Here is a 223,322-nt window from a genome sequence, read left to right on the forward strand (position 1 = left end):
GTGAGCAGGAGAGGGAGAAGCAAGCTTCCCGCTGAGCAGGGAGACTGATGCGGGGCTAGATCCCAGGACCCTGGGATCATGACCCGAGCAGAAGGCAGACAACTGACTGAGCCACTCAAGCACCCCTACTGAGGACTATTTGCTGCATAACAAACTATTCCAAAACTTAGTAGTTTAACAACAATAATTTATTTCTTTTAATTTTTTTAAAGATTTTATGTATTTATTTGAGAGAGAGAGAGTGCACAAAAGCAGGGGGAGGGGCAGAGGCAGAAGGAGAAGCAGACTCCCCGCTGAGCAGGGAGCCCAATGAGGGGCTCGATCCCAGGACCCTGGGATCATGAGGACCCTGGGATCATGACCCGAGCCGAAGTCAGATGCTTAACCAACTGAGCCACCCAGGTGCCCCAACAATTATTTATTTCTCATAATTCTGTAGGTTAGCCAGTCAGTTCTGATCTCACTTGGTACACTCATGTGGCCACATTCATAGGGTGGGCTCAGGTGGGACACTGGCTCCCTGGTGCCTCTTTCTCCATGTGGTCTCTTACCATACAAGAGTTTAGGCTGGGCTTCCTTACCTAGTGGCACAAATGATCCAAGAGAGTAAGACAGGCCTCTTAAGACTTGGCTTAGAACTAGCCAATAACACACCCGCCATATTCCCCTGGTCAAAGCAAGTCATAAGCTCAGCCCAGATTCTAGGGGAAGGGAAATAGATTCCACCTCTTGTTGAGAGGAGTAGTAGGACTTACAATTATGAAAATTGTTGGCAATCGTCTTTGTAGGCAAGCTCTCTTATTTGCCACATGCCAGAAACTGTGTATTATCTCAATGAATCTTCAGAGAAACTTATGAAATATTCTCCTTTATGTTCCTATTTTACAAGTAAGGAAAATTGGTTCCTGAAAAGTTAAATACCCTCCTGCAAGTAGGTGACAATCTGGGACCAGATCTAAACCACCTTCAGAGTTCTAATTCACAACCATCCCTCAATATAACATTCAGTAGAGTTAGAGGAGTTAAACCCCTTGTTCCCTCTCCCTGAGGGAAGCAGGAAATCATTGTAGTTAAGAGCTCAGATTCTGGGGTCAAACTGCTTTGGTTCAAATCTTGGTTCTAAGTCTCATTAGTTCTGTGACTTTGGGCTAGTGACTTAGCCTCAAGTTCATCATCTGTAGAACAGGGCTGATAAAAATATCTACCCCCCCAGGACTATTATGAAATAGCGTTCATTACTTTTGTTGTTCCCTAAGTAGTTTACTCTAAATCAGGCCGTACTGCAGTCTCAAGACCACAGTCTTCAGAGCTGTTGCTGATCAGTGATCCTGAGTCTATGTGACTTGATCGTCTTTATCCCTGCTTGTCTGGCTTCTGATTCTGCTTTGCCTCTGGACCCGTGCTGCTGCAGCAGTGACCAGTACGAGGGGGCCTGCCCCACGGTGGTCCCTCTCTGTTCATTTGTTGTAACTCCTGCTTCCTTTTGGAGCTGCCATTTCAGGCTAGAGATCTGGTGGCTGTCCATGTTGACCTACAACCGTTTGCCTTTGTCAGTGCCCCGTTAATATTTCTGATGACACAAAAGGAGCAGCCCCTCACAGGCTAACCCCATTAATACCTTGTTTTGCCTCTCTGACCATTTGCAAAATGTTCACCAACACCTTTCTCCAACAAGGGAGGAGGAAATGCAAGTTTCTCTGGTTCAGGATGTTCGCTGGGTGTCTCCTGTACTTAGTTTCCTTTTCTGTTGTCTGTGCTTTTAAAGAACTGCAGTGTTTCAGAATGAGTAACCACTAGGTGGCAGCAGTGTTTTGCTTCCCAGCTCATTACCATCTCTCTTCCCCCCCCAACCCTTATAATCTCAATTACAGCCAAGACACAGTTCCTTTCAAAATGAATAACTTGCTCTTAGATCAATCAACTTACTTATCCATATGAAGTTCAAGATGAACAATAAATTTCATGTACATTTTCTTGAAAATTCACTGTGATGTCACTAATTCCATCCGAGAGTTCTCACAGGAGTTATATTACTAAAGCAGTTTTATAACCTTTGGTTTGAAAGGGCATGGGAAAAGTAAATAAACCTCAGCTTATTTAGGGAACGGCCAAAGCTGATTGTTTTCCCCTCTGGTTGTTAACACCCAACAGGCCAAAGGTCTGTTGGGTTAAGAGTTCATGGACTCCCAGGCTATCATTCTCTTAACAAGATTGTAGTCATTTCCCAGTGAGGTCCCAAAAGGTTTTCTTGGGGAAGATGGAATTTCAGTAGTTTATTGAGTGAGAAGCAGGTGTAGGGACCTGCCTTCTTTCCATTACATCTCCACGGGAATCCAACCTGCCAAATGGAATTCTCTTTTAACAAATTAGATTGGGAAGCGCAAAGACAGAAGAACAGGTAGAGAAAAGGCCAGGAGTGCTGACAAAACCGACATCTTACAGTATGGGGGATCAAGAGACACTGTCTATAATTGATAAAACAAAAAGATGTTTAATATATTACTTAAATTTACCTGGTAAATTTAACATAGAGGGACAAACTGTATCAGGTTGTAACTTTACATTTATTTATTTATTTAAAGTAATCTCTACACCCAATGTGGGGCTTGAACTCACAACCCCAAGATCAAACGCTCTTCTGACTGAGCCAGCCAGGCACCCGACATACTGGGTTGTAACTTTAATGAGAAGAGAAGGGAAGGGAAGTAGGATGGTGGGGATATTAATAGGCTAAGCCTCAAGTACCCTAACAGAGTCTGTAGATAATGACCAAAATTGAAAATGCAAGAAACAGCACTACAAGCAGGTTATTTAGAGACATGGAGGAAGTCACCATGTGAACTAAGGGAAGTAGTAGTTAATAATTCTTGTTTCTGTAAAAGAGCAAAGGAAGGGGCTAAGCTGGGGAGTGGCTGTACTATTTGAATGTCTAATCATGACTTTGTTTTAGCCTTAAAAATAGGCAAGAATAGACAGCTGTTAGAGTAAAATAGATATCTGGGTTCAGGGGAACAACTAACACTGAATTCCTAATTTGTGTCACTATATCTGATGGAAATTATCAAATTTAATCATTTGCTTATTTTCACAGAGGTCACTTTAGTTTAATATAACACTACTGGCAGAAAGAAATTAGAAGCTTCTATTTCCACATGTATATGTCACTTATCCAAAACTGGCATCTTGGAACAAGGATCCACATTAGTCAATATTTTTACAGCAGATACCAGGGTTTTTCTGACATAAGCCAAAATACATTACTCTTTGCAATAAACCAGAACCAGAACTTTAAAGAGTGAATGTATCCATTTTTACTTTCTTCATAGCATTTTAGTGGAAGTTCTTCAGCATACATCCCCCAAACTCCTGTTCTTTACTTTCCTTTCAAAACCACATCCAATTCATCAGCAATGACAAGTCATCATTCAAAATACACCAGAATCTGACAAGTCTCACCACACATATCCCTAATAGCCTAGTTTGAGCTGTCAGTGTTTCTCATTCAGACCACTGAAATAGACTGGTAACTGCTTCCATCCTTGACCATTCAGCAGCCAGAGTGATCCTTTCTGAATGTATGATAATTTGTAAAATATTGGCCTATATGATGTACCCACCCCATCTAATCCTCTCTCTCCCCCTCACTCACTCCTCCCCAGCCACAGTGGCCTCCTGGATCTTCCCAGACCCTTTGGAACATATTCCTGTCCTCTGCCTGGAATGCCCTTCTCCCAGATATCCAAATGTCTTGCTCTCTCATTTCCTTCAGGCTCTGCTTTGTCACCTTATCAAAGAGGCCTTTCCTAACCAACTGATATAAAATAAGCATTCCCCTCCTTCTCTCCAGTCATCCCCCCAGCTTGCTTAGTTTTTCTCCATTATACTTATCATCTCAGGAATGTTACATGTTCCCTGTATTGTCTCTATTTTCCATTAGAATGTAAGTTTTAGAATAATTTTTCACTGCTGTATCCCTAGTGCCTATAAGAATGCCTGACATATAATAGATGCTCAATAAATTCTGTCACTTTAATAACACCTACCATGATACCACAGGCAGATAATGTCTTAGAGCAATGTTCCCCCAAGTGTGAGATCTGTTTATGAGAAATGATTTTATTTTATTTTTTAAGACTTACTTGTTTTTTAAAGAGAGGGAAAGCAGGAGGAGGAGCAGAGGGAGGAGAGGGAGAGAGAGAATCCCAAGCAGACTCCCCACTAAGTGAGGAGCCCACCACGGGGTTTGATCTCAAGATCCTGTGATCATGACCTGAGCTGAAATCAAGAGTCAGATGCTTTTTTTTTAAAGATTTTATTTATTCATGAGAGACAGAGAGAGAGAGAGAGAGAGAGGCAGAGGGAGAAGCAGGCTCCCAAGGAGCAGGGAGCCTGATGCGGGACTCGGATCATAACCTGAGCCAAAGGCAGACGCTCAACCATCTGAGCCACCCAGGCGCTCAAGAGCCAGACGCTTAACCAACTGAGCCACCCAGGTGCCCCAGAAATGATTTTAGATAGTATAAAGGCATGCATTAAATAACACTGAATCAGGTGGAGAGAATCTTTTCGATGTTTTAATCCCTCTCATTAGGTCAAGAAAGCCTCATATAGTGCTAGTTTGTCTCTAATATTTGATAATTTATCCTTTTAAAGAATAGAGAACGGGCCTTACATTCAAAGCCTAGTAAGAGCCTTTTGTAGGGAACAGTATCTGGCCAGGATTTTAATAACCTTGTTTTGTTTTCACGGTATTAATCTTAGGGGCATTGTCTACTTCAATTATGAGACTGGTAGCATGTTAATCTCATTTAAATCTTGCAACATCAAGAACTAATGATGTAATTGTATGGTGATTAACATAACAATAAAAAAATTAAAAAAATAAATCTTGCAACAACTCTTATGAGTATCATTTTGCATTAGATGAAACTGCAGATGAGTTTCCCATGAGACCAAAGTTTCCTTTGAGATAAAATTCACCGTTTTAAATATTTTAAACTGTACAATTCAGTTTCTTTTTTTTTTTAGAGTGAGTCTTTTTTTTTTAAGATTTTTTATTTATTTATTTGACAGAGAGAGAGATAGTGAGAGAAGGAACACAAGCAGGGGGAGTGAGAGAGGGAGAAGCAGGCTTCCTGCCAAACAGGGAGCTTGATGCGGGACTCAATCCCAGGACCCTGGGATCATGACCTGAGCCGAAGGCAGACGCTTAACAACTGAGCCACCCAGGCACCCTACGATTCAGTTTCTTAGTATATTCACAATGTTGTACAACCATCATTACTATATAATTCCAGAACATTCTCATTCCCCCCCCCAAAAAAACCCCATACCCTTTGGCTATTACCCCCAATGTCCTCTTTCTAGCCCTACACAACCACTAATCTTTCTGTCTCTTTATATTTGCTTCTGCTGGAATTTCATACTAAAGGAATCATATATGTGGTCTTTTGGCACTGTTTTTTTCACACTTAGCATAATATTTTCAAGGTTTATCCATTTTGGAAGGCAGCTATACTCACTACTATACCACCAATGCAGATAAGGTTTATCCACCTTGTACCATGAACCAGGACAGTACTTCATTCCTTTTTGTGACCGAATTAACATTCCGCTATATGGATATATAAATCACCTTTTTTAATCTGTTTGTCAGCTGATGAATATTTGAGTTGTTTCCACTTTGGGGCTATTACAAATAATGCTTTAGGCACATTATGTCCAAGTTTTTGTTTGAACATCTGTTTTTCAGTTCTCTTGGGTATATACCTAGGAGTAGAATTGCTGGGTCACGTGGTAATTCTGTTTAACTTTTTGAGGAAAAGCCAAACTGTTTTCCAAAGTGGCTGTATCATTTTGCCTTCCCACCAGCAACATATAAGTGTTCCATTTCTCTATATACCTTGTGGAACTTGTAACTATCCATTTAAAAAAAAATTTAACCACCAAACTAGGTATTTCATTTTGGTTTTATTTTTTTTTAAGATTTTATTTATTTATTTGTTTGTTTTTAATATTTTATTTATTTATTTGAGAGAGCGAGAATGAGAGAGAGAGAGAGCACATGAGAGGGTGGAGGGTCAGAAGGAGAAGCAGACTCCCCGCTGAGCAGGGAGCCCGATGCGGGACTCGATCCCAGGACTCCAGGATCATGACCTGAGCCGAAGGCAGTCGCCCAACCAACTGAGCCACCCAGGCGCCCTTTATTTATTTATTTGAGAGAGAGCAAGAGAGAGCACAAGTGGGAGGAGCAGGTTCCCTGCTGAGCAGGGAGCCCACCCTGGGACATTTTGGTTTTAATTTGCATTTTCCTAATGATCAGTTGAGCATCTTTTCATGTGACTATTGGCCATAAGTGTATTTTATTTGGAGAAATAGTCAAACCATAGCCCATTTTAAAATTGGGTTATTTTTGTTGTTAAGTTGCACAAGTTTCCTTCTAAAATAAGTTAAAAACATATTTAGGGACACCTGGGTGGCTCAGTGCTTAAGCAGCACTCTTGATTTTGGCTCACGTCATGATCTCAGGGTGTGAGATCCAGCCCCTCCAAAGACAGAGGGTGCAGTCAGCTTGAGATTCTCTCTCCCTCTGCGTCTGCCCCTCCCCCATCTCTAATAAATAAATATTTTAAAATATATATATATTTAATGAAAAAATAGTAATCAAGAGTGCAATTGGACAAGAGTAGTGAAGGCAATATATAACTCAGGGACTAGTTTCAACAACACTGGGTCAGACGTGATGAGGAAGCATTCAGGAGTCACACCATCCAGATTCAAAACCCAGTTCTGCTTCAAAAATGCTGCGCCTGACATTTTGAGCAAGATATGTAACCTCTTTGAGACTCACTTTTTCCGACTTTAAAACTGGGATAGTCCGTGTCACTTCAAAGAGCTGTTGGAACAAATGAAATGACGCGTGTGAAGCGCTTACTCAGTGCTTGGCATGGCGAAGCACGCTATAAAAGTTAGCTACTATGACAGGCCACAAGCTCCGTGGCTCTCCAGATTCAGCCTGTAGAGGATCCTGGCCCCAACTGCAACAGCGGCGCCACCGCGCACAGAGCTTTATGCGCATGCTCCTCTCTCCACGACCTTTCGTGGGCGCCCTTCCGCAGTTCTGCGCATCTGGGATTGCGCAGCCTGACTTCCGCTTCCGGTGGAGTCGAGGCGGCTTCCGGCGGCGTGACCTGAGTGCGTTGGTCTGGCGGGGTGCCGGAGCAAGAAGGGTCTGCGCTGGCGGCCGGTAACCGGGCGGTGGGTGGGAGTGGCTGGGTGTGGCGCGTCTGACCCTCGGGAGGGAGGGACGACCTTTGTTTTGCGACCCGAGCCATCACCGAACTGGACTTCAGCCCGATCCTGTTGCGGGGCGTTTTTTGTTGCTTCTTCTAGGCCTTCACCTGCACCCCGGGATTCCTGTCACTGGGGCCCTGCGGGTGTGAGTCGGGGGACGTGGGTTTCATTCTAGCCTGCGCCACTGATCGGCTGTCTCTCACCCTGGGCGGGATATGTCCTTTCTTGGGCTTCAGCTGCTTTATTTAGAAGATGGAAGTCGTATTCACAGGGATTATGAGCTCCTTTGGGGCTGGAACTGACTTTTTAGTGTTATACACTGTCGCCTGCCCGGGCATAGAGCAAGAACAGGTACTCTTGTAGGTACTCTGTGCCTACTTGTGTTGTTTTGGGTCACAAAACCTTTGGGAAATCTAGTGAGCGCTATTGATCCCCACTACCCACCTCTCTAAATCCCGCCCCGTCCCTCCGCTTACAGACAGGACGTTTCACAGATAACGTTGCCAGTCCATGGATCCCAGACCCTGGCCTGTAGTAGACGTTCACACATTGGCAGTCATTATATCGTAGATGTTCAGTTAATCTTTTTTAAACGCACGAGTCACTGTCCACGTCACAGGAAGAAGATAGATATCCTCTTAGAAGGTTTTAATCGTGGGCCTGGCAGTATGTTCTTCTCACTTAAGTCTCCCAACAACTCAAGAAGAGAGGTATTAATTAATCCCCGTTTTTGCAGATGAGGAAATTTAGGAATAGGAGAATAAACTTGTTTTAGGCCATTCACCCTGTGAATGGTGAGGGCAAGAATTCAGATCCATGTCTGCAATTCCAAATTCGAATTCTTAACTACTGGCTGAAAAAGGACTAGATGTAGAAATGTATTTGAATGTGTTCTAGCAGCCTCTGTTGGGGAATTGTTAACAGTACGAGGTGGCTATTATCAACACAAATGGTCCCAAACCAAACATTTCATGCTGTGGAAATACTATTTCTCTGTCTACTTTTCTTCCTTAGCATCTATATTGTTTTTTAAATAATAGCACAGTTTACATCCTGTTCTCTGTGCCATGTTCTTCAATCCTTTTATCTTTGGTGAATATTGATTCAGGTGTGTTGACTTCATGTGGCGGTATCAGTTGTGTTGCCTTGTTCCACTAGCTTTCCAAAGCAGGTGTTTTTAATTATAGTTGAAATATGAGGTGATATGTTTAGGCATTATCTTTTTCTTTTTTGTACTGCTTTTAAAGGGACTGTGTTAGGAATCTTGGAAGCACTGCCAACATGTCTGATGTTCAAGAAGCCACTAACCAACTCTTGGATGTGAACCTTCATGAGAACTGGAGGTCTATACAAGTGACAGAAAGTGATCCCAGAAGTGAGTCTGAGCACCTCCAAGTCACTGTTGGAGCCACTGTACCTACTGGTTTTGAGCAAACAGCTGCAGATGAAGTGAGAGAGAAATTGGGGTCATCATGCAAAATCAGCAAAGACCGGGGCAAGATATATTTTGACATTTCAGTGGAAAGCCTGGCTCAGGTTTGAATGAAACAATATTTAAAATAGTTTTCTAAAAAGGTCATTTTATGATTATTTTCTGGCTTACAGACCCCTCTTGAATCCTTTTTGCTTTTCTTTGCTCTGCCCCATGTCTGGTGATTTTAAAGTATTACTCATTTTCCATTCGGTACTGATTTGGTTTGTCTAGTAGGTTTCCTATATTTTTAGAAGTGATCCTAATATGTTTCACTAGAAAGAATCCTGTGTGACTTTTGAAGAAATTCTGAATATCTGCCAAATGTCTTTGAATTTCTTTACTTCAACATCTAGCTGAAGTTTAGACTTTGGTGGTGAAGTAAATATTAGGAGAGATTTTTCTTTTAATCTGTGTCAAAGAAATTCTTGCTCGAAAGTAATTAGGAATCACTGAAAGGGAGAAGTGGTCAGCAAACTGCCATCCCACTTGAATAAAAGCTAACCAATATTCATTACCATATAAGCATTGTGAGAGCAGGAATTGTCTGGGGTTTTTTGTGTTCTTAGTGTCTGGCATATAGTAGACACCCAATAAATATTTGGGGGATGAATTGGCAAGCAAATGTTTTCCACCCAGTATCTTAGTTAATAACCTCAGCAGCTTTGTGAAGATAGGTGCTTTTATTATCCTCATTAATCATTAAGTTTAGGAATAAGTAATTTCTGCAGAGTTGCTCAGCTAGTAATAACAGCTGGACCTCAAACCCTGTGCTCTTAACCACTGCACTCTACAGTGTATCCTAGGGAGCCAAGAGGGAAATATGATAAGCCCCACTTGACTTTCTTTATCTTCCTTTCTCCCCTAAACCTGTGTTTCCTCGGTAGCACTTCAAGCTATCCTTCCATCTTCCTTCTTACATTTTTGTAGGGAAATAGAAGCTAATGGGTAACCAAAAACATGGGAGACTGGGGATATGGGGAAAATTTAAAGTACAAATTACAGGTATTAGCTTCTTTAAAATGTTTATACCTAATTTTTATATTTAAATGTTGATAGTTCAGGGGCGCCTGGGTGGCTCAGATGGTTAAGCGTCTACCTTCGGCTCAGGTCATGATCCTGGGGTCCTGGGATCCAGCCCTGCATCAGGTTCCCTGCTCGGCGGGAAGCCTGCTTCTCCCTCTCCCTCTCCCACTCTCCCTGCTTGTGTTCCCTCTCTTGCTGTGTCTCTGTCAAATAAATTTAAAAAATCTTTAAAAAAAAAAAAATAAATGTTGATAGTTCGTGTGATTCAAAAGCTTTCTTAGAACTTTGTTTCTAACATTTTTTTCCCTTCTCCAGGTTCATTGTCTGAGATCAGTTGATAACTTATTTGTGGTTGTTAAGCAGTTTAAAGATTACCAGTTCAAAGAAACAAAGGTAAGTTTTCCCAAACATGGTAGCTGACTTACAGCCATCTTCCCCAAAGAGATTATTCCCACATTTTGCATTCTATCGTTTAGCATTACTGCTCCTTTTGTAATATAGAATACTGGGAGGCTTTTACAATAAAAATCAGAAATTTGTTGACAGCCCATTCCAGAAGTTGTTTTTATTTATTTATTTATTTATTTTTAAAGATTTATTTATTTGAGAGGAGAGAGACTGTGTGGGGGAGTAGGGGCAAAGGGAGAGGGAGAATCTCAAGCCAACTCCCCACTGAGCACGGAGCCCAGTGGGGGGCCTGATCCCACAATCCTGAGATCATGACCTGAGCTGAAATCAAGAGTTGGACATTTAACTGACTGAGCCACCCAGGCACCCCAGCCGAGAGTTGTTTTTAAAAAAATGAATTTTGTGGGTCGTGGGCAAAACAGGTGGGAGAGGGTCAACAGGTACAAACTTAAAATTATAAAATAAATCCTGGGGATGTAATTTATAGCATGATGACTATAATGACTGATACTGTACTGCATATTTGCAAGTTGCTAATAGAGTATATCTTAAAAGTTTTCATCACACAAAAAACTTTTAGAACTATGTAGGGTGACATGTTAACTAGACATAGTGATCATTTCACAATATATACAAATATTGAATCATGTTGTGCAATGAAACTAAAATAATGTATGTCAGTTACATCTCTTGTAAAAGATGAAAAAATAACAAAAAAATAAGTTAAAAGTCAATAAATATAGAAAAATCTTGAAGTGTATAAGAAACAAAATAAATTGACTTTCTTACAAAAAAGTATATATTTTTTAATTTATTTTTATTTTTTTAGATTTTATTTATTTATTGGACAGAGACAGTGAGAGAAGGAACACAAGCAGGGGGAGTGGGAGAGGGAGAAGCAGGCTTCCCGCTGAGCAGGGAGCCTGATGCGGGGCTCGATCCCAGGACTCTGGGATCGTGACCTGAACCGAAGGCAGACACTTAACGACTGAGCCACCCAGGCGCCCCAAAAAAGTATATACTTTAGATTAGCTTTGCTTATATATAGAATTGCTTCCAGACTGTGAATCAAAGTGACTGAATCATCTACAAATAACACTTTCTCTCACATTTCTCCTTTTGCCCTTTCTTCTCTAACTTCATTTTTTGAAATAAAACCAAAATAATATCTAAATAACTCCTTCATTTGTTAAGACAACAGCTTTATTTCTAATTTGTACTTAGCATCTGATTCCTAAATATTGATATGCTGCCTAAGTTGAAGTTTGAAAAATGGATTGCAGTAAGGCCTTAGTATTTTTCCACATTGTTTTTTGGTCAGGTTTGCAGAGTCAGATGCTTGAAAACTTTTTTCTGTCAGTTGTATTGCCTGTATTAGAAACAGTGCGTCTTTAAAGTCTGTGCTATACTGCCTAATTCTCTAGTTTTTATTTATTGGCAACAGGTTGATTTCCAAAGCATTATTCAGAAACTGATCAAAGTGATATGAACCCATAATCTAGAGAAAATAAAACCAGACCTAAAAGAATTCAGGCTGAAAATAGATTAAAATTTTATTAACTAAAAATGTAACTTTCAGCACTAGTATTATAACCCTGCAGACTTCTGATAATTATTGTCAACTGAATCGTATCAATAAAACTAGAACATAACAGGCAGGCTACTGAAAATTTTTGCTGCTTAGTATTTGGAAATTTTGACAGCCAGTTCTGTACATGAGTAAATGCTAACAGGCATTTTTAAAAACTATAAAAAAATAAATTTAAAAAACCCTGTAAAATTCCATCTTAAATTCTGGCCTTTATTAATATTTTCTTAAATTCCTATGTTTTTGGCATCTTAGGAGTTTGAATTATTTTGGATGGTTTTGAACTCTACTTGGAGGTGAATTTGATACTATATAGTGGTTCTCCATGAGCCAGCTTTTCAGAATTGCTTTGTAAGTAACTGCAAAAGAGTTTGCTGGTGAAAGTCCCAAAAGAAGAGCAGCAAGTATTAAGGTAGATTTTCAGATCTGTGCAAGGACGTGTATGTGACCATGAAAATTTGTTAAGCCTTTCCCTTTATGGACTTAAATTGCAACATAGCCCCATACCCTCATTCTTAAATATTTGCTTCTTGCTTTCTGTTAACCATCAGTTTCATTGTTTGTGGCATTATACCTTCCCATTTCTTATAAAAAGCATATTAATTAGTATTCTAATAAGTCCTTTTAAAGTATTCAGATATCATGAATTGATTAACCTGTTTAAAAAAAAGGGATATTATTTGTGCTTTACATGGTTTTTATTTTTTTAAACTAGGTAATACATGTACTTAGGGGCGCCTGGGTAGCTCAGTCGTTAAGCGTCTGCCTTCGGCTCAGGTCATGATCTCAGGGTCCTGGGATTGAGCCCCGCATCGGGCTCCTTGCTCTGCAGGGAAGCCTGCTTCTCCCTCTCCCACTCCCCCTGCTTGTGTTCCCTCTCTCACTCTGTCTCTCTCTGTTAAATAAATAAATAATAATAAAAAAATTTAAAAAAAAATACATGTGTACTTAGAACAAAATTGTAAAGACCCAAAGGATATGCAGTGAAAAGTGTTTGTTCCTCCATCTCCAAACCATGCAGTTCCCTCCCTTGAGGCAGCAGCTTTACCAGTTTTAGAGATATTTTATAAATATTTGCATTTTATGTACTTATACAAATGAAAGCATGCCACACATACTGTTCTGTGCTGTGCCTTTTCTCCTATATCTTGAAGATCATGCCAATATCATGTTGGATTTCACTATATCATAATTCAGTCGTTCCCATTTAGGACATTAGGGTTTTCATACTCTTGTTACTACAGTGGTTTAGCAAATATCCTGTATATATCCATCTACATATTCAATCTGTGGGTCATTTTTCTGTTTAATAAAATAGTTTATCTTTTTTTTTTTTAAGATTTTATATTTGTCAGAGAGAGAGGCAGAGCACAAGCAGGACAGTGGCAGGCAGAGGGAGAAGCAGGCTCTCCGCTGAGCAGGAAGCCTGATGTGGGACTCGATCCCAGGACACTGGGATCGTGACCTGAGCCGAAGGCAGCCGCTTAACCGACTGAGCCACCCAGGCATCCCTAAAATAGTTTATCTTACCAGTACTTATTGCTAGGTCAGAAATGTTTGGTCTTGGTTCTGTCACATTTATGTTACACACATTCAGCTTTTTCTCATTTAAAGTTTCTTTATGTGTTTTCTTTGCATTTTTCCACATTGTTTTATACTAGTTTGGAAAGTTTTGTTTTTGTTTTGTGTTGTTTTGTTTGGTGCTGAAACCCCAGCTGTAAGGTTTCTTCTAGCTGTTATTATAACTACAACTTTTAAACTACTATTTTATGTAGTATTTTTTGAATCCCTGCTAAGAGCAGTGATGAAGTTAGCATATTTTCCATGTCTCCCCTCCTTTTTCACCCTCCAGTTTTACTGTTTTCTTAGTGTTGACCCCCGTGCTTTTATTTATTTATTATTATTTTTTTTAAGTAGGCTCCACACCCAACATGGAGCCCAACGTGGGGCTTGAACTCATGACCCTGAGATCAAGACCTGAGCTGAGATCAAGAGTTGGAAGCTTAACCGAATGAGCCACTGAGGCACCCCAACCCCAGCTTTTAAATACATTTACTTAACCAGCTTTAACGTCTGTCCTTTTATCTCTTCACAGAGGAAGATGTCAGCATCTCTTTCCTTCCTCCTCTAACTACATTCCAATTTGTGATATTTACAAATGACAGATTCTGCTTGTAGTCATAATCCCTGTTTTCTTTTTATCTCTTGAATGGCGTGAGTTCAGTAATGATTGTTTTTCACCTTTACGTTTGATGAAGAGTTTAAGTATAAAATTTGGAGTCACGCTTTTCTTCCTGAAAAATATTGTAGGCAGTATTCTTTTTCTTCTAGCATTAAATGTTGCCATGGAAAATTCTGAAGCCATCTTGTTTCTGTCTCCTTTATTTGTTGCTTTCTTGGTATTTTTGCTTTATGCCCAGATTTTATTTTTAATCTCTGAAGTCTTACAAGTTCACCAGGATGTGTCTTATTGTCAGTAATTCCTTGTCAAGACATGTCAGTCTGTAGAGAAGTTCACATCCACATACATTTCTTGAAATTTTTCTTTAATTATTATTATTTTTTTTATTAAGTAAACTTTACACCCAGTGTGGGGCTCAAACTCACAACCTTGAGATGAAGAGTCACATGCTCTACCAACTAAGCCAGGTTCCCCTAAATTTTTTCTTTCATTATCTCAAATCCTTTCTTCACACATAAACCAGTTATGCATATGTAGGATCTCTTGACTTTCTTTCATGTTTTAAGATTTTCTTTAATCTTGTTTTTACTTTTGCCCACTTGCGTTGTATTTGCTTTACCTTTCTCCACATCCCTTACTGTGTTTTCAGCAGTGTCTTTTGTATGTGGTGCTTTCAATATGGTCTTCATTTTGCAATGGTTTTATTTTTTCATTCCACTTGGTTCTTTGAACTCTACAAGCTCCTGTTTCATCTTTTTATGGTGGCTCACCTCATCTTTCTGCTTTTATATCTCTGCTTGGAGCTCTTATTTAACCAAGGTATTTCCTCATTCCATTTTTTTTCTATCATGTCAATATGCTTGATCACAGTTTTCACTACGGCACTGTCTTTCTGGTCACTGTTTTCTGTCTGCTCTTTGTTTTTCTGTTCCTTTCCTCCTTTGTTCTTTTCTTATGTTCATATAAATCTCGTGCTGATAACTTTTGATGATTGCTCATCTGTGAATGAGGAAGTTCCTCCTGGACCTGCTCCTGATAGGAGGCTCCTGTGGGAGGAACCAGGAACTGTTCCAGGCCATCACGAAATTCCCCTGCTTGCTGTTAAGTTCCTTCTGACAAAGGGTTGTAGGTGAATGAGGTCTCTGTTCCTTCTTTTTTTTTTTTTAACAGCTTTATTGAGGTATAATTTCCATACTATTGCATAAGTTCTTTTAACCATTACTCCTCTCTAACCTGAAGAGATCAGCAGCTTCAGGGTTATTTACACTGTAAAACAACTCTTCCCAAGCTCTACCTTATGAACATAGCAATAGAGCATGTCTCTAAGATTCCTTGTTTAGCCTCCATTTCTCTCCCTTGCTTGTTCTTGGTATAAATGACGTCCAGGGAAGCTCCTTCTGTCAGTATATATACTTCTCTGCTATTCCAAAGAACAGTTTATTTGCTACAGCTTTGCAGACTGCTCTAACCTTTGTCTGAATCTGTAGGCATTCTTCCTGTGGTGTGTTCCTGCACCTCTGTTTGACCTTCACTACACTTGGGAACTCTTATGTTAGAATTGTTATGTTATGGTTCAAGGTTACAGGTATCGTAGATTCTATTAAGATAAAGTTGTTATTTCCATTGGTGGTGGTGTTTAGAATGGTGTCTGGAGAAAGAAAGGGGCTGTGCCAGTGTTCTCCATCACATTAAACCTCCAAGTCCTGTAGATGCCCTTTATAAAAGGGAAATAATTTGTAAATAGAATTGAATTTGCCGAACCTGAAATTTACCATTATTCATCAGGTTTCAATTAATATCAAAACCCTCCGTCCTCCCCATTTCAAGTCTCAGTGCCATCAGTGAACACTGATCTCTTTCGAATTTGATCGTCAGTAGCATATACTGTCTATACCAGCACTCTGCAATGGAACCTTCTCACTGGAATGTTTTGGGTCTACACTGTCCAACACAGTAACCACTAGCCATTAGCGTGTGAAATGTGGCTCATGTGATTGAGAAACTGAGGCTTGTTGTGCTGTTTATATCTATCTATCTATATATATATATATATATATATATATTTAAATAAGCTCTGTGCTCTGTGCAGCCTGAACTTATGACCCTGAGATCAAGAGTCACATGTCCTACCAACTGAACCAGCCAGGTGCTCCTGAGCTTTTCATTTTAAATCATTTTACTTTCTTTCTTGTATTATTTTATTTTTAAAGATTTATTTATTCGAAAGAGAGAGGGTGAGAGAGAGTACACAAACAGGGGAGGGACAGAGGGAGAAGCAGGCTTCCCGCTGAGCTGGGAACCCCACGCAGGGCTGAAACCCAGGCCCCCAGGATCACAACCTGGGCTGAAGGTGGACTGCTTAACAACTGAGCCACCCAGGTGCCCCTCATTTTACTTTCCCTCTAGCTACCTGTGGCTAATGGCTGCTGAATTGGACAGCACAGCCCTGCACCACCCATTTTAACATTAATCACATTATCCAGTAGCTGTTTATTGAGTGCTATTTGTATGCCATGCACTGTTCTAGACATGTGGCTTACAGCAGTGGTCAAGACAGGTAAGGTCCTTTCCACCCTACTTCTGGGAGAAGCCTTCATGGTGAACAAAACATAAACCTAGTAACTTCAGATAATGCTGAGCTCTATAAAATAAAATGGGAAGAGAATGACTTGAAAGGACTGCTTTATGAAGAGCAGGTCTCTCAGAGGATATGCCTTTTAAATTACTATTAATAATGAGAAGGGAGCCAGCAGTGCAGAGACCACATGAAGCAAGTATCTTCGAAGTAGAGGTGAAAAGGGAGCGGGGGAGAGAACAGTCCTGAAGTGATGTAAGAGAAATAGGCAGAGGTCAGATTATGTTGGGCTCTTCGAGGAATTTAAATATTATATGTGCAGTGGGAAGCTACTGAGGGGCTTTAAGCAAGGGAGGGGCATGATCAGATTTACTTTTTTTTTTTTAAGATTTTATTTATTTGAGAGAGAGAGCATGAGAGGAGGGTGGGTCAGAGGGAGAAGCAGACTCCTGGCTGAGCAGGGAGCCTGCTGCGGGACTTGACCCTGGGACTCTGGGATCATGACCTTCGCTGAAGGCAGGCGCTCAACTGACTGAGTCATCCAGGTACCCAATCAGATTTACTTTTTTTTTTTTTTATTATACGGCCATTTAAAATCTTTAATCAAATTTCATCAATTACCAGCCATATTACATGCCATGATTTAGCTTTCTATAAACAGCTTTGCTTTCTGTGTACAAATCAGTGTCAATGAAATAAAAAATAAAACCGTATCCTAGGCAAAGAACTTTATTAACCTTGTTTCAAACTTTATTCCCAGGCTTCTTCGGCTTAATTAGCTTCAAAGAGTGGATTGTGTATAAGCAAAAACTGCACAGAGCTGCAGTGTCCAAGGGGCTTGGGCTTAAAAATATTAGAGATCTAGATTTTATTGGATCCATGAACAAAATTTTAAAAAGCAGTCGTAATATAAAATAGCCGCTCCCAGTAACTTCTTCAAATTTTATCTTCTTCAGAAGTTGACTCAATTCAGTTTGCTTCATTCTTGGAAGCTTCATTTTAAAAAGATTCTGGGTGCTATTTAGAAACTGGAGAGAGACATTTTTCACCGCTTCTGGTTTCCTTTTCCTTTTAAAAAATAGTAATTTTTAAGGGCACCTGGCTGGCTCAGTCAGTGGAGTGTGCAACTCTTGATCTTGGGGTCGTGAGTTTGAACCCCACGTTGGATATAGAGATTACTTAAAAAATAAATAAATAATACTTTTTTAAAAATTACTTTTAAAAGTAGTATATATACATAGCACAAAATTCAGAAGGAAGTCAGTCAGTGAGAGGTAAATTGCCCTCTCTCCCGTTTTTCATCCACCCACTTCCCCTCCCTAGAGGCAACCATTTTTAATAGTTTCTGATTGCTTACATTTTAATCTTAAACCCAACTTCTGGTCTACTGGTCTAGTAGTATTTTTAAGTTGCTTAATTTGTATTTATCTTAATTTTCAGTGAAACTTTAATTTCTTTAATCATAGACATTATCTTATTTCCTCTTCTGTTCTGCACTCCTACCTCCCCCAGTGTAATGATTAATGTAGTCTATAGGCAAAGTGTAGGGATTTGTTCAACGAAAGTGGTGAGAGATGCATGGATTTCATTCTCTGTCCTTTACAGGAAGAAGTTCTAAAGGATTTTGAAGAACTGGCTGGGAAGCTTCCATGGTCAGACCCTTTAAAAGTATGGAAAATTAACACCAGTTTCAAGAAAAAAAAAACAAAGCGCAAAAAGATGAATCAGAGTTCAGGTAAAGAGAAGATTGATAATGGACAAGGAGACAAGACAGATGAGAAAGATGATAAAAAAGGATTCACTAACAATACCTTGGATTGCCATATCTTAGACTATTATGAAAATCCAGCCATCAAAGAAGAGATATCAACATTAGTAGGTGATGATTTGGCATCTTGCAAAGACGAGAAGGATGAAAGTTTAAAAGAAGAAACTCATCCTAAAGTGCTAAAGTTTAGAGTCACATGCAACCGGGCAGGAGAGAAACATTGCTTTTCCTCAAATGAGGCTGCAAGAGATTTTGGGGGTGCTGTTCAAGATTACTTTAAGTGGAAGGCTGACATGACCAACTTTGATGTGGAGGTACGTATAGGCTCTGATTATGATGATTCAAGAAGGCTGTCACAGATAGGTAGCATTTTTAGACTAACCAATTTTATGGTGGCTATATTGCGGCTACAGAGCTAATAGGGTGTGGTTAACAGGAGCATGCGCTACAAGACAAATCTAGATTCAGATTTTGACTCTACAACTGCATAACTTTGGACAAGATACTGTCTCTGAGCCTCTGTTTTCAAGTGGAGCCAGCGGTAGCATATACTTTTAAGTGTGTCCTGAAAGTTAAATGAGATAATACATTTTGGTATTTGGTTTGATACCTGCTGTATACTGAGTGCTCAGTAGATGGGAGCTATTAAGACTTGAGTTTTTTGGGGTGGCTCAGTCAGTTAAGTGGCTGCCTTCGGCTCAGGTCATGATCCCAGGGTCTTGGGATTGAGCCCCACAGCGGGCTCCCTGCTCAGCGGGGAGTCTACTGCTCCCTCTCCCTCTGCCTGCCACTCCCTCTGCTTATTATGCTCTCTCTCTGGCAAATAAAATCTTAAAAAAAAAAAAAAAAAACTTTGAGTTTTTTAATCTAGTACTTTTTACATTATGTGGACTTTCAGATTATAAAATTCAACCAGAATTAAAGCAGTTATTTTGGTTTTTTTGTGTCTTGGTTGTAGAGTTTTACTACTTAAAAAAAGTGGAGTACGTATTTAAAATAAACCCCAGCCTCCTGGGGCACCTGGGTGGCTCAGTTGGTTAAGCGACTGCCTTCAGCCCAGGTCATGATCCTGGAGTCCAGGGCTGGAATCCTGTATCAGGCTTCCTGCTGGGGCGGGGGGTTCGGTCTGCTTTGTCCTCTGCCCCTCCCCCCTCTCGTGCTCGCTCTCTCTCCCTCATTCTCTCAAATTTCTCAAAAAGTTAAAATTTTTAAAAATGTGTATAACCCATAAACCTACAAAATATCTTGATACTGTAAAAATTCAGGGGATATCTGTTTATAGTAACTTACAGTGAATGAAAAGAGTAAAACAGGTTTTAAAATTTAAGAGTACATACTAGATGATTTCATTTATATGAAGTTCAAAAAAAGGAAACTAATTTGTGGTGGTGGTAGTCAGATTAATGATTACTTTCGGTGGGTACCGACTGTCAGAGGACAAGGGGAGCCTTCTGGCATGTGCTAGAAATACCGTATATCTTTATCTTGGTAACAGTTACACAGTGTATATAGGTAAAAATTCCCTGCGCTGTATATTTGGGATTTGTCGACTTTATGCAAAGTATAGCTCAATAATAAAGTAAAAAAATTTAATTAATAAAAAATTTTAGTGCAATGTGAGCAATCCTAAAGCTTTTATTTATTTATTTATTTTTAAGATTTTCTTTTTAAGCAATCTCTACACTCAATGTGGGGCTTAAACTCACAACCCTGAGATTGAGAGTCGCATGCTTTAGTGACTGAGACAGCCAAGTGCCCCTATTTTATTCTCTTTTGTTTTTCCTTTATAGGTTCTTTTGAACATCCATGATAATGAAATTGTTGTGGGCATTGCATTGACAGAAGAGAGTCTCCACCGAAGAAATATCACACATTTTGGACCTACAACACTTAGATCTACTCTTGCCTATGGGATGCTTAGGTAAGAGAATGGGTTTACTATCCAGATTAAAGTGACACCTTGGGGGGTGTCTGGGTGGCTCAGTTGGTTAAGTGTCTGACTCTTGATTCAGCTCAGGTCATGATCTCAGGGTCCTGGAATCAAGCCGCTCCCCCCGCCATGTTGAGCTTTGTGCTCAGCGGAAAATCTGCTTGAGGATTCTCTCTCTCCCTCCTTCCCTCCCCCCCCCCCCCCGCGTTCTTTTTCTCTCTGCCCCTCCTGCTCTCTCTCTTTTTGTTCTCTAAAATAAATAAATCATGGGGCACCTGGGTGGCTCAGTTGGTTAAGTGTCTGACTTCAGCTCAGGTCATGATCTCAGGTTAGGGGATCAAGCCCTTCGTCAGGCTCCCCACTCAGTAGGGAGTCTGCTTCTCCCTCTCCCCGTCCCCCTGCTTGTTCTCTCTTTCCCTCTCTCTCTGTCTCTCAAATATATAAAATCTTTTAAAAAAATCTTTTTTTTAAAAAGTGACACCTTGATTTGAGTTTTCCCTTTAAAACACCTGAATATTGTATGAAGTACTGTGTTGGAATTTAGTGGCTAAACAACAGGATAAAAAGCAAATGATCTGTTTCTTTCTCTTGTATCCAGTGTTGATTCCTTGTAATCCTGAAAATATCACTTAACTACCATCTCCATTTTCTTGATTTTAAAATGAGAACAGTAGTTTTCATCTGCCTCTGAACATTTCTGTTTACAAAGGATATACTGTATGTTGGGAAATACAGCAAATTTTGCTGTGTTTAATTTCTGTGCCCTGAAGCAGATGAAAGCAGAGATTTTTATATTTTTATTTATTTATTTTAAGTAATCTCTAAGCCCATTGTGGGGCTCAAACTCACAACCTGGAAATCAAGAGTCACATGCTATACCGGCTGAGCCAGCCAGGCGCCCTGAAAGCAGAGATTTTTTTAAATGTGTATGATATGGGGTGTGGGGTGGGGTCAAAAAAAGTGTATAATGTGTAAATGAACGCAGGGAGCTTTTACTAATATTTTTAAAATTTATACTCACAGCATCTCAGGAATCATCCAGGATTTTCCACTTTTTCAAGTGCAAGACCTAGCTTGCTTTCTCGTTTGTCCTTTGCCCTTTTATTGGGTGCTTCTTTCCACCTCTAGGACAGGTTGTCTTCTTGAGGTTTCTGTTCTCCAGACTGCAAAATGGGTTTGATGTGAGACTTAAAGGATTGTTAGTGAGGAGTAGATGTAGAAATATATGCTTAATACCTGTTACATAGTGTCTGGTATATCCTGGCACTGACTAATTGTTAATTATTATATTTCCTTCTCTTCCAGTCTTTGTTTCCTCTTTCACTCTGCTCATCCATGGAGTCACAGTTCAGCACAGTTGGAAACTATCAGTATAATGACAGTAATAGAATACTGGGCCCATTTGATAAAGGAACAGTTCCCAGTCTTTCTTCCTTCATTTAACAAACATTTATAATGTATTGCCAGGCATTATGGTAGGATCCAGGAACATGGAGACTTCTTTTGGGTGCAACTATTAGAAACCTAAGTAAGCTAGTTCAAGATAAAAAAAAAACGATGATTGCATAGGAAGGGGTATTTATAGGAAAGATACTGAGAAATCTTGGGGAATCCACAGAAAAACTGAAGGGTTGTTAAAAAGATTAAATGAGATAATGCAAAGAGCTTAAATCCATGGCTTGGTAAATATGGAGTGCTCAAAGTAAAGCAGTTATTTCTGGCAAGGTTCTTACCTTTAAAATTAAATTCATAAGGAAAGGAATACTAAATGTCTAATTGCCAATAAACTTATCATCGATACTTATCAATACATGTTTTACTTGAAACACAGTTGAGATTTTTTTTTCTTATGGAACAATACAGGTTTATATACAAAATAAAACTGTGTGTTTTCTAAAGACATGGTTGGATAGATAGATACACACGTATATATTAAAAGATCTGGAAGCTCTCGGGTTTCAGCCCCCCCCCCAAAAAATAAAAGATCTGGAAGCTAAATTCCATCTGTCAGTGAAATGTGATTTTGGATGAGTCAGAGGGTACTTTAGCTATACGTAATTTTTTTTAAAGCTCTAGGATATAGAGTCAATCTCTTAATTACAAATTGATTTTTAAAATGAAAATTAATTGGTGTTCCTTTATGCTAGCATAATAGGTCCTTGATCTTACGGCTTCAGGAATAGTCAATGTGAAAGCCCCAGCTATTGATTGAAGTCTTTTTGATATAGGCTGTTTTCTTTTCTATAGGCTCTGTGCTCCTCAACCTACTGATATAATAGTTGATCCGATGTGTGGAACAGGAGCAATACCAATAGAGGTAATGACGTTTCTTTATCTTTTGGATAAGCAAGTGATACATCTAGAATATTCTAGACCTAAAGGGCAAATTACACATAATGAAATCATCGGGGTTGGGTGAGTGGACCCCCAAGAGTTTTAAAAGAATTGCACTAGTTTAAAAAAAAAAATTAAAAAAATTGCACTAGTAAAGCAGGGATTTTTGTGTGAAGGATATAACCACTTACTACAACTAGCTAAGGACTGGTAGCTTATAAGTGATGGTTACTCAGTGGATTACAGAGGAGGCTGAGAGTTACAAACTGGTGAGTCCCTTTTTTATAAAAGACAATTGGTAGACTCGAAGGCATAAGCATACACTGGAGGAGGGTGTTCCATCTCTATAAAGTGAGATTATGCTTCTTAATCCACTTAGGCTCTTGGAGGGAGTAAATATAGTTGTAAAATGGAGAAACCTATGATAATGTTATTTAGATTTTTCAGGAAGTCTAATATGGTTACACACAAACACTCTTAAATAGTTTTCAAAATTACTGTGATACTAAGAGGACTCAAAAACTACTTAAAGCAAAACAGGAAATGGAAAGGCATTTTCTAAGTGGAGAACATTTAACAGTAGAGTCTCCTTGAATCAGTATTATCTAAACTTTTACAAATAATTTGGAAGAGGGTGCTCCTCTTTAAAATTGCTTAAATTTATTTTAAAAAATTGCTTAAATTTATGAGACATAGTAATTTCTTACATAGAGTATCTAAAGCCAGTGGGAATAAACTGCAAGGAGATACACAGATTCTATGAGTGGGCAGAAACTGGACAGGTGAACAAGTCCAAAGCAACCCACAAAGGGAAAAATAATATTCAAATTGCAATTAGAAAATGGCATGTGTCATTTGGGAGCTAAAATCCCAGAAGGAAATCTTGGTAGTCTAGATGACTACTGTTTTCTGGTAGTGTGAGCTAGAGAAATTTACTATGATTAAAGAGCTGCCCACAGAGAAAACTCAGTTGTTGTCAAGAATTCCAGGAACAAAGCAGAGTCTTCCTCTCTAGCATTAAACCTTGATGTACCTATGTCTGAAATAGGGAAAGTCACTTTGTATCAAGAAATGTACAACAGAGCTACAGAGTCCAGAAGAGCCCACCCTCCAAAAAGATACAGAAAAAGGTTGAAGCATTTCCATGTAAGTGTAGACATGAGAATGTTAATACAGAAAAATCTATACTGATACATGATCAGAATGAACGAAGTTATGAAATGATTGACAGTATGTATATAGAATTCTTAACCCAAGTATAAAATAGTGATCTAGAGTTCTCCTTTTAAAATTTGGAAGTACTACAAAATCCATCTTTTTCAGAGGCCAAAAGTCTAAACAGATTGAGACAAAAAATGAGTGTTGGGGAATCAGAATCACTTGAGAGGCTTTCATCCAATTCTGTAGGTCTCTTCTACATCACCCTCAAGTGTGTAGGAAAAAGAAAAGGCGATGAAGCCTTGTGTTCATGGATATGGGTTATATTACTGTTTACAAAGGAAGAAGAGGTATTTGTTCCTCATCCCTATACAGAGGGCAGAACTTCCTCTGCTTTCATATCAGAAACCTGTGAATCTACATGGAACATTGTTCAGCCTAGGGTAGGGTGTCACCTCCATTCCACAAATGATATGTAACATTGGTATTTATGTTCTGTTGACATGTTTCTGACTTAACACTACAGAATCTTTTCAGGGATGTGGTGGTATCATTCAAAGGCCTATGCAGTGGGTATTATATTTTATTTGAAATTTTCAAATACCCCAATATATCAGATTATATAAAATCCTGTAATCACAAAAGGGTATAGGTTGGTCACTTCACTTTGGTTAAGTTTTTCAAACCATGGTTTTATTTCAGGTCTGTAATGCTTACTGTGTGCCACACACTGCTGCCTGAGGGATTGCATAGAATATGAGACTTGTCCTTAGGGAGATTTCTTGAAAGGTAGACAGGTATAGAAATAACTAGAAACAAGTGCAGTGACAGAGTATGTAACAAAGTGCTTTGGGTTAGGGAGGCAAATGAGAGACAGCTAAGAGAGTTGGGTTAATGTGAGAGAGTGTGACATTTGAGCTAGGTCTTGAAAGATGCATAGGAGTTCAGCAAGTGAGAAAGAACAGGAGGGCTTTTCAAGCAAGGGGGATGGCAAAGTTCACGACATGCAGTGTTCTACCACTTTAGAAAACCATTGGATTATTGGATTGGATTGTCTAGTTTATTGACAGTCAATTGAAATGATTTTCCCTTTAATCATTTCTGGGTTTTGGGGAGTTTTTTGTTTTTGTTTTTTTGCAGTTTGATACTTTGGTTTTAATATATACTATTGTCTTTTAGGGGGCTACTGAATGGTCTAACTGTTATCATATTGCTGGTGATAATAATCCGTTGGCTGTGAATAGAGCAGCAAATAACATCTCATCTTTATTGACCAAGAGCCAAATTAAAGAAGGGTAAAAATTTGAAAGATTTTGTAGCATTTCTTACACTTAGATAATCACTTTTCATATTGACTTTATGAATTAATACCCCCAGTGCATGGTGACATCATTGTAACTAAAATGAACATACTGTGAGACGCCATTAAATTTTAAAACCGTTTATTGAAAATAACTTACAAAAATATTTTACTGTAATTTCCCCACCCAGTGCAACTGTTTATTTCTGTATTCCTTTTAGTGGAAAAATAATGTGATTCATTTTAATTTTACAAATTTTCAAACACTTTCAATATTTTTATATAGTCTTTTTTAAATGACTGCATATTTGTGTAGAAATTCTACAGTTTATTTAGCCTTTCCTCTATTATTTGGCACTTTAAAGCAGTGTCAGAGTTGGAAGAAAGCTGAAAGCCATTTTCACATTACCTATAGGAGATCCTGACCAGTGGCCTTCGTCTGTCACCATCTGTAATGACTTTGTCTCTGAAGGCTGTCAGTTCCGTCTTTGCACAGCTTGGAGTTCTAGTCATGTCTTTTAGTGTACTGAATTCCTCTCTGTACCTTCTATGTATTTGTTTTAGACTCACTGGATCCATAAAGAAAAATCTTAGCTCTGTGTCACATGATGCTTAACATCAGACATTTGAAGAGCTGCCCAGAGTCCCCCTCCTCCTATCCCATTCCTCCAAAATCCTCTCTCCTGCAAGCAAAATATTCTAAGGTCCTTCAGCTGTATCCTATCTTTGCACTGGAAGTCCACTGGTGTCTGGGAAATTTTGTGTTTTTTTATCTATCTGTTGTTACAATATCTTAAGCCCTGGCCCACTACTCCAGGTTACACTCCGTGATGCCCCTTGTGCCAGCCTTTCACCGTTCTTTCCGTTTGTCTTTGGAAGAATTGGTTGAAATGTCACTTGGTCTTCCATTTCTCACCAGAAGCCTCATAAAATTGTTTCTGTGTTCTCCTCTGCTGATGCCCTTTATTTTCTCAAAGTGGCAGGAGTAGGTAGTGGTCAGCATATTTGTTGAAGTACAGATGCTCCATATCCTGAATACATAGCCCAGGGAAGTGGTTCTATCCCATAATTGGCCTTACGAAACCTAGAGACAGCTGCCTCCATAACCCTTAATGTGAGGTTTGTTTTTGTAAATAGAAATCAATGGTTTTAAAAAAATACTTATCTATTTGATGCAGATATTCCTATTTGTTAGTTATACATGGAATGCCTCATACTGTTTTAGGTCTGTATGTTGGTTATTCTCTTCTTTGCTTATTTTTTTGCCCTTTATTGATGAGAATCACCAGTGCTTTGTTTAGTTCATACACTGTTTGTTCTGTGTTTTTATGCTCATTGCTTGTTTCTTTATTCCTATTTCCTGTTGAGGTTTTTTAAATTTATTATTTAAACTTTAAGTTACAATCTTTTTTTTTTTAAATGATAAATTTTCTGTATTTTGGTTTCTTTTTAAATCGTTGGTTGTGTACTTGTCTCACTGATGTAGTTGTTTAGGGCAGTGCTTCTCAAAATTTAATGTGCATGAGTCACCTGGGGATCCTGTTAACTAGATTCAGTAGGTTTCAGATGGGACCTAGGAGTTTTGTGTTTCCTAGCAAGTTTATGGGTCACACTAATGGTGCTGGGGCTGTGGCCCAACTTTGAATAGCAAGGGTTTAGATCATTTTTTGTACCTAAGTAGTTGAAAGGTTTTAACTTATTTTATTGATGATGAATTTTTATGGTACGTTTTGTTGCGTATTTATTGAAATTTTCTCGGGGCTTAGTACATCACCAGTTTTTTTGAAACCTGATAAAACATTTTCAAACAAATTATTTCTATTTTCTATATATTTTATCTTGCTTTTCAGACACTCTCTACCTTTTTTGTCTATTCTACCTGTACTATTTCTATCCATCCATCTTGATTTTACTATTTTTTGTTCACTTCTTGTTTTGTTGCAGTTATTGGTACCTGTGATTGTGATTAATATGGCTACTTTTGATAATCTATGCTTTTTTCCCGTTATGGAGTGACTGCCTTTATTGCACATTTTCTCTTAAATTCTTCATTAACTGTCAATAGAATAACCATTCATTTCTGCTCACAATCTTTGATTTGCCTTTCTTAGCCTGTGCCTTATTGCCTGTTGTATTTTGTTATATCAGCAGCTTTGCCTTAATGAGGATTTGCATCATTTATATTCTTTTGTTAATCTGTTTTTTCAACCTTCTTTTCCTGTCTTATTTTTTCATTGTGTGATACATGCTTAATTTTAAAACAAGTATCTGTTTTACTAATTTTACGTATCTGTTTCTTTAGGTTTCCTGTTATTGAAAGATCTACCAAACTTTAGATGTGTCACCTCATAATCTTTGTTTCCTGTGTTCATTGATGTTTTACATTCTCAGTTATATAATTTACTGTTTCATTACTGTTGTCAGTCATCTTTTGTAGTTCTTTGTGTTGCAATCTTGTTTACCCGTTAATCAATTTTCTTAAATTGTAGATGAAACCAGACATCTTTTGAAACCAACCTTAACCATTTTTTAAATTGTCATTTACAGATTTTGTCATTAGAAAAGTTTTATCATGTTAACTTCGGATTTCTTCTACATTTTGGTTTAAAATTTTGCTTATTGTTAATGTCAATGATACTGTTATTTTAGTAGCATTTTGTATTTTATAGCAGTCTCTTCAGAAATGTTTTTAGATTTCATACTTCAGAATAAGCACATTTCCTTTGTCCCCATAGCAAAGTGTCCTGGGGCTTGCCCATAGATGCTGTTCAGTGGGATATCTGCAATCTGCCATTGAGAACTGGCTCTGTGGACATTATTGTAACAGACATGCCATTTGGAAAAAGGTGGGACTTGGCTTTTAAAAAATGAGTTTTACCTTCACTTGTTAAACTTACCTTCTGAGAGCTCATTCTATCAGAAATCTTCAATTCCTTTTAGTAGACTTAGAGCACTTTTTCACTTAAGAATTGTATGATGGATTCACCCATTTTGTTTCTTCTGAGAACTCATTTATTAACTGCATTTTGGTCCTGGCCATCACAGGTTAATCCATTTCTGGGCCCATTGCTGAATTACAGGGTACTTCACAAAGGCTGAGGAAAACTTGGTTCTAATTCTCAGAATAAATGTTTTCTCATCATTGGTTTGGTTTATGTAATCTGTTTATTACAGTCATTAAGAGGACAACTTATATAACTATTATAGTTGTCAGGAAACTGTTCTGTAGCCAGTTCATCTGTTTCATATTTCTAAGCCATTTACTAATAAGTCAGATTACTCATTTTATTGGCATATAATGGCAAAGCCCTGGCTTCTAAAGGGCAACTATTTTTTTAGGTTTTAACATTTTCTTATTGTAATGAGTTTTTAATTTCTCATTTCATATAGTTCTAGGTGTTTATCTACTAAGTGTTTGATTCACTGAACCTTCTTTTATAGGATGGGCTCCAAAAAGAGAAACTGGAACCTTTATCCAGCTTGCCTACGGGAGATGAGCCGTGTCTGTAGACCAGGGACAGGCCGAGCTGCACTACTTACTCAGGACAAGAAATGCTTTACCAAGGTGCTGTAAATTAGCCCAAAAATTCACCCTGTGGCAACGTTAGGATCTTCTATTTAAACTTAGGAATATTAGTTTGAGTAGGATTTGTTTTCTCTTCCCCCATGGTTTCTTACTACCAACTACACTGCTGGTTGGTCTACGGATTTTCTGCTAATTACTTCTGTCCTTTTTGTGTATACACAGGCATTATCTGGAATGGGACATGTGTGGCGGAAGGTACATACTGTCTGGGTGAACATAGGGGGCCTTCATGCAGCAGTTTATCTTCTGAAACGTACACCTCAAGCTTTTGTTGATCCTTCAGAACAAGATAGGGAAAGAACTCCTTGGTGATGCCAAGAATGAAGATGGTTAATGGTATTTGTGCCTCCCAACACTGGGAATGTCAGCATGAAGAACTTGGTTTGAGAGAAAAATAGTGTTAATAAAATTGCAGTTTGCAGTTTAAACTGGTCTAAAGCTCTTCACCTTTGTTAGCAAAAGGTGTGAGTGGAATTAAAAGTTCTTAAGCATAGCTTTGGAGCTCTTTTTGAAGAGCTGGGCAATTACTACTTAAAATGCTTTCAAGATCCTAAGCCTACTAAAATGCTCTGGGATTTGGTTTTGAGTATCTATTTTCAGGCTTCATAGCAGTTCCTGTTTTCCATTGTAGCAGGTAGAAAGCTACCCTGGCCTAATGGAAAGGAAGAAAACATAAAACATTTTGGGCCATACTACATTGCCTGTGCAGCTTTGCTCTTTATAGTTTCTCAAGTTAGCTTTACCTCACAGTTCATAAAATGAAGCATTCCATTTTGTGAATAGTGTTTGCCCCCTGACAAGAAATCTCACCAGACCAACTGGAAAGTTTACCATCTGCCTTAAAAATTAAAATATGCATGTTATTAAAATATATAAAACTAAAACAGAGGATTAGGATTGATGAAAGGAATTGCAGATTCTCTCAAAGTCTTTAAGGAAAAAAAAAAAACTTCACAAGCATTCTGTTTTCTCTTGGATCTGTATTCATACTTAGCTGTTTTTCCAGTTGTATAAAGTCCTTTCTGACTGTAGAAAATGAAATGAAGTCCTTGTAAAAATGGTGCCTGCCTGGGACAATACTAGTTGAGGTACATGTGGAATTCTTTACAATATTCAGAGTTTATCTGGGAGTTTCGGGCTCTATTCAGCTTCGATTTTCAGTGTCCTCATACCTTAATTGTAGATATCTTACATTTAGAATAAAAGGACATAATCCTTTTGAGACTTCACATTAGCAGCATAGCCAACAGCCCTAGTCTGGTTTCTGATCTACTACTACCCCACACTTCAGCATGAATTAGAAGCAAGATACTTATAAGGGTTTTATTTTTTTTTTTTTATTTTTTACTTTAAAGATTTTGACAGACACAACTAGAGAGGGAACACAAGCAGGGGGAGTGGGAGAGGGAGAAGCAGGCTTATCCCTGAGCAGGGAGCCTGATGCAGGGCTCCCCTGAGCTGAAGGCAGATGCTTATTAACAAATGAGCCACCCAGGCGCCCCTTAAAAGGGTTGTATATCCTAGACTGGAGTTTTTACCATCAGAAAGCACACCCAAAAGAACTATTTTGGGTTCACCATAAAACCATCTTTCACTTTTTTTTTTTTAAGATTTTTGAGAGAGCGAGCGAGCATGGCAAAAGAGGAGGCAAAGCAGGGAGCCTGACATGGGTCTCAATCCCAAAACTCCCAGGGATCACGGCCTGAGCCGAAGGCAAATAGATGCTTAACTAAGCCACCTGGGCGCCCCGGGGCTTTCACCTCTTAATAAACCATTTAAACCTTTCATTATTGGGCCCGTAATTGGCAGAAGTGGAAAGTAAAAGGACCATGTCTGTTTCTACCACTGTTTACCAAGTGCCTGGCAGAGTACTTGCCAAAGTGGGCATTTAATATTTGCTAAACAAATAGTATTTTGCGTGTTGGCTTAGTTTTTAAGTATACCAAATTTGTACTTGACCCATCATATATGGGTCAATATATGTTCATGTTTGAGGTGAGACATACAAGGGTAACTACTGGGCAGTTGGAAATTAAATGTTAGTGAGCTAGCCATAGAAAAAGACACCCTTATTCTCTGCCTAGCCTTTCCCAACAAGTTTAGGTGAGACGTTATGTGGGAATCTCAGGGGGATACGGTGAAGGTTTGAAAATTCTATGAGAAAAATCAAATTATTGTACCTTGGTACTTTATCATTGTTTATAAGAGGCCTACCACTGTCACCCTTATACTTTTGTCTCAAGGCTAACAAGTCTGCTAATCAGTTGTGAAGCTAGTAGCTATTCAGTGATACTTTCTTTGATAAAAGCATTTTCTCTAGAAAAGAGAATGGTTATTTTAGTTTTTCTCAAACCCAAATTCTTAATTTCCACATTAGAAATTAAAACTGAGAAAAAATTTAAAACAATAATAAATGCATCATGTTAACATTTTCATGGAAGTGACTTTAACAGAGTAATATTTTTTCTGCAATTCATTTCTCTTAAATGTCTGCCTCAGTAGAAGGCAGCTGGATTTTTGTTTCTCTTCTATATTGGCTGAGATATTACTTATTTGCAATTTTTGTCATTTCATGTATTTGGTCATTTGGAAAATACTGGTTCACCAAGTTATATAAATTTCCCAAATGTTGGCCCAGTTCATTATTTGTCCTGCATCAGCTAGTCAAAGCTTAATAAGCTTAATATCACCACCTAGCTCATTAAAAAAGGTGGGGGGAAGCACTGGGGTGGCTCAGTCAAGGTTAAGTGTCTGCCCTCAGCTCAGGTCATGATCCCAGGCCACTGGGATCGAGTCCCACATGGGCTCCCTGCTCAGTGGGGAGTCTGCTTCTCCCTGGGCCCATTCCTCCCACCCCTGCTTGTGTGCACATGTGCTCGCTTGCAAAAGTAAACAAAATCTTTAAAAAAAAGTCCTTTTAAGTATTAGGAAGATGTGAAGCTCCTGAGAGTGGATACAACTTTTCCCAAAATTCTAATTTTCACTTGAGTTTAAGTTTTGTCATTAACTGCTATCAACGGTTTTCCTTGAAAGGTACACTTTCTTTATATTTGCAAAAATGTCTGCCAGATAGCCAAGTTTGACAGTCATTTAGGTAAAAATGCTGTGAAAAGAAAATAGCTAACTCAGCCTGCAGCTCAATCGCCTGAGTGTTTTTTCTTGAAACAACCACTGTACTTTAAACATGTAGCTGAAGTACTACATGCAAACTTTCTATTTCATCACTCATACTAAAGTTACATACTAAAGGTCTGGATTTCATAAAATGATTTTAATGTTTTTACAAGGGAGAGAATCTCCAGCAGACTTAGTGCTGAGCATGGAGCCGACGCAGGGCTCGAACCCACAACTGCAAGCCGAAACCAAGAGTCGGATGCTTAACCGACTGAGCCACCCATGTGTCCCTCACAAGGACATTCTTAAATGGAACTGCCACCGCCCCTTCCCTTACCCTGCAAATGCATGGCAGTAAACAATGACTACACTTCGGTACCACTGCCTTGATTAATGCCAAGATGTCAGCAGTTTTACCAACTTTTGCTTTCTCACCATTAGGGAAAATATCAGTATAAAACGGGGGATTTTAAAAAGTTACTCAAAGGGTGCCTGGCTGGCTCAGTTGGTAGAGCATGTGACTCTTGATCTCAGGTTTGTGAGTCTGAGCCCCACAGTGGGTATAGAGATTACTTTTTTAAAATAACAAAAAAATAGTAAAAAACTACTCAACACTTTTAACTGTTTCAGGGCATGTGTTTGCCAAGCTTTGACAGAAGTCTCTTTGACTAGCTGATGCAGGACAAATACATGGAAAATAAGCCCAGCCATTTTTGTAGGTTCATCCACTTGTAAGGTTTAAATATACTTCTACAGACTAGATACTAATGCAGACTTTATGTCTGTACCTAAATGTTTAATATGACAATGTATTGTTAAAAAAATGACACTGCCATTTTTACTTTTCATCCGGCAGACAATCAGCAATGTCCACTGTGTAATACAGCTTTTTGTAAAATTGCTCAGTTACTGTGTAATTTTTTTTAAAGACGTTTATTTGAGAGAAAGAGCGAGCATAAGTGGGGAGGGGCAGAGGTAGAGAGACAAGGAGAGAGAATCTCAAGCAGACTCCCCATTGAGCAGGGAGCCTGACGCAGGGCTCGATCTCAGGACCCTGAGATCATGATGAGCCAAAATCAAGAGTCAGACGCTCAACTGACTGAGCAACCCCAGACGCCCCAACTGTGTTTTGTTTCTCCAGCAATGTCATACAATAACTTACCCTTTAAGATACTACTGTAGCTTTTTCTTATAGTTTCTTTGGAGTTGATTCTCCCTATGAGAGAAGTCTGCTGTATATTGGTTTAACCTTTTTAGCATTATTTATATTTATTTATTTATTTTTAGCATTTTTAGACATAGATGGTGGCTGTAGGTTGAACAAGTAGTCATAATTTTTTTTAAGCCAATGATCCATTCTTTTATTTTTAAATCTCTTTCATTTTGAAGTTATCTCTACACCCACCATGGGGCTCAAACTTAACAACCCTGACATCAAGAGTCGCATGTTCTACCGACTGAGCCAGCCAGGTGCCCCACCAATGATCCACTCTATAGGAAAATATAAATTGGTTTATTTTAGAATAAAGTTATTAAATTCTAAAAAAAAAAGTTGTATTTAAGAATTTTTTTCATATTTTAAGGAAATACTTAAAACACTGCAACAAGACAACAGAATATACTTATATTTATGTTTTAGGCATAAAGAGAGCTACAGGATTTCAAAGTCACAATTGCACAATATTGGGGGTTGCTAGGTTTACAGAAGATATAACCTAAACACTAAGTTAATTTCTAAAAACATATTCATATCCTAAATGTACCACTGAAGGAAATTCTAGATAATTCAAGAATATACTGCACCATTTGATTAATATCAGTGATGTCATCACACATCGTGTAGCCCCTGCACACTTACGAGAATAAGATGAAAAGGTAAATAACGTAAATAACATCATCCTAGTATTACTAAGTTTTATCCCTGAAGACCTCCCTATGCTTAGGCAACAGAGACACAGCCATAAATAAGCACTGTCCTGTCCTCAAGAAGCAACCTGAAAAAGTAGGGAAAATCTCCAATTACACAATTACTAATTTAATTATGATTGTCAGAAGTACCAGGACAACATTCAAGCGAGGGATCCAATGTAGTGGAGCTAAGGGCATCAAGAAAGGTTTCCTTGAGAAGTTTGTGCTGAGACAGTTCTTCTCAGTGAATGACAGTCAGTTACTGAGTCCTTTAACTTCCTTTCCATTATGAGTGCCATCACTCTATACCAAACCACATTACCTCATGTCTGGACTACTGTAAAAGAACCTTCAAATTTCTCCATCCCTGCAACCCATCCGGCATCCTGCAGTTAAGATTAATTTCCTGAAAGACCATTTCCATTAAAAAAAAAAAAAGTTTCCATTAGAGAAAGGCAGTACCATATGCTGGTAAGGAATACTGACTAATAAGTCTGACTAATAAGCAAGTCTGACCTGAGTTTAAATCCCTGGTCCTTAATTTGTTGGTCTATCTACAGAAACGTTCAACTTTTTTAGTTTCCTATTCTGAAAGATGGGGTTTTATGTATTAGGACCACACTTAATACACTGGCAATGAGTTCGGCACACTATGGCATACACAACTGGCACTCAATGATTATTATTAGTTCATTTCTTCTAACCCAACTGTTTCCATTAGCCTTTGCCTATAGTACATAATAGATTTATGTTGTCATTATTATAAAAAAAAAGTTTGGGAAGAGATTTTTAATCAAAGATCGGTAAAAAGAGGAAAGGTTGTGAAGTACTGACTGAGTTGATCAGAGTCCATACACTAGTGGGGCTGGTTAGTTGGTAAAATAGCCAGATCTGAAAATGTGTTACTGCTATCAGCAGGAAGATCCAATCTTCAACATGCTAAAGAACAAAAACAAAACTCTAAACCTAAAAAACAGGGTGACTAAATACCAGGACAAACTGGTAAAAATGAACTATCTTTTACTATCTGTGTGCACTGACAGTTTTAAGATTCCTATCCTAAGGGTCTCAAATTCTGATGACTATGAACTCCAGGCATAAAGCTGGAAAACAGGATTATTGAATGTGACCATGACTGAGACACAATCAGGCAGAAACTCTTTTTTTTTTTTTTTTTTTTTTAAGATTTTATGTATTTGACAGACAGCGAGAGAGGGAACACAAGCAGGGGGAGTGGGAGAGGGAGAAGCAGGCTTCCCGCAGAGCAGGGAGCCTGACACAGGGCTCAATCCCAGGACCCTGGGATCATGACCTGAGCTGAAGGCAGACACTTAACGACTGAGCCACCCAGGCGCCCCAGAAATAGTATCTCTTAATCACCATGAAGGTATATACCATTATACCAGGAGTAATCCATCAGGTTCAACCCTGACCTGGATAAAATAAACGTTTAATTCCATGCTACTAACAGTTCTCTAATAACCCAGTTTCTTACCCACTCCATCAAGAATGGGGAGTCATGAATAAGAAAAAAAGTCTTCTGGAGAAGTAAGTTCTCCATTATAAAGTAGTATGCCACTAGATAGACACAAAATCAAGAATTCTCAACCTTCTTGGGCACCTGGGTGGCTCAGTCGTTAAGCATCTGCCTTCGGCTCAGGTCATGGTCCCAGGGTCCTGGGATGGAGTCACACATCAGGCTCCCTGCTCAGCGGGAGGCCTGCTTCTCCCTCCCCCACTCCCCCTGCTTGTGTTCTCTCTCTCGCTGTGTCTGTCAAATAAATGAATAAAATCTTTAAAAAAGAAAAAAGAATTCTCAACCTTCTAAGTTACTAGATTCCTAGACATATGACCTAACAAAGTGCTCTAGAATTTTAACATTGGCCTAAAATAGTCAAAGTAGTCTTACCGTTGTGATGCTGACCCCATCATATTCTGGACTAACAGCTGCAAAGCATTATATACCAAACCTCCTCTCTGCATAAAAAATAAATGGCAGAGGGATGCCTGGGTGGCTTAGTCTGTTGAACGCCCAACTTTTGGTTTCAGCTCAGGTCATGATCTCAGGGTCCTGAGATGAAGCCCCATGTCAGGCTCTGCGCTTAGCGGGGAGTCTGCTCAAGATTCTCTTTCCCCCTCTCCCTTTTGGCCCCCACTCCTCGAGTGCGTACACTCTAAAAATAAATCTTAAAATATATATACATATATATGTATATATCATATGTATATATGGCAAACAGTATGTGTTCCAAATCTAAAAAAATTTAAAAGCCTTTACAAAACCTTCAACTTTTATCCTAGAAGTATAAGAAACAATATGGCTCTACTTCAAAAAGAGATAAGTAGTTGGTTTATGAAAAAAATAAATAAAAAATAAAGCCCAAGGGAAGTGAAGCACAGGAAGAGGAATGGGTCATACAGGAAACCCAAGGAAGAGGTCAACAGTAGACAGATGCATTTAGAGACCGCGATGCATCAGTCTCCTTTATAAATAGAATGAGGAGATTTGGGTTAAGTATGACCCTAAAATTTCTCCATAAAAGGATCCTGTCTTTTTTTACTTTGCTATTATTTCAAACCAATTTCATGTATAAATTAGTAAAACCAACATTTATTGAGTATCCAGCTCTTTGTACAGGCACTGGAGAATCAAAAATAAGTCCCTGATGAATGCATTTAAGTGGGAAGACAAAAAAGGCAATACTGTTGTTCAAAAAATGTATTTGGAGTATTTTAACATCCCTTTTACAAGAAAAACAATCTAACCTGCACGTTTCCAAAACTATTACTATTACCACTCTTCACCTTTCAACTTTTCCAGTTTTTTGAAAGGAACAATTACAAAGTAGAGTACACAGAGTATTAGAGAGGTTTCTCTTAAGTTTTTGTCATTTTTTGTCAGATAAATAGGTGTACTATAGCGCCGAGGCTGTATTTGCAGTGTGGTTCCTGGGCCCCCAAACATCAGAAGCAAATAAGGAACATGATACAGAATTCCAGTGCCTCCCACCCCTCTGTCTTAAGTGGATTCAGAATCTCTGGCTGTGGAACTGGAAATCTGCATTAAATAGCAAGCCAACTATCTGTGTGCACTGACAGTTTTAAGATTCCTATCCTAAGAGTCTCATATTCTGAGAAATCCTAAGTAAAATAAAAAAAAAATTGTCTTTTAAAAATATAACTGAAATTTACAACATGCTGTATTAGCAAATAAATCAAAATATTTTGGTTAGGATATATCCGTTAATTTATACTTTATCAGGATTCAACTTACTTTGTGATGGTTTCCTAACGATATGATACTAAGGCCTGGCTCCTCTGATCAAGTTTCTCCAAAAAATAAAAACTGTAGAAATTTAGGGCTGGTTTCATTAGTATCAGATATAGTCCTATTCCTAACTAAACCTCTGTCACCATTATGGTTTAATGAAATCCCGCTTTCCTAAAATTCATTATACATTCTTTTTTGAAACCCAAACTAGTCAACACTTGCTTTTTTTAAACACACTGTTGTCAAGTCAAGGTTAGCTTTAGTAATGCCCTGTTCAGTTTAGCTTTCAGCTATGTACAGCTGTAGTATAGGTAATAGGTTAAACAAGCAGGGAAAAAATTAAACTAAATGGGCCAAGTTTTGTTTCCTTACTGCTCAGTACGAAGAGAAAATTATCAGTGCATATTAAGTATTCAGCAACCCACAACACAAGTTTGTGGCTACAGCTACAATGTCCACAGTGGCAATTTAAATTACATCAAGTTGAAAATTCAGTTCTTTAGTTACAGTAAACACATCTCCAGTGCTCAACAGTAATATATGGTTAGTGGCTACCATACTGGTTGGCAAAAATGCAGAACATTTCCATCACCGCCGAACATCCTATTGGACAGTGCTAACCTAAAGCACTAGGAAGCATACATACAAAACTCTGAGACCAATAACCTATCAAACTTTATAAAGACATCCACATGTCACTCATTCCATTTTACTTAGGATTGGCTATCAGGGAATACACTCGGAGCTTAGTGATCCAAGACTTAACAAGAACCTGTGACCTCAAGAAGCTCAGAATAGTGAAGAGAATTTAAACAAGCAATGACAATAACCAAGAAATGCTGATTCAACCTATCAGATCAGGAGAAAGCACTGGTAACCTTTCTTTAGGGGTGTCTGGCTTATAGGAAGATTAGATCACAGAAGGCAAGATCATAGAGGAGATGGTATTTGAGTCTTAACAGTCTTGAAGAGTAAGGAACACCAGAGTAAGGGTGCCAGTCCAGAAGAAACCAGCCTACAAAGAGGACAATGACGCTATGATTTGGGTAAACAATTCAGTATGACTGGAGAGGTAATGTTTGAAGTGTATGTAAAAAATTGTAGCAAATGAAAAAGCTGTTAAGGGGTAACTGGGTGGCTCAGTTGTTAAGCGTCTCCCTTTGGCTCAGGTCATGATCCCAGGGTGCTGGGATCCAGCCCCACATTGGGCTCCCTGCTCCGCGGGAAGCCGCCTTCTCCCTCTCCCGCTCCTCCTGCTTGTGTTCCCTCTCTCGGTGTGTCAAGTAAATAAACAAAATCTTAAAAAAAAAAAAAAAAAGCTGTTAAGAAAAGAGGTTAGCCCATTGAGGGGCCTTGTATATCACCTTCACGTTGATGAAATTCATCCTGTAAGTAGGTAGGAGCTAGTAAAGGAGTTGCATCAGTCATTTTCAGCTCTATGTGTATGTTGGGACAATTGTCTCAGCAACATTTTAGATGGATCAGAAGATGATACCAGAGGCAGAGACACCCGTTTGGAGGCTATCAACATTATGGCAATCGAGCCCAGTTACTAACTGATGAGAACAGAAATAGAAAGATGGATTCAGAGGTATTCAAAGGAGGTAAAATGCAGATGTTGCTGAACCTCATATCCAATTTTCAGTAAGGCAGTAATCAAGGTCACCTGGACTTTGAAGAGATCAAGAGGTAGAATCCTAGCTGAGGAAAAGAAGTGTAAAACACGGTAAACATTCAAGGAGGAATAAATGCATCACTGGGTAAGAGTGAGGCCTCACCTCAAACTAGGTAGCCTTAATTGGCAGTAGAACCGATCTGTCTGGTTTCATGACTCACCGGGCTGCCAAAAACAGGAGAGGAGAAAGCCACTGCTATGTCTGGGGATTGAAAGAGCAATTAGAACAAATGCAAAATGGGCTCAAAGTAGGCGTGCGAGTTGCTAAGATCCCTAACCCTAGGGATGCAAGGAAAGGGCCTAAAATTTTGAGATTAATACTTAATTTGAAACGCTATACTTTGGTGGTGTTAGCAAGGTTCTCAAATGGAGTGAGTAAAAAACTCAGATGACCATGCCTTTAATTTCCCCTTTATCTACAGGAAAAATACTACAAAAAGGATCTTTACTAATAACACGAAGTCTTGCTGCTTAAAATCAGCCCGAGGTGAATGCTTGGACTCCCATTTCCCTCCTCCACCCCTATTATAATTACTTTGTGACACAAACTCAAGTCTGTGGGAAGAGAGAAATCTTAACACCTGCTCAATTCCCTGCAGGACAACGCCCAGACACCAGGTTAAGCCTGGGCAAAAGAGTCCCGCCCACAATCGAGAAGGAGCGACTCGACATGGAGGCGATGACGAGATCGCGGGGGAGGGAGGGATTCTTCTAGGCCCAGGGCGGTCCTTAGGAGACAGGAGGCAGCAGAGAACTCCCATAAAGGTATTGCGGCACTCCCCTCCCCCTACCGAGAAGGGTGCGGCCTTCTCTCCGCCTCCTCCACTGCAGATCCCTCAGGATTGCAGCTCGCGCCGATTTTTGGAGAACATGCACCTCCCTCCCACAAACCAGCAAGACCGACCCCCGCTCTTTTCCCCACCCCCGCGAGTCCGAGAGCAGATCCGGCTTGTCTCGTCCTTCAGGCGGCGGACGCCCGGGGCGGAGCCGCGGTCGCCGCCACCCAGAAGCCTCGGCCCAGCAGCCTGCCTCCGCCTCCAGCGCGCGCTTCCTGCCACGTTGCGCAGGGGCGCGGGGCCAGACACTGCGGCGCTGGGCCTCGGGAAGGACCGTACCAACGACCGCCTCCCCGCCACCCCCACTGACCCGCTCAGTGGTTTCGCTCATTTGGGACCCGAGCCAATGGCATGGGGCCGTTCCCCGGGCTTCAGCAACCAATCAGATGCCGAAGCCGAGCAGGCGGCGGGTAAACCGACTCCCTCCAAGGAAGGGGCGGGTGGCAGGACGCCCGTTCAGGAGGCACTTTCACTGACCCTCCACCCCCTGCGGGAGGTCGACCGCGCCCGCTCCTCCAGCTCTCTCCCCACCCCATCTACCTACCCATCCCACCCAGGGAGCAATGCGAGAGTCCCCAGGCGGCTGCGTACTCTCGAGGCTGTAACTGACAGCCGCTTTACTCCAACCAAAACACGCCATTTGTGTTTTCACACACGGCGGGAGGAGAAGCGGCCAATCAGTGACAAGAGGTGAGCCGGAAGCGCTCCTCCCTCTGCAGGAGCAATGGCTCCGTCCGGATTCGAGCCTTTTCCGCTCTTCTCCCTCCCCCTCCGGTTGCCGCAGGGCGGGCCACACTCTTGCCTGCTTCTGACCACCTCTTTCCCTTCCATCTTAACAAACGTTATACTCCCGACTTCCCGCGGGGGAAGGCGACCCCCATCTATCAGCCAGACCGTTTCAGCCACCCATCTCCCTCCAGTCCACCGGCCCCCCCCTCCCACCAGAGTCCCGCTCCCCTACCTAGCCGAGGCTCTCTGAGGAGCCGGAGCCCCAGAGCACAGCCTCTTCTCTAGGCGGCCCCGGCGGCTTCCGCTGATTGGCGGCGAACTGGCCAATGGATGCGGGGTGGTGGGCGGAGAAGCCAATGGCGCGGCGGGAGGGGGCGTGTCCCGGGTGCCCCTGGCGCCGGCGCTGGGAATCCCCGTGCGGTCAGTGGCGTTTCCGCTCGGGCAGCGGGCTGAGTGAGCTGCCGCCGCCGCCGCCGCCGCCGCCGGGGGAGGGGCGGCCGCCGCCCGCCTGCGCTGAGAGACTCACGCAGCCCCAGTCCCGCCAGTCCGCCAACACTGTAGTGCCGGCCCCCCCTCCTTCCCTGGCCCTTCCCCCTCCCCGCCTTTGGCTCGCTCCGCCTTTCTGCCCCCCACCCCCACTTCACGGGCACGGGCCATTCCCGGCCAGGAAACGCCGTGGCGCCGCGTTGGGCCTAACTCGAGTCCTGCTGCCTCCCGGGAGTGCTGTGCGCCGCAGCCCGGGCCCAGGCCCCGGCAGCGCCTGGGACAAGGTAAGGGTCCGACAGAAAAGAGAGACCTCACGACCGGGCCCTGGGGGAGGGAAGGGTCACCTCCTCCGTCTCCCCGCGCTCGCTCTGGGACGTGGGCCTGGCCCTCCCCAGGCTTTTCACAGGAGGATGCTGTCCCTTCTCATCCCCCTCGCTGCCCCCCACACACCATTGCGCCCCTCTTTCCCAGGGAGAGAGGCCCCCTTCGTAATCTAGTCGACCCCACTACCCTTTTCATGCCTTTCCTGGGTCAGGACGCTTCCCCTCCCCCACGCCTCTTCACCCCTTTTCCTGGGAACTGCCTACTCCACGTTTACCTTTTACTTGAGGATAGGCCTCTCCCTGCCCTCCTGTAAAAATGCACAGGCATACTTTTTTCCCTCTCCCCTAACCCCCACCCCCCCCCCCTTTGGCGCGGCCTTGTGACAACTCTGATCTCTGGCGGGGGGGGGGGGGGCCTCGATCCCCCCCCTCCATAATGTTCCTGGACGCCTTCAGTCTCGTTCTTGGGTTCCCATCTCAGATGATTGCTTCTTTTCCCACACTAAAGACGTTACCTTCGCCACCCCCACTTCACGTTCTTGGGCTCTCAGTGGCGTATGCCCCAGTATCTGAGATAGCCTCATTGAATTTGTAGGGTTCGAGCTTGGAGTTGAGCCAGATTGTGTCGTTTTTCCTGCCTTGGGCGTGGAGAGCGATCATTTGAGAACGTCTTTAAAAGCAGAAAAATTTGCCCTTTATGAATTCCCTATACCTCTGCGTGGAAGCCAGGGATGTGAGGTGAATGGTGGTAAGATAAAGCCCTGGTTTTTTAAGTAGGTGAATCGCGTGAGAGGGAAAGTTGAACTGTTGGGAAAGCCCCTTCTATGCTAATTTATTCTATAGAGCGCCTTTGCTGGTCTCACTTCGTAGGAATAACTGGTCTTTCTCTTGGATACTGATGCTGCAGCCAGCTCTGCTGGTCTGGGTCAGGGGTGCGTGGATGACCTGCATTTTCTGCTTTCTCATGTTACTTGTGCAATGTGTTCACCAGTAACTCATTTCTTACCCAGAGCTCAGGGTTCCATTGGGCTTTGTCTGCACTTTAGTTCATTTCTCCAGTTTTCTCCCTGGTCATAGTACTGAAAGAGTCCCCAGGTTCTCTGCTAATTTCCTTTATAACTTGACTAAACAAGTTGCTTTTAAATGACATATTTGTGATCAAGGTCATATTTACATTTTTTGTTGTTGTTGGGCAGATGTTGCATAGCTATACTTTTGATTGGGGAGGATCCAGCTGAGTTGAGTGTTTAGAGATTTTCAGGAGAATGTTGGTGTATCTTATTTGGGAAAATTTCTTGATGGTTAATTTCATGTCATTAATGTTTTTAGGTCATTTTAAGAGAAAAGTTGTAAGTGGTAATTTTAGATGTGTGGAATGTGGATGTGAGCCTAGGACTAAAGCAAGAATATTCACTTAATCAGAGGTTTCTGGGCCTCTTGGAGGACACAGGAAATTTTTTTTATTGGATTTCTTCCAGTTTTCTCAGGAGGGTCATTAGTTTTCTTCTATAGCCCCAAATTCTGGCCCGTTATGGGATTAGAGTCTTCAAGGGTTACTCACACTGTCATTATGTATAGAAAAATGAATTATGTCCTTTGATAAGACACAAGGCTCTGTCTCTAGCTGCAAATTTAAATTTGACTATAAAGAGAGTGTTTTGAAAATTGGCCTTTTAAAGATGAAAACTTAATCTTCGCTCCTAAATTGCTGGCTTAATTTAAAAATAGATATTTGGAATTTATTTGGTGAATTTTGATTTTTTTAGTAAAAGGTCTTAGTTTAAAACTAAAAGGGTGACCTTAGGATTGTTTATTTCTAAAAGCATAATTCCAGCCCTTCTGGCATGGAGCACTGGTCCAAAAAAAAAGAAAAAAGAGTGTGTAAGGAGTGGGGGTGGGGTAAAGAGAAGGTTGTTCCTTTGGGTTGGATCACAGGGGTGAGTATACAAGGCAGCAGCAGCTGCTGGCTTTGGAGCTCTGGTTGCTACGTGAGAAGCTTGAGTAGTGCTGGCTGCTGTCTCCAGGGAAGGACAGCAGTGCAGCGTCCATTAATGCTGTTGGCTGCAGGGAGCTGCACTTAGGCGATGGCTGCTTCAGGACTAAGAAGAAACCTTGCTTTCCTGGGAATTTTGACTGCTGAGCTGGTTTGCATTTTATTGGTGGGGAGATGAGAGTTAGCAATTCATAACCTTCTACCCATTTATGGATATCAGCATCTGCAAAATGGATCACAGTTAAAGACTCTTCTTGTTTGGCTTTGGTTTTTGTTTTTGGGGGGCAGATTTTCGGTTTTTAGCTGAGGATTTGTGCTTAGATAGGTCTGAAAGTTCTGTTAGAGTTTTAATGTTTCAATCCATTTAAAACCAAAGTAATAAGAATTTAAGGATCTTCCAGAGAACCAGAATGGGAAAAATCAGTTCTTTTTTCTGCAACTGACATGTTTCCTCCATCCCTTTAATTATTGAATTAATTTTGATATTTTGTTGTTTGTGTGCCTCCTTCCTTCCCTCGAGTTTTTAGGCCACATTTACCTTATTGAATAGATGTTTTGCTAAACATATTACTACATTTGGAATTGTAAACTCTAAAAAAACTCTTTTTGGAATGATTTCTAAATATAAATCTCAGAAGTATTTTCTTTATTTCTGTATTAGTATAGATTTTTCTTGATTAGATTATTTCTTTGACGTTTGACCTATAAAATTGATTCATTATATATATGTTGGATGTAGTCTTGTAAGATCACAAGGATGTATGTTTGGCCATGATCCATTTGAAATAAAGGATGGACCAGAAGGAATATTCAGAAATCGAATAAGTCTAGAGTACAGGATACTTGAAAAGATAGCCTCTGAGCCCCTTATGTGGTCTCCCCTTCCCCCACAGCTCTTGCACATTAGGCAGACCTTTGATTAGGCAGAACAGTTTGTTGAATATGGAAGTACTTGAAGGAAAACCACCACCCAAATATACCACAACTTACATAGTATCTAACAGATGTCAGTGTGTTTTCTTCCCCCTACCCCTCCAAGACTCTTGCATCCTATTTTTTTCCCCCAGAATTTTGATATTTTCAGTTTCATGTAAATGTACTTAAATCCCACAATCATCTATAATGTGTAATCTGACTCTGGCATTTGTGGCAGGGAACCAAAAAGAATGGAAATGAGTTTTGTCATTCACAAATGTGGGTTGCATTGTCTCTTAGTGATACAAACAGATAAATGAAATAGAACCTTTAACGAATAATATTTTAGGTGGTTCTGTTCTTATTAGTATTATATATAAAAGGTGCTATATCAAATAAAGATGGTTTCACTCATACTCGCTGTTTAACATAGCTTAGATATAAATGTAAATGTCTTCTAGTTTTAAGTTATTACATAACATGAAAGTTACCTTATAAAAGAATTGCTTTTTCACTTGTATTTTCTATTGTTTGGAACCCTTTGATCTTGATGTAATCATTTTCTGAAAGATCATAGAGGCCCTTTTCATAGGATTTATTTAACCAGTATGCTTGAAAATTTTTGTATCTTATCCTGTTTCGTGTCTAGGAAGTTAAATACTTTCTGAACTTATTCTGGCCTTTCTAGTGGAGGGTTGACATCTCATTTTTTGCTTTTGGACAGGAAAATAATATAGTGCAAAATGGAGATGTGCAGACAACCGCTCTTGCCTTATCCTCTTCGTGTTGAAATAACTTAATGAAACATGAGGCCATAGTTAACAATCATCGGATACATCTTATTGAAAATTGGATTATGATCTAGAATAAAATTTTCTTCTAATTTCTGGTTCTGCTTTGGTGATTTGTCAGCTCAGTCTGAAACTAAAAGGCTTAGCAGTGAATTTTACTTATTAAAAAACTTCCAGGTATTGAAAACTAAAACTTACTGATAGGGATATTTTTTTTAAGATAAAACTTACTTTGAACTCTGTAAAATGTGTAAGATAATGTATATTTAGTAATACAACTAGTGGTTATTTATAATTTGATTAAAAACATTCTCTCAGGAGTGCTTGGGTAGCTCAGTCGCTTAAGCTTCCTATTTGATTGATATCAGCTCAGGTCTGGATCTCAGGGTCATGAGTTCAAGCACCATGTTCGCGTTGGGCTCCATGCTGGGTGTGGAATCTACTTGGGAAAAAACCCTTTCAGACGCAGTCCTTAGAAAATAAGTGTAACGCATCTGTGATAGACAAGAATTGGTACCTTTCCTTACTGCCCAAAATTCCAAAATATGTGATGAAATGGCACTCTTAACCTTCCACTTGCTGTAGCAATCTCTCTTGTGGTAAAGATTCAGAGAAATTCATGAAAGATAGAATACCATTTCTTTATCAATATATATTTTATTAAATCATTTAGAATCTTATGAAAAGTGTCCTATTGTATATTCAGTTCTAAATTGATACCCAGTAATGGTGGTGGGGCCTGCTGTTAGAAAGCATCACTTTAGAAAAAGCTCTTAACACTTTATGAAGGAAACCATGAGAGATGATAAAGAAACAACGACGCTAAATCTCAGCCTACTTTATAGGAGCCTTCACTGAACAAGGAATATGTAATCCCATCCTGTCTCACTCAGTTTTTCCATCATACTGATTTTGTTTGCTGAATACCTCAGGGAGAGATGTAAGGGTCACATTAAGTATCTTTGATAGAAACACAAGGAAAAGGAATTTTTTGCTTATTAGAGTAGTATCTTCGTATTGTTAAAACACTAAGATTATTAGCGAGTTTTGCTTTATGTATACGAGTGTTGGTTTGGTCTGACCTCTTTTTCTTCTGTGCTTTTCTGTCTTCCTTGTAGTCAGAATTTTCGGAGTTTAGATGGCAAATTGAAGTAGTAAGAATCATTTCCTTAGCTATGTTGGTTATGTGTATACACCCAGAGCTGGGGATACTCTTTGGCCTATGTTATGAATCATAAAATAAGCAGTGGATATAGGAATTTGTAAGAATTTGTTTCTGTCTGGGGATTCAAGTTTTTGATGTGCTACCTAATCAAGGGAAAATGACGAATTCCTTGCTGCTGTATTTGAAAAATAGATGGAAGCATGGGAGGAGCCTGAGACTTTTGCAGCAGGATTTGGTCTGAGTAGAAAAGGAAGATTTTTGTTTCAAATTGCCAGCTGCTTATGTCAGACTGACTCCCTTATTATGCTTTTAGTTGGCCTGTCAATATGGCCAAACAGCTAGATAAGTGCGGGGCAGGACAAAGGGCTCTTTACACAGCGGGGAGGCAGTGTTGGTGGGGGAGGGGCAAGAGGTAGGAAAGGCAGGAGGAGGAGGTTCTTTTCCCTGGGAGATTATTCAGTTTGGCATACAATTAAAGAAATCATTTACAGTTCCCACTCGAGCATTGAATTTGTGCCAACTATATACTCTTAATCCCAAATTTAGTATATCCCTGAATATGTGGTAAGGACCCATTGCCTCCTCCAAAGAAAAATAAAAAACTAAAGCTTTGTATAGGTTAAAAGAAAACAAATCCTATGCCCTCCACCCTCCTATATACAAGTCACCTCCTGAGGAAACCAGTTCTAGAGCATCTGACAGCTGAATTCTCATTAAGAAATGGAAAAGAATATTTTATCTGCATAAAACTTTTATGTTTCAATATATATATTATTTAGATTGGGATTAGGCCAGAATAGGTAGAATAATTTGTTTAGCTTTGTGAAAGAGTTGCATATTGTTAGCTCCAATTTTATTTTGTTTTATTTTTTAAGATTTTATTTGTTTATTTTAAGTAATCTCTACACCCAGTGTGGGGCTTGAACTCACAACCCCGAGATCAAGAGTCACATGCTCTACCTACAAGCCAGCCAGGTGCCCCTGTTAGCTCCAGTTTTAGACCAGTAATATGGAGAACACCCTACAGGATATATGTGCTGGATTGCCATCATATAAAATGCCAACTGTCTGATCTCTACTTCCTGGAGAACCTGATATTCCCTGGAAATCCCAAGGTGCCCTCCCCCCTTTTTAGGTTAGGCACAACCTAGTTTGATACATTTGTACTCAGCTCCCAGCAGAAAGTGGGGTGGTTGCATCTAGCTTATTAGAATAATATGAATCATGGAGTTGGAAGAGATTTGTCAGTTACCTGGCCCTTTAGGCAAAATCACAATGAAATATTTCAAAGTTTGGCCCCTTTTTGAAGTTTTCGTTAAAATGTTAAACCAGTCAGTGTCCTAAATAGTATTTTTGGTTAGTTTTATTTATTTTTTTTAAGATTTTATTTTTAAGTAATCTCTGCACCCATGGTGGGGCTGGAACCCACAACCCTGAGATCAAGAGTACATGCTCAGTCGTTAGGTGTCTGCCTTCGGCTCAGGTCATGATCCCAGGGACCTGGGATCGAGCCCCGTGTCGGGCTCCCTGCTCAGTGGGAAGCCTCTTTCTCCCTCTCTCACTCCCCCTCCTTGTGTTCCCTCTCTCGCTGTCTCTCTCTCTCTCTGTCAAATAAATAAATAAAATCTTTAAAATAAATGTCAAACAGTACGTGTATGCCAGTTCCTTTAAAAATATGTGTATAAAAGAATTTGCATTCACATTACAAATTAAATAGCAGTTATTTGGATTAAAAAAGATTCTTTTATAAAGAAGTATATGCTAAGGTTCTTTTAAATGCTTAATATATTTTAAGAGAATTTCATTTTTGGAGATAATTGGTTTGAACTCAGTTTTCCAAGAGTATATCTGTTAACTTGCTTTGAGGTACCACCTGTATTGCAATGTTATTAAACTAGCCTTAAAGCTTTACCTTCTATCCAAACTGTGCAGGAGATGGTAAAGGGAACTGGAACGCTAACTTTTGCTCATGGTTTTGGACCTTGTGACTCTTAGCAAAGAAGAGATATTTTAACTTAATAGATAACTAGAAAAAATGGTCTTTAAGGCACATTCTAATATTAAGCAAACCTGATCAAGTTTTGTGTCATTTCCCTCTGTAAAAGAAAGATACATGTATTACCCACTTATCATTATATTGTTATGTGTAATGGTTTTTGCAGTAATGATACAAAGTTTTGACCTGAAAAGGGAAATTTGAGAGACCAATTATTATTGCCATTAGTTAGGTTTTTTTATTAGTGAAATAGCAACAACGTGAACATGAAGTTCAGTGAGCTATATTTTATATTACCATAAAAATTTAGGGTAGTCATTTCTTCTCTTTATAATTTGCTCACGTGGATTATTTCCATAGATTTGTGGCACTAAAATAGAAGCCATCTAGTTTAAAACCTGGCCTCCATTCCACATTGTTTTCTCTACATGCACAACAATGCTAGCATAGAGTAAACATCCTTTCACACACATGTGCATGTACACACACACGCCTCTTCCCAAATAACTAGAAATCTCTTCATTTTGGGTTCTTCTGCTACTTAATAGTAGCAGAATCTTGCCAGAGGCCCTAAAAGGTTTGGGATGGGGGGAGGGGCAAATTTTGATCCCAGAGGTTATGATAACTGCTTTGGTTCCCAAAACAGCTAATCTGAGTTCCAGTGAGACCTCACCAGCAGTAGACGAGAATGGAGGTGAAACAGCACTGTACTTCATCTTGCCTGTGCAGCTGCTCCACCTTATTTCCTGCCATTATTGTCCCACAACGGCTCTCCCCAGCAAAAAAGAAACTAGGACAAAGAGGGAAAATTGGATGGGCTCATAGGATTTTTTATTATGGTTAGGTTGTGGCTTTGTTTATAAGTATTTTAAGTACAAAGTTAATTTGTCTTGGGGCGCCTAGGTGGCTCAGTCGGTTAAGCGTCTGCCTTCGGCTCAGGTCATGGTCCCAGGGTCCTGGGATCGAGCCCCACATCGGGCTCAGGAAGCCTGCTTCTTCTCCCACTCCCCCTGCTTGTGTTCCCTCTCTCGCTGTCTCTCTCTGTCATAAATAAATAAAATCTTTTTTTAAAAAAGTTAATTTGTCTTTAAAAGTCAGTAGTCAAAAAGATTTTATAACTTCAGTATCTTCCACTTTGTTTCTTAATAAACCATTTCAGATTCTTAGCCTTACAGGGAAAAAAAAAAGTTTTTAAGCATACTTAATTTTCATTGGCTGTTCACTCAATCATTATTACCACCAGATGCCACCTCGAGTATTAACTTGAAGAAAGGGAGAAATCTCTTCTGTGGATAACGTTTGCAATTTTATTGGGAATTACTTATTTGCGTTAACATAGACCTATGACTAAAATAAGGTTAAAGAGTTAAACGTTTACATAATGTTTGTCCCTTTACCTTAGTGGAGGTGAAATTGTTTGCATACAAATTTTTCATCCTTCAGGTTCATTCTTCAAGCTGCATAATTTATTTTCTTCAAGCCTTCTCTTTCCCATATCACCACCCCAAACAAATTTTATTTTTATCATTTATATTGTCTTCTGATGCTATTTTCTTCTCCCCACTCCTGAAATACGAAGAGTCAAATAAAACCCAGTAATCTAATAAGTTGTGTGTACTGCTGAGTATAGTAACGGATTATTTCATAACTCTTAGAAATTATGATCTGGTTAGGATGTTCTAGTATCATGTTAGCATATTTTGTAATGTTAACATGTTAATTTTAACATATGTCCATATGGATCTCATTGTTTGATATTTGCACCCATTGTTTGTCATTTTGTAGGAGGTTGTTGTGGTCGTGTTCCCCCTACCCCCTCTGGTCTCCATGGTTTTTTATTCCTGCGCTCTTACGATCTTTGGCCTATGTTGGAAAATTCTGTTTCTTTCTGCCAACCTCAGTGCATGCCACAACACATACAATTTGTACTCTCACATCTTTGTGAAGGAGGATGATTTCTAGTTAATAAGCAACTGTTAGGGCATTCCCAGTATCCAAGGAAGGTTTTAAGTGGAAGGACCTGTTGGCAATTAGACTGCCTCTGCATTTATGTTACATTTTCCCTTATTAATATAGGCTGTTGAGAGTTGGCTTGTTTGTATGAGAAACCAGACAGAAAGGGAAGAGGTTACTTAAAAAATAAAAGTTTATTATGATAAAGTTTGGGCTAGAATCTGAAGGGCACTTTTTAAAACTTTAGTTCTAAAGACAAAAGAGTTTAATCTAAAATAGAACAAAGAAAAAAGGGCTTTCAGGGCAGTATGATTGATTGCATGCCGAATGTAGCATTAGATTGTATGAATGCATACATTTTTATTTTCTCAATTTCTATGGTGCAAATTACTGTGGCCATACAAATTTAATGTCTTTATGCCCACAGCCTGAAAACTATTAAGTGAAATGACAAATAAATAACAGGAAAGTCTGAGGAATATGTAGAAGCAAGTCCAGATTTTTAAAGTCTCTTTTTAATTATTTTTGTTCTTGCTGGACATATTTAGTTTTATTTATGGCAATTAGAACTTTAATGTCATAGCCTAGTAATAGAACAAAATAAGGGTAGGTTGACATGGTGTCAGTGCATATTTTAGAATGAGACTAAAATTGTTTCATATTGTTACATATTTTCATATTTAGGCTACTTTTATTGAAAAAGTTTACCCAATATTTGAAAACCTATGAAGTGGCATAAAATACAGGTTGAATGGGTAGTCATATTATTGGTGGCTCGTTATATAAGCAATAGTAAAACCAGATATTTACTAAAAATCCCCAAAAGAAAATTAGGCTAGCATCACTTATGGAGCTTTGAATTTACTGTAGCCAAACAACTTAGAACAAAACAAGTAGGTAATAATGCCAACCCCAAGGCTCTTACTTTGGAGCCTCAGCTGGTTGACCTGACCCAGATGTTTTTACCTCTTCCTAACTTAACTCCTAGGTCACTAAGATTTGAAGTGTTACTGGGAATAAGGTATCTGTTCATCAACTGAGTAGGAGTCTTAGCTGGCCATGTGGAGGCCCATGAGAAGACCTGTATTTTAAGAGAAGCAAAGCTCTTGAGTAAGTGTAACTTTTCCCTCCATAGTTTGTCATGAATAGTTGGTATGAAAAGGAATGGCTTGAAGCTTGTAGAATAAACTGAGCAACAAGAAGAGACACAGACATCCCACTTTATGAAGTAACTATGTGCCAGTTAAGAAAGGGGGGAAAAATTTTATAGAATACTTTAGTTTTTCTGAACTTCATAATATTAGGAATGTGTTTCTTTGGAAAATCATTACTCAGAGGACGGAGCTGAATATCTTTTGTGAAAACAGTAAAAAAATAAATTTAAACTTTTATAGATTGAGTGTATGTCTCGATTTCCCTGGGACAGTCCTGGTTTATGCCTACCACATAATTAGTAATAGCCCCCCTTTCACTCTCAAAAATGTCCCAGTTTGGACCATAAATTATACGCTCGCCCTAATTATAGAGGATCGTGGAACTTTTCTTGACTACATAGCAACCAAATTTTCTTTTATATAGCTCTTTGATTCTCCTCTCTGCTAGGATTTATCTGTTGGCCTGTCTGAATCCCTGTTTCCATCTGAGCAGTTCTTGGAACATCTTTCTTTTACTTGTTGGTGAGAGAGGGGATATATACAGATTTGATAATTACAAATACAACAAAATAGAGGGAAAAAAATGAATTCCTTTTGGCTTTTATTTAAACCATTCCATTTGGGGGTGCCTGGGTAGCTCAGTCAGTTAAGCATCTGCCTTCGGCTCAGGTCGTGATCTCAGGGTCCTGGGATCAAGCCCCACGTTGGGCTCCCTGCTCAGTGGGGAGTCTGCTCTCCCTCTGCTCCTCCCCCCCCCCCCAGCTTGTAGGCTCTCGCACTCGCTCTCTCCCCCCTCTCAAATGAATAAATAAATCTTTTAAAAAATATTTTTAAATTTTTATTTATTTGACAGAGAAACAGCAAAAGAGGGAACACAAGAAGGGGGAGAGGGAGAAGCAGGCTTCTCTCGGAGCGGGGATCCTGATGCGGGACTCGATTCCAGGACCCTGGGATCATGACCTGAGCCAAAGGCAGACGCTTAACTACTGAGCCATGCAGACGCTTAACTACTGAGCCATCCAGGCGCCCCTCAATGAATAAATAAATCTTTTAAAAAAATAAACCAGGGGCGCCTGGGTGGCTCAGTTGGTTAAGTGGCTGCCTTTGGCTCAGGTCATGATCCCAGGGTCCTGGGATCGAGCCCCATGTCCGGCTCCCTGCTCAGCAGGGAGCCTGCTTCTCCCTCTCCCTCTGCCTGCCACTCTGCCTACTTGTGCTCTCTATCTCTCTGTCAAATAAATGAATAAAATCTTTAAATAAATAAATAAATAAATAAACCATTCCATTGGGATAAGGTCTGTACGTTGCATTAGTTTGATAAATTTGAGTCTTTCTAGTTCATAGATTCTCTTTCTCTTTTATATGTAATATACTTGTTAAATTTACCATTGTGTAAAGAGTTCGTACTCCCTGGATGTTGGAGGTTTTATCTCCATGGTGTCATTTAACATGTTCTGTTAGATGACCACCCCGTCCATGTTTCATGTAAATTAGTTATTAGATGGATTGTAAGTATACTTTATAATAGTACTGTGTACTTCCATTAAGAGTTACATAACATAGGGATACCTGGGTGGCTCAGTTAAGTGTCACCTCTTGATTTGGGCTCAGGTGTCCTGGGATTGAGCCGGGTGCATTGGGCTCTGAGCTCAGCAAGGAGTCAGCTCGAGGATTCTCTCTTCTCTCTTCCTGCTCAAGTGCGCTCACTCTCAGATTCTCCCTCTGGCTGTCTCTTTGCTCTTTCTCTCTCAAATAAATCTTTTTAAAAAAAAGCGCCTGGGGGGCTCAGTTGGTTAAGCGACTGCCTTTGGCTCGGGTCATGATCCTGGAGTCCCGGGATCAGTCCCACATCGGGCTCCCTGCTCAGCGGGGAGTCTGCTTCTCCCTCTGACCCTCTTCCCTCTCATGCTCTCTCTCATTCTCTCTCTCAAATAAATAAATAAAATCTTTTTTAAAAAAAGTTACATAATATCTACCTATGTGATGTTATGCTGCTGTTGGTATTCATCACGTGGATCAGCCATTCCTAAACTTTATGCTCCTAAATATTGAAAGTCCCAAAGAGATTCAAGGATTATATCGAGATTTACCAGATTAGAAATTGAAACAAAAATTTTTAATTATCAACTAATTTTAAAATAATGGTAACAAATCCTGCTAAAATAAATGACATTACTTTTATGAGAAAACAAAAAAAGAATAACTGTATTTCCAAATTTTTTTAAAAGTGGCATTGTTTTACATCTTTGCAAATCTCTTCAGTGTCTGACTTAACAGAAGACAGCTGCTTTCTCACAGCTGCTTCTCCATTTAATTTGTTGTGATAAGTTGTATTGGTTGAAGACTGAAGAAAAGCTGGCCTCACGTTGATAAGTAATTGAAAAGACAAAGACTGCACATACCCCTGAAGAATCTTGGGAACTTCAGCAGTTCTCAAACCACAAGTTGAGAACAATGGGCCTAGATCCATTATTGCCTTTATGGTTGCAAAGTGGTGGTATTTTATCACTACCTCATTTATTTTCTGTAGTACTCCCTCTTCTGTATTTGGTTATCCTACGGTACATTTTGAATGCAAAAGGCAAGATCAGTGTTTTTTTTTTCCCCCTTAACAGTTTTCAAAATAATGGGTTGGTAACCTAGCAGCCTCCATAGGTGATCAGTGAAGTGTTATTATTGTGTACTTATGGTCTGAAATATGTTTGATATGTTTCAGTCTCTTGCAGTTATTATTTTTGACATTCAAATTGTCCCACATTTGGCTGTTGTCTTTTAAGCACTTTTTACTCATTCTCTGTTGTTTCCTGGCTTATTTTTTTTATTGGTTCCCTTCTAGTATGACAGGATGTTCCAGGATCATTTTGTACATTTCCTGGCCAAACCTGGAATTACTCATTTCTGCAACACACTGGTTTCTTTCGGGGGGAATGGTACCTAGAGACCACAGTGTGGGTGCTAGGAGTGTTCATTGCTCTTGGGTTGGTCCTTGTTTCTAGATCTTTTCAATGAACAGAACCGGTTGTTGGTATTTGGTAACTTTTATTTGGAATTCAATACTACATAATTTTTTATATAAGTCTAACTTCTTTTCCCCATTCCCCAAACCCCAGTTTCCACTAACACCAGTGCCATTACTCTTTGTTTTGTCCCACATTGCACACACAACAGTTTTACAACACTCAAACAATATGATCACTGGAAAGTGAGTTTGTTTATATATACCCCCCCTTTTTTTTAGGATATATCCCTCTAAGGATATACCATCAAATGTTTTAAAGTCACTTGGAATAATTTTTTTCTATGTGGCTATGCCACCAACTTGATATACAATGAGGTTAGTTTGTTTCAACTAAATCTCAGATTTTTCAGGGATTGCTTTTGTTTTATTATTACATAAAATAGCATTACTAAGTGAAGTGTACAAATCTGCCTGTAGTCAGGGAAATCTGGCTTACAGTCTTTTCCACCCTGTTCTCTTCCTGTCCCTATATGTAAGACTTGACAGATTCATCATGAATAGTTAAAGTGATTTTGTCATAGTATTTCTATTATAACACAAAAATCATTTAAGTTAATTTACTAAAACTGTATGCTTCTAGATTTTTCAGTAACAATTATTTTTAGCCCATATAAGAGGATCATGGACTTTTCTGTTCTTCTAGGAACCAGAATTTCTTGCCTTAATATATATAATTCAAGATAAGAAACTTCCTTTCTCTAGTAAAAATGATCTCTCTTGAAATGCTAGATCATTTTCCATTTGTCTCTGATGATTTCCAGTACTTAAACCTGGCTACCACTTGGCACACTGGTGCTCCTTGTAGTAGAAAGCTGATCAGTTAACATTCCTTGAATGGTTCCCTCTTAGACCTGAAAATATATAGTATCTTAGAAAGGATGTCATCTACTCTCTAACATTGTCATTTAAAATTCAAATTATTTGATTTTATAAGTCTTAAATATTAAATCTTTTAAAATCATAAACCTGTTGAATGTGAAATCTGTTTTATCCTTTTGAACTATAATACCTGAAAGAAGTAACATTATCATATTATATCATATGGTTTCCTTTTCTGTGCAGAAGGTTTTGGTTTGATGTAATCCTACTTGTTTATTTTTTATTTTGTTGCCCTTGTTTTCAGTGTCAAATCCAAAGCCATTGACGAGATCAATGACAAGAATCCTGCGCTCTGTTTTCTTCTAGGAGTTATACAGTTTTAGATCTTAGATTCAAGTTTAATCCATTTTGAGTTGATTTCTGTGTATGGTGTAGGATAGGGGTCTAGTTTCATTCTTTTGCATATGGATTTTCAGTTTTCCCAGTGCCACTTACTGAAGAAACTGTCCTTTCCCCATTGTATATTCTTGGTGCCTTTGTTGAAAATTAGTTGCCTATGTATATATATATATATATATATATATATATATATATATATATATAGACTTATTTCTGCACTCTCTGTTCCATTGGTGTATGTGTCTGCTCTTATGCAAATACCATACTTTTTGACAACTACAGCTTTGTCGTATAGTTTCAAGTCCAGAATTCTGCCTCCAGCTTTGTTGTTCTTTTTCAAGACTGTTTTGGCTATTCAGAGTCATTTGTGGTTCCATAGAAGAAATTTCAGGATTTCTTTTTCTATTACTGTGAAAAATGCTATTGGAATTTTGAAAGGTATTGCATTGAATCTGTAGGTCACTTTGGGTAGTATGGACATTTTAAAAGTATTGATTCTTCCAATCTATGAGCATGGACTGTCTTTCCATTCATTTATGTCTTCAGTTTATTTCATCAGTGTTTTGTAGTTTTCATTATATAGATCTTTTACTTCGGTGGTTAAATTTATTGCTAAATAAATTAATTTGATGCTATTGCAATTGGATTGTTTTCTTAGTTTCTCTTTCCTGTAGTTTGTTGTTAGTGTATAGAACAACTGATTTTTTACTGATTTTGTATCCAGCAGCTTGTTTATTGTTTATACGTTTACAGCTGTTATTTATTAACAGCTTTTTGGTGGAATCTTAAGGGTTTTCTAGATAAGATACCATGTCATTTGCAAACAGACAATTTTACTTCTTTTTTTATTTGGATGCCTTTTATTTCTTTTTCTTGTCTAATTACTCTGGTTAGGACTTGCCAGTGCTATTTTGAATAAAAGTGACAAGAGTGGGCATCTTTGTCTTGTTCCTGATCTTAAAGGAAAAGCTTTCAGTTTTTCACCGTTGACTATGATGTTAGCTGCAGGCTTGTCCTGTATGGCCTTCATTATGTTGAGGTACCTTTCGTCTGTACCTCATTTGTTGAGAGTTCTTTTTATCATGAAAGGATACTAAATTTTGTCAAATGCATCTATAGAAATGATATTATTTTTATTCTTCACTTTGTTGATGTGTATCACGTTTATTGATGTGGATAGTTGAACCATCCTTGTATCCCAGAAATAAATCTTAATCGTGGTGTATAATCCTTTAATGTACTAGTGAATTCAGTTTGTGAATATGCTGTTGAGGATTTTTTCATCTGTGTTCATCAGGGATATTGGCTTGTGGTGTTCTTGCTTTGGTATCGGGGTAATGCTAGCCTCACAAAATGAGTTTGAAAGTGTTCCTTTCTCTTCAATTTTTTGAAAAAAGTTTTTTAAATATTTCAGGATTAGAATGATTGAGGAGTGCCAAAATGAATTCAGATTGGCTGACAATATTTTAAGATAGAGGAATGGGAGTTCTAGGAAAGGACAAAATGATGGGCTAAAGTTATTTTCTTCCTTCCCCCCAAAAACAAAACAGGAACTAAAATGCACACGTTTTCTTTTTTAAAAGAATCTACCTTTCAGAGATACATGCTGAAATATAGATCAAATGATACATTGCTGGTGTTTGCTTTAGAATGGAGGAGAGGTAATAGATGAAACAAGATTAAGAGTTGGTAATTACTGAAACAGTGATGAATAAAGGATGTTATTTATAAAACTTTACTTTTATACTTGTTTGAAATTTTTCACAATAAAATCTTTTAAAGTTTAAAATAAAAGTATCTGTAGACTTGGTGGTTGTGGGTCTTGGTAAAGCTGACTTAGTAAACACACTCAGATGTTTCATCTCTCCCCAGGAGTATTACTAGCCCTCTGAGCCCCATTCCTCTTGTGACTGTCACATGATATTTCCAGTCAACAGAAGAATAGAATAGTTACATAGACTTATAATGAGTTTGTACTAAAAGGATATAATAATGTTTTAAAGAAGTCTACAGATTCTAGAAATCATTCCCAACAGGAAGATTGAGGGAACAATTGGGTAAATTAACAGTATATTCAGTATACAATAGATTTCATTTTATGAGATGGTTGAATTTCTGAAAAGATACCTTGTGTATATTGGGTTAATGTCAAAGAGTCAAGATTTCTCTGGGTGCTTGGGTGGCTCAGTTGGTTAAGCGTCCGACTCTTAGCTTAGGTCTCAATCTCAGGGTCGTGAGTTCACGCCTCTTGTTGGTCTCCACACTGGGCATGGAGCCTACTTTAAAAAAAAAAAAAAAGTCACGCTTTCTCTAAGAAAACTGATGGGATATTTTGACCAAGGGTGCAGTGTACTCAGTGACTATTAGCAAATCTCACTGTTAGTGGACTTGGCAAGTTACTAATAAGACTCAAACTGTGGCTTCCTCTCTATCATTTTATACTCTTGTGGCCTTGGAAGCCGCAAAATGGCTCCTGTTTACTTCTTTAATAGTGTAACCCCGCATATCAAAAGTGGGTACCTACAGTGTGCCAGGTATCTTGCTAGGTTCTCTAATGAATGACATCTCACTTAATTCTCAAAATAGTGCAATGGAGTCGTTTACAATGAACGAATTGATTCAGAGTGATCACACAGCTAGTAACAGGATGAGTCAAGTCCTCATGATTCCAAGTTCTTTTTGTTATACTATATTACCTATTTTACTTAAGGAGCCTTTTGTCTCCACTAGTATAATCTGCCCTTTCCTTTCCTCTGAACATTGGGTATTGCTACTTTTCTGTAGTTTTGACCTTTTTTTCTTTAGGATCCTCTGCCAGAATTGGATGGGGCTCCTGGATCTGGATAGAGAAAGGAAATGGATGGGTTTTAATTGGGGACTATCCTTACGACAGTGATTATAAGGTCTGGCTTCCTTGATATTAAAAAAAAAGTTAATAGGCCTCTTTCAGTCACCCATAGCTTGCCATTCAGTCAGTTATAGGCTTTCTTTATTAAAGTGGCTGCAGTTCAGGAAGTATATAGAGCCAGAGGCCTATGAATCCCTAGAATTTTGACCTCAGGTTTTGTTTTTCTAAGGAAAAGGTTCATAGTCTTAATCAGATTTTCACAAAATCGGTGATCTGTCTTCCAAAGAAAAGATTAAGAACTACAGATACCCTAGCATTTGGTTCCTAAGAGAGAAAGATAGGAGACTTATTTTGTTCTTCTTCAGCCTGAAAAGGTTGCCCCCCCCCTTTGATCTACTGGCCCAAACAGCAGACCACCACAAAGCCCACCTGTGAATGTGCTGGTTTTCTTATAAAGAAATAATCTATCAGGGGCGCCTGGGTGGCTCAGTCGTTAAGCGTCTGCCTTCGGCTCGGGTCATGATCTCAGGGTCCTGGGATCGAGTCCCGCATTGGGCCCCCTGCTTGGCGGGAAGCCTGCTTCTCCCTCTCCCACTCCCCCTGCTTTTGTTCCCTCTCTCGCTATGTCTCTGTCAAATAAATAAATCTTAAAAAAAAAAAAAAGAAATAATTATGAATTGATAATTTTGCTACTAGAGATTAAAACCTAGTTTTACTTGTATCAGCTTGGCATAGATGCACATTCAGTTGTGCTTGTTAAACTCAGTTTTTTCCAAAAGAAAAGAATTTTTTTTCTTTAAAGATTTTATTTATTCATTTGCCAGAGAGAGAGAGAGTGCGGATAAACAAGGGGAGCTGCAGGGACGGGGAGAAGCAGGCTCCCTGCTGAGCCGGGACCTCAGGATCATGACCCCAGCTGAAGGCAGACACTCAACCGACTGAGCCACCCAGGAGCCCCAAAAAAAACTTTTTAAAAAGGAAATCAATGGAAGGCATTAGTAACAGGTCTAGAAGTCACAAGACTTCTAAAGGAATTTGTATTTCAGTAGAATAAGGAATGGTGGCAAGCAGCACCCAAATGTGTTTTTAAAACTTTTTTGCCTTGTAAATTAGTGGTCTTGTATTAAAATAAGCTGATAGCCAAATAAACATTCATTATAGGTCCCCTGAAAGAAGAAATTAGGCAGATATTGTCTCCTTTGAACAGTTCACTACAGCAGGATTGGTAGGAATTCATGTTTGCTCAAATAATAGCTAAGAAGTATTAAGTTTGAAATCAGCCAGAAAGACAATAACAAGCTAGGTTATACCAGGGATCTTTTTTTTTTTTTTTTTTTGGAGAGAGGGAGATCTGAGAGAATCCCAAGCTCGGAGCCTCACGTGGGGCTGGATCTCACAACCCTGAGATCATGACCTGAGCCACAATCAACTGCAGATGCTCATCCGGCAGAGCCTCCCAGGCGGCCCCCCCTCCCCCAGGGATCAATTTTTGAATATTGGTACTGGACCCAAGTGGGTTTCCTTCCTGCTTTTATATACAGAAAGGTAAAGAGTTAAAACATTCTTGAATCTTAGTGGATTCTTAAGTCCTAAATTAGTTGAAGAGCCACGATTTGTTGTTGTTTTGTTTTTTGTTTGGTTGGTTAGTTGGTGTTTTGTTCGGTTTTGTTTTAGACTTTAGAGATGTGCCTGGGTGGCTCAGTGGTTAAGCATCTGCCTTCGGCTCGGCTCATGATCTCAGGTCTTGAGATTGAGCCCCGCATCGGGCTCCCTGCTCAGTGGGGAGCCTGCTTCTCCCTCTCACTCCCCCTGCTTGTGTTCCCTCTCTCGCTGTGTCTCTCTCTGTCAAATAAAATCTTTAAAAAAAAAAAATTTAGAAATGAGTGTGAAGGCATCATTGGGTAAAGCGGTGGGGGGAGTTCATGATGGTTTGGCCCAATTGGGCAAAGTGGGGCACCTTCTTAGGCAAAGATCCTTATTTTCCTTTTTTGGCCACCCTTAGTAAGGAACATCTGATACATTTACCAGGGTATTTGTTTAGTTCTGTCATAGCAAAATAGACAGTGGTCTTTAAGGACATAAAACGAAAGAGTATTGTGCAGAAGTATTGTCAGTTCTCTGTAATTATTGTTATTGACATTGGTACTTTGTGGGGTGAGAGCCCCAATTACAAAGGATCTAATGCATTACCAAATTCATACCTTTTTTTTTTCTGTATTTTCCTAATCCACAGATAAAAATTTCTGCGCTAGAAGTCCAAGATAAGCTGTTGGGCAGCATTGGTTTCTCCTGAGCTCTCTCTCCATAGCTTGCAGGTGGCTACCCTTCTACTACTGCTTTCCACAGGGTCGTCCCTCTATGCACACACCTCCCTGCTGACTCTTTGTGTGTCCAAATTTCTTCTTTCAAGCTTCAGTCATATTGGATTAGGGCCCACTCTAATGGCCTCATATAAAAAACAATTTTTTTAATTGAGATATATTTGACATATGACATTGTATTAGTTTCAGGTATACATCATAATGATTTGATATTTGCATACATTGGAAAATGACCACGACAGTAAGTCTAGTCAACATCTGTCACTTTACATAGTTACCAAAAAAATATTTCCTCGTGCTGAGAACTTTTAAGATCTAGTCTCCTAGCAATTTTCAAATATACAACATGTTAACTGTAGTCAACCATGCTGTACATTACACCCCTGTAACCTACTTACTTTATAACTGGAAATTTCTAACTCCTGACCCCCTTCACCTGTTTCTCCCATCATCCCCCCAAATCTTTACACTTTTGAAAAACTATCCTTTTTTCCAAAAAGATTGGAGAACCACTAAAGTTACCAGTGGTGGTCTACAAGAGATTTGTCAAAATCTGGGGATTAGGATTTTTTTAAAAAGTCTTAGTTTTTATATTGGTTACCAGGTACTGGAAAAGGAAATAACAGTATTCAAAAACAGTAATGTTCAGCATTTAGAAATATTTCACTTGGGAAAAAAATAAGTTTATAAAATAAATTAACAAAAAGGGAAAATAGCATGTGATCCTAAGATATTTTGTGTTTTACTCTACTTATTCAGTGCGGGTCGAACTATGATATGACAGGAAAAGCAACAGAGGTGATTAAAGGAGACAATAAAATGACTGGTAAAACTTAGCATGGTATATGGTGATTATATTTTGCCTAAGAATTTGAAGCTGCTTACTGTGCCAGTTGTATTCATTAACTAAAAAGTACTATTTTTTCAGTGTCCTGGGGCTAATTTATTATAAGATTTAATTAACAAATGAGAATTTTGGCCTAAATACAGCTGAAATGTTTACTGAAATTGGATCAAAGATGAGCATCTGTGTCAAGGTTTTAAAATCACTTTTCATATTAAGATCTCTAGAGAAAATGTTTACGATCCAGAAGTTCAATATTTTTGTTTTGCATTATGGGAACTTTTTTTTTTTGCATGATGGGAACTTTAAGTTCCTGTGTTGCAACAAACCACTGGCTGTTTGGTTCAGAGATGTTCATTCTCTTGGGCTTCTAGGGAAATAATGTACTCATCATTTCAGAGATTTCAGTTTACACAGTAACCTACTGTATGAGTAAATGCAGGCTTATTTTTTGCTTAGGCAAAGCAGTGTATATCAGTGTTTCTTTGAGTTAATCTTCATCTTCCATCACTATCACTTTTTAAATTACAAATTATTTTAAGTTTAATTTTATTGCCATTGTTACAGCTTATGGTGAGTAGGTTGAGAATAGAATGTGTAGTGGTATATATTTGCATTGACAGATTAGGGCTTATTTTCCGCTAACTGGACCTTTAGATTTGCTTTGTGGTTCAAATAGGAATCATCCATATGCATCCCAGATTCTTTTGTTCTGTGACACCATTACTACAGAATTTTTTTTTGACAGGAAAGTGCTCCTCAGGTGAGTACCCTGAGTATCATCACTAAGCCTCTCCTAGTACTCTTTTTTTTTTTAAGATTTTATTTGTTTATTTGACAGAAAGATAGCGAGAGCAGGAACACAAGCAGGGGGAGAGGGAGAGGGGAGAAGCAGGCTTCCCGCCAAGAGCAGGGAGCCCAATGCGGGACTCGATCCCAGGACACTGGGACCAGAACCTGAGCCAAAGACAGACGCTTAATGACTGAGTCACCCAGGCGCCCCAGCCTCTCCTAGTACTCTTAAGAAACTGCTTGCTTGGGGCGCCTGTGGGGCTCAGTCGTTAGCGTCTGCCTTCGGCTCAGGTCCTGGTCCCAGGGTCCTGGGATCAAGTTCCGCATCGAGCTCCCTGATCAGCGGGGAGCCTGCTTCTCTCTCTCCCTCTCCCTCTCCCGCTGCTTGTGTTCCCTCTCTCCCTATTGTCTCTCTTGCTCAAAGAAATAAATAAAATCTTAAAAAAAAAAAAAGAAAAACTGCTTGCTAAAAATAAGAACAGCTGGTCACTATCTCAGATATGAGCCATTGCTGGTGTGGTGTAATCAGTCCTTATCTTCAATACACAGGTGTAATCAGTCCTTATCTTCAAACATCACACTTTACCTGTTTTGGGGGTGTTACTTCTATGTTTTATTCATTTTTGTTTATTGGCTTGTAGAAGAATATATAGAAATGCTGTGTTACAGCTGTGGGTCATGTATATACTTGCATTTAGCTTTGCTATACAGAGAAATTTGCATTCCCAAGAATACAAGAAATTTTATCAACAAATTCATTAAAAAATAATAATTGCTGGATGCCTGGGTGCCTCAGTCGGTTAAGCAACTGCCTTCGGATCGAGTCCCACATTGGGCTCCCTGATCAGTGGGGAGCCTGCTTCTCCCTCTCCCTCTACCCCTCCTCCCTGCTCATGGTCTCTCTCTCTCTCTCAAATAAATAAATAAAATTTAAAATAATAATAATTGCTCACAGTGTTTTTTTCTTTAGAAAAAATTTAAGACATTTTTAATAGCCATAAGTGTATAATTGTAAAACCTAAACGTTACTCAGAAAATCTATCAATCGATGAATTATATTAAGCTCTTTAGCCATCTTTTGCCAAAAAAAAAAAGCTGTCTTTATCACAACCACATACCATTATAGGCAGACCGCTTGCACCCATTTTTATGGTAAACGAGGGTAAACTCCACTCAGCTGATATTTCTGGGATTTGCTGTAAAATAATTCTGTAGAAGATGAGAGGTTACAGATCAGGTAAGGTTAGCCATCAGTTTGATTGTTTAAAGCTGGGTAAGGTTTATAAGTGCATTATGGGGTTTTCCTTGCTTTTGTATTTGTTTGAAATTTTTTTAGAGTAAAGGTTTTTTTTTAAGGATACAAAAAATAACATCAGGATAAGTAGTCTGAACATTTTGAGGGAGAAGAAATAGATTAACAGGTAATTAACAAAGAAGGTCTTAATTCCATTCAGGCAAAGGAGTTTGAACTAACCCATTGGGTATTAGGGAGCCATTGTAGATTTCTAATTATGGAATGATAATGATTAAAGTTATGCTCTAAAAGGGTTAAAGTCATGAAAGAATGAAGAGTAAATTGGAGAGTTGAGAGCTCAGAGGTAGTGAGATCAGTTCATTGCTATAATGCAACCTTGAAATCATAAGGAGGTGAGTAATGTTGGTGAATGAATGGATAAAAGACAGTCTATAAAACATTTCAGAGGAAAAAGAATAGCTCTGCATCCAGGCTCTCAGTCAGGTGCTAGAGCAAGCACAGTAAAAAGGAGAGGGGTTGCTTGTTTGTTTGCCTCGTTTGTGTAGGGCTTAGATTTGGACCATATGGGTGTCTTGAATTTGTAGGCACTGTAAAAATTTAGTGTTTTGGCTTTATCTTTTCGTAAATCAGTATCGACAAACCTCTTAACAGTTTTAAAGTTTTTTCTCCTTCCAAGTGTCATTAAAAATGAAGGGCATCCTATTTTATACTTTGAGGCAGAACTGCTAGGAAGAGTTTTTTGGTTTTGTTTTTAAGTTTATTTATTTAGGTAATCTACACCCAGTGTGGGGTTTGAACTCACAACCCTGAGATCAAGAGTCACATGCTCCTCTGACTGACCCAGCCAGGCACCCCTAGAACAGAGTTTTTGATAACTTCTTTGAAACCAAAGAACCCAAATCTTCTAGATTACTTGAATTTTGTCCCATCAGAACCCTACAAATGCTAGCTAGGTTATAGGTCGTTAGCATAGTTTAGGTTTTCATTACTGGAAGAAGAAATTTAGATCTTGGTGCATTCTGTTAAAAAAGTTAAAAATTATCTCATGGGACAACCATAAAATACTTTGGTTCTGAAATAGTGCTTTATGTATGTTTTATTTTGAAGATCCCAGCCCAAATTTAGTGAAAAAGCAAATGAGATCTCTTAGTATGTAAGAATTTCACAGAACAATAGCACATCCAATCAGTAGTCGTAAAAGTATCAGAATTGTTGAGAATTTGCAGTTGACTTTCATTTTAGGGTTTTCTTTTAGAATGTAGTCTTCTAAATAGAAGACTGTATGAGCAGAGTTAGAATTGAAATTATTTTAAACCTTATGAGAAAATATAGCCAGCCTTCACACACTATGTGGGACTGTGTAAAATGATTTTAACTTTGTGGAGGGTGGTTTGACATCTCTGATACATGCTCATGACATTTCAGTAGTTCCACATCTAGGAATGTATCCTAAGAAAACATTTGTATATGTTAAAGGCATATGTACATGACTGTTGAGTTATATATGTTATGGAAAATTAGCAACAATCTAAACATCCACCTGTACAGGATTGACTTAAATTACAGAAGAGCCATAGGATAGATACTGTGCCATCATTTAAGAGGAAGAAAATTTATACATATGCATATAGAAAATGTCCAAAACCTGCTAAATGAACAATGCAGATAAAAGAACTGTAGAGTTATCACTTTTATTTTTGGGTATGTTTGGGAAGTGGAATTACGTGAAAATTTCACTTCTACTTTTTATGCTTTCGTAAAGTTTGCCTATTTTTACAAGCATTTATTATTTCTAATATGTTAAGAATACAGATACAGCTATCGGTTGGGAGGGGAACTCTATTGTGTGTATCAGAAATGTTAAGCTTTAAATTCCTTTACTGTTATATACGTAGCTACCTGGTCTGCCTACTAATCCTGACACATGTATGGTCAGGTTCTATTTGTCTGTTTTGAGGGTTCTTGCTGCCTATTTTCCTTCATTCTTCATAGAATTTTCCATAAGACCAGTCAGTGATAAGTCTTGTCTAAACAATTCAAGAGATTTCTTCCTTTAAGAGACTCTCCTCTGTGTCACTGTTAAACTATGGAGTGGTCTGGGGTTTTGTTTTGTTTTTTTTTTAAGAGGAGGGTGTTGTTTTCTCTTCAGAATGACTCAATTATAGAGGCACACTTTAGGTAGGATTTTTTTTCCCTTCATGGTTGTGAAAATGCAATACTTGGCACATAGGCAAGCCTAAAGAGTTTGCAAATTGCCTACCCTCTCCTGCTTTGGATAAGAGAAACATCTTAAAATAGTACTTAACATAGTTTTTATATATAGTAGTTACTCACTTCATGTTTGTTGAAGGAAGGGAAGGGAAGGGAGGGAGGGAGGGAGGAAGGAAGGGAGGAAGGAAGGAAGGAAGGAAGGAAGGGGAGGAAGGAAGGAAGGAAGAAAGAAAAAACTGGCAAACCTAGATAATATAAATCCCAAGAGAGCCAGGAATTTTAGTCTGGACTTGTGTTTCTAGCATAGCACCAATAATAATTGATGCTTAAGTTTTAAAAATTTGTTTTAATTAAGACATTGCTATCCAAAGTAAATAGTAATTTAATAAATAGAAGCTATACATTAAAATCTTAATATTCTTTCTTTTGAAGGCACCACTTTGTATGTGACTTCTTACAAGTTAATATTTTTGTAGCAGTGTTTTTTCATCTGTAAAATAATAGACTGTAAACTTTAAATTCCTAAATTTTTTATGAACTGGAGAAATTTTCCCAAACTACTGAAAGTATAACAGATATTAATGCCTCATAAATGTGCACAACCCACTTCATCTGGAGTAAGGAAGTGTGGTTCCTATTTCAGGGTTTGAAAATGATAAGAGTCTGGACAGAGAAGGCAAACATAAAGGGGTAAGATGTTCTTTTCCTTTTTAGTGTGGTGTATGGCTCTAAAGCATACTCTGAGGCTCCTAACACAGTAGGACAGAACCTTCAGAAAGTCTTTAGAATATCTCTTTACAGAGCCCTTGGAAGTTCTTTTGAGGGTGTCATCTTTATTTAATACTTAGAAGCCTAAAATTTTCCTGATTCTTAAGGATAGAAAGAGTCTGTGCATCTTTGGTTAGTTTAGCAGTAAATACCTGTTTATCACTGTTAAATCAGTTGTACATAAAATATTTTTTGTGTGTCAACCTAAAATAATATAAAATCATAGTATCTAGTTTCATTATTTATGATGTGTACTCTTATCCTAACTTTTCCTCCCCTCCAAGAACAACTAAGTATATCTTGGCATCTGTAATACTGCCATTAATGAAATTTTTCATGGGGAAAGAAATTCTTCCTGCAGACTAAAATAGGATTTTTAAAAACCGGGTTTTAATTACCTCCTATTCTAGTAAACTTGGAGCTTTTATAGACATCTGTTTATTGTGCCAAGCCCAATAGCCCCTAAAGGGAGTATAAATTTAGGCAGAGGAGCCAAGGGATAAACAAGTGTTGAAGAAGAGGTGAGAGAACAAGAAAACTTTATCTTGACTCTAAATTACCTTAGTCTGAATTTCTTTAGTGTCCATTGTTTACTTCCAGTTTTTCTCTTTTCTTCATCTTCGGCCCTGAACTACTTCTAGATTCTTTGCCTACATTAACTTGCTTCAGATTATAAGCCTAACTTAGAGTTTATACCATCTAATTACACGAACTTTTCACCAGATCTCTGAACACTTAACTCTTAGAGTTCATTTCCTATTTTCCAGTAATTCTTCAAATGCTTATCACTTACCTCTGCTACACTGTTTTTTCATGTTTCCCGGCATATCCTCTTCTCACCTTAGTTACAGTAGCAAAATTGAAATACACACTGTTGGAGAATAGTAAAAATAACTTGGCCACATTCATGTTATTAGGTAGCAGCTCCTCTTCACATATATTTAAAGGTTGCAGAGAATCATTTAAACTCTATTTGCTACAAACACTAGTTCACATGCACCTGTGAGTGAGCAGAACAGGTATTATTCTTTCTGTTGTACAGATAAGAAAACTGACTTTGAGACATTGCATGAATTGCCTAAACCAATGCCAGGATTCATAGATATCTGGAACAGAATGAAGGCCATTGAGATTTTACTTTGAGGAATTAAAGATTGTATATAAAAAGATCACCAGATATTTAAGTTGTAGGCTAGAACTCAGATTTCCTACCTCTTAATATAGTACTTTTTCCTAACATACTTTTTCTTTTCTCAAGGCCAAAAGTGATATGTTACAGTGCAGTGGCACTGTTTTTCCTCGATACTTCCGTTTGGGTTGAAGATGAAAGATAAGCATATAAATGGCAGCTGCCACATTAGTTCTTAGACAAGTTGGTCTTGTAGATAAAACGCATTCATTTATTTATTGCATTTTGAACTGCTCTGTGATTTAAAAATTGAGGGTAATATGTTAAAAAAAACTTTCTAATACTCTTTCCCTATCTCTCCTTTTTACTCATTTGTAAAGTTGTTCAAAAGAAATTGAAGTATAAAAGTATATTAAGATTTTATTTATTTATTTGACAGAGACACAGCGAGAGAGGAACACAAGCAGGGGGAGTGGGAGAGGGAGAAGCAGGCTTCCCACAGAGCAGGGAGCCCCATGCAGGGCTTGATCCCAGGACCCTGAGATTATGACCTGAGCCACCCAGGCGCCCCAGTATAGAGGTATTTAAGAATAGCAGCGCCTGGGTGGCTCAGTCGTTTAGCGTCTGCCTTCGGCTCAGGTCATGGTCTCAGGGTCCTGGGATCGAGTCCCACATCGGGCTCCCTGCTCCGTGGGAGGCCTGCTTCTCCCTCTCCCACTCCCCCTGCTTGTGTTCCTGCTCTCGCTGTCTCTGTCAAATAAATAAATAAAATCTTTAAAAAAAAAAAAAATAAGAATAGCGGCGCCTGGGTGGCTCATTCACTTGAGCGTCTCTTGGTTTTGGCTCAGGTCATGATCTCAAGGGTTGTGAAATCAAGCCCCAAGTTGGCTTTGTGTTCATCGGGGAGTCTGCCTGAAATTCCCTCTCCCCCTCTCCCTGTTCTATCCCCACTGCTCCCATGAGTGCGTGCATTCTTTCTCAAATAAATAAATCTTTTTTTAAAAAAAATATTTAAGAATAAACTCAACTTACATGTGTAACAAAATTTTGAATGATCAGTAGATTCAGAAATTTAATCTTAATGGCTATTTTATCTTAACCCTTTTTGAAAACTTTTCTAAAATTCTTTTCCTCCTCTTAACTGACTTAAATTTATTCACTTACAAGCCTACTGTAGATCTTTTATTACTTTAGAGTTATTCTGTCCATCTGTTCATTTTCATTATTTAATAGTTTAAAAATAGGGATAGTAGATTGGGCTGAATATATTGATTTCAGGAGACATCTTAGATGCTTGTGTTTTTAGTGAATCACAGTTTCAGAGTTACTGCTTTTGAAAGGAAGAAATTTGGTTGATTATAGCTTATGGCTAGTTGGAATTTAGAAAACTAAGAGTTGTTGTATGCAGGGTCTTTTATTTAGTATATGAGGAGGTAAATCCTAATAATTTTATAGCAGTACTGTATATACAATTTAATACTAAAACCAGACCCAGGAGATGAGGAATCTAGGGAGGATTTTTAAATTGAGGATATTTTTAATTTAGATTCCAAAAACAGTAAGTTGTTGCTAGTAGGATGAAAATAATCATTAACCCTCTTAAAAGATCTGAAGTAATATTGTTGCTCTTGAGAAAATTAAGTATTGCAAACTGTTACATTATTCAGCCTACTGTTTATGTCCACCTAAACAACAAGAGATTTTTTCTCTTTCTCTAATAACTTGCCTATCTTTAACATATTGAGTCACATAACTTCAAAAATAACTATAAAATATACTTTCCTGGCCCTGAACTAGTGAATGTGCATGTTTGTCCTTACTTTGAAATCTCATAATTGGGTCCTAGATTCCAGAGTGATTTTCATACATAGGGAAGCCACTACTACTTTTCAAAATGTTTTCTAATGAGAGTGAGGAAAATAAGTGTAAAATTTCAACCTTGTTGTTAATACCTTGCTTTTAATACCTTGTTGTTAATATGCTTGGAGGACTGTATTCATAAAAGTAGAAATGTTCTCAATGTTTTATTTCAAATTTAGTTATGGGTGATTGATATTGAAAAACCAAACAAAAGGGACATTTTGGGAAGATGGCTTGTTCATATATATTTAAATGTGTATTCACTTACATGTTTTGTCAGAAGCCAAAATTGAGGAAGAGATTTGGCTTTTTGGGGGGTTGTGAAGAGAGTTGATCAGAGATTGCTCCTTGGCTGAGTTGCTGTCTGCATAGGCTGTTAACAATTGTTTCTCTGGCAGCAGATCTTGTTCATCAGGATTGCATCATTTCTGGGAGAATGGCCAAGGTCCACAGCCTCAGTACAAAGACTGTCTGAAGCATATGAGGCCTGTTCTCTTCTTTCTAAAGCGGCACTCCTCTTCCTGTCAGTCCTCTTCACAGGATTACTGAAGCCGACTTGTTCTGAATTTCTTTCATTGGATTGGCTGTTTATTGGACTCTTGTCTCCCAGCTGCTTCCGGCTCACCTGGCTGATGCAATTTCTTTTTCTGAAATCTGTGTTGGAATTGTTCTTAAAACACTTTTTGTCTGTCTGCTCTGAGAGTGACCAAATAGGTCACACGGGTCTTGTGCTTTCAGCAAGTCATATAGAGAAGAGACTGTCAGAATGACACATACAGAAACTATTGACCATTTCTGAACCCAATTAAAAAGATGGGTAATTATAGAACATTTTTGTCATGTTCTGTTTAACAGCCTTTTCTCCAGAAACTGTGTGTGCATGTAAATGGTGACTTCTCAAAAGAGTACTCAGTACTGGGAGACTACTGGCTGGTTCTGCTTCTGAATCCCAAGAACTTACTAGTGTTCTGTGGATTCTGATGAATAGTTCTGGAAAAACAAATTGATATGAATTTGAATTGATATTAAATTGAAATTCTGATGTATTCATTGCCCCTACTGAACATTCATATATTTAATTCTCTTCTTCCTCCTGTCATTTCTTACCTTCTTTCTTACTTGTTGTTGCTAAGGGAGTCTGCTTCTTCAAAACTTGTTTTTTTTCTTCCTTTTATTGTTACCTTCATACCTTCTATTTTTATAATAATTCTGTATGCTCTTTCAAAATTGTTTCTAAAGAATAGTTTAGGGGTGCTTGGGTGGCTCAGTCGGTTAAGTGTCTGAGTTCGGCTCAGGTTAGATCTCAGGGTCCTGGGATTAAGCCCCACATCGGACTCCATGCTCAGTGGGTTGTCTGCTTCTCCCTCTCTCCCTCTGCCCCTCCATCCGCTTGTGCTCTTGCTCTCTCTCTCAAATAAATCTTTTTAAAAAATAGTTTATTTTCCAATTTTTTATAAATTTAGAAATCCACAAAATATTGACAGAAAAGTACATTTCCTCTCTTTTGCTTGGTAAATAGAATCCCAAAAACAGCTCTTTTCACATATATGATATATTAACATTTAGTTATTAATTCCCTCTTCTGGCTAATGTTAAATTTGACTTTTCCCCCACAAAATCACCTATTTTTGTATGCTATTTGGAGGGTAGATAGTTTATTAAGGCTCTGTTTTTCCACATGTTCCATCATGGAGTTGACCACAAGTAGAATTGACTCCCATTTGTCAGTCTTTTTTTTTTAAGTAGAACAAGAGGATAAGTGGGATGAATGTGGGGGGGAGGGGAGAAGTAATATGATTTGATACTTTAATAGGTGATGGTAGGTCTTTGACTGGAAAGTAAACTTGATATTTGGTTAAAAGAAAAGCCTCTGCATTTGGGAGTGGGTCAGTGGAGAAGCACCTCCTAGGAGAGATAAGAAGTCCCTTGGGAAATGGGAGAGAATGCTCATTTGAAGAAAAGAATATTACCCAGTGACATAATATTTTCCACTTCTTAAGTCTAATAATAATTTCCTTTTCCATTCTTTATTTAGGTTCTGGCTTTATAGGAAAATAGGGTATCATGGTTAAAGGACAGAAATAAAGTACTAAATGAAACATAGGATGGTTAACAAGGCAGTGTGTAGAAATGAAATAAATTACTCTGTAAAAAATTCTGTATAATTCAGGGTGCCTGGGTGGCATTAAACATTCATCTCTTGATTTTGATTCAGGTCATGATCTCAGGGTCATAAGATTGAACCCCACATCGCATTGGGCTCCATGTTGAGCATGGAGCCTTTTTAAGATTGTCTCTCTCCCTCTGCCCCACCCCCGCCCCTTCTACCCCCACTCATGCACACGCATGTTTGCTCACTCTTCCTCTGTCTTTCCCCTAAAAAAGAAAATATTCTGTATAATTCTGTTCTTCGCGTCCATCGTTGTTATTTCTTTCTGTACTAATCTGTGTCTCAACTTTTTCTAGGTCTTCAGAGCTACTGGCAGATAATTTTGGGGGACTTCATATTTGGAGGTCTATAAAAAGGTGATGAGTCTAGTAAATCCTTTACATTTGTTTTAATTTTTATATTGTAATGAATGCTAAAATCATATGTTGAGATAATGGTGATCATAATACATTCAGCAAACATTCTTAAACACTTTCTGTGTGCCAGACACCATTCTGAACATTGGAACTACAAAAACACAAAAATCGTGTCCTCACAGAGTTTATATTACGGTAGAAAGAGACAGAAAATTGAATAAGTAAAAGATATCTTGAAATTGTTCTACCTAGAGACAGAGTTAACTTCTCACTCTAGGACACCTCTCCAAACTATGAGATAAGTTAATAAATTCTGTACTACTAAGCTTGGTAAACTACTAAGAGTCTGTTGTCTTGGCTTATAAGACTAGAATAATTGTAATAAAATATTGCATATAGATGATTAAGTCTTCAGTTAATATTTTAATAGCTACATTTTGCAGAGTTTTATTTAGGGAAGGAACGATTCTCAGGGTTATATGAGAAATTTGATTTTGTTAACAGTTTTTAGTTTTAAGAAGCCTAATAATTTGAAAGCTTTATTTATGTATTTATTTATTTTCAAGATTTTATTTAAATTCTAGTTCACAGATAGTGTAGTATTAGTTTCAGAGGTAGAATTTAGTGATTTTTCAGTTGCATGTAACACCCAGTGCTCATTACATCAAGTGCCCTTCTTAATGCCCATCACTTAATGTAAAAGCATTATTTAGAAGATGGCCATGCTAATCTATAATGATTGTCTTCATCAGAAGAGAGGAAGAGTCTTGTAAAACTAGACAAAAGGAAGATGGAGGAATTCATGAAAGAGAAATTCATAGCTAAGTAGTTAATGTTTCTTGTATTTATCAAGTCTCCAAATTAGCTAGGTTGAGATTTCAGTAAGGAATGTGTTAATCATTTATTCACTCATTAAGGAAATATTATCTAATAATTTTCCCATTTTTTTCCTTTTAGTATATCTTTTAAAAATTACTCTCAGAAAAATAACTATATCAGCTTAAGTTTATAAGTTGTCTTTCTTCTAGAGGTCTTTTTTTTTATGGGCATAGAATAGTAATGGCTATGACAGAAGCTTTTTAATGGAGTTGAATAACTTTTTTTATCCTTTAGTGAAAATATAACACGTGATTGAGATTCCTGTATTGGTTAAGGGGAGGTATGATCATTATCAGACTCTGTTCTGATTATCAAGCCAGGCAACTTCTGGGATTTTTGGTTTTCATTTTTTCTTTTTAGTTCAAGTTATAGAGTGATAATAAAATTAGAGGAGTAGTTGTAACCAACAACCCCCAATATTTAACTATTTTTTGAGCTTATTTGATAAGTATTCTCTCCTATTATTTGTAGATTTTATTTCAATTTCTCAGAGGCTTGGAGGATGTACTGCCTAAATCTGTTTAGATATATTGTTAGGGAAAGGAAATGTTTTATGTGTCAGGTGGGCCCAAAGAGTTATATTAGTCACTTCTCTTTTGTAAGCTGTGAAGAAACAATAGGAAAATTTGCTTTTTTTATTTCAGTCCCAAGTCTAGCAATATGTCGCCTCCAGTTGTAGGAACCAGTGTCTTGCTTCACCCAGGTTTGGAGAGTCCTAGATCTTGATGAGATCCAGCTCTAGAGTGTAGGTGCCAGAGAGGACTGCTTAGTTTATAGCTGTTTCTAGTATTCTAAAATAACACAAAAGAGTAATATTATCTTTATGTGTTCTTAAAAATCTTGGCCTGATGCACTGTTCACAGTTGGTTTTTTTATCCACATTAATTTGCTTTATGTATCAAATTATGATTTAGGCATCTTATATGGTCATTTAAAATTTGCACTAATTCTCTGGATTGACTTTGTATCACATACTTTTCATTTCATTAAATTTCTCTAAGTAACTGATTTTTCTTTTGTCTTATTTATCTTAAGATGATTCAGCAAATCAATCATGACTCTTTTTGTAGTCTTTTTGCAAAATTCTTTATTAATCTGGGTCTTTAACATTCACACTGACTTTCTTCCCTCCCACATAAAATGCTTCTGGTTTCATTCTTTCAATAGTTTAATACAAAACCACTAATATAAAATTGTACAGAGTTTACTTTTTTCCCCTCTGCACCATACCCTCAAATCTCTTAATATACTTTTTTTTTTCTTTTTTCAGAGAGAGAGAGAGAGAGAGAGAGAGAGAAGGGGGTGGCTGGAGGAGAGGGAGAGAGAGAATCTTAAGCAGCCTCCACGCTGAGCGTGGAGCCCAACGCAGGGCTCAATTTCACAACCTGAGATCATGACCTGAGCCGAAATCAAAAGTCAGATGTTTAACCGACTGAGCTCCCAGGCACCCCTCAAAGATTTTTTATTTTTTTAAGATTTTATTTATTTGTCAGAGAGAGAGAGAAAGCACAAGTAGGCAGAGTGGCAGGGAGAGGGAGAAGCAGACTCCCTGATGCGGGACTTGATCCCAGGACCCTGGGATCATGACCTGAGCCGAAAGCAGATGCTTAGCAACTGAGCCACCCAGGTGTCCCTCAAAGATTTTATTTCTAAGTAATCTCTGTACTCAAGTTGGGACTTGACCTTACAGCCCCGAGATCAAGAGTCACATGCTTTAATGAGTGAGCCAGGCACCCCACTCTCTTAATGTACTTTTGGTTTTTTACACGTTAGTAGTTTGTGAGTCTTTTTGTTCCCAAATTCCACTGGTTGTGGTCAGCAACTCAAGGTATCCTCTCTGGTTTTCCATAGAAAATTTTCTAACCTTTATTATGAAACTACTCTTTATAGTTTGTTTTTATTTATACCTATCAGTGGATGTTACCTCACAAATATAGTTAAGACAATTGCATCTTCTCCCAAAATTACAGTTAAAATAAAAATGGTTTCAAAGAGGGAAAAGAGTTTTATCACGAACAGCTATGTCCAGTGAAATATAAACACATCTCTTTTATCATCATATTTAATCTGGAAGAAATAACATTGTTGTTTGCTGGTAAAACTGCATTTATTTGTGGCCAAGGGGAAAAAAAGTTTAAATGAAGATCTTTTTTTTTTAAGAGAGTAGCATGCTCCACCAACTGAGCCAGCCAGGAGCCTCTAAATGAAGATCTTTAATTATTAAAGAATTTAGTTAAACTTTGATATTTCTATTTGCCATCCTATACATTAAAGCTTACTATGTGAGTTCTGGGCTGCTAGAAATTTTGTTTGACGAGCAGTTTGTAGAATGGTAGAAATGTACTTGCTAGCGAGCTAGGCAGACTATACTTCCCCCGTTAGCTAAAAAGAAAAAAACAAATAGAAATGAAAAGTAAGCATAACTTTTGCTGCCTCACTTTGTAGAACATTAATGCAGTACACAATAAAATAGGACACTGTGTAGATCCTTTCCTATACTTGTTTTATATTTATCCCTTAAAAGACTTACTTTAAAAATGGAAAAATAGGGGGGCGCCTAGGTGGCTCAGTCGTTAAGCGTCTGGGATCGAGCCCCGCATCGGGCTCCCTGCTCCACGGGAAGCCTGCTTCTCCCTCTCCCCCTCCCCCTGTTTGTGTTCCCTCTCTCGCTGTGTCTCTCTCTGTCAAATAAATAAAATCTTTAAAAAAAAAAAAATGGAAAAATAGGGGCGCCTGGGTGGCTCACTTGATGGAGCATCTGACTCTTGGTTTTGGCTCAGGTTGTGATCTCAGGGTCGTAAGATCAAGCCCCATGTTGGGCTCCGTGCTCAGCAGGGAGTCTGCTTAGGATTCTCACCCTCACCCTCTGCCCCTTCCCCGTTCATGCTCATGTGCTTTCTCACTCTAATATATAAATCTTCTTTTTACAAATAAATAAAAATGGGAAAATATTCAGTAGCATTTAGGGTAAATGTAAAGAACTATCTGGTTATTAGTTATTTTCCTTTTGTGTGGCAGGATTCCTCATGTCCATAACATGTTGGTTAAGGCTGTGCAGCTCACCCCCACTCTCAGAGTGGCCAGTCTCCATTAATTGGACCCCGTGATTTCCACTCTGTGCTGTATTGGACGTCATGAGCATTGCAATCCCTCTGGGAGTCACCACACCAGATACATCCTACTCAGATATGGCTGCTGGATCAGAGTAAGTGCTACTTTCTGGGTAGTAGGTGCGTTACCAGTTTGTGTGGAAATAACTTCTTATGGGCATCTAATAATAAGTATGCAGTATTTTCTAAATCCAAGCCTAGCCCACTGTAAATGACATTAGACCTTTCCCTTTTTGCCCATAGAAGCTGGAGGAAAAAAAGAGTTAGAAAGGGAAGGAAAAGAATTGGTGGTGGTGGGGGGGGTTCTTAATAAATAATGTAATTGAATTGAATTTGCACAGTAGTGATTACATTTTCATTTGTTTTGATGGGTGGGAAAGATTGAAATAAAGTAGGTGTCACTACGTGCTTCTCTAGAGTTAATGATTATTCTGAGGATGGAGATAAGGAGGAGTTCTCTCCAACTGATTTTCCTTGAAGGCCTCTTCCTATGTACTTCTCACTGTTCTAGAGTAAAGGGGCTAAAACTTGATTTGGGCAGGTTACTTAGAACTTCTTATATTTGGGGTAGAAAACATTGAAAGCAGTGTCATCTGTTTTTATAAAATATTCATTGCCTAGAAAGAGGACCTTCAAAATCAGTGGTACCAAACTTTTTTTTCAGCTAAGAGCAGCTTTAGGAATTCAGAGTTTGTCGAAAAGCCCAATCCCTAAAATAGACTCAATTCTTGAAGAATTTAAATACCAAATGGCAATGAAGGTAGGCCTTCAGTATAAAACTTTATATATTATTCACAGTTTAAAAAATTTTAGCCTTTTGTATCCCTTCTCTTTTAAGTTGTCCAAGATCCCCCTGCTCACAGATTCCCCCTCTTGTCCTTTTACCTCCCTTGTACCCAATCTTCCTTGCTTACAGAAAGGAAGTGGAAGCCCCCTACCTTTCAAGACGAAGTGGCACTACACCAGGATGTGAAAGTCCAGCGAAAGAGACCCAAGGGGCCTAGGGGGCAGCACACCCCCAGAAGCCAAGTCTATTCCAGGCAGTACCAGGGATTAGGGTCTGGGCTGGAAAAATCCTGGTGTTTTGAATATGTTCAGGTCCAGTTCAGACTCTTGATCCCACAGCCACTTCTTGAGTGAGGTGGGTGTTGCTCTAATTCCCCTGTTTCTCTTGCCATTTTCATAGTCCCTGGGGATTCTTCCCCCTTCAGCAAAGCAAAGCAACTGTACCAGAGCTCTGGGTTCAACTGCATCCCTGATTAATAGTGGTTTTCTTCCTTAAAACTGAGAATGTAGTAAAGAGCATGTATGTTTTCTTCACAAAGCCACCTAGGATTACTTAACTATCTGTTGTCTTCCTTAGAGAGGAAGACTTAAAATGAAGCTACCCCAAGAAGCAGTATACTATATTCTGGGGTAGTTAAGAACTGAAAGTTTTTGGCCGTATTCCCATATAAAAAGGAAGATGGAGGGTGGGGGATGGGAAGGGTGGAATTGTGTTCCTTCCAGGGCTTTTTTTCCTGTTTTGTTTTATTTTTATTTATTCTTTTTTGCATGCCTGAGAGATTCAGTTATGCCAGTAGCTGAGACTTCCAAGTTTCTAACTATTTCCCAAGTACTTAAAAAATCTTCCTGCATTAGGAACTATAATTGTATAGTGTTAACAAAATTTTATAAAGTCAACCACTACCTCTTACATGGATTGACTAACAAACTACACAGGTAGAGAGCATTAACATTTGTGAGAAATTTCAACAGAGAGATTAAATCAATGACTTTGGGACTAGTAGAGAAAAAAACCTAAAGCAATTATTCTTAAAACTGGTGTTTTTCCCAGAGTGCAGAGATCACCACCCATAAATGCTGCTAGGGAGTCCAGAAGTATTTGCAGACTTTTGGCCTAAAAATTTGACTATGATGTTTCTATTTCCTGAAACATTCCATCTGTAATTTCTTGACAGATTTCTGATACTGTTATATAGTTATTCGTTTAGTATTTCTACAAAGCAAGAGAATGTCGGCAATTAGCTTATGTACCATTCTGTTACATTTTAGATGATATTTGTTGTTTCACCATGCATATTTCACTGTCATGCATATTCTGTTCTGGGCACTCTAAAATTAAACTTGGTATGAAGAGCAACATACTCAACTTGAGTAAAAGACCTAGACCTTATCTCATGGGATTTTAAATCTGATAACAACAGTAGGCATTATGCATTTTTTATGTATTTGTAGGAGAACCTCTAGATAAAACAGTAAAAACAAGGATTTTTCTGAATTTACAGTTCTGCTGTAAATGAATTTCATTTTCCAAGAGGTTAGCATTATAGCAGCAGGTTACATGTTGTATTTAGAACACAATTGATGCAATATCTGTTGTAAGCATGGCTTCTGTGTATGTGCCCAACTGTCATAGTAGTTCAAACATAGGCTATAATTACATTTGCATAAAATGGTTGGCTAATAAGGAAGTGCAATCCTAACACTTCAGATTTTTAATCCATATTTTGAAATATAGATAAGAGCTGATATATATGTCAAGAAATAACCTAGGAAATTGTATAGTTATCTGTCAACATGTAACTATTTAATTAATAGCCAGCATGGAAATTGCAGTTTCCTCATCAAAAGATATGAGCTTAAATTTTAATATTTGGCACGCATAGCAATATATTAAATGCTGTGCTTTACTAGAAAGTATTGTCCAGTGGGATGGCCTTTTAACCTCCACAAAATACATTTTATTTTTATTCCCTAGACTTGCACATGAAGTGCATATGTTCATATTTACCCAGTTGGAGATGGGTAAGATACAACCAACATAGCTCCATCTCCATGGCCATCTTTTATTTCATGCCACTTTCCTTTTTCCCGTCCAGAAAAATTCCATTTCTAATAAACAGCTGCCATGTTTCACCCCATGTGTTCAGTGGTACAAAATCTCTTATATAAAATACGTACAGCTTTTTTGGAATACTTGTTTATCTAGTGAATTAACGATGTTGAAAGTTACTACTTTCTCTTAACTGTCCATCATAGAAACTAAAGTCTGCCTTCATTTTATTAATGCTTGTTTGCCTTCAGTTTCATTTAGGAAACCCCACCTGTTTCCTAATACTCAGAGCTGATTGCCTCTCAGTGAGCCATGTCAGATCATCTTTTCTCAAGAATACTGACCTGCATTCTTGATGTACCCCCACCCCAGATCCCATCTTGCAGACACTCTTAAAGAATAAAATGCATGCACTTCACTAACAGAATACTTTCCTATGTCTAAAGTTCTTCTTCACCTAGAAATTACCTTTGCTGTTATTAATAAGATCCCTTCTCAGTTTTGGAGCATATAACTGGGTGAGTTGGATATATCTCAGAATTTTCTTTATCCCTCACTTCTCAGCTGACATTGCACCACATTGAACTACACACTTTATTCCTGCCAAGTACTGTGTATTGTATACTTGCAAGCAGGAAAAACGTATGTTCATTAAAACAAACTGTGCATTATTTGATTCCCTAAAAGACCCTTTGATCTCCAAGGCTGAGTTATATGTGTCCTTGGAGTTTCCAATTTGTGAATCTCTGTTCTAGTTAATTTAAATGACAAATAATCCATTATTGAGTTCAGCAAAGTCATACGATTGCATTCCTTAATTATCTTTCAAAATTCCCTAAAACTTAACCAGGTAACAATCAGAGTTAAAAGTTCTTTTTTCCCCAAAACTTATAGTTTGTCCTTTGTTACCTATGCCTTTTTATTATCAAGTAAAGGCTTAAAATTAAATTTCTAAATTTGAACACATTTATAATGTTTTTATATTAACAAATTATACTTGAACAGTTTGCTTTCCACTCAGTGAGGGTATGAAAAGATATTAAACTAGGCTTCTCAATAAGCCTGGTTACTTAAATTTTCATATCATTTTCTTTAAAGATAGAATGTTATCCTGGTTTTCCAAACCAGCTAGGCACAGTGGAAAGACCACAGGATTTGGAGTTAGACATTGTTTCAAATTCTGGCTCTGTCAGCATGTGACCTTGGTGACGTCACGTAATCTCACCACCACAACTTCTGTAAAAATGGGGTGCTATTTACCATGTTTACTAGTTGCAGAGTAAATGAATTAATGTATATAAAAGCACCTCGAAAATAATGGGCGTTTCAGAATGGTAGCCACAACTCCTTATTATTTGTCAGTAAACAATAACCTCTGAGTACAGTTTTGATTATTTTGAAGTTCTGTGGTATTACCATGCAGCTGTTAAGTAATTGTGTCCTTGATATGCTTGCATGTCATTGGTGGATGAGAAATTATTACTCTAATATTTGAAAGGTGTTTGGGGGTTCATCAAGATGAGAGGTATGATAAATATAAGATGCCGTTGTTTTTACCTGTACTTTCTTCAGGGTATCCTGTCTTGGTAGTGAATGGAAGAGGGCCTGGTCCCTGGGGCAGTGCAGAAGGCACTTTCATCATCTCACTCACTGCAAATGTCATGTGAGGTTTCATGGAAGTATTAAGAGATCCAATTAAGAAGAATAGTTCTGAGTCTAAACCAGCCCAGAGTGGCTTCTCTAGGGGAAACTCCCTGCTCAGCTGGTACGTTTGTGTTTGTCATTAGGGACACCTTGTATTCCAGGTGCCTGCCTTGAGACATCTGCCTGTACTGGCTTCATGTTACACACAAGTCCACATTTAATAACACTCCTGTTATTTATAGGCTTAGTTATGTTAATCAGATTGTTTCACTGAGTTCCTTCTCTTATTCTAGTGGCTGGTGGTTGTGGAAAAGAGGAGGGGTTAGCATGGGAAGTTAAAGTCTTAGTTTAAGGGAGGATTAGGTGTTATGCTATCATGCGTTGCTTTTCGCCTTTGTGCAGCCCTGAATCTGTGGAGGCTAGTCCAGCAGTTAATGAGAAGAGCGTGTATTCCACTCATAATTATGGGACCACTCAGAGACATGGGTGTCGAGGACTGCCTTATGCTGTGAGTATGCATTTGTTTCTCTCCAGAGCAGTGATCTTCCTGGAGTGTAATCCATTCTTATACATTGTGACTTTCTTGAAATGTTTATATGCAGCATGACGAAGTTGCCCCTTTTGCACTTCCCTGCCTCCAGCGGACGTCTAGCCCTGCATCATTGTTCTTGTTTTTATGTCCCAGTTGACCTTGGCATTTTGTTTTATCACTTTCCTGGTTGAAGCCAAAAAACAAAGGGTACTACTTTCTTCTTTCTTTCCATATGTACCATACTTTAGGGGAGAGAGGGGCCAGTGTTTGGACACTGTTGATTTAAAAAATCTTATTTTCAGGATCATAATTACGGAGCCCCTCCTCCTCCGACACCTCCTGCTTCTCCCCCTGTCCAGACGATCATCCCTCGTTCTGACCTGAATGGCCTGCCGTCGCCCGTAGAGGAACGCTGTGGAGACAGCCCGAACTCTGAAGGAGAGACTGTTCCTACCTGGTGTCCTTGTGGTCTTTCTCAGGATGGCTTCCTTCTCAACTGTGACAAGTGCAGGTAAGATCATGCTCCATCTCAGTTCAAGCCTGGGTTGCTGGGATTAGGGTTTCTTATTAGTAGGGAAAAGCTCAAAGTATTCTTTCTTGTGTTTGTTAATGTAGATGATTCCTTAGTGCTCCTTGGCTCGAATTCTCTGCACTAGGTGAGAATTGCTGACAACAAGGAATGAGAGATTGATGTTAAAGCTATTGAATTTGATATGAAATTTAATGTCCTGGAAACATTTGGTAGGTGGGAGGAAGGGGGTAGTATATGCAGAGACACTTCTCCCATGTGTGCGAAGATGTGCTGCATGCTGTTGGAAGGACTACTTTAAGTTTATTTTCCCTCTTTAGGGGAATGAGCAGGGGGAAGGTTATTAGACTTCATCGGCGGAAGCAGGACAACATATCAGGTGAGCCAAAAATGGGTTGGGCCCATGTTTTGACAGATAAATATTTTGTGATTTAAATAATCATCTCAAGAACTCCTGTAAGTCCCCATGGTCCCTAGCTTTTCATGGAAAGAGAAAGCAGTTCTCTCACAACCACTGTGTAATTCTCTTGTTCTGAATTAATGTCTCCAGAAACAACATTTTAGCCCCAGAGCAATCAAAATATTCCTTATGAGCACACATACCAAATAACACAGATCCATTTTCTCTGTTAACACATTGAGGTGATGGAGCTTGGGGACTCAGTACAAGGGGAAAATATATACGATGTAGTTTCTATGCCTGATGCCAGTGATAGAGAAAGAACCTTGTTTTCATAAGAAAGGTGGGTATTTATGTTCTACAGATGACAGAGTTAATGGAAGTTATGGCTTCCCGAATATGGAAAAGGAATAAAGATATATAAGCTGCTTTTAATGAACTTTTGACACTGTCTGTACAACGTGTGAACTATGAAATAACTTTTTTTCAGGTGGGGATAGCAGTGCAACAGAAAGCTGGGATGAGGAGCTTTCTCCTTCCACTGTGTTGTACACAGCAACACAGCACACACCTACAAGCATCACCCTAACTGTTAGAAGAACCAAACCCAAGAAGCGGAAGAAGAGTCCAGAAAAGGGTCGTGCAGCAGCAAAGACGAAGAAAATCAAGGTATGGAGGGTAAAAGTATCTTAAATAGAAATATGTCTGAAATAGCCCAAATTTTGGAACAAGAAGGCACCAAAATTCTTTTAAGAAGTTTGATCCAGATGTTTGAAGGGCCACTTTTGCTCTGCTTGCAAAAATCGGCTAATCTGTGTTGTGAACATGTAGACCAACCTCTCTTCTGCCACTCCATACCATCACAACTGGCACAAAGTTTCTTCTACTCCAAACCCCATCCCAGGTATGAAATCCCAGCCCCACCTGACCAAGCCCGTATGTGCTGCAGCCTCCAGTCTAGGCTTCCACTGTCCTTCATTAATTCCCCACCTCCTCAGTCCCAAGGCATAGTCTGAAATTCTTGTCCTGGTACATGCCCACCTCATGTCATTGGGTTGATTGTTTTTCCTTGTTTCAAAAAAGTTAGGAAACATCTCTTGAATGATCTAGGCTTCCTCAGTATTGTGGTCACTTTCCTGTATTCTCAACTAAAAAGTCTCCAGGAGAAACCTCTTCTGTTTTGTGTTCTTTCTTCCCCATCATGGCAACTTTGTTGCTCCTAGGTGACTTGTCTACCCCTTGTTAAGGGGATTGGTCTTTGTTTTCTTCTTAATTTCAAAACTGGTAAATCTGCAACCTTATGAAATGTTTTTATTTACTTTTTCTTCTAGTGTCAGGGGTGCATATAGGATTTAAGTGATGCATGCTCTTCCCTGTTAATTACCTAGATTCACCATGGAAAGTTAGCATTAGTCTCAAAGTTCACTGGCCTTGAGCTACCCCTATTCTTGGATAATAGCGTGGGGGATTCCATTGTATTTGTTACCTAGGGAAAAGGGGACAGACTAAAACACTAGTTCTTGCCTTAGTTTTAGTCTCAGATAGGTATAACTGTCATTCTTGGTACCAAGTTTTGTTTTGTTCTACTTGTTTTCCTCTTTGGGATAGGCATTTCGAGAGGGATCCCGGAAGTCCTTGCGGATGAAGGTAAGGGGTATTCTTCCCTGATGCTGTGTTTTACTTCACTGTGATCTTGCATTTTGGTCAGCTTCTTTCCTGACATTGATGGTCTGGGAATCTTGGACTCTGCTTTTTGTTAGTTTGTAATTGTTGCCATTCAGTTTTCATAGAGCCTTTCTCCAAAGTAGGTTTTCTTGGCCATTTTCTGAAATATTTTCCCTTTCTGTAATCAGCCTTCATTTACTGGTTTTTCATTAGCTGCTTTTCTGGGGGGCGGGGGGAATGAAGGGGGGTAAGTGACATTTACCAAACAAAATGAGGCTGATGTGTTCTGTCCTTCTAATTGGCCTCAACCTCAGGACTGAGGTTTTTCTAGTGATACAGGATCTCTTGTGCACCCACCCTAGCACCATGTGGGCTTTAATCACCAGTTGGAAGGATAAATTTCATCAGTTAGGAAACTAGTATTATCGATAGGAATTACTCTTACTGGAATTACTTAGTTTTGAATTGTTTTTTTCCTGGAATATCTGTTTGGTATAGAAAATTCAAATGATGCTAGTGTTTTTCTTTTCTTCAGTTATCACAAGATAAGAGCTTATAAGGTGATACTGGATAGTGGTTGGAGAATTGAGAAATTACGTGCAATGGTTTAAAAGGACTTTTAGGTACTGGGTGATAAAGAACAGTTTGCCCAAAGGAGATTTGATTATACTGTCTGATATCTTCCTTTACCTTTGTATATGTAGGAGGACAGCATAGCTCCCAATTCATTACTTACGGCTTCAAAACATTTACTTAGAATTAAGGTCTAATTTAATTCTGTAAGAATTCCTATCCCTAAATGTGTAAATGATAAGAAGCAGGATCTTTGCTGTTGACAGATGGCATAAACATTAAAATCTTTTAGTAAGGAAACGCTTTATTAAGGTTAATATACATGAGTATATATGGAACACCAATATAACTGATGTTACCAAAGATCATAGGTGACACTTCATCTAAAATTTGAAGGTCTTACCTAGCGTATACCTATAAACAGGCTTGTACATACCTGTAAAAGCGATGGGAGAGGACTCAGAGCCCAAGAGCATCAGAGTCCTGGGATGTCTTGGAACACAGCCTAATTATTTTTTTGCTAAATCTCTCTCCTGTAAGAGGTTACATTTGCCTTAACTGCCCCCTCTATTTTTGTCTCATTTGCTTAGAGGGGACCTTAAATAGACTTATGGGGCAGACATAGCCCCGATCCCAGCTATTAAGCCTTTTTCTCTTTTATCAGCTAACTGTTGTAACTTGCCTCCAAATGTTCGAAACCTTTTGAAAGCTGTTGACTGGCTGCCCCTGAAAACTACTTACAAACCTCTCTACATGTAAATATTGCTTGCATTTTCAAGATGTTAACAGTTCCATAAGCATCCTAAAATTTAAATAATAAAAAAATACTGTCGGTTTATTTTGATTCTTATATCAGAATCTAAGTTGGGTTACAAATTTTTACTCAGAATTATTAGTAAGAGCATCACCAAAGATGTGGTTGAGAGCCATAACAATGGGAAGTATTTATCATTTAGATTTCTAATCCCAAAGTCAAAAGCTTGCCTACTGGAAACTACTCTTAGCCACTAGATGCCAATAACACATAACACCCAGGTGTGGTAATCAAATGTTATTTTGTTACCAGATATTACCAAATGTCTCCTGGGGACAAAAATCGCCTCTGCTTGAGAACCATGCTCTAAAATGCACTGAGTTGGGGTCTCAAGTACCCAGAAGAATGGAATAGCAGAGTAGTTAGTCAGAGTTGTATTAGTGAACAACAGCTAGTAATGTGACAGTGGCTTCCAGTATACATTAAGTGTAGTAAGTCATTGGTTTAGTGATCACTACTGAATGCTTAAACCTGGGAATACTGTTCGGGCACCCCTAATCCCCAGTCTGATAAGCACCCCTACAATCTCAGGTTTTGAACTTCTCTTTTGCTTAGCTGCTCCTGATAACCTCAAGCAGGTGATACTGTGTTCTCAGTGTGTTGGCCCCAGATGTTTCTTAGATCCTTTTGTTTATTGTTCATTCTTTTGGACTCCGGTGAGAAGGGCAGAAAACAAAGGCATTAATTTTTTCCTTTTATTTCCCTGTTCCTTGGGGAAAGGATGGTAGACAACAGTCAATCACAAACAGTGACACAAAAGTGAAAGAAAGCAGTTGTTAAAATAGACATAAATGTTTTCTGTGTCATTCATGGAAAGTATATTTAATTTTCTTATGCCTGTATTTGCAACTTGAGTATGGACGTGGATTTGCAAGTAGCTTTGGTACTATGGTATCTTTTCCTTCTAGTCATCACTGGTATAACATCATCACTGTCGGTGTTGGTTTTATTTTCTGATGACACTTTAAGTCTTTGAGACCATGGAGGAGAACATGTGTCAGACTTAAACTGTGTCTCTGTATCTCAAACATAAAAACTGTCTGTTTAGGATAACATTTTTGAGATATAATAATCTTTTCTCAATATTGTCACCATACAGGGCGGTGGTTTTCCTAAAGAAGTATAGCAAAGTACCTCCCAGCATTTCCTACACTCTGTCTATGCACTCCCCTGCCCCCACCTCACCTCTTCAGAGTGTAGCTGTTTAAACTGTCAGAAATAGAGTGCTAGAAAGATACACTCCAAAATGATGACTTTGTCTCTGGGAAACGAGATTACAGGTTATTTATTTAGGTCGCATGTATTTTTAGAATGAACATGTATTAATTGTATAATGAAAATAACAAGTCACACAAAAAAATTCTCCTGGAGAGTATTGAAATAATATCAACTTAGGCTGGTGCACAGATACTCAATAAGTATTGAAATTTAAACTGTAATCTTTTGAGGTATCTCTCTTGTTTGTTTTTATCAAGATTTTCTTATTGAACTTGATGTCATTTTTCTGATAAGAACAAAATTTATTTCTGTGATTTAAAAATGGTCATAAAATCACAGTGATGGGATAGGACTATGATCCAGATTAATTTCTCACTTTATTAATGAGGAAACTAAGCTTGTCTAAGAAGTTGTTCAAGGCCTCACATCTCATTGGTAATGAAACCATGATTAGAAGTCAGATCCCCTGACTCCCAGGCCATTACTCTTTTATGCCACACCAGCTGCCAAGTGAAAATAAATTTTCTCTGGAAATTCAGCCTGTTCTCCCTCCCATTTTTATGCATGGATTCTCCTAACCTACCTGACCTTTGTTCTCTACAGAATTCTCCTTCTGAAGCACAGAATTTAGATGAGAATACAACTGAGGGATGGGAAAATCGGATAAGACTATGGACTGATCAGTATGAAGAAGCTTTCACTAATCAGTACAGTGCAGATGTACAGAACGCCCTTGAACAACATCTACATTCTAGCAAGGAATTTGTGGGCAAACCTGCTATTTTAGACACTATTAATAAGACTGAATTGGCCTGTAATAATACAGTTATTGGTTCCCAAATGCAGGTAAGGATCAAAGGGTAAAAGACTCCCTATAAGTAGTTGAGACTTGTCTGAACCCAGGAAGAGGGCATATAATGGGATTATCATTTCTTTCAAATGTATGAGCTCCTTAGAATAACAAATTAGCCAGCTGTTGAGCATCTTTAACCAAAAGCAAGTTGTGACTGGAAACTGTCTGGATACGTATTTTTAAAGTATTAATTAAAAGTAAATAAATTAGGATAGGAAATTTTATACAGCCTGAGTAGGAATTTTCAAGATTAATAGAAAGCTAAGCTTGTTCTTTATCATTCTTGCATTAGACATAGAGCCACTAAAATCTTTTTTTTTTTGAGCCATTAAAATCTTAATCATATCTTTTTCTATGATATTTTCTTATCTTTTGTGAGGGACCAGGTGACCGGTTCATTAAGTGGAGCTTGTCTCCTAGAAGCTCTGATCATTCAAAAATTTCTGATTATTGAAAAAAAAAAATTCTGGTTTTTGAGCTAAATAACATACAAATAAAACCTAAAAATATTGGTGCCTTTTCATCAATTAGGAAATACTTTAAGTGTCTACTGTGCTGCTGTGGCTGTTGTCTAATGTTAATCCTCTGTTTTTATGCAGCTACAGTTGGGAAGAGTCACTCGTGTTCAAAAGCACCGGAAGATCCTGAGGGCTGCAAGAGACTTGGCTCTGGACACTCTTATAATAGAGTATCGAGGGAAAGTCATGTTACGACAGCAATTTGAGGTCAATGGGCATTTCTTCAAAAAGTAAGAACATCATTCACTGAGCAGTGAGGGCTTAAGTGGGCCTGGCAGAGCGGTATGGCTGTATTAAAAACATCCTGGTTGATAGGATGTTCTTGGGGAACAGATTAGAGCTCAGATAAGCTCACACCTGTCTGCTGTTTGTAGAAAAGTGCAAATAAATCTGCAGATTGTTTAATGTATAAAGTGGTAATGACTCCTTTCCAAGCCAGGCATTCCTTGCTTTGTGCTTGTTCTTTAATCAAAAGCAGACAAGCATGTGATGTTTTTCAAGTTTAAGCATTGCAGAGGACTGCTGCTGCTTCTGTCAGCATATGCTTCATATTTGTGGTGAAGTCATGGGGTGGCCCTTTTATTTGTGTTGAAAATTACAGGAATTTCAATTATATCCCTTAGACCATACCCCTTTGTGCTCTTCTACTCAAAATTCAATGGTGTAGAGATGTGTGTGGATGCACGTACTTTCGGTAATGATGCTCGGTTCATCAGAAGATCATGTACACCAAATGCAGAGGTAAGATTTCTGTAGCAACTTCTGTTTGAATGGAACCACCAAAGGACAGATCTACTGAAGAGGCAGTCTGAAAACTTCACCCAGATTAATTTAAGGTCTGTAGATAATAATTACGATCTTTTATCATAAGAGACCAAAAAAAAAAAACATAGTGATGCTTTTATTCTGACTGGATGGGGACAAGGAATGAGTTTCCTTAGAGAAGGAAGAAATGGGAAAAAGCAAATTAAGCATCTGCTAAAGAGAAAGAGCTAGACTGGATAAGAAGTCATTGAGGTCATATTAAAGAAATTACCATATGCTAGAACATGTCATTAAGCCCAAACTAAGCTGTGTGATTGCACTTTTTTAGGTTTTAGGTAATAGTATTGTAAGATTCTAGACATTTCTAGAATTCATTACTCAGTGCATAATCAGTGCAGCTACATCACATACAGCAAGAAAATCCACAGAGCTTCTCTTGACAGGCTAAGGAATTTTAATTCTCTGATGCAACTGAAAACAGCTTTAAGATGTGGAGCAGAGATCTTACCCTAATTTCTAACATCTCAAGGTTTCTCCATTTATTTCAAGAAGTATCATAAATTTTCAGACAGTTACTGTGTAACAGTTTCTTGTGAAATGATGGAGTTACGTAAAAGACTACCATAACTTAAGTGGAGAGAAATGATTTTGGCAAAAGGTTTTTTCTATCTTATGGAGAGTTCCTGGGTCTTTATGGTATATCATCAACCATAAGCCATGTTCACACAGGTGCGACACATGATTGCAGATGGGATGATTCACCTGTGTATCTATGCGGTATCTGCCATCACCAAAGATGCTGAGGTCACCATAGCATTTGACTATGAGTACAGTAACTGGTAAGACCTACAAAACCTTTCCTACATGAATGGCCTTGTCTTACATATTAAGCTCTTCTATTGGTCTGCTTTTGTTCCTTGTCATTTCCTTTTTTTTTTTAACCTAATCTTTCCTTAAGTAATGCATTTTTGTCTAGAAATTGTGTAGGGAAAGACAGACTTAGAGCAGTTTTTTCCTAGAGATACAGATACATAGTATGTCACATCTCACCAGTCTCCTAACTAAAGGTGTTTTGTCTTTATATCTCTATATAGCAAGAACAGTAAAAAGGGTAGGTATGAGACACTCCTAGAAATTGCATCTGTTGTTATACACACAGCACTTGTTCCAGGGACCATACAGAATGAAAATTTTAAAATCCACCCCATCCATTCAAACCATGTAATCTATCTGAGTGTGAGAAGGCAGACAAAACAGAGCTGACAAGTCATAGATAAATATGTGATGGGTTTTGTAAAATGATCCTTTTTCTCCCTTGGTCCTTTTAAGCCAAAAAGGTTATTTGGTAAATTGATGTTCAGCACAGGTAGGAGACGAATAGGTATTAGGAATAAGTAGGGAATCAGTAGTTCAAAAGTGAGGACGTGGTAAGGGTAGATGCAAGGGAAGTATCACCTTTTCAGCCCCTATTACTGATCCACTGCCCACTAAATAGCATAAAGACATTAAGGGAGAACTGAACTTAGTGAAGGTTTCCTTTTTTCCACTGACCATATGTAGGGGAAGAGTTAGGGTTATATAGGAAAACACTGAATATTCAAAAGTATTCACAGGACTCTAATGTGTCTGTTTAACTTATTCAAAGAAATACTAGAGCAAATTACTATACTGTTACTCCAAGAGAATGAATGAACAGTATGACTGATTTTGCAAGGTTACTGAGACAGGCACTTTCGGTTGTTTCTTTGGAGCAGTAATTATAAAGTGGACTGTGCGTGTCACAAGGGGAACCGGAATTGCCCTATACAGAAAAGGAATCCCAATGCTGCAGAACCACCACTCCCACCTCCTCCAAGCTTACCCACCATCGGAGCGGAGACAAGACGTAGAAAAGCACGACGGAAAGAGCTAGAGATGGAGCAGCAGAATGAGGCTCCAGAAGAGGATAACAATCAGCAACCAGAACAAGTTCCTGAGAAAGCAGCTGTGTCCAGTGATCATGAGGTAATCTTCCCCTGGTCAGAGAATGTTGCTATGGTATTGATTCTCTGCAAATAAAGAGGATCCGTTGTTGCCACATGTTGTTATATGTAGGGAGTCTATAATAACTTTTAATGCCCTTCATGTCAAGGTGGGCGTGACATTATTCATTGCCTTTCTCTTTTTTAATAATGTCAAGAACATCCTTTCAGCTGCTTTCCATGTTTCAGTTCGGAGAATGGTGCTTATCATCTGCATCTACTCACATGAATAACACTATAAAGCATTAGAAGTTGTTTCTAGAGAGTTTTAGCTACCAGAAAAAAACAGACCGCTTTTTCTTAGAGCCTAAGAGTACAGCTGAATATCGCCTCTGTTTTAAAGGAAATAGACAATCCAGAAGAAAAAGCAGAAGAAGAGAAAGAAGAAGTTACAGATGACCAGGAGAACCCAGCTTATAGCAGAAGGGTGGGTACCTTCTAACATCCTTTGGTTCCTGCTACCTCTGGCTTGTGAACCCCTTCTCTTCTTTTTTTTTTTTTTTTTTTAATCTTTTGTTTTTAAAGATTTTATTTATTTATTCATGAGAGACAGAGGGAGAGAGAGAGAGAAGCAGAGGGAGAAGCAGGCTCCCAAGGAGCAGGGAGCCCGATGCGGGACTCAATCCCAGGACCCTGGGATCATGACCTGAGCCGAAGGCTGACGCTTAACCATCTGAGCCACCCAGGCACCCTGAACCCCTCCTCTTCTGAGTTTCTATCATCTCATTCTTTAACAAGATACTAAACCATCACCTGCAGGTGACAGTTGGGGCTTTTTTTAGTAAAGGAGATTTCATTATGATTTATTTTTATCACACACACACACCACACACACACACACACACACACACACACACACACACACACACGTTATCTAGTGACTATTATCTAATGATGGTCTTAAGAGGTTTCTAACAATCTAATTTCCAAAGAACTGCCTTGTTGGAACAAGATACATGTGTTGGGGCTCCTTTTTCTGGAATTGTGTGAGTTTTGACATAAAAATAAAACTTTTGGTCACATGGATTCAGAAATGCTACTCTCTTGTTGAAGCCAGCCATGTTTAGTTCTGGTCCTAAAAAGTGAAAGAAGATCTGCTTTGTTACTTTTGAATTCTGAAAATCAAGAGAAAAGTTGGTTTTGATTGCTGTTTTTCTTTTATATTAGAAAGTTTCAAAGTAATTGACTATTTTGAAAAGTTTAGATTTGACCTTGCCTTTTTCTACAATTCTTTCCAACATTTAAAAAATGTTTTGGGGGCACCTGAATAGCTCAGTCGGTTAAGCTTCTGACTCTTGGTTTCACTTAGGTCATGGCTCAGGGTCAAGAAATAGAGCCCCTCATTGGGCTCTGTGCTCAGTGGGAAGTCTGCTTGGGATTTTCTCTCTCTCCTGGCCCTACCCCACTTTGAGCATGTGCTCTCTCTCTCGCTCACTCTCTAAAATAAATAAATCTTTTTTTAAAAAAGAAATGTTTTATTTTTAGTTTTTACTTCTGTTCTCTAAGATACATACGTGTCATTTTACTGGCAAATGTCTTTAAATGTCTATGAATTTCCATTAATAACATTTCTGAAAAAATATCCCCACCTCCTGTTGAAGTTTCCTTCTATGCTAATGCTATTTTTTTCTAGACCCGGGAAGATAGGAAGGTCGAAGCCATCATGCATGCTTTTGAAAACTTAGAGAAAAGAAAGAAGCGGCGGGATCATCAGCCCTTGGAACAAAACAGCTCTGACATAGAGATTACTACCACCACTTCAGAGGCCGCCGTGGGAGAAGAGGCAAAAACTGAAGCCCCTGAACCCGAAGTTAGCAACCCTGCTTCAAACATGGCCATCCCAAGCACCGCACAGAGTGTTGGAGTGAACACCCGGAGGTCTTCCCAAGCAGGGGTAAGAGATGGAAATACTCCAGGCCTTAGACATCCTTGCTTTTGCTAATGTCATTTATCTATGTTGTGGAATAGTGAAAATCACCATTTTCAGCTTCACCTCATATTGCAGTAAATAAGACCATTTTCATCAGTTGATTTGTGGGATTCAGGGAGACAGAATTTTTTTTTTTTAATTTTTTTTTTATAGATTTTATTTATTTATTTGAGAGAGAGAGAATGAGAGAGAGAAAGCACATGGTGGGGGGAGGGTCAGAGGGAGAAGCAGACTCTCTGCTGAGCAGGGAGCCCGATGCGGGACTCGATCCCGGGACCCCAGGATCATGACCTGAGCCAAAGGCAGTCGCTTAACCAACTGAGCCACCCAGGCGCCCCAGGGAGACAGAATTTGAATGACGAGACACTTGTAGTCTAGAATGTTAACTTCATACTGTTTCTGCCAGATAATACTGTTTGTGGTGGGTTCATAAAAATCATTTCATATCTCTTGGCTCTTCTATATAGCACAATTAGGCACCTGACCTTTCATAGGATTCTCAGAATAAATCCATTTTTTCTTTCCCTACCCTGACCATGAATTCTAAGCCTTAAGCAAAACCTCAGTACCTGGGAAAGAAACAAAGGACGGAATTACCTCCCCTGCTAAGAACCCTAAAATTAGGTAGCTATTTTCAGCTGACTTTTGACCTATTTTATAAATACTTATTAGTAAAGAAATAGGCATCTACCTACAGGCTCTTTGGCTGATTGTGTAAGTTTTTTAAGGATTACATTTGAGATTAGTGTTTCTAAATACTGAATATTCAGAATGCATAAAGTGAATAGAAGACCAGATAGAATGTTTGCTGATAAGAAATTTCTGGTAAGGCCGTCCATTTCTGTATCAGTTAGGGAGGACGTTAGGTTTGAGGTTGGTGTTGAGGAGAATAACTACCATGACTTCCAGTGCTTTGACGAAACCTCAGATGCGAGGCCTTCTGGCCAAGCGTCTGCGATTTCATATTGTTGGAGCGTTCGCTGTATCCCTGGGGGTTGCAGCTTTCTATAAGTTTGCTGTGGCTGAACCAAGAAAGAAGGCATATGCAGATTTCTACAGAAATTATGATTCCATGAAAGATTTTGAGGAGATGAAGAAGGCTGGTATCTTTCAGAGTGCAAAGTGATTTGGGAATGTAAAGAATTTCTTTGGGTTGAGTTCCATTGAAGTCTGTCACTGACCTGTGTTCTGAACTATGAAACACGAATACTGGCTTATGGAATAGTTTGTCTTGATAAATAAACAACTAACAAATAAAGAAAAAAAAGAAATTTCTGGTAAGCATTTCACTCTGCTATTACAGGATGTTGCTGCAGAAAAACCAATCCCCAAGCCACCTCCAGCAAAGCCTTCTAGGCCCCGACCGAAGAGTCGAATTTCTCGGTACCGGACCAGTTCAGCCCAAAGACTAAAGCGTCAGAAGCAGGCCATTGCACAACAGGCGGAGTTGTCACAAGCTGCCTTGGAAGAGGGAGGAAATAACAGCTCTGTAACTCCTACTGAAGCTGGAAATACAGACAGTTCAGGAGAAAACAGGCTATTAATGGGGTCTGACCCAACTGTAGTATCAGTTACTGGATCCCATGTCAACCGTGCTGCACCTAAATACCCCAAAACCAAAAAGGTAAGTCACAAATACATCTTCATAAGTCTAGTCTGGCAAGGGCTATGTCTTAGTATGGTGAGAGGGCCTGTAATCCCCAGGAAAAAAAAAAATCACCTAAGTATTATTAGATTAAAAAGTTGTAGATAAAGAGCTTTGAGGCAGCAAGCTAAAACCATCCTACTACCTTTCTTTTGTTCCCTTAACTTTTAGGCAGAACTTAAATTGCTGATAACTGGAATTATTCCTCCCTTAATGATCATGGAGAGGGTGAAGGAAGATATCCTTGCATTCTGAATGCCCAGTTCATACTCTCTGCAGCTGCTATATCTACCTCTGTCCTAGTTTCTAGCTGAGGTTTGTCTTTGTGAGCTACGCTGCTGCCTCTGGCTTTTACATCTGCAGCACCAACTAATGATCTCTTTTCTACCTTAGTATCTAGTTACAGAATGGTTGAATGACAAAGCAGAGAAGCAAGAATGCCCTGTTGAGTGCCCTTTACGTATCACCACGGATCCAACTGTACTGGCAACAACCCTGAACATGTTACCCGGTCTTATCCATTCCCCATTAATTTGCACCACCCCCAAACACTACATTCGCTTTGGCTCACCCTTTATCCCTGAGAGACGTCGAAGGCCCCTTCTGCCTGATGGCACCTTCAGCTCCTGTAAAAAGGTATGTCTGTGTTTATGTGGGGTTTTTTTTTTTAACCTAGGATGCCTATAATTGTGACATATCTAACATATTTTCTAGACAGCCACTCTTTGTCCATGTGAGTTTATAATGAGTTAGTTCTTCAGCCATGAATAGTGATACATCAAGAGTCAGTAGGACTGAAGTGGGATATACACTGCATTTTTGGTACTCAGTTTGTGAGGATTCACTGTTGTCTTTTCCGAGAGCCCTTGAAGTACTGAGTTGAGAGCACACAGCAGTTGATGACTGGGTAGGGAGGGATGTTTTGTGTGTGCTCTTGTGGTATTGGTTAATATGTCCATTTGTGACTACTGTGTGAGATTGGGCCCCAGGTACTCTAGAGCAATATTGCATAAGTAAAAAATGATTGAATTGTGATTTGAATTAATTTAATTACATTATCATTTGAGTGAGAGTAGAGGAAAGGTCCTCTTATAATTGGCATTTTCTGTTCCTTGATCAAATAACAAGTTGGACTGTTTATTCCCTAGTAAATATGGAACCTACTGTAAAATTCTCTCTCTCTCTCTCTCTCTTTTTTTTCTCTCTCTGTCCCCCTCTCCCCACTGTCTCTCTAGTTATATATTGTTTTTGGATCTAGTGGCAGTAGTGTTTGATGGTTGTTTTTGGAATTCTCTTTCTGAATTCCCAGAAGCCCTGCATATTTTCCGAAGGTGTCTCTTGGGAATAGATCACTTCCCTCAGACCTATAATGTCATTTGTGTGTTGCTAGAAGTTTAGGACACCCTTTCATTTGGTCTTCCTTTGAGGTAGAGTCTGTTCCCTGGAACACCCTTTTCTCTTATCCTCAGATCTGGATTCAGGCTGCCTTCCTCAGTGTCTGCCATTGCCCTCCTCCACTGGCATCACGTACATGAGGATGCTGCATGTAGATTATTTGATGTGATGAAGTCTCCAACTCCAGGCAGGTCTTCCCTGACTCCTCCAAACTTAAAGCTTTTCTCTTTCCCCAAAGAGCAGAAATTATTTCTTGGGGGTGGGGGGTATGAAAGATGAGATAAAGTGGTGTGGGATATGGAGGGGAGGAGGGCAACAGGGTTCTGTGCACAAAGGAAGGGCACTACCACTGAATGGGTAGCATACATTGAAGAAAGTCTTCCTAATTGCACATCTTACCTAAGTATTTGAGTCATTTAATGGTTTATTTGGGGGAAATTCCCAAGTAGAATAACCCGTAAGGAGAAATTTGACCATGAGATCTTTGCCAAAAGAGAGGCTTTGTAGATAACACAATCACATGAATAACTTCCAGGTGTCAAGAATAAAAACAGTGAGATCTTTCTTAAGAAAAAAATAAGATAGAGATTTGCCTAAGTGATAAAAGAGGGTTGGGTCTCTGGGGATAAATTTTTACACCAAGTCACTTACTTTGGATCTCAGAGATCATCTGAGAAGGAAAAAAATTGTTTGCATTTGATGAGCATTATGATTAACCTTATTCTGTAACAGTTGGAGAGTTGTGTTAACTCTGGTATGGCATGCAAAACTAATCTTCCTATTACATTTAGCTCAGTCCCTCATGAAGAATAACAGCTCAAAATCTTAACTACATTTTTTGAGTGCTATTGAACAATTAGAGAAGGTGCAGATAATGGTCTTTAGTTTGGAGGAGCAAGTCAGGTGATGACTTAATATATATATGAGAGAGGTTTTTCCTTTTGTTCTGTCTTTGGCTGGACATAATACTAGACTTCTAAGGATGTTAACTGTTGAAGCATCTTACCAAGCCAGACTGTAGGATCTCCTGTTTTGGTCCTTTGAGAAGGGTAGACAGTTACTTAGTACAGATTAATAATGAAGTCTGGATTGTAAGCATTATGGACTAGCCTTTTGAAATGCCACCTTAATCATTCTGATGCCGGGTTATAATCTTTCTATTCCTGTCTTGATTTTCCAACTAGCAGAGTCCTGTAAAAACCAAAAACAAGTAGGAATTTGATTTCAAATCTGAGAGAAAATCCATTTCTTAGAACTTTTTATTTCATATGTTTTAGGACTTGTATCTATAGCTCATATTTGTATCTCCACAGGCAACAGATAAAAATCCCATTTAACTCATATCCATGTTTTAGTCTCCAAATGTGTCTGACCATCCTTAGTCTTGTTTTCTGCAGGCTGTGCTCAGGCACTTTTATCTCTATATGTCATATTAGTCTTCGGGAAGAGTTCAGGATATGTATGCTGAGTTATCTAGCAGAATCATCTTACTTAAATTGGGTCTTTTAAAATTAAGTTTAAGATCTGAATTAGGTTAAGTCACAGCTTTAATCTTTGCTGTTATATGTATGTATATGCATATAACAGCAAATATGTAATATCCAGATTATATTACAAAATAAAAATTTCACTTGTTATAGCACAGAATTAATGGAATTGTGGGTCTTTTATCTAGAAATTGAACTCTGTTTTATTCTAGGTAGGGATGGAAAAGTTATTTCTAGATTGGTTAGAAAGGACACTTAGGTCCTAGTGTAGGACCTAAGAAGATCTGCATTATTCAACAAAATTGTAATAATTTTCTAAAAATTTCTCAGAGAAGAATATGTTAGATGAGAAAAACCACCCTCCATGGGATTAGTTAGAACAGTGTTTATTGCTGATAGGCATACTGTTTCTTAACTGATTAAAGGATGTAAAAGCCTCACAAATTAAAAACCATGTAAAGTTGCGTGTTGTATATTTGCATCCAGATTCTTAAGAGTGTTTGACAGAACATTTTTGATGTCCCTGGAGTTTCTAAATTATACTGAATCATAGTTCTTAAAAAGCACATTATTATTGGTATATCTTGTATTGGGTCTTCACTTATTTTAGAATGGAAACATTGATTTTATGAGTAGCCAGTAAGCCTTTCAGTAGTGTCCTTCCTTGTTCTCTCTAAATCCTCTCTAAACTTTTACTTTGTAGGTATAATAACGTGTTGGGCGGGGGGGGGGGCGGAGTTTGGTCTTCCAAATTTCTTAGAAAACCATCCTAACTGAAAATGAAACATTTTGCTTTGCCTTGGTATTTTATTGTGTATACAGAAGGGGGTTATATAATCTGTGTATCTCCATACTCAGTTTGAACAGGTCCTCACTGAGTATGTGCGCCTAGTGATAAGCTACACGCTTCCTTCATATGCATTCTCACTTAGCCTTCATGACAACCCTATGAAGTTGGGTTATTGGCCTTGATTTATAGATTCAGAAACTTTGGCTCAGATGGATTGCCCAGAGTTAGGCAGCTAGTGAGAGGCACAGCCAAGTTTCAGTCCAGATCTTTGGACTCCAAAACTCAAATTACTTCCTTGTTTCTTTCCCATAGTAATGAGACTCATCAAAACATTTCTCTCACCTATCTCTGAGCTTCTAAAAAACTCTTACACAGAGTTTTGGAGAAGGAGGAAGTATCCTTTTGATCTAATAACTATAGCCAGACCTGAGGTGCTGAAGGTATCTAAAGTTGTTATTTGGAACTTGTTAGTTAACAAACAAATGTTCAAGTTTTTTTTTTATCGGCTGTAAAAGATTACATAGACATACAAAAGGGCCAGGAGGAATGGGTTTGATCATATTTGCTGTGTTTGACCTTATAGCTAACCATAGCAGCATCTTATTCCTTAGAATGCCCCTGTCCTGGTTTTATTTTCCCTTTTTGTAGTCATCAGATCCAGAATGTCAATTCTTTTATGGGTGCATCTACTTGACACTGGAAATTTAAGAAATTATCTTCTCTTGGAGGAAAGCACAGTGACCCCAAGTGAGTCCTGTCATCTGCTCTGAAAAGAAAAGCTTGTATTAAAGGTATCTGTAACAAAGGATTTTTCACTCATTTTGTCCTCTTGGGCCTAATTTTCCCCATCTGTGCAGGGAGTGCTTTGGACAAGGTGACTACCAAGGTCTCTTCTAAGTTGTAAGGTGCTATGGTCCTGACAGCTCATCTTGACGTCAGTATTCTGTGTATAAGCGAGTTCGTTCTTGGTCTTGTTTTGGCATTTCACAGACCTTGTCATATCATAAAGTGTTGATATGATTCAACTGATTGTTGATATCTCTTTTTTATATGCTTATTCACTCTTACTGCCTCGTGTTTACGGTTTTATTTTTGCTTTCATTTGGTAGACCACAAAGCCATTTATTTACGTGATCTAAAATTTTTCTTGGTGAAATTTTCCTCACATTATTTCCTAAGAAATGATTATTTCCTAAGTTTCTAAGAGCGTAAATCTATTTGCTCTCTTTGATGAAGAGAATATTTACTTACCTGTAATACTTGTTCTCTAAAGGTATAAAATTATAATCACCATTTGCTCTTCCTATTTGGGGGAGGGTCTGATTCAGAAATTGATGTTTATCAAAATTCGATCTGTCTTATGTCAGGGCAGGAGAGCCACAGAGTGGTGAGCAACCTACAACTGTGTATCTTAAGAGAACACAATTACAGGTAAGAAATTTTCTCTCTTCCCCAGGATGAATAATCTTAATATCCTAATCTTTGCAGGGTCACTTTCTGACCTAAATTTATATTTCATCATTTTAGATTCTAGTATTCATTACAAAAAAATGTGACTGATTAGAGAGCTCTTTTGTACTTTTTCCCCTTTTTGATTTCTGCAGAAGTTCATTTGTTCTGGTGATTTGCATTATTCTTGCCTAATACAACCAAAGTACTTAGTAGGGAGAAAAAACTCACAGGTTATTCCATCTGAGAGTAGACCTTTTGGAAGTATTTTGTACCTGTACTGAAGAGCTAGCTGTTTATTCTCATCCAAAGTCTTCCTGTGAATCTTTTCTATTATCTCTTCAGATGTCCCCAGCACAAGGCAGACAACTCTTAAGAGATCTTTTATCTTCCTTTTAGGCATTTATTTTATGTACTAGTTTTATCCTGTATGATCAAAGTCTCTCTATCAAATGAAAGCTAAGATTTCTTAATCTCTTCCCATTTGCCCCATTCTGAGCAATATGAAAAGTTGAATAGTAATCATTTTTTACTGGTTTTGGTTTTTTGATGGGATCTCATTATTGTATAATGCAGATTTTCTCAGTTTTGCCCCATAGAAAGAATTGATGGGGCAATATTCTCATATGCTGAAACACAAGGCAAAAAATACTTGACTGTGGAACTCAGTGAGTGTGTTGGAGTGCATCTCTCACCAGTTGATATGTAATGATCTGGTTAATGTATTTAAAATAGTTTTACTAATTAGTTTTAAATGATTATTGATAATTCCCTGGTTCTTTTCCCATTGTAGCGCTGGATAAAGCAAGCCTTGGAAGAAGGGATGACTCAAACATCATCTGTACCCCAAGAGACTAGAACTCAGCACCTATACCAAAGTAATGAGAATAGTAACTCTTCTAGTATCTGCAAAGACAATGCAGGTATGTATCTCAAACCTTCCTGAATACATAAGCAATGATTATTTCAGGTCCACATAAAAAAATTCAATGTTTGAGTATTTGAACAGTCTGATAGAAAAAAAAAAAAGAACATTTTTATCTAAATAGTTACTTTACATCTGTCTTTACAGAGGAAGAGAGAGCTCAAGTCAGGGAACAGTTTTCCCACGCCGACAAAGAAGGAACTAGACAGTGTACAGATAACAGCAGAAATGGTTATAAAAAGGTTAGATACGTTTAAAGTAGTAAGTTTAGGAAATCTATATCCATGTTTATAAGAGGAGAAATAAGCAAGAAAGATTTGGGTCATTGTTGAGGAAACAATAAAGATTACACATGTTTGAGCTGGGTGGGGCTTGGTTGAAGGGCAGGGGGTGAATGAAGTAAATGAGAAATCTTTAAGATGTTATTGTTTTCAAAAAGGGCTTGCACAATTAGTGTAAAATATTTTAGGAGACATGGCTTTGAGTTCAGTATAAAGTTCTTGTGAGTTTTTAAATTAGAAGGTCCTAAAAAATCATTTGGTCCATTGGTTTTCACAGTAATTCTTACAGGGTAATTTTAATTGAATTGCAGTTGAGAGCACTGGTGCATGAACTTGTGATGCTAACTTAGTGGGCACCAGTCTTTTTACCAAAGTTTCTCCTGCCAGTTTCAGCTTAATTGAAAAGTTCTCTGTGACTTCCATAAGTTTATCTCTAAATCAATTCTGTGAATATTATGTAACCAAAAAAATAAATTAGATGCTAAAGGTCATGTAAGATTATAGCTAATATGATGTAATATATGTGGAAAAAAGTAAGCTACTAGGGGCGCCTGAGTGGCTCAGTCAGTTAAGCATCTGCCTTCAGCTCAGGTCATGATCTCAGGGTCCTGATATCGAGCCCCACATCTGACTCTCTGCTCAGCAGGAAGTCTGCTTCTCCCTCTCCCTCCGTCTGCCGCTCTGCCTACTTGTGCTCTCTCTCTCTCTCTGTCAAATAAATAAATAAAATCTTAAAAAAAAGTAAGCTACTAAAAATATTTTTTTTTCAAATTTAGTTAATTCTTCTATCTCTAATTTGGAAGATACCTTATAAATTTTCACATGTGTAACCCCAGGATAATAAAATCCCAGTGTAGAACATCTGGAAGATAAATGATACTATTTATCTTTTCTTTACCTTTATTCTTAAAGTATTTTATTCTTCTTCTACATCAAAGATTAGGAAGATTTACTCAAACTAGATAAATATAAAGAAATGCTGATACCAGAATTCCATCAATATTATCAGTTTATTGGAAGCTTTTACAGTATGGTGAGAGTATAACTTAAATGAAATCTTCTGTCTAGTATATGTACATATACACGTTTGCATTTGTGTTTCTGTATTTGAGGTTGGGAAATGGAGGTTGTATAGCAGTTCATGTCCGGACCAGCAGAGACTCATAGGCAAAGTGTCTTTGTTACTACATGCCCCGGTTGGAATGGAATTAGGACCATTAGTCACCAACTATTGAATTTTTGCTCTCATCTCTAACAGTGAGAAACATTCAAAGGATACACCTTGCCCTTAAGGATCAACATAACCAGAAGGAAAATATTTAACTAAACCAAGCAGTAGTCAAATGAATGACTTGGTATATAGTTGCAAGTTAGTGTAAATCCTGAGGGATTATTTTTATTTGCTAGTTAAGTTTTTTCAAAAAGACCAAGGAGATGTTAATCAAGAAAGGGAAGTGGGGGTGCCTAGGTGGTTCAGTTGGTTAAGCACTCGACTCTTGATTTTGGCTCAGGTCATTATCTCAGGGTTGTGGGACCAAGCCCCACGTCAGGCTCTGTGCTGGACGTGGAGCCTGTTTTAAGATTCTCTTCTCTCCCCCTCCCTCCTTCCCCCTGCTCCTCCCCTGCACCCGTGTGCCCACCCCCCCGGGGTTGGGGGAAGAAAGTGTATTGGTATAGTAGAAAGAATCCAGTGGACCTGAATTTGAAGACCAGCTCTACCCTTTACTAAGTACATGATGTTGGGCAAGTTACTAAGCATCTGTGAGCCTCCTCTGTAAAATGGGAATAGTGATAGCTGCTTTATAGAGCTTGTATGAGATTAAGTTAAATAATGTGTGTCAAGTGCTTAGTATGGTATCGAATCCATAAAAGGAATTATTACTAACATTATTCCACACAAAATACTCTTTATTGTCGAGCATTTATGAAATGTTTACAGAACTTAGATCAGATACTAGGGTACATTAAAGATTCTAAGTTCCTAAAATCTGAAGTTGTATAGAAATAAAAATTAAATTGCTCTTCAGGAAGGGGAGGGCATAACGTTCATTGTAAATGGTGTGGCTATGTACCTAGGAAACTTTAATCAGCTGAAAAACTCAGATTTAATGAGTTCAGTAAAACCACTGGATAGAAGGTACATAGGCAAAAATTGATAGCATTTTAGGGGTGCCTGGGTGGCTCAGTCATTAAGCGTCTGCCTTTGGCTCAGGTCATGGTCCCAGGGTCCTGGGGTCGAGCCCCACATCAGGCTCCCTGCTCAGTGGGAAGCTGCTTCTCCCTCTCCCCCTGCTTGTGTTCCCTCTCTCGCTGTGTCTCTCTCTGTCAAATAAATAAATAAAATCAGTTAAAAAAAATAGCATTTATGTACTAAGAAAATGAAGAAAATTTTTTCGTTCCCAAACTTACCAAAACTAAGAAACTGCCTAGGAATAACCATAGTGGAACATGTGGAGTAAACCATGGCTGAGAAATATGTTTAAAGCCTTGAGAAAATGAAGATAAAGTCTATATTCCTTAATGGAAATTATAACTGTAATATCTCCCCCACTGCCACCCCCAGCTTCATATAGTTCCCATCAAACTAGTTCATTTTGGAATTTGATTAAATGAAGTTTATCTAAAATAAACATGAAAATAAGAAAAAAGAAGAAAATAAAAAGAGAAAGTAGTGCCTTCCCTAGGGGTACAAAACTAGTTTCTAGGGGCACCTGGGTGGCTCATTTGGTTAAGCACCCGTCTCTTCATTTCAGCTCAGGTCATGGTCTCAGGGTAGTGAAATCAAGCCCCACCTAGGGCTCTGTGCTGGGCTTGGAGCCTGCTTAAGATTCCTGCTCGCTCACTTTCTCTCTCTCAAACCCAAAACTTGTTTCTAATATGAAGCTGGAAGCTAGTAATTAAATTAGGACAGTACTGGTGCCTGAGCGTATGTGTATGTATGGGATAGAATAGCCAGAAACAGGTCTTAATTAAATGAAATATTTGCTAAATTATTCTGGAATTTTTACTTACTTGGGGGATTGAAAAGAACTAGATCTTTGCCAAAGCAAGTTCTAGATACATTCAAAAAAAATTTTTTTAAGTCAAACTTGAATAAAGTTTCTGTGTCTGTATTGTCTCTGAGTTAATAGAGAAGTCTGTTGAGAGAAAGGATTTGCAATAAAAATGACAGAGTAATATCCCTACTACTAGTAATTTGGTAAGATTTAACATAACGCATTAAAAAGGCTAATACTCTGGGTTGCTTGGCTGCCTCAGTCAGTAGAGCATGTGACTCTCGATCTCAGAGTCATGGGTTCCAGCCCCCGCTTTGGGGTTAGAGATGACTTAAATAAATAAACTTAAAAAAAATACTACTTAACCTAGTAGTTGTTCTACAGAAATAAATGTAGACTAAAAAGTTTTGTACAAAGTATAAGTTAAAGAATTATTAATAATTGCAAAAATACAGAGAATAAAAAGGATTTCAAGCAGTAAAGGAGTGGTAAAATTTATTTGCTATGTGCACATATTTTTGGGTGCACATAGCATACTATATGCATATATATTCATATAGTATATGCACATAGCATATACTACACAGTATTATTAAATTTTTCACCCTTTATTCATTTTATCAAACTAACCCCCTCAAAACACAGCATCTTACTACTTTTGAATTAGATTTCAGTGATCTGAATCTTGAGTCTGTAAGAATATCAAAAGAAAAGTATATTATGAGCAAATGAAATTTCTACTACAAATATAAGGATGGTTTAGTATTTCAAAAATATTCATGTAATTTATTAGCAGACCAAATGTAAGAGGGGGAGTAATAGTACAGTAAATATGAATTTAATGATAAATCTAGTAAAATAAGGGCGCCTGGGTGGCTCAGTCGGTTAAGTGTCTGCCTTCAGCTCAGGTCATGATCCCGGGGTCCTGGGATCGGGCTCCCTGCTAGTGGGGAGTCTGCTTCTCCCTCTGCCTCTGCCTCTCTCTCTCTGTCTCTCATGAATAAATGAATAAAATCTTCAAAAAAAAATCTAGTAAAATAAAATACCTATGACTTTTTTTTTAAGATTTTATTTAGAGAGAGAGCGAGCAGGAGGAAGAGCAGAGGGAGAGGGAGAGAGGGAGAGAGAGAACCTCAAGCTGACTGTGTGCTGAGTGTGGAGCCCTGTGCAGGGCTCAATCTGATGACGTGAGCAGAGACCAAAAGTTGGACACTTAACTGACTGAGCCTCCCAGGCACCCCACCTATGATTTTTTTTTTTTACATCTTTCTGCAAAATAATTGCCAATTATGCTTAATGGTGAAAACTATTTACATTAAACCTTAAAATGCATTATCAAGTACACCAAAATTAATACTGTATACTAAATTAGAGTTCAATAAAAAATAATAAATTTTTTAAATGGGTTAGCAGATTATCCCACTCTTACATTATTTAATAGTGTCTAGGATTATTTTCTTACATGTTAAAAAATAATATGTAGAGGGGCACCTGGATAGCTCAGTTGGTTAAGCAGCCCCCTCTTGATTTCAGCTCAGGTCATGATCTCAGGGTCCTGGAATCAAGCCCTCAGTTGGGATCAAGCCCTCAGTTGGGCTCTGCACTCAGTGGGGAGTCTGCTTGAGGATTCTCTCTCTCTCAAATAAGTAAATCTTAAAAAACAAACATGCAGATAATAACACAGAGGGAGGAGAAATACGTGTAATACACAGTGGTAACAAAAACTAGAGAACACGGGGGAGTACCCCTGATTAGAAATGTGATGAATCAGGGTGCCTGAGTTGGCTTAGTTGGTTAAGCATCTGACTTTGGCACGGGACGTGATCTCAGGGTCTTGGGATGGAGCCCCAGGTCTGGCTCCCTGCTCAGCAGGGAGTCTGCTTGTCCCTCTGCCCCTCCCCTGCTCTTGCTCACTCATTCTCTCACTCTCTCGTAAATAAATGAAAGAGAGAGAGAGAAAGAAAAAAGAAAAGAAAGAGGGCGCCTGGGTGGCTCAGTCGGTTAGGCGTCTGCCTTCAACTCAGGTCATCATCCCACAGTCCTGGGATCGAGTTCCATGTCGGGCTCCCTACTCAGTGGGGAGTCTCCTTCTTCCTCTCCCACTCCCCCTGCTTGTGCTCTCTCTCTATCAAATAAATAAAATCTTTAAAAAAAAAACGAAAGAAAGAAATGTGACAGATCTATATGAAGAGGGATAAATGAAGGCTTGAGTAGCTGAAAGATTGTGCCATGGTGCTGAGTGGGAATTCTTCCTCAGTTACTCATGAATTTAATACGATACCAATCAAAATTCTGACTTTGTTTGGTGGGGGAGAGTACTGTCAGCATGGTGAATGATTTCAACAGTTCACTGACAGGAACAACAAGTATGCTAGAATAGCCAAAATATTTTGGACAGCTAGAGTAGAACAAGTGCAATTACCCAAAAGTTTTAGTAAAAAGGATGTCAATATTAATGCCATTTAGACAGCAGATATACAAAACTAAACCCAGTTTGTGTAAGACTAATAGCATAAATGTCATATTTCAGATCAGTGGAGAAATTATAATTCTATAATTATAAAAGATTTTGGAAGAATGTACTGTTTGACATGGGAAAAGGTAGATAATTACTACCTTCTACTGAAGTATGTTTTGAGTTAAATATGGAGATAAAGGGAAAATAGGCCAGTATATTTTTTTTTAAGATTTTTATTTGTCAGAGAGAGAGAGAGCACAAGCAGTGGGACCTGCAAGCAGAGGGAGAAGCAAGCTCCCCGCTGAGCAAGGAGCCCGATGCGGGACTCGATCACAGGACCCTGGCATCAGGACCTGAGCAGACACCCAACCAACTGAGCTACCCAGGCGCCCCTTGATGGGTCTTGCTTTCTTATCCAATCTGACATATTTTAACATAATGATTGAGAATTTAAATGAGGGGCGCCTGGGTGGCTCAGTCAGTTAAGCGTCTGCCTTCCACTCAGGTCATGATTCTGGGGTCCTGGGATCCAGGGCCGAGTTGGGCTCCCTGCTCAGCTGGGAGCCTGCTTCTCCCTCTCCTCCCTACTTGTGCTCTCTGTCACTGTCTCTATCACTGTCTTTGTCTCTCTCTCTCAAATAAATAAAATCTTAAAAAAAAATAGAATGTAAGTGAAACTAAATTACCTAGTCTTTATCTCTGTGCATCAAATTCCTCATCTTTAAAATGGATTTATAGAGTTCATATTAAATCTCATAAGTCACAAAAAGCACATAGTAGAATAGTGCCTGGTATATAATAAGCACTTAAAAGCATAATTACTTTTTTTAAGATTTTATTTTTAAGTAATCTGTACAGCCAGTGTGGGGCTCGAACTCAGGACTCTGAGATTAAGAGTTGCAAAGCATAATTATTGTTTACGAACAAACACATAGCAGTATTACCACCTCTGTTGAGGTTCTTAAACTTATACTAAACATGTTTTACATATGTTTTCTCATCCTCACAAATTTGTAAATCCCCTTAAATAGAATACATGGTGACCTTCTCCCCTTACATACCTAATTCAATGGTTTCCATATAGTAGGTATTAAGTAAATAAATCTCTTTTAACTGTAAATGAAAAAAGTAGATTTTTCCTCTGAGAAAGTGAGATAGGTGCTTTGACCCGAGTGGTCATTAAAATATATAGGATAGTAATTTCCTTTATAAGTGGACCCAAGAAGTATAAGAAGTGTAGGATATTCCAATCAGAAAAAGAGTACCAACCTCATTTTTGAAAATGGGAGAAATTTTTGTAAAAATCATTTCCTACTTTGAAGCACTCTAAAACTAGGGGCCAGATACATAGGTCAGGTAATCATGTGTAACTCTTTCCTACTAAAGCAGAACATTATAGAAAGAGCTGCCACAAAATGGTAGAAATATATAAAAGGAGTGCGGAGTTAACATTCTAGAAACTTGAGCTGCTGATATGGAAATTAAGCAGAGGGTGATTTTAACAAAGTGACACAGAACTGAGATTTTTAGAAATTCAATGTGAAAAATAAAGGAAGTTTATATTTTCCCCTGGAAGAGATTAAATTTGTTCCAGAGATCAGTCATGAGCAGTGTCAGATACATCTGTTGATTCTCTGGGCAATAGAGAATTTTGAGAATTACTTAAGTGCGACAAAGAATTCTTTGGCCTTTTGGTTTGATTGCGGGAGATAACAATGGGATGAGGCAGAAGAGGAATTAAGAGCCATTGTGGGCTAGAGATTAATGGCTTTACTACAGAGCCTCCCTTTTAAACTGTGATTTCAATCTCTCATCCAAGCTTTGTATTTCACAGACTTGTTGAGCCCATTAAAGAAATGGAAGTCTCGCTATCTGATGGAACAGAATGTTACCAAGTTACTGCGGCCTCTTTCTCCAGTCACACCACCCCCTCCCAATCCAGGCTCAAAGAGCCCCTCGTTGACCACACCTGGCCCATCTCACCCAGAAGAGGAGTGTCGAAATGGATACAGCCTCATGTTCTCACCAATCACGTCTCTTACTACTGCTAGTCGCTGCAATACTCCTCTGCAGTTTGAGGTGATTTGGGCTTCCTTGTTGGGAGTGCTGAATATGAAAATTATCATTTGCCCCTCCTCATTTCGTATAATATCATTCCAAATATTTCTTGACCATGTTCCTGCCAGTCTCAGCAAGAGAACGGGAAACCTCAGCATCGGTGTGACCGGTTACCTGGTAGCCTCTCATCTTCCCCAAAAGTCCCCATACTTCCCCAAAAAGGAATAGTTCTACCATGGATGACATTCATCTGTTTTTGCATGTAATACATCAGTCTCCATAACTGTAGAAAGCATGCTACATCTCCATCTTTGTCTTTACTGCATACCTTGGTTAAAATAGGTCTCTAGCTGCCTAGTAACCACTAATGATACCAGCCTGAGAGCTCAGATTATACTGATTGATTTTCTTTCTAGGCCTTTAAATGAGTGAGTTATCTTTCTCTGTTGTTTTGTATTCTTGTGGCCTCAGTGAACAGAGATTTAGAAAGCTTTGGGGTATGGTTTGTGGCAAATGGGTTTTTTTCCTACTCCAGGTTACTCTCCCTTCTTGTTAAAATGTGTCAGGAATGAAATGTTAGAAAGAGGCTAACAACATGTATTTGTAAGAGACATATTTATTACATTCACTCTCTGGATTAAGTTAGAAATGTATATTATCTTAGCTGTTAGAACAGTTAATTCTGAATCACATTCTCGTGTTCACATGTGGATAATAGGTTTACTGAATAGAATCCTTGTGTATAAAAAAAATCTATTGCATGTTGCTTTGATTTGCAATTCATTAAACAGTCTCTTCCTTCTTCTTAAAAGAAACTTATTCTGATCACTAAACACTTAGCTCTGCCCCTATCTTGTAACTTCTCCAGATGTGTTGTTTGATAAAGGTAAATGCTTTAACCAATGCCTTCCTACCTATTCAGCCCTTATGAAATCATAGGGATTAAAAATACCTGAACTTTTGAGTGGCTAACTCAGAAGGAGGTAGCTACAACCTTGAACGCAGGAAACAGCTATGATCTATACCTGAACAGACTGTACTGATTACTTTGGGAGCAAACCTCTTTGGCAAGGGGATGGTGGGGAAGCAGAGGGAACCTTCCTGGTTACATGTGATTTATAGAGAAGTTACCAAATTCACTTTGGCATTTCTTGTCAGCCATACAGTAAAGCAGCTGATTCAGGCCTTACTAACTTTACTTGGTCTAATTGCCTTGATTTTTCAGTTAGCGAGTAGAGTTCAATAGTAAAATTTCATAGGAGAATATTCACCCTGGAGGGCAGCAAATTGTAGGCATAGGATTTCATACTTTATCATTGCAGGTTTTATTATAATTAAAAAGGTGAAATTACAGAAATTAGAAGGTACATCACCTTCCAGGACAGTTAAATTGAGCATTCAGTGCATTTCCTAATCCCAGGTAGTATTTTGGATAACTGAAACATTTGGCAAGGGTAAGGTATTTTATTTATTTTACAAATCAGAGATAAGTTTAATGATGCACATAGTCTAAGCATAATGTTAGAATACTGGGAATAAAAGAAAATATTAAATAGCTCATCCCTTCAAAAAGTCTAATGCCTCTATTTTCACTGTTCCAGTCTCGTGATTTAACTAAGGAAATTTAACCTTTCTTGTCAATAAAACAAACTTCACCATCCTGACCATCTTTATCACCATTTTAACTGCCATGCTCTTTCCTATATTCTAGTATAGGAAGCCTTATTTCCATCCAAGACTATGACACAGAGAAATACCAAAAAGGTGTCACAGGTAAAGATCAGTTTGGTTGGGGAAGAATCTTTTTTAAAGGAAAAATGAAAATCATCCCAGTGAAAAATGTCTCCAGGGCTAAGGGAAGGAGTTGAGGAGACATGACAAGATCATGAGGTGGGGGGAAGCATCAAGGAAAAGGAGTAAAAAGCAACTTTGGGAGGGCAAGCTTAATTAACCCCTCCTTTACACCAGAATAACCCTTCCCTTCTCTTCCTGACCCAGTGTCTACACACTACCCAGCCCACCAAATAAAGTTAGCCTCATTTCACAGTTGTCCAGAGTCTCCAACATTAGGAACCCTTTCCTTCCCTTACCCCTAGTACTCTGAATCCTTGTCACAACTACCACCATCTTTCTATCCACTTTTTACCATTCAGATCTTCCATCAGAGTTCATGGTCCAGATCATGTTTGAGTGCTATGGGAGTGCTGCCTCAGGTGAAAGCTCTAAGGGGAAGCCTGTTTAAGATGCAGGGACTTGAAATGTTCCCCTCTGCGCCCCCCCCCGCCCCGTTCCCAAAAGTACAAGGGATTTTAATTTGAGAGAACATTGGTAGGTAAGGGTGTTCAGATCCAGTTAGATTATTGCCGTAAACCATCTAGCCTATAAGCTAGATTTCATTCTGTCTCCTGTAACTGTTATTCAGGAGGAGCTGGCCATCTCCCTAGCCCCATCATCACCAGCATGCTCAGCACTTTGCCTGGACAGTGGTGGCAAGCCTGAACACTCAGGAGAATGGAGAAATAGGACTTTCAGAAGGAAGTGTGGGACAAAAGAAAAAGATTCCCCTGTGGAGGAGTAAGTGGTAGGGTGCCCATCAGTAATAAATACTATAGGCTGTTCAACTGTTTTCAGATGTAGAACAGAATTTCAAATGAAATTACAGTGTACAATTTCACCAATCTAAATTTTTTCTGTTATCTGCTTAAGATGTTTACTTACAGCATGAAACATTATAAACAGTTTATCCCTAAATGCTTTCAAGGACACCAGGAAGCATTTTTAACCAGTCGTTCTGTCCATTGAGATGAATTCTGCAGTTAAACATTTTCCCTGTGCATTCTTTTCCCTCCCCCTGCCCCCACCACAAAAAGTTGTGGCTAACCATCTATGCTTGCTTTTATTTTATTTTTTTGTTTGTTTTGTTTTGCTTCTTGACTTCGGATAGATGAATAACAAGATGCTTTTCCCTCCTCTAGAACATATCCTCCCCTGAGAGTTCCCCTGCGAATAGGCCCGAGTCCCTGTCACCCGAGGTAGTTATCACACCATCTCAATCACACTTGGAGGCTGAGAGTGAGTGTGCATGAGTGTGTGGGAGGGCTGGGGGGTCCAAATGAATGGGCAGTAGGCTGAAGAGCAACCAGTCAGTTGCTGTAAGTTGAATGAATCTTCCCATGTGTGACTGGATCACTCAGAACTTTCAATGTAGATGGAGGAAAATGAAGGGGTGTGTGTGTGTGTGTGTGTGTGTGTGTGTGTGTGTGTGTGTGTGTGTGTGTGTGTGTGTGTATGTGGTGGGGTTTGTTGTTTGGGGGAGGGGGGCTGAAGAGTTCTTTTAAAGAATAGAATCTGGAAGTCAAGTTTAAAGCAAGCTGAAGATGTGGGAGCCTTGGTAAAGTAACAACTAAGGTGTGTTTGTTAAATAAGGAAAACTGAAATCAAAAGTTGGTAGGAGCTATCTTTTGATATTTATTATCTTGGGCTGAGAAAGGATCAGTTTATACTGGAAAAGTTAGGCAGTGATTTAGGTCTTGTTTCAGGGTTAATCTGACAGCTCTGTTTTAACTGGATGTTTGGGGCTTTGGTTGATAGATTGAACAGCTCGTTTAGAAGAGGGAGAGTCCTGCCTCTCTGCTTTCTCCGTTTTCTTTGTAGCTCCTTACTGGGTATACAAGGAAACTAAGTCAGCCCATGGCTTCTAAGACACAGGCCTGCCTTCTGTAGTAGTGGAGATGTGGTGGCATACAAGTGGTATCTCTTAGGATGTCCAATTGAGTGTTTTTCTCAGGCACCCTACTACTGTGGAGATGTTAAATTCAGATTTTAGTGCTAGAGTTTCTTAACTGTTAAAAAATTTGGACAAATGTAGTAATGATTAACTCTGTGAATCCACATGGAGACTTTTTCCTCTTGAAGAGAAAGGTGTAGTCTCTCATAACCTTTCAGAAATTAAATGAACTGTTAACTGTACCCCTTTCCAGTTAAAAAATTAGTGCTAAATTTAGTGATAGTTGATAAAACTCTGAATCAGTATTTTATAGATCAAGGTGAAACGAAAAAGGTTGTATTCTAGTGTACTAGAGGTTTACTGGGTGTTTTTTTACTCTTGTAAGGAAATCATGGTGTGACATCTGGAATTTTGGTACCATTCTTTCTAGAGAGTCAGTAATAGTTGACCTAGTGGTGGAAAATCTTGGTGTTGGGAGGTAATAATAACCAAAGAGTAGATATGGTTTATTTTTGATACAATTCAGCATTTCGAAAGCAGTGATGGGCATTAGTGGTCTTGAGGTATGTGGACATACATCAGAGGATAAAGAATTGAGTGGCCAGAAAGTTTTATGAGAAGCACATATACTTAATAGTGAAAGTGAGTAAAGAACTGGTTGGTTGATGTCTTTAACTAATACCATTCTCCTTTACTAAACCAGTAACTTAAATACTTGACTTTCTACTTACTACTTTCTTTCCCTTTTTCCCTCCTCCCACCTTCCATCAGTATTAAATACAAATGAATAACACCAGAAGCCAGTTATCTTAAGACACCAGTCTCACCTCTGTAGCATACATGGGGCTCAGGTAAATCCCTGATTATACTTCCAGTCCCTTAATGTCATACAAGGTGACTCAGCAAACCTGATGAAAGGCTAAGCAGGCAAAATAGTCACATTTGGCCAATTGCTTAATTCTGATTTTCCCAGGCTTCTCATCCAGAAAACTTTAAAGCAGTTTGTGAAAGGCCAGCATTCTGTAGCAGTCTGGCCTGTATATACTGTTGCTCCATGGGACTTTTACCGATGTTAATGGCTTTCTTTCTGGTATTTCCATCCTTCTTACCCCATCCCTCTTACCTCTCACCTGTGCCCCTCTCATTTCCCTTCCTTTCTGCCCTTTGACTTTTTCCTTCCCCCACCTCCTTCTCCATGTCTCTGTTGATTTTTATTCTTTCAGCTTTGTCACCGGAAAGACCTGGACTTGACAAAAGTAGGCTACCTTGACTCCAACACTAACAGCTGTGCTGACAGACCTTCCCTGATCAACTCAGGTCCTTCTGACCTGGCTCCTCATCCCTCTGTCGGGCCCCCCTCTGAGACTGGCTTTCCAAGCAGGAGTGGAGATGGACATCAGACCCTTGCAAGGAACTCGGACCAGGCATTTCGGACAGAGTTTAACTTAATGTACGCCTACTCCCCATTGAACGCTATGCCTCGAGCAGATGGATTATATCGAGGGTCTCCCCTAGTAGGGGATAGGAAGCCTTTACATTTGGACGGGGGATATTGTTCCCCTGCAGAAGGGTTTCCCAGCAGATATGAACATGGTTTTATGAAAGACCTCTCTCGTGGATCCATGTCACCTGGTGGTGAAAGGGCTTGTGAAGGAGTCCCATCTGCCCCCCAGAACCCACCGCAGAGGAAAAAGGTAAGTGTTCTACCTTATATAGGCCCTTCTGAAGAATAATAATATTTGAAGCAAGTCAGTAGATATTTGAGCTAACCACCATGTGTCCAGCACCATTTTCTGTGTGAGGAAAACAGACATAAGACGTGATCTCTGCCATGTCCTGTGAAAGCCAAGACTGTTTTGTTTTAAAGATTTTATTTATTTGAGAGACGGGGTTGGGGGGAGGGCATGAGCAAGGGGAGGGACAGAGGGAGAGGGAGAAGCAGACTCCCAACTGAGGAGGGAGCCAGACGCAGGGCTCAATCCTAGGACTCTGGGATCATGACCTGAGCCAAAGGCAGACACTTAACCAACTGAGCCACCCAGGTGCCGCTGTTTTGTTTTGTTTTGTTTTGTTTTGTTTTGTTTTTTTAGACAAGACTGTTTTAATACAATTTAAATGTTACAAATATTCAGCAAATTTAAATGCCTGCCATGTATGTGCTGTACACATGCTATGCAATCAAAGGATAGAACATTGAAAAAGAATAATGCTAATTACTTGTATTATTTAGCACTTCCCATGTGTTAAGCATTTTCTTAGCATTATATCCTCACAGTGATCCTGTAAGATGGGTAATTTCCCATTTTGCAGGTGAAGAAATTAAGTCAAGTTGAGTGACTTGCCATGGTCACATAGCTAGTAAATGGAAGAGCCAGGAAAGTGCCCAGGTCTGTCTGATTCCAGATTTCATGCTCTTACTGCCACTGTGCTATATATTGCTTCCTAAGTTCTGCCCTAATGGAGCTTAAAGCAAGTGAGACTGAGGTAAGCAGATAATTGTATTAATAAGCAATTAATTACAGTGGCAGTGGATGCTCCAGAGGAGTTCTTCAGATATAGTAAGAACACCTTAGCCACAACCTGGCCTAGTCATATATGTGGAGGGTACATTGAGAACAAACAAGAGACTCCTAGCTAGTTTGAGAGATGGTGGAGTGAGAGATGACAGGTCACTCACTGATTTAGCTGATCTCATATGGTAAGTAGGAAGCAGTCTGCCAACAAACAAGGGTAAGGATGTTATGGAAGAGAGAGTGGAACTCTTAGCTGTGTGACACTCCATTGAGTGGGCAGCAGGGATACACTGTGGTTGCAAACAGTTGAATGGCGCTGTAGTATCTGGTGAAAGGTGGGGAGAATCAGGAGGGGAGAGTATGGAAAGAGATGGTTGGAACAGGGCCAGGCCATAGATTGCTGGGCACAGGTTGGGACTTAACTTGTAAGTAATGCCTGTTCAAGAAATTACAAAGCCCAAAATGTGCTTTTTATGTCAGTGGGTTTCAACTAGGGGCATTTGAAAATGCATGGGAGTATTTTGGGTTGCCACGGCAACTTCCATTTACTGTGCAGGGCTAGAGATGTTAAATGTTTGTGTGTGACAGTCTCACACAATTGCAGGATATCTGTAGTAGTCTCGTTGAAATGTAGCCTAGTGACTTTTGATATTTGCATTTCAATGAAATACATTACCAGAATTTATTATTATGAATTCTCTTCCAAGATTGCCTATGGAAAATGCTTACATAAGATGGTACTACTTTACATTTTGGTTATATTTTACATTTGAACAGAAAAATGAGAGCCCTGAGGGAATAGAAGGCAGAAACACTGGCAGATAATTTGGAATAAGATAGCAGTGGGTTTAGAAGACTGTTGTATGAACAGCATTGACCATCAGGAGCAAAAATTAAAATGTCTTTGGATTTCTCGTTTCATTTATTATGTACAACAGTGATTGAAATCATGATTTGTTATTTGAGAATTGTTGAGCACCTGCTGTCGGTCAGGTTCTGTGCTGGATTTTAAAGATGAAAAGCCAGAAAAATTTGGTCTTTGCCCTGGTAGAACATACAGTTTAGTGGAGGAAAAATCAAGACATTGTAACAGGTTGACAGCCAGTGTAGGCAGTGTGCTGTACCAGCAAAGAGGAGGTACACTGGGCAGGCCAGGGAGGAGGGCTCTGTTTAGGCAATCAAGAGAGAATGAGGCAGAGTTGGGGAAAAATTTCCAAGTGTACATTTCCTAGACTAGCTTGCTGCAATATAAACTGCAAATCATTCTTTTCTCTTTTTACACTAGTTTCCCTGTCTGTAAGACAGAAGCAGTAATAAATCCCTGAATGTATCTTGAAAAATTGAACGCATCTAAGAGCCCTGAAGCATTGGCTTTTTCTTTTGTTTTTTTCTTGCCTGTCTCCCTCTCTCTCTTTTTTTTTTTTTTTAAACAACTGACTCAGGGGATTCTTAGGGATTGGGAAAGAGCTGTTAGATCACCTGGAAGGCCTTTTCAAACTACACAGCTCCCAACTCCCCTTTCCCTTTTCTAGGTGTTACCACTGTAGCAGACTGCTGGTAGCACGCTTCTGTTACTTGGTCACTGTGATGTCAGTTTTCTGAAGGTAGAAAAAAGATTGAGGTCTGCTGGTGAACACTGTTCTTCAACGATGTCATCTCCTAGCATATTTTCTTCTCCATACCAATTTCTGACTGATTTAAGTATGTAGCTGAGCTCAGATCTCTCACATCTCAAGGAAGGGTTGCTAGTGTTGGTGCCTGCTTTGTTTGCATGGCAGGCTAGCAGTTTATGAGGGTTCCGTCTTCTTTCCCATTGCTAGTGATCCACTGATGATGTCTAGCGAGAGTTCTGCTTCTTGTTTCCCTCCCAGGTATCCCTGCTGGAGTACCGAAAACGGAAACAAGAAGCCAAGGAGAATTCTGCTGGTGGGGGAGGTGACTCTGCACAAAGCAAAAGCAAGTCTGCAGGAGCTGGGCAAGGCAGCAGCAACTCACTTTCTGACACTGGTGCCCATGGTGTACAGGGATCCTCAACCCGAACTCCATCTTCCCCTCACAAAAAATTCTCCCCATCTCATTCCTCTATGTCCCATATGGAGGCGGTAAGCCCATCAGATTCCAGAGGCACTTCATCTCACTGCAGACCTCAAGAGAATATCAGCAGTAGGTGGTAAGTTTATGTTTGATGCTGAAATAATTAAATTCAAGAGGGAAGTATACATCTAGAATCATTCCCAGTTTTACCTAAAATGTATGGGAACACTTAGAAAGGCAGCCAACAGTGCCATCCATGCTGTGCAGCTGATTTAATAGTATCAGCCATGACCCCTCCCCCAGCCCCCTCAGCTTTACAGAAGCAAAGAATTGCCACCGAACCTGCAGAACAGCCCTTTGGACGCCATATAGTTGTGGACACAGATGAGCTATTTTATTTGCTGGGCACTAACACTGCCTCTTCTTTTTTTCATTTCGTATGAAAGGTAAGTCAGGCGTTGAGATCAGTTCCACTTAAATTACAACAGAAGTCTCAGTTGCACGCAGCTAGCATATACGAAAGATAAGACATATTCTGAAAGGACTTGTCTGGTTTAGGGGAGACCACCAGTAGATAAGTAACACTATAAGTAAATAAATAATAAATTGTAGCAAGTATTGAGCATCAAATGAGAGATCTTGAACTAAAGCAATGAAGTCTGGGAAAGAAGAGACCTGATTCAAATGAGTGATGTTTATTAATCTATAGAGCATTTATTAAGTTACTACTATGTGCCAGGCACCTGACTTGACAGAAGAGAAAAATATAGCATTTCACAATAGGGGTTAAATGCAGACATCCTTAAATTCCTCTTTTCTATAGTTTAAGGCAAGAGAAAATACCTTGTTTAAAATTGGTCCTGAAGAAAATAATGTCTAAGAGGATGTTGTAAGAGAATGCATTGTACAGCCTTTGTCAGAGCTTTGTTTGTTCCAGACTCTTGACTCTGAAGTCTTGTGGCATAAACTTGCACCCTGTTCCTTTTACAGGATGGTTCCCACGTCAGTGGAACGACTCCGAGAAGGAGGGAGCATCCCCAAGGTCCTCCGAAGCAGTGTGAGGGTGGCCCAAAAAGGGGAGCCTTCTCCCACGTGGGAGAGTAACATCACAGAAAAAGACTCAGGTGAGCCCATGGCCTTCTGCTGCCAGCCAGGTTTAGGGACACACGAGCCAGGCTCTATACTAAGTGCTCACCAAATGCTGGACTGAGGTAAGTCAGTTTCTTACGTAGTTAGGCTCCACTGGAGGGAAGGTTCCAGGTCAGTCTTGCTTCCACTCTTCTGGGCTACAGCATTCTTAAGATCTTGCATCCATTAAGTGTTCTCTTTCTTTCTCTCTCTGTCTCTCTCCCTTTCTCTCTCTCCACCTCTCTGTCCCCCTCTCCCTCTCTCTCCATTTTTCCCAAGAGATACCTTCTGTAACTCTTCTCTGCAAAGGCCTGGAAATCCATTTTGATGAAGGATGAAGAGAATGAGACAGGAATCAGACAGGCATTTAAAACATCGCCCATAATTAACCACTCCATTTGCCCCCTCTGGCATGCTGCACTCACCTGATTTGCCAGAAAGAAAGCAGTGTGGGTTGGTGATAGCATTGGTGATTTGAATGAACAATGGCTATTTCTCACTTATTCTAGGAAGCCAAGTTGATTTTGTATTATTTTCAGACCCTGCAGATGGAGAAGGCCCAGAGACACTGAGCTCAGCACTCTCTAAAGGAGCAGCCGTTTACAGCCCTTCCAGATACAGCTACCAGGTGAGACGAGAAATTGCTCATCTCTGGGCATAGGAGTATATTCTGGGTTCCAAATATTTTGTGATCCTGGCCATCCTTTGCAGTTGAGATGCCGCCTTTGCATATAGTTTCAGCAGCCTTGGAAATAAGTCATCATCTGCTCACCTTCAGGTAATAAATCATGCCAGAAAAATAAATAAAGTGATCAGAGACAGCCATTTTACTGTCTTTGGTATCCTAAAAAGAACAAATGGTTAAGAAGATGAAGAAGATGAAGAAGGAGGAGAAGAAGAAGAAGAAGAAGAAAAAGTAGGGTATTTTAAATATTCACAAGCCTAAATGGCTTAAATAGGGACTTTTTCACCTCCTTATGCTTTTCCTCCCGACTCTTTCTAGCTCCTGCAGTGTGATAGTCCACGGACAGAATCACAAAGCCTCCTTCAGCAGAGTTCCTCCCCCTTTAGAGGACATCCCACCCAATCTCCAGGATACAGTTATCGAACTACTGCACTGAGACCTGGAAATCCCCCCTCTCACGGTTCTTCAGAATCTTCCCTCTCTTCTACGTCCTATTCCAGCCCCGCCCACCCTGTATCCACAGACTCGTTGGCCCCATTTACGGGGACACCAGGGTATTATAGCAGCCAGCCACATTCTGGAAACAGCACTGGCAGCAATCTTCCAAGGAGGAGCTGCCCTTCTAGTGCTGCTAGCCCTACCCCACAGGGCCCCTCAGACTCGCCAACCTCAGACTCGGTCTCCCAGTCCAGCACAGGAACTCTGAGTTCCACCTCCTTCCCTCAGAACTCTAGGTCGTCATTGCCATCAGACTTACGGACTATCAGTCTGCCCAGTGCTGGGCAGTCTGCTGCCTACCAGGCCTCCAGGGTATCTGCGGTTTCCAATTCACAGCACTACCCACACCGTGGGAGTGGGGGTGTACACCAGTACCGACTCCAGCCGCTGCAAGGGTCAGGAGTCAAGACTCAGACAGGACTTTCCTAGGGCTTCTGGATTTGGGCAAACAGAACTGAATGAGCCCATAGCTGCTTCCTTCCAGCTGCCTCTGGAACCTAGGCCGAGCATATTGCTGGGGAAGAGGGTACAAGGTGCCAGAGGACTGGGTCTGGTCGACAAGAAACAAGACTTGTGGTCGCGACTGGCTCTGGCCTTGGAGAAAGATGTAAATCTTGTCTGAAGCAGAGACTATAAAGAAGTTTCTCCCTGCTGTTAAGGGTACATTGTTGACAAGCAAATGGTGTTCCGGTTAGTAACGGTTCTAAGTGCAATGAGTCGTGTTGAAGCCTCTGTCTCCTGTCCTTGCCTGTAGCCTGTAGTCACTTGTGCAGTGGGGACATCTTTTTACACACACACACACACACACACACACCCTCCCCCCCCAAAAAAGAAGTTTTCTTTTCAGAGGAAAAAAAGTCAGAAGAGCCAATCTCAGAGCCCCAAGCCATCAGAGTAGTATTAGGGTTTTTATGCACTTAAGAAAGGTAGGTATGGAAATGTTTGCCCTGTGACAACTATTCCCAAAGCAGGTACCTGGCCGAGATGTGTCCACCAAGAATACTCCCTACCTTTGTCTTAAAATCACTGAGAAATAGGCAGGGATGGCAAAACTTGGAATGTGCTCTGACTGAGGGGTGCCTGGCTCTCTGAAGAAGAGCTCCTGGTCAACTCTTGGGATTCAGGAGCAGATGATCATAGTAGATTGTCTGAGCCCCCAGCTGTTCCCACCCTCCTCCCCTCCCCAAGCTGTCTCACAGCTCAGTAACCCAGAAAGGAAGTAGGCAAAGAAAAGAGAAATAAGTGAGATGGGCCAATTGCATTGCTACTTATCAGCTGTTGGCAATAAATTTGATTAGCAAGGATCCCAAGTGTTTTGGGAATTCTTTGAATTTTATTTTTTCTACTCCCAGTTAATCAGGAGTTGATGATCCCGTGAATAGGACCACCTCCATGATTAGGGAGCACGCACTTGTGACTGCAGGGTAAGAGTGGAAAGATACATTTGTGGAGTGGCACCGACAGGACTGTGATTGTGTGTGGGCATGTCCCACATTTCTTTGGGGGATGCTTATTTGAGAGTGGCCCAGGTGAGAGAGTTAAAAAGCCACCCACACACCGAACACTGTTCTGGATGAGAGACTCGAGCAGACTGGCTTCTCCCCATCAGTGCATTGTGCCTGTTGTACACCCCTGGAGGAGCCCTGGAGCCTGCCCAGGTGGGGTACACAATCTTTTTAAATTCCATACGGTTGCCAGCTTATTTCTTTCACTTGTTTACTGTAATATCTGGCGTGTTTTTATTTATCTAATTTTGTATTCAGTTATAACCATGGTAGGGGTAGCAAATATATGACAGGTGTAATCCCTGGTGCTGCAGTGGACCTTACTTCTTTTCTTTTGGACAAGATAATACTGTGAGTCTCCCTCCTTCCTTCCAATTTGTTTTCTTCTTTTTTCCCCCAGCCTCTTGCATCCCCTTATTTTCTACCCTCTCCTACAACTATCATATGCACAGTCTTCTCTCTTTGTGTGTGACTGTTACAAAATTTCACTTTTTCAAAATTGAAATCAGGTGTTTGCTCAAATGAGGGGAGATTTTTTTTGTTTTGTTTTGTTTTAATGCTGAAACCTCAGCACAATACTTTTCTTTTTGTTGTTTCCCCCACAAACCCATCAGTCTGGGAGAGCGTTGGGAGTGGAAATCATGTTGCCTGGGATGCTGGTTTCTTTGTATATTATATAAAACGTATGTAAATGTCTCTCCATTTGGGCTGGGGTTTGCATTCTCCCCTTGGCTTTAGCCAGGGGGAGAGGCCAGCGGGCAGGCGGCCCTCACCCTGCCTGGCACGTGCAGAGACCCCAGCCACTCTGTGTGGGCAGGGTGCTGTCAAGACCAGACCTCTGGGGGGGGGGGGGGGGGGGGGGGGGGGGAACTCTTGGAAGGGAAGAAGTATCACTTCTTTCTCAAGTGGAGTGTTTACACCTTGCTGTAACATTTGAACTTTCACAAGAGATGTAATAATTTTGATAATAAAATTCTTAACCATAATAATCATAAAGTTGAGAACTTCTTTGTCCAATTCTCTGACGTTGCCTTGCCTGGTTTTCCTACTGCTACCCTTACCTGAAGAGGCATATGCTCTTGGTGGGGTTGTTTTGCGCATAATGGACCAGGAATATGGATTGATCGTCCTTTAGCCTTTTATGATTCAAGTCAGGTCAGTATCAAGGCCATTCAGCAACAGTGAAACTAAACGTTACATACTGATTTGAACAGGACTGGAGTTCCTGACCTTGGCCTCATTCATTCAGCAGCTATTTATTGGCCCTCTTCTTTCCCACTCAAAAACTACCAGGCATTTGTTTTTGGTGGTGGGTTTATGCTGATTAAAATTTGAAGATGGAGATGGGCAAATAAGGTTTCATGGAGCTTATGTTCTAGAGTGGGGTGAGAACTAAACCAGTCAGTGATTTCAAATTGTCATTACCATGTTACTGTTTCATAGTAGAGACGTAACTAAGGAGGTTGAAGGGACACTTTAGATTGGTTGATCAGGACAGCTCTCTGAGGAGTTGACATTTAAGCAGAGACCTCAAATAAAGATAATTGCAGGGAATTAGAAGAGCAGGTGCAGGAATAGACTTGATATAGTGAATGACCAGGACAGAGATAGGGGGTAGCCAATACCCAGGAAGGTAGGGCGTCAGATCATGTAGAGCAGGGGTCAACAAAAGTGTTTTCTGTAAAGGGCCAAATAGTATTTAGGCTTCACAAGCCATATGGTCTCTGTCACAACTGCTCAGCTCTGTCTTATGATACAGAAACAGCCACAGGCCCTACTTGCCTGTGCTCCAATTAAATTATATTCACAAAAACATGTGGCAAGTCAGATACGGCCTGCAGGCTGTAGTTTGCTATTCCTGATACAGAGCCTTTTGGGTTTAGTTTAAAGAATGTGGATTCTAAATACAGTGGGAGGGGAGCCTGGGTGGCTCAGTCAGTTAAACATCTGCCTTCGGCTCAAGTCATGATCCCAGAGTCCTGGGATCGAGCCCCAGCCCCTCATCGTAGGCCAACTCCCTGCTCGGTAGGGAGTCTGCCTCTCTCTTTGTCCCTCCCCCTGCTGGTGCTCCCTCTCAAATAAATATTTACAAAAATATACAGTGGGAAAGTCACTGCAGGATTTTAGGCACAGAAGTGACATGGTCTAGTTTATCGTTGTTGGTCGGTTAGTGTTTAAAAATTACTGTTTTTCTCCTGGGAGAGATGAATAGAAGCCAGGAAACCAGTTGGGAACCTATAGCAGTTACTCAGGTAGGGGGCAATACAATGGCGGCTTCTGCTAAGATGGTAACAAAACAGGGATAAGGTGAAATAGTTTGAATCAGGATACATTTTGCAAGTAAACAGCAGTGCTTGCTGATGGATTGGTATGGCAGTATTTTGCGCTAACATTTGTTTGACAAATACTGAGGGCTATGATAGATTGCGTTTTGCTAATAAGCACATGAGGGATTCAAAGATGGAGAAGATGCTGTCCATTTCTTTAAGGAGCTTAGAAAGTTACTAGTTGATGACATAATAAAAGTTGTTTTTTCTGGGGCGCCTGGGTGGCTCAGTTGGTTAAGCGTCTGCCTTCAGCTCAGGTCCTGATCCCAGGGTCCTGGGATTGAGCCCCGCCCGCATCAGGCTCCCTGCTTGGTGGATAGCCTGTTTCTCCCTCTCCCTCTGTCTTTCCTCCTTGCTCATGCTCTCTCTCTCGCTCGTGCTCTCTCTCTCTCAAAATCTTTAAGAAAATCTTTCCTTAAAATTTTTTTTTCTTACAAGATCCTTTTCTAAACTGGAATACCTAGATAACCTTCCACCAGCCACAGCTGAATTCTGCCTGAAGTCAGTAGGTGCCTGGTCCTTGTTAGAAAGCATTTTCATAAACAGTGCCTTATTTGGTCTCATAATTCTGTGATAAAAGCAAGTCAGATGCTTTTTAAAGATACATGTAAAGATGAGCAATTGAGGCCTATTTCAGTGTTTCAGCTGTACTGAAGAGCTTCTGATAATGAATAAGCCCGTCTGATTTTTGCCAGAATTGAAGGTTCTGTTCTTTAATTGCTTACTGAATACCTACTATGTGTCAGGCTACATGTAAGGTACAAGGAATATGAAGGTGAGTAAGACAGCCAACTACCTATGTTATCAGGTACTTTATATTGTTAGGTGCCACACTTTTTATATGGTATAAATAGAGGAAGGCAAACAGGACTAAAGTATGCTACTGCACCTTCTATCTTTGACTTTACAGTTTACCAGGCTCTTCTATTCATGTCATTCTATCTCATTCATGCTTAATGTGTAAGGTAGGTGTCACTCCCATTTTACAGGGGTTTTTTAATGAATTTCAGAAGATACAGCTTGTCCCAAGATTTCTCTCTTCTGAATGGCAGACTGGACAGCCTTGGAAATTTTACAGTTTTTCCAGGAAACAAATATAGACAACTAGAGATTCTGTGAAACTGACCACAACTAACCACTTAACTAGCTGAAGAAGTATATCATACCCCTTCCCGTCTTAAAAACAGCAGTCTGACCTTTTGGCATCAGTTTGATGGTGCAGGTTTCTGTCTAATTAAACAGAGATCACCCTGAAGTAAATAAAATGCACAATTGTCCAAAAAGAGTAGGCCCTTTGCTTTGAAACTACCCTGATTATCAATTCATCAATCAGAGCTGGGGCAGCCTCCATGATCTGCTATGAGGCACAGAGAGAGAAAAAGAGTTTGCCAAAGTTCTTAATATACTGTGTGCTAAAGATTGATAAAGAGAACAACTTGGTGAAAAGCAGTTACTGGAAGAGATGGTGCCCCCTATAACTTTTACCTGCTCTTACATTCAAAACTTAACCTGGCAGAGACTCTGAAATAATACTAATGAATATTTCTCATATTCCCATAAAAACACACAGAGCAGTCATGATAACAAAACCTTGGGCAACTCAAAAACAAAAACGGCGCCTGGCTGCCTCAGTCAGTGGAGCATGTGACTCTTGATCTTGGGGCCATGAGGTCAAGCCCCACATTGAGCAGAGAGCTTACTTTAGAAAACAAAAACAAAAAAACCTTGGGCAACTTTACCAAAAAATTAGGTATCCCTGTGAGCCCTGAAAAAAACGTGGGTAGAAACAAACTGCCAATAGCCCCAGTACCTGCATGGTATCCCCTTCTGTTTCAGAGGAAGTCATGGAGCATCTGATCGCTCTCAGAACTCTAAAACAAGTACTCACTTGGAAATTGAGTGTACCAGTTTGAGAACAACAGCCAGAACTGTTGTACAGAGGATGCCTGCTTGGGTCTGAAGGGACCAGAGCAGTTGGTTCAAGAAAATTCTTAACCAGCAGAGTACCCAGGACAAAGGTGCACGCTGAAAAGGAATTCTATACAATCCCAATTGAGTGGGACAATCAAAATACAAATTTTGGGTGGGGAGTGCCACATTAAATGAAGTGTTTGGAATAAGAGTGAAACTAGTCCCATTTAAGTCCAGGATGTATTTCTTTTCCTTTTAGGAACAATATAATGGTTATTAAATAACTTCCTTTGTAACTCCTGAAAGAAACAATTGGTCATGAAGTTCTAAGCATATTTGGTGCTAAGTTTATTTTTTTTATTTATTTTTTTTAAGATTTTATTTATTTGACAGAGACATAGCGAGAGAGGGAACACAAGCAGGTGCCGCCTTCCCGCTGAGCAGGGAGCCCGATGCGGGGCTCGATCCCAGGACCCTGGGATCATGACCTGAGCCGAAGGCAGACGCTTAATGACTGAGCCACCCAGGCACCCCTGGTGCTAAATTTAAACAGCCTTTGGGGGGCACCTTGGTGGCTCAGTCGTTAAGCGTCTGCCTTCGGCTCAGGTCATGATCCTGGGGTCCTGGGATCAAGCCCCGCATCCCTCTCCCACTCCCCCTGCTTGTGTTCCCTCTCGCTGGGTCTCTCTCTGTCAAATAAATAAAATCTTTAATAAAAATAATAATAAACAGCTCTTGGGACGCCTGGGTGGCTCAGTCGGTTAAGCATCTGCCTTCAGCTCAGGTCATGATCCCAGGTTCTTGGGATTGAGTCCCCCACCAGGCTCCCTGCTCAGTGGGGAATCTGCTTCTCCCTCTGCCTTCCACTCCCCATGATCGTGCTCCCTTGCTCGCTCACTTGATCTCTCTCTGATAAATAAAATTTTAAAAATAACCTTAGAAAAATAAACAGCTCTTGTTTGCACAGTCCATATTTTAACAGTTACTCACTAAAAAAAAATAGTACTGTAGAGCCTTCAAACTAGAAAGACTCAAATCATGCCTCCCCTCTAAAAGTACAGAAAAACCAAGTCAATATAAGTATGAGTAACAAAAAGGATCAAAGTCAAATCCCAGTTAAAAGAAAGGAGCAAAATAATATTCTCACCCACAATAAAAGCACGCTAAAGACTTGTACATAAACATTCTAAGTGAGAAATAACTCCAAAAACCAGAAATAGAAGGGAACTTCTGCTTGGTAAAGAAACTAAAAGAATCCTAAACATACCTAGTGGTGAGAAACTAGGAGCTTTCCCATTAAAATTCAGAAGTTGGGGGGGACGATTTTTAGAAATCAGGAATAAGGGAAGGAAAGGAGGATGTCCACTCTTGTAGAACATTGTACTGGAAGTCCTAGGTAATGCAATAGGTCAAGAAATGGAAATAAAAAGTACACAGATTGGGAAGGAAGAAGTAAAATTGTCTTTGTTCACAGATGACATAATTGTAGGAAATCTGAAAGAATTGACACAAAAGGGGCGCCTGAGTGGCTCAGTCATTAAGAGTCTGCCTTCGGCTCAGGTCATGAGCCCAGAGTCCTGGGATCGAGCCCCACATTGGGCTCCCTGCTCAGCGGAAAGCCTGCTTCTCCCTCTCATACTGCCCCTGCTTGTGTTCCCTCTCTCACTGTCTCTCTCTCTGTGTCAAATAAATTAAAAAAAAAATTGACAAAAAACTCGGACTAGTAAGCATTTATAGCAAGGTTGCAGAATACAAGATTAATATACTAATATCAGTTGCTTTACCACTAACAATTACAATTAAAATTAAGTTAAAATACAACAACATTTACATTAGCACCAATAAAAATGAAATAGGTATAAATCTTAACAAAATATATGCAAGACTTCTATAGGGAGAGCTACAAAACTGATGAAAGTGATCAAAGGAAAACTAAATAGAGATATCCCATGGTCCTGGATAGAATGTTTGTTCTTAACTGATCTATAGATTCAGAATACCAATCAGAATCCCAACAAGTTAATTTGTGAATATCAACAAATCTCAGCCAAAAGATCCAGAACAGCCAACACAATATTGAAGAGAAGAATAAAGTCAGAGGAATAGCACTACCTGACTTCAAGTCTTAATAAAGCTACAGTAATTAAGACTGTGGTATTGGAATAAGAATAGGCAAATAGATTGATGGAACAGACTGGAGTGCCCAGTAGACCTACACTAATATAGTCAGCTGATATTTGAGAAATGAGCAAAGGCAATACAGTGAAGAAAAAGATAGTCTTTTCAACAAATGGTATTGGAACAACTGGACATCCACATGCAAAGTAGCCTAGACATAATCCTTATACCCTTCACAAGAACTAACTCAAAATGGATCACAACCTAAATGTAAAATGAGAACCACTAAACAACTAGGAGAAAATCTGGAAAACTTAGGGTTTGGCAATGGCTTTTTAGATAAAACCCCAAAGCCTCCATCCATGAAAGAAATAGTTGGTAACCTGGACTTGATTAAAATTAACTTTTGCTCTGCAAAAGGCATTGTCAAGAGAATAGGAAGAGAAACCAGCCTGGAAGAAAATACTTGTAAAAGACACATCTGATACAGGACTGTTACTCAAAACATACAAAGAACTCTTAATAACAACCTAAAGCAATCTGCAAATTCAGTGTTATCTTTATCAAAATTCCAATGGCATTTTTCACAGAAATGAATAATCCTAAAATTGGAGCCACAAAGAGCCTGAATAGCCAAAGCAATCTTGAGAAAGAACCAAGCTGACACCATAATGCTTTCTGATTTCAAACTATACTACAAAGCTGTAGTAAAATAGTTTGGCATAAAATAAAAAACAGTCGCACAGATCAGTAGAGCAGAATAGAGAGCCCAGAAATAAATCCACACATATATGGTCAGTTAATTTACAACAGAGGAGCCAAAAATATACAATGGGGCAAAGACGGTCTCTTCAATAAATGCTGTTGGGAAAACTGGACAGCCACATGCAAAAGAATAAAATTACCACTATCTTATGCCATACACAAAAATTAACTCAAAATGGGTTAAAGACTTGAATGTAAGACCTGAAACCATAAAACTCGAAGAAAACATAGGCAGTGAGCTCCTTGACATAGGTCTTGGCAACAATTTTTTTGGATTTGACACCAAAGGAAACAAAAGCAAAAGTAAACAAGTGAGACTACATCAAACTAAAAAATTTATGCATAGCAAGGGAAACTATCAACAAAAGAAAAGGTAACCTACAGAATGGGAGGAGATGTATTTTGCAAATCATATATCTGATAAGGGGTTAATATCCAAAAATATAAAGAACTCATACAACTTACTAACTCAATCCAGTTTAAAAATGGGCAGAGGATCTGAATAGACATTTTCCCAAAGAGAGACATGTGGCCAACCGGTATGTGAAAAGCTGCTCAACATCACTAATCATTGGATAAGTGCAAATCAAAACCACAATGAGATATCATCTCACACCTATTAGAATGGCTATTTAAAAGACAAGAAATTGGGGCGCTTGGGTGGCTCAGTTGTTAAGCATCTGCCTTTGGCTCAGGTCATGATCCCAGGGTCCTGGGATCGAGCCCCACATCGGGCTCTCTGCTCGGCAGGAAGCCTGCTTCTCCCTCTCCCACTCCCCCTGCTTGTGTTCCCACTCTCGCTGTCTCTCTGTCAAATAAATAAATAAAATCTTAAAAAAAATAAAAGACAAGAAATTACCAGTGTTGGTGAGGATATGGAGAAAAAGGAACCTTTATACGCTGTTGGTGGAAATGTAAATTGATGCAGCCACTGTGGGAAACAATAGGGAGATTCCTCAAAAAATTAAAAATGGAACTATATGATCCACCATTCCATTTCTGGTTATTTATCTAAAGGAAACAAAAACATTAACTTAAAGAGATGTGTGCACCAGGTATTCATAGCATTATTTGCAGTAGCCAAGATGTGGAAGCAACCTAAGTCTCCATTCATGGATGGATGGATGGATAAAGAAAGTGTGTGTGTGTGTGTGTGTGTGTGTGTGTGTGTGCGCGCGCACTGGAATATTATTCAGCCATAAAGAATGAAACGTTGCTATTTGTGACAATATGGATGGACCTTGAGGGCATTACGCTACATCAAATCAGAGAGGGCACCTGGGTGGCTCAGTCGTTAAGCGTCTGCCTTCGGCTCAGGTCATGACCCCAGGGTCCTGGGATTGAGCCCCGTATCGGGCTCCCTGCTCCGCGGGAAGCCTGCTTCCCCCTCTCCCACTCCCCCTGCTTGTGTTCCCTCTCTCGCTGTGTCTCTCTCTGTCAAATAAATAAAATATTAAAAAAAATAAATCGGAGAAAGACAAATACCATATAATCTCACATGTGAAATCTTTAAAAAAAAAATGAAGTCATGGATATAGAGAACAGATTGGTGGTTGCAAGGGATGAGGGAGAGGTAAAATGGGTGAAAGTGATCAAAAGGTCACATTTGCAGTTAGAAAAAAATGTCCTGGGGTGTAATGTACAGTATTGTGACTAGAGTTAATATTGTAGTGTATATTCACAGGTTGCTGAAGGAGTAGATCTTAAATGTCCTCATCACACACACAAAAAAATTGTAACTGGTGATGGAAGTTAATTAGACAACTGTGATAATTTTACAATGTAGTTGACAGTTGAACAACATGAGTTTGAGCTTTTCAAGTCCACTTCTACATGGATTTTTTCTTTTTTAAAATATTATTTATTTATTTGTCAGCAAGAGTACAAGCAGGGGAGAGCGGCAGGCAGATGGAGAAGCATGCTCCCTGCTGAGCAAGGACCCCCAACATGGGACTCAATTGTAGGACCCCGGGATCATGACCTGAGCCAAAGGCAGATGCTTAACCATCTGAGCCACCCAGGTGTCCCTACATGGATTTTTTTCAACAAACATTGGAAAAAAATTTGGAGATTTTGAATTTAAAAATTTGCAGACAAACCACATAGGTAGAAATAAGAAAAGAAAGATATTATTATAAGAATACAGTATATAATACATATAAAGTATGCGTTCATTGACTGTTCATGTCAATAAGGCTTATGGCTAACAGTAGGCTATTAGTAGTTAAGTTTTGGGGGAGTCAAAATTATACATGGATTTCAAGCTCCACAAGGGTCAGTATGCTTAACCCATGTGTTTTTCAAGGGTTAACTATATATACACAAGTTTAATCGTTATGTGGTACACCTGTAACTAATAAGTGTTGTGTGTTGGTTATATCTCAGTTTTTAAAATAAGACTTAAGGGGAAGAGTGTAACAGCTGGTATACACGGCCTTCATGTTTTAGGTCCAGCCAACACTTTTAGCCTTATTTCCTCTATTTATTTTTTTTTAAGATTTTATTTATTTGACAGGGAGAGACAGCGAGAGAGGGCACACAAGCAGGGGGAGTGGGAGAGGGAGAAGCAGACTCCCCACTGAGCAGAGAGCCCGATGCGGGGCTCGATCCCAGGACCCTGGGATCATGACCTGAGCCGAAGGCAGACACTTAACCAACTGTGCCACCCAGGCTCCCCTTATTTCCTCTATTTAAGCCTTTTTTTTTTTTTAAGATGTATTTATTTGAGAGACAGAGGGAGAGTGCATGTGTGAGAGTGGCAGTTGTGTGGGGCGGGGGGGGGGCGGGCAGAGGGAAAAGGAGCAAGAATCCCAAGCAGAATCCACGTGGAGCTGGACATGGGGCTCAATCCCATGACCTGAGATCATGGCCTGAGCCAAAACCAAAAGTCAGACGCTTAACTGACTGCACGATCCAGGTTCCCCTCTACTTACACCTTTTATGTCCACCAATATAATTATAATTTCCTTAAGATCAGGATCTTATTATGTTTATTCTCCACAAAGCTAGCATGCAGGATGTTTCTTTGAGAAACTGATAGAAGGGACATGAGAGGAAAAGGAGAGATAAAAACCTTTTGGAAAAATTAATGGATTTTCCTAATTTCCCAGAAGATCCAACAAAGTTGCAGATTTTAATAAGGGGTCAATATCCAAAATATATAAAAGAGCTCATACGACTCAAGAGCCAGCAAACAAACTATAACATATAAGTGAGATCATATGATATTTGTCTTTCTCTGTCTTATTTCACTTAGCACAATACCCTCAAGTTTATCTATGTTGTATATGGCAATAATTCATTTTTTTAAAGTAGAAGGAAAATTTCTACCTAAAGAAACTTACAAAACAGAAGTGGTAGTGAGGAGAAGAAGTAGTGTTTAATTTACTAATAAAAGATGTAACAAATTCATCAGGCACATTGGTTTTTAAAGGCTCTGTTTCAGGTATGCATACATTTTAAAGTCCATTGGTATTGATACCAGTCGGTATAAAGCCTTCTAGAGCTCTTGAAATGAAGTTTTATTTGTGGTTATCTGCAGAGTGTTTCCCTATCATATCCTTAGCAAAGAAAAAAAAATACCTGCTTAAAAAATAGGCCAAAGGGGGCACCCAGGTGGCTCAGTCAGTTAAGCATACGACTCTTTTTTTTTTTTTAAGATTTTATTTATTTGAGAGAGAGAAAATGAGAGACAGAGAGCATGAGAGGGAGGAGGGTCAGAGGGAGAAGCAGACTCCCCGCTGAGCAGGGAGCCCGACGTGGGACTGGATCCCGGGACTCCAGGATCATGACCTGAGCCGAAGGCAGTCACTTAACCAACTGAGCCACCCAGGCGCCCCTAAGCATGGGCGACTCTTGATCTCAGCTCAGGTCTTGATCTCAGGGTCGTGAGTTCAAGCCCCACTTTGGGCTCCACACCCAACATGGAGCCTACTAAAAAAAAAAAAAAAAAAAAAAAGGCCAAAGATCTGAATAGACATTTTAAATACAATGGCAAATAAGTATGTGAAAAGATGCTCAACAACATATATATCATTAGGGAATTGCAAGTTAAAACAATGAGATGTCACTATGAGAATGACCAAAATCCAAAACAGTGACACATCAAATGCTGATGAGGATGCAAAGCAGCAGGAACCCTCATTCATTGCTGATGGGAATGCAAAATGATACAACCACTTTTGGAAGATTGTTTGGCAGTTTCTTACAAAACTAAACATACTCTTAACCATGGGATCAAGCAGTTACACTCCTTGGTATTTACCCAAAGGAATTGAAAACTTAGGTCCACACAAAAGCCTGCACATGGATGTTTACCACATCTTTATTGATAATTGCCAAAATTTGGAAGCAATCAAGATGTCCTTCAGTAGATGAATGGATAAATGAAACTGATTTACCTAGAAAATTGATTATTATTCAGCATTAATGACATGAGCTATTAAAGCCATGAAAAAACGTGGAGGAACCTTTAATGTATATTACTAGTGGTGAAGGAAGCTAGTCTGAATAGGCTGTATAGTGTCTGATTCCAGTTATCTGACATCCTAGAAAATGTAGAACTATGGAGACAGTAAAAAGATTAGGGGTTGTGGGGAGGGAGGAATGAGTTGGTGGAACACAGGGTTTTTAGGGTGGTGAAACTATTTTGTATGATACTACAGTTGTAGATACCTGTCATTATACATTTATCCAAACCCACAAAATGTATAACACTAAGAATGACCCCTAATGTAAACACTTTGGGTGATAATGATGGGTCATTATAGATCCATCAATTGTAACAAATGTACCATTTGTTTGATAGTGGATATTGATAACGTGGGGGGTATGCTTGTGTAGGGGCAGGGAGAATATGGAAATCGCTATACCTTCTCAATTTTGCTGTGAACCTAGAACTACTCTTTAAAAAGTGACAATTAAAAAAGGCAAAAAAAAAAAAAGACAACATGTGTGTAATAGGAGTTCCCAAAGACAGATAAGGGAACAGAACAAATACCAAAAGGTATAGTTTAGTAAACTTCCCTGAAATATTTTAAGCTACAAATTGAAAGGGCATATTGTATACCTGGAACCCAGAATGACCAAAATCAAGACATTCTAGTAAAATTGTTAGAGAAAAGGAAAAAACCTTGGCTCCCCAGATAGTTACTTAAATAGAAAGAAAATGTAGCTATATCATTATTTTAGGTTTTTTGACAGCAACGGACTGTTTATGACAGTTTATGACAAAAGAAAATGAAATATTTAAAATACTCATACTGTGGGGGCGCCTGGGTGGCTCAGTCGTTGGGTGTCTGCCTTCGGCTCAGGTCATGGTCCCAGCATCCTGGGATCAAGTCCCACATCGGGCTCCCTGCTCAGCGGGAAGCCTGCTTCTCCCTCTCCCACTCCCCCTGCCTGTGTTCCTTCTCTCACTGTGTCTCTCTCTGTCAAATAAATAAATAAAGTCTTTTAAAAAATAAAATACTCAGATTGTGAGCCAAGAGTTTCATACCAACTGAACTGACTTTCAAGTATATGATAGTAACAAACCGTCATCAGTGTGCAAGAACTTGGGCAGTTTTATTTTTGTTAGCTCTTAGGTATCTATTAGAAACTGAGCTTCAGACAACCAAACTGTCTTGAGAAACATCAACAGAAAGTCTGGTAGTGAGTTAATTATATACAGTTAGCAATATGTAGAACTAAGAGTAAATGAGGGATATAAAAAGAGTGTAATATAAAATGATCTATGTGGGGCGCCTGGCTGGCTCAGTCAGTGGAGCATGTGACTCTTGATCTCAGGGCTGTGAGTTCAAGCCCCACATTAGGTATAGAGAGTACTTAAAAATAAAATCTTTAAAAAATAATAAAATGATTTATGTGACCTAGGCAAGACAGATATAGTACAACTGAGAAAGACAAGTTTAAAAGAATACATTTTTTGTGATCATTTTGGTGACAGTGTATCTGAGGACTTTAATGTGGAACAAAGCAAATTATGTCTTTGACAGGATTCTTAGTATGGGAAAGGGGTTATAGATGTTAAGCCAAAGCCTTTCATGCATCAGTATCAACTCCTGAGGTATTTTATCATGGATTGATGGATGGACGGACGACACAGACAAGTAGACCCAATAGATAGATCATAGATACATGTAAGTTTCATGTGTCCCTGTCTTAGCTCTGTCAACAGGAAAAGCTTGAAGATAGGGCTTCTTAGAGAAATGGCTGATTTTGGTCTGAGGAAGGAAATGTACAGGATCAACCTAGAACATCCTGTCATACCAGACAGCAGGGACACCATCAAAGATAACTAGGGCTAGGTTTAAAAGATTCACACCAACTTAAAGAGGCTTCTGCTGACCAGCAATGGGACACTTTAACCATTAATTAGGACAATAAATGTAACAGAACAAAATACATAAAATATGTTTAAATCCATGAATTCATAATAAGTAACAAAACATAATTGTTCATCTCTGGAAGCTGTTAGGGAACAAATTCTATTTTTGAAAACTGTTAAATAAAGGGGAAAACCATCATTTTTCTTGCCTTTCCTATACAAGTCTTACGACTGGCTAACTAGACTGTAAATGTGGGTGTTTCTAGAAGTGTTCCCACAAAAACTGAAGACAGAATGATAGAACTGGAACATCACTGTTTTGCAACTCCTAATGACAAAAACAGGTATCATGTATCTCATGATGAAAAAAACAAAAACTGTGAAGCATTCATTAAAATGTGCAACACAGGGCGCCCGGGTGGCTCAGTTGGTTCAGCGACTGCCTTCGGCTCAGGTCATGATCCTGGAGTCCCGGCATCGAGTCCTGCATCGGGCTCCCTGCTCAGCAGGGAGTCTGCTTCTCCCTCTGACCCTCCCCCCTCTCATGCTCTCGCTCTCTCTCATTCTCTCTCTCAAATAAATAAATAAATAAATAAAATCTATAAAAAAAAAAAGAAACCATATAAAAAAAATGCAACACACACACCTGAAGCTGAATAAGCATCTAGATCCAAATACCTATTTGCTGGAAATACAGAGAACAGAGAAATGTGTTCAACTACACCACAGCATGAAGCCAGCAAAATTCTGGCTGTGGAACACTATATAACAAATGGTCCAGTTTCTTCAACAAATTACAAGAAGGGATAAAAAGAATGAAGTGGAAAAAGACACATCAAAAAAAAAAAGTCAAAGCTAAACTATTTTGTTTAAAGATGTTCACTTAGGGGCGCCTGGGTGGCTCAGTTGGCTGGGCATCTGCCTTCTGCTTGGGTCATGATCCTGGGGTCCTGGGATCGAGTCCCACATCAGGCTCCCTGCTCAGTGGAGAGTGTGCTTCTCCCTCTCTCTCTGCCCCTCCCCCTGCTTGTGCTCTCTCTCGCTCTCGCTCTCTCTGTCAAATAAAATCTTTAAAAAAAAAAGATCACTTAGACAAAAGTATATAAATAAAAGTTGGGAACTGATTACCATAAAAGTCAAGGTAGTGGTTACTTTTAGGAGAGAAGGAAGGGATAGTGTTTCTAAGTGAAAGGCTTCTGGGGTGACTGGCAGGAGTCTGTCCCTACGGTAATGGCTAGTAGGGTATTTTATAATATTTCACCTACCTGTACATTTGCTTTATGCTGCAACATGTTTAACAAAACAAAACCCAGAATCTTACCTAACCACTCTAAACAAAAGGCAAACAACCCTGCCGCTAACTAGCCTGTGATCATTTGAGCCCGGGGCCTATGTCTGATTTATTTCTGTATTTCTAGAACCTAGCAGTACCAGACCAGAACAGGCATTCAATAAAATGTTTTGTTGAATGAGCAAATGACTTTGAAGAAGCCTCCAGCCCACTCAGGTTGGATTCCTGAACCTGCTTTGGCACCTAAATGAGCCTTCCAGGACCTCCAGATCTGTTCCGGTGCTGGTATCACTCGTCCTTTTGCTGTGCCTAAGTGAACTTGAAAGGGATTTCAACTAGAACTCCATTTGAAGCTTTGAGTCATGAATTCTACCAATTTCATGCTCTTGTTACCCTTAGTCATTTCCCCAAATGAGAGTTCTCTGTGTCATCTGGCTCTTGGTGCTCTTAACCCTTACCTCTCTGCTGTGCCCTCTGGACACCTCTTTGCTTTGATAGACAAGCCCTTACTGAAATATGGAAGTATGGTTCTCTCCTTAGGACACCACCTCCTTTGCAGCCCTTTTAAGTGGAGACTACTCTTTCTCACATCCTTTTGTCTAAAGGTTCTCCCCTTAATGCTCCCAGACAAGTACATCTTGCCCCTCAGATAAAAATTCCTGCTCCAGTGATGCACACAACATCTGGTTATTGTGTTTGTAGCTTCTTCCCACCACTCTCTTTGGTTCTTGGACAACTCTGGCTCATCTACACCCCAATTTGTGCCATTATTCTCACCATTTGGGTAGACATCCTACTCAATGCCTCATATCTCAAAGCCATCTTTAAGAATGAGTCAGAATATTCAGGTCAAACACCCAGCTTCCCGACCACAACCTCCTCTCCTTCCAGCTCTTTCCCATAAACTTTAGTCCTTCATGTTCTCTGTCCCATTGCAGGCTGTCTTTCTGTAAGCAACCTGCATGTCATGGCAGGAGTGAAACACTCTTGCAGGACACTCTGCTTACCTGGCTCCTACCTTTCAATCCACAGTCTGCCTTCTCTGGGCCTTCCCTCCTGTCTATTGGTGCCTCCACAAATTCATGGTCATGCATCAGTCTTTTGATCCTTTGATAGCTCCTGTAGCAACTGTTCTAAACTTTTGCCACTTATCTCTCTCTCTCTCTTTTTTAAGATTTTATGTATTTTTTTTTTGAGAGAGAGCACAAGTGGGGTGAGGGGCAGAGGCAGAAGCAGACTCCCCACTGAGCAGGGAGCCCAACACAGGGCTTGACCCCAGGACTCCAGGATCATGACCTGAGCTGAAGGCAAACGCCCAAGTGACTGAGCCACCCAGGCGCTCCTTTTGCTACTTCTCAACCCCCCTGCTCATTCCCTCCTCTCAATCTTGCCCTCTTGCTTCACTCTGAAAATGGATACCATCAGGCAAGAGCTCCCTAAACCTTGCACCTTCCCTCTACCCCAAAAAGGCCTTCTCATCTCTTCTTAGTAATTCTCTTTACCTTTATTTCTATTTTTTTAAAGATTTTATTTATTTATTTTAGAGAGAGTGGGAGGGGAGAGAGGGAGGAGCAGAGGGAGAGGGAGAATCGCAAGCCAACCTCACACCGGGCACAGAGCACAAAGTGGGGCTTGATCCCACAACCCCGAGATCATGACCTGAGCCAAAATAAGAGTTGGATACCTAACTTATTGAGCCACCAAGCAGCACCATTCTCTCTCTTTACCTTTAAACTCTTACCAGCCATGATCTATGAACATTCAGAACTCTTACATATAAAGAGATTCCACATCTTCAAATTCAACAATGGCCCCCTTCTTCCAAATCCAGTGGGCACATTTTTCAGTCCCTAATTCTGAACTAATTTCCTCCAGCTGACCTTTCCCTTGAACTCTAGATCCTTGGTTTCTCTAACACATTTTCATGGTTTTTCTCACAGCTCTGACTCTTCCATTGTCCTCTCCTTTTGGACATCTGTTCCTCTGACCTTTATATGTTGGTGTTTTCCAGCATTTACTCCATAGCTCTGTGTTCTTCACACAATACAGTCACCCTGAGCAAACTCCTCTGTGCTTCACATTTCGACCATTACTTGTATCCTCATGTTTCTGGCCCAGATCTTTCTCTTGAGCTCCCAAATCCATCTAAATCAACTGACTACTGGACAACTTCACCATGATGTCCCACATGCTTTTTTTTCTTTTTCTATTTATTTTTTTAAGTAATCTCTACTAGACCCAACATGGGGCTCGAACTCACAACTCCAAGATCAAAAGTCCCATGCTCAACCAACAGCCAGTCAGGCGCCCCCCACATGCTTCTTAAACTTAAGCAAGTCTCCAACTGAACTGATTATCTTGTTGCCCTGCTATCCTGACAAATCTTTTTTGTCCCCCAAGCAAAAACTGTATCCATTCTCCTTGGTGCCACTCTTACCCCACAGCCAATCAGCTACCAAGTGTGTTCTACTGCCTAAATAGTGAATTTCTCACCTCTCTCAGACCCACTGCCACCACCTTGTTTCAGGCCAGACTAACGATTGATTTCTCTTTCATTAAAATCATCTTCCTCTAACTCAGCTCCCTAACAGGGCAACCAGAGTGACTGTCCTGAAATGCAAATCTAATCATGCTGCTTTCCTGCTAAAATCACCCCACGGTTCCCCATTGCTCTGAACATCCAAATTCCTGTTCACGGCCCCTGAACCCTTTCATCCTTTGGCTTTGCCTGTCTCCAGACGAATCTCTGACCCTCCCTGCCTCACACCTTACAGTTCAGCATTGCTAAACAGCTTTTAGTTCTCTGCACTCACCGTTGTTTCTTCCCTGCTCTTTCCTCAAGATACCCTCTCAACATGAATGGCTTTCCTGACCCTTGCCTGCCTAACTCTTACTCACCCTACAGTAAAACAGTCTCCTGCTCTACTCAACCCCACTAAAACCATGTAAGGTGTCCCTACCCAGGGCACCCACAATACCCTGCACCTGGCACATTTTACATTATTTTTACATGTTCATCTCCCCAGCCAAATTGACCCTTACTTAACGCAGGGTCTCTGTTTTTGTTCTCTAACTGCTTAGCCTATACCAAGTGCTCAAAATGTATTGAATGAAGACTCAATTTCCAAGTGCAGACATTATAATCAATCTGTCATATGGGACATGTTACAATGTGCCAGATGCTGTCAAGCAAGCCACCTTCCCTCCTTTGTTTCTTAATTCCGAGATCACTATCGTCAATTCCATTTACTTAATGGGGATTTAGAGAGAGGTGAAGGCACTTGTCCAAGCCACACAGGCAGAAAAGGGTGGAGCCTTGTTTGTTCTAGTCAGAGTCCTAAGTCCAAAGTCAAGCCTGTCAATCAGCAGTGTGTAGATTGCTAGTGCCTGCTCCCATCTGTTCTCTCCCTTCCCCTTGGTAATAGAACCACAATTTTTTCTGGGGTGACAGTGTGCCCCATTAAAAGATTACAGTTTAGCTAGATGTGCAATGTGACTCAGTCCTATAGGATTTCCAGAGGTCTCCGTCAAATGAAATGTGGGCCAAGTGACTAGAGTCACTTGTTGGGCCATGCGGTGTCCTTGAGACTGGAAGCCAGGATTGAAAATGGCAGCGCAGGAAGATAGGAGCCTGGGTTCCTGATAACACTGTGGACCCTATCAGTCATGGTCTGGCCACCTCCAGACTTAATATGAAAGGAAAATAAACTCTTGTTAAGCCACAGTGGTAGCTCTGTTACTATGCAGCCAAACCTGGTACGAATCTCAACCCTCTCCATCCCCAGGGGGCCAACTCAGAGAAGCAGCAGCCAGCATGGGTGATATAAAGTGTTTCTTTATTTGAACGTCATTCCACCTGCACTGAAGCTCAAATCCAGCAGCAGCAGAAGGGGTCAGGACCAAAATAAATGTTACCAAACTGGACGATGAACAGCGAGGACACATTCAGACAGAACTTACTAATGGGGTGTAGACAACACCAAGCTATCCTAATGACACACAGCACAGGCCCCTGAGGTCTGCTGGTCAGAGCTCTGGGAAGGATTGTCCCCCTCGTTCCCTTCTCGGGCAACTCCAGGCCCACCCAAAGGCTAGCCCTGAGCCAGGCAGGGACCTGCCTAAGTTTCTTGTGCTGGGAAGGTCCCAGCTTCTCCAAAGAGAGGGTTCCCCTGTCTCAATTACACTGGAAGTTAGAGAAGGCTGATTCCCCTGTGCCCCAGCAGGAATCTCAAGGAGGCCAAGGAATTTCCCTACAGCCTCATCTAAAAGCTCTCAGCTTAGCTAGTCCAGGCCTGGAAAGGACGAATCCTACCCACGGTCCTCAACCCCTCAGAAAAACAATGTTTTCCTTAATGGGTATTGGTTCCCAAACAGGAAAGTTTTCACATCTTAGAGACCCAGAAGGACTTGACCAACCAGCGCTCTCAACCACCTCTACGTTGTAGCTGCTTCGGCCTCTCCTGCAAGTCCCCAGACCAGAGCAGAAACAACCTGTTAGTGCCAGACCCCTCTGATCCAGTCACCACTCGGGGAGGAGCGCCTCCGTGGGGCACTCAAAGATCAGCTTCTTTCAAGAACCAAGAGTCCCAGAGGCCATGCTGAGGTGGTGACAGGTGACCACTGCATCCGTCTCCTCCCAAGGGCAAACGCCAAATTGCCTGCTTTGGCTAGGGCAAACCGCAAACCTGCCCTTGTCCACGATGGCTTCCTTGCCCCCAGAAAGCCATCCGAGCCACAGGGTGGTGGCTCTCCAGCCTCATGTGGGGCCCCTACCTGAACTGACGCATTGGTTTCTCGCTCTGCTCCTGCCTCTGCCGAAGCCTTGGGGACAAGGCTCTGGTTTGGTGCCCCCTCTTTTCCTTCCCTGTTGCCCTGGCACTCCTGCAGCCCACCCAACCCTGCTTTTCCAGCCCCACGCTCCTGCGTGCTTCTCTGGGCTGCCCCTTCCTTGGCAAAGGCACCAACTGTCTGGCTGCCTGGGGACGGGGAGGCACTCAGGACCCCCTCAAGGGGATTAACCTCTCTCTCCCCTCCCACTAACCCCCACTCCAGTGGCGCCGCGGCCGCAGAGGGGTGCGCAGCACCCTGGGCATCTGAGGGGAGGTTCCCACCTCCCCCCCAGCACAGGGATCTGGCACACACCCCCTCCCCCCTGCAGCAGGGCACACACAGCAGCCGCTCCAGTCCCTCAGCGTCCTGCCTCCTTTATCCTCCTCTGCCCCAAGCTGTGCCCCTGCACCCCAGTCTTCCGTCCACCGCTCACCGCTCACCGCTCCATTTGCCTCCTTCCCTGTCCCTATTCCTTCTTCGTCTTCCCAGCCACCTTCCCCCCTCCACCCCAGGCTCTCTGCACCAGGGTCCCCTTTTCCACTACTCTCTGCCTCTCTCCACGCCTTCCCTCCCCTCTCTCATTCTCACTTTCTCCTACCTCGGTCTTCTCCCCCTTCCCAACCACTGGCTCCCTCTCCCCCCCCCCCCCCCCCCCCCCCCCCCCCACTGGGCTTTGGTTTGGATCTTTGAGGAACTCACTTCCGCCCCCCCCCTCCCGCCGCCTCCCATGAGGCTCCCCTGACCCTCCCCTTCAGCATGGGCCCCTGGCGTACAGCCCCTTCCTGCAGGTAGAACCCTGGGGGAGGAGAGAGGGGCACTGGGCGGGGGCCAGAGCACCAGGGGAAAGGTGTTTGCTCAAGACGAGGGGGTCAAGAGGGTGGAGGGTCAGGGCTTGGTGAGGTCCGGGTTTCAGGAATCCTACCAGGACCCAGCATCTGATTCCAGTTAGGGTCCAGATGGGAGTCTCGTGCAGAGGATTTCTAGGGTCTGTCTTGGAAACCCTCTCAGGTCCAAGTCCTATGGAAATGAACACAAGACTGGCAAATACACGGCACTCGCTGCTTTTCTCCCCTCCTTTGGCTGAGGCCCACATAGGAAATGATCACAAGCTTCCCCAGTGAACCCACAGAGGCCTCCCGCTCTGGCTACACGGTGGACCAGTACTCCCCCACCCAGTACTCGAGGACAGAAGTAGGCACACTAGAGGAAGCCAACCTGCTGCCTGTACTGGGGGCTGAAAGGGGCTCTCCATGCCCCAGGCCACACGGCTCGGCCGCCAGGTCCACCGGGCAATGAGGGGAGTTTGGAAACACCTGGAGTCTCCCTCATTTGCCCCCGGACAAGGGGGAAGGAGATGCCCCCACAGTGGGAGGGGAGGGAGAGAGAAGACTCCTCTTCTGCTCCCCACCCCCCCCACACACACATACACGCTCACGCGCACGTGCGCACACACACACATACACACACACACACACACACACACACTCATGCCTCAGCTCCAAGCACTGCCCATTGGGCTGCAAACCCTGGGCATATCGCAAGGCGAGAGGTGGGCAAGGAGAAGGAAGTGGAGGTGAGGATAGGGTTACAAGGCGGGGATGGGGACAGGGGGTACCCTGTTTAGAGGTGACCTGCAAGTTCAAGTTATGCAGAAAAAGTATCAAAGAGGCAAGACAGTCTCTGCCCTTGGCAGATGCCCGGGTTGGGGGCATGAGAAGGGGCAGAGGGGGGATGCATCCCCTAATTCCCCACTCTTGGGCCCCCCTCCCGAACCTCCAGCCCTGACAACAGGGCCAAGAAGTCTGTACTGTACAAAACAGGCCAGGGTCAAGGGTCCAGTCACTGGTGAGACATCCCAGCAGGGAGAAGGCCAGGCAAGCTCCAGGTTGAGCCTCTTCCAGCCCCAGCTGCCATGGTCAGACGCCACCAAGACAGGAGTCAGAGCACCTCCTCCTACTGCCTCCTGAGCCCGTCTGTCCTCAGGCTCTGGGCTGCCCAGGGCCTCTGTCAGTGGCTGACAGGGAGGCCCTGTGCTTTCTCCCTCGGTGCAGCTCAGACTCCTTTGGGAGAGGTGAAAACAGGCTGGCGCGGGCGGCAGAGAGGCCCCAAGGAGGCTGGTGGCGCCTGGAGCTCTGTGATGATGCGATGGAACCATCATCAGAGGGGGGGAAACAGGAAAGAGTCCGGTCCACCCTGGGCCAGTGTCTTGAATAAGTTTCTGCAGGAGGCAGGGAAGAGAGGAGGCAAGGATGCAGCCAGGCAGGAGCCCTCCAGACTGACGGGGCCTGGGGAACCGGAGCCGCAGCGCCTCTTCCCCTGGAGACTCAGCCGGGGCCCCGGGCCAGGCTGGAGAGGGAGGGAGAAGCCCAAGGGCCCCGCGCTCCCGCTCCCGCTCCCTCAGGTCAGTTGAGGGACGAGCAGAATCAGGCCCTCCCCCACGCTGCATCCCAGCCCCAACCTCTTCAAAGCCGGGAGCTACAGGCAGGTAGCAGGTGAGAAGTCAGTCCTGGATGGGGTCTTCCCTCGGAGCTTGAATGAAGGGATGAGAGGGCAGGCAACGGGACAAGCTGAGGACAGGTCAATTCCTGGGCTGTGATCCTGGCCTTCAGGGTCCCTGTGAGTGAGCGACGGGACAGGGGAGGACTCCCCATCCGGAGACATCACCCCCTGGCCGCAACACGGAGCTTACCGTAGAGCCCACAAAATCTATGAGAGAGAGAGAGAATTGGAGAAAGTCAGAGACTACCAGAGCACTGGGGCTCCCACCCCCCCTCCGCCACCACTCCTCAGGGCAGAGCTGGGCGGGGGAGTGAGCTTCAGAGAGTCTGAAATCCAGCCAGGCCTCTGGTTAACTGGATGGTCCTGAGTCGGCCAATTCAACCCTTCTGAGCCTCAATTTCCTCATCTGTACAACGGGCATAAGAGCCTACTTCATAGGGTGATTCCAAGGAGTGAAAAAAACATAAATAATCCCAGCTAAGGACTTTTCACAATGTCTAGTGCATAGTAAATTCTGGAAATGATAGCAATTTATTTTTGTTTTTATTTTTGTCCTGGAGGTCTGGCTCAGAACTGAACTGTGAAGCTCACTCATCTTGAGCTCCCAATGAGGGGTGGAGCACCACCCCCCTCTCCCCCCTCCCGCCTGACGCTGTGGAAAGAAAAACTTGGGCTCCTTCACATCACTTTAAACACCGAGCTTAGGCACTTTGGGGAGGAAGGAGAGGACGCTGGGTGGGCCCACCTCACAAGAGTCACATCCCCAAACCCCTTCTTCAGAAAGGCCACATGGTTCTTAGTCATGCACTTCTAGAAGCTGCCACCAGAGGGCAAGCCCTGACCTCACACCAAGACCACAGAAACCACCAGATGTCAGGGTTTCCAGGGACAGGAGCTTCAGAGAAAGACAGGTTGGCAGCCCAACAGCCTAGGAGGGCCCTGAGAAAGGAAGCAGGCAGCAGGGAAGAGCTTAGCCTTTCAACTTGGACTGGGGTTCAAATCCTGGCTGCACCGCTTCAGTGACCTTGGGCAAGTTACTGGACCTCCGCAGACTTCACCTTTCTCATTTGTAAAATGGTGGTGGTGATGCCTGCCTGGTGGGGAGTCTTGAGGAGTGACAGCTTCTAGTGAGTATTCACCAAGTGCCCCTTAATAGACATAATCTTTCTTCCTCATCCAACAGCCCAGTGAGCTGGTACTATTTCCACCACCCTCATTTGAGGAAGTACAGGAAACTAAGGCTCAAGGAGGTGCGGTCCCCAGTCTGCTTCCGACACAGTCAGCCTCCAGTCCAAGGGTTCCACCACAAGACTAAACCACCTCCTGCCAGATAATAACCCTCACTGCCATTATCCCCATTTTACAGATGAGACTCAAGAGAGGAATATAATTAATGGAAAGTGCTAAATATAGACCCAGCAACATGCTAATATCTCAAGGCAGGGTGTGACTAGGAAAACCACTACTCCTATTTCTCATGGCAGGGAACGCACACCCAGACAGACAGCTGCCTGTCCACTGCTGCCATGCCGTGCCTCCCAGTGCTCCGGGGATAGGGTGGGCCCCTGGCTCAGAAGACCAAGCCTCCTTTGGAGAGCGATCTGGCACTATCATTACAATTTGAAGTGTGCAATTCCATTTCTGGAAAAACACCAAGAAAACACTGTGTATAAGGAGGCACAGACAAAGATGTCCAGCATAGCATTGTCAGTGATAGTAAAATCCTGGACACCTCCCTTACAGTCCCTAAAAGGAAAATAGTTAAATAGTTACAGTTCCTCCATCTGACATAATGCTAGGCACTGCATAAAAAGGGTTCTCCATAAAAGGATAAAGAAAGATTTTTAAGACACGCTCTAGGGTTGGGGACAAAAAGCGATCTTACAACAGATGTGTTTAGGACGACACCTATCCTGTGTTATATGAGCATATAACACTACTGTATATTTTTTAAAAGGTCATGTATTGTATGTAGATGCATAGATAAACATCTGATAACTGGTTAGCCTGGAGTCTCTGGCCTCGTGTGTAAATTTTTCTTCAATAGATTTCAACTTTACTTGATATATACAAAAGGTGATATGTAATATACTAGGTATAAAGCATACTGTAACAAACATCTGTGTGGGCTCACCACGCAAGAACACCACCAATATTTTGTACATGCTTACACATCCCCCATCTCAAGCTCTTGGCCTTCCCTCTTCTATCCCAACCACAGATAAGCATCATCCTATCTTCTGTATTTATTGTTTCTTTACTTTAAAAAAAATGCAGTTCCACCATAAATATATTTATGATTAAACCATACACTAGTTAGTGTCTCTTGGTTTTTGGTTGAGCTCCATAAAAATATCACTGTTAAAATCTGGAACTTGATTCCCCCCCCCCCCCGTCTCAATATTATGTTTCTAGGATGTACCCGTTCTGTTACTTGCAACTGCAGTGCATGCATTTTCAGTTATGCACTAGTCCATGATGTGAATGTATCACCACTTATTTACCCATCCTCCTGTCAATGGCCATTTAGGTTGTTTTTAGTGGTTTGCTATTTGGAAACTACTGCCACATTTCTCATGGGTTTCTACTCAGAGTTGGGTTTGCTGGGGCCCAGGCATGCTTGCAACCGTTTGGATTTGAGGAATAACGTCAAATTGCTTTCAAGGTGGTGGGACTGTCTGCACCTTTTCCAGTTTTTGCTTCATCTCTAGGACTTGGTGACACCTGGAGGCCCCGCCCCCGCCCCACCCGCGGCGGGCCGCCCGGAAGCCCACTCGCCTTTGTTCTCCTGCTTGAGTTCCTCCTGCAGCAGGTCTGTTTGCCGGTTGCCCAGCACGAAGGCGAGGAAGGAGAGGATGAGGGCGTTGAGGATGCCGATGATGGCCAGGATGTACGCCCAGCGCACCGAACAGTCCCCCAGGGAGTACTTCCCGGTCTTGGCCCCGCACATGTCCCGGATCGTCTCGGCGTCCCAGCCGTCGGGAAAGATCATGCAGCCCAGCACGAGGCACAGAGCTGAGGGGGCGCGAGGCCGGGCGCACCGCCATGGTCAGGGAGGAAGAGAGAAGGGGTTGAGTACTCCCCAGAGCCCAGAGGACCACCGCAGCCCCCCTCGGCTGGGCCCCCGAGGGCCGCACCCTCCCGTTCGGCCAAGAGCCTGTTAACCACTTCCGTGGGTTCCAGAAACTCTAGGGTCTGGGACGGCCTCCTGCCTCGGGGAGCAGAACCTTTCCAGGTCCCTATAATACCCCCATCAAATCAACTCCTCCAGGAGGGCTTCCTGGAAATACAAGGAAATAGCAACCCACGGGCACCTCCCTCGGCTCCCGTTAGCATCCTGACCATGCTTACTCCCTCCCATCCTCATGATTCTTCATTTCTTTTTGTCCTCCATTCAACAAATATTTATTCAGCGCCATTTCCTTTTCTCCAAGACGCGGGGCATACGTTCTCGTTCACGCAGTCGAGCACTGTGCTCAAAGGACAGACTGGGAAAGTTCTTTCCCTTACTAAGTGTACGACCTTGGGGATGCCCCTTTTTATGTTGGAAATCACAGTGCTACCTCACGGGGTGGTGGTGAGGATTGAGGGAAGTAATGCGTGTAAACAGCCCAGTGCCTGGCATCTCCTCACCGAAGGCCCCTTGGGTGCCAGGCACTAGACTAGGCAGGAGGCGGGCGCATTACTTGGACTTCAGCCTCACAGAGCTTGTAGTTAGTGGGGGAAAGGTCATTAGAGCAAAGAGGCTCAAATCCTGACCTGGCTTTTTCCTACATTAGGACCTCAAGCCAGTTCTTTCCCCATTGAGCCTCAGTTTTCTCATCTGTAAAAGGGGAATAATGATGGTATTCAAGTGTAAAGATTACAGGAGGCAGCAAATGTAAATGCTTGACTTTGTAAATCCCAGGTAAATGTTAAATGTTATTATCAAAACTAGTCACAATGATACCAATAATAGTCACACAACTAAGGAAATAATTGGGGGGGGGAGCTTCGTTTAAGATGGTGGGGAGGGGAGAAAGGGCGAGGCCAAGAATTCTATTGAAATAGGCCCCTGCTGGTTCCTTCCTAGGTATTCACTCCCTCTGTTTAGTGACCCACCTCTGCCAATCCCGACCCAGACCCACGTGGTATGGGTAGGCTCTTCCCAATGCCCAGCCTCGTAGGTGGGACCGAAGTCTGAGCCAATCAGCACATGCCCCACACAGCCAATCAGAGCCGACTGAGTTTAGTAAGCGACAAGGACAGTGACCTTCCACTTCTGCCTTGCGGTGAGCAGCCAGCCCCGTGACTTGCGAGTTGCCCTTGATGTTTTCCTCTTAGTGCCTGACAGTCCCACCAGCAATGAGGTCACTGTGTCTGAGACCCGAAGGTTCCACACCAGGGCCGTGGGGTGCTTAACCTGGGTTTCAGATGACAGTGATGACAAAGGGGGTGGTGGCCGGTTCTGCCCACTGTCCATGAGGCCCATCTAGTTCCCAGGGTGGGGAGGATGCCCTCGGCTTTGTCAGGTCTCTCCCTCACCTACCGTTCAAAGTGCTCCCTAGTCCCCAGACTCCCATCTGCCAGTGCACGGGGCCCCTCGCTCTAAGGTTTGGCCTCCTGTGGCCTCCCCTGCCCTCCTGTGACACGACAGTGTCCCCACACCCCTAGGTTGTGCTCCTCAAACTGACGCAGGGCTCCCCCACAGCTCTGTGCTCTCTCTCGCTCTCTCTCTCTCTCTCTCTCTCTCTCTCTCTCACACACACACACACACACACACACACACACACACACACGGCTTCCTCTCTTCCCCAGTGCTTGCCTCCTCCAAGATGATGCCCAGCTAGAGCACAGCGAGTCGCTTATGGGCTGGGAAAAGAGTTCCTTGCCTGGCAAAGGCGCGGGCAAATTCAGGAAGCCCTGGGGTGAGAATGATCTTGAGGAGCTCAAGAATCCGACAAGTTTGAAGATGCCCTTTAGACACCAAAATGGAGAGGGAAGGTCAGGGGGAAATCAGTGCTGGAGATGTAAATTTGAGAGCTGTGGGCAGTAACTCCCTGGGGCTGGAGTTAGGGAAACCGAAAGAAACAGGACTGAGCCCTGCGGCGCTCCGTAGGAGGAGCCTCGGGAGAAGGTCGACCCGTCCATCTCCCCATAGATCCCTGACATTTTGCAATGCCCTCCAGGCCCCAGAGACGGGAGGAGGGTCAAACGCCCCGAAAGGGGGAAGAGGAGAGAAGGAGCGCCCTGGGTGTCCGAGGGCTCTGTTCCAGGTGGCGCGCTCCCGCCTTCCCAGCGAGAGGCTGGGGGAAGGAAAAGAGCCTGAGAAAGGGCCAAAGCCAGCCAGCCTCCCCGCCTCCCCGCCTCCCCTCCCCGCGTGCCGCGTTTCCTCTCGCTCGCGGAGCATCCCCGTTTCCATGGAGACTGCGCCCGCATCCCGAGCTCCCAGCAGCGCGGCCAGGCTCGGGAGGGCGGGCCTCTCCGCTCCGCAGCCCCCGCTCAGCCTTCACGGAGTTTCCTTCCCGTGGCCCTGCGCCCGCGCGTTCTCGCTCTCACCGCTCACGTGCCTCTCCCCAGTCGCGTGCCTCCCCATTCCTTCCTCCGGTCTTTTTATCTTTCATGTTCTTCATCTTTATCTTCACAGCCCTACTTCTCTCTCGGGCTTGTCTCAATCGCGCTCAGGGGTCGGCCTCGACCCTCCTCCCCTTGTCTAGTTAGATCTCTCCGCATTTAACACTCGTTCAACATCCCTCCTCTTCTCTCTTCCTTTTCTCGCTTCTCGTCCTTCTCTGGATCTAGCCCCCCGCCCTTTCCTCTCCCCGGCTCTCCCTTCCTACATTGTACATGTAAATCCTGAATGCCAGTTATGTGCGGGGCACTGTGCAGGGTGCTGGGGACACTGGAGGCGTGGTCCCCAGGAGAAAAGGCGTGTGGGAGGAATAAAATCAAGTCAGCACACAAACAGAATCGTTATGCATGTCAAGGAGCGCTTGCAAGGAAGCGGACTAGGGGTTGAGACCCAGAAGAGCCGGGTGTTGGGAGAGGGTGGGGTGGGGCCTTTCCCTCCTCTGCTCTGCAGCCATGTAGCTGTTGGCAACGGGGCCCCAGAGGCTGCTCGGCAAATGGGAAACACCCAGAAGTCAAGCAAATGGGGGGAAAAAAGCCTATCAGATGGTTTCCCTGGACCTGGGGGAAGATAGGAAAAGATCACTAATAGAGACAGCCTAGGACAAGGAAGTGACCAAGAGGTTCAACCATCAGGAGATGGAATGACTGCCGGCAAGGCAGCTTTCAGCATCCCCATGTCCTGGATGAGGAAACTGAGGCTGAGGTCTTTGGAGTCTGAGTTCAGGTCTCTCTTGGAAGACACAGACACAGGTGCAGGGTGCCATGTGGAGTAGGGCTTCTCAAGGGAAGCATTTTTGACATTTGGCCTTAGAATTCTTTATGATGGGGGGCTGTCCTGTGCCCTTGTGGGAGGTTGATTATCATCCCTCACCTCTACCTGCCAGATGCCAGTGGCACCACCACCTCCAGTCATTAATAAAGAACATCTCCAGGGCGCCTGGGTGGCTCAGTTGGTTAAGCGACTGCCTTCGGCTCAGGTCATGATCCTGGAGTCCCGGGATCGAGTCCCACATCGGGCTCCCTGCTCAGCGGGGAGTCTGCTTCTCCCTCTGACCCTCTTCCCTCTCGTGCTCTCTATCTCTCATTCTCTCTCTCAAATAAATAAATAAAATCTTAAAAAAAAAAAAAAAGAACATCTCCAAACACTGCCCAATGTCCTCTGGGAGGGTAAATTTTCCCTGGTTGAGAACTGGTCTAGGCGAAGGGGCCCTTGGGTGGGACATCTCTATCCATCACCCTACAGTCCACTGACTGAAAGGGTTGTGACAAAATTAATAATATGAATATTCATAATGTGATAATAATGTTCACAAACAGTATTATGTGCTTAACTACACGCCAGGGTGCAGAGCTCCTGACATCATGATCTTGTTTAATGCTGTAATGCATCTATACATTGGGAGAAGACATCAACCTCATTTTATAGATGAGTAAACAGGCTCAGAGGAACCAAGTATCATATCCCATGTCACAGAGCTAGTCAGTGGTGGGATCTGTATTTAAACGCAGACAGGTCTTTACTTAACATTTTTCTTTTAATAGACTCACTTTTTAACTTAGAGGCATTTACTTAAAAAGTAAGCTTTATATCACTATCATAGAAAAGGAAACCAGGATCATTTGCCACAAATAGAAGGAAACTATAAATATAATGAAACCAAAACAATGTTCTTAGATTCTAGCTGGATACTTTTGCCTGCCAAATGCTCTGAGCTCTCTCTCTCTCTGTTTAAGAGACTTAATAGTGTGAGAGGAGTTAAAGATGTACTAGCCCCAAAATGAAACTTTCTCCCTGGAGCCATGAGACACTGGCCACTGTGCACGGCCTCAACAGGAAGCAGAACTCCCATTCTTCACTGGGCAGCTTTAGGCAAAGTCAGTTTACCTCTCTGGGCCTCGGTTTCTTCATCTGTAAAATGGGGGTCATGGGACGCCTGGGTGGCTCAGTCGGTTGGGCGTCTGCCTTCAGCTCAGGTCACGATCCCAGTGCCCTGGGATCGAGTCCCACATTGGACTCCTTGCTCAGCAGGGAGCCTGCTTCTCCCTCTGCCTGCAGCTCCCCCTGCTTGTGCCCTTGCTCACTCTCTCTCGCTCACTCTCTCTTGCCCACACTCACTCTAACAAATAAATAAATAAAATCTTAATAAAATAAAATAAAATAAAATGGGGGTCATGACATCCTACTCATTTCATAATGCTTTTGTGAGAATCAATTGGTGAGAAGAGGTACACAAATTATCACTGGTGAAGCGGGGACGGGTCATGGCAACTCTTGGCAAAGTGGAAAAAAAATCTTGGACAAAAGAAATAAGCCTTTTCCCAGATAGTCAAGAACGGTTAACAGCAACTGCCTGGAGAAGGCGATAAGCTTAATTTTTACACATAATCATGATGGAGACCAGTAGTTTGCTACTATATGTTCATCCCTCTTTCTTACTATTAGAAGTGCCAGTTTTTAGCTGAGAACTTGACCAACTGAAAATAAAGACTGCATTTTCCAGCTTCCTTTGCAGCTATATGACTAGGCCACATGAGTAGGTAAAAATACACGCAGATGTGTTATGTGTCTTCAAGGAAAATAACTTTACATAAACAGATTTATGAGGATGCTAGAATGTGATCTCTGCCCCTTTTTCTTTATCCATTCCTCCGTCCCACAGCCTGGAATGCAGAGGTGATGGCTAAGGCTCTAGCATTCATCTTCAACAATGAGAACAAGGGCTTTACTTGAGAGTGGTGAAGCAGAGCTCTAGAAGGAGCTTGTGGGGCGCGTGCGTGGCTCAGTCGGTTAAGCCTACGATTCTTGGTTTTGGCTCAGGTCAAGATCTCAGGGTTGTGGGATAGAGCCCCACATTGGGCTCCATGCTCAAGGTGGAGTCTGCTTAAGATTCTCTCTCTCTCTCTCTCTCTCTCTCTCTCTGTCCCCCCCCACCATGTGCTCTCCCTCTCAAAAAAAAGTGGGGGGCGCATGGGTGGCTGAGTCAGTTAAGCATTCGACTCTTAATTTTTTTTTTAAAGATTTTATTTATTTATTTGACAGAGACAGTGAGAGCAGGAACACAAGCAGGGGGAGTGGGAGAGGGAGAAGCAGGCTTCCCGCGGAGCAGGGAGCCCGATGTGGGACTCGATCCCAGGACCCTGGGATCATGACCTGAGCCGAAGGCAGACGCCCAACGACTGAGCCACCCAGGCACCCCTCGACTCTTAATTTTAGCTCAGGTCATGATCTCAGGATCATGAGATCAAACCCCACATAAGGCTCCGTGCTCAGGGGAGAGTCTGCTGGAGATTCTCTCCCTCTGCCACTCCCCCCCACCCCAAATCATGCTCTCTCTCTCTCTCTCAAATAAATAAATAAAATCTTTAAAAAAAAGAGAGAGAGAAGGAGCTCTTCACTTCAGGGGCCACCATACCAGCGCTGAAGTGCCTAATTCTTGGGCATTTGTTTCACATAAGATTCTAGAACCTGGGGTCATTAGACAGTTATTTTGGGTTTTCCTGTCACAGGCAGCCAAACCTAGTCCTGTTACAACGTGCTACTCCTTTTGAAGTCTGTATCATAGGTATGTATTGGGAAAACAGCTTTTAACTCTGTGTCCTTGGGCAAATCACTTCACCCTTCTGAACCCCAGTTCTGTCATCATAGAAAGGGTGATATTTACTTCTCGAGGCCACAACACAAATTGGGTGGTCCGTGTCATCACTGTAGTGGGGGTAAGCCTCATTGTGGCGTGCGAGGGTAGCCCATACCCGCTACTTGGAGAGCAACACAACGGTGCTCATAAAAATCATAAAGGCACTCATCCTTGACTCAGAAATGTATCCTAGGGCTGCACTTGTGCACGTGCACAAAGGGTGTACAGGGGTATCCGCTGCGCCACCATCTTTATAACAGAGGACTGCAATGTCTATTGAGAGGGAACTGATTAAAGAAAGAAAGGTATATCCATGCCATGGAATACTACAAAGCCATTAAAACAAGTGAACAATTGTATATGTTGTCGTGGAAAATCTTCTAAGATATATTTAGAAATTTAAAAAGCCGAGGCACACAATGCAATGTATAGTATGAGCCCATCTATGGTTTTTAAGAAGGATGTACCTGCTCTGGAACAACCAGAAGGAATAAGCAGCTCTGTGAGGACTGACACAGCAAGCTTTCTGACACATGATTTCTGCTACAAAAAGCAATTATACTTTTGCAGTGCCTGGGTGGCTCAGTCGGTTAAGCGTTCGACTCCTGATTTCAGCTCAGGTCAGGATCTCAGGGTCATGAGATTGAGCCCTGCGTCCGACTCCACACTGGGCATGGAGCCTGCTTACAATTCTCTTTCTCTTCCTCTTTCTTTGCTCCACGCCCCCCCCACCACCACTCACTCTCTCTCTCTCTCTCAAATAAATAAATAAAGCAAGCAAGCAAGCAATTGTAATTTTTTTTTTTTTAATTTTAAGTAGGCTCCATGCCCAGGAACCTGGGTGGCTCAGTCAGTTAAGCGTCTGCCTTCGGCTTGGGTCATGATCCCAGAGTCCTGGGATCAAGTCCCTCATTGGGCTCCCTGCTCAGGGGGAGCCTGCTTCTCCTTCTGCCCCTCCCCGCCACTTGTGCTCTCTCTCTCTCTCAAATAAATAAATAAAATCTTTAAAAAAATAAATAAATAAAATCTTTTTAAAAAAGCAGGGGGGGGGGACGCCTGCGTGGCTCAGTGGGTTAAGTGACTGCCTTGGGCTCAGGTCATGATCCCAGGGTCCTGGGATCGAGCCCCGCATCGGGCTCCCTGCTCAGTGGGAAGCCTGTTTCTCCCTCTCCCACTCCCCCTGCTTGTGTTCCCTCTCTCGCTGTCTGTCAAATAAATAAAATCTTTAAAAAAAAAAAAAAGTAGGCTCCATGCCCAACATGGGGCTTAAACTCATGACCCTGAGATCAAGAGTCACATCCTCTCTGCTCTGAGCCAGCCAGATGCCCCAACAATTATAATTTTTAAAAGTCAAACACATAGTCAGTGTTTTCCATGCTTCAGGCATTGTTCTAACTGCTCTGTTTATTAATGAATTATTACCCCTATTTTACAGATGAAGAAACAGGCCCAGAAAGGTTAAGTGATGTGCCCAAGGTCACACAGCCATAGATAACAGAGCTGGGATCAGACCCAGCCCGCCTAGGGCCAGGGCCCATGCTCTGAACCACCTCTCCTCTCCAATATATGAGCAGGTAGACAGATCATACATTGGCATACTCCCTCATGTTTCAAAAAAGAAGGGGGTGATCTGTACATACAATGGGATGTTATTCAGCCTTAAAGAGGAAAGGAATTTTGACACACTACAACATGGAGGAACCTTGAGGACATTATGTTCAATGAAATGTACTAGTCAAAGAAAGACAAATACTGTAGGATCCCACTTATGTGAGGTCCCTAGAGCAGTTGAATTCACTGAGACAGAAAGAAGGATGGTGGCTGCCAGGGGCTGGGGGAGGGGTATGGGGGGTTAGTGTTTAAAGGGGACAGAGATTCAGTTTTGTAAGATGAAAAAGAGTTTTGGAAGATAGAGAGATGGATGTGGTGCACAACAATGTGCACTTAAGAAATGGTTAAAATGGTAAATTTTATGTTATGTATACTTTACCATGAAAGAGGGAGAGAGAGGAAGAAAGTCAGCAGGGGGAACACAGAAAATGACATGATATATTTGCCTTGTGGACGTGTATGTAAATGCACAGAAAAAGATTAGGAGGAAAATGGAAATTAAATTTATTAAGAGTGATGGCCTCTGGAGAGGGAGGGAGTAGGGACTTTAGCCTTTAAATGTTTCAGCTTTTCTCAGAGTGAACGTCTTCATATACCACTCATGAAATTTAAAAACATCATTTAAGATTTTTTTCAAAGAACACACACATAAGCTTGCATATCTGTAAACATTTCCAGAAGTATAGGAAACAATCTGATGATGGATTCCTCTGAGATGTGGATGGGGAGGTGGGCAGGAAGGGAGGGAGGGAGGGGACACTTCATTCTGTGCCGTCCTATACTGTTGAATGTGTCTAACATCTGCATATATTACTTTTATAGCAAAAAATCTATTATGTCCAATCCTTTTCCATCTATGCCAGGCCATGAAATCCTCTTAAGCTTTTAAAAAATAATTAAGAAACTAAAAGACAGTTAAAAGGCAGAGCGATACTTGAATTTGGGAACGAAACTTGAGTGAGACCAGAAGTAGTGAAGAATTAATAAGAGCAAATGTATAATACACTCAGGTGTTTATTTTCTTTAAAGCTTGTGCTGTAAATGTGCCCTTATATAAAGCTTTTTTTTTTTTTAAGTAGGCTCCATGCTGGGCATGGAGCCCAACTCGGGGCTTGAACTTGTGACCCCAAGATCAAGACCTGCACTGAAATCAAGAATTGGATGATTAACCCAGAGTTGGATGATTAACCCACTGAGCCACCCAGGGGCCCCTATACAAAGCTTTTTAATGATGCATTTTATGCTCAGCTCTTTTTTCTTTTTTAAAGATTTTATTTATTTATTCATGAGAGACAGAGAGAGAGAGAGAAGCAGAGGGAGAAGAAGGCTCCCCGGTGAGCAGGGAGCCCGATGCGGGACTCGATCCCAGGACCCTGGGATCACGACCCGAGCCGAAGGCAGACGCTTAACCATCTGAGCCACCCAGGCGCCCAATGCTCAGCTCTTTTAATAGCATTTCATTGTAACACTGTTACACCATCCTCGAGGGACATCTGCTAATCTGGGTACTCCAAGAGGGAGGCCTCTGTTTTTGCTCAGTTGCCCCCTCCATGCATGACACACTACAGCTGCTACTCTTTCCTGGGGGTCAGACTGGTTGTCCCCAGGGCTTTCTGTCCCTAGGCAGATGCCACAGAGGCTTGCCATAGACTGAATTGTGTCCCCACAAAATTCACATGTGGAAGCCCTAACCCCCTGTGTGATAGTTTTTGGGGGTGGGGTCTTTGGGAGGTAATTAGGGTTTGGTGAGGTCCTGAGGGTGGGGCCTCATGATGGGATTAGTGCCCTTATAAGAGGAGACACCGGAGAGCCTGCTCCCCACACCCCCACCATGTCAGGACACAGACAGAGGGCACCTCTTTGAGGCTGGATGAGGATGCTCCCGGTGCAGGACCTTGCCCTGAGGAGGAACAAACTTGCTGCATCTTAGAGCCATTCAGTTGAGAAAAAGTGTGATCCCATTTATGTACAGTTCAAAGACAGGCAAAACTAACCTACAAGATGAAAAGTCAAGCTTGGAAGGGGACATGAGGTTCTTGATCTGAATGCTATCTCCACAGGCAGATTCACTTTGTGCATATTCTCTGAGCCACAGAGGGGACATTTTCTGTACTTTTCTCTAAGTGTGTTATACTTCAATAAAAGCTGACTTTAAAAAAGGCGGCATACCATAGCGGGTAAGAAGTGAACCTCAAAAATAACCAAGTGATCACTGGTTAGAGCACATCCATGCGAAGGCACAACAAGCAGTCATGAAAGGGACTAAGGCAGCCCTTTATGTGATGCTGTGGGATGGCGCGCGGATGTGCTAAGTGAAAGGCAAGGTCCCGAGCAACAGATATGGTACCATGCTAGCACTCTGTAAGGAGTGGGGCAGGAAGAAAGAGGGAGGGAGGGACAGTGTGAGTGTGTGTGTGCGTGTGTGTCTGTGAGTGTGTGTGTGAGTGTGTGTGTGTTTTCTTGCATGGACACAAAATATTTCTGGAAGGGTCTACAAGACCCTGATAACCCTGGTTACTTCTCAGGAGGGGAACAGAGTGGCGGGAGGACAGTAGGGGAGGAAGACACTGCACTGATAACCTGCTGCACATTTTGGATTCAGAACCATGTGAAAGAGTTACCTATTGAAGCCCTAAGGTGGGTGGGAGTTGTCTGCCAGTAGGTGACTATTGCTAGAGATTCTCACTCACTTGGAATGAAAATAATTAAAGCAACAAAGAATGGCAACGCACAGGCCAAATGTAACTCTCAGAAAGAATGGATTAATCACAAAAACATAAAAATGAAAATCTCTAAACCCCTTTTGACCGAGCTTGCCAATTTCCGGGAATTTATCCTAAGAAAATTCTCATGGATATGCTCTCAGATTGAGCTACAAAGATGTCTGTAACATTTGTTACTTATAAGAGAAAGAAGAGGGGTGCCTGGGTGGCGCAGTCAGCTAAGCATCTGACTCGGTTTCGGTTCAGGTGCTGATCTCAGGGTTGTAGGGTTGTGAGATCACCCTGCAGCCGCGCTCCACCCCAGCGCTCAGCATGGGAGTCTGCTTGGGACTCTCTCTCTCCCTCTCCTTCTGTCCCTCCCTGCTGTGCACTCTCTCTAAAAAAAATAAAAATAAATATTTTAAAAAAGAGAGAGAGAAGGGCACCTGGGTGGTTCAGTTGGTTAAGTGTTGCCTTTGGCTAAGGTCATGATCCTAGAGTTCTGGGATCGAGTCCCGCGTCGGGCTCCCTGCTCAGCAGGGAGCCTGCTTCTCCCTCTCCTTCTACTCCTCCCCCACTCGTGCTCTCTCTCTCTTTCTCTCTCTCGCTCACTCTCTCTCTCAAATAAATAAATAAAATCTTTTTAAAAAATAAAAATTTTAAAAAGACAGAGAAAAAAGAGGAGGAGAGGGGAAATAATAAAGGAAGAATGGAAAGAAAGAAGCAACTTAATATCCAGCAATATGAGAATACAGTTCTTTCCTATAACGGAATACCACTCCGCTATGAAACTTTAATATAAATTTCCTCAGGTAGCCATTGAGGAAGCTTTAATGATACAGAAAATACTTATGATATGTTAGGTTTCCAGAGGCTGTAAAAATTAAGATACAATATAACTTCACGTTGGGAAGAACCACTTACATAGTTATAGCAAACAGTTACACAGCATTTACCGTGCGGTGCCGGGCCCTCTAGTACTTTATATACCTTAGCTCATGTAATCCACACAATAACCTGCATTATTATTTCTTTTTACAGATGAGGACACTGAGGCACAGAGAGGTTACCCAAGTTATCCAAAGTCACACAGCTGGTAAGCAGCAAAACCAGTTGGGAAGTTTGAAGCCAGAGAGCCTGGCTCCAGAGCCTGCTCGTAACCAGTACTCTCTACTATTAGGAGTGTAGGCCAGGCAGTCAGGAATGATTCTGGGAGTGTGAGATTAGGGATGTAATTTTGCTCATCTATAGTCCCCAGTTTTTCTACAAAGAACAATGATAACTTTACAGAGGTCTTAGAAAGGGGAGGTACAAGAGCACGAAGCAGCATAGAACGCATGGCCAGCTGCTTGCGACCCCTGTGAGGCCCTCCCTGGGGTTAAGGAAAGGACCAGGCTGCATGTGGGGCTGAGGGGAGCCCAGTGAAGAGTCTGTGTCCACACCGGGACCACGGCTTTCCAAGAGGCTGCTTCCCCAGCACCCCCGGCACTAGGGGGCTAGAGGGGAAACCTCCGACAGGCTGAGCCCCCCTAAGGGAAGGAGGATGTCTACAGGCCCCTCGCTACCAAGTCTGAGCACTGGCTCTGCTCCCCCAGGGCAGGTGCTGCTCTTACAAGGGAGACTTGGCCTCTCCTAACAGTCACCCCCAACTCACTGTAGATCCAGGCCCAACCTTAGTGCCTTTACCAGCCCGGGATGCTGGGGGTCGGGACTCCCGTGCCTGGGCTCACCACCCCCCCATCCAGCACCCAGATGCTAGGAGGCACCGTGACTCCCCCTTCCCCTCATCCCCACATCCAATCCATTCCCAAGGTCGACTGACTTGACCTCCAAAACTATCCAGGATCTGACCTCTCCCTTCCAGTTCCACTGCACCCATCTGTCCAAGGCGCCATGATCTCCCTCCTGGAGGACTACAGTGGCCTCCTAACTACTTCTCAGCTCCCATGCTTACCCCATCATCAGCTGTTCTCTGCTCAGCATCCACAGTGAACTTTCAGAAACAGACGGTGCCACTCCCCTGCTTAACGCCCTCCAAAGCTCCCCCATGCACTCAGAATAAAGTGCTGACATGGGCTGCCCACCTTCCCCTCCAGTCATTAGGCTTCTACTCCCTACACTCTGGCCACACTGGCTTCCTTTCTGTCCCTTAGAACATGTCAAGCTCAGCCCCACCTGGAGGCCTTTGTACGGACTGTTCCCTCTTCCTGGGATGCTCTTCCTCTGTAATTCAGTCCCCAGTTCCTGGTTCCTGATCTTGAGGACACTGTAGTTTAGGAGGGGGACTATTAAGAAGACAAATAATTGTGGGTGGGGGGATGGGTGAAATCAGTAAAGGGGATTAAGGGGACACTTATCGTGATGAGCACTGAATCATGTACAGAACGGTCCCATCGCTATATTGTTCACCTGAAACTAATAGAACACTGTACATTAACTACACTGGAATTAAAACAAAATTTACCAAAAAAAAAAAGACAAATAATTGTATCTGGTGTCACAGATACTGTTACAGAGGATGGGACACCCATCACTTTGTGTGGTAATCATTTGGGAACCATATTTAGTATTTACTTCGCCACCCGCAGGCCCAGCCTGCACAGAGCCCATGGCCTCTTAATTACCTTTACCCACCCATCCATGAATCCCGCATTGTCCTGGCTCAGCCCAGCCACATCTCCTATCCGGTTTGGTCAGAAGTCTCCTGCAGCTCTCCCCGCAGCCTGTCCGGTCCCTCCAGCTCAGACCAGGCCCTCCCACATGGCTCCATCCCTCTGGGTCCCCCTCTGGCTCCTCCAAGCCGGTGTCCTTTCTCAAGGCCATCCTTCTCAGTTTCTCAGTTGCTAATCTGAGCAGCTGCTCTGGCTCCTTTTCTGGCTCCTCCCCCACCTGCCTCTTAAAGGTCGGTGTTTCTAGACTCTCCCCTTCTCCCAGCACCTACTCTCCATGGGGCAATTTCACCTACCCTTAGACTCATTTCGATGATGCCTCACATCTCGAGCTGAGACCTCTCCCCTAGGCTTCCAGCCCAAATACCCAATTGCTTGTCAGATCTTTCCTCTTGCACATCCCAGAGGGTCTGCCAACTCATTTCCCAAACTGACCTGATCTTCCTCCTGCACACTTGGGAATGTCAGTCCAGAGACGCAATCATCCAAGGAGGAAACCTGGAGTCATCTGTAACACCTACCTTGTCCTCACCCCCGGACAGCTGCTGGTCTCCTACACAGGTCTCCCGTCTTCTTCCTCCTCTCTCCCTGCCGCCTCAGCACCTCTCACAACGACCACAGGCTCCTTGCCTCCCATCAAGCCTCCATCTGGTTCACCCCTGCAGCAGCCACCCCAGTCATCTTGCTAAACCCAGCATCTGGGCCTGGTGACTCCCATGCCTAAAAGTGAATGCCCACGGAGCACCTGGGTGGCTCAGTCGGTTAAGCGTCCGACTCTTGGTTTCGGCTCAGGTCGTGATCTCAGGGTCATGAGATCGAGCTCCGCACTGGGCTCCGTGCTGGGCGTGGAGTCTGCTTGAGATTCTCTCTCCTTCTCCCTTTGCCCCTCCCTCTTGTGCGCAATCTCTCTCTAAAAATAAATAAATAAATAAATCCTTTAAAAAAAAATAATAAAAGCAAATGCCCATCACATAAGGATAGAACCCAAACTCCAAGGCCCAACTTTGAAAGCTCTCCACAGCCAGCCCTAGCGGCTTCTTCAGGTTCATCTTCTCATTCTTTCCACCTTTCAATCTTCCCTCCCTTATTGTAGCATCGACAATAGAATGTTGGAGCCAAAGTGTTTTGGCCCAAGTCACACACCAGCTAATAATAATCGCTAACAGTTCTTAAGGGTCTCCTTTGTGCCCAGGTCTGTACAACATTCACAATCAACCTTTCAACAGCCCCTTGAGGTAGTTACTATTATCCCTATCTTATAGATGAGAAAACTGAGACTCAGAAATCGTATAACCTTCTTAAAGACACTTAGCTGGCAATGCCATACTTAGCATTCAAATTCAGGTTGTCTGACCACTGAATATGCTGCCTCCAAAGGAGTGGATGGTAGGGCCCGGACTTAAATCAGGTATCATCATTCACTCACTTGACACTTATTAAGCACCTGCTATGTGCCAGGCACAGACTCCTGGTCCAGGGCTCTTTTTATACCATTAAACTTCTCTGGGATTAAAGTAAGGTTGGTAATGATGAATAACATAACATGGGGATGAAGAGAAAAAGATATAAATGAGAGGCTTTCAGAGTAACAACAGTTCAGCCTTTGTCCTCCTGACCCTTCCAACTCCTCCAAAATCGTCCTCTCCACTGACAACCAGATGTGATATGTTTCCCCACTGCTCAAAATACTTCAAGCCTATTTGAGGTACCACACTAAACCCGGGACAGAACTGACAATAAGATTATGTTGAGAAAAAACAAATTTCACCATGGGGAAAACATCCATAGACAAGTAAAAAGATTAACTGGGAACAATATTTGTAACTCGTATCACAGACAAAGAGCTAACTTTCTTAATATACAAAACGTTCTTTTTTTTAAGATTTCATTTTTAAATAATCTCTATACCCAATGTGGGGCTCGAACTTACAACCCCGAGATCAAGAGTCGCACACTCTACTGACTGAGCCAGCCAGGTGCCCCACAAAAAGTTCTTACATATCAAAGTGGGAAAATACCATTAACTTGATAGAAATATATATATATATATATATATATATATATATATGAGCTGACAGTGTATAAAAAAGATATATAGAGGGACGCTTGGGTGGCTCAGTTGGTTAAGCATCTGCCTTCGGTTCAGGTCATGACCCCGAGGTCCTCAGATAGAATCCCGCCATCTGGGCTCCTTGCTCAGCTGGGAGACTGCTTCTCCTTCTAACCCTCCCGCCGCCGGCCCCGCTTGTGCTCTCTCTCTCTCTCTCTCTCTCTGACAAATAAATAAATAAAATCTAAAAAAATATATATATGGAAAAGGTGCTTGACTTCACTTATAATTAGAGAAAGGCAAATTACTACTATAAGAGAGTATCTTTTTACCCATCAGGTTGGCAAAAATAAAATATTTGGTAACACACTAGTTGACCAGGAAGTGGGTTAACAGGTACTTTTATACATTGCTGCTGGGAGTGTAACTCTGTACAATTTTTATAGAGGGGACTATGGCTGGATCTGTCAAAATAGTAAATATACAGACCATTTAATCCAGCAATTCTGCTCTAGGTCTTTATTTTATCCTCATACTCACATATGTGTCAAATTATTTATATACAACATTATCCACTGAAATTCTGTTATAGCAAAATATTGTAAACAATTTAAGTATTTTTTCTTTTTGTTTTTTAAGATTTTATTTACTTATTTGAGAGAGAGAGAATGAGAGCGAGAGAGCATGAGATGGGGGAGGGTCAGAGGGAGAAGCAGACTCCCTGCTGAGCAGGGAGCCCAATGAGGGACTTGATCCTGGGACTCCAGGATCATGACCTGAGCTGAAGGCAGTCGCTTAACCAACTGAGCCACCCAGGCACCCAACAACTTAAGTATTGGTAAAATAAATGATGACACATCCATAAAAAAGTATATTATGCAGCTCTGGGGAAAAAGTAGCTCTTTATACACTAAAGTGGTGCAATCCTAACAACAGAGTGTGGTAGAAGTGATGGTATGTGGTATCTAGATGAAGACATAAAAGGCAGGGGGATGGCCAAAACAATCTTCAAAAAGAACACAGCGGGAGGACTCATACTTCCTGATTTGAAAACTCACTACAAAACAGCAGTCATCAGGACCTTCTGGTACTTGCGTAAGGACAGACATACAGATCATGGAATAGAATAGAGAGTCCAGAAGCAAACCCATGTATCTATGGTTAACTGATTTTTGACAAGGGTGCCAAGACTATTCAATTGAAAAAGAATCACCTTTTCAGTAAATGATGCTGGGACAATAGGGTAGCTACATGCAAAAGAATGAAGCTGGACCTTCATACACACCTTACCCCACATACAAAAATTAACTCAATGGATCAGACACCTAAATGTAAGAGCTAAAACTATAAACTCCTCGATAAAAACAAAGGGGTAAAATTTTTGTGCCCTTGGGGGCCCCCCGGTGTCTCAGTGAGTTAAGCATTATCCCCACCTCAACCTCAGCTCCCTGCTCAGCCCTGCTCAGTGGGAACTCTGCTTCTCCCTCTCCCTCTGCCCCTCCCCCTGCTCAAGCTCTCCCGCTTTCTCTCTCTCTTTCTCTCTCTCTCTCTCTCTCTCAAATAAATAAATAAATAAATAAAATCTTTTTAAAAAATTTCCTTGTGCCCTTGGATTAGCAAAGGATTCTTAGATATGACAACAAAAGCACAGGCAATACAAGGGAAAAAGAGATAAACTGGATTTTGTACAAATTAAAAACTTTTGTGTTTCAAACAAACTATCAAGAGAGACAAAAGACAGCCACAGAATGGAAGAAAATATTTGCAAATCATATAACTGATAAGGGACTTGTATCTAAAGTATACAAAGAACTCTTACAACTCAATAATAAAAAGAAAAATAACCCAATTAAAAAAATGAGCAAAGAATCTAAATAGGTATTTCTCCAAAGAAGATATACAAACGGCCAATAAGCACAGGAAAAGACTCTCAACACCATGAATATTAGGGAAACACAAATCAAAACCACAATGAGACACCAGTTCACAGCCAGTAGGATGGCTATAATTTAAAAAGTCAGATAACAAGTGTTGATGAGATATGAAGAAATAGGAACCCTCATACACTGCTCTTGGGAATGTACAATAGTGTTGGCAGTTTCTCAAAACGTTAAATATAGAGTTGCCATTTGAGCTACCAATTCCACTCTTAAGTATCTACCCAAGAGAAACGACCATGTGCATCCACGAAAAAACTTGCACACAAATGTGCATAGCAGCATTATTTATAACGGCCAAAAAGTTTAAACAACCCAAATGTCCATCAACCAATGAATGAATCGACAAAATATCTACATATTGCAACATTATGACCATAAATGGCCACAAAAAGGAATGAAGCACTGACAGGTACTATGACATGACTGAACCTGGGAAACATTATGCCAAGTGAAAGAAGTTGCAAAGACTGCATATTGGATGATTTCACTTGTTTATTTTTTTTTTTAAGCTTTTATTTTTAAGGGGCACCTGGGTGGCTCAGTCAGTTAAGCGTCTGCCTTCGGCTCAGGTCATGATCCCAGTATCCTGGGATCGAGCCCTGCATCGGGCTCCCTGCTCAGCTGGGAATCTGCTTCTCCCTCTCCCTCTGTGATCTCTCTCGTTCTCACTCTCTCTCAAATAAATAAAAACCTTTAAAAAAATAAAAATTAAAAAAATTATTTTTAAGTAACCTCTACACCCAACATGGAGCTCGAACTCACAACCCTGAGATCAAGAGTTGCATGCTCCACAGACTGAGGCAGCCAGGTGCCCCTGTATGATTTCATTTCTATGAAATGGCCAGAACAAGCTAAGATAGAGAAACAGAAAGTAAATTAGCGGTTCTTAGAGGCTAGGGAAGTTGGGTGGGGGAGCTTTGGGGGGTGAGACCTAAAAGGTATAAGGCTTCTTGAGGTAATGAAAATTTCCTACAATTGGTTGTGGTCCTGGTTGTACAATTCTATGAATATGCTAAAAACCACTGAATTATATACTTCATTGGATGAACTATATGGCATATGAGTTATACCACAATAAAACCATTACCAAAAAAAAAAAGAAAGAAAGAAAGAAAAAGGAGAGTGGGTAGTGTAGCTTCTTCCTTTCTCTCTCCTTCTCAGATAACTCATTCTGAGGTCTCCTGCCAACGCATGAGAGCACTTAGAAGTGGGTCCTTCAGTCCCAGTCACCCTTAGATGACCACAGCCCCTGCTGGGGTCTTGGTTGTAACTTCAGGAACAACCTTGAACCAGAAATGTCATCTGCGCTGCTCCCAAATTCCTGTGACTCACAGAAGCTGAAAAAATAATGGCCTGTTGCTTTAAGCCACTAAGTTTTGGAGTAATTTCTTATATACCTAACATTTCTTATATACCTAACTAATATTCCATTTAAGCAAAAAAAAAAAATTGCATTTGCTTGTATACTTCTGAGATTTCTTGGAACAGATATTCAAGACACTGCTGACAGTGGTTGCCCTGGAGAACTCTGGGAGGACCACCGGGGAATGGGGACAGGAAGGAAGACTGATGTCGATTGTATACTTTTTTCCCTTTTGAATTTTATATCATGTGCCTGTATTAATTATTCCCCCCAAAAACCTTCAACAAATATATGCTGACAGATGAAGTCCGTAAACTCCCAACCATGGCTCAGAAGCCTCCACGGGCTAGCTTCCCATTCTGAACACTCACCACTCCCTGCCCTAATTGCTGGTAGTCCCCAAAACATAAAACACACCAAGCTATTTCCTATCTTCATGCCTGGGATCATACTGTCTCTTCTGCCTGGCTGCCCTTCTCTTTCCCGCCCATCCTCCAAGACTCAGCTCAAACGCTGAAACTTTTTGGAAGACTTCCCTGGCCATCCTTAACTGCATCCCCTTTGTGCCCCCAGAATACCCTGTGTTTGATTCAGTCATTTCACATGTCGTGCACAGAGGAGTGATGATCTGTTCTTCTTTCCTGCCTCTCCCGTGACCCTATGAGCTGTGTGGCAGCGAGGACTCTTACTCCGGATTCCCAGAGCCCAGCACAGGGCCTGACACAGAGGAGGCTGTCAGTAAAGGGCCGATGTGAGAAAGGAAGGGTGTAGGGAGGGAGGATGGAAAAAAGGAAAGAAGGGACAGTTGCGGGAGGAAGAAAGACAATGGAGCGGGGGAAGAAAGAAATCCCCCCAATGTGCTCAGCGGGTCACGCACATACAATAAAGATGTACTGAATGAATAAACTCCCAAACCAAATCTGAAACAAACCCCCGGAGAAATGGGGAGGAATGTGAATAGCTACTCTAAGCTGCAGTGATCTTGCTGCTCCCAGTCCAGAGACTCCTGCTGATGAAGGCACGCATCTGGAAGGCCGGAAGGTACTCGCCTCCAGATCACCAGCCCAAACCCCACCCCCCGCCGCCGCCGCTGCCGCCGCCATCCCTACCTTCGGTCTCCCCCAGCACCTACACCACCTCCCACGTCCTGTTCCCTGCTAGGTCTCCAGCACCTGAGCAGGGCCTGACACGTAGTAGGCGCTGGGTTCTGAATGAACTATGGTCAGAATCATCTCCCTTCTGTGCGTAGAAGAGCCTCACTTTGTGATAGGAACTTGCCTCTTCTCTCTGGGACTAGGTTTTTGGTTTTTTTTTCCTCTGTAAAATGAGGCAGTTAGGCCAGCTAATTGGCAAGACCCTTTTCAGCTGACAGTTTATGACTTCTCAAGAACTTTGATCATCCCAGCAAATCCAAACTCTTCCACCTGAGCAGCAAGAGCTCCTCACAAGCCGCTCTTCACTTAGACTGTGTCACGGGAATGACGTCACCATTGAATGCCCCCTGTCCACTAGGAACCACATTCAGTGCTTTCCACCCATCATTTTCTTTCTTTCTACCACCTGAGGTAAGTACAATAATAATCTCCCTGGGGTGCCTGGCTGGCTCAGCCAGTGGAGCATGGGATTCTTGATCTCAGGGTTGTGAGTTTGTGCCCCACATTGGGTGTAAAGACTCCTTAAAAATAAAATCTTTAGGGGCGCCTGGGTGGCTCAGTCATTAAGCGTCTGCCTTCAGCTCAGGTCATAATCCCAGGATCCTGGGACCGAGCCCCGCGTCAGGCTCCCTGCTCTGCGGGAAGCCTGCTTCTCCCTCTCCCACTCCCCCTGCTTGTGTTCCCTCTCTCGCTGTGTCTCTCTCTGTCAAATAAATAAAATCTTAACAAAATAAAATCTCTAAAAATAATAACAATAATCTCTTTTATGATAAGGAAACTGAGACGTAGAGAGGAAAACCCACTTATCCAAGGCCACACAGCTGGGAAGGAGCAGAGAGAGAATTCTAAGTCCTCTAAGTGCTCTTAAACCACTACCCCACACTACACCCCCGGACTCTCAACCAGGCTTCTACCCTGCATCTCTGCTCCAGCCAGCACCCTCCCCTTGGCTAACTTCATCCAGCCCACAGGTAAACACTGAGTACAGAGAGCTGACGGCCGTATCTTGTGATTTGGGCATTCCTCTCCCAGGGTCCAGTTTGGTTGTGAGAGCAGGTACTAGATCCACTCAGACTTGCATTAAGTTTCAGCTTCACCTTTCGCTAGATGTGTGACATTTGGGTAAGTCACTTTAACAGATGAACATGAACTGCTCTAACAAGTATGAAAATGTCTAGCCTCGAAGCTGGTACCTTGTGTGTTCTCACTAAGTGGGAAAGACCAGGTCCGGAGTATCAGAGATACCTAGAGAAGCTGGCCCCTAACTCCAAGAGGCCCCTGGGTTCTCAGCCTCTCCTCTTAACATTTGAGTCTTATGCCAAAAACCTCCTGCCACTGCCCCCCATCCCTAATGCTCCTCCATAAATCCTTCATAAATCCTTGGGCTTTCAAGTCAGACAGAACATGTTACAATACTAGTTCCCCCACTTACCGTCTGTATGACCTTGGACAAATGACTCGTCCCTGAGGCTCAGTGTTCTCTTCTACAAAAGAGTAATAATGGTACCTACTCCATGGGATCGTTGTGAGGATTAAATAATAGAACTTGTGTCAATGTTTAGCACATGGTCGGGCATACAGCGAAGGCTCAGAAAATGTTAACTATTTTTCCTGAATAATAACAGTTGTAGTAGCTTTGAACTGCCTGCTGATGAAAGTCCAAATTCCCAACCCGGTATTCAGAGACTTGTACACTGTAGCCCCATCATTCCTTCCTCCCCTCTCCTCCAACTGCTCTGCTCTGTGGAGGTCACACTCAAGCCACCTGTGGCTTTCTCACCTCCATGTCTCTGCCCATGATCTTCCTCTCCATTCAGAATGCTCTCCCACACCTCACACCTGTCTACTTCCTCACCTCCCACTCAAGCCTCACCTCCCAATGAAGGGGCTACCTCCTCAACTGCCCTGGGTTTCCCCAGCACTTACAGCCAGCATATATTAGTGCTCGGACCCTACAGAGTGAGGCTTCTGTCTGCGCCTGTCTTACCAGAGGTCACATTTGATTTCTTTTCAGGAACTGACCTTTCTCTACTGTCGGTCCATGTGTGCCAGGGACGGGAATGTGGCTGAAGTCTTAGACAAAGTCACATTGATTAACTAAGAGGTGAATCCTTGGCCAAAGCCTGGGCCAATGAGAATCAGCCCTGGAACTTTTGCTGGAACCACTGACTAACAGATGTTCTTTTCCCACAGGCATTGCTAAGGTAAAATGATGTAAATTCAGAGCTGCTAGTAGCCTTATTTATCACCTTTAGGAGAGAAGCAAACTTTAAAATGAGCTGACACGGGGCGCCTGGATGGCTCAGTCATTAAGCGTCTGCCTTTGGCTCAGGTCAGGATCCCGGGATACCGGGATTGAGCCCCGCATCGGGCTCCCTGCTCTGCAGGAAGCTTGCTTCTCCCTCTCCCACTCCCCCTGCTGTGTTCCCTCTCTCATTGTCTCTCTCTGTCAAATAAACAAATAAAATCTTTTTAAAAATAAATAAATAAATAAAATGAGCTGACACAGAGGAGCCAAGAAATGGAGATAGACATATTCTTAATAGCATTATTTGAGTATCTGGATCCATTCATGCCTAAAGCAAGATACTCTCTTTTTTTTTTAAGATTTTATTTTTAAGTAATCTCTATACCCAATGTGGGGCTCAAACGCACAACCCTGAGATCAGAAGTCCCATGCTCCACTGACTGAGCCAGCCAGTCACTCCTGAAGCAAGATACTCTTCCACTTTTAAGTTATGTGAGCCAAAAACCCCACCATCCCTATTTTATTTAATTTTTATTTATTTAAGCCATTTGAGTTGGATTTCTGTCACTTGCCACTGAAAGAATGCTGACCACTATAGTGATCCAACTAGATGGTAAGTTTCCTGAGAGTGGGGATCATGCTGTATAGACCTAAATCCTCTGGGGCCAGGATGATCTTGGTATATTATAGCACCTAGCAGGGATGATCACAGAGCAGGTAAAGAATAACTGGAGGAATAAGCACCTCTGAATTTTCCCAATAGTCCAGGGCTCCACACTTAGAAGAGTCTAAAATACCCGAGGGGCCCCTGGTGGCTCAGTTGGTTAAGCGACTGCCTTCGTTCGGCTCAGGTCATGATCCCAGGGTCCTGGGATCGAGCCCCACATCAGGCTCCCCGCTCAGCGGGAAGCCTGCTTCTCCCTCTCCCACTCCCCCTGCTTGTGTTCCCTCGTTCACTGTCTCTCTCTCTCTCTCTCTCTCTCTGTCAATTAAATAAATAAATAAAATCTTTAAAAAAATAAAAAAAAGAAGTCTAAAATACTTGAATGCAAGTTTACATGAATGAGGATTCTAATTCTTACCTGATATAAACAAGGCCCTTTGCTGCCCTGCAGTTCCTCTGAGAATGATTTCTTACTTTCTGAACAGAACCGTCTTGGTAAAAGAGCTGCTTTAGGAGACACACCGGGCTGAAAGAGATACTTTGAATCCACTAATGTAACTGATTAGTCTTCCACTATAAGGATGACAAAACTGAGATTTAAGCTAAAAACAATTGTTTAATACTGCAGGGTGAATCACCCAGGCAGAGTCAGCCAAGCAAGACCCTATCCCATGACTCGCAGTCCAGTGCTCTAGCTCCTGTCCTGATGTCACTTCATTAAACAAAGCGAATTGGTCACTTACCCAGAGAACTCAGAAATCTCTAAGCAAAACAGAATAAACTGCTCAACTCTGCTAACTGGCCTCCTCAGCCCTCAGGTGTGGGACAGCAACACCAGGGAAAGAGCACGGGGCCAGGAGTTGAGACCTAGTTTACTCCCCTCCTGGCGATGAGACTTTGGGTAAGACCTTTTCTCTAGTCTCAGTCTCCTCTCTCTCAAATGAGGGGAGGGGAAAGGTGGGATTTGAAGGAGCTGATCTCTATGATCCCTGAAATTCTGTGATTACATGGGGTTACTGGACACTCCATCAAATCCCGAAGATTAAACCCACATAAATTACAGGGAATTGGGAACTGGAAGGCCAAGAGGGCAGCAACCCCTCTGCAGACTCCAAATTAAGGGTGAGGAATTGAGGATTCCAGACAAGCATATATTCTCTCCAGCTTGCCTTTGGAGGAAGAATAGAATGGAAATACATAAAATGACCTTCTGTGTACCACGGAAAAATATGGAGACATACCCCGCACACACTACAATTCTCCTTTCTCACCTTCAAAGATCCTAGAAGACCTACATCTAAGTAGATGGAGTGAGATCTATTTGAAACAAGCTCATTAGAATGTCCTCATCTGAATTAACACTGCTTTCTTCAAAGTAGTCCTTCTGAGAGTTTGGGAAATTCTTCCAAGGGGACGGTAATTTCTCCCTGTATTTGTAAAAGTCCTCTTGGGGAAGCAAACCAGCCTCATGATTTTGCTCTCATACCTTGGCTTTCATCCCAAGTGACAATTCTCAATTTGATCACTACTGTATTTTCTACAGTTGGCCCTAAGCGACTTCCAGCCATTTCCAAAAATCATATTCTTCCTTTAAAAGATGGAGGTTCCCCTCAATGATGATATTCAAGAAAACACACCCCACACTCCAAAAACAATTTCCTACAATGTTTTGAGCAGTGTAATCATCAGCAAGTGATAACACCTCCTGCAGAGTCTCTTTTGAAGAGGCCCATACTTGTTGAATGCCCTGAGGTGCTTATTTTGAAAGACCATCTCTACTGTATGATCATCACATTTTCCCTACTCTTTCTCATTCCTGGAGGGCTCCAAACTTTTCCTAACCTCACCAGCCCTCCTCCCCCATTGCTGCTATATCTTGACCTCACTTTCCCCAGCCCAACTCTTTCCTGCCTGCAATTAGGCAAATGCCCAAGTTGCTGAATCTTCAAAATCTGCCTTCGATCAAAAGGTGGGTGGGGGTGGGGACTCTAATGGATCCTGGAATATAGTCTCAGCAGTTCCTATTCCCAAAAGTCCTTTCTCTGGTTCTTAGGGCAAGATGTCTGTCCTAGCTAAACATTTCAAAGGGTCCCAGGGATTTATTCCCATTGAGCATAGCACCAGAACCCTTCCTGCATTGGGTGGGGGTGGCAGGTGGAGACTTGCCCTCCCAAGACCCTCATGCTGTCAACCACCCACATTTCAAACACTGGATAGACACTATACACATGCATATCTTCCTACGTTCCTTTATCTTAATACAGACCTTCAAAGTTTACAAAGTTTACTCTTTCATTTGTTCCTGGGATCTTCTCCATTGTTTTACAGATGTGGAAGCCTAGCCTCAGAGAAGTAAAGTGAAACACCCAAGTTGATAATGTCAGCAAGATAAAGGTCAAAGTCAGATCTTCTGATTCCCCCAACTCATCCTCTTTTTTGATACAATAGAAATTGCTTACTCCTAGAGTAACTCCTCATTCAGATAATTATTTCCCCCAAGACAGCCAAAAGAGACTCTCAGAGACCCTCAGACACTCTAACATAACGCTAACCCATCAATAAATGCAGTCTGCCCATATCCAAGCACACAAACTCAAAGACCCAGTCCTAAGGCTCTGCCTCCTGCCCCAAGGTGTCTCTCTCTCATAAATCCCTTCCCCAGTGGCTGCTGAGGGACACCGAGGAGGTGTGTCTTTAGACAGAGGAGCAGAATCTCTCTGACCCCTCAAGAAGGGGCCCCGTCTTCGGCGCTTGTTCTGGGGGTCTCGCCCCCACCCCTCCCCTACCTGCCAAAAGCTGCATCCAGGCGCAGATCTTGTAGACCGTGGCCGTGTTGCAGAAGAAGAAAAGCGCAAAGCAGGTGATACAGCCGAGGATCAGCACCATGGAGAGCAGCACGAAGAAGGCGGCTGCCTTGAAGGCGCCGGACGGGATGGTGCTGAAGTCGGTGAACGAGCCTCGGCAGGTGAGCTCGCGGCCCGCCAGCCCGCTGCCCACACAGTAGTGGAAGAGGCCGAAGTAGCCAGGCTTGGGGGTGCTCACGCTGTCGCCCACCCAGTAGGGCTGGATGAAGACCACCACGTTGATGATGGCGAAGCAGATGGTGAAGATGGCCCATAGCACACCGATGGCCCGCGAGTTCCGCATGTAGTGCTCGTGGTAGAGCTTGGAGGCCTCCTGAGAGGGCAGCATGGTGCCCGGGGGCGGGGCCGGCGGCGGCGACGGCGGCTGGCGGGGGCCGCCGGCCCGGGACCGACCGCCGGGCTGCCGGGCTGCCGGGCTGACAGGCGGGAGCTGGGGACGCACGCGAGAAGCGGCCCTGAGCCAAGGAACTCTCGAGGGCGGGGCCTGGGGCGGAGCTGGGGGGACCTAGGGGATAGTATGGAGGAGGCAGGAGGGGGTCCTGAGTGTTGGGGCGGTGTCTGGGGGGAGTAAAGATCTCCAACGGGGGGCCTAGGAAAAGGACATGTGAAAGTTGGGGGGGCTGGGATGAGGGGGATGGGGTGTGGATATGGGAGTTGGAAGTGGGGGCTGGCTAGAAAGTGGTCATGGGGGTGTTGGCGAGGGGGTTTGGGGGCTAGAACTGGGGGAGTAGGAAGGAACCATGGGGAGATGGAATGGAGGCTGAGGACCGGTATTGGGGGATTAGCAGAGGGGCAGTATATAGGGAGCTTGGAAAGGAAATTGGGTATTAGGGGTAAAAGGAGATTTGTTATTGGGCGTCTAGAAAGGCGCTGTGGAGAGGGGGGCTGGTGCTTCTATATGAGGGGATACGAAGGGGATATGAGGGGCTGGTACTGGGGGACTGGGAAGGTGATATGGGGGCTGGGACAGGGAGGGCGAAGTGGAGGAAATCAAGATGAGGCTAGTGGGGAGTCGAGGGCTGGGACTGCAGGGTCTGAACACAGGGCGGGGGTCTGGGGGGTCCCACAGAAGACAGGACTGGATGTAGGCTGAGGGAAGCCTAGGATTGGCGGGCCAGGGCTGAGGAGAGAGGTTTTCCAGGCCAAGGGTACGAGGGACTGGGGCCGGCAGGCAGCCCGGGCCTCGAGGGCCGGACTGTAGGCAGGGTTTATCCCCGGAGCGCTGGGGAGCTGCCCGGCGGGGGTAAGGCCGGGAGTAGGGCCGGGGGTGGGGGTGGGGGGCGGCTGCCCCGCGCCCAGGCCGGACGCGCGCGCAGACTGCGGCCGGGGGGACGGGGTGCGGGGAGACCAACCTGGGCCCGGTCCAGAGCAGTGGGTCCGGGACTGGCACGGCCTAGGCGCCCCGGCTCGGCGCTCCCAGCAGCTGCTGCCTCGGCCCAGGAGGCGGCCTTGGCGCGGCCTCCATCTTGCTCGGGTTCTCCCCGGGGCGCGCTCCCGCGCCGAGGCGCGCGCTCTCGTGCACCGGCGCGGATCGTCGGAGGCGCGCTCCCGCCGCGGGCGTGCGGGGCGGGGCGGAACGGGGGAGGGGCGCTCCAGGTTCTGGTAGTCTGGGGAAGGAGTGGGCACGGTCCCAGGGGTCCCCCAGCCCGAGCAATAAGCCCCTTACACAATAGGGCCCTCTGACGGGGGACACCCTTCTTCCAGCCTGAGCTGCGGGGTTTGTGGGTCCCCGCAGAGCCCATGGGAATGGGGGAGGGACCAAACGGAGTATTATTTGATAGGGTTTGAACTGATCTTTTGCTCCCAAATTACCTTCCCTACAGCCTAACACAGTGCCTCAGGTTGCACCATTACGCTTCCAGCCCTTTGGGTCTTGGAGGCGTTGAAGGTTCCCAGAGTCTCCTTGGAAACTGCCAACACCCCTGGGAGAGGGAACCCTCTAAACTGTTAGCATCCCACGCCAGCGATAGGGATTCGTTGGCCACCAGCGGAAGGAGCTGGGCCTGGAGAACAAGACCCAGGGTGAGTATGCGGGACAAGAGGGAAGGAGGCTGGGAACATGCTGGTCTCCCTCCCTACACTCTCCGGAGTGCCTGACACGAAGTGAGCACATGATTAAGATGTGTTAAAGAACAAAGCGTCCAAGTCCAGGCTCAAGGTCAGGCCCAAGAACACCCTGGGGGCACTCCAAGGGAGCCAGTGTGGGTCATTTCTTTCCCCGAAGGGGAGTAACTTTTGACTTAGGATCAGCCAACATGGTCAGGGTTGGCATCCAGACAAACTCTGACTACTATTTACTACCTCTGTGACCTTGCACTGGGGCTCTCTGAACCTTTGTTTCCCCATCTGCAAAGTGAGCAGATTAAGCCCCATTTCACAGGCACGTGGAGGCAACGAGTAGGGTTGAAACATAATCTGTTAGTAGGTTCCAAATACTGAATTCTACACAGGGGCCAGTCTGATGAAATTTGCATCTATCTTCAGAAAAAAATAATCATATAAGGTTGCCAAATGTCTTTTCCGAGGGGGAGAGGCACTGTTCTTTTTTTTCCTGAGATTGTATACTTCCTGATTTCTTAGTGTAAGAATTCGTTTTTAAAGAAGTGTTGATGATAGTTAATTTTTTCTTTAGTTAAGTTTGTTTGATGATAGGTTTTGTGTTTTTTTTTTTTTAACGTCCTCGTTTGGGCACAATAAAACATAGGCAGTGTTATTTCCATCCCAAATTTTATTTTATTTTATTTTATTTTATTTTTTAGTAAAAAGACTTTATTAAGAAGGCCTTGAGGTCAAAAAATAAAACTCTTGATACAATTTTCTGAACCCTTAAGTCGGCTCAGCAAGTATATAATCAGTAATTTTGCTGTGTAAGATTAAATGTCCATTTTTATTTAAAATAAAATGTATTTTAGTTCTTTGGATTTATCCCATAAAGCACATATTTCCCTATAAATTCCCTTCCTTGATGTGGCCTCTTCTCTCCCTCTAGTTGTGGAGTTTGTTCTCAGTCCTCAGGTTGATTTCTTGGATACTCAGAATGATTTGATAGTTACCTAGTTTTGTTTGCAGGACAAGCCAAGGTTCTTCCTACTATGCAGCCATCTCTCCATCTCAAATTTTAAAACAAAATTATAAGGCTCATGAAATGGGCTCCACATTTGGGCAACTCAGACCCATGTGAAGTCATCTCATCTGAGTACAGAGCGCTCAATAAATTTGGTTTCCCCTTCCATTGGCTCCTTGCAGAGGGCATCCTGGCTGTTTCCTGAGAATGCTAAGATCCTAGAATCAAGGGGCTACACCTCTTCACCCCTTAGCCGTTGGAGAACAGAGGCCAAAGAGGGGACTGACTTGAACAAAAAGATGGATTGATCCTGCCAATTAGACTAATCCACCTAATTCATTTGTGCATTCGTGCACTAAATAAAGTCTCCTGTAATGTGCCAGCACAGCACTATGCTAGAGCTGGGATGAGATGGTGGGTAAAACAGATGTGGTTCCTCTCCTCCTGGAGCTCACAACTTCATGGGGTCCTGGGAGGAGGGATCAGGGAAGGGGTCATCCTCAAAGTCTCCTTCTGTGGATGCTCCTGGTTTGGGTACTATTCTGAACATAAGTTACTGGAGCCAGAAGCTCCATCTTTTCTCCTTACTCTGCCATGAATTATCACCTTTTTTTTTTTTTTATTCTGCTCTGCCAAACCAGGCAGTCCAGGGGAAAAAAAAAAAAAAAAACACAGAAGTCCACTTACCACTCTCTTAAGGGAAGAACTGGGATTCTTGCAAAGTTAGGTCCTTAGTTCATCACTGGTTGCTCTATTCTAGCTCTGCAGAGCAAGGCCACCCTGTAGAGATCTGCCCACCACCCATACCACCTCTGCCATTGGTACTTCTTTCCCCCTCACTCAGTCCGTGTGTTTGGTGAGATTCACCCCACCACTACCATTATACTCTTCCCCAGAGTGGAGCAAATGATCAGGCCTGGACAATGAGAATACTCCATTGTTCTAAACACAATGATTGGTTCAGGGGTGGGCCCATGAACCAACCCAAATAGTTGAGATTGATAACTAGGTCATTTGTCAAGTTTTCAAGAAAGAGGTGTTGTCTCTCTGTTGAGTTTGTTGAGCTGAAGGAATGGTAAGCTTCAGCTACTGGGGGCCATCTTTGACACCCTAAGCAGAGAATTTGTCTAAGAATAATGTGAACACATAGGAAAGTAAGAAAAGGAGAGCTAGTTCTGATGACATAGTTTGAACACCTGGAGCCATCCATGCCTGAAGACCTGCTTCTGGATTGTTCTGTTTGGTGAGCCAATACCTTCAGGTTTTGCTTAAGCCAGTTTGAGTTGGGGTTTTGTTGCTTCCAATCAAAATAGTCCTAAATAACTTAACTACATCTCCCAAAAGAAAGCAGGGCTAGTTTAATGTATTGTTTATATTGTAGAAGAATGCCTGAATAGGTTAGCTACTCCTGCCATGATGGATATAAAAGCCAGAATTTGAGGCCCATCTCTGACACTGGACGATAATGCTACTCCTCAGAGCCTTATTTTCTTCCTTTGTAAAACAGAGAAAAATATACTTCCTACCTACAGATGTTGTGAGAATTAAAAGAGATAATGGATGGAAAGGAGCTTTGTAAACCGAACATGGCTTTATAAATGTGATTGTCATTAAATTTTAATAAGTGGCTTGCCCAAGGATTAGAAATAGCAGCAGTATTGGAAAAGCACTTGCTGAGCTGTGAGTAGGTGGCACAGAATGTCTCCTTGTTTTAAAAACTAACCTTGGAGCAGCTACAGAAAGAAAGATTGAAAAGCAGTTACAGAAAGAAAGATTGAAAACGCTCTACAGAAAGAATTTCTCTTTGACCCCAGGGAGGGGCCAGGCTAGAATGGAACAATTGTGGGAACAAAATGGGGACTATAGACCATAAGGCAAGGATGATGCTGGACTGAGCACCTGGATGAGAAGAGAAGCCCCCAGGGCACTTCCAGCCACTATCCCACTGAAAAAAGGTAACTTGCTGATTACCCTTATGCCCAAATTTAGTGTTCAATTACGTCAAATGTTTGATAAGCTCTTACAACATTCTAGGTCTCCTGATCTTTGCTTTATATGTATTATCTCATTCAGTCTTCATAATAGCCCTGTGAGATAGTGTTATGAGCTGAACCGTATACTCCTCTCCCCAAAAATTCATATGTTGAAGTCCTAACCTCCAGTCCCTCAGATTGTGACTGTATTTGGAGACAGAGACTTTTTTTTTTTTAGATATTTCGATGGCTATCATTATTATTATTGTATTTATTTCTTTTTTAGAGAAAGAGAGAGAGAGCAAGCATGCATGTGGCGGGGGAGAAAGGGAGACAGAGAATCTTTTTTTTTTCTGAGACAGAGACTTTATTTTTTTAAGATTTTATTTTTTTATTTGAGAGAGAGAGCAAGCACCAGCGGGAGTGGGGGAAGTAGAAGCAGACTGTCCACTGAGCAGGGAGCCTGACACGGGCTCCATCCCAGGACTCCGGGATCATGACCTGAGCCAAAGGCAGATGCTTAACCGACTGAGCCACCCAGATGCCTAGAGACAGAGACTTTAAAGAGGTGATGAAGGAGGGGCGCCTGGTTGGCTCAGTCAGTTGGAGGAGCATGCAACTCTTGATCTCAGGGTTATAAGTTCAAGCCCCACGTTGGGTGTAGAGATTACTTAAGAATAAAAAAAAAAAATCTTTGAAGAGGTGATGAAGGTAAAATGAGGTCATATGGGCGGACCATAATCTAGTATCCCTGGTGTCCTTACAAGAAGAGGAAATTAGGACACAGACAGCACAGAGACCATAGGATGACTGTGGAGAACACAGCAAGAAAGCTGCCATATACAAGCCAAAGAGAGAGGCCTCAGAAGAAACCAGACTTTCTGATGTCTTGATCTTGGACATCTAGCCACCAGGACTGTGTGAAACTTAATTTGTTTATTTAAGCCACTCAGTCTGTAATGGCAGCCCTTACAAACTAATACAGGTAAGTTTACCTGTACTTACTATTATATTATAATTACTATTATACTATTATAGTATAATAGTACTTACTAGTACTATTATATGCCCATTTTACAGAGGGGAACACTGAAGTTGAGTAACTTGCCCAAAGTCACACCTCTAGCAATTAGGAAAGCTGGGATTTAGCCTCAGGAGTCCTGCTCCAGAGCCCATATTCTTAATTAGTTTCCTCATCTCTAAAATGGGGATGATGATGATAGTAGTATCTCCCTCTGGGAGTTTTCAGGAATGTTGAAGGAGATATTGTGCACAAAAAGGGCTGAGCACTTGCAAAACATTTCAAAAGCTATCTGCCCTTATTATTGCATAGCTAAAAAGTGGGAGTTCCTGGGACTAGCTTGGTCAATACTAGTGCATTTGACCCTTGCATTGATCTATCCACATTGAGCTCAAGCCCCATGTTGCACATAGAGTTTACTTTAAAAATGAAATCTTTAGAAACAAATGCAGTTGGGGAGAAATGTGGTGTAAATTACCCTTTAAAAATCCCTTAATTGTCCATGAAGTACTATAAGCAAGTTTTCATGTATACCACCCCAACCTGTAGTTCTTAGGTACTAAAAGTTTCAAAAAACTGAGATAGACTGAAGAAAAGGAAAAAAAAAAGTCCATTTTCAGATGTGGAGACATTCAAACCATTCTGCCTTTAATATATTATTAATCCTTTAAAAATGAGCGATACATGGAAAACTGTAAAGAATTCATACTTACTTATAGAATTTACTCTTATCTATAAAGTCTCTAGAACATTACCACACAAAATAGGTTAATTTATGCTTGTGAGGATTAAAATAAATAGTATAGTCACCTCTTCAGGAATCAATCCTTAAATGTGTGTATAAAGCTTAAGGGAACCAGGGGTGCCTGGTTGGCTCAGTCAGGCTGGCATGTGACTCTTGATTTCAGTGGCACGTTGGGTATAGAGCTCACTTAAAAAAGAAAAGAAAAGCTAAAATGGAAAATCTATGGGGTTTGTCTGTCTGTTCAGCATTCCCTTTTTCTTTCTTCTGATAATAGTATTCAACTTCTTTTAAGAAACTTCCTCTTCTCCCCTCTCTAGGCAGAAGTAGATATGGGTCCCAGGCGAGCCAATTATACTGTCTGTCTTAGCTCAGACTGGTAATACAAGATACCATAGACTGTGTGGCTTCAACATGAAACATTTCTTTCTCAGCTTTGGAAGATGGAGATCAGGGTGCTAGTGTAGTCGGGTTCTGGTGAGGACTCTTCGTGATTTACAGAGAGCCACTTTCTTTCTGTTTCCACATATAGCAGAAAGAAAGAGAGCTGTCGTCTCTTTTTAGAAGGACACTAATCCTACCACAAGGGCTCCACCCTCATGACCTCATCTAAACGTAATTACCTCCCAAAGACCCCACCTCCTAATACCATCACATTGGAGGTTAAGGTCTCAAGATGTTGGGCGGGGGCACAAACATGTAGTCCATAATACTGTCCCACCCACCAAGCTTTAATGATTTTGCCTCCGGATGGGCAACTGAACCCATCCTGGTCAAAGATATTCCCTGGGGAAATAGAGGTGGGGGTGAGGCAGAGAGACAGAAAAAGAGACATTCAATTCTCCATCCCTTGGATCATATGCTGTAAAGATGCTACCTTTAGGTTGTAGATGGTCACATTCACCATCCCACTGGGGAGCCTGAGGAAAGTAAGGCCAATATATGCTCATATGGGTTGAAAGATGGAGAGATTCTTTTTTTCTTTCTTTGTTTTTTTTTAAGGATTTTATTTTATTTATTTATTTATTTATTTATTTATTTATTTATTTATTTATTTATTTTTTAGGATTTTATTTTTAAGCAATCTCCATACCCAAGGTGGGGTTTGAACTCACAACCCCAAGATCAAAAGATGTATGCTCCACCAAACTGAGCCAGCCAGGTACCCCTGAAAGGTGGAGAGATTCTTTTTTTTTTTTTAAGATTTTATTTATTTATTTATTTTAATTTTTTTTAAAGATTTTATTTATTTATTTAATTGACAGAGAGAGAGAGACAACGAGAAAGGGAACACAAGCAGGGGGAGGGTCAGAGGGAGAAGCAGGCTTCCTGCAGAGCAGGGAGCCCGATGCGGGGCTCGGTCCCAGGACCCTGAGATCATGACCTGAGCTGAAGGCAGTCGCTTAACCAACTGAGCCACCCAGGTGCCCCAAGATTTTATTTATTAATTCAGAAGACACAGAAAGAGACAGGCAGAGGGAGAAGCAGGCTCCCCGCTGAGCAGGGAGCCTGATGCAAGACTCGATCTCAGGACTCTGGGATCATGACCTGAGCCGAAGGCAGATGCTTAACAACTGAGCCACCCAGGTGCCCAGGTGGAGAGATTCTTAATACTGTTTGAAACCCTACAGTTGAAGTTATACCTGTCTTTACATGGTTCTTTCAAATCCCCCCCTTTTTTAGTTTTTTTTTTTAAGATTTTATTTATTCATTTGAGAGAGAGAGAGACAGAGGGAGAGGGAGAAGCAGGTTCCCTGCTGAGCTGGGAGCCCGACATGGGGCTCAATCCCAGGACCTGGAGATCATGACCTGAGCTGAAGACAGAGGGTTAACAATCTGAGCCACCCAGGTGCCCCAAATCCCCCCTTTTTTTGTTTACAAGGGTTTGAATTAGCTTTCTCTCCAACGTTCCTTCCTGCAAGAATCCTAATAAAAACCATACCTTGGGGCACCTGGGTGGCTCAGTTGGTTAAGCTTTTGACTCTTGATTTTGGCTCAGGTCATAATCTCAGGGTGGTAAGATCAAGCCCTGCATCAGGCTCTTTGCTTAGTGCTGAGTCTGCTTGAGATTCTTTTCCTCTCCCTCTGCCCCTACCCCTGCTTGCACTCTCCCTACCTCTCTAAAATAAATAAATAAAATATTTTTTAAAAAACATATCTTTCTCTTCCTCCCTCAATCTCACACATTATCTCTTGCTTTTGGCATGATTAGTCATTCATTCCTTCAACCATTCAGCCAATAAATGACAGTGGCATCTCATTTAATAGGCCCTGTGCCAGGCAATGGGAACACAAAGATGAAGACCCATCCCTTCCCTTGAGGAGCTCACTGCCTAGAGGAGGAACAAGGGAACAGATGGGGTATAGGGCACCTGGGTGGCTCAGTTGGTTAAGCGACTGCCTTTAGCTCAGGTCATGATCCTGGAGTCCCGGGATCGAGTCCCGCATCGGGCTCCCTGCTCAGCGGGGAGTCTGCTTCTCCCTCTGACCCTCCCCCCTCTCACGCTCTATCTCACTCTCTCTCAAATAAAAATCTTAAAAAAAAAAAAGATTCTCTCGGAACAGATGGGGTATGATTAGTATGACAGAGAGTGTCTCAGATTTTGAGGACCATGTGAAGGGGCTCACTGGACAGTGATCTTGAGTGAGTCTCCTAAACTTTCTGAATCTCAGTTGCTTCATCTATAAAGAGGCCATCATAAAAAATACTATTTCACAGATGATTAAAAAATAATGTGCTTTAAAAAAATAATAATGTGCTTTATACTTGAAGCAAACTAAAAATGTGAAGAATTTTCATATAATAACAAGAAGCCTGAATAACTGTACCATACCTTTCCTTGTAAGCGTCTGTACTATTCAGAACTCTTGGGTTGCAAATGACAGAGACCCAACAAAAACTCACATAAGCAGGAATAGGTTTCAGCAGAATCCAGCTGCTCACATGGTAGGGTTAGCAATCAGTCTCTCCCCTGCTTTTCTGTCCATGCTTGGCTCCATGCCCTGGCAAGATCTTCCCAAGGGATGGCAAGATGGCTTTGCTAGTTTTGTTACATATATGTATTTGGTCTGTGTGATACTCATATTTTGAAATTTGTGGAAAATCCCTTTGAGGCCTAGTACATGGTCAATTTTCATAAATGTTCTCTGTGTGCTTGCAAAGAATGTGCATTCTTGATTAATGGGAGAAAATTCTCTGTATGTTTATTAGCTACAGCCCATTAATTGTCTGGTTCACATTTTATAGATCATTACTAATTTTTCTTGTAAGAAAAGTATATTAAAAATCTCCCATTATGACTGACTGTGAAAGGACATGAAAGAACTTTATGGAATGATGGTAACATTCTATATCTTGCTGGGAATTTAGGTTACACAGGTGTATGCATTTGTCAAAACTCAGCAAATGTACACTAAAGATTTGTGCATTTTATGGCATGCAAAATTTATTCCAAAAGAAAAACTTGCAACTAGTCAACTTTAGTTAATGAAGTCTTTAAGGGAAGGGAAACTGACTGCAACTGACTTTGGAATGCATAAAAAATAAAATGAGTTAATTCATGGATAGAAAGACAGAGAGATGGATAATTACATGTAAAAGTCAATAGAGAGTAAAATGTTATTAGTGGAATTTAGCATGCCTTGTTTTATTGTACTTTGCTTTATGGCACTTTGCAGATACTGTATTTTTTTACAAACTGAAAATTTGTGGCAACCCTGTTTTGAACAACTCTATTGGCACCATTTTTCCAGCAGCATTTGCCTGCTTCATGTGTCTATGTCATATTTTGGTAATTCTCACAATATTTCAAACTTTTTCATTATTATATTTGTTATGGTGATCTGTGATCAGTGATCTTTGATGTTACAACTGTAATTGTTTTAGGGCTCCATGAACCAAGAACATATAAAACAATAAACTTAATCAATAAATGTTGTATGTGTTTTGATTGCTTCAACAACTGGCCATTCCCCATCTCTCTCCCTCTACTCAGGCCTCCCTGTTCCCTGAGACACAATATTGAAATTAGGCCAATTAATAATCCTACAATGGCTTCCAAGTGTTCAAGTGAAAGGAAGAGTCACACATCTCACTTTAAATCAAAAGCTAGAAATGATTCAGCTTAGTGAGGAAGGCATGTTGAAAGCCAAGGCAGGCCAAAAGCTAGGTCTTTTGTGCAAACAGTTAGCCTAGTTGTGGATGCAAAGGAAAAGTTCTTGAAGTAAAGTCCTACTCCAGTGAACACATGAATGGTAAGAAAGTGAAACAGTCTTATTATGAAGAAATCTTTAGTGGTCTGCATAGAATATCAAAGCAGCCACAACATTCTTTAAATCAAAGCCTAATCCAGAACAAGGCCCTAACTCTCTTCAATTCTGTGAAGACTGAAAGAGCTGAGCAAGCTGCAGAAGAGAAGTGTGAAGCTAGCAGAGGTGGTTCATGAGGGTGAAGGAAAGAAGCCCTCTCCATAAAAGAGCAAGGTGAGGGCGCCTGGGTGGCTCAGTTGGTTAAGCGATTGCCTTCAGCTCAGGTCATGATCCTGGAGTCCCGGGATCGAGTCCCACATCGGGCTCCCTGCTCAGTGGGGAGTCTGCTTCTCCCTCTGACCCTCTTCCCTCTCATGCTCTCTATCTCTCATTCTCTCTCTCTCTCAAATAAATAAATAAAATCTTAAAAAAAAAAAAAAAAGAGCAAGGTGAAGCAGCAATTGCTGATACAGAAGCTGCAGCAAGTCATCCAGGAGATCTAGCTAAGATCATTAATGAAGGTGGCTACACTGAACAACAGATTTTCAATGTATATGTAACAGCCTTATATTAAAAGAAGATGCCAGGACACCTGGGTGGCTCAGTCGTTAAACGTCTGCCTTCGGCTCAGATCATGATCCCAGGGTCCTGGGATCGAGCCCCGCATCGGGCCCTGCTCCACGGGAAGCCTTCTTCTCCCTCTCCCACTCCCCTGCTTGTGTTCCCTCTCTCGCTGTGTTTCTCTCTGTCAAATAAATAAAAATCTTTAAAAAAAAAAAAAAGAAGATGCCATCTAAGATTTCATAGCTAAAGACAAGTCAATGCCCGGCTTCAAGGCTTCAAAGGACAGGCTGGCTCTCTTGTTAGGAGCTAATGCACATTGTGACTTGAGGTTGAAGCCAGCGCTCATTTACCATTATGAAAATCCTAGGTGCCTTAAGGATTATGCTAAATCTACTGTGCCTGTGATCTATAAATGGAAGAACGAAGCCCGGATGACAACACATCTGTTTATAACATGGTCTACTGAATGTTTTAAGCCTACTGTTGACACCTACTGCTCAGAAAAGAAAGATTTCTTTCAAAATATTCCTGCTCATTGACAATGCACCTGGTCACCCAAGATCTCTGATGAAAATACATGATAAAATTAATGTTGTTTTTCATGCCTATGAACACAGCATCCATTCTGCATTCCATGGATCAAAGGGTAATTAAATTTTTCAAGTCATATTACTTAAGAAATATATTTCACAAGGCTACAGCTGCCATAGTGTTTCCTCTGATGGATCTGGGCAAAATAAATTGAAAATCTTCTGGAAAGGATTCACCATTCTAAATGTCATTAAGAACATTTGTGATTGCAGGAAAAGGTCAAAACATCAGCATGAACAGGAGTTTGGAAGAAGTTGATTCCAATCCTCATGGATGACTTTGAGGAGTTCAAGACTTCAGTGGAGGAAGTAACTACGGATGTGGTGGAAATAGCAGGAGAACTAGAATTAGAAGTGGAGCCTGGGAGTGCCTGGGTGGCTCAGTCAGCCAGGTGTCTGACTCTTGATTTCTGCACAGGTCATGATCTCTGGGTTGTGAGATTGGGCCCCGCCTTGGGGTCTATACTCAGCATGGAGTCTGCTTGAGATTCTCTCTCTCTCTCTCTCTCTCCCTCTGCCCCTCCACTCTCTCTCTCTCAAATAAATAAATAAAATCTTAAAAAAAAAAGTGGAACCTGAAGATGTGACTGAATTGCTGCAATCTCATGGTAAAACTTTAACACACAAGGATTGCTTCTTGTAGATGAGCAAAGAACGTGGTTTCTTGAGATGGCATCTAGTCCTGGTGAAGTTGATATGAAGGTTGTTCAAGTGACAGTGAAAGATTTAGAATATTACATAGGGGCCCCCCGGGTGGCTCAGTCGTTAAGCGTCTACCTTTGGCTCAGGTCATGATCCCAGGGTCCTAGGATCGAGCCCTGCATTGGGCTCCCTGCTTGGCGGGAAGCCTGCTTCTCCCTCTCCCACTCCCCCTGCTTCTCCCTCTCCCACTGTGTGTTCCCTCTCTCACTGTCTCTTTCTCTGTGTCAAATAAATAAATAAAAATCTTTAAAAAAAAATAAGGAATATTACATAAACTTAGTTGATAATGCAGCAACAGGGCTTGAGAGGATTGACTCCAATTTTGTTAGAAGTTCTACTGTGGGTAAAATGCTATCAAACAGCATCACGTACTACACAAAAATCATTTGTAAAGGGAAGTGCCATTTGCTGTGGCAAACTTCACTGTCTTATTTTAAGAAATTGCCACAACCACCTCAACCTTCAACACCACTACCCTGATTGGTCAGTAGCCATCAACATGAAGGCAAGACTCTCTACCAGCTAAAAACTTGCTGAAATCTCAGATGATGGTTAGCATTTTTCAGCAATAAAGTAATTTTTAATTAAGGTATGTGCATTGATTTTTAGACCTAATGCTATTTCACACTTTATAAACTACAATATAGTGTAAATATAACTTTTATATGCACTGGGAAACCAAGAAATTATTTGGCTCCTTTTCTGGCAATATTTCCTTTTTTGTGGTGGTCTAGAACTGAACCTGCACTATCTCCAAGGTATGCCTGTATTTGGGTGTACACTATAAGATTGTTTCAACTTCCAGGACTTTGAAATTTTTCATTAAAAAATGTTGACAAAAAGATCTTCCATTATGATTGCTGATTTGCCAATTTCTCCTTGTGAGTCTGTTGATTTTTGCTACATGTATCAAGACTAAGTTATTAGATTGATACTAGCATTCTTTTGGCAATTATTTCCCTGGTGTATACTCTTTTACCTTTAGTTTTTCTGTTTCATTATGTTTTTGGAGTGTCTTTTGTAAAAATCAAAAAGCTTCAAAAAAGATATCCATTATGGGAGTCTCTGTCTTATAATAGGTAAAAATTAATCTGTTTATATTTATTGTGCTTATTGATCAATTTGAATTAATTTGTGCCAATTTTGTGTTTTACACTTATTATACATTCATTTTTTAATTTTTTATTGTTATGTTAATCACCATACATTACATCATTAGTTTTTGATATAGTGTTCCATGATTCATTGTTTGTGCATAACACCCAGTGCTCCACGCAGAATGTGCCCTCTTTAATACCCATCACCAAGCTAACCTATCCCCCCACCCCCCTCCCTTCTAGAACCCTGTTTGTTTTTCAGAGTCTATCATCTCTCATGGTTCGTCTCCCCCTCCAATTTACCCCCCTTCATTCTTCCCCTCCTGCTATCTTCTTCTTCTTTTTTTTCTTAACATATATTGCATTATTTGTTTCAGAGGTACAGATCTGTGATTCAACAGTCTTGCACAATTCACAGTGCTCACCATAGCACATACCCTCCCCAATGTCTATCACCCAACCACCCCATCCCTCCCACCCCACCCCTACTCCAGCAACCCTGTTTGTTTCCTGAGATTAAGAATTCCTCATATCAGTGAGGTCATATGATACATGTCTTTGCCTGATTGACTTATTTCACTCAGCATAACACCCTCCAGTTCCATCCACGTCGTTGCAAATGGCAAGATCTCATTCTTTTTGATGGCTGCATAATATTCCATTGTGTATATATACCACATCTTCTTTATCCATTCATCTGTCAATGGACATCTTGGCTCTTTCCACAGTTTGGCTATTGTGGACTATTATACATTTATTATATACTATACGTTTATTATACTTTACTTCACCTGTTTCTTTTTTAATATATTTTATTTTTAAGTAATCTCTACACCCAATGTGGGGCTTGAACTTACAACCCCAAGATTAAGAGTTGCATGCTCTACCAAATGAACCAGCCAGGCACACCTACTCTTTCTATTTCAATAGTCTAGTTTTCTTTTCTTTTTTAATTTTTTTAAAATGTATTTATTTGAGGGGGAGGCAAAGGGAGAAGGAGAGAGATAATGAAGCAGACTCTGTGCTGAGTGCAGAGCCCAACTCAGGGCTTGATCTCACAACCCCGAGATCAGATCTGAGCCAAAACCAAGAGTTGGACACTTAACCAATTGTACTACCCAGGCACCCTGGTCTAGTTTTCTTTATTCTTAGTTTTCCTTCTGTGGGTTTGGAAGATCTATAATTCATACCTTGTGAGAAATTTCTCCAGTTACCATTTCCTAGGAGAATCCCCTTGGTTTTCTTTCCTTTTTTTTTTTAAGATTTTATTTATTTATTTGACAGAGAGAGAGCACAAGCAGGGAGAGCAGCAGGCAGATGGAGAGGGAGAATCAGGCTCCCAGCTGAGCAGGGAGCCTGATGCAGGACTTGATCCCAGGACCTTAGGATCATGACCTGAGCCAAAGGCAGATGCTCAACTGACTGAGCTACCCAGGAGGCCCCTTGGTTTTCAATACCAGAACTCCACACTAACTTTCTATCTTTGAATGCGACATTTTCTGTCCAACGTTTATGTAAGGAAATTTTATATTTACATTCCCAAAACTCAGTGCAATGTTTTAAACAAAACTCATTGTAGGAAATGTTTTCAGATAATTTCCAACCACTATTGGTAGGATATCAGAATCAAGTATTCTTTCCAAAGTGTGCCTTCCTGTCAACAAAAGGAGTGTGAATTTCAAAAGTTGTTGGTGCTAAGAGAAGCATCACTGTGTTATGCTATTGCATAAAAACTTGTTTGCTAAAGCTGTACTATTTGTTTGGTGGTTAGGAAGCAATGGTTTTTGGATTCTGTGGGGGGGTGTGTGTGGTAAAATATACAGTAAAAATGTATCCTTTTAACCATTTTAAGAGGGGGGAGGAACAGAGGGAGAGGAAGAGAGATAGAATCTTTTTTTTTTAAGATTATTTATTTATTTATTTGACACACAGAGACATAGCGAGAGAGGGAACACAAGCAGGGGGAGAGGGAGAGGGAGAAGCAGGCCTCCTGCCGAGCAGGGAGGCCGATGCAGGGCTGGGATACCAGGACCCTGGGATCATGACCTGAGCCAAAGGCAGACACTTAACGACTGAGCCACCCAGGCGCCCCAAGAGAGATAGAATCTTAAGGAGGCTCCACATCCAGCACAGAGCCCAACACAGGGCTCAGTTTCACGACCCTGAGATATGACCTGAGCCAAAATCAAGAGTTGGATGTTTAACTAACTGAGCTACCCAGGCACCCCACCTTTTAACTATTTGTAAGTGTACAATTTAGTGGCATTAAGTAAATTCACAATGTTGTGTAACCACCACCACTTCCATTTCCAGAACTTTTTTATCACCCCAAACTGAAACTCTGTACCATTTAAACAATAACTCCCTAATTTTCCTATGTCCCCCAGCCCTTGGTAACTTCTATTCTACTTCCTGTCTCTATGAATTGGCCTATTCTAGGTACCTTATCTAAATGGAATCATACAATATTTGTCTTTTTGTGTCTGGCTTATTTTACTCAGCATATTTTTTTTAAAGATTTTATTTATTTATTTGACAGAGAGAAACACAGCGAGAGAGGGAACACAAGCAGGGGGAGAGGGAGAAGCAGGCTTCCCGCAGAGCAGGCAGCCCAATGCGGGACTCGATCCCAGGATCCTGGGATCATGACCTGAGCCAAAGGCAGACATTTAACGACTGAGCCACCCAGGTGCCCCAACTTAGCATATTTTTTTAAAGATTTATTTATTTGAGGGGAGGTGCAGAGGGAGAGGGAGAGAGAATCAAGCAGACTCCGCACTGAGTAAGGAGCCTGACTCGGGGCTCAATCTCACAATGCTGAGGTCACCACGTGAGCCCAAACCAAGAGTTGGACACTTAACTGACTGCACCACCTGGACACCCCTTAGCATAATGTTTTTAAAGTTTATCCATGTTGTAGCGTGTATCAAAATTTCATTCCTTCATAAGGCTAATATTCCATTTATGTATATATCACATTTTGTTTATCCATTTTTATGGGTTTTTTGTTTGTGTGTTTGTTTGTTTCTCATAATCTCTATGCCCAATGTGGGGCTCAAATTAATGACCCCAAGGTCAAGATCAAGAGTCACATGCTCTACTGACTGAGCCAGCCAGGTGCCCCTTATCCACTTGTCTGTTGATTGACATTTGTGTTGTTTCCACCTTTTGTCTATTGGGAATAATTTGCTATGAACAATTGCTATGTATGGTGTACAAATATCCTGCTTTCAATTCTTTTGGGTATATACCTAGAAGTGGAATCCTGGATCATATGGTAACTCTATGTTTAACTTTTTGAGTAACCACCAAGCTGTTTTCCACAGAAGCTGCACCATTTTACATTCCAACAAGCAATGAACAAGGGTTCTAATTTCTTCATATCCTTTCCAATACTTTGTATTTTCAGTTCTTTGTATTTTTATAACAGTCATTCTATTTGGTTTGAAATGGTATCTCATTTTGATTTTAATTTGCATTTCTCTAATGACTAGGGAAATGTTAAAGGTCTTCATGTACTGGGGCACCTGGGTGGCTCAATTGGTTAAGCATCTGTCTTTGGCTCAGGTCATGATCCCAGGGTCTTGGGATCGAGTCCTGTATGGGGCTCCCTGCTCGGCGGGAGTCTGCTTCTCCCTCTCCCTCTGTCCCTCCCCTCCCACCCCACTCATGCTCTCTCTCTCTCCCTCTCTCTCTTTCTCAAATGTATAAATAAAATCTTTGAAAAAAATCTTTTCATGTGCTTATTGACCGTTCATGTATCTTCTTTTAGAGAAATGTCTATTCACATCCTTTTCTCATTTTTAGATTGGGTTTTTTATTATTGAGTTGTAAGAGTTCTTCATATTTTCAGAATATTAGTCTTCTTTTTTAAAAGTCAGATTTATTGAGGTATAATTTACACAGAGTAAAATTCACTCCCTTCAGTATTAATAAACACAAGCAGTTTTGTAACCTCTGCCACAATTAAAATGTAGAACAGTTCTATCATCACCCCATATCTCCTACTGTCCCTTTGATGTTGGCTCCTCACCACAGTCTAAACCCTGGGCAACCACTTGTTTGTTTTCTATCCTCATTGGTTTTGTCTTTTTAACAATGTCATATAAATGGAATATACAGTATGTACCCTTTGAGTATGACTTCTTTAACATGGCATAATGCAACTTGCCATTCAAACATGCTGTTGGGTATATTACTATTGGTTCCTTTTTTTTAAGTTTTTTAATATTTTATTTATTCGTCAGAGAGAGCACGCACAAGCAGTGGGAGTGGCAGACAGAGGGAGAGGGAGAGGGAGAAGCAGGCCCCCCGCTGAGCAGGGAGCCCGATGCGGGACTCAATCCCAGGACCCTGGGATCATGGCCTGAGCCAAAGGCAGATGCTTAATTGACTGAGCCACCCAGGCGCCCTCATTGGTTCCTTTTAACTGCTGAGTTATTGAGCCAGTGCAGAAATGAACCACAGTTTATCTATTTATCCAGTTGAGAACCATTTGGGTTGTTTCTACATTTTGACAATTATAAATAAGGCTATTATAAACATACATGTATAGATTTTTGTATGAATGTAAGTTGTCATTACTCTAGGGTAAATACCTAAAAGTGAGATTGCTGAGTCACATGGTAAGTACATATTCAACTTTATATAAGAAACTGCCAAACAGTTTTCCAGAATGTACCATATTGCATTCCACCCAGGAAGGTATAAGTGCTCCAATTGCTCCACATCTTCACTAGGACTTGGTATTTTTTGTTTAATTTGAGTCATTTGAGTGAGTATCTCATAATGGTTTTAATTTATATTTCCTTAATAACTATGATGTTGAGCGTCTTTTCATGCCCTTATTTTCTTCATTGAAGTGTTGGTTCAAATCTTTTGCCTATATTCTACTGAGCTTTTGAGTGTCTTATTTTAAGGTTTTGAGAGTTCTTTGTATATTATGGATAAAAGTCCTTTATTAAATACGTGTTTTGAAAATATTTCCTCCAATTTGTGACTCATCCTTTTATTCTTTCAACAATATCTTTTGAAGAGGGGTCCCTGAATGGCTCAGTCATTAAGCATCTGCCTTCAGCTTCGGTCATGATGCTGGGGTCCTGGGATCGAGCCCCATGTCAGGCTCCATGCTCAGCAAGAAGCCTGCTTCTCCCTCTCCCGCTCCCCCTGCTTGTGTTCCCTCTCTCACTGTGTCTCTCTCTGTCAAATAAATAAATAAAATATTTAAAAAAAAACAATATCTTTTGAAGAGCAAAGGTTCTTAATTTTGAAGAAGGCTAATTTACTTTTTTTAATTTTATGGATTATATTTTTTATATACTATCTAAGAAATTCTTGCCTGATCTAGGTAATAAAAATATTCCTCTATGTTTCCTCCCAGAATTTTTATAGTTTTTGACTTTAATGAAACTCCATAATCCATTTTATAGAGATTTATTTATTTATTAGAGAGAGAGAGCATGCAGACAAGGGGGGAGGGTCAGAGGGAGAGGGAAAGAAATCCTCAAGCAGACTCCCCACTGAGCACAGAACCTGAAGTAGGACTCGATCCCAGTACCCTGAGATTGTGACCTGAACTGAAATCAAGAGTTGGACGCTCAACCGTCACCCAGGCACCCGTCTATAATCCATTTTGAGTTAATTTTTATTTGTGATGAGAGTATAGGATTGAGGTTCATCTTTTGCATATGGATATCCAATTGTCCCGGCAGTATTTGTTGAAAAGACCATCTTTTCTCCTTTGAAGAGCCTTTGCACTTTGTTAAAAATAAATTGAACCTTGGGGCACCTGGGCATCTCAGTCAGTTAAGCATCTGCCTTCAGCTCAGGTATGATCCCAGGGTCCTGGGATGGGGCCCTGCATCGGGCTCCCTGCTCAGCGAGGAGTCTGCTTCTCCCTCTCCCTCTGCCCCCCCACCCGTGCTCTCTCTCTCTCTCTTGCTGTCTATCTCAAATAGATAAAATCTTAAAAAAAAATAAATTGGACCACATTAAGATACCTCTTCACACCCACTAAGGTGACCAAAATTAAAAAGACAGATAATAACAAGTGTTGGTAAGAATGTGGAGAAATTGGAACCCTCATACATTGATGGTGGGAATGTAAAATGGAGTAGTTACCTTGGAAAACAATTTGGAAGTTTCTCAAAATGTTAAACATAGTATTACCATGTGACCCAGCAATTACACTCCTAGCATAGGAGAACAGTGACTAGGCCACAACCTTAGATCTGGGGCACAGAAAGCCTATAAGAAGCAGAAGTGATTGCTCCTGAGGAACTCTCAAAGATTAGCAGATGCCATGGAAAGAGATTCCCACATTGGTTCTAAACTGACCATCTGGAGCTATACACACCCTAAGCACACAATTCAACTTAATTTGGGGACAACTGAATTCCCTCCATATGTCCCAAGCTCAAGTTCTTCCCAAGAGAAATAAAAACATATGTACATGCAAAAACTTGTGTATGATTGTTCAGACCGCTATTATTCACAATAGCCAAAGAAAGGAAACAACCCAAATGTCCATCAACTGATGACTACATACATACAATATAGCACAGCCATACAATGGAACATCATTCAGCCATAAAAAGGAATGAAGTGCTAATACATGCCACAACACAGATGGACCTTGAAAACAAAATGCTAAGTGAAAATAGCTAGTCACAAAAGGACTACATATTGTAGGATATTATTTATATGAAACGTCTAGAATAGGCAAATCTATAGAGACAGAAAGTAGTTTGATTAGTGGCTACGTAAGCCTGGAGGAGTGGGCAAGTGAGCAATGACGGCTGAAGGGTATGAGTTTTTTTTTCAGATGATTAAAATATTCTAAACTTAGATTTTGGTGATATTTGGAACAATTCTGTAAATAAACAATTCTGTAAATAAAAAAAAGGCAAATGATTATATGTTTTAAATGAGTAAATTTTATTGCATGTGAATTGTATCTAAATAAAGATGCCTAAAAAATAAGTTGATCTCATATTTGAATTTTTTTTCTGAACTTTTATGTTCCATTGATCTATGTCTATCCTTTCATCAATACCAGTTTATCTTGACCTCTATAGCTTTATATAAGACTTGAGATAAAGTAGTATGGGTCCTCCAATTTTGCTCTTTTTAAAAATTTAAAATTTTGGGGGCATCTGGGTGGCTCAGTCATTAAGCATCTGCCTTCGGCTCAGGTCATGATCCCAGGGTCCTGGGATCGAGCCCCGCATCGGTCTCCCTGCTCAACGGAGAATCTGCTTCTCCCTCTCCCACTCCCCCTGCTTGTGTTCCCTCTCTTGCTGTGTCTCTCTCTGTCAAATAAATAAATCTTAAAAAAAATTATTTTGACTATTCCAGTTCCTTTACTTTTCTTTAAAGATTTTATTTATTAGAGAGAAAGAGAGCCCAAGCAGGGGGGAACAGCAGAGGGAGGGGGAGAAGCAGGCTCTCTGCTGAGTGGGGAGCCTGATGCAGGGCTTGATCCCAGGACTCTGGGATCATGACCTGAGCCAAAGGCAGCCATTTAACCAACTGAGCCACCCAAGTACCCCAGTTCCTTTCCTTTTCTTTCTTTCTTTTTTTTTTTTTTAAGATTTTATTTATTTCTTTGACAGAGAGAGCATGAGCAGGGGGAGGGCAGAGGGAGAGTGGCAGGCAGAGGGAGAGGGAGAAGCAGACTCCCTGCTGAGTAGGGAGCCAAACACAGGGACCCTGGGATCATGACCTGAGCCAAAGGCAGAGGCTTAACCAACTGAGCCACCAAGGCACCTCTACTTTTCTTTTTTTCTTTTTTTTCAAGATTTATTTATTTATTTATTTGACAGAGAGAGACACAGTGAGATAGGGAACACAAGCAGGGGGAGTGGGAGAGGGAGAAGCAGGCATCCCGCGGAGCAGGGAGCCCGATGCAGGGCTCGATCCCAGGACCCCAGGATCATGACCTGAGCCGAAGGCAGACGCTTAACCGACTGAGCTACCCAGGAGCCCCAGCACCTCTACTTTTCAAACTAATTCTTAGAATTGACTTGCTGAGGGGAGGAGTCCAAGATGGAGAAGGAGTAGGAGACCTTAATTTCGACTTGTCCCAGGAATTCAGCTAGAGAGCTACCAAATCATTTTGAACACCTCGAACTCAACCCGAAATCTAAGAAAAGAATAGCTGCTACTCTACAAATAGAAAAGCGACCACTTTCTGCAAGGTAGGAAGTGTGGAGAAGTGAATCTGAGGCAATATGTGGGAAGATAGACTGTGTGGTGGGGGACAAGGGGGCGCAGGGAGCCTCCGTAAGCCAGCTACAGAAAAGTGACATAATAGTGGAGTGCAAAATCAGAACTTTTAGAAGTCTGCTCGGGGGAGGGACATCCCGCCTGAAAGGTGCTCAGGTGGCTATGCGGGGGCGGAACCCTAGATGAGGCACGGTGGTCTCAGGATCCCCAGGGTCACGGGATCCCCCGGGGTGCCTGAATGTGGCAGAGTTCCCAGGCACTGGAGCAGGGGAGCCAGCTACAAACAGTAGGTCCAGGAGTGGGCTCTCAGCTCAGGGTTGCCATAAACCATGAACGTATCACCATTGGGCAACTGCTCCCTGAGCGGAGGCCCAGCAAGCCCAGAAGCAGCGAGACCCCTCCTTCTCCCCAAGGAGGAGGGGCGTGGGTGTGTGCTGCAGGAAGTTGTTTGGAGACTTGAAACAAGGTCGTGTGCCTCAGAAACGTTTGGCCACAGCTGGGTGAGCATGGAGTGCAGACAGAGACCAGGGAGACAGGAGTGATTGATTGCTTTTCTGTGAGGGCTCACTGAGGAGTGGGGCCCCTGAGCTTTTGACTCCTGGCCAGAGATTGAGAGGCCACCATTTTCATTCTCATCCTCTAAAGCTGCACAGAAAGCCTTCAGGGAACAAAAGCCATGTAGAGTAAACCAGAGCCGATTACTTAGCCGGGTCCCTGGCAAGGGTATTACAATAACGCCTCGGGCAAAGACACTGAGAATCAACGCAACAGGCCCCTCCCCAGAAGATCAGCAAGAACATCCAGTCAAGACCAAGTTTACTTATCAATGAGAACCGCAAAACTCCAGCACTAGGGGAATATAAAAGATAGAATTCATAGCTTTTCCCCCATGATTCTTTAGTCTTTCAATTTTAATTTATTTTTATTTTTTCTCTTTCCTTTTTCAACCAATTTCTTTTATTAACTTTTTAAATTTTCATTTTTATGGTTACATTCTATCCCTGCATTGTATTTAATTTTATTTCTGTATATATATATTTTTTTTCTTTCTTTACAATTTTGGAATGCACTTTCTTCTAACAGACCAAAATACACCCAAATCTGTTTATATCCGACCAAAATACATATCCGACAATACACTCAGGATATAGTGTATTGCTCTGTTCTGTTCACCTCTCTGTTTATATCCCTTCGTTTTGTTGTTGTTTTTCTCTTTTGTTTTTTCTTATCTTTTAATTTTCATTTTTACAGTTACATTCTACCCTTTCACTGTACTTAATTTTTTTGTGTGCATATACAAGTTTTCCTTTCTTTATAATTTTGGGATCTAGCTTTCTAACAAACAGACCAAAACACACACAAGATCCAGTATATTGCTCTATTCTGTTCACCTGTCTTAATATATTCTCTGTTTTTTTTAATTTATTTTAATTAATTTTTTTTTAGTTATGGGTCTCTTCTGATTTGTTTAGTGTATATTTCTCTGGGGTTGTTTTTGTCATTTTAATATTTTGTTCTCTCATTCATCTAGTCTTCTTTGGACAAAATGACAAGACAGAAAAACTCACCTCGAAAAAAGGAATAAGAGGCAGGACTGACTGCCAGGAACCTACTCAGGATGGAGTAAGATGTTGGAACTAGAGTTCAGAATAACAATTATAAAGATATTAGCTGGGCTTGAAAAAAGCATAGAAGACACTAGAGAATCCCTTTAGGGAGAAATAAAAGAACTAAAATCTAACCAAGTGGAAATCAAAAAGGCTATTAATGAGATGCAGTAAAAAATGGAGGCTCTAGGGGCACCTGGGTGGCTCAGATGGCTAAGTGTCTGCCTCCAGCTCAGGTCAATTGCCAAGGTCCTGGGATCAAGCCCCACATTGGGTCCCTGCTCAGCAGGGAATCTGCTTCTCCCTCTCCCTCTGCCCCTTCCCCCTCTCATGCTCTCTCTCTCACTCATTTTCTCTCTCTCAAATAAATAAATAAAATCTTTTTTAAAAATGGAAGCCCTAACTGCTAGGATACATGAAGCAGAAGAGAATTGGTGATATAGAAGACAAAAGGATGGAGAATAAAGAAGCTGAGAAAAAGAGAGATAAACAACTACTGTATCATGGGGGAGAATTTGAGAGATAAGTGATACCATAGAGTGAAATAATATTAGAATAATTGGGATCCCAGAGGAAGAGGAAAGGGGGGGGCAGAAGGTATATTGGAGCACATTATAGTGGAAAACTTCCCTAATCTGGGGAAGGAAACAGGCATCCAAATCCAGAAGGCACAGAGAACCCCCCCCTCAAAATCAATAAAAATAGGTCAATGCCCAGACATTTTATAGTGAACCTTGCAAATCTCAGAGACAAAGAGAAAATCCTGAAAGCAGCTTGGGGTCCATAACCAACAAGGGTAGAGACATTAGATTGGCAGCAAACCTATCCACAGAGACCTGGCAGGCCAGAAAGGACTGGCATGATACATTCAGGGTGCTAAATGAGAAAGATATGCAGCCAAGAATACTTTATCCAGCTAGGATGTCATTCAAAATAGAAGGAGTGATAAAAAGCTTCCAGGACAAACAGAAACTTAAAAAAAAAAATTGTCATCACCAAACCAGCCCTACAAGAAATATTAAAAGGGATCCTTTAAACAAAGAGAGAGCCCAAAAGTAACATAGACCAGAAAGGAACTGAGACAATATACAGAAACAGTCACTTTACGGTAATACAATGGCACTAAATGCATATCTTTCAATAGTTACTCTGAATGTAAATGGGTTAAATGCCCCCAATCAAAAGACACGGGTATCAGATTGGATAAGAAAGCAAGACCCATTAAGGGGCGCTTGGTTGGCTCAGTTGGTTGAGCATCTGCCTTTGGTTCAGGTCATGATCCCAGGGTCCTGGGATCGAGCACCACATCAGGCTCCCTGCTCAGCCGGGAGTCTGCTTCTCCCTCTCCCACTCCCCCTGCTTGTGCGCACTCTCTCTCTGTGTCAAATAAATAAAAAAATCTTAAAAAAAAAAGCAATACCCATCAATATGCTGTCTGCAAGATACTCGTTATAGACCAAAAGATACCTCCAGACTTAAAGTAGGGGATGGAAAACCATTTATCATGTTAATGGACATCAAAAGAAACCTGGGATGGCAATCCTTATACCAGACAAATTAGATTTTAAGCCAAAGACTGTAATAAGAGATGAGGAAGGACATTATATCATAATTAAAGGGTCTATGCAACAAGAAGATCTAACAATTGTAAAATATGCTCCTAACATGGGAGCAGTCAATTAATAACAAAATTAAAGAAACACATTGATAATAATGCAATAATACTAGGGGACTTTAATACCCCACTCACTACAATGGACACAGCATATAAGCAGAAGATCAACAAGGAAACAAGGGCTTTGAATGATGCACTGGACCAGATGGACTTCACAGATATATTTAGAACATTCCATCCTAAAGCAACAGAATACACATTCCTCTCGAGTGCACATGGGACATTCTCCAGAATAGATCACATACTGGGTCACAAATCAGGTCTCAACCAGTACCAAAAGATTGGGATCATTCCCTGCATATTTTTGGACCACAATGCTTTGAAACTGGAACCCAATCACAAGAGGAAATTTGGAAAGAATTCAAATACATGGAGGCTAAAAAGCATCCTACTAAAGAATAAATGGGACAACCAGGAAATTAAAGAAGAATTTTAAAAATTCATGGGAAAAAATGAAGCTGAAAACACAACTGTACGGGGTGCTTGGGTGGCTCAGTTGTTAAACGTCTGCCTTCGGCTCAGGTCGTGATCCCAGGGTCCTGGGATTGAGCCCTGCATCAGGCTCCCTGCTCAGCAGGAAGCCTGTTTCTCCCTCTCCCACTCCCCCTGCTTGTGTTCCCTCTCTCACTGTCTCTCTCCCTCTGTGTCAAATAAATAAATAAAATCTTAAAAAAAAAGAAAAGAAAACACAACTGTACAAAACCTTTGGGATACAGCAAAAGCAATCCTAAGAGGGAAGTATATAGCAATACAAGCCTTTCTCAAGAAACAAGAAACGTCTCAAATACACAACATAACCTTACATCTAAAGGAGCTGGAGAAAGAACAACAAATAAAGCCTAAACCCACAGAAGAGAAATAATAAAGATTAGAGCAGGAATCAATGAAATAGAAACCAAAAGAACAGTAGAACAGATCAACAAAACTAGGAGCTGGTTCTTTGAAAGAACTAAGATTGGTAAACCCCTGGCCAGATTTATCAAAAAGAAAAGAGAAAGGACCGAAATAAAGAAAATCATGAATTAAAGAGGAAAGATCGCAACCAACACCAAAGAAATTCAAACAATTATAAGAACATATTATGAGCAACTATATGCCAACAAATTAGGCAATCTGGAAGAAATGGATGCATTCCTAGAAACATATAAACTACCAAAACTGAAACAGGAAGAAATAGAAAACCTGAACAGACCCATAACCAGCAAGGAAATTGAAGCAGTAATCAAAAACCTCCCAACAAACAAAGAGTCCAGGGCCGGATGACTTTCCAGGGGAAATCTTCCAAACATTTAAAGAAGAATCAATACCTATTCTTCTGAAGCTGTTTAAAAAAATAGAAATGGAAGGAAAACTTCCAAACCCTTTCTATGAGGCCAGCATTGATCCCAAAACCAGACAAAGACCCCACCAAAAAGATTTACAGAACAATATCCCTGATGAACATGGATGCAAAAATTCTCACCAAGATACTAGCCAATAGGATACAACAATACATTAAAAGGATTATTCATCATGACCAAATGGGATTTATTCTTGGGCTGCAAGGGTAGTTCAACAGCCACAAATCAATCAATGTGATACACTACATAAATAAAAGAAAGAACAAGAACCATATGATCCTCTCAATAGATGCAGAAAAAGCATTTGAAAAGTACAGCATCCTTTCTTGATTAAAACTCTTCACAGTGTAGGGATAGAGGGAACATACCTCAATATCATAAAAGCCGTATACAAAAAGCCCATAGCAAATATCCTTCTCAATGGGGAAAAACTGAGAGCATTTCCCCTATGGTCAGGAACATGGCAGGGATGTCCACTATCACCACTATTTCTCAACATAGTACTAGAAGTCCTAGCCTCAGCAATCAGACAACAAAAAGAAATAAAAGGCATTCAATCAGCAAAGAAGTCAAACTTTCACTCTTTGCAGATGACATGATACTCTGGGGAAAACCCAAAATACTCCACCCCAAAATTGCTAGAACTCATACAGGAATTCAGCAAAGTGGCAGGATATAAAATCAGTGCACAGAAATCAGTTGCATTTCTATACACTAACAATGAGACAGAAGAAAGAGAAATTAAGGAGTCGATCCCATTTACAATTGCTCCCCAAACCATAAGATACCTAAGAATAACCCTAAACAAGGGGCAAAGGATCTGTACTCAGAAAACTATAAAACACTCATGAAAGAAACTGAGGAAGACACAAATAGAAAAACGTTCCATGCTCATGGATTGGAAGAAAAAATATTGTTAAAATGTCTATGCTACTGGGCTCAAATCGTTAAGTGTCTGCCTTTGGCTCAGGTCATGATCCCAGGGTCCTGGGATTGAGTCCTGCATCGGGCTCCCACCTCGGTGGGGAGGGAAAACTCTCCCACTCCCCCTGCTCGTGCTTTCTCTCTCTGTCAAATAAATAAATAAAATATTTTTTTAAAAAATGTCTATGCTACCTAGAGCAATCTACACTTTCAATGCAATCCCTATCAAAATACCTCAAAATACCATCAACTTTTTTCACTGAGCTGGAACAAATAATCCTAAAATTTGTATGGAAGCAGAAAAGACCCCAAATAGCCAAAGGAATATTGAAAAAGAAAACCAAAACTGGTGGCATCACAATTCTGGACCTCGAGCTCTATTACAAAGCTGTAATCATCAAGACAGTATGCTACTGGCACAAAAAAAGATACATAGATCAATGGAACAAAATAGAGAACCCAGAAATGGCCCCCCAACTCTGTGGTCAACTAATCTTCAACAAAGCAGGAAAGAAGATCCAATGGAAAAAAGTCTCTTCAACAAATGGTGTTGGGAAAATTGGACAGCCACATGCAGAAGAATGAAACTGGATCATTTCTTTACACCCTACACAGAAATAGACTCAAAATGGCTGAAAGACCTCAATGTGAGACAGGAATCCATCAAAATCCTAGAGGAGAAAACAGGCAGCAACTTCTTTGACCTTGGCTGCAGCAACTTCTTGCTAGACACCTCTCCAAAGGAAAGGGGAACAAAGGCAAAAAACGAATTATTGGGACTTCATCAAGATAAAAAGCTTTTGCACAGCAAAGGAAACAGTCGAGAAAACCAAAAGACAACTGACAGAATGGGAGAAGATATTTGCAAATGGCATATCAGATAAAGGGCTAGTATCCAAAATCTATAAAGAACTTATCAAACTGAATGCCCAAAGAACAAATAATCCAATCAAGAAATGGGCAGAAGACATGAACAGATATTTCTCCAAAGCAGACATCCAAATGGCCAAGGGACACATGAAAATGCTCCACATCACTCAGCATTGGGGAAATACAAATCAAAACCACAATGAGATATGACCTCACACCAGTCAGAATGGCTAAAATTAACAAGTCAGGAAACAACAAATGTTGGTGAGGATGCAGAGAAAAGGGAACTCTCTTACACTGTTGTGGGAATGCAACCTGGTATAGCCACTCTGGAAAACAGTATGGCGTTCCTCAAAAAGTTGAAAATAGAACTACCCTACAACCCAGCAATTGCACTACTGAGTATTTACCCCAAAGATATTTAAATGTAATTAATAATTTGAAGGGACACCTGCACCCCAATGTTATAGCAGCAATGTCCACAATAGCCAAACTGGGACGAGCCCAGATGTCCATCAACAGATGAATGGATAAAGAAGATGTGGTATGTATATATATATATATATATATATACACACACAATGGAATATTATGCAGCCATCAAAAAATGAAATCTTGCCATTTGCAACAATCTAGATGGAACTAGAGGGTATTATGCTAAGTGAAATAAGTCAATCAGAGAAAGACAATTATCATATGATGTCACTGATATGTGGAATTTAAGAAACGAAACAGAGGAACATAGAGGAAGTGAGGAAAAAATAAAAGAAGATGAAACCAGAGAGGGAGACAAACCATAAGAGATTCTTAATCATGGGTAACAAACTGAAAGTTGCTGGAGGGGAGGCGAGGGAGAGGATGGGTGGCTGGTGATGGACATTAAGGCGGACACATGATATAATGAGCACTAGGTATTATATAAGACTGATGAATCACTGACCTCTACCTCTGAAACCAATAATCCATTATATGTTAATTAATTGCATTTAAATTTAAAAATGTAAAAAAAAAGGAATTGACTTGATGTCTATCAAAATTCCTGCTGGAATTTTGAAATGGATTGTATTGAATCTATAAATCTCTTCAGGAAGAATTGACATCTTAATGATATTTAGTCTTCTAATCTGGAAACAATGTATATCTTGCCATTTGCCTCAGTCTTCTTTTATTTCTTTCATCAGTGTTTTGTAATTCTGAGCATACAAATTTTATGCAGCGTTTGTTAGACTTACACCCATGTCACGGTCTTCTTGGTGCTATTATAAGTGGTACTGTTTTTCACACTTCCATTTCTGATTGTTCATTGCTACTATATGGAAATATAAATACAATTGATTTTTGTATGTTGATCAGGTATCTAATGCCCTTGCTAAATTGCTTATTGGTTCTAGTAGCTTTTTCTTTTGATTTGCTGGGATTTCAACAACCAGTGGGTCAAACAAGAAACCAAAAGGGAAATAAACTTGTTTTTTAAACAAATGAAAACGGAAGTACAACATACCAAAACTTATGGGATGCAGCAAAAGCAACCCTAAGAGGAAGATAAGTACCTACATTAAAAATAAAGACAGATCTCAAATAAACACCCTAACTTTACACCTCAAGGAACTAGAAAAACAAGAACAAACTAAGACCAAAGTTAGCAAGAGAAAGGAGATAACAAAAATCAGAGCAGAAATAAATGAAGCAGAATATAGAAAAGCACCAGAAGAAATCAACAAAGCTAAAAGCTGGTTTTTTGAAAAGATAAATGTGTTTTAAAAACCTTTAGCTAGTCTTACCAAGAAAAAAAGAAAGGACTTAATAGATAAAATTAGAAATGAAAGAGGATACATTACAAGTAATATCACAGAAATATGAAGGATAAGAGACTACTATGAAAATTACATGTCAACAAATTGAATAATCTAAAAAAATGGATAAATTTATAGAAACATACAATCTGCCAAGACTGAGTCATGGGGACGCCTGGGTGGCTCAGTCGTTTAAGCATCTGCCTTAGGCTCAGGTCAGATCCCAAGGTCCTGAGATCGAGTCCCACCCACATCAGGCTCCCTGCTCAGCGGGGGGCCTGCTTCTCCTTCCCTCTGCCGCTCTTCCTCCTTGTGCTTTCTCACTCTCTCTCTCTGTCAAATAAATAAATAATTAAATCTAAAAAAAAAAAAAAAACCCAGTCATGAAAAAAGAGAAAATCTGAAAAGACCAATAACAAGTAAGGATATTGAATCAGTAATCAAGAACCTCCCAACAACAACAAAAAAAGCTCAGTACCAGAGGGCTGCACGGTTAAATTCTATATTTAAAGAAGAATTAGGGGCGCCTGGGTGGCTCAGATGGTTAAGCGTCTGCCTTCGGCTCAGGTCATGATCCCAGGGTCCTGGGATCGAGTCCTGCATCAGGCTCCCTGCTCCTTGGGAGCCTGCTTCTCCCTCTGCCTCTCTCTCTCTCTCTCTGTCTCTCATGAATAAATAAATAAAAAGTTTTAAAAAAATAAAGAAAGAAAGAAGAATTAGTGTCAATCCTTTCTAAACTCATCTAAGAAGCTGAAGAGGAGGGAACACTACCAAACTCATTTTATGACCTGCATTACCCTGATATCAAAGCCAGATAAGGATAATACTAGAAAAGAAAACTACAGGCTAAAATCCCCGGTGAACATAGATGCAAAAATCAGCAAACTGAGTTCCACAACACAGTAAAAGGATCATACACCATCATCAAGTGGGATTTATCCTTGGGATGAAAAGATGCAAATCAATAAATATAACATACCACATCAATAGAATGAAAGATAAAAATCATATGATCATCTCAATAGATGCAGAAAAAGCATTTGACAAAGTCCAACATTCTTTTGTGATAAAATCTCTCAACAAACTGGGTATGGAAGGAACATACCTCAACTTAATAAAGGCCATATATGATAAACCCACAGCTAACATCATACTCAGTGGTATAAAGGCTGAAAGCTTTCCCTCTAAGGTCAAGAACAAGCGTATCCACACTCACTACTCTTATTCACCATAGTACTGGAAGTCCTAGTCAGAGCAGTTAGGCAAGAAAAGTAAATAAAAGGCATCCAAATCAGAAAGAAAGTAGTAAAATTATCTGTTTGCTGATGGCATGATCTTCTATATAGAAAAATCCTAAGGACTCCCAAAACTGGGGCACCTGGCTGGTCAGTCTGTAGAGCATGAGACTCTTGATCTCAGGGCCATGAGTTTGTGCCCCATATTGAGGGTAGAGTTTCCTTTAAAAAAAAAAAAAGCTCCAAAACCTGTAATTAATAAATTTATTTACATAATAAATAAATAATAAATTCAGTAAAGTTTCAGGATGCAAAATCAACATATAAAATTCAGTCACATTTATATGCAGTAACAATGAACTATCTGAAAAGGAAACAATTCCACTTAGCATCAGAAACAATAAAATACTGGGACACCTGGGTGGCTCAGTCAGTTAAGCGTCTGCCTTCGGCTCAGGTCATGATCCCACATCCTGGAATCAAGCCCCGCGTCGGGCTCCCAGCTCAGCGGGAAGCCTGCTTCTCCCTCTCCTGCTCCCCCTGCTTGTGCTCTCTTTCTCTCTATCAAATAAATAAATAAAATCTTTTTAAAAAAAGAAAAGAAACAATAAAATACTTAAAAATAAATTTAACCAAGGAAGTGAAAGATATATACACCCAGAACTACAAGACATTGATAAAAGAAATTGAAGAAGACACACATAAATGGAAAGCTATCGCATGTTGATGGATTAGAAGAGTTAATATTAAAATGTCCATGCTACCCAAAGTCATCTGTAGATTCAGTGTAGATATAGATGGATCTTTATCAAGATTTGGGGGAAGTTATGGAAAAGCAGGAATTCTCGTTCATTGCTGGTGGGAATGCAAATTGTTCTGCTACTTTGGAAGACAGTTTGGCCAATTCACATAAACATAAACATATTCTTACCATACAATCCAGCAATCACACACTTTGGTATTTACCCAAAGGAGTTGAAAATATATGTCCACACAGAAACCTGCACATGGATGTTTATAGCAGTTTTATTCGTAATTGCCAAAACTGGAAGCAACCAAAAATGTCCTTCAGTAGGGGAATGGATATATAAACTGGTAAATCCAGACAACAGAATACTATTCAGTGCTTAAAAAGAAATGAGCCAGCAAGCCATGAAAAGAAATGGAACAACCTAAATGGACATTAGTGGTAGTGAAAAAAGCCAACCTAAAAAGGCTACATACTGTTTGATAACAACTATACGACATTTGGAAAAGGCAAACTATGGAGACAGTGGATTATAGAATATTCTACAGAGATATATCACACTTTGGCAGGGCCTGTGAATATCATCAATTCTAGACCAACTTTTAAAATAATTTCTTTGCTTGGGATGCTAATCCTAATGAGATGGAATGGATTCTGACCCTCTTTGCATCTTTGCATGTACAGTAGAGATTAAAGATTTTTTTTAAGATTTTATTTATTTATTTGACAGAGAGAGACACAGCGAGGGAACACAAGCAGGGAGAGTGGGAGAGGGAACACAAGCAGGGGGAGTGGGAGAGGGAGAAGCAGGCTTCCTGCGGAGCAGGGAGCCCGATGTGGGGCTCGATCCCAGGACCCTGGGACCATGACCTGAGCCACCCAGGCACCCTGAGATTAAAGATTCTTAGGTTAACTTTGTGACTCAACGATGACATCAAGGACCCAAGAATTTCCATCTTTCCCTCTGCAATCCGTCTGTAATAGTCTTCATCATTGTCAGAAACTGGCTGAAGCAGACATGGCACTGAATAGAGAAGAGGAGGAGGGCATTTCTTTCCATGTATCCCTTGCTATCAGGGTGGGGAACCTTTCCCAGAGTCCCTTTGCAGACTTTCCCTCAGGTCCCATTGGCCAGGATGGGTGACCTGCCTATATCCTATCCATGAGAGAGGCAGGAAAAGTGAATCTGGGCATTTTCTAATCTCTCCCCTGGGTGGTGAGCTCTTCCAATAGTGAAGAAAGAACACTTAGGAGGAGGGAAATGCTCTTTGGTAGGCAACATTTCCAAACATTTCTGGGAGTGTGCACTTGAAGAAGAGATATTTTGTCACTTAGTCTACCATATTGGCTGAATTCAGTATTACTTTTATGATAAAATAGGACTAATTTATTTTTTTAAAAATCTGTCCCAAAAAGCCAAACCATTTTAACTAATCTCCTAGCTAATCACCTCTAGCAAGAAACCAAATCTATTTAGAAAGCCCAACTTATTTGAGTGTTATTTTGTGCAATAAGGAAAGAACAAAATGTTGGAGGGGCGCCTTGGGTGGTTCAGTCGTTAAGCGTCTGCCTTTGGCTCAGGTCATGATCCCAGGGTCCTGGGATCGAGTCCCACATCGGGCTCCTAGCTCAGTGGGAAGCCTGCTTGTCCCTCTCCCACTCCCCCTACTGTGTTCCGTCTCTAGCTGTGTCTTTCTGTGAGATAAATAAATAAAATCTTAAAAAAAAATGTTGGGGCTTTACAATACATTATTGCCTTTAATCCTGTCGACGACCCAATGAGATAGATGTCAGTGTCCCCGTTTTACAGATAAGGAAACAGAGGCCTAGGGTATGCAGGTGCCTTGCTCAAAGTCACAAAGCCTGGAAACCCAGCACAGCCAGGTCTACCTGGCTCTAAAATCTGTACTTTTCTTTGGGCCATTCTAACTCCTGCCTCCCCACCCCAGTTATTTGTTAAGGATCAGACCTGAAGATCAGAAAAGTAATTTCCTGGACTTCAGCTGGGCCTAAGACATCCATCTTAAAGTCAGAAAAAATCAGAGTGGGGTGTGTTATTAAGTAATCCACCCAACAGGCCCTTGATTAGCACCCAAAGTGAAATTCTGCCAGACTATCTCTGGGGATACCATTTAGCAATATTAAATTGAGGGTGTAAATTAATCTGGCTGGAGAGTTCATTCCCTTCTTTGATTCAAGCAGCTGTCCTGCAAGAGATGTCCACTGAGGAACTCAGCCTCCTGGTCCAGATTTTCTGTAGCTGAGATTTCAGAAGGGCCAAACTTTCCCACAGCACTTAAACTGCTCTTCACCAGCATTCCACCCTCTGGATTTACTGTTTACCCTTTACCTTCCCTGAAAGACTGCGAGCAGCAAAGCCCAAGGATCTCCCCGAAGTTGGTCACCATTGACTACCAGGACCTGCACAATACCTGGCACATAGTAGTGCTCTGTACAAGCTTATTTAATTAGTTGATAGATTAACAAATCATTGAAAACACTAGCATTCAGTTGTCCCCACATTAAGTTGAACTGTTTGTGCTCAGGGTCACAAAACTCCCAATAGTAAGGTTAGAGCCAGCAAAGGAACCTGCCTCAGTGGCGCCTGCTGGTCTTTGAGGGTTTTTCAGGAGCAATCACTGCTGCTTCCTATGCTCTCCTGCACCCCAGGTCTGAAGTTGTGGCTCACTGTTCCCTTGTGCTAGACTTCAGGCTTCCTTCCTCCCTGCCCTCACCTGGGTGACCACAAAAGCCTCCTAGATAGCAGTATTTCCTTAACACTAGGAAAGAGGGACCCTTGCTCTTGGTTCAGGCTTTAGAGGGCACAAACACACATGAAATTTTGGTAAAAACACACAGACACTTCTGTTATCACTGATCTGGTGCTCAGTCCTGGAACTGTTGAGCCTATAATCCTACGCATCCACTCTCATGACTCAGGGCAAGTTCGTCCACATCTCTAAAGAAAAGACAACCACATCCAAATGGTTTTCTGTAGCTTGTGCCCATGCTTACATTCACGACACACTGTTTCCAGTTGTGGGGAGGATTCGAAAGGTGGACTCATTTAGATAAGGGAAGAGACAAATCAATTAGTTTGTCAAATACTTCCCCTGAGATAGCATGAATGCAGTGGATTCTTGCACAACAAAGCATTGTACTGCCAAGTCTACAATATCTTGCTGCTTTCTGTGTTCCATTCTCTGGTTCCAGAAGTGCTCACAAATTGCTTCTATATTCACAAGAGTTGCACGTGGTATCTGAGAAATAATTTGCAATATTGACGATTTTATTACTCTTAACTTTACATGCATGTTTATCTAGATGTAACATGGGTGATATTTGATGCCAACTCTTTACATTGGCAATGTGATGGACACTGGTGTTGCAACTAGAGTTGCAAATAATTTTATTAAAATATTTAATGATATTTAATTAATTTTTTAAAGATTTTATTTATTTGAGAGAGAGAGTGCATGCACAAGCAGGGGGAGGGGCAGAGTGAGAGGGAGAAGCAGACTCCCCACTGAGCAGGGAGCCCCATGTGGGACTCGATCCCAGGATTCCTGGGATCATGACCTGAGCCGAAGGCAGACACATAGCCAACTGAACCACCCACATGCCTCAATATTTTATTAAGTTTTTAAAAAACTGCTATCAGGGGCACCTGGGTGGCTTAGTCGGTTAAGCATCTGATTCTTGATCTCAGCTCAGATTGTGATCTCAGAGTGAGTTCAAGCCCAGCGTTGTGGGATCAAGTCCTGTGTCAGATGCAGAGTCGGCTTGTCCCTCTCCCTCTGCCCCTCCCCCTGCTCACTCACGCTCTCTTTCTCAAATAAATAAATAAAATCTTTAAAAAAAAAAAAACCCTAATTCAAGATTTCTCTAAGTAGGGGCACCTGGGTGGCTCAGTTGGTTAAGCGGCTGCCTTCAGCTCAGGTCATGATCCCAGAGTCCTGGGATCGAGCCTCACATGGGGCTCCCTTCTCAGCGGGAAGCCCGCTTCTCCCTCTCCCACTCCCCCTGCTTGTGGTTCCCTCTCTCGCTGTCTCTCTCTCTCTGTCAAATAAATAAATAAAAAACCTTAAGATTTCTCTAAGTAATTTTGATTTTAAAATTTAACATTCAGGGTGCCTGGGTGGCTCAGTTGGTTAAGCGACTGCCTTCGGCTCAGGTCATGATCCTGGAGTCCTGGGATCGAGTCCCGCATCGGGCTCCCTGCTGAGCAGGGAGTCTGCTTCTCCCTCTGACCCTCCCCCCTCTCATGTACTCTCTCTATCTCATTCTCTCTCTCAAATAAATAAATAAATAAAATATTTTAATAAATAAATAAAACTTAACATTCACTTAATATATTTTGCCTTTTAACAATTTTGCATGTTTGGGGTGCCTGAGTGGCTCAGTTGGTTAGGTGACTGCCTTTGGCTCAGGTCATGATTCCAGGGTCCTGGATCAAGTCCCACATCGGGCTCCCTGCTCAGCGAGGAGCCTGCTTTCCCTCTGACCCAACCCCCTCTCATGTACTCTCTCTCTCTCTCCCCCTCTCTCTCTCTCATTCTCGTTCTCTGAAACAAATAAATCTTAAAAAAAAAAACAATTTTGCATGTTTTAGGAAAAGAATAACTTTTGAGAAAACACATGAACAATTAAAAATTTTAAATTGTGGGGCACCTGGGTGGCTCAGTTGTTAAGCATCTGCCTTCGGCTTGGGTCATGATCCCAGGATCCTGGGATCGAGCCCCACATCGGGATCCCTGATCAGCGGGAAGCCTGCTTCTCCCTCTCCCACTCCCCCTGCTTGTGTTATCTCTCTCGCTGTCTCTCTCTGAGTGTCAAATTTTTTTTAAAAACTGTTTTTTAATTGTAATATTTTACATTTGCTTAAATTATATTTTGGATGAAAATATATTCAAATTTCATATATTTTGAACAAATCTTTAACCCTACAATAGGGTTATTGTCAATAGGATATATTATGTGAAAAACCTGACTTAAAATAATTAATGATATTTCTGAAAGGACAGCAAGAAAGAGAATTTACTAGAATAAATACAAAATTATTTATAAATGATGTATCATTTTATTATTCTTCAAAACATCACAAGTCTATGAACAACACACTTATACAATTCACAATAATTAAGCCCAGTCATCTTGAGTGTTATGTTGACTTTTGGTCATATAAACTGTGGCTTTACACATATTTTTCTTTTTTTTTTTAAAGATTTTTATTTATTTATTTGACAGAGACAGAGAGAGACACAGTGAGAGTGGGAACACAAGCAGGGGGCATGGGAGAGGGAGAAGCAGTCTTCCCGCAGAGCAGGGAGCCTGATGCGGGGATTGATCCCAGGACCCTGGAACCATGACCTGAGCCGAAGCAGACGCTTAACGACTGAACCACCCAGGCGCCCTACACACATTTTTCCCAATTTTGACATTGTGAAGGTATAGTGTCAAGGTAGGAGGATAGAACATGTTTTATTAAACAGTTCCTTTGCCTGATATAACTGTTAAATACTTAAAGACCTGGTACAGGGGCCTCCACTGGTACTCTTGTCCCAAGTTCTGCACATGTTCTGGGTAAAACTTCTAGCTGGTCTCTCTGCTTTTGTCCTCACTCCAAATCCAGTCTCCACATGGAAGCCAGACAGTAATTTAATTGTTCCCAACAGGTAGAGTCCATGTCACTCCCCCCGCTGGAACCTCCCCAGCAGCCCCTCGTTGTCCTTTAAAGAAAGTCTGACTTCCCAACGGAAACCTGCAAGCCTGCCCCTTTGCAAGCTGACCCTTGCCCCTCTCCCGCCACTAATCTACCCTTCTCACTTTCAGTTTCACCTCTCCAGCTCCTGAAAGCATCCCTTCTCCTTTTCAAACACACCAAGTTCACTCCTGCCTCGGTATCTTTTCTCTAGCTCTTTCCCCACCCAGAAGGCTCTTCACAGATCTTCATGCAGCTTGTCCTTTCTCATTATTTAGGTTTCAGTTCAAAAATTGTCTCCTTTGGGGGCGCCTGGCTGGCTTAGTCGGTGGAGCATGTGATTCTTGATCTCAGGGTCCTGAGTTCAAGCCCCACATTCGGCGTGGAGCCTACTTAGGAAGGAAAGAAGAAAAGAAGGAAAAAGGAAAGAAAGTTGCCTCCTTTAAAAGGCTTTGCTCCCCCCCCCCCACATCTACTGAGCAATTACTGCATGCCCAGCACTATACCAAGTGCTCTATATCTGTTAACCCATTTAATTCTTCCAACAACCCTATGAGGCAGCTGCTTTATGACCTCAGAGAAAGCAAGTGACTTGCTCAAGGCCACACAGCTGAGAAGTGGCAGTGCTGGGATTTGAACCCAGTCTCCAGAGTCCCATTCTTAATCCTGGGTGGGCTATGTTACCATTTTGGTCACCCAAAATAAGATAGCGCCCTCCCTGCCCTAGTCCCTGTCACATGACCTTGTCTTATTTCCTCATTTTGTCACTCTCTGAAACTAACGTTTGTTGTGTGTTTCTTTGTGAAGATGGGGACTTTTATCATCCTCACTTAGTACAGTAACAGCAGAGCTGAGACTGGACCTGGCACACAGTATATATTTATTAAATATAAGTGTATATATTTATTAAATAGATTATTAAACCATTGGGTTTAGCTTCTAAAAACAAAAAAAATGGTCATGTTGGTTGACTTTTTTTATATCTTGATTTATTAGTTCAAAGTGGATGTAAAGTTTTATTTACTTATTTAAAGATTTATTTATTTATTTGAGAGAGAGAGAAAGAGTGTGTGTGAGTGGGGGGAGGGGCAGAGGGAGAGAATCTCCAAGCAGACTCCCTGCTGAGTGGGGAGCCCCATGTGGGGCTCAATTAATATCATACCTAAGATTTCTTTAAAATACTCCAGGAAAGGGGCACATGGGTGGCTCAGTTGTTAAGTGTCTGCCTTCGGCTCAGGTCATGATCTCATAGGTCCTGGGATCAAGCCCCCCATCGGGCTCCCTGCTCAGCGGAAAGCCCACTTCTCCCTCTCCCACTCCCCCTGCTTGTGTTCCTGCTCTCGTTATCTCTCTCTGTCAAATAAATAAATAAAATCTTTAAAAAATAATAAAAAAATAAAATACTCCAGGAAAATAGAAGTGTGGTAATAGAGGAACTAAGATTGGCAAAATATTGACCATTGTTGAGACGAGGTAAGAGAACCATTGGGGTCATGATACTATTCTCTCTACTTTCATATGTTTGAAAAGCTCTTTAATAAAAACTTTTTTAAAACAGTTCATTATCCTTAGGACAACATAAACCCCAACCTTCAGGACACAAAGACTTGGTTGGTGTCTTCTGGTAGGAAAGAAGGAAAAAAATAAAACTAGATGTAGTCAGTTTTTTCTGTCATGAGGACAAATGTTAGGGGATTCCAAGGCAGACAGTAACTAAACCCTTAAGCAAAGAAGAAAGTTCGGTACAGACCAGATGACAGTGGATTGGGGTTCTGACTGATGAGTAGGAGTTCATCAAGCAAACAATAAAGGCATTCTAGTAGAGGGCACAGTCCATCCAAAAGCACAAAAATATCAAGTGCTTAACATAGTGATCAAAGTAAGAAACTTTCAGGGGTGCCTAGGTGGTTCAGTTCGTTGAGTCTCTGATTCTTAGTTTGGGCTCAGGTCATGATTTCATGGGTGCTGGGACGAAGCCCTGTGTCAGGCTCCACACTCAGAGGGGAGTCTGCTTGGGGGGGTTCTCTCCCTCTTCCCTACCCCCACTCACATGCTCCTGTGTGCTTTCTCTCTCTAGAATAAATAGATAAATCTTTTTTAAATTTATTTTTTTTAATTAAAAAACATTTTTTTATTTTAAACATGTTATTTATTTATTTGAGAGAGAGAGAAAAAAACAGCATGAGAGGGGAGAGGGTCAGAGGGAGAAGCAGGCTCCCCACTGTGCTGGGAGCCCCACGTGGGACTCGATCCCAGGACTCCGGGATCAGGACCTGAGCCGAAGGCAGTCGCTTAACCAACCAACTTAACTACCCAGGCGCCCAATAAATAAATCTTAAAAAAATAAAGTAGGATACTTTCTACCAAACTGGGTTAAACATTAGGGAAAATTGATCAGATCTCATTACTTTGATGAGAGGCCCATGGCTCCCAGATTTAAGCCAGCGACTGTGTAATATCATCAAGGACCCAAGTTCTCTCATGTCTTCACTCTGCCCTCTACAGCATGTCTGGCAGCGTTGACCGTAGGCCAGCTGTCTTCATGGTTGTTAAGATAGTTGCTGCAGTTCCAGGCATGACCACTTGCATGTGAAGAAGCAATGGCATCTCTTTCTACCAACAAGGAAACCTCTTTAGAAGCTCCCAGCAGACTTCCTGTAATGTTCCATTCTCCAGAAGTGTGTCATCTGCCCAAATCTGAATCATAAGTGAGAAAACATGACCATCATGACCAGCTTGGAATGATCTTAATCCAGCTTTGGTGCTGGACATAGAGACTGCCTCCCTTGTAGCACACAGCCTCTCAAAAGGTAGGGACTGGGCGCCTGGGTGGCTCAGTTGGTTAAGTGGCTGCCTTCGGCTCAGGTCACGATCCCAGGGTCCTGGGATCGAGCCCCGCATCGGGCTCCCTGCTCGGCAGGAAGCCTGCTTCTCCCTCTGCCCCTCCCCCTGCTTGTGTTCCCTCTCTCGCTGTGTCTCTCTCTGTCAAATAAATAAATAAAAATCTTTAAAAAAAAAAAAAGGTAGGGACTACATTGGGAAGACCTTTGATGGCAGGCAAAGGAGTCTTGTCTTTATTCAAAAACAGTGGGGATCCAGTAAGTTTTTATTTTTTTAAACTTAAAAAATTTTTTTAAAGATTTTATTTATTTATTTGAGAGAGAGAGTGGGCAAGACAGACAGCAAGCATGAGATGGGGGAGCGGGGCAGAGCGAGAGAGAGAGAAGCAGACTCCCCCCAAGGCTCCATCCCAGGACCCCAAGCTCATGACCTGAGCCAAAGGCAGATGCTTAACCAACTGAGCCACTCAGACACCTCTCCAGTAAGTTTTTAAAGAGGAATTGATTTTATTATTTACAATAGCCAAGATATGGAAGCAGTCCAAATGTCCATCAATTGATGAATGGATAAAGAAAATGTGGTATATATATACACAATGGAATATTACTCAGTCATAAAAAAGAATGAAGTCTTGCCATTTGCAATGACATGGTTGGAGCTAGAGAGTATAATGCTAAGTGAAATAAGTCAGAGACTAATACCATATGATTTCACTAATATGTGGAATTTAAGAAATAAAACAAACAAGCAAAGGGAAAAATAAGAGAGAGAAAGACAAATCAAGAAACAGACTCTCGGGCGCCTGGGTGGCTCAGTTGGTTAAGCGACTGCCTTCGACTCAGGTCATGATCCCGGAGTCCCAGGATTGAGTCCCGCATCGGGCTCCCTGCTCGGTGAGGAGCGTGCTTCTCCCTCTGACCCTCTCTCCTCTCATGTACTCTCTCTCTCAAATAAATAAATCTTCAAAAAAAAAAAAAAGAAACAGACTCTTAATTTTAGAGAACAAACTAATGGTTGCCAGTGGGGAGGTGGGGGGCAGGAAATGGGTTAAACAGGTGATAGGGATTAAGAGGTGTACTTATCCTGATGAGTACCAGGTGTTGTATGGCAGTGTTGAATTGTACATTGTACACCTGAAGCTAATAATACATTCTTTGTTAACAAACTGAAAATAAAAACTTAAAATGATAAAAAAAAATAAAGAGGAATTGATTTGGCCAGATCTGTGTTTTGTAAAAGTATTGTTCTGGCCTAAATAGAGAATGGCTTGGGGAATGGGAGTCAGGCATGAATTAGAAAGAGTAGAGGGTATTGTAGTCTTCCAGAAGAGAGATGATGGAATAAATGTCTTCCATCTGCCTCTCTGGATCCATTCTCCACCTTACTCCCCTTGCTCTCGCTCTATATCCCTCGGAGATCGACCTAGATAGACCACATTAAAGTTCCTGTATCCTCTACCTTCTGGTAGTGCTCAGCCAATGGCAGAGGGATAAATGAGAATGAGGTTGGGGTATTTATTCCTCCAGTTCAATTTTATGAGGTCACCCAGGGCTGGTTGGTCCCCTTGACAGAGGTCCTACCAAGGCCTCTCTAAGTAACTCTCTGTTTTGCTCATCCTCTTGGCTAGGGAAATAGTAACAGTTTCTTGTCACTAGTCTCAGGCACTACTTAGTCCCTTGTATTGTCCTCACAACATGCCCACACCTTTGTAACTAGTCCTTTCCTTAGACTTCTCTCAACTTACCCAAATTTGATGTTCTATCCACTTTCTACTGGGACCCTGACTAATACAGGTGACAAGGGGCCATGGTTTCAAGAGACTCCTAGACAAACTGTAGAACCGGTGACGGGACTTCTTTAGTCATTTGCTTCCTTCATCGTGCAGCAGACAGACTAGACAAGCTGTCGCCTAAGAGCACAGTACTGCTGGCGGGGGCACTCTTTCCCACAAAGTTGTTTCTCTAACTTGCCACAGGGAGTAGGAACAAAAGCATGAAATACCCTTCAGTATTTACCTTCTCTTTGTCACTAAAATTTTTGTTTGATTGCCTCTTTATAATATTTCTGTTACAGGATAGAGGAAACTTGCCCTTCAGTGCCCCAAAGGAGAAAGGGAAGTGTTAACTGGATGTCACCCCTGTCAATCATCTTAGGATATAAGAGGAAGCAGCCACTCCAAAGGGAAGAAGCAGGAAGTTGGTGCAGTTCAGAGTATAGTGAGGAAGAATTTTTCTGTCTAAACATCCTATAAGGGGCTCCTGGGTGGGCTCAGTCAGTTAAGCATCTATCTGCCTTTGGCTCATCATGACCTGGGGGTCTTGGGATCGAGTCCCACATCAGACTTCCTGCTCAGCAGGGAGTCTGCTTGTCCCGCTCACTCTGCCCTGCTCATGCTTGCTCTCTCTCTCAGCCTCTCTCTCTCAAATAAATAAAAAAATCTTAAAAAAATAAAAAAATAAACAGCCTATAAAGTGCAAAATATGTGGAAGTTCTAACCCCCCAGTACCTCAGAATGTGATTTCATTTGGAAATAAGATTTTTACAGAAGTAATCAAGTTCAAATCATGAGGTCGCTGAAACCATAAAACTCTTAGAAGAAAACATAGGCAATAAGCTCCTTGGCATCTGTCTTGGCAAGGATTTTTTTGGATTTGACACCAAAAGCAAAGGCAACAAAGGCAAAAGTAAACAAGTGGGACTATATCAAGCTAAAAAGCTTCTGCACAGCAAAGGAAACCATCAATAAAGTGAAAAGGCAATCTATGGAATGGGATAAAATATTTGCAAATCATGTATCTGAAAAGGGGTTATTATACAAAATATATAAAGCATTCACACAACTTGAGAGCAAAAAACTAAGCAAACCAATTAAAAAATGGGCAGAAAATCTGAATACTTTTTTTTTCAAAGAAGACATACAAATGGCCAACTGGCCCATAAAAGGTGTTCAGTATCACTAATCATCAGGTAAATGGAAATAAAACCACAATGAGATATCACCTCACACCAGTCAGAACAGCTAGTTTCAAAAAAAAACCCAAAAGAACAAAAAACAAAAAAAACCAGGAAATAACAAGTGTTGGCAAAGATGTGGAGAAAAGGGAACCCGCATGCACCGTTGGTGGGAGTGTAAATTGGTGCAACCACTGTGGAAAACAGCACAGAGGGAGAATGGACACCTTCCAATCCATAAACATAAAATCTCTCTCCTTTAATTTGAGACTTCCTTAATTTCTCAGCAAGACGTTTGTTGTTTCCAGTGTCAGCAGATTTTCTTGCGGCTCTTTCTCCAAGGCCTTCTCCCTGGTACTCTGCCCCCCAAATCCCAGCCACTTGATAGCCTCAAACTCCAATCTTTGTTTCTTCTGTCCATTCTATGCTTGGGTTCTATACCATGCCTCATAGTTTGAAAAGTGTCCTCAGGGAGAGAACCATTGTGAATGTGGGACTCATCTTGTAGGCTTCTCTCCTCATGAATCATTACTGGCGGGACGCCTGGGTGGCTAAGTCAGTTAAGCTTCTGCCTTCAGCTCAGGTTATGATCCCAGGGTCCTGGGATGGAGTCCTGCGGCAGGCCACCTGCTCAGTGGGGAGTCTGCTTCTTCCTCTCCCCCCTCCCCCTGCTCATGCTCTCTCTCTCACCTTCTAGAAAAGATAAAAGAATCATTGCTTGCATTAGCTACTAACTAGTGCTGCAGTTGTTTAACATTGCCATCACTGCCCTTTTTCAGGGGCAGTTGGTGACCTAACCAACTTTCTGAGGTTTGGGGTTTTTTGGGGGGGTTTTTTTGATGAGAAAAATAACAGAAGGATGAGTTGTAAGGCAGGAACATAGAATGAATTTGTAGGGATGTGTTGAGTGAAGAGTAATCAAAAGAGACAATGGCCTAGAAAAAGTGAATGGAACTCCCAGCACCCATCAGGAGAAAGCACATCCCTATTTAAGCTAAAATAATTGAGATTCAGATGATTCTGGGTATGTTTGGCATAGTCCTGTGCCTAGAAAACCCAATAACCCTGACTTGTTCTTTTTACTGCAATAGCACTATTTTCAGCGCACTAAATTCTGAACGAGCCAGGCAATCTCCAGTGGGGGTGTTATTGGGCGCTGGTTAATGTCAGCATACATGAGAGGCACCCTGGGAGCCTGGTAAAGTGGAGGCTCTTGGGACCCTCTCCCAGGGCTCTGTTTGGTTGGCCAGGGGTGGGGTCCAGTAATCTGCAATTTTTTTTCAATGCAGAGCCTGAGCTAAGATCAAGAGTCGGACACTTACACAACTGAGCCACCCAGGCATGCCTGGTAATCTGCAATTTAAAAAACTCTCCAGGGGCGCCTGGGTGGCTCAGTCGTTAAGCGTCTGCCTTTGGCTCAGGTCATGATCCCAGGGTCCTGGGATCGAGCCATCGGGCTCCCTGCTCCACAGGAAGCCTGCTTCTTCCTCTCCCGCTCCCCCTGCTTGTGTTCCGTCTCTAGCTGTGTCTCTCTCTCTTTCAAATAAATAAATAAAATCTTTAAAAAAATAAAAAATAAAATAAAAAACTCTCCTATCAGTTTAATACAAGCATCCATGTTTCAGAGAAGGTTGTTTTCACCTACCAGTCAGGCAGTAAGAACCTATAGGGCACAAGGTTGTTCCAGGGTAATCTCATCGAGAGGAAGGAGAAGGTCTTATTGATCCCTGCATTCCAGCCTCAGCACAACACTTGTCACAGAACAGGACTCTTAGAGAATGTTTGATGAATAAATGAGCTGTGGTCCCTGCGCAATTAGCGCTAACAGCACAGGGTGGGCACCACAGCAAGACAGTGCCCAGGGAAAGATTGTACCCAGTGCCCAGGCCCAGCCTCCTTGGATGCAGAGTTCCACTACCTTAGCTATGTACCCTTACTTCATACTTTCCATGCCTTGGTTTCCTTGAATGCAAAATGGAGTCAGTTAAGGAGGAGCAAAGGAGTTACCCTGTGAAAACATTACAAACTGTGCCTGACACGTAAGTACATTCTAGATACAAGTATAAACTATTAGCATCTTGATTAGTACTCTGTTGGCAGCTTCAGCAGGCTCCACTAATTGGACACCAATTATGTTTTGGGCACCCTGCTAAATACTTCACATACCTTACTGCATATTGTCTTCCTAACCCTATGAGGCAGAGATTATTAGACCTATTTACCAGTGAGGAAACAGGCTCAGGAGAAATAACTTGTCCACAGTCACATATTGATGGAGCCAGATATCTGCCTCATGGCAATGCTTTTTAGCAGCAGTTTTCAAAGTGGGGTTCCTGGATGAGCAGCATCAGCATCACTGGAAATTTAGAGATACAAATTTGGGGGCCCAACCCAAAACCAGCAGAACCAGGAAATGTGAGGGTGTAGCCCAATGCTCTTTAACAAGCCCTATAGATGTCTGATTGAGTTCTGATACAAAGTCAAGGCTGAGAACTCCTATGCTGGGAGACTGTGGGTGATCTGGCCAAACCAAATCATCTACAATTCCCAACATCTGGGAGGCCCACTAGGCTTCTCAGTCTCTAAATGTAGAACATAAACTTAAGCAAATGAACTTAAGTGTATATCAAGATGGAGACATCAACTTGAACATAGAAGAGTTGTTTTAAATGACTTTAAGACAGAGATTTAGGGGCGCCTGGCTGGCTCAGTCCATACTGCAAGCAACTCTCGATCTCAGGGTCGTGAGTTCCAGTCCCACATTGGGTGTGGAACCTCCTTGAAAGAAAGAAAGAAAAGAAAAGAAAAGAAAGAAAGAAAGAAAGAAAGAAAGAAAGAAAGAAAGAAAGAAAGAAAGAAAGAAAGGAAAGAAAGAAAGAAAAGAAAGTAAAAGAAAGAAAGACAAAGGAGGGGTGCCTGGGTGGCTCAGTTGTTAAGCGTCTGCCTTCGGCTCAGGTCATGCTCCCAGGGTCCTGGGATCGAGCCCAGCATCGGGCTTCCTGCTTTGCGGGAAGCCTGCTTCTCCCACTCCCCCTGCTTGCTTTCCCTCTCTCGCTGTCTCTCTCTCTCTGTTGAAAAATAAAAATAAAATCTTTAAAAAAAAATTAAAAAAAAAAAGAAAGAAAATCTTCAAAAACAAAAACGTGGGGCTCCTGGGTGGCTCACCCAGTTAAACATCTGCCTTTGTCTCAGTTCATGATCTCCAAGTCCTGGGATCCAGCCCCATGTCTGGTACTCCCCAGCTCAGGGGGGAGCCTGCTTTTCCCTCTCCCTCTGCCTCTCCCCCTAGTTGTGCTCTCTCTGTCTCTCTCTCTCAAATGAATAAATAAAATCTTAAAAAAAAAAAAGAAAGAAAAAAGAAACAACAGAGATTTAATGCGGAATCTTTAGTGGGATATATCTTAAAGAAAAAAGAACTACAGGGGCACCTGGGTGGCTCAGTCGTTAAGCATCTGTGGGCTCCCTGCACCGCGGGAAGCCTGCTTCTCCCTCTCCCACTACCCCCTGCTTATGTTCCCTCTCTCACTGTTTCTCTCTCTGTCAAATAAATAAATAAAATCTTTAAGAAAAAGAAATAAGAACTACAAAGCAAACAAAAGCTGAATTCAGTAATCATATTATTATTTTTTAAAGATTTTATTTATTTATTTGACAGAGAGAGAGAGAGACAGTGAGAGGGAACACAAGCAGGGGGAGTGGGAGAGGGAGAAGCAGGTCCCCCGCCAAGAGGGGAGCCCGATGCGGGGCTCTATCCCAGGACCCCAGGATTACAACCCGAGCCCGAAGGCAGACGCTTAACGACTGAGCCACCCAGGCGCCCCAGTAATCATATTATTGATAATCATCTTGGTATTGTTATTTTAGAACTGTTAAAACTAAGACAACAGGCTCCAAATTGAGTTACTTACGTATGCTAAGCCCTACATAACCATACCAAGTCTTAACTTAATTACGGTTTTGGCTCTCCCAGGAAGGCTAATGAAAAAAAAAATTTTTTTAAGATTTTATTTATTTATTTGAGAGAGAGAGAATGAGAGATAGAGAGCACGAGAGGGAAGAGGGTCAGAGGGAGAAGCAGACTCCCAGCTGAGCAGGGAGCCCGATGTGGGACTCGATCCCGGGACTCCAGGACCATGACCTGAGCTAAAGGCAGTGGCCCAACCAACTGAGCCACCCAGGCACCCCAGGGTAATGAAAAATTAAAGACACAAGAGATACCGAAGACAAAAGACTGTCAGACTGACATGACTCCTCCTACTTCCTCTAGTCTTCACCTGAGCACTCAGTCTCTTAATCCTCTCTCTGAATTGCCTTTCCACTCTGAAGAGACTAAAAAAACCTTAAAGTCTGCCAAGTTTGTGTGGTCTTATAGCTTCAGCAGCTCCAACACCAGAAACCTAAAACACCTCTGTCACCAGCTAGCGCCCCCTGGCTGACCTGTACTGCGCACCTGCTTGTACCCACCAACCTTGTCCCACATTTTTCCTTAAGCTCTTCTTTCCAGTTTCTCTCTTAATTCAGGCGAAAGACCCAAGGGGCATAGCATCCTGTGATGGAAACCAAAACTACCCCTCAAGCAACAATGACTGCCAAAGAGCTCCTGCTGGCCCAGACCACCCAGACCAGTTTGAACTTAACCCCTGACTGATTCCTGTGCAGACAGACCATGGAGTGACCCATGGAGTGACGGACAGTTACCTTTACCTCATTATAATACTAAAATCTCTGCCCAGTGAGGAGCACAAGTTTCATTTATGTAACCTACAATATATATATGGGCATGTTTCCTTAAGGTGCACGCACCACCTTATGCCCACCTCTATATAGGATGACAAGGCTCCCCTATCTAAATATTCATCCTAACCTTAAATAAAAGATATCCATTCACCCTTGCTCAGGAAGTTATTCCCTGTAATCTCCTATTTGCTGCAAATAAACTTTCCTTGATGTGATAACTCCTCCTGGTGTACTTTCTCTCTGTGACTTCACCAAGAAGCCAACTCACATTAGTTTGGATACATCTGGGCACTCTTGTGGGAGCCCATCACCAAAATACTGACCCAGAATTCAGTGTCTCCTTTGCACTCAGCCAGGACACTGGAAAAAAAGATTGTCCTCAAAGGTTTTATCTAATCCTTCCACACCAACTCTGAATGCCCCCACATCTACCTTCGAAGGAAGACCCCCCCTCCCCTATAGGGTCCCTCCCAGGGTTGATGGGACTCCAAGAGATTCTCCAGTAAACTGATACCAGTTATTCCCTTAAAGAGCCAAGGGGAAACTAAAATTAAAATTAACGGAAAATCTTGCCAAATTCTGGTAGATACCAGGGCTACACTCTCTACTTTAAACCCCACTTGCTTTTAAAGACTGCAGATGGGATCCTGGGAACACTGGCAGAAGCCTAAGGGTGAGAATTATCAGTGCAGGTCTCCTGGATCTCTTTGGAGCCTGGCTGAGAAAGGAAGGCACAATTACACATTGTCCCTTCCTTTCCAAGTCTAGACACTTGGAACTTGGTTTTGGGGTAACCATTGGTTAGCAACCATTTCTTTCCCAGGGACAGCTGTTGCCTTCTTGTTTGTTTTTTTTGTTTTTGTGGTGGGCAGCCAAGCAACGTTTATTGAGCAACAGCAAAGTGATAGTACAAAGCTCACGAGGAGGGAGGGGACCTGAGAAGGTTGCTACGGGAGTTTCTAAGTCTAGGGGGATTTTATGGGCTTGTAGGCAGGCTGTTTTAATCTGATTAACCTTCCCTGCGCCTGTCATCCAACCAGGTTTTTGTCACCTATCTATCACAGGGGAAAGGGTGGAGGGCTCCTTCCAGGGTGGAGTAAAATCCTTTTAAGAGTGATTTCCTCTTCAGGTGGGGCCCCTTGTCCCTGCCTGCCTGCTTTCCAACTGTCATTCATCATTTCCCCCTCTAAAGAGGTAACCCTAGACGACCGTAGCTACCTCCTGCTGGTCAGGGGCATTGGATGGAGCAGCAATCAAGGTTGCTCTCCTTCCGATCTGTCAAAGGGTCCCCTGTAGATGTCTGGTTTGACCTCCATGTGAGGCTCCATCTGAGCCACCATTGGAATTAGTTGTCCTTAACGATGATGGATATCCCAGATGAGCCCCCATAAATGTTACAGGATTTTTTTTTTCTCCGTTGGCGCGCACTATGAAGAGTGGAGAGGTAGACCAGACAGAGTAGTGGATGACAGAGCAAGGTTTATTGAGCAATAGCAAAAGTGATAGTACAAGGCTCCCAAGGGGGAAGGGGACCCGAGAGGGTTGCCCTTGTCTCAGTTTTTGTCCTGAGAACTTGGCTTGGCTTTCTGCCTGCTTAAGTTGTCACTTCTTGCAAGTGTAGGCAGCTCAATAGTCAGGTTGGAAGCCCAAAAATATGGTCAGACCAGAAATGTGGGTTGCAGCTAGGGTCATACCAACTGTTGCCAGCCCTTGAGGGGATTGTCTTAAGTCCTTCTTTTGGCAGTCTTTGGGAGTGACTCTGGACCTGGGGAGGGCAGTATCTTTCGCACCCTCTTTGGGGACACTTCTTGCATCCATGAGGCTGTTCAATACTTTGTCCTGGATGAAATTTACAAGAAGTTTCAAAGGATTTTTTAAGCAGCTCCAATTCTTTGAGGAATTAAAAACAACTGTCCTGAGTCTTTGCAAGAACCAAAAAAGCCCATCTATCTTTTACTAACCTGAAAATCTTTACTATTCATCTCAAAAGGCTTGTAGGTATTGTAAAAATTCTGGGTTTAGGAAACAAAAGTCTTCTTTTGAGGAACTTGCATTCTTTCTCTGTGCCTTTGAGATATAAATGTTCTAAGTGGTCTTCTCTAGGAGCTGAGAACCATCTGTTTGAAATCCAAACCTTAGGGAGGTAATTCTTATCAAGGGGGGAAGGGAAAGGCTATTTGGAAACTAGGTGAAAAAAGTCTTAAAAGCTTTCTTCACAAATATTACTAAAAATTTTAAGTCATCTGAACGGGTAACCTTAACTCATTCCATCTCTCTGAAACACAATTTGGATTCAACTTTTCTTTTCTTTTTAATTTTTATTTATTCATTTGAGACAGAGATACAGAGAGAGAGAGAGCATGAGCAGGGGGAGAGGCAGAGGGAGAGGAAGAAGCAGGCTCCCCGCTGAGCAGGGAGCCCAAGGTGGGGCTCGATCCCAGGACCCAGGGATCACGATCCGAGTTGAAGGCAGACGCTTAACATCTGAGCCACCCAGGCACCCCTCAACTTTTCTTTTATAATGTGAGTTTTGCATTATCATACTTGTCTCATGACTAAAATTTTTTTAAAAAGCTGCAAGATCTGTTTGCATATATATGGTTATGCATGTCTGTATGTTTGTTTGTTTTTAAGATTTTATTTATTTATTTGACAGAGACAGCGAGACAGGGAACACAAGCGGGGGAGTGGGAGAGGGAGAAGCAGGCTTCCCGCTGAGCAGGAAGCCCGATCCCAGGACCCTGGGATCATGACCTGAGCCGAAAGAAGGCAGACGCTTAACGACTGAGCCGCCCAGGCACCCTGCATGTCTGTATGTTATAGATGTGTGATATATCGACCTCTGGATGGTATTGCCAAAACTGATTTGTAGACTTCTATTTAATTGACTTAAAGAAAATCAAACATTTATATAAATCAAGTATACTCTCAGAAATATAGAAAACTAACCCAAGTGTTTCTTTCTTTTAAAGATTTTATTTATTGGACGTCTGGGCGGCTTAGTCGATTAAGTGTCTGCCTTTGGCTCAGGTCATGATCCTGGAGTCCCGGGATTGAGTCCCGTATTGGGCTCCCTGCTAAGGCGGAGCCTGCTTCTCCCTCTGCCTGCCGCTCCCTCTGCTTGTGCTTGCTCTCTCTTGCTCTCTCTCTCTCTGGCAAATAAATAAAATCTTCAAAAAAAAGGGTAAAGATTTTATTTATTTATTTATTTGAGAGAGAAAGAGAGCACAAGCAGGGTGGAGGGGCAGAAGGAGAGGAATCCCAGGACCCTGAGATCATGACCTGAGCCGAAGTCAGATACTTAACCTACTGAGCAACCCAGTGCTCCTAACCCAAATGTTTCTCAAGTTCACATGATCTAGGTAACTTTGGGGAGGTTAAGCTAGTTTAAATTTGTTGGTTTAATTAAAACAGGCATGCCTTTAGAGTTATGAGCATTAAAAATAATGCAGACAGGGCGCCTGGGTGGCTCAGAGGGTTAAGCATCTGCCTTCGGCTCAGGTCATGATCCCAGGGTCCTGGGATCGAGTCCCGCATCGGGCTCCTTGCTCCTTGGGAGCCTGCTTCTCCCTCTGCTTCTCTCTCTCTCTCTCTCTCCCCCTCTGTCTCTCATGAATAAATAAATAAAATCTTAAAAATAAATAAATAAATAAAATAAAAAATAAAAATAATGCAGACATACAATTTTTATTCTACCTAGGTTTACCAAAAGTCAAATAAGCTCATGTTATCTCTGTTACAGAACTTGTCAGTAAGATAACTGGGGCACCTGGATGGCTCAGTTGGTTAAGTATCCTCTTGATTTCAACTCAGGTCCTGATCTCAGGGTCGTGAGATCAAGCCCCATTTAGGATTCTCCCTGTGGCCTTCCCCCGACCCCCACTTGCACGTGCACACTCTCTCTCTTAAAAAAAAATAGGAAATCCTGCCATTTGCAACATGTATGGAGCTAGAGTATTATGCTAAGCAAAATAAGTCGGTCAGAAAAAGACAAATACCATATGATTTCACTCATGTAGAATTTAAGAAACAAAATAAACAAAGGAAATTAAAAAGTGAGGGGGATGGCAAACCAAGAAACAGACTGTTAACTGTAGAGAACAAACTGATGGTTGCCAGAGGAGAGGTTGGTGGGGGGGAAGAGTGAAATAGATAAAGGGGATTAAGGGTATACTTAGGATGATGAGCAGTGAGCAATGTATGGAATTGTTGAATCACTATACTGTACACCTGAAGCTAATTTCACACTGTATGTTAACTATACTGGAGCTAAAATTAAAAACTTAAAAAATAAATTTTAATATAAAATAAGTACAAAATAAGTATCTAATACAAAATAAGTATTTGGTTTTCTCTCTATTAAAAGGATAAAATTTTGGGGCACCTGGGGGGCTCAGTCGTTAAGCATCTGCCTTCGGCTCAGGTCATGATCTCAGGGTCCTGGGATCAAGCCCCACATCGGGCTCCCTGTTCTGTGGGGAGCCTGCTTCCCCCTCTCCCATTCCCCCTGCTC

At 41.4% G+C, this 223,322-nt stretch overlaps 3 protein-coding genes and 1 long non-coding RNA gene across 24 annotated transcripts; 2 read left to right on the forward strand and 2 right to left on the reverse strand.

The window, feature by feature from the left end:
* Positions 1-7,132: 7,132 nt before the first annotated feature.
* Positions 7,133-29,051, forward strand: THUMPD3 (THUMP domain 3 tRNA guanosine methyltransferase). Of its 6 annotated transcripts, none has more exons than XM_025884856.2 (10): positions 7,133-7,246; positions 8,541-8,829; positions 10,106-10,183; positions 18,149-18,625; positions 20,102-20,232; positions 22,489-22,558; positions 24,913-25,028; positions 27,769-27,879; positions 28,475-28,598; positions 28,782-29,051. In XM_025884856.2, the coding sequence occupies exons 2-10, from the start codon at positions 8,575-8,577 to the stop codon at positions 28,929-28,931; spliced, it is 1,512 nt and encodes a 503-aa protein (XP_025740641.1). In that variant the 5' UTR covers positions 7,133-7,246; positions 8,541-8,574; the 3' UTR covers positions 28,932-29,051. The 6 variants fall into 6 exon arrangements, with proteins under 6 accessions (XP_025740641.1, XP_025740642.1, XP_073757697.1 ...); XM_025884857.2 differs by having other exon boundaries at positions 7,207-7,229; XM_073901596.1 differs by lacking the exon at positions 7,133-7,246 and adding an exon at positions 7,264-7,438.
* On the reverse strand, positions 16,119-40,437 carry LOC141374215 (uncharacterized). Its single transcript, XR_012380950.1, has 3 exons — positions 40,385-40,437; positions 21,263-21,404; positions 16,119-16,609 (listed from the first exon to the last, which is right to left on the reverse strand). It is a non-coding gene; the product is annotated as an uncharacterized lncRNA (long non-coding RNA).
* A 156-nt stretch (positions 40,438-40,593) lies between these two features.
* SETD5 (SET domain containing 5) lies at positions 40,594-120,557 on the forward strand. 16 transcript variants are annotated; one of them, XM_073901610.1, is made up of 27 exons: positions 40,594-40,922; positions 71,660-71,719; positions 75,617-75,803; positions 76,625-76,849; positions 80,117-80,309; positions 80,591-80,696; positions 81,023-81,231; positions 81,570-81,628; positions 82,140-82,318; positions 83,258-83,296; positions 86,523-86,765; positions 87,372-87,520; positions 87,914-88,031; positions 88,785-88,894; positions 89,810-90,059; positions 90,420-90,503; positions 91,710-91,970; positions 93,310-93,630; positions 94,045-94,287; positions 99,566-99,695; positions 107,267-107,511; positions 110,466-110,522; positions 112,441-112,911; positions 115,602-115,900; positions 116,755-116,888; positions 117,432-117,520; positions 117,896-120,557. In XM_073901610.1, the coding sequence occupies exons 5-27, from the start codon at positions 80,218-80,220 to the stop codon at positions 118,502-118,504; spliced, it is 4,497 nt and encodes a 1,498-aa protein (XP_073757711.1). In that variant the 5' UTR covers positions 40,594-40,922; positions 71,660-71,719; positions 75,617-75,803; positions 76,625-76,849; positions 80,117-80,217; the 3' UTR covers positions 118,505-120,557. The 16 variants fall into 16 exon arrangements, with proteins under 16 accessions (XP_073757711.1, XP_073757714.1, XP_073757713.1 ...); XM_073901613.1 differs by having other exon boundaries at positions 81,080-81,231; XM_073901612.1 differs by lacking the exon at positions 110,466-110,522.
* A 21,114-nt stretch (positions 120,558-141,671) lies between these two features.
* LHFPL4 (LHFPL tetraspan subfamily member 4) lies at positions 141,672-171,650 on the reverse strand. The gene is made up of 4 exons (XM_025885666.2): positions 171,512-171,650; positions 170,082-170,589; positions 144,428-144,664; positions 141,672-141,856 (listed from the first exon to the last, which is right to left on the reverse strand). Exons 2-4 carry the CDS (start codon positions 170,485-170,487, stop codon positions 141,756-141,758), a joined length of 744 nt encoding a protein of 247 aa, XP_025741451.1. The 5' UTR covers positions 170,488-170,589; positions 171,512-171,650; the 3' UTR covers positions 141,672-141,755.
* Between the last annotated feature and the right edge of the window lie 51,672 nt (positions 171,651-223,322).

The sequence above is a fragment of the Callorhinus ursinus genome, unplaced genomic scaffold (assembly GCF_003265705.2).
Source record: "Callorhinus ursinus isolate GAN/ISIS: 27379988/994484 unplaced genomic scaffold, GSC_fseal_2.0 scaffold15, whole genome shotgun sequence".
Taxonomy (NCBI): Eukaryota; Metazoa; Chordata; class Mammalia; order Carnivora; family Otariidae; genus Callorhinus; species Callorhinus ursinus.

Excerpts from the sequence above, each read along its gene's own strand:
- THUMPD3 (XM_025884856.2), top strand. The coding sequence starts at position 8,575 with ATGTCTGATGTTCAAGAAGCCACTAACCAACTCTTGGATGTGAACCTT. Across the intron at positions 10,184-18,148 it reads ACCAGTTCAAAGAAACAAAG|GAAGAAGTTCTAAAGGATTT; the intron begins GTAAGTTTTCCC and ends TGTCCTTTACAG. Across the intron at positions 18,626-20,101 it reads TGACCAACTTTGATGTGGAG|GTTCTTTTGAACATCCATGA; the intron begins GTACGTATAGGC and ends TTTCCTTTATAG.
- SETD5 (XM_073901610.1), top strand. The coding sequence starts at position 80,218 with ATGGAAGTATTAAGAGATCCAATTAAGAAGAATAGTTCTGAGTCTAAA. Across the intron at positions 88,895-89,809 it reads GACTATGAGTACAGTAACTG|TAATTATAAAGTGGACTGTG; the intron begins GTAAGACCTACA and ends TCTTTGGAGCAG. Across the intron at positions 110,523-112,440 it reads CCGAGTCCCTGTCACCCGAG|CTTTGTCACCGGAAAGACCT; the intron begins GTAGTTATCACA and ends TTATTCTTTCAG.
- LHFPL4 (XM_025885666.2), bottom strand. The coding sequence starts at position 170,487 with ATGCTGCCCTCTCAGGAGGCCTCCAAGCTCTACCACGAGCACTACATG. Across the intron at positions 144,665-170,081 it reads CTGGATGCAGCTTTTGGCAG|CTCTGTGCCTCGTGCTGGGC; the intron begins GTAGGGGAGGGG and ends GCGCCCCCTCAG. Across the intron at positions 141,857-144,427 it reads ACTCAAGCAGGAGAACAAAG|ATTTTGTGGGCTCTACGGTA; the intron begins GCGAGTGGGCTT and ends TCTCTCTCATAG.